At 56.3% G+C, this 273,686-nt stretch overlaps 9 protein-coding genes and 1 long non-coding RNA gene across 93 annotated transcripts in view; 8 read left to right on the forward strand and 2 right to left on the reverse strand.

Annotated features, from left to right (window-relative positions):
* Window positions 1-2,619: 2,619 nt before the first annotated feature.
* CDC42BPG (CDC42 binding protein kinase gamma) lies at window positions 2,620-29,308 on the forward strand. Of its 21 annotated transcripts, none has more exons than XR_014232002.1 (39): window positions 2,621-2,889; window positions 5,460-5,551; window positions 5,634-5,717; window positions 6,421-6,516; window positions 6,828-6,976; window positions 7,502-7,595; window positions 7,848-8,048; window positions 8,174-8,422; window positions 8,877-8,956; window positions 9,809-9,906; window positions 10,002-10,082; window positions 10,352-10,443; window positions 10,545-10,724; window positions 11,139-11,231; window positions 11,369-11,493; window positions 11,571-11,643; window positions 11,822-11,928; window positions 12,036-12,150; window positions 12,364-12,512; window positions 12,593-12,681; window positions 12,994-13,046; window positions 13,131-13,229; window positions 13,323-13,382; window positions 13,699-13,804; window positions 14,118-14,251; window positions 14,334-14,473; window positions 14,568-14,649; window positions 15,318-15,534; window positions 16,503-16,565; window positions 16,688-17,287; window positions 17,839-17,910; window positions 18,310-18,407; window positions 18,489-18,573; window positions 18,678-18,798; window positions 18,941-19,058; window positions 19,213-19,336; window positions 19,437-19,543; window positions 20,204-20,666; window positions 21,067-22,271. XR_014232002.1 is itself a non-coding variant. In XM_082344015.1 (38 exons), the coding sequence occupies exons 1-38, from the start codon at window positions 2,730-2,732 to the stop codon at window positions 24,692-24,694; spliced, it is 4,752 nt and encodes a 1,583-aa protein (XP_082200141.1). In that variant the 5' UTR covers window positions 2,622-2,729; the 3' UTR covers window positions 24,695-29,308. The 21 variants fall into 21 exon arrangements, 8 of the variants coding, with proteins under 8 accessions (XP_082200141.1, XP_082200135.1, XP_082200136.1 ...); XR_014232006.1 differs by having other exon boundaries at window positions 2,622-2,889; window positions 20,270-20,666; XR_014232007.1 differs by having other exon boundaries at window positions 2,622-2,889; window positions 19,455-19,543.
* A 2,247-nt stretch (window positions 29,309-31,555) lies between these two features.
* On the forward strand, window positions 31,556-37,701 carry MEN1 (menin 1). 3 transcript variants are annotated; one of them, XM_082344111.1, is made up of 10 exons: window positions 31,556-31,698; window positions 32,097-32,557; window positions 33,539-33,747; window positions 33,937-34,065; window positions 34,352-34,392; window positions 34,468-34,555; window positions 35,118-35,254; window positions 35,677-35,812; window positions 36,264-36,428; window positions 36,650-37,701. In XM_082344111.1, coding segments are annotated over exons 1-10 (1,851 nt in total). In that variant the 5' UTR covers window positions 31,556-31,696; the 3' UTR covers window positions 37,133-37,701. The 3 variants fall into 3 exon arrangements, with proteins under 3 accessions (XP_082200237.1, XP_082200238.1, XP_082200239.1); XM_082344112.1 differs by having other exon boundaries at window positions 31,601-31,710; XM_082344113.1 differs by lacking the exon at window positions 31,556-31,698 and adding an exon at window positions 31,782-31,801.
* A 552-nt stretch (window positions 37,702-38,253) lies between these two features.
* Window positions 38,254-50,536, forward strand: MAP4K2 (mitogen-activated protein kinase kinase kinase kinase 2). 8 transcript variants are annotated; one of them, XM_082344032.1, is made up of 32 exons: window positions 38,261-38,440; window positions 38,564-38,621; window positions 38,847-38,937; window positions 39,024-39,088; window positions 39,393-39,448; window positions 39,767-39,814; window positions 39,901-39,943; window positions 40,344-40,416; window positions 40,495-40,626; window positions 40,702-40,764; window positions 41,129-41,210; window positions 41,302-41,409; window positions 41,843-41,921; window positions 42,041-42,099; window positions 42,739-42,782; window positions 42,867-42,905; window positions 43,000-43,033; window positions 43,160-43,265; window positions 43,356-43,444; window positions 43,521-43,562; window positions 43,677-43,761; window positions 43,856-43,935; window positions 44,022-44,082; window positions 44,171-44,288; window positions 47,907-47,965; window positions 48,045-48,148; window positions 48,235-48,412; window positions 49,174-49,242; window positions 49,361-49,447; window positions 49,697-49,767; window positions 49,867-49,922; window positions 50,026-50,536. In XM_082344032.1, exons 1-32 carry the CDS (start codon window positions 38,345-38,347, stop codon window positions 50,111-50,113), a joined length of 2,463 nt encoding a protein of 820 aa, XP_082200158.1. In that variant the 5' UTR covers window positions 38,261-38,344; the 3' UTR covers window positions 50,114-50,536. The 8 variants fall into 8 exon arrangements, with proteins under 8 accessions (XP_082200163.1, XP_082200165.1, XP_082200159.1 ...); XM_082344033.1 differs by lacking the exon at window positions 39,393-39,448 and having other exon boundaries at window positions 38,260-38,440; window positions 39,901-39,969; XM_082344034.1 differs by lacking the exon at window positions 39,767-39,814 and having other exon boundaries at window positions 39,928-39,943.
* An 8,459-nt stretch (window positions 50,537-58,995) lies between these two features.
* Window positions 58,996-72,957, forward strand: SF1 (splicing factor 1). Of its 20 annotated transcripts, none has more exons than XM_082344071.1 (14): window positions 58,996-59,789; window positions 61,147-61,275; window positions 64,005-64,080; window positions 67,127-67,279; window positions 67,480-67,569; window positions 67,922-68,105; window positions 68,194-68,309; window positions 68,414-68,521; window positions 69,247-69,427; window positions 69,687-69,960; window positions 70,295-70,354; window positions 70,479-70,658; window positions 71,408-71,612; window positions 72,046-72,957. In XM_082344071.1, the coding sequence occupies exons 1-14, from the start codon at window positions 59,399-59,401 to the stop codon at window positions 72,173-72,175; spliced, it is 2,277 nt and encodes a 758-aa protein (XP_082200197.1). In that variant the 5' UTR covers window positions 58,996-59,398; the 3' UTR covers window positions 72,176-72,957. The 20 variants fall into 20 exon arrangements, with proteins under 20 accessions (XP_082200197.1, XP_082200187.1, XP_082200198.1 ...); XM_082344078.1 differs by adding an exon at window positions 60,944-60,991 and having other exon boundaries at window positions 58,999-59,429; window positions 69,687-69,964; window positions 71,408-72,957; XM_082344079.1 differs by adding an exon at window positions 60,944-60,991 and having other exon boundaries at window positions 58,999-59,429; window positions 70,300-70,354; window positions 71,408-72,957.
* A 4,844-nt stretch (window positions 72,958-77,801) lies between these two features.
* Window positions 77,802-89,078, forward strand: PYGM (glycogen phosphorylase, muscle associated). The gene is made up of 20 exons (XM_082344031.1): window positions 77,802-78,110; window positions 79,173-79,274; window positions 79,363-79,441; window positions 79,526-79,629; window positions 80,007-80,138; window positions 81,426-81,537; window positions 81,624-81,706; window positions 82,110-82,253; window positions 82,588-82,680; window positions 82,927-83,073; window positions 83,218-83,381; window positions 83,678-83,792; window positions 84,350-84,451; window positions 84,793-84,940; window positions 85,242-85,300; window positions 85,428-85,569; window positions 86,012-86,219; window positions 88,153-88,287; window positions 88,498-88,564; window positions 88,668-89,078. The coding sequence occupies exons 1-20, from the start codon at window positions 77,868-77,870 to the stop codon at window positions 88,815-88,817; spliced, it is 2,529 nt and encodes an 842-aa protein (XP_082200157.1). The 5' UTR covers window positions 77,802-77,867; the 3' UTR covers window positions 88,818-89,078.
* Window positions 89,079-89,502: 424 nt separating this feature from the next.
* On the forward strand, window positions 89,503-105,552 carry RASGRP2 (RAS guanyl releasing protein 2). 7 transcript variants are annotated; one of them, XM_082344083.1, is made up of 18 exons: window positions 89,503-89,521; window positions 92,619-92,759; window positions 93,406-93,508; window positions 94,055-94,117; window positions 94,444-94,575; window positions 95,343-95,493; window positions 95,692-95,865; window positions 96,025-96,141; window positions 97,867-98,148; window positions 99,092-99,169; window positions 99,376-99,498; window positions 99,831-99,946; window positions 103,028-103,169; window positions 103,440-103,476; window positions 104,057-104,233; window positions 104,507-104,538; window positions 105,112-105,176; window positions 105,340-105,552. In XM_082344083.1, the coding sequence occupies exons 2-18, from the start codon at window positions 92,687-92,689 to the stop codon at window positions 105,461-105,463; spliced, it is 1,989 nt and encodes a 662-aa protein (XP_082200209.1). In that variant the 5' UTR covers window positions 89,503-89,521; window positions 92,619-92,686; the 3' UTR covers window positions 105,464-105,552. The 7 variants fall into 7 exon arrangements, with proteins under 7 accessions (XP_082200209.1, XP_082200208.1, XP_082200210.1 ...); XM_082344082.1 differs by lacking the exon at window positions 89,503-89,521 and adding an exon at window positions 89,622-89,734; XM_082344081.1 differs by lacking the exon at window positions 89,503-89,521 and adding an exon at window positions 90,653-90,763.
* A 3,610-nt stretch (window positions 105,553-109,162) lies between these two features.
* NRXN2 (neurexin 2) lies at window positions 109,163-218,671 on the forward strand. 30 transcript variants are annotated; one of them, XM_082343971.1, is made up of 23 exons: window positions 109,163-109,372; window positions 118,711-119,696; window positions 130,675-130,692; window positions 135,558-135,587; window positions 137,754-137,825; window positions 142,596-142,897; window positions 150,939-150,983; window positions 158,497-158,658; window positions 159,345-159,783; window positions 163,233-163,619; window positions 163,782-163,985; window positions 170,054-170,080; window positions 171,569-171,697; window positions 172,035-172,416; window positions 173,044-173,234; window positions 174,903-175,076; window positions 175,456-175,575; window positions 188,705-188,886; window positions 193,513-193,684; window positions 197,914-198,003; window positions 201,498-201,823; window positions 204,350-204,428; window positions 216,738-218,671. In XM_082343971.1, exons 2-23 carry the CDS (start codon window positions 118,973-118,975, stop codon window positions 217,622-217,624), a joined length of 5,142 nt encoding a protein of 1,713 aa, XP_082200097.1. In that variant the 5' UTR covers window positions 109,163-109,372; window positions 118,711-118,972; the 3' UTR covers window positions 217,625-218,671. The 30 variants fall into 30 exon arrangements, with proteins under 30 accessions (XP_082200097.1, XP_082200104.1, XP_082200119.1 ...); XM_082343978.1 differs by having other exon boundaries at window positions 217,320-218,671; XM_082343993.1 differs by having other exon boundaries at window positions 171,578-171,697.
* Window positions 218,672-221,867: 3,196 nt separating this feature from the next.
* On the reverse strand, window positions 221,868-231,412 carry SLC22A12 (solute carrier family 22 member 12; the record flags this gene model as incomplete). Its single annotated transcript, XM_082344228.1, is given in 12 exon segments — window positions 221,868-224,082; window positions 224,326-224,434; window positions 224,933-224,960; window positions 224,964-225,147; window positions 225,930-226,045; window positions 226,209-226,234; window positions 226,237-226,331; window positions 229,326-229,724; window positions 230,221-230,324; window positions 231,022-231,133; window positions 231,135-231,385; window positions 231,389-231,412. Coding segments are annotated over 12 exon segments (1,656 nt in total). The 3' UTR covers window positions 221,868-223,874.
* Window positions 231,413-242,940: 11,528 nt separating this feature from the next.
* Window positions 242,941-273,686, forward strand: part of LOC309606746 — a 37,062-nt gene continuing 6,316 nt past the window's right edge. Inside the window, exon 1 of the long non-coding RNA XR_014232035.1 lies at window positions 242,941-243,306. This is a non-coding gene — a long non-coding RNA (uncharacterized lncRNA). The remainder of the gene's footprint in view (window positions 243,307-273,686) is intronic.
* Window positions 250,764-271,262, reverse strand: LOC309604983 (solute carrier family 22 member 11-like). The gene is made up of 11 exons (XM_082340071.1): window positions 265,492-271,262; window positions 263,289-263,483; window positions 262,554-262,690; window positions 261,047-261,150; window positions 260,544-260,944; window positions 259,570-259,591; window positions 259,155-259,459; window positions 257,213-257,454; window positions 254,645-255,168; window positions 253,157-253,245; window positions 250,764-252,455 (listed from the first exon to the last, which is right to left on the reverse strand). Exons 1-11 carry the CDS (start codon window positions 265,879-265,881, stop codon window positions 251,997-251,999), a joined length of 2,868 nt encoding a protein of 955 aa, XP_082196197.1. The 5' UTR covers window positions 265,882-271,262; the 3' UTR covers window positions 250,764-251,996.

Genomic DNA, 273,686 nt, shown 5'->3' on the forward strand with positions numbered 1-273,686 from the left:
AGTTCCCTTTTCTCACCATCTAAGACCCTCCTCAGAAGCCTACATACATCAAGTCCACCACAGTCTGTCATTCCCCTGTCCCCCGTCCCCAGAGTCCGGATGCCACACGCTGCCCTTCTGCTGCCAGGCACTGGCCTAGGCCTGGAACCTGGGTAAGGAGCTTGAGGCCGGCACTACCCACCACCCACCTCCCACCTCCCCATCCTCAAGGTGTTAATCTGTTAATAAGGGAGGGAAATAATAACTTCCTCCTTCTGGCAGGGCCCTTGTGAAGATAACAGATCTGCATTCACTTTGAAATGCTAAGAGGCACGTAGGAATGCAAGTCTGCTGCCCTCAGGGCTGGGTGAGAGCTAGTGCCAGCACCTCAATGCCAAAGGGGCTCAGAGGGGAGAGAGGTTATGGAGGAGGTGACCCTCCAGGAAGCAGTGACCAGTGACCAGAGGAGTGTGAATAAGGACGCGGTGGGAAGAAGGGGATGGTGGAGGTCTCCTGCTCAGACTCACTCATCCCTGGAGCACCCACCCGCTGGTCCAGGGCCCCACACACAGGATCAGAGAACAGATCTGCTCAGCAAAGCAGGCCCAAGTGCCGGAGCTGTTTCTGACAGCGGGGGAGGACTGGCTGCTTGTCGAGGCTGGAACAGAATGAGTCTTGAGGGGCATTCTGGCCTTACAACTGCAAAGCAATGGGTAGGGAGTCTGACCCGACCCCCTTTTATAGACAAGGAAACTGAGGCTTGGAACAAGGATGTGACAAAAAACGAATACAGGACCAAATAGAATCATGTACCAGATGGGCATGGAGTGCCGAGGGCCAGTCCCAGCTCCGCCCCATGAAGACCCCAGCAGGACACAGTTTTTGCTGTCTGGGGCTCCGTTTTCCCTCTGCTGTACTATGTGGGGACAGAGTCTGAAAGGCCAGGGGATGATGGACTTGTTTGAGAACTTGGCATTCAGAGAGGCTAAAGGTCACACAGGGAGTGAGCTGGGACCCAGAGGCCTCACCAGTTGGCCCTTGACTGCTGATCCTGGGGGACATGGTAGGGTGGAGGCGGGGGATCAGGGTGTCCAAGAGGGGCAGAGGAGGAATGGCCCATCTTCCACCCTGGACCCTCTCCCTACCTTTTGCTCCCCAGGAAATGGAACTTGGTCCTGTCCTGAGCACCTGGCCCGCCTCTGGTCTCTGGCGCCCTCCTGTGGCTGCGGAGGGTGGGAACCCTTCCTGTGGGCCCTTTCCCTGCCCCGCCCCCTTAAGGAGGGCCTAGAACGCTTCAGGTGAGAGCCGGGAGGGCTCAACACATCATCCCGACCCTTGTCCCTCACCCCCTGCCAGGAGACACAGAGGCAATGACAGCATCCTCAGATTTGGGTTTGAATCCTGGCTCCCCTCCCGCCACCTGACTGACTTGGGTGAGACAGCCCAGTGCACAGACCTTGGCTGCTGCCACAGCGCAGGTCTCTGAGGAGATCAAATGGGAGACCCTGGGGGAAGCCCCCAGTGTGCTGCTAGGGATGCTCAGTTCAGCTCCTCACAACTTCACAGAGCGCCTCCCCCCTCAACACGGGCAAATTAGCCCTGTACGGACTCAAGACGGTCCCCATCTGAGGCAGGAGGCAAATCTCCAAAGAGATTTTTTAATGGAAGAATTTGTTGTCTGAAGCCACTAAAATGCCCCACCCTTTGGTCCCTCCTCTTGGACAGCCCCACAGCCCCATGGCGTCTGGTCCAGCCCAGCTGAAGGCAGCTGGACAGAAGTCAGAAATATCACTGGACAGAGTCAGTCCCTCCCCTCTCCCACCTCCTCCAGCCCAGCCTCGACCTCTCCTTGGCCCTCACGTTCCAGGCGGGCCTCCCAGGCTTAAAAAGCCTGTGGTGACATTACCAGCCCCGCCCCACTCCAGGGTCTAGCTGCGAGGCTTCCTCACCCTCAGCCCCTCAATTCACCTTCGTCCTTCCCAAGCCTCAGTGTGTCCATCTGCCAAATGGGTGTAACCATCCCTGCCTCACCTACCGGTCTCCCAGGTCGGCTGTAACGATGCAAACAACATTAAATCAGAAACTAGCCAGTTTTTTGGAGGGGGTGCCGAGAGGCCGGCATCCCGGGGAGGGAGCGGACTACAACTCCCATCCGGCTCCGGGGCCGCGGGAGTCCCCAGCCCCTCTCCCCGCGTTGAGGGAGAGGCTGCCCCTGCTCCAGGGGGGCGAGGGAAGCTGCAGTGCCCTGCGCATCCCCCACCTAGGATAGGGGCAGGCGAGGGCCATGGTGGGCCTGGGCCTGGGGCCGCGAGAGGATAAGTGCGCCCGTCCGGGCCGCGATGGGACACCCCTCCCCCACCTCTCCTCCCCCTCCCCCACCCTACCCCCTCTCCCCCTCCCCACCCCACCCCGCCTTCCTTGCTCCGCCCCGCCCAGGAGTTACTCTTCGGGGCCCGCCCCCCCACTTCCTGGCCGGGAGTTGGGCCCGCCCCCGCGCGCCTCCGCCCTCCCACCTTCACCTCCAGTCGCGTCTCCCATTGGCCGGCGCACACCTGCCCGTCCGTCGGGGGGCGGGGCGGAGGGTGGGGCGCGGCGCCCAGGTGAGGGCGCGCAGGCGGCTCCGGAGGAAGGTGACAGCGGGGAGGGCGGGAGGGTGGGGGGAGGACGCGCGGACCGACAGACGGACGGACCGACGGGCGGGCATGCGGGCGACTCGACTCTAGCCCGGGCTCAGGGCTCCGGCCGCAGCCATGGAGCGGCGGTTGCGCGCGCTGGAGCGGCTGGCGCGGAGCGAGGCCGGCGGCGGCCCGGGGCTCGACGGCCTCTTGGATCTGCTGCTGGGGCTGCACCAAGAGCTCAGCAGCGCCCCCCTGCGGCGGGAGCGCAACGTGGCGCAGTTCCTGAACTGGGGTGAGTGGCCCGGGAGGGACCGTGGGGGGGTGGCCCGAGGGACACCGCGCCAGGAGCCTCTCCCTCCGTGCTCCACGCCCACAGACCCTCCCGCGGGGAGCCGCACTCCCACAGGTTCCCCCCGCTCCCAGACGACCCGCACTGGCCCTGATACGTGCCACCAGACTCCGGCCCTCTCAGTCACCTGCACACTTTACCCTCATTCAGATTCACACACACACTTGTTCCCACTCCCAGAACCTGGCACGTGTGCACCACACACATCTCAGACACACAGAAACTTGGCCCCAGGTGTAGACCCCAGACACATGTACACAGTACACGCTCCACACAGAGTCACCTCATGACCCGTGAGAACACAGCCTCTCACACGGGGACCCCTGTGCATGTGAGCCACTGACACACATGCTTTCTCTGGCTCCCACATTCCACAGACACACTGAGACACTCACGTGCAACTCCTGGAGAGACCCAGGGAACCCTGCCGACCCCCGCACCCATGCTGGATCTGATACACACTTGTCTGCTTCCACTCACAGATCCATAGGTAGTGCACACTTGCAGGCATCCGCCGCCCACCCCACCCCACACTTCCATTTCCCTGCACACCAGACCACCCAAGACTGGACACAGGAACCAACCTCAGACCCTTTGTGCGCAAGCGGCTGGCCAGGCCTCCTGAGGGCTGCTCCCCAGGGCTGGGGAAGGGGGCTGGATGGAGGTGGGTCTGCACCCCTTCCTGGCGTTGACTCATCTGAGTCACTGGGAGTGGCTGGCCCGGGATGACCCTGAATCCAGTGTGGGCACTGGTGCCACCCCCAGGGCTCCCTGGTCACGCCCGGCCAGGCCATGGGGGAAGGCCATGGGGGCCTGGCTTGGAGGGCGGGGTGAGGCGAGTGTTTGCCCAGTGGGCGACTAGCATTCCTGGCACTCCTGAGATCTGGGCAGGCACGAGGCCCAACCTGGCACGGTTAGGGGCCTGTGAGACATGCCAGTGAGTTGGGTCCAGTGCCAGCCCTTTCCTCTAGGGTGAGGGCAGTCGGAGGGCCCCTGCCTCTGCTGCCCAGCTGTCTCCCCGGCACTCCTGCACCTTATGTGTGTGTGTCTGACTATGTTGTCATCACCCCCTGTGATGCCCACACACACGTGTGCTCCTCCCTGCCTGCCTCTGGCACCTCTGCCCTGGACCCCAGCGTGGGGGCCTGTCTGTTGACATCTCCCCAGGTAACTCACAGAGCAGTGACTCACTCTGCTCCTGCCCCAACTTGTCCCTGCTCCTGCCCAGAGCCCCCATCCCTGCTCCTGCCCAGAGCCCCAATCCCTGCAGCAAGGCAAGGGGACTGGGCAGCCTGTCCTGGGGGCCTGGGTCCTCCCGGCTATGGGCCCCAGGCTTTGGCCCCTGTCTGGCTGATGGGTAGCCACCCTCACCTCAGGTTCCCCCTTGCAGACCTGCAGCTGCTCCTCCCCAGCTGCACACATGGACCCAGGAAAAAGACAATTAATTTCTGTAATGAGGTTTCCACACCACCCATGCTGGGGGGGTTCTGCCTGATAAACCTGTGGAGCAGCTCTCTGTCCCAACCACAGACCTGCCCAGCTGGCAGGGAGTTTACCTGCTGGCAGGGGGAAACTGAGGCAAGGAGCCAGACTGTAGCTGCCCCCAACCCCTGCTGCGCCCCCTCACCTCCCTAAGTTTCCAGGCCCCAATTCCCTCCCACAGGCCTGGGGCTCCTCCAGGCCTAGAAGGGCCGGGGAGTGGCTGGACATGTCCCTCCTGGGAGTGTCAGGGACTCTAAGGAGGAGGTTTGTGGCCAGATGCAGGTCCAGAGAGCGAGGCAGGGCTCAGAGTCATAGGGCTGGTCAGGCCTGGAGGAGATCCTGAGCGCTCACATCCTCAGGTGCCAGCGTCGGGCGCCAGGGAAAGGCGTTTTGGCCCTGTTTTTGAGTCTTGTGAGAACCTGGGCAGACCTCACTGTGCCTCCGGCCTGAGGAGGCCCCACACGGGGAGCACAGAGCCTGCCCGCCCAGAGCCCCGTAGAACCGTGCCCTACCTATCCTCCGGGGCCGCCCCAGGCCTCACTCCAGCCAGGTACCTCTGTGCCTACAGAGGGACCCACAGCTCCTCAGTGGCAGAGAAGCCTCTCTGGGGACAAGGAATGTTGCCGGTCCAGTTTCCCAAGACAGGCCCTGGCCTGGTCCTGCTAAAGGGCCAAGAACTGTGAGCTGGGGGTGGGAATGGTATCCCCATCATTCCAGGGTGACCTGGCCAGCCATGGTCAGCCCCCAGGCTGGGGAGAACTACAAATCCCATCAGCCCCTGAGATAGAGGCCACCTGGAATCTGGGGACAGGGGTCCAGGGAACCATGGATTCCGGAGGGCCAGGTAGTCAGCCAAGCCAGGACCCCACCTTCCATGCTTCCTGACCGTGGCTGAATGGGCTGCAGCGCCTGTCAACCCCTTGGCCAGAGACCATCCCTGCGAAGGTCATCCCTGCCCTGGCCTTGTGGGAGCTGCAGGTGAGAGAGAGCCTCCCTGCAGGCTCTCTGAGCCCCACTTTGTGTGCCCTCAGTCAGCCCCTTCATAGCAAAGGTGAAAGAGCTGCAGCTGCAGAGAGATGACTTTGAGATCTTGAAGGTGATCGGCCGAGGGGCCTTCGGGGAGGTGAGCAAAGGGCCTTGGGGTGGGGGGTAGGAGGGCGTTTGCACCCAGGCTGGACTGATCCCAGTGCTCTCTGTGGCCTCAGGTCGCTGTGGTGAGGCAGAGGGACAGTGGCCAGATTTTTGCCATGAAAATGTTGCACAAGTGGGAGATGCTGAAGAGGGCTGAGGTCAGTGTTGTGTCTGGGGGAACTCTGGGTGGCTACAGACCTCCGGGACCTGCAGGGGAAGCGGTCGGGCATGGCTGCGAACAGGAAGAGGATCCACCCCCGGCAGCGCGTATTCCTCCTATCCCTTCCACACAATAAGCCTTTCTTAGAACAAGCAGAGTTGTTCCCATTTTCTTCCTTTTTTTTTTTTTTTGGCTGCGTTGGGTCTTCGTTGCTGCGCGTAGGCTTTCTCTAGTTGCGGCGAACAGGGGCTACTCTTCGTTGTGGTGCGCGGGCTTCTCATTTTGGTGGCTTCTCTTGTTGTGGAGCACGGGCTCTAGGCGTGTGGGCTTCAGTAGTTGTGGCACGCGGGCTTCCGTAGTTGTGGCTCGCGGGCTCCGGAGCACAGGCTTAGTAGTTGTGACGCGTGGGCTTAGTTGCTCCACGGCATGTGGGATCTTCCCGGACCAGGGCTCGAACCCGTGTGCCCTGCATAGGCAGGTGGATTCTTAGCCACTGCACCACCAGGGAAGTCCCCCCATTTTCTTTATGATAACACTGAGGCCCAGAGCCATAAAGCACAGGCTCAGGCTCACACAGGTGACCTTGATCCACATTCCTAGACTTACTGAATCTTCCTCCATCCCCTGAGCTGGCAAGGTGGGGTTCCTGGGCTCCAATCCCACCCCCCTCCCTTACCCCCTGTGCCCCAAAACTGTTGCAGACGGCCTGTTTCCGGGAGGAGCGGGACGTTCTGGTGAAGGGGGACAGCCGCTGGGTGACCGCTCTGCATTACGCCTTCCAAGATGAGGAGTACCTGGTGAGGATGCTCAGCAAAGCTGGAGGGGGTTACCTGGGGACAAAGGAGAAGGCTTTTGGGGGCCAGAAGCACTGATCCAGGAAGAGAGAGACCCTCCTACTGGGACCGAAAGGCTTCCACTCCCCACCAGCTCAGGCCTAGGGCCTCCTGCCTGAGCTTTGGCTGGGAGCTGGCTGCCCCAGAGCTGCTGGGAGACACAGCCTTGCGTTCCCAGAGCCCTGTGGGACCCCTGTGAGGCGGGTGGGAGATGGGTCCCTGGGGCAGGTGCCCCCCCGCCATCTGATTCTTGCCTCCTGCCCACCACCTTCTAGTACCTGGTGATGGACTACTACGCTGGAGGGGACCTCCTCACTCTGCTGAGCCGCTTTGAGGACCGTCTCCCGCCCGAGATGGCCCAGTTCTACCTGGCCGAGATGGTGCTGGCCATCCACTCGCTGCATCAGCTGGGCTACGTCCACAGGTGGGGTCCCCAAAGCCCCTGCTGCACTTTCAGTCCCTGTTGACAGCTCTGGGGGCAGCTGACCACATAAGTGCCAAGCCCTGTGCTGGGTGCTTCGTATGCACAGAACCTTTGAATTCTCACACCCAAAACCTTGTGTGATGGGAGCTGCTATCATTCCATTTTCCAGATGAGGTAGTCAGGGCTTAGCACAGGTAAGCACCTGGCTCACGGTGACTCAGCCAGTGGGTCGCGGAGCCGTGGATTGCACTGGGGGAGTCTGACTCCTGTGTCCCCCACGGTACACTCAGCTGCCTCCAAGGGTCGTCCTTATGGGTCCCTCTCCCCAACTTAACCACCTTCCTTCTTTGGAGCCAGGAGGCCTGGCCATCATCCTTCCCCCCTCCCACACGTGGGCACACACACGGCTCACGTGTGGATGCAGGAACATGTGCGAGCATACACACACTCGCACACCCAGGCATGTGCCTAAATGCACATCTACATGCACAGATCAAGCCCCTCACTCTCCCTGTCCTCCCCCAGGGACGTCAAGCCGGACAATGTCCTGCTGGACATGAACGGGCACATCCGCTTGGCCGACTTTGGCTCCTGCCTACGGCTCAACAACAGTGGCATGGTAAGGGACCCCGCCCTAGATGGGGACAGAGGAGACCTGGCTGGGAGAACTCCTAGGGGAACGGGAGGCACCAGGCCTAGTGCAGGTGGCATCAGACTCCCAGGGGAAGGAGGGGCTAGGCCTGGGGCCCAGATGGGGGCACCGGGCCAGCCAAACCCTAGGGAGTTGGGGTGCTAGGCCCAGACCCGAGATCGTGGTGAGGGGCCGAGCCTGAGGCCATGGTCATGGCGTCATCAACACCACCACCCACAGGTGGATTCGTCGGTGGCAGTGGGGACGCCCGACTACATCTCCCCTGAGATCCTGCAGGCCATGGAGGAGGGCAGGGGCCACTACGGCCCACAGTGTGACTGGTGGTCCCTGGGGGTCTGTGCCTACGAGCTGCTCTTTGGGGAGACGCCCTTCTACGCTGAATCCCTGGTGGAAACCTACGGCAAGATCATGAACCACGAGGTCTGGCCACCAGGCCCTGGGGTTCTGGGAAGGCAGCGGGACTCCTGAGTCTGCGAGGTTGGAGATGCCTGGAGGCAAGGGTGGGATTCTGGACACTCACCTGCACCCCTCCCCCGGGCCTGCAGGACCACCTGCAGTTCCCCCCAGATGCGCCCGATGTGCCGGCCAGTGCCCAAGACCTGATCCGCCAGCTGCTGTGCCGCCAGGAGGAGCGTCTGGGCCACGGAGGGCTGGACGACTTCCGGAACCACCCCTTCTTCGAAGGTGTGGACTGGGAGCGGCTGGCGACGAGCACTGCCCCCTACATCCCCGAGGTTCGCGGGCCCATGGACACCTCCAACTTCGACGTGGATGACGACACCCTCAACCATCCAGTGAGTGGAGGGGCCCACAGCAGTGGGGAAACTGCCTTGAATCTCAGTGGCTGTGGGACCCTCCCCCGCACCGCGAAGTTTCCCAAAGCAGTTGCTGGGCTGGGGATGAGGCCTTCAGACCCCAGAGACTCATGGGAGTTATGGTTCACCTGGGCTGGTTCACCTGCACTGAGGTGGGTTGTGCCAAGTGAAGGTCCTTTGACCACAGGTGTCATCCTGTTAATTAGAAATCATATAAGAAAGAAAATTCCCAGCAGCACCTGGGAGGCCGGAACCTCAAAGACTTATGGGAGTTGTAGTCTTTTTTTGGGGGGGGGGCTGTGTTATCCCTCTAGGTTCCCACCTGAGCAGGAGGAGGTCGGCACTCAGTCCCAGGGGGTCTCCTGGGTCTCGAGCCTCCACCTGGAGCTGTACCTGTTACAGGTACAGAGCTGTACCTCTCCTTCTCCTGCAGGGGACCCTGCCGCCACCCTCCCACGGGACCTTCTTAGGCCACCACCTGCCATTCGTGGGTTTCACCTATACCTCAGGCAGGTGAGTCTAGTCCTCACGCACCTGGTGGGAAGCTGGGGTCTGCTGGCATGGAGAACACCAGGAGCGTAGCCCATCAGGACCCTGGGAAAGTAACTGAATGGCCCACCTGGTATCCGCATGAGACAGGTGCTCGGGAAGTGTGCTCTGAGCCCTCAGCCGGACAACCCCCACCATGCCCTCAAGGTCCTGGTGGGGCTATGCCTCCTATGGGTCCTGCCCCAGCATTTGGCCCTCACAGGACCCTCCACGGCTGGCTGGGCGAGTACTGGACTCAGAGCCAGAGGCCTAGTACTGCTCCCCGAGCCTCACTTTGTACCCCTATAAAATGGGCAGGATGCTCTCAGCCCAGTTCCATTTGTGGGGCTGGTCTGAGACTGCAGCGAGGTCCTGGGGGAGTGGGAGTTGCAAAGTGTAAGCAGATGCGGATGCGTCTGACCCTCACTCGTGGAGCGCTCACTATGTGCTGGGCGTGGGGTCCCCTGGGCCCTTATCACTGAGTCCTCTTGACGGCCCTTGGAAGAGCCCCTAGCATCACCTGCATTTTCCTGTGAGAAAACTGAGATTCTAATATGTTCAAGGTCACACAGCTTGTAAGGGCCAGGGCTGGGGCTTGAACCAGGGCCCGGGGACCCTGGAACCACTGCTCTGGGCTGCTGCCCACACTAACAGCCTGAGGCCTCCTAAGGGCAGGGTCTGGTCTTGATTGTTTTTCTTCCCCACACAGAGCCCAGACTTGGGTACAGAGCTGGTGCATAGTGGGTGTTTCTTAGGTGAATGCATGTTTGGATGCAGAAAAATGGAGGAGGCTGGAGGGTGGTTCTCTGCCAACTCTTGTTGCCCTGCTCTCCCCAGTCTGGGCCCTGAGAGCAGTTCTGAGCAGTTGGCTGCCCTGGAGCGGAAGCTCCGCAGTTTGGAGCAGGAGAAGGTGGAGCTGAGCCGGAAGCTCCAAGGTACGGGGGAGCCGGCTGGGCTGGGCAGGGTGGGTCTGCCCTGGGGGCTGCCGCTGCAGGACGAGCTCCTCACCTGTGGGTGCCCCCCACTGCAGAGGCTCTGCAGACCCCCTCAGACCATCGGGAGCTGGAGCAGCTACGGAAGGAAGTGCAGACTCTGCAGGACAGGATGTCAGGTACCCCCCAGCACCCCGTCTCTTTCCCCTCCACCCTCACCTTGGGGGCTGAGCTGTTTTCCCAACACGGCTGAGTCCAACCTGGGTTCCAGTCCTGCCCCTGTTCTGTACGTGCTGTGTGATCTTAGGGAAGTATCTTAAACTCTCTTGAGTCTGCATGTAGAAAATGGGCCAAGCTGGGGTGAGGGTTCCGTGAGATACTGCACATAGAGTTCCTGGCTGAGGCTGGGCTCTCAGTGTGTGCGGGTCTCAGTGACAATTCCTGGCAGAGACGCTGAGGGACAGCAAAGTGGACGGGCGCCCGGCTGGTAGCTCAGGCCAGGACAGTGACCTGCGGCAGGAGAGAGACCAGCTCCTCCAGGTAGGGCTTGGTGAGGTGGGTGAGTGGCCCAGAGTTCGATGCTAAGGGGGTCCGTGCCCTGACTCCAGGCCTTGCCCTCCCCACCCCCACCTGGACCGCAGGAGCTGGTCGAGGCTCGGGCAGGGCTGCGGGCGCAGGAGCAGGAGCTGTGCAGGGCCCAGGGGTGGCAGGAGGAGCTGCTCCAGAAGCTGCAGGAGGCCCAGGAGAGAGAGGTGGCCATGGCCAGTGAGACCCAGGCCCTGAACTCCCAGCTGGAGGAAGCCTGGGATGCCCAGAGGGAGGTGAGTGATGGGCGTGGGTGGGGACAGCAACAGGGCCCTGCCCCCAGGACCTCTGGTGTGGCTGGGGAGCTCGGTTCGGGGTGCCGGGAACACCAAGTGCCTTTGCACCCCCTCTGTGGCTGGCCAAGGCCTGAGCGAGGGAACAGGTAGGGTGGGCAAGGGTCCAATGCCTCCACTCCTGCTGCAGCCGGCAGAGCCCGAGAGTCTGGAGCAAGGCCAAGAGTTGGGGTGGACAGGGACGTCCCTGGCGGTCCAGTGGTTAAGACTCTGCGCTTCTACTGCAGGGGGCGCGGGTTTGATCCCTGGTCGGGGAACTAAGATCCCACATGCCGCGAGGAGCGGCCAAAAAAAAAAAAAAAAATAAGAGTTGGGGTGGACAAGGTCAGCACTGGCTGCCTCTGCACCCCATCCCAGCTGCAGGCCCAGGTGGCCACCCTGAGCCAGGAGGTGACGCAGCTCCAGAGACAGCAGGAACGAAGCCTGGAGAAGGAGCCTCCCCAGATCAAGGTGGTGGGGCCTTACCCCCTGCCAAGTGGCACTTCTCTTGGCCTGACCCCACTCAGGGTCCTCAGGGCCAGGCCCCAGGGGTAGGGTGGGCCATGGCTCCTTGGGCCCCTGCCCTGAGCCCTCTCCATGTCCTGCAGACCATCCACACCGCCTCTGAGACCAACGGCACAGGATCGCCTGAGGGCAGCAGGCCTCAGGAAGCACAGCTGAGACAGGAGGTAGCTGCCCTGCGTGTGCAGCTGGAGCAGGCCCGCGGCCACGGGTGAGCTGGGCAGCCGGGGCAGGGGACAGGGCGAGGGCCCGAGCTGGGCGTCACGGAGTCGTCCTCCTCCCCCACAGGCCGAGTGGGAAGGAGGCGGCTCTGCGGCGGCTGCAGGAGGAGAACCAGCAGCTGAGCCGCGAGCAGCAGCGGGTGAGCAGGGCGGGCAGAGGGCCGGAGAGACAGGCCGGTGGTGGGACAGAGGCGGTGGGCGGGCAGGGCTGCCAGGGCCACGGGCCGGCCATAGTGGGCGAGCGAGGGTGGACACGGGTGGGCCTCAGGGGTGCTGGGGCCCCTGGGGGCTGAGCCCTCCTTCCCACCTGACCCCCAGCTGGTGGAGGAGCTGGAGCGGGAGCAGCAGAGCAAGCAGAGACTGGAGGGCGAGCAGCGGGAGACAGAGAGCAACTGGGAGGCCCAGATCGCGGACATCCTCAGCTGGTGGGGGCCCCGGGGCTCGGGGTGGGGGCCCCGGGGCTCGGGGCGGGGGCGGGGCCCAGGCAGGGCTGAGGGCGCGGCCCCTGACCCTGAGCCCCCTTCCCAATCAGGGTGAATGACGAGAAGGTGTCAAGAGGCTACCTGCAGGCGCTGGCCACCAAGATGGCCGAGGAGCTGGAGTCCTTGCGGAACGTGGGCACCCAGACTCTCCCTGCCCGGCCGCTGGTGAGCCCCGGGGACACCCAGGGGGAGGGGTGCCAGGAGCCGCACTCCACAGGTAGGGACACTAGCTCACGGAAGATCAGGGACTTGCCTAAACTCACACCGGTTCAGGGGCAGAGCTGGGGCTTTGAGCCTGGCCAGGTGGTGCGGCGGGAGAGGGCCTCTGAGGTAATCAGGCCCTCGGGGCATCTTACGTTGATTGCCCCTGGCCACCAGGATCACCAGTGGAAGGCACGGCGGCTGCAGAAGATGGAGGCGTCGGCCAGGCTGGAGCTGCAGTCAGCACTTGAGGCCGAGATACGGGCCAAGCAGGGCCTGCAGGAGCGGCTGACGCAGGTGCAGGAGGCCCAGCTGCGGGCTGAGAGGTGAGACCACGGGCAGGCACTGCGAGGGGCCCAGGACCCATGCAGAGGCCTGTGGCGAGCTCTTGCCTGGTTCTCCCCAGCCGTCTGCAGGAGGTCGAGAGGCAGAACCAGGGCCTGCAGCAGGAGCTGGCTACCCTCCGGGAGGAGCTGCGGGCCCATGGGCCGGGGGGTGAGTGGCCGTCCGCGTGCCTTGTCCTAGAGCAAGTCCTCTGCTCCAGGTCACCAAGGGAGTCCCACGACAACCTGGCCGGGCTGTGGAGACAAGAGTTTGTTCCAGACTCTGCTGCCTAACCCACTATCTGTTAGCTAGCACTTACTGAGCACCTGCTGTATGCCAGCCCCCCAACCCTTCCCGGCCTGTGGTCATTTCCCCATTTTACTGAGGTGGAAACTGAGGTCCCCGCCCTGGCCCCTGGTTTCCTCAGTGACAAGTGTTAGGGTGGAGTCCCTGGTCCCAGTGACCTGTGCCCTCTGTTTGCAGACACCAAGCCCTCAAACTCCCTGATTCCCTTCCTGTCCTTCCGGAGCTCAGAGGTAAGAACGGGTGCGGGGCTGGCTGGGGCAGAGTCCCAGGGGAGGACACAGGGACCTTGACTCTGCCCCCATCCCATTCCCCAGAGGGATTCCACCAAGGACCCCGGCGTCTCAGGAGAGGCCCTGAAGCCTGGGCTGGAGCCCGAGCTGAGGCCAGAGGGCCGCCGCAGCCTGCGCCTGGGGGTGAGGACCGACAGGAGACCCGCAGTTCGGGGAGGCTGGGCCCCCACCCTCTGCCTGTGCACAGCTCACCTGTTTGCTCGCCCTCCCCTGCAGACTGTGTTCCCCAGAACGCCTGCTGCTACCACACCCCCTGCAGAAGGTCCTCCTGCAAAGGTCAGTGCCCGGCGGGGCGGAGCGGGGGCACCAAGCCATTCTGCCAGGTTTCCAAGGACCCGCTTGGGTTCCCCCCACGTGCGTCCTGGCTGGCAGACTGCAGTGGGGCTGGCGGTGGCGGCAATAAGTTTTGAGTACGACCACAGACTCGCTGGGGCTCAGAGTTCACACTGCCACCTGGCTCATTCCCTAGTCTTGCGCGAACCTCAGGGTGGCCGGGGTGGCGGGGTTGGGGGGGAGTGCGGCCGGGGCGGGGAGTGCGACGCCCTCGGAGGCCGCGATCAGGCATGGGTAATGGGCGTGTCCCCCTCCCCAGCCTGGCTCACACACGCTGCGCCCCCGGAGCTTCCCATCCCCCACCAAGTGTCTCCGCTGCACCTCGCTGATGCTGGGCCTGGGCCGTCAGGGCCTGGGCTGTGACGGTGAGACCCTCACCCACTCCACCCCCCTGCACACCAGCCTCCCACGCGCCAGCCACAGCCCCTAGGTGGGGGGAACGGAAGTGGCCCCGAGCCTGCCACACCCAGGCAGTTTCAGGCCAGGCCACTGGCGCCTCCCGGTCAGCATTTCCCACTGCTCCGTTTTCTTTTTCTTTTCTCACTTTATGGGGAATCGGTGCCAGCTCAGGGGTCACCATGGCCCGAGGGGAGCTGGGGCTAGGAGGGCCCAGGGTCCCGGGTCCAGGCTGCCCGCACCCCACCTCATACCACCCATCGGCTCCCGCTTTCCCCACAGCTTGCGGCTACTTCTGTCACTCGACTTGTGCCCCACAGGCCCCACCCTGCCCCGTGCCCCCTGACCTCCTCCACACGGCCCTGGGAGTGCACCCTGAAACGGGCACGGGCACCGCCTACGAGGGCTTCTTGTCGGTGAGCCAGCACTGGGGGAGGGGGAAGACGGGCGTGGGTGGCTGGGCCCTGGCAGGCCCTCCCACGCCTGCTTTCCCCCCAGGTGCCACGGCCCTCGGGTGTCCGGCGGGGCTGGCAGCGAGTGTTTGCTGCCCTCAGTGATTCGCGCCTGCTGCTCTTTGATGCCCCAGACCCGAGGCTCAGCCCAGCCAGCGGGGCCCTCCTGCAGGCACTGGATCTGAGGTGGGTGCCAGGCGGTAGTTTGGGGCAGGGGATGTGTGGGTCAAGGGGGCAGCCGGGGCCATGCGACCTCTGACCGGCTCCATGAACCTCCCAGGGACCTGCAGTTCTCAGCCACCCCTGTCCTGGCCTCGGATGTTATCCACGCCCAATCCAAGGACCTGCCCCGCATCTTTAGGGTGAGTTCGGGGTGGGGGGGTGGGGTGATGGACCAGACCTCTGTCTGCCTCTGTGTTGTCCCCACTCCAGCCACTTTTCTCCATCTCCATGGTTGCCCCCTTCCTCCCGCCCCCCTCGCCTCCACATGGACGGCTACAGTGGCTTCCGCTCTGGTCCGTGTAGCTACACTTCATCCTGCAGTGCAGTTTTCCATATATGAAGCTGGTTGTGTCCTGCCGCGTTTAGGACCCTTCTGCGGCTCCCCATCGCCCTCAGGATGCTCCTAACCGTAGCCTTGAGGCCCCACATCTCTGACCCTACCAGCTCCCTGCCCCTCCCCCACTCCAGCACTCCGGGTTACTCCACTCATCCCCCAGGCTCCGGCAGAAATGTCTCTTCCTCTGGGAAGTCGTCTTTCACTGCTTAGCCTGGGTGAGGGGGCCCCACCCTGTGGTCCCACAATGCCCCATCCTTCCCCTCCGATGGCACTGGTCCCCGGGCTCTGGAGTCATCCCCATGCTTGTCTGACCACCTCACCTGGCTTATCACCTGCTGCAAGACAGCACCTAGCAGTGCCCTGGGCAAGCCAATGCCCGTGCTAATAAGCATCAGCCGATGGAGAGAGGGACGGGAGGAAGGACGGCTGGCTCTTGGCCCTCTGCCCTCCAGCCTGAGTCCCCGCCCACAGGTGACGGCCTCCCAGCTGACGGTGCCGCCTGCCACGTGCACCGTGCTGCTGTTGGCGGAGAGCGAGGGCGAGCGGGAGCGCTGGCTGCAGGTGCTGGGCGAGCTGCAGCAGCTGCTGCTGGACGCACGGCCCAGGCCCCGGCCGGTGTACGCGCTCAAGGAGGCCTACGACAACGGGCTGCCGCTGCTGCCCCACGCGCTCTGCGCCGCCATCATCGGTGAGCCTCACACAGAGGGGGCGCCGCCCAGGCAGGCTCGGGGGAGGAGTCCCGGCCTGCCACGATCACTAGGGCCGCTGTCACTGCCCAGTCCCTGCAGCCCTGAGCTGTGGACCCTCCTGCACATGTGTCCTCCTCGCCACTCCTCTGGACACGGCTGTGTGTGTGGTGAGGGACCTGGGCTGAGGGTTGGGAGCCTGGCTTCTGCCGCTCCATTTCTCTGCGCCCTCCTTTCTGCTTTTTCTCAAAGAATCTCAAGTGAGCAAAAAGAGCAGAGGCTTTAGGAAGAGATAAAGGAGGGTTCCGCTCCTGACTCTTACCAGCAGCCAGGTGACCATGGGGGAGCCTCACACTGTCTCCTGCGGGGCTGCTGTGTTCAGCCAGGAGCCTGGTGCACAGCGGGGCCTCCGTGTCGGACAGCTGGGGAACAGGAGAGGAGGCTCCCTGGCCTCCCCCAGCAGCCAGGCCCTGAGCCGGCCCTGCCCCGGCGGGCTGGGACCTCTCCCTGCCATCCTTCAGGACGGGAGCTACAGGAGCCACTGCCCGCATCCTCCAGGTCCCCTGTGTCAGTCTGGAGCCGGGGGACAAGGGCATTTATCGAGCAGGGATTGCTGTGAGCTTAACACTCACCCTGCACTGCTTCATCTCTTCACAGCTTCACAGCAGCTGTGTGAGAAAGGTTGCCACTATTATCCCCGTTTTACATAAGGGGAAACCAAGGCTCCGAGAGGTGACGTGACTTACCCCAAATCCCACAGCTCGGGGTGGGGGGCCTCTCACCCTGACTCCTGTCCCCGTGGCCCTTCCCTGTTAGAGCCAGACCAGACTCTGGGACAGAAGAGTCCAGTGATGCAGGGGCAGTGTCCTCAGGAGAAACCGAAGCTTAGCAAGGGCAGGCAAACTGCCCAGTCTCCTGCCTCTGGATGGGCCTTTGGACCCCTGACCCTCTCCCTCCCTCCCTCCACCAGACCAGAAACGGCTTGCTCTGGGCACTGAGGAGGGGCTCTTTGTGATCCACCTGCACAGCAACGGTACCTACCAGGCTGGGCCAGGGCGGGCGGGGTGCGCGTCAGCCCCAGGGGACAGAGGAGGCCGGGCACCGGGCTGCTCCTCACCGACCTGCCGGTGACACTCTCCCTCGCCAACCCCACAGACATCTTCCAGGTGGGTGAGTGCCGGCGGGTGCAGCGGCTGGCTGTGAGCCCCACCGCGGGCCTTCTGGTCGTGTTGTGCGGCCGCGGCCCCAGCGTGCGCCTCTTTGCCCTGGCCGAGCTGGAGAATGTGGAGGCATCAGGTGCCAAGATCCCCGAGTCTCGAGGCTGCCAGGCCCTGGCAGCCGGGCGCATCCTGCAGGCCCGCACCCCCGTGCTCTGTGTCGCAGTCAAGCGCCAGGTGCTCTGCTACCAACTGGGTCCAGGCCCGGGGCCCTGGCAGCGCCGCATCCGCGAGCTGCAGGCACCAGCACCTGTGCAGAGCCTGGGGCTGCTGGGTGACCGGCTGTGCGTGGGCGCGGCTGGCGCCTTCACCCTCTACCCGCTGCTCAACGAGGCTGCGCCCTTAGCGCTGGGAGCCAGTCTGGTGCCTGAGGAGCTGCTCCCATCCCGCGGGGGCCTGGGTGAGGCCCTGGGCGCCGTGGAGCTCAGTCTCAGTGAGTTCCTGCTGCTCTTCACCACCGCCGGGGTCTATGTGGACAGCGCCGGCCGCAAGTCTCGCATCCAAGAGCTGCTGTGGCCAGCAGTGCCCACGGGTTGGGGTGAGGCCTTTGGAGGGCCAGGCTGGGTGGGGCCCGACACCTGCGGTGTAGCCCACACGTTGGAGGAAGACAGGGCCCTGCCCAAACTCCTGAGCTTGGATTTGGAGGCCAGCGTGTGTCCTCCTGCCCGACCACACCCTCGGTGGCTTGCACGGGATCTTCCTCCCATGCCTTCGCTCATGCTCTTCCCCTGCCTGAAGTACTCTCCTTTTCGTACCTGGCAAACTGTTAACCGAGTCCAGCCCCAGTGGCAGCTCAGGGCCTAGAGCTGGTAGGCCCTCCAGAAATGACCCCCATGATTGCTGTCATTATCGTTACAGCTTTCACGCTCCCTCCCTCCCCCCCCACAATCGGTCCTTTGCTCCTTTTTGCTGCCCCACCTCTGTTCAGACCTCTGCCCTGGCTCTCTGCACCTTTTGTGTGTGGGGGGCCTGCAATTCTTCATCACATCCAGCACCCAGCCCAGGCAAGCGCACCCCAGATGCTATGAATGTTTGGAGGAATGAATGAATGAATGGACAGGGCAGCAGGGGAGTCACAAATGTCCACAGGTAGCTCGTGTGATGGGCTACAGCCTGGAAGAGAGGGACAGCACTCCTTTCATGAACAATCGCCCGTCTCGGGTGAGGCCTGTGGGTTGGGTCCAGACTGCTGGGGGCCAATTCCCAGCTCTCACTCACCACGGAGTGAGACTTAGCTCTGGGGTTTCCATTCCCTCATCTGTAAGTTAGGGGCAATAATACTACCTGCCTGGAGTTGTTTGAGAATTAAAGGAGAAAAAATATGCAGCATGGTTAGAACTAGGCCTGACATGGCTTAGAGTGAGTGCTCCCTGATTGTTATCTCTGACTTGCTATGGAGGTTGGGTGGGGCAACTGGGAGAAGGAGGACCTTCGGTGGGGCGTGGAAGTTACGGTGCTGTGACAGTGCACAGGGTGTTCCCTGTGATAGGGAGGGGGAAACAAGCCCAGAGAGGTGCCTCACTTGCCTGGGGCTGCACAGCACAGCTTCCCACTCTACAGGTTACGCAGCCCCCTACCTGACAGTGTTTAGCGAGAATGCCATCGATGTGTTTGATGTGAGGAGAGCAGAATGGGTCCAGACGGTGCCACTCAAGAAGGTGAGGGCCTGCTCAGATCCCTGGGGCTGGACTGGGGTGCGGTCGGGTAGTATGGCGTGACCTCTGTGCCTGCTGCCTCAGGTGCGACCCCTGAACCCAGAGGGCTCCCTGTTCCTCTTTGGCACCGAGAAGGTCCGCCTGACCTACCTCAGGAACCCGCTGGCAGGTGAGGGAGAGTGGGGGTGGGAGGAAGGGGTGTGACCCTGAGCACCAGTTGACTGGCGCCGTGGGATCTTGTGAGCACCGCCCAGCTTTCTGCTTCTCCTGCAGATACGGACGAGTTCGACATCCCCAACCTCACCGACAACAGCCGGCGCCAGCTGTTCCGCACCAAGAGCAAGCGCCGCTTCTTCTTCCGCGTGTCGGAGGAGCAGCTGCAGCAGCAGCGCAGGTGCGCGTGCGTGGTGCGGTGGCTGGGCGGGACCTCCTACTCTTGGGGGCGGGGCGAAGCACGAGCCTCCCCGTCCCGTCCCGGAGAGGGCGGGGAGGTGTCACCTTAGCAGCCTTCCTCCCTTCACCCCTTCCCCCTGTAGGGAGATGCTGAAGGACCCTTTTGTGCGCTCCAAGCTCATCTCAACGCCCACCAACTTCAACCACCTGGTGCACGTGGGCCCTGCAGACGGAAGGCCCAGCGCCAGGGACCTGCCCCCGGTGAGTGTGAGTCCTCTGGAGCCAATCCCAAGCCTCCCTGGTGAGGCTGAGCCAATCACCGGCCTCTGCTTACCTGGGACCCGGGACCTCAGGGCGTCCAGGCCGTATGCAGTTCATTTGACCTGGTTCCAGCCTTCCACACTGTCCCCAACAGGCTCCGGAAGAGAAGGGCCGAGGTGCCCGCAGCTCTGCCCCGCAGCGGCCCCACAGCTTCTCCGAGGCCTCGCGGCGCCCAGCTTCCACGGGCAGTGACGGCCTCGCTGGAGACGCGGACCACAGTAAGGACAGCCTCACTGCCTCCACGACCTCTGCGTCCCTCCCCCATGTTTCCATCCCCTTTGGACCCTTCAGACCTGATCCTGGATTTTTGTCCCCTTGCTTATCCTGCTCCTGGAGCAGTGAAGAGGAAGCCTTGGACGTCTCTGTCCAGCGAGTCGGTGTCCTGCCCCCAGGGATCTCTGAGCCCCGTGGCCTCCCTGATACAGGTGAGCCAGTGGGGGCTTTCCCTTTCCCCATTCAAAGGCAGGCATTTCTGTTTCGTGCTGGGCCCTGCGCTGGGACCTGAGGCCAGAGAACAAGCTGAGCCCATCCCTGCCTTGGATGCTAAGAGATGCTGACTCTCCCCTGTCTCGCCCCTTAGTGGGTCCCAGCAGGGGCCTGGAGGCAGGTCAGCCGAGGTCTGACTGTCTTGGCTCTGACTGTCCCAGCAGTGTGGCCCCGGGCAAGGTGCCCAGCCTCCCTGAGCTTGTCTCGCCTGTAAAATGAGGTTATTGTCATGAGACCTGTAGGAGGTACCTGGCACAAGGGGAGAGCACCACAACAGGGGAGCTCTTGGATTTTTTTTTTTTGGCCACTCCACATGGCTTGCGGGATCTTAGTTCCCTGACTAGAGATTGAACCCAGGCCCTCAGCAGTGAGAGTGCAGAGTCCTAGCCACTGGACTGCCAGGGATTTCCCGCTCTAGGAGTTCCTGTGGGTGAGAGGTCAGAGGAGGGAGCAGTCCACTCTGGCTGGGGACCAGGAAGATCTAAGGATTTGGGAAGGCTCCCACTCCCCCTCCAGCCACATCTCCAACTGCCGCCCCCGCTGCAGCCACACCAAGCCACTCAGAGCCCTGGGACCACCATGTTCTTTCCCACCTCCAGGCCCTTACCCCTGCTGTCTCCCCTGCTTCTCTTGAAATGCCCTTTCCTGTCATCCACCTGATTAAGGCCCAGGCCATCTTCAAGGCTCTGCACCACTGTCACCTTCTCCAGAGACCACTTGGCTGCCTGGTCACGTGGTCACTGCCGCCCTGGGGCTGGCGCCACCTTTGGCGCCCTCCTCCCTCCACCTCCTAACTGTTGGTCCTGCTGTGCTGTGATTTTCGTCTGGGTTCCTTGATTGTGGGGGTCAAGTTTGTCTTCTGCCTGGAGTAAAGCCTATTTGTTGATTGAATGTAGAATGGAGTGAATGAACAAAGGGGCTTTGGTTTGGGCTCCAGAGTTCAGTAGGATTTCCTCAGGCTCTTCTCACGTACCCCTACCCCACCTCACATCTGACCTCCTCCGATGGCCCTGCCGCAGCAAGGGATGTGTCCTGGGGAAGCCTCTGGGAGGCACTGACGTGGTGAGGGAAGAGTCCTGCTTCCTCCTTCTTTCTTTTTTTTTTTTTTTTATAAATTTATTTATTTATTTTCGGCTGCATTGGGTGTTCGTTGCTGCGCACAGGCTTTCTCTAGTTGTGGCGAGCGGGGGCTACTCTTCGTTGTGGTGGGCGGGCTTCTCACTGCGGTGGCTTCTCTTGTTGCGGAGCACGGGCTCTAGGCGCGCGGGCTTCAGTAGTTGTGGCTTGCAGGCTCAGTAGTTGTGGTGCATGGGCTTAGTTGCTCCGCGGCATGTAGGATCTTCCCGGACCAGGGCTCGAACCCGTGTCCCCTGCATTGGCAGGCGGAGTCGTAACCACTGTGCACCAGGGAAGTCCCCTGCCTTCCTCTTTCTACCCTGACTTCTTTCTGTTTCCACTCCAGGTCTCAGAACGGCCCCGGAGCCTCCCCCCGGCCTCTGAATCTGAGAGCTCCCCTTGACACCCTCCGGCGGGGCCCAACCCCCAATCCCAGGACCGAGAGATGTGAGGGAGCAAAGAGCTTGAGGAACGCCATACTCCGGCTGGTCCGGGACGTGTGGAAATTTGGACTCAGGGAGGGCCTGGGCTGGGCAGCCATGGCCTGGGTTGCTAGGACAGCGCCGGGGTGGGGTGGGATCTGATTCCCAGCCCTCATCCCGCCCTTCGCTCTGCTCCCAGCCCCAGCCTGTGCTAGCCATGGGGAATAGGATGGCCCCCTTCTGCCCTGGGGGCCCCTCTGCGCCAGTGTCCAGGGGTGATTTTGCCAAAGTTCTCATTTCCAGGGCCAAGCCCCAGGAGTGCTGTGCGCAAGAGTCCAGAAGAGGGACAGAGAGGGGCCGGGTTCCTGGGAGCAGTCTGGGGTCTTGGCTGTGGACTGTCTAACCCTCAAGGAGGTTGAGTTGGGGCATATCCCAGTCTCTGCTCAGGGTCAGGGCAGGAAAGACAGGCTCTAATCCAGAGAAAGAGGTAGAGAAGGAGGGAGAGGATGTCGGTGAAGGAGGTGAGAGAGGCAAGGGGGAGGAAAGGAAGTGCAAGAGGAGGGGATAGTGATTGGAAAGAGGTGAAAGCCATCCAGAGGAGGAGAGAAGGGTAAAGGAGGAGCGATGGAGAAGAGAGAGGCCAGAGGAGAGGGGTGGAGGGAGAGGGAGCTGGGAGAGCACACGCGCAGGCGCCTTCTGTCTGGGGGGGAGTCAGTGGGGGTGGGAAGAGGGAGGGGCTCCGCGAGCCAACTGACATTGTCATCTAATCTGTCCAGGAGGAAGATAACTCCGAGCCAGGGATGGGATGGGGGGGTATTTATAAGGGCTACTTGGTGGGAGATGGGCACCCTACGGGTTTCCAGGCACACTCTGGCCCTTCGCAGAAAGGCGAGGGGTCCTTTTTCTCAAAGCTTCAACCACCTGTGTATTAGGGGATCATAGGGGCATTTTATTATTGATCACAGTCATTATTATTGTTATTATATTACTATTTTTATTAAACCTCCCCCTACTGATGAGTAGGGAGCAAAATAAGTATTTATCTCCTCAAATGCCATATTCCCGGGAGGGATAGACCCTGACACTCTGTGAGGCAGTAAGAAACCAATAAAGACAACTTTGTAAGCTGCTGGCCTCCCCGCCTGGATCTGTCTTCCTGGGGTTTAGAAAATGGAGGGAGGAGTGGGGGCATCAGAGACAGCTAAAGACCAGGTTGTCTTCCTGTATTTTCACAAATCAGATGATGTTCACATGGGGGTAAGTGAGGAGAGTTTACAAGCGAAGGGACGGGACTTCCCTGGTGGCACCGTGGTTAAGAATCCGCCTGCCAGGGCTTCCCTGGTGGTGCAGTGGTTGAGAATCTGCCTGCCAATGCAGGGGACACGGGTTCGAGCCCTGGTCTGGGAAGATCCCACATACCGCGGAGCAACTGGGCCCGTGAGCCACAACTACTGAGCCTGCGCATCTGGAGCCTGTGCTCTGCAACAAGAGAGGCCGCGATAGTGAGAGGCCCGCGCACCGCGATGAAGAGTGGCCCCCGCTTGCCGCAACTGGAGAAAACCCTCGCACAGAAACGAAGACCCAACACAGCCAAAAATAAATAAACAAACAAACAAATAAATAAATAAATAAATAAATGTATAAAGAAAAAAGAAAAGTCCTGGAAATCAGTAAACTAAAACTTTGTATAATTCCAAATTAGATGTAAGACTTGACAAAAAAAAAAAAAAAAAGAATCCGCCTGCCAATAAAGGGGACACAGGTTCGAGCCCTGGTCCAGGAAGATACCACATGCCGCGGAGCAACTAAGCTCCTGCGCCACAACTACTGAGCCTGCGCTCTAGAGCCCGCGAGCCACAACTACTGAAGCCCGCACACCTAGAGCCCATGCTCCACAACAAGAGAAGCCACCGCAATGAGAAGCCCACGCACCGCAACAAAGAGTAGCCCCCGCTCGCCACAACTAGAGAAAGCCTGTATGCAGCAACGAAGACCAAACTCAGCCAAAAAATTAATTAATTAATTAAAAAAAAAAAAAGCGAAGGGACAGTTTACAGAAGTGTGGGCAGCATCAGAGGAACCCACCAAGGAGTGGTGGCGCCCTGAGCCCCGACAGCAGTGAGGAGCTGGTATCACCCCCGGGTCAGCCGGGCAGGAGAAGGCAGGTGTTACTCTGCGGGAGCCAGGCAGGAAAAGGCAGGTGTTACCCTGCGGGAGCTATGGCTCTCAGTAGAAGCACTTGGCCATGGCCAAGCAGGAAGGCAGCCCAGGAAATTAATTCCTCCACCTCACTCTACTCCCTCCCTCCCTCCCATCTCCTGCTTCCTTTTGTCCAAACCCAAGCAGCAGCCAGAGGCCCCCTGGAGCTGAGTTTCTGCAGGTCTAGAGGGCAGCCTTTGGGGTCCAGAGCAGGGTGGAGACGGGAGGAAGTGGATTTGAAGAGCACATCCTGCTGCCCCACCCAGGTGAGACTGCTGAGAGGAGTAGGGGGAGGGGAGGTCTGGGAGGGGTCTCACTTGTTCTAATCTGGGGTGTCCATGACTGGGCAGGACCCAGGCGTTGAGGCTGGGCTGGGTGAGGCAGGAGGATAAGGGCTGCGTGCTGGGATCAGGGCAGGCTGTGCCCTAAGGCTCGTGGAGGGCCCTAAAGGTAGGGAAAGGGGCCTGGTTAGAGATGGGGATTGGAGGGTGCCCGTGAAATTCCAGGGCCTGGTTAGGAGTGCAGCCTTGATTCCAGTCTAGTTCTGCTGTCATGGGCAAGTTACCTGACCTCTCTAAGCCTCAGTTTCCCCATCTGTAAGTGGGGATCATAACATCCATCTCATGGGAGGTTCTGGTGAGACTTTGGCAAGACAATGAGTGTAAAATGCCTTCAGCTCACTCAGGAAATGTTTGCCTATGGAGATGCAGAAGCCCAAAGAGAGGGCCCAGGGCAGGGACACTGAGGCCTCTTACAAGCTAGGGCCTCCAGCCATCCTCACCAAATTGGAGAAATGGCTGTTTCCCTGGCACCCCTCAATAATTTAGCCAAAAGATTTTCACAGTTTTACCTTAAAAAAATTTTTTTTCTCCCGAAGTTTTATGTTGACAAATTTCAAACCTACAGAAAGATTGAAAGAATATGAACACCCTGGGACTTCCCTAGTGGTCCAGTGGTTAAGACTCTGCGCTCCCAATACAGGGGGCCCGGGTTCAATCCCTGGTCAGGGAACTAGATCCCACACGCCGCAACTAAGAGCCTGCATGCCGCAACTAAAAGACCCCGCGTGCCGCAACTAAGACCTGGTACAGCCGAATAAATAAATATTAAAAAAAAAAAAAAGAATATGAACTCCCTACACTCTTCACTTAGATTCACCATTGTTAACATTTTGCTGCTTTTGCTCTACTTCTTTACCCATATAAACGTGTATACATAGCATGTATTTTGCTAACATTTGAAAGTAAGTTGCAGACAACCTGAACTTTGCACCTAAATACTTTGCAGGCGTCTCTTAAGAATAAGGAACCATCATGCCGTGGAGCAACTAAGCCTGTGCACCGTAACTACTGAGCCTGCAGTCTAGAGCCCGTGAGCCGCAACTACTGAGCCCATGTGCTGCAACTACTGAAGCCCACATGCCTAGAGCCCATGATCCTCAACAAGAGAAGCCACCACAATGAAGAGTAGCCCCCGCTCACCACAACTAGAGAAAGCCCACGTGCAGCAACAAAGACCCAACACAGCCAAAAATAAGTAATAAATAAATTAAAACAAACAAACAAAAACTAACCACCCCATATTTCGGGGCCCTCTCACCTTCAAAAATAAATAAATAAATAAATTTATTAAAAAAAAAAAAAGTATAAGGAACCACCAAGAATTCCCTGGCAGTCCATGTCATTTTTTTTTTTTTTTTTTTTTTTTGACCTGGCAGGTCCAGTGGTTAGGACTCTGTGCTTTCACTGCCGAGGGCTCAGGTTCAATCCCTGGTCGGGGAACTAAGATCCTGCAAGCTGCGTGGCGCGGCCCCAAAAAAAAAAGAAAAGAAAAAAAAAAGAATAAGGAATCACCAGAAGTCACTATTATTATCTCAAGCAATTTAATATTTTTTTAAATTTGTTTATTTTATTTATTTATTTTTGGCTGCGTTGGGTCTTCGTTGCTGCGCTCGGGCTTTCTCTAGTTGAGGCGAGTGGGGGCTTCTCTTCATTGCGGTGCGCGGGCTTCTCACTGCGGTGGCTTCTCTTGTTGCGGAGCCAGGCTCTAGGCACACAGGCTTCAGCAGTTGCGGTGCACGGGCTCAGTAGTTGTGGCTCGCGGGCTCTAGAGCACCGGCTCAGTAGCTGTGGTGCACGGGTTTAGTTGCTCCACGGCACGTGGGATTTTCCCTGACCAGGGCTCGAACCCGTGTCCCCTGCATTGGCAGGCGGATTCTTAACCACTGCGCCACCAGGGAAGCCCTCAAGAGATTTAATATTGATACTCTGTATCAATCTGTTATGGGTTGAATTTTGACCCCTAAAAAATGAAGTCCTATTCCCAAATACCTCAATATGTGACCTTATTTGGAACTAGAGTCATTGCAGATGTAAGTAGTTAAGATGAGGTCATTAGGGTGGGCCCTAGTCCAATATGACTGGTGTCCTTTAAAAAAGGGGAAATTTGGGGCTTCCCTGGTGGCGCAGTGGTTAAGAATCCGCCTGCCAGTGCAGGGGACACGGGTTCGAGCCCTGGTCCAGGAAGATCCCACATGCCGCGGAGCAACTAAGCCCGTGCGCCGCAACCACTGAGCCTGTGCTCTAGAGCCCGTGAGCCACAACTACTGAGCCCACATGTTGCAACTACTGAAGCCTGTGTGCCTAGAGCCCGTGCTCTGCAACAAGAGGAGCCACTGCAATGAGAAGCCCGCGCACCGCAATGAAGAGCAGCCCCCGCTCGCCGCAACTAGAGCCTGCGTGCAGCAACGAAGACCCAACGCAGCCATAAATAAATAAATAATAAATAAATAAATTTATTTTAAAAAAAAGAGAAAAAAAAAAAAAAAGAAGGGGAAATTTGGACACAGACACACACACACACACACACACACACACACACACACACACACAGGGAGAACACCCTGTGATGATGAAGGCAGAGATCAGGGTGATGCTTCTACAAGCCAAGGAATGCCATAGATTTGCCAACAAACCGCTAGCAGCTAGGAGAGAAGCCTGGAATAGATTCTCTCACAGCTCTCAGGAGTAACAAATCCTGCTGACATTTTGATCTTGGACTTCCAGCCTCCAGAACTGTGAAATGATACATTTCTGTTTAAGCCACCCAGTTTCTGACATAATTGTGTCAAAAATGTTCTCTGTAGCATTAAAAAAAAAAAAAAAATTGAGCATCCAATTCTAGATCACATGTTGCATTTGGTTCTTGTGTCTCTTGAATCTCCTTTAATCTACAACAACTTTCTCCTCCCACCTTTTTGGGCCATCTTTCATGATATTAACTTTTTTTTTTTTTTTTCGTCCGTGCCACACAGCATATGGGATCCTACTGCCCTGACCAGCGATCGAACCCTCTTCTCCTGCAGTGGAAGCGCAGAGTGTAGAATAACCCGCAATTTGCATTTGTCCTGATTGTTTCCTCATTAAAGTCAGATTTAATATTTTTGTCAAGATATTACATAGCAGATGCTATTTTAAATTAATTTTAATTACAATAATACACTTTTTTTTTTGTGGTAAATTAGAGGCTGAATTCCCATTTTGAATCCCTGCCCTCCTCTCATAAAGTTATGTCAGTGTTCCATATATGCCCATACATGTTACTGGCAGGCATCAAGACGGACCACCCTCCTCCAGCCTCCTTGCCTCCATCAATGGGAATCAAGTTGGAGCCTCAGAACCCTTCCTACCCTTGGCAGGAAGCCCTGCTCTCCGTGCTCTCACACTCACAGCCGGCCCACCACCCTACCCCTGCCTCAAGACCATCAGAACCGGTCCTACTCTTTGTCCCTGTTGCTCAGTTTCACCGCAGGGACTGAAGCCTCTAGGTTCTCCATGGCTCTGGCCATCCCTTTAGCTGATCCCATGTCCACCTTCAGCTCCTGGTAGCTGTTCACCATGCGCTCTAGAGCTGATGGTCCATCTTCAGCAAAATCTCCCGTGTCCTTGCCCCCTTCTGCAAATGGTCCTTAACCCTCCTGCTCTGTCAGAAACTTTGCCCTCCCTGGGATCACTGTTGCTCGCTGCCCCATGTCCCACAGGCTTTCTACACCCCTCCCACCACTGGGCCTGGAGATGGGGTAGGGGTCCTCCCCCATGGCCACTGATAGACATCCTCCTCCCTCCTCCTTTCAAATACTTGGGTTTAAGCTCAAGTTATTAGCTTATACCACCCACTTTGCTTCAGATATCTCCTGACCCATGCATGGCTCATTTCTTGATAATTCTGGCTCCTGGCTTGCTGTCACTCTCTCCATCCTATTCCTATTTTAATTCTTAGAGACTTTGATATACATGTGGATGATCCAGCTGCCAGGCCTCTCAGTTCCTTGAACCCATCTTCTCCCATGATCTTGCCTTCCATCTCATCCCAGTCACTCACTCCCATAGCTATACTGGAGAGCCGCACTGTCCTATATGGGAGCCACTGGTCACATGTGGCCACTGAGCACTTGAAATGAGACTAGTCTGGGGACTTCCTTGGTGGTCCAGTGGTTAAGACTCTGCGCTTCCATTGCAGGGGGCACAGGTTCGATCACCGGTCAGGGAACTAAAAAAAAAAACAAGAAATGTGACTAGTCTGAATTGGCATGTGCTGTGAGTATAAAACACATACCAGGGACTTCCCTCGTGGCGCAGTGGTTAAGAATCTGCCTGCCAATGCAGGGGACACGGGTTCGATCCCTGGTCTGGGAAGATCCCACATGCCGAGGAGCAACTAAGCCCATGCGCCATAACTACTGAGCCTGCACTCTAGAGGCTGCAAGCCACAACTACTGAAGCCCACGCGCCTAGAGCCCGTGCTCCCCAACAAGAGAAGCCACCGCAGTAAGAAGCCTGTGCACCGCAATGAAGAGTAGCCCCTGCAACTAGAGAAAGCCCTGGGGCAGTAACGAAGACCCAACACAGCCAAAAAAAAAAAAAAAAATACATACCAGATTTCAAAGACTTAGTGTGGGAAAAAATGTTATCATTAATAATTTTTATATTGATTACAAGTTGAAATAACGTTTTGGATATATATTATTAAAATTAATCTCACTTGTATCTTTTACTTTTTTTAATGTAGCTACTAGAAATTTTAAAATTACATATGCAGCTCATGTTAGGTTTCTACCGGAAGCACTGATCTAAATCTTTATTTTTGGCCGAGCTGCCTGGCTTGTGGGATTTTAGTTCCCCAACCAGGGATTGAACCCTGGCCCTCGGTAGTGAAAGCGTGGAATCCTAACCACTGGACTGCCACAGAAGTCCCCTAAATCTTTTCGCTGCCAATAATGACAGCAACCGTCTCCCTATAATCTCAATCCCAAGCATCCTACTCTCTATTCAACACCCCTATCTTTCCAGCTCTCTTTAGCACCCCAACTCCAATAAACTTTTGACCCCATTGGAACCTACAATCCATTGATTTTGCCACGCTTTTGCAGCCCCTCATCCCTCTTATGTCCTTACGTTCCTCCCTCAAACAGCCTAAATTCCAGTCAATTGTTGTAATCACTCCTTTGTATGAATGCATTTGTTCATTTATTCAGCACATAATTGTTGAACATCAGTTATGTGCGGGACACTATTCTAGGCACATGGAACACGTCAGTGAACAAAACAGACACATTCCCTGTCCTCGTGGAGCTTATATTTTGATGGTAGGAGAGAAATAATAGACAAATAAGTAAATTATATTAGATGCTGGAATAGTGGTTCTCAACCGGGAGCAATTTTGCCCCCCAGGGACACTTGGCAATGTCCGGAGACATTTCTATTGTCACAACAGGGGGAGGGGCATCTAGAAGGGGTAGAAGCCAGGGTTGCTGCCAAGCATCCTACAGGGCACAAAACAGCCCCCAACTACAAAGAATTATCCAGCCCCAAATGTCAATAGTACCTAGGTTGAGAATCCCTGTTCTAGAAGGTGTTAATGCTTTAGAAAGAAAAAAAAAAAAAGTAGAGTGGGGTGGAGGGACTGAAAGAGGAATTTGGGTTGGAGAGTGTGATTTTAAGTAGGCTGGTCAGGTCTGGGTCAGCCTCATTGAGAAGGTGGCATTTGGGAAGGAGACCAACTGGGCTTCCTATTTCATTGAGAAAATGAAAGTACCCATGTATTCTGCCTTCTCTCCAGTTATTATTATTATTTTTAAACTTTATTTTTTTTGGCTGCGTTATGTCTTCGTTGCTGCGCGGGCTTTCTCTAGTTGTTGCGAGCGGAGGCTACTCTTCGTCGTGGGGCGTGGGCTCCTCATTGCGGTGGCTTCTCTTGTTGTGGAGAACAGGCTCTACGTGCGCGGGCTTCAGTAGTTGTGGCATGCGGGCTCAGCAGTTGTGGCTCGTGGACTCTAGAGCACAGGCTCAGTAGTTGTGGTGCACGGGCTTAGTTGCTCCGCGGCATGTGGGATCTTCCCGGACTAGGGATCGAACCTGTGTCCCCTGTATTGGCAGGCGGATTCTTAACCCCTGCACCACCAGGGAAGTCCCCTTCTCTCCAATTATTATGGCTAGACTGTGTTCACGCTCCTAGCAAAGTACAAGCCTGTCACTCAGGAACTCCCATCCTCTCTACTCGTTCAAGGTCATCAGTCCTGCATTCTCTCCTATTAAACAACAGCCACAACACCATGACTTCCTTTGACCCTCTTCCCCCTCCAGCTGCCATCTTGATTTTTTTCCTTCCCTTTGCTGCAAAGCTCACTGAAAGAGTTGTGTATTATCACTGTCTCCAATTTCTTTCCTCTCATTTTTCTTGAGCCCAAGAACTCTGGGCTTTTGGTCTCAAACTGCTCCTAAGGTGGTCACCAGGGGTTCTCACAGAGCTAAATGCAGTCAGTCCTTGGTGCTCAGCTTGCTGACCTGTGGGCAGCACCCGACACTGTTGATCACCCCTCTGCCTTGGTCTTCTGAACCAGATGCCCATCTGGTTTTCCTCCTATCTCTCTGGCTGATCCCTCTCAGAATCCTTTTCTGGTTCCTCCTGGTCTCCCAACCTCTACATGAAGGGGTATCCTAGAACTCAGTCCTTGGTGATCTCATTTCCATATACCCCTCACTCAATTTCCCCTAATGTTAACATCTTACACAACATGGTACATTTATTAAAACTTACTGATGAAAACTATAAACGAAGCTACAGGTTTTATTTGAATTTCATAAGTAGGGCTCACAGTTGCCCAAGACTTGACTGGTTTAGTTTTAAAACTGAAAGTCCCGTTCCCCTGAAGTCCCCTCAGACTTGGGCAAGCTGGGACAGTCAGCCACCCTATTCACCAGTTTTTCCACTAATGTCCTTTTTTTCTGGTCCAGGATTCAACCCAGAACACCACGTTGCATTTAGTGGTCCTGCCTCCTTAGTGTCTTCTAATCTGCAACAGTTTCTCAGTCTTTCCTTGTCTTTCATGACCTTGACACTTTTGAGGGGAACTGTCAGGTATGAGCAGTCTGAAAGTCCCTCAGTTTGGGTTTGCTGGATGTTTTCTCATGAATAGGCTAGACTTATGGGTTTTTCTGGAAAAAACCCACAGAGGTGAAGTAGGGCAGGAATTTTATCTCTTTTATTCACTGCTACATAGCCAGTGCCTGGGATTGAGTGCTTGGCCCATTATGGGCACCAAGAATCTGTTTGTTAAATGAATAAGTGAATGAATGATTCTGTAGAAATTTAGTATTGTTTTGAAGTTTTAAAATGATAATATAAATACTACCCTATCATACATATCGCTCTGTAGCTTTTTCCCCTCTACAATTTGCCCTGAAGATCCATTTTAGGATGCATAGAGCTACTTTACTCTTCTTGTATACAAATAACTACAATGGTTCTTTAGATGTTCCTCTTTGCACACGTGTTAGATTTTCTCATGGACAGAAAACTAGACATAGAGTAGGCACATTTACGTGTTAATGGATACCGATAAATATCCAACTACAATGGCTGAACACGTTTACAGTACTCCAGCAGTGTTTAAAAGTACCCGTTTTCATCACATCTTGCCGACACGTGATAACCTACAGAAGCTCAGCAAGTGCTGAGGATGCCTGCTCACTCTCCGGACTACAACTCCCAGAACGCACTGCGGTTCCCCTGCCTACCTGGGTCTGCGTGAAATGGAATGACCAATCCCTGAGGACCTCAGGAAGGTGGCGCTGCCTCCGCTCCTCATCTACCTCTGGGTTCTGCAGCGCCCAGAGCAGCGGGACTACCACTCCCATAAGCCACCGCGGACTGGCCGGCCCAGCCACCATTTCAAGACTTGGCAGGGACAGGGGCGGGCCCCGGACTCCACTTCCCGGCAGGCAGTGCGGTCCGAGGGGGCGGAACTCCATTTCCCAGCAGGCTCCAGGCGGCGGGCGCCGCTGTGCCTTGTGTGGGATGTAAGCGCGGAGGTGGGCGCGGGGGACCGAGGCCAGGACTCTCCTTGGGACTTGGGGGGCCTGGCCTAGGGGCGCCTTCCGGGCGGACTCTAGGGCCCTGGGGGTATGGGCGCAGAGAGGGGGCGGGGCGGCCATTGGGAGTCCTCAGTGGGGTCCTAGGGGCGCACCCCCATCGGGACCGGGGCTCCTGGGGTTGTGGGGGACAAGAAGGCCCCGCAGCCTCGGCTGAGGGGTCTCTTCGACGAAAGAGGGGGAGCAGATGAGCGGAGCGTGAAGGGGCGGGGAAACAAGGGATTGTGTCTGTGAGTGTGTAGGGGGGTGTGGAAAGCTAGTCGAGCCTGGGAAGGGGACTCCTGGGCCGTGCCCACCCGACCCTCCCTCCCCACGCTTGCCCGCAGGCCGAGGCCCGCCGCCATGGGGCTGAAGGCCGCCCAGAAGACGCTGTTCCCGCTGCGCTCCATCGACGACGTGGTGCGCCTGTTCGCTGCCGAGCTGGGCCGAGAGGAGCCGGACCTGGTGCTCCTATCCTTGGTACTGGGCTTCGTGGAGCACTTCCTAGCTGTCAACCGCGTCATCCCCACCAACGTGCCCGAGCTCACTTTTCAGCCCAGCCCTGCGCCCGACCCTCCTGGCGGCCTCACCTACTTCCCCGTGGCCGACCTGTCCATCATCGCCGCGCTCTATGCCCGCTTCACCGCCCAGATCCGCGGCGCCGTCGACCTGTCTCTCTACCCGCGAGAGGGGGGCGTCTCCAGCCGCGAGCTGGTAAAGAAGGTCTCCGATGTCATCTGGAACAGCCTCAGCCGCTCCTACTTCAAGGATCGGGCCCACATCCAGTCCCTCTTCAGCTTCATCACAGGTTGGAGCCCGACAGGTGGCAAGGGGCGAGAATCCTGTCTCACGTGTGAACCTTGGCCCACTTTTTCACAACACTGTGTGGTTTACAGAGCCCTTTTGAGACCTGTAAGCCTTGTGAGGTGGAGCAAGTGTTATGTCCCCCTTTGCAGCTAGGGAAACTGAAGCCCAGAGAGGGAAAGTGATCTTCTAAAGTCACACAGAATGGCAAGGCTGGGACTGGACCCCAGTCACTTGACTCCAAATCCATTAGCCCAGCCTCTGCCCCCTCAGCACCCCCCTCCCTGCCATTGAGCAGCTACAGGAGTCCTGCAGCCCAGCCTGAGGCACAGAGGGCAGCAGCAGATTTAGGGAGTGAGGAGCCAAAATCGGGCTACATTTGAGCCAATTCCATGAAATATCTATGAACATGTTTTGAAAGTGAACAGACCAGGGCTTCACCTCAAGAAACTGAAGGCTCAGGGCTTGCAAAGAGCTTTCCTCTTTGATCCAAGCCCAGTTGACTGGCAGTCAGGTCCTGGAGTGCCATATTGAGAAGGAATCTGAGGCTGCTTCTGAGCTTAGCAGGAAAAGAATACAGAGAGAAATTGGGAGTGTCTGCCAGTGGGTGTGTAAAAAGAGTGTTGGCTAGTGTCCTGTTTTTGCCGTCCCCGGTTATAACCTAATAGGTACAATAAAACGAGGAAATTCTTTAATTAGCAGAAATATATAATACAGTTGCAGAGAAAGAGAAGAGACAGGGTCAAAAGCTGGGTGGAACTACAAAAGATCCAAGGTCTCCTGTTGAGGATGGGGAACGTAAAGGGGGAGGGAGAGTCTCTGAACACGTAGGAGGAAAGGGATAGAGGGAAGACGGGCAGGAGTGCCTGAGGTTTGAGCACAGGCTTGGAGGTGAGTGTGGGAGGGTGCATGGCCCATCACTACCTGGTCCCTTCCCCCAGGCCAGAGCTCAGAGGACCCTCTTTCATTACTTTCCCTTCCACAGGCACCAAACTGGACAGCTCTGGTGTGGCCTTTGCCGTGGTGGGGGCCTGCCAGGCTCTGGGTCTCCGGGATGTCCACCTGGCCTTGTCTGAGGACCATGCCTGGGTAGTGTTTGGGCCCAATGGAGAACAAACAGCTGAGGTCACCTGGCATGGCAAGGGCAACGAGGACCGCAGAGGCCAGACAGTCAACGCGGGTGTGGCTGAGCGGGTACTGCACCCCTCCCCATACTCCCCTAGCCCAAGCCACCCAAGGAGCTCTGCTTTCTTGGGCCATGCTCCCCTCTTCCTATCACCACCTACATATGTCAGGAAGGGGAGGGTCCCCTTCCTGGCCGTCATTCCCTAGAGCAGGCACAGGTAGGCCATCGTGAGACATCTGGTCTTGTCCTCTCCCAAGAGCTGGCTGTACCTGAAAGGATCATACATGCGCTGTGACCGCAAGATGGAGGTGGCATTTATGGTGTGCGCCATCAACCCTTCCATTGACCTGCACACTGACTCCCTGGAGCTGCTGCAGCTGCAGCAGGTGAGGGGTGCCTGTGGGACCCTGGGCCCGGGCGCTTTCCCTTCCTGAGCTTCAGCTCCCCCTTCTGTAATGTGGGTGAATCATTCCTGGCCTGGACTTTCCTGGGGCTCTTGGGAGGGGAGAATTGAGACATGAAAGCGCTTTGACTTCAATAAGGGGCTAGTTCTGAATTCTGGCTTTTCCCACCTGGTGGGAGGTCCCTACTGGTGCTGGACCTCCGTCTGCCTGGTAGACTGAGGACCCCCCTCTCTCCCGCCAGCTCACACTTCTCTCCTTTGGCCCCTAGAAGCTGCTCTGGCTGCTCTATGACCTGGGACATCTGGAAAGGTCAGTAGAGGGAAGTGGCCAGGCTGGGCTTCGGGGTGGGCTGGGGGGCAGCTTGGACTCATGAGCCTTTCCCAGGTACCCTATGGCGCTGGGGAACCTGGCAGATCTGGAGGAGCTGGAGCCTACCCCTGGCCGGCCGGACCCACTCACCCTCTACCACAAGGTGGGGACATCTCAGGAGGGTACAGAAGGGAGGTGCAACGATGGCTGGGGTTCCCTTCTATCTGGGGACTGGGAGGGGGCAGGTGAGGCAAGAAGAACTTTGTGTGTATTGGGGGGTACCACCCATCCAGTCCCCATTTTGTATTTACCGTGTGAATATTCAGGGCAGTCAGGGCTGTCTGAGGAGTGTTTTGGGTTCCCTGCCTGGGAGTGGTAGGTCCCGGATTTGTCCCCTCGGCCCTACCTTTTCTACTGCCTATCATTGTCCTTCTTGGAGTATAATGGAGGTCAGACACTGTGAGAGCACTGAGGCGGGGGTGTTAACTTTGTGGGGCTGCGGGTAGGAGGGACATTGGGCTGGGCTTGGAAGGCCAGCCCAATGCAGACCTACAGACCCAGGGAGGAACACCTGGTAGAGAGGATGGCCCGGGGTGAGGTCACGTGGGAGATGAGACTCTCTGGGATCTTCCTATTGCTCCTCCTGGGTGTGATCCAATGGGACATTTGTGCCACCTGGGGCAGCTGGGAGCTGTCTCCCTGAGGCCCCTCTGCTCTATCCCCAGGGCATTGCCTCAGCCAAGACCTACTACCGGGATGAGCACATCTACCCCTACATGTACCTGGCTGGCTACCATTGTCGCAACCGCAATGTGCGTGAAGCCCTGCAGGCCTGGGCCGACACGGCTACTGTCATCCAGGAGTGAGGATCCCCCCCACGGGGCCCCAGCCTGGCCTTTCTTCCCCTTCCACCCAATTTCCAAACACCCTCGTCCAGGAGGGAGGCCTGGGTCCCAAGCCCTATCCCCTCTCCATCCAGTCAGCAGGCAGCCAAGGCCACCATCACCCAAGAGGTAGGGACCCCTGATGAGAGCTTCACGCCTTTCCTTCCCTCCCCTCCTCCTAATTTCTAACCACTGTCATCCAGCTGTGGAACCTGCATTCCCCACCCCCCTCCTCACTCTTGCTCTGGGCTGACAGACACCACCATTTTGGAGTGAGGACCCCAACCGTTCACTCAGTCCCTGGATGACCCCGGAAAAGAAACCGGGGCTCCATCCCCTGCCAGGTCCCTGGGGGTACCCACCATGTCTGAGACCCCACAGTGCCCTGCTGCTCTCACAGCTACAACTACTGCCGTGAAGATGAGGAGATCTACAAGGAGTTCTTTGAAGTAGCCAATGATGTCATCCCCAACCTGCTGAAGGAGGCTGCCAGCCTGTTGGAGGCCGGCGAGGAGCGGCCAGGGGAGCAGACCCAGGTGAAGGGCTGGACCACCAGCCTGTGTACACCTTCCCACCTGAGCAGGGCTCCCAGTCACAGGACGTGGGACTGCTGCATGGGACTGGGGATGGCACGGGACAGGTGGCCCAGCTCAGGCAGATAGCTGTGTTCTCTTATGCAGTAGCTGAGGGCCTGGGTTTGGGTTTGAGGAGTTGAGGTAAATGGGGTGGAAGCCCCTCTCTTTCTCTGTCAGGGTCACTCATTCAGCTGAGGGGGTGAGATGGAGGTAAGGGATGGTTCCTCCCTCCTCCCAAGTCCTGGCTAAGGACTGGTTTTATAAAAGGAAGGCGGTTCTAAGAATTCTCTCCATCTATGCTCACATCTGCCAGAGCCAGGGCTCTTTGTCCAGGCGAGAGGTCTGGCCTGTGCCCTCTGATGAGGGGTGAGTAATGGGGTCTGAACTGTGCCCTCCTTTCCCCCTTTCCCAGGGCACCCAGAGCCAGGGTTCTGCCCTCCAGGACCCAGAGTGCTTCGCCCATCTGCTGCGATTCTACGATGGCATCTGCAAATGGGAAGAGGGCAGTCCCACGCCCGTGCTGCACGTGGGCTGGGCCACCTTCCTTGTGCAGTCCCTAGGCCGTTTTGAGGGACAGGTGAGGGACAGCTGTGCAGGGTGGCTGGGGAGGACAGGTGGTGACAGCAGCTACAGCGGAGTCAGAACCTTTGTAGCCCTGAAGGGGATCTGCCCATCCCCTTTGGGTGCAAGTGAGACCGAGGCTCCACGACAGGATGGTCTTGGCCGGGTCTTGGGGTTCCACCCACTGGCCTGCAACCTCTTCCTCCGCTTGCCCCCCCCACCCCAAATCCGGCCCAGGTGCGGCAGAAGGTACGCATAGTGAGCCGAGAGGCAGAGGCGGCCGAGGCAGAAGAGCCGTGGGGCGAGGAAGCCCGAGAAGGCCGGCGGCGGGGCCCGCGGCGGGAATCCAAGCCTGAGGAGCCTCCGCCGCCTAAGAAGCCGGCGCTGGACAAGGGCCCAGGCGCGGGCCAGGGTGCGGTGCCAGGACCCCCCCGGAAGCCCCCAGGCACCGTCCCGAGCACTGCCCGCGGCCCTGAAGGCGGCAGCGCGGCTCCGGCGCTGGCGCCCGCCGCCTCGCCGCCACCGGAGGGTCCGGTGCTCACTTTTCAGAGCGAGAAGATGAAGGGCATGAAGGAGCTGCTTGTGGCCACCAAGATCAATTCGAGCGCCATCAAGCTGCAGCTCACGGCGCAGTCACAAGTGCAGATGAAGAAGCAGAAGGTGTCTACACCTAGTGACTACACTCTTTCATTCCTCAAGCGGCAGCGCAAGGGCCTCTGAAGTACCCGGGTCTCAGTATCGGCCCACTCGGAGCCCGCCCTCAATCAGGATGAGGCTCCACCCCAGCCCCCCTAGCGAGCCCAGGCTCCGCCCCTGGCCTAGGGGCCTAGGCCCCGCCTCCAGGCCCCACCCCTACCCGGAACTCAGGCTGCAGGTTCCCAGAGTAGACTACCCAGCGCCCGAATCGAGGGCTCTGCCCAGTCACTGGAATATAGAGCCCATCCCCCAGGATCCCAGCCGGCCAATTGAAACCTTACCCTGAGTCCTTCACCCATCTTTAAAGGTCCAACTCCGGGAAGCTCAGGCTCCATCTCAGAACCGAGGCTCCAACCTTCGGCCTAACCAGTGTTGGCTCAGGGTTGCTTCCAGCCCATAGGGCTGTTTCACCCTAAACTCTAGGAGCGCAGGTCCCACCCACAGCCCGGGAACCAAGGACCCCGCTCAGCCCCTAGGAGTACGTTTCCGCACTTCAATAATTCCATTCCTTGGGAATCCAAGCCCCCTACCGCAAAGAACCTAAGTAACGCTTCCAGAACTTGGAAATCCTAGCTTCCTCCCTTCCCTGTCGCGAGTCCGGGACACGAAACTCCGCTCCCGGCGTGTGCGAATCCTGAGCCCCACCCGCTTCCTGACCAAACTGGCCCCAGATCAGAGCAGACCTCTCTTCCGAACCTCTGGGAACCTCCCCGGGGTCCATCCCGTCTCGGGGGACTCTGGAGGAAATCTGCAGGGGTTTGCGAGTGGGTGAGGGGAGCCTGATCGCTTCCTGTTTTGTACATAGATTTATTTTTCAGTTCCAAGGAAGATGAATACATTTTGTAAAAAAAAAAAAAAAAAGTACTTGTCCGTGTTTCATCTGGGAATTTGGGAGTGGAGCTCCCCCTCTTTCCTCTGCCTTCCGGCCCTCCGGGCTTCGGGCTCCCCAACCTGTAGAGCGCGAGGAACCGGTGGCTGGCAGAAGAGCCTCGGCACCATCAGCTCGTCCCGGGCTCGGGACTTTCCCTAGCCGCCGAGGGCCGGTCCCGCGGGCGCCTCCTCCCGGCCGGGCGGCGGGGCATCCCCGGCCTGGCCCCGCCCCGGGCCCCGGCCCCGCCCCCGCGGCCTCGGAGCCACCGGCGCCCGCCTCGGCGGTCCCACCCCGCCCCGCCCCGCCCCGCGCCGCCCCGCGCCGGCTCCGCGGCTCCGCAGCTCGCGCCCGCCCGGCGCCGGGCCATGGCGCTGCTGCAGAATGTGTCGCTGCAGGATCCGCGGGACCGCTTCGAGCTGCTGCAGCGCGTGGGGGCCGGGACCTATGGCGACGTCTACAAGGTGCGCCGGGCGGCGGGACGGGCGAGAGAGAGGAGAGGAGGGTACGCGCTCCGCGCCCTGCTGCGGGATCCGGCCCCCAGCCCCGCCCCTCCTCATCTCGCTTCACCCCCTCCGCCCCTGCAGGCCCGCGACACGGTCACGTCCGAACTGGCCGCGGTCAAGATAGTCAAGCTAGACCCAGGTGAGGGCCCGGAGCCAGGGCCTCAGCGCTGGAGGGAGGGCAGAGGGCCGCAGAGCGGGCGCGGTGTGAGAGTTGACATTTCCGAGACCCCCTGAGAGGCAGGCCCCGGGAGGTACTGTCCGCTGGCACCTGTCTGCCCTGGAGAGGAGAGGCACTCTGTGCCCATTTTGCAGATGGGGGCATTGAGTTAAGGCGGCCCCCTTCATGATGCCCTGTGTTTCCCAGGGGACGACATCAGCTCCCTTCAGCAGGAAATCACCATCCTGCGTGAGTGCCGCCACCCCAATGTGGTGGCCTATATTGGCAGCTACCTCAGGTGAGGCTGCTTTATCCCCTTGCCTGCCCCCAGGCAGCCCCCATATGGCCCTGCCATGTGCCCACCCCAGCTCTGTGTCACCCCAGGAATGACCGCTTGTGGATCTGCATGGAGTTCTGCGGAGGGGGATCCCTGCAGGAGATTTACCACGGTGAGGGCCAGGACTCCAGGCCACAGAGGGTCACAGCCTTCTTCCCATCCCCACCGCAACACAGGGCAAGAGGGGAGAGCTGGGGCCCTGGATTTGGGCCCCTCTCCACTTCTCACTAGCTGTGTGACCTTGAGAGAAATGCTATCCTCTTCTGGGCTGTATATCCCAGCCTATGTCGGGAGGGGATGTGGCCAACTCCCCTTTCACCAGCAATGCCTGCTGCTTACCCCACACAGGGTGGAGCCTGGGAGGGTCAACATATCCCCCCAGACCCCCCTGCCAGCCCTTACCCCTCCCATTTCAGCCACCGGGCCCCTGGAGGAACGGCAGATTGCCTATGTCTGCCGAGAGGCACTGAAGGTAGCTGGGCCCATAGGGCTACTTACACCCCCAGTCCCCTGGAGCAGGGCAGGGAGCCCAGCTGGCCAGTGTGTGTGTTGGGGGGTGGGGTGGGTGGAGTGCTCAGGCAAAGGTGCCTGAGGGGCTGTGGGTCCTGGGGGGAAGGGGCCCCAGCCGTGTTGCCGGAAGCAGCCCATTTCCCTTTTGGCTCAGTCATTTCCTGTTTGGGGAGAGGGGAGGAGGAAGCAGCTTGGGTGGGGGGCCCCCGTCCTGAGAGGGGGTTCAGGAGAGGTGGGATATACTGGGTAGCTGCTCTCAGGGGGTCCTCTTCGTCCCCAGGGGCTGCACCACTTGCATTCTCAGGGGAAGATCCACAGAGACATCAAGGTAGGGGTCTGGCCAAGGGCATCGTGGGAGGGAGGAGGAGGCTCTCGGGGGCACCAGACGGGATTCTCTCTCCTCCATTCCCACAGGGAGCCAACCTTCTCCTCACCCTCCAGGGAGATGTCAAGCTGGGTCAGTACCCTGGGGACACAATCAGGGTGAGGGTTCTATGGGAGCTCCTGGAGTCTTAGAGCCTACTTTCAAGTGCAGCTTGTCCTTGAGCAAGTCATTTTACCACTTGAGCCTCAGTTTCCCCATTTAGAAAGTGAAACAGTTCTCCCTTCCTGTTAGAAGTTGGATGTGGTTGGGTCCGTAGGGAGTCTAACATGGGACCGGGCACGTGGTCATGGAGGGAAGGTGCTTGACCCCTCCCAGGAGGGGACCTGGCCTTGCCTTGTGCCTGTGGCAGTTGTGGCTGAACCTGGGCTGCCTATTTTCTGAGCCCTGCCAAGTGCACCCTGAGCCTGAGCCCTGGACGTGGGTGGGGAGTGGCAGCCAGAGGTCAGATGAGAGCAGCTCTTTCTCCCTGCAGCTGACTTTGGGGTGTCAGGCGAGCTGACGGCATCTGTGGCGAAGAGGAGGTCTTTCATTGGGACTCCATACTGGTGAGCCTGCACCTCTGGCTGAGGGGGTGGGGGCCACAGTGGGGCACTCGGCCATCTCATCTGTGACCCCGCCTCTAGGATGGCCCCGGAGGTGGCCGCCGTGGAGCGCAAAGGTGGCTACAATGAGCTGTGTGACATCTGGGCCCTGGGCATCACCGCCATCGAGCTGGGCGAGCTGCAGCCCCCTCTCTTCCACCTGCACCCCATGAGGTCAGCTGAATACTTGCCCCTTGCCTGACCCCAAGAGCCCTGTGACCCTCGACCCCTGACCTGTGGTCTCCATAGGGCCTTGATGCTGATGTCAAAGAGCAGCTTCCAGCCGCCGAAGCTGAGAGACAAGACTCGCTGGTGAGGGCCCACATCCCTTGCTGGGGCCCCCTTTTCAGCCCAGCCCCATGGGGGCGGAGGAGCCTTCTGCCACCCCCCGGGGTGCAGCCTCAAGGGCCCTGCCCTCTCTGGGCCTCCACAGACCATCCGCAGGAGGGGCCTGGGCCCTGCTTCTGGGCTGGGGACCAGCGTGGACAAAGAAGGGCAGATGGTTGATGACGGAGGCGCTGCCGGGTCGCAATAGCAGTGTTGCTCAGGCCAGCTGCCCTCGGCCTCAGGCTGGCTCCTTCCTGGGCAGGCCCAGCAGACTCCTCTGGAGCAGTGGCAGGATGGCCTGCCTGAGGGCTAACCTGGGCCTGCGGGTGGGGTCTCTTGTACCCACTAGGACCCAGTATTTCCATCACTTCCTCAAGCTTGCCTTGACCAAGAACCCCAAGAAGAGGCCAACAGCAGAGAAGCTCCTGCAGGTGGGAGGTAGAGGGGTGGGGCAGGGGGCTCGATGCTCAGAAACAGGGACCCGGAGGCCAGGGACCAACCTGCACCCCCTCCATCCTCCAGCACCCCTTCACGACCCAGCAGTTGCCTCGGGCTCTCCTCACACAGCTGTTGGACAAGGCCAATGACCCCCACCTGGGAACCCCCTCCCCAGAAGACTGTGACCTGGAGGTAAGTGAGAGCAGCTGGGGACTGGGTCTTGGCCTGGTCTGGTCATAAGGCATGCAGAGATGACAGAAGTCAAGGTCCCTTCAGCTTGTATGTTTCCAGCATATGGAGCTTCAATCTGGTCGAGCCCACCCGTTAGGAATCTTCCCTGAGCTGGTTTGCCTCCTTGTCGCCCCCCTGTGATAGGTTCTTGCCCTTGGCCCAGCATGACCGTGACCCTAGTTAAGCCATCTTCTGCTTTCTCTGTGATCTTTGGCGAGTTACTTGCCTCTCTGTGCTGGTTTTCTCATCTGTGAAACGAGGGTGCCATTTAATCTCGCAATAATCTCAGGGCGTTTTCGTGAAAACAAACACATCAGTGTGTGTAAAGCAGCTCAAGGAGTACCTGGTGTGAGGTGGGCGTGGACACGTCTCCATTGTCTGTGTTCTCTCGTAGGCTTACGACATGTTTCCCGACACCATTCACTCCCGGGGGCAGCATGGCCCAGCCGAGAGAACCCCCTCGGAGATCCAGTGTGAGTCTGCTTTGGCGGGGGGCTGTGTGGGTTGGGGGGCTGTGCGTGTGGATTTGGTGAGAGTTTCGGGGTCGGTCCTGAGGCTCTGGCGCCCTAACCCCTGGATCTGGGCCCTCCAGTTCACCAGGTGAAATTTGGCGCCCCACGAAGGAAGGAAACAGACCCACTGAACGAGCCGGTGAGGGGCTGGCGGTGTGGCAGGGTGGGGCGCAGGGCTGGGCTGGGGAGCTGTGCGGGTGACCGAGCACCGCAAACTCAGGAGCCTTGCAGCAGCAGCAGCCTGGCCCTCGGGCCCGGGAGAGCTGTCCAAGCAGGCCTGTCCGCCCAGGGACCCGGAAGCCTGGGGGCTCCTTCCTGGCGCAGGTTGTTTTGGACAGTCGGCTGGGGGTGGCAGGGTGACCACGCCTTTCTAAAACGTGGGCCTGTCACTTGTCTGAGGACGCCCCCGCCCCCTTCGGCACGTCCTTCTCTGCCTCGGTCGCTGTGACTGCTGGGCTGGCGGACTCACCATCTCTGCTCTCTCGCTGTCTCTCCTTATCGGCATCTCTCTTCACCCCCACCATCTCAGTCCCTCCCTGCCCTTCTCTCTCACTGTCTCTCTGTCTCCTTCTCTCTCGTTGTTTGTCTGTTTGGCCCTTTTTCACACTTTCTCGGCCTCTTGTTGTCTCTCTCACAGTCTTCTTGCTTGTTACCGATCTCACTTTCCATCTCTGTCTGTCTGCCATCTCTCTCTCCCACAATCTCTCCAGCACTCTCTCATGTTGCCTGTCTGTCTCTCTGCCTCCCTCCCGGTCTTTCTGACTCGGTTTCCCCACAGTGGGAAGAGGAGTGGACGCTGCTGGGAAAGGAGGAGCTGAGCGCGTGAGTGAGGGGGAGGGAAGCTGCCGGTGGGGGGGGGGCGGCAGGAGGAAAGGCTGACCTCTGATCCCTTCCCTTCCTACCCAGGAGCCTGCTGCAGTCAGTCCAGGAGGCCCTGGAGGAAAGGTGAGGGGCCAGGGCCCGGAGCAGGTGGGGGGCAGCTGGGCTCAGGACCCAGTCACATCTCACACCTCGTCTCCCTCTGATTTGTCCCCGACAGGAGCCTGACCATCCGGCCAGCCTTGGAACTCAAGGTACGGAGAGAAGGGGAGCGGGGGATGGGGATGGGGGGCAGTGCGATAGCGGGTGCAGTTGGAGTGGGGGTAAGTTACAGGGTCCCCTGCTAACAGCTGGGCTGGGTTCCCTGACCCTCCTGCCAGGAGCTGGACTCCCCAGATGACACCATAGGAACCATCAAGAGGGCCCCGTTCTTGGAGCCGTCCCCCACTGAGCCTCCAGCTGAGGACCTTCAATCCAGCCTCCCAGGTGAGCCCCAGGCTCGGGGGACCAGGAGGCGGGCCCTGGGAGGTAGGGGGTGGTCCAGGACCGGAATTCACGGCAGGTCTGTGCCTGCAGGAACCGCACCTCCACCTCTCCCAGGCCCTGACAGCCCCCCACTGCTCTCCACTGCCTGGGCCACCATGAAGCACCGGGAAGATCATGAGGTGAGGCGGTGCAGTAGCGGGGGTCGGGGAGATGGGAGGCTGGGGCTGTGGCCCTGACTCCTTTCTTCCTTCCCAGAGGTCATCCTGCCATGGGCTCCCCCCGACCCCCAAGGTGCACGTAAGTGTTTGCGCATGGCTCCACCTCTGCACCGCCTGCTGCCCCACCGCCTGCGGCTTCCCCCGCCCCGTCCCCCCCACCTAGTGCTTCATCAGCCTCTTGCCTCCTCTCCAGATGGGTGCCTGCTTCTCCAAGGTCTTCAATGGCTGCCCCCTGCGGATCCACGCTGCTGTCACCTGGGTTCACCCTGTCACCCGGGGTAGGCCGGGGGCAGGGAGGAAGCGGGAGCCTGGGAATCCCCCGCTTGGGCCAGGGGACATGGCTGACCTCTGACCCCATACCCAAACCTGCAGACCAGTTCCTGGTGGTGGGGGCCGAGGAAGGCATCTACACCCTCAACCTGCATGAACTGCATGAGGATACGCTGGAGAAGGTGAGGCCCGGCTGGCGGGGGAGGGCCGAGGGCCTTGGGCGTCTGGGGTGCTGACCCCTGTCCATCTATGGCTCTGTGGCCTCCAGCTGATTTCGCACCGCTGTGCCTGGCTCTACTGCGTGAACAACGTGCTGCTGTCACTCTCAGGTACAGTTGGGGCAGGCGGGGGCAGGGCCAGCGCCCCACCCACCAACACTCTCTGAGCCCCTCTCCCCTCCATCCCATCCCTCCGCAGGGAAATCCACGCACATCTGGGCCCACGACCTCCCAGGCTTGTTTGAGCAGCGGCGGCTACAGCAACAGGTCCCCCTCTCCATCCCCACCAATCGCCTCACTCAACGCATCATCCCCAGGTCAGGGACCCTGGGGAGCCTGGCCCTGCGGGGATGAGGGAGGAGGGAGAGGCAAAGGGACAGAGCCAGGGCTGGAATGCAGCCTTTCCCGGTACTGAGACTGTTGGGATCTGAGACACGTCACTTGGCCTCTCTGAGGCCCGGTTTCCTCATAGGTCAATACAGTTGGTAGCCTCCCCTCCCCCTGCACCCAGGCCTGTCGGGAGGGAAGGAGACAGGGCATGTGAACGTGCCTGGCAAGCTCTGGGAGCTGCGGTGGGTAGGCTGTGGGGCAAATGTTTCCTGAGAACCTACTATGCGCCGGGTCTTAGGCTGGGCTTAGGGATGACAAATCAAATGAGTTCTTGACAGTCAGCTCCTGGGACTGAGGTGCGCCAGAGGGAGAGCTGGAAGGGCTGGGGAGGCCTCAGAGAGGCCAGGCGAGCTCGTGGAGTTTGACAGAGCGTTGGGGGTCTTCCAGGCAGATGAGTTAGGGAACAGCCTTCTAGCAGTGGGAGGAACAAGTGTGAATTCTCGTAGGCGATCGGGGGAGTTAAAAGGTGTTTGGCCCGAGCTAGGAGGGGGGAGCAGCCCAAGAGGAAGCTGCACAGGTGGCAGAGCCCTGCCGTTGACGCCAGGCCCAGGATCTGGGCTTTGTCTGCCTGGCAGCGGACCTGGAGCATCTTAGAAGGGTCCCTCTGTACATCAATCAGGATTCTTCCTGTTGCAGGTGATTCAACTCGCTGGCTTAAGGACAAAAGGGAATTTAACGGCTAGTGTAGGAGTAGGGTCAGCTGCATGCCCAGCTGGATCCAGGCTTAAATGGCATCTTCAGGCATCTTCCTGCATCTCCTGGCTCTATTTTCCTCTTGTCACCTTCATTCTCACTCAGGCTTTCTTGTCCAGTGATGGCTGCCTGCAGGTCCAGGCCAGCGTTCCACTAGCTAACAACCCAGTGGAACTGGAACCTCTGTTTCCAAGTAATCCCCACAAAAGTCCAGGGCCAGTTCTCACTGGCCTAGCTTAGGTCCATGCCTACCCCCGGGGTAGTCACTGTGGAAGGGGATGAGGAGCCAGGGCCCAGGCCTGCGTCCCGTGCCCTCTCCTGGAGCTGGGGGAAGGAGAGGGGGGCTTGTCTGGGCAGATGGAACCAGGAGCGTCTGCTGGCCGCTCTGGTGACAGTGGGAAGGATGAATGGAGGGGGAGGCTGACGAGAGGGCCTGGAAAGGAGGCCGGTGTAGTGACCCCAGGCGGTGTGAGAACTAGATGGACTCCAGCAATATTTAGGAAGTGGGATTGACAGGATTTGGGGACTAATCAGAGTGAGCTGGAGGGAAAGGGAGGGACTGGGAGACCCCCAGAGAGCAGACTGTGTGGTGCGTTTATGGGGCAGTAGAGTCCCTCATTCAGCCATTCAGCACCTAGCATGCGCCAGGCAGTGTCCTGGGCGTGAGATACACCTGGGAACTGGAGACCCTCATATTCCCCAGACTCTCCTGTTGAGACAGATGACAGTGGACATGAGAAGGAGTCTATGCGGTGGTGACACAGAGGGGAAAGTGCCCCGTGGAGAAGAGCAGGGTGGTCAGGAAGGACCTCGCTGAGAAGGTGCTTTTTGAGCAAAGACTCGGAGGGGTTGATAGAGCAAGTCCTGAGGGTATCTGGGGGGCTGGAGCCGGCCTGCCTGTATGAGGAACAGCAAGGAGGCCAGTGAGTCTAGATGGATGGAGTGAGAGGGAGCTGGCCTCCGAGATCTCTGTAGCCACAGTGAGGGCTTTGCCCCTGACTCAGAGCAGCCTGAGGGCCACTGCAGAGGAGTGGCGTGACTGAGGTTTTCACGGGTCACTCTGGCTGCTGCGCTGGGAGGAGACTGGAGGGGACGCAGGCGGACGCGGAGACCCGTCAGGAGGCTGTGGCACCATCAGGTGGGACATGATGGCGGCTTGGGCCAGGGAGGCCGTGAAGGAGGAGAAAAGCGGTCAGAGTCCAGTTTTATTTTGAAAGCTGAACCAACAGGATTTCCGGACAGTTGGTGGATGGAAGAGAAAGAGGAGTCAAGAATGACTCCAAGGTTTTGGCCTAGACAATGGGAAGGATGGCGCTGTCATCAGCTGTGGGTGGAGCAGAATTCAGTGTTGTCACATGGAGTTTGAAATGTGCAAGTGGGACCTCAGCCCTTGGCGGGGGCTGGGGGGTGGGGGGTGGTGCTGAGTTCTGAGGGGGAAGGTGGGCTGTGGGCTTAGACATCGTCATGACAGGTGGGTGGTGGAAGCCGGTGGGGAGGGCGGGGGAGGCCGGGCCATGGGCAGATGAGGGGCCCAGGGCCATTATTCAGCGGGCTCGCTTGAGGACCACATCGGGAGCCCCGTGGCCTTGGGGCTTCCTGACCTCAGTCCCAAGCCAACCTCTGCTTTGGCCCAGGACCTGCAGGAAACAGGCCCATTACAGGCCCAAGTCACAGGCAGCTTTGGGCGTGTGTTTGGGAAATCACAGTATCACAGCAGAGATCTCGAATTGTTGGGAAAAAAAAACAAAAAATATCCGCCTCTGTCCCATCTGAAGGCCAGCTGGGAAAGAGAGTGGAAGGAATAAGGAGAGAGAGGAGAGTGAGGACAGAGGCGGAGAGAGAGGTGCTGGCTTCCTTGGCGGGGCCCACATCCCAGCAGAGGGTGCAGACAGGGCTGGGTCACTGGGAGGAGGTGGCAGGGCTGCTGACGTGTAGCCCTGTTCCCCAGAGGAAGAAACAGGTTCGGAAGGTCCCCTGAGGGTTTGGGGGACAGACAGTAACCAAATGAGGGACCCCACTTCTCCCTCGGCACCAAGGTGAGCCACCCACTGGCCACCCCATGGAATAGCCTGAGCTGAAGCAGGAGAGGGCAGGGCGTTTGCCGTTTTGTGAGTCTTCATCTCCTCCGCCCGGCTTGCTCATCTGTGACTTGCAGCGTGTCGGGTGGGGACTGGCCCTGAGTGCTCTGGCCGCCGGAGGAGCTGGAGGCTGCATTAGCTTGCCGCCCTCCCACACCCTCGTTTTCTCAGTTATTTCTTTACTTACACCCTGCCTTTGCCTAAAAAGTATTTTCGATGACTGAAAATAGGTGGAAAAGTAATAATAACGGGATGAGAAAAGTTAGCCTTTTGTGAGGGCACCTGATGTGCCAGGCTCTGCTGTAAGCTCCTCCCCTGAGTTAACTCATTTAGGCCTCACTGCGACCCTGCGAGGGGGGTACCACGGTTATCCCCAGGCTGCAGGTGAAGCAGCTGAGGCCCGGAGAGGTTAAGTCCCGAGGGTACTGCACGTGAAGCTGCAGGTGAAGCAGGTGAAGCAGTCGAGGCCCGGAGAGGTTCAGTGCCTTGCCCCAAGTCGCACGGTGAGAGGTATCTCTGTGATCCAAACCCCTGGACTGGATGTACACGCTCCAGGCTGTATAGGGGGTGCTGGAGCCACGAGCACTGCGTCACATCCTGCGCAATTCACAGCTTCATGGCTCCTCGGATACTCGGGCCAGGGGCTTGACCTCTCTGAGCCTCGGTCTGCCACCTGTGAGGCGGGGAAGGTGTTAGTACCCGCCCCTTAGGGCTCTGCAGGGGGCCTTGCCCAGGGTGGCACCCGTGACGCCTGCCCTGGTTGCCACCCCACAGGCGCTTTGCCCTGTCCACCAAGATTCCTGACACCAAAGGCTGCCTGCAGTGTCGCGTGGGTAAGAGCTGGGCGAGGTGGGCGGGGCCGGGTGGGCGCGGGTGGGCACAGCCCCAGGCCCACCAGCCCCTCTCTCGCAGTGCGGAATCCCCACACAGGCAGCACCTTCCTGCTGGCCGCGCTGCCCACCAGTCTGCTTCTGCTGCAGTGGTATGAGCCGCTGCAGAAGTTCCTGCTGCTGAAGGTGCGGGGCCGGTGGGGGGACCCCCGGGCGGGTGTCAGGGTTTCTGGGAGGAGAAATGGAGACCTGAGCGCCCCTGCTGCCCCCAGAACTTCTCCAGCCCCTTGCCCAGCCCAGCAAGGATGCTGGAGCCGCTGGTGCTGGATGGGAAGGAGCTACCGCAGGTGTGCGTGGGGGCCGAGGGCCCCGAGGGGCCCGGCTGCCGCGTCCTGTTCCATGTCCTGCCGCTGGAGGCTGGCCTGACGCCGGACGTCCTCCTCCCACCCGGTGAGCTGGAGGGCCAGGCTGCTGTATGTGTGTGTGTGTGTGAGTGTGTGCATGTGCATGTGATATATATAGAGGAACAGGGAGAGGAAGAGGGAGAGGGAGAAGTTCCTCACAGCTTACGGCGCCACGGAGACCTTGGGGACCCGAAGCTCCCAGCCTCTCTTCAGCTCAGCAGCTAAGAAAACCTGACCAACCCTGCAGGGGCTGGAGGGACAGAGCCAAGCTGGGGAAGGTGGGTGCCAGAGGCCTCCATTCTGAGCAAGGAAGCAGGACACTGGGTGTTGGGACAGCTCAGGGGAGCGGAGTGAGTGGCAGTGGGTAAAGAAAGGGGAAGGTGCCCTGGACCAAGTCCTTGCGGTGGCCCAGACCCCCAGCCAGGGGTCTCATGGGATTTTACTCTTGATCCTCACAATGGCCCTGCAAGGTAGGCATCGTCGTGCCTGGGTTACAGATGAAGAAACTGAGGCCCAGAGATTCGAGGTCACACAGTGACCGAGTCATGAAGCCTGGCTCTCCTGACTGCAGAGCCCCTGCCCTCCCAAGCCTCCCTGGGCCTCAGCCCTGCCCCTTGCGATGGGTCACTTTGCTGCCAAACATCAGTTCCCCTGCTGTGCAGTGAGACTGGCCATCGTGACCCCACCCGGCTGTTGTGCAATGCACTTGTGGTGAAAGCTGGCTGATGCACACCTCCAGCTTTTCCTCTTGGGGCCAGAGTGGGGCTGGTGGCTCAGCCAGGCCGTGTCTCCCTTCTCTGCCTGCAGAGGGGCTTCCGGGCTCAGCCCAGCAGGTGATCCAGGTGGACAGGGACACAGTCCTAGTCTGCTTTGACCGTGAGTGTGCCTGGTATCAGGGCTGGGGGCTGGAAGCGGGTGGTGAGGGAGGCCAGGTGGGTCTGTCTCCCCAGAAGGGAGCCACCCCGCCCCGCCCACCAGCCCGCCCCCTGTGCAGGCTGCGTGAGGATCGTCAACCTGCTGGGCGAGCCCACGGCGACGCTGGCGCCTGTGCTGACCTTTGACTTCCCCATTGAGACTGTGGGTGAGTGAGCAGACGGAGGAGGTGGGGGCGGGAGTATCCCTGGCCTGGGGCACGTGATGTGGCCCCGGGGCCCGGGGTTGGCAGCGGGACAAGGAGGCAGGTCCCCCAGCCCCTCTGGAGAGCCACCCTGCTCAGCTGCGGCCCAGTCTGTGAGGACCTCTGTGGCCCAGACCCGGGCCCAGGCCGTAGCTGGGGGAGCCAGTGTCCCCAGGGCAGGTGCAGGGCTGATGGCCGCCTGGCCCCTCCTAGTGTGTCTGCAGGACAGTGTGCTGGCCTTCTGGAGCCACGGGATGCAAGGCCGCAGCCTGGACACTAATGAGGTGAGTGAGACTCAGGAACCTGGTGGCTCCCCACCCAGTTGTCCCCACCTTTTAGGAGAGGACCCGCTGGGGTGGCCTCAGTGCCCCTTTTCTTCCCAGGTGACCCAGGAGATCACAGACGAGACAAGGATCTTCCGAGTGCTTGGGGCCCACAGGTAGGACACGGTGCCCCGGCCTCCCCTTCAGACGCTCTCCAGGCCAGGTGGAGCTGCCCAAGTGTCTTCCCACCTTGCTCACCTCCGGTTCTCTCCCCTCCAGAGACATCATCCTTGAAAGCATTCCCACTGGCAAGCCGGGGGCTCACAGCAACCTCTACATTCTCACGGGCCATCAGAACAGTTACTGAGCCAGCGGGCCGGCCTGGCCAGGGGCATCCCCCGCCCGCCCCAGGCCTTAGCGGCAGTTCTTTTAGGCAGAGGGGCCCCTCCCAGATCAGAGGAGCCCAGGCCCCGGCTCTGCTGGTCTGACGGGCAGAAATCCTGAGAAGAGTTTGGGGGCTGGGGAGGGTAGGGGTACCTACCCCACACCTCTGCAATAACTGGACCAGAGGAAGCTGCTGTCACCTCCCCCTCCCTGGCGGGCAGCCAGTCCCCAGTGCCCCCTGGCAGGGGCCCTGGGCTGGTTGGGGGCGGGCCCGGGGCTATCCATTCCATTTGGTTCCACATTTCCTTTCCACTCTTCCTGCCAAGAGCCTGCCCCTGTGCTCTGTCCTGGGGAACATGGTATTTAAAAGAGAGACTATATTGGTATTAAAGCCAGTTTGATTTTATTCCACTGGTTCCTCTGGTTTGGGGGGAGCTGAGCCCACCTGCCTCATCTCCCTCTACCTCTCCCTCCAGCACACCTTTCTTCCTGTAGCACCGGGTGCCGTGGATATAACATGGAAGGGAGGCCACCAGTGTTCTGGTGGCTCTCTCATGGGGAGCCAGGCAGAGGTGAGGGGGAGGCCATGGCCCCCCGTGGCATCTCAGGGTCGCTGTGTCTTCCTGGGCTCCCTTGCTCAGGATGAGCCCTCAGCCTTGCAGTGTGAGGTCTCTTTTGTGGCCAAGGAGTCATGCAGATGGGGCCGGGGGAGGCACTAAACGAGGGACTCATCCGAGCACCCCTGTCTCATACGAGATCTCACCAGGTAGCCTATGGAGAGGCCCGCCAAGGGCTGCTCCACCCAGCCCCGGAGAGGCTGCAGCCTTCGGAGACAGCCTGCCCTGACCTGTATCCCCCACCCAGGCCTGGGGCTGCCTCCCGGCCTCCCACCTGCTGCCTGGATATCAGTTGCTCTGTCAGGCCAGGATTCCTGAACATGGGTGTGCTCACCACGCTAGACTCTGGGAAGATTAGCCTGTGTCCATTTAACAAGAATTCCCAGAGGGTCTCTTCAGTGCCCATCCCTGGGCTCCCAGAGGGGTCCCTACTAAGATGTGGACCAGCCCCCAGTGAGGGGAGCTGTCCTTGCTGGAGCCTGCATCTCGAGGGCACATTCGTCCACCCGTTGGTCGCCTTGTGCTTTGCATCGTCATTCTCCCACATTTCCCTCTTAGCGGGCTCCACGCCCCCAGGCCAGGGAGCCCCCTGTGGCCCCAGGCACTGACCAGGCTGCTCTTGACCAGAGCCTTTGGGCAGGTGAGGCCAAGGAGGCAGGATGACAGCTGGCCTTAAAGGAGGGGTCAGTTGCACAGACAGGACCAGAGCTGCGGAGGGTGGGAAGGCCTGAGTCTGGGGGAGGAGCTTGAGCAAAGGTCCAGGGTCAGTTTGGCCCGATCATCTCCCTTCTGATGTTCAAGGCAAGTGTTTGAATAAGAACTCTACACCTGGTGGGCTGTTGGTAAATACTTGATAAATGAATGAAATGATAAGTGGGTGTGTGCTGGGTAGATGGCATGCCAGTCCCCAGTGCTCCTGGCAGGGGACCCCGGGCGATCTCATGGTTGTCATATTGTCCCCTTTTCCACCCTTCAGCAGAGCTCTGACTGCTCTCTTAGAGACAAGGGAGGGTTTTGAAATAGGGAGTCAGATCAGGGGCAGAGACACAGCTCCTGTGAACCAGGCATGCACGCCTGTGTTCTCCCTGAGACCCAAAGGAAGGAAAGAGGCACCTTCCAAGTTCTGAAGGTTTGTCTGCACCAGCCTGGGGAGGGGGGGCATTTGATGGGCCAGATGGAGGGGGTGACTGGGATATGATTCCTAACTTCGTTTTTCCAGATTTCTTAGCAGAGGTGCAGGATTAAGGAGTGCAGGGGGTGGGGAGGTGAGCTCCTGCTCCTTGGACGGAGACCCCTGACCCTTGACCCCAGGTACCGGGAGAGGACTTTCAGCCCATGGAGCAGCAGGCGGCAGACAGTGCCACCTTGTGGCAGGTTGCCCCAACACTCTAAAGGAGGGTTGGGGGGTGTCAGAATGTAATGTGCCAAAGCAGGGGTGCCTGGGAGAAGCAGGGGCCCCTGATAAAATATTTGCTGCCAGCAAAGTCTGGCCACCAGCCGAAGAAAGGCCAAGAAGCCAGGGAATATGCACTGAAAGACCAAAATTGTTATTTTATCTGTGTGTTTTTAAATAGGTAGCCCTTGGCCATAGGTACACAATTTTTTTAAAGATACAAAGTAAATACAATGAGAAGTCTCCTATTCAGGTCCCAGTTTCTTATAAACCTTCTGGAAGTACTTATGCATATTTAAGCAGCAATGGTATGCTTTAGTCTTCCCTGTTTCTTACATACACGGTAATATATTCCACACACTGTTCTAATCTTGCCCTTTAAAATCTGTCCTGGAGGGAATTCCCTGGCGGTCCAGTGGTTAGGACTCCACGCTTTCACTGCCCAGGGCCCGGGTTCGATCCCTACTTGGGATACTAAGATCCCGCAAGCTGAGTGAGTGGCCAAAAAAAAAAAAAAAAAAAAAAAATCTGTCCTTGAGAGCTTTCCATGATCAGTGCCTCCCACTTTGTTCTTTTATAGCTAGTGGTATTCCACTGTATGGGTTTCCCATAACTAATGTGAATTAACTGTAGTTAGATCCCTATTGATGGAAATTTCAGTTGTTTCTACTAGTTTGCTATTACAAATGATGCAGCAATAAATACTCTTATGCCAGTGCCACTGTGTACGTATTCAAGTGTCCCGTAGGATAAATTCCTGGAAATGGCCTTGCTGGGTCAGAGCTGGCTGTCTTTGTCCTTGTGACAGCTACTGTCACACTGCCGTCCCTGGGCAGAAGCCTCTGGGATGGGTCAGATCAGCCTCCGTTAGCCATTCCGTGGGTAAGAGGAAGAGGCTAGGGCACCCCAGGATGTTCGGGTAGCTGGCCCATAGCCGAGTCAAGTGAGGGTCAAGGTGAGAGGTGACAACCAGAATGTGTGCTTCAAGACAGCAGGGCATCAGCCGTGCTCCCGGCGGTATGTCCAGTGCCTGGTCACTGCCTGGTGCACGGAAGGCCCTCAATCATGCTTTCTGAGTGAAGGAATGAGCGCGATATTGTGAAGAGGAGGCCCTAGAGTTGGGCCCCTGGACTGGGTGAGCTTGCTAAGCTGTGTTTTCCCCAGGTAGACCATGTCCTGTCTAGCTGCAGGGTATAGGGAGGATTGGAAGTATTGTAGTACACATAATGCAATGACACAGATGAATCATAGAGATGTAATGCTGAGTGAAAACAGCAAATTGCATAAAATGACACACAGTGTGATAGCAAAAATAAGCAAAACTAAACCATCTATTGTTTGGTGATTTAAGCACATGTGATAAAACTCTTAGGAGATCAAGGGAAGAAAAAGCACAAAATTCACATGATGGCCCCTGTGAGGGGAGTGGGAATGGGGAAAGGAAGGATCCCAGGAATTTGCAAAGGTGTTGGTAATACCTTGGTTCTCAGGCTGGGTGGTGGGTTCATGAGCGTTCGATTTATAGCTCAGTTCCTAATGCACATAAGGTTCCACACAGCCTTTTGTATGTATCAAATACTATGTGAGGGAATTCCCTGGTGGTCCAGTGGTTAGGACTCCGTGCCTCCACTGCAGGGGGCACCGGTTCACTTCCTGATCTGGGAACTAAGATCCCCCATGCCACGCTGCACAGCCAAAAAAAAAAAGTAAGAAAACGTAAGTTTAGATATTTTAAAGTAAACACTTAAAAAAACTGTAATCGGGCTTCCCTGGTGGCACAGTGGTTGAGAATCTGCCTGCCAATGCAGGGGACACGGGTTCGAGCCCTGGTCTGGGAAGATCCCACATGCCGCGGAGCAGCTAGGCCCGTGAGCCACAACTACTGAGCCCGCGCGTCTGGAGCCTGTGCTCCGCAACAAGAGAGGCCGCGATAGTGAGAGGCCCGCGCACCGCGATGAAGAGTGGCCCCCACTTGCCGCAACTAGAGAAAGCCCTCGCACAGAAACGAAGACCCAACACAGCCATAAATAAATAAATCAATCAATAAAAATTAAAAAAACAAAACAAAAAACCTCTGTAATGGCTTAAAAAACAAAACCAAAAAGGCAACATAATCCTTTCCCAGATGATAAAATCAAGTGGAGATAATGAAATCAATGTTCCAGTGACAAACTATGGGCAGGTCCCTCTGTAGCTGCTTTCTTCTGTTGCTTCTTTTAAAACAGCTTTACTGAGGTATAATTGGCACACAATGAACTGCATATATTAAAAATGTACTATTTGATGACTTTCACACATATACACCAGTGAAACCATTATTGCAATCAAGATAAACATTTCCATCACCCCCAAAGCTTCTTCCTCTTTCTAATCAGGGCCTCCTGCTCCTCCTTGCCTCCCCATCCCGAAGTAACCACTGATCTGTTTTCTGTCACTATAGATGAATTTGCATTTTTCAGAATTTATATAAATAGAATCATATTGTATGTATTCCTTTTTTTATTTGGCTTCTTTCACTAAGCATCATTATTTTGAGGTTCATCCATGTTGTTGCATGTATTAATGGTCATTCCTTTTATTGCCAAGTAGTATTCCATCATATGGATATACCACCGTTTGTTTAGCTAGTTGCCTGTTGATACACATTTGGGCTGTTTCCAGTTTTGGACTATTTATTACAAATAAAGTTGCTATGAACATTCACGTACATGTCTTTGTGTGGATATATACTTTCATTTCTCTTGAGTAAATGCTTTCTAGTGGAAGGGCTGGGTCATATGGTAGGTGTTGTTTCATTTTTTTTTCTCTTTTTTTCTTTTTTGTTTAATTCTAATTAAAAAAAAACATTATTTTAAATCTTGTTTCACTTTTTAAGAAACTACCAAGCTGTGTTCCAAAGTGGTTGTACCAGTTTGCATTCCCACTGGCAGGGTAGTTGAGTTCCAGCTCCTCCAAGTCCTTGCGAACACTTGGTATTGTCAGTCTTGTTTAATTTTAGCCACTCAAACACATATGTAGTGGTATCTCATAGTGGTTTTAATTTGTATTTCCTTCATGACTAATGATGTGGAGCATCTTTTCCTGTGCTTATTTACCATCTACAGGTACACCTCAGAGGTACTGCGGGTTCTGTTCCAGGCCACCACAATAAAGGGAGTCCCGTGAATTTTTTGGTTTTCCAGTGCATGTGAAAGTTACGTTTACACTATACCATAGTCTATTAAGTGTGCAATAGCATTATGTCTTTAATAAATATACACACCTTAACTAAAAAATACTTTATTGTTAAAAAAATTGCTAACCATCATCTGATCCTTCAGCGAGTTGTATCTTTTTGCTGGTTGAGTGTTTGAAATATTGTGAGAACTACCGAAATATGACAGATAGACACAAAGGGAGCGAATGCTGTTGGAAAAATGGCACCAACAGACTGGCTTGACACTGTTGCCACAAACCTTCAATTTGTAAACACAATCTGCAAAGTGCAGTAAAGCAAAGCACAATAAAGTGAGTTCTTTGGTAAAGTGTCGATTCAAATTTTTTGCTTTTAAAAAATAGGGTTATTTTCCAGCTTTATTGAGATATAATTGACATACAACATGGAAGTTTAAGGTATACAGTGTGATGATTTGATACACATATATACTGTGAAATGATTACAACTAGTTGACACCTCCATCACCACACAAGTTGTTTCTTTTCTTTTTTAAAAAATTATTTTATTTATTTATTTTTGGCTGTGTTGGGTCTTCGTTGCTGTGCGCGGGCTTTCTCTAGTTGCAGCGTGCGGGGGCTACTCTTTGTTGTGGTGCGCGGGCTTCTGATTGCGGTGGCTTCTCTTGTTGCAGAGCACGGGCTCCAGGCGTGCGGGTTTCAGTAGTTATGGCACCCAGGCTCAGTAGTTGTGGCTCGGAGGCTCTAGCGCACAGGTTCAGTAGCTGTGGCGCACGGGCTTAGCTGCTCTGTGGCATGTGGGATCTTCCTAGACCAGGGCTCAAACCTGTGTCCCCTGCATTGGCAGGCGGATTCTTAACCACTGCGCCACCAGGGAAGCCCACGAATTGTTTCTTATTGTTGAGTTTTGGGACCCTGGATAAAAGTCCTTTACCAGATATGTGATTTGTACATATCTACTTTGCTATTATTTCTGATTTGTAGCTAACTCACAAATTCCAATACCCATCCCCCCCACCTTGTTCAAATTACCTTTAATTGGGAGTTGTAAATAAACATGGTTTTCCAGAGGAAAAAAGTTATTAAAAGTACTTGGTGCATCATGTGTGCTCACTCCATTGTAGATATTATTATTCCTAATTCAGGCAATGGAATCATGTACGGGGCTCTCCAAAGGCTGGACGCGGGGCAGAGGGGGCGGTTGGTTGTGGTGAACAGCGATGGATTTGCTCCCTCTAGGCTCAGCTAGCTGCATGATACTACCTCCCGATCTTGCCAGGGGCCTGGGGTTTCTGAACTATCAGATTAGAGTTAAAAGATAGAAAACGCCAGGGATTAGTACGTAGGGGTCAAAACCTTTTTTTTTTTTGGCTGCACTCCGCAGCATGCAGGATCTTACTTCCCCAACCAGGGATCAAACCAGTGTCCCCAGCGGTGGAAGGGCAGAGTCTTAACCACTGGACCACCAGGGAAATCCTGAAACTTCTTACTCTTTATGTTCTGACACCAATTCTCTGATACCAACTGGATGTCCTACAATTCAATTCTTTTTTTAAAAAAAATTAATTTATTTATTTTTGGCTGTGTCAGGTCTTAGTTGTGGCTGGGGGCTCAGTAGTTGTGGCGCGTGGGCTTAGTTGTCCTGCTGCATGTGGGATCTTAGTTCCCCGACCAGGGATCGAACCCATGTCCCCTGCAATGGAAGGCGGATTCTTAACCACTGGACCACCAGGGAAGTCCCCTGCAATTCACTTCTGACATGAATTACCTGAGTTGGGGAAGACCCCACAAGTTAAGGAGTTCAATCACAAGTCCCGGGTGACCAAGCTACCCACATCTCTGTCTAACTTGGCTACAAATTCAGGGGTTCCCACAGCCCCCCTTCAGGTTCAATGATTTGCTAGAATGACACACAGAACTCAGGAAAGTGCAATATTTATGATTACCAATTTATTTTAAAGGCTACTTTTAAATGCACAGCTAGATGAAGACATGCGTTGGGTGGCAAGGTCTGGAAGAGTCCTGAGCCCAGGAGCTTCACCCTGACCCGTGGAGTCAGGATGCATCACCCTCCTGTTACATTAATATGTTCACCAACCTGGTGGATTAACTGCTTTCCAAGGCTGCCTACTAATCCCAGTTATGGGTGATCTCGTTTATTCAGCCATTCACATATTGATGGTAATCTACTTCGTTTCCAGGTTCTTGCCATTACAAACAAGGCTGCAGTAAATGCAGTGGAAGACTTTGAACTCATTACATTATATAATCACATGCTTGCTTTGGGGCAGATTCCCAGGACTTGGACTGCTACATTGAAAGGTTTAATTTTTCCTGCAAGGGGTACAATTTTAACAGATAACAGAATGCTTTCCAAAAAAGAATTCATAGTAGGTGTTAGCACTTTTTCTATTTGATTGTTATTTAAAGATTTCTCATTATCACCTTAATTTGCATTCCCCTGCTTGGGCTGTTAGTACCTTTCACGTTTTTTTGGCTGTTCGGATTTGCTCTTCTGAGACTTGCCTATTCAGTGTTTGCTCATTTTCTATTGTTTTTGTCTTTTTTCTAATTAGTTTTCAAGACTTCTTTGCATATTATAGATATTAGCTCTGTATCATATGTATGGTAAGTATATTTTCCTAATGTATTATTGTCTGTTGACTTCTATCATAGGTTTACTTTCTTTGGTAATCAAGTATATTTTTTCTCTATATTTTGAGTTTCCTGTCTTCATAAAGTCTCTACCCCTAGATGACCCTGATAATCTCCTAAATTGTATCGTGTCTGTTTTATTGTTTAGATTTAGGACTCTATACCATTTACTAGCTAAATCTTTTCCTTACTGAATTGAAATACCACCTTTTTGGTAGGTATTGTAGGGAATCTATTTCCAGACTCTATTCTGTTGCACTAATCTGTTTTTCCTACAACAATAACACATTGTTTCATTATTGTCTTTTATACTGTGTATTATCTGGAAAGGCAAGCTCCGCCATAATCTCGTTTACAAGTTTCCCCACTATTTTCAGTTATTTTATATGACTTAAAGATGATTTAATCAACCCCAACCTCGTTGGGATTCTAATCAAAATTAACTAATTTTGGAATTGACAACTTCATATTGCTTTCCACGTAAGATATGTGTACCTCCATCGGCTCAGATATCGTTCTTAATCCGTCAACAAGACTATTTCATAGCTTTTGATTTTTCCACTTTTATTTTTTTCAAAAACAGTAACTCCCCTTTCACCTGAGTTGTCAACGGATCTGGTTTACCCAACCGCGCCAGCCCCTCCCCCGTCCCTCGGTTCTGGGTTACCAAGGGAATCGAGGATTGACGTCACCAAGGGCTTCCGCGTCGGACCCGAGGGTCGAAGGTGAAGCCAAGTGCTGAGAGGCGGTTTTGAGCCATCTACGCATGCGCGCTGCTGCTCCGTTCCCCGCGACCCTAAATCTCCTTCGGCCCGGGCTTTTGCGTCGCGACCTCTCGCTTAAACCCAGCGAAACTACTCCCCGGGGGAAGGGAGTAGAAAAAAGAATCGAACCAGCGACAGCCAATCCCATGACACTACGACGCAACCGAGTTTGACTCCATCAACTCCAGCCAATGGGAGAGCGCTTGGCCCCACACGTCACAGAGTTTGCCCCACCCTATCCCCGCCTTTCTGGACTCTGAGCTCAGTTCGCGCAGTAACAAATGAAGTGCGCGCTGCGACACCTCCCAGCTCTCCAGGCTCAGCCGCCATTTCCTCGCCTGGCCTAACGGTCCGGCCAATCCCAGCGCGCATCGAGAAGGGCTAAGGCTCCGCCAATCGGAGGCCGCCGATTTCGACCCCTTGTCTCGGCCCGGCCCAATCCAGGCTCCGGCCCCGTCGCCCCCGGCCCGCCCCCGCGGCGCCCTCTCTCCTCCCTCTTTGTGCGTCTCGCGCCGCCGCCGCCGCCGCCGCCCGCCGCGTGAGAGGACGGGCTCCCCGCGCTCCGCGGCAGCACAGTCAGGTCCCCTCCCCCCAGAAGATTCGCGAAGGAGAAACCGCCGCCGCCGCCGAAAAGGAGCCGCCGGTGCCGGTCCCTGGGGGGCGCCATGGCGACCGGAGCGAACGCCACGCCGCTGGGTAAGCTGGGCCTCCCTGGCCCCAAAGGGGGCTTCGAGCCGGTGCCACCGCCTGCTCCCGGGCCTGGGACGGGGCTGCTGGTGTCCGGGCCGCCGCCGCCCCCGCCCGTGGGCTCGGTGGGGGCCCTGACCGCGGCCTTCCCCTTCGCGGCGCTGCCGCCGCCGCCGCCGCCGCCACCGCCGCCGCCGCCCCCCCCACCTCCCCAGCAGCCGCCGCCGCCCTCCCCGGGCTCCTCGTACCCGCCGCCGCAGCCGCCCCCTCCGCCGCCGCTCTACCAGCGCGTGTCGCCACCGCAGCCGCCGCCGCCACCCCAGCCGCCGCGTCAGGACCAGCAGCCGGGCCCGGCCGGTGGCGGAGGAGGTGAGTCGGGCCGAGAGAGCGCGACAGGCGCTGCGCGGATGGGCCCGGCCGGCTGAGGGGCGCGCGGCGGCGGCGACGGCGGCTGTACGCGGCTGGGGCGCGCGCGCACGGGGAGACCCGGGCGGAGGCGCCACGGGGCGCGCGGCCGGGTTCTCGGGCCTCGAGTGCGCCCGCGCGTTAGGGGTGGGGGCCCGGCGGGAGGAAGTTTGCTGTGCGCAGGCGCAGTGTGGCGGCCGGACTTTGCGGCCAGCCTGAAAACCTAGGTGGGGGGGGGGGGACACCCCCTGTTGCTCTCCGCCCCTGGTGTAGGGGAGAGGCGTGGAGGGGGTCGAGTGAGTGGATGGGGTGTTGGGTGTGCAAGTCTGGAAGGTGTGAAAGGGTCAGTTGATGACGTGGAGCGTCCTTTTCCTGGTTGTAGAAGAGTTCTAAAGGGAGAAGAGTACCCAGAGTAGCTCCTCGACTGCTACAGTAAGGCAGGGTTTTCACTACAGAGAACCAAAGAGGTTGAAAGTCTTCAGAGGATGGTTGGGTCTGATTTTTTTGTGGCTCTTTTTGGGGGAGGAAATTCTGTTCGTTTCCTAATCTCCCTTTATCTACCTAAGAAATGTGACATGCCTTCCCCTCTTGAGGCTTTCCCCCTGGGTCTGGCCCCTGAGGAGAACACTTTTGTGTACCAAATGCTAGGGAGTTTCTGCCTGTGTACTGGAGAAGGAGGATTTGGCTTTTATATACCTTGCTCTTTGTTGAATTTTTGATACATCTTTTAGATACTAAGTGTCCAACTGGCCAGGAAAATTGAATGCTGATCTTGACTAAATTTCTGAGAAAAAAGTGATCTTGCTGAAGAATCCAGGTTTTTCACTTAGTAACTATAGGGTTAGTTGTGTTTTGGCCCCTTTAGACAGGTGACTGATGGGGAGGTGGGAGGAGCCAGCAGGTCCCAATATTGCTTTACAGGCTTGTCTGAATGTTTAGTCTACTCTTATCTCCCCTGGGGCTGTTAAGGTGTTTATGGACAACCACATAGTACATTATCTTCTCAGTATTTTATTTTACTACTTGAAACTTTATGCATTGAGATTTGTTACCTTGTTTACGTACTTCACAGAATTTCTGTGGACAAAAATTACAAATGTGAAATGTTAACTTTTCAGACCCAGGTCCAGGTCCCCTTCTAGTGGCCATGTCTCTTGACTCCTCAGGTTTGTGTTCCATTCTTTGCCATTTCCATTTTAGGTCAAGCTCTCAGTTTCACAGTCTGCTGAGGTTGTGTGTAATAATCATAAGTATCCTAAACTTCTTTTGGTAGTTACTCTGCTGGTTTATATTTGCATCTGATGAACTTTATTTCTTTTAGACTTTCCCAGTAAGAAGCGGAAGAGGAGCCGCTGGAACCAAGACACAATGGAACAGAAGACAGTGATTCCAGGAATGCCTACAGTTATCCCCCCTGGACTTACTCGGGAACAAGAAAGAGCTTATATAGGTAAATACACGTTCTGCACCCAAATGCATTTTCGGATTGTTACTATTCTGAGCAACATTTTATCTGTTGAAAGTTTGGGACTTTAAAGTTTTCTCTTTTTTGAGAGGAGGTATGGTCAGGTGTACTTGCGACTTTGGTATAATCTATCAGTTTTTGCTCTGTGAGTCCTGCATTTGTAGCTCCTTGTTTTGGTCTGTTGGTAACAGCAGTGTTCTCCATGAGTGCCAGCAGGGTAGAGGGGCCCACTTAGTGAGACTAGTCCCCAGTCCAGCACCCCACCCCACCCTTTTCAGCTGCTGTTCATTGCCAGTTGATGAGGTGAGTGTTTTATGCCTCTCTGGACACGGCCCCAGTGGAGAACACTGCAGGTATTGTAAACCGAGTACCTTTTTCACAGCATGGCCTTTCACCATAATTTCATATTTCTCCCTTCCCTAAAATGTGGTCTTTTATTTTTTATAGGTACTTTCTAAAAGGGAAAAAAAAGCTCAGTTTAATCAAAAAATGGTTCTGAAAGTGTGTTTACAGTGCACCCCTTTTTTACCATTTTGATGAATTTAACCTTTCCTTTAGCATCTTTTCTGGTTTGGTCTTTTGTGGAGAGCTGTCTTGAAATGAGGGCTCTTGTGTTTACTACTAAAGAACTCTGCAGGGAAAGGGATACTGCTTGGATATGGAATAATGAGGTGGTTAGGATAAAAGATCTTAACTGTTGAGAAATTTTGAGAAGTAAGAATGTCCACAGTAGAAATGAAATTAACCTCAAAATTACCTTTTTTTTAAATACTAGGTTATTAATGCAAGTTTTACCTTTATTTATGTAATTGTGCAGCTGTCTCAAAAAAGTTCACTTGATAAACATTTCCTACTAACCAAATAAACATCCCCTTTGGAGTAAATTAGGGCAGACGCCTCCTAGACCCGTAAGGTTGTGGCCTTCACGAATAAAAAAACTTAAAGGCCGTTGTTGTTCTTGAGGATCTTAATCTCTTGTGTTTCTAGATTGCTGAGAATTTTGAGGTGTTGGAATTGTCTATCTCTTTTTTTTACAATACTAATAATTCTTTCCCCACTGTTCAGTCTATTCCCACCCATCCCTTTATGTCTCATATTTGACTGATCTGGGTCTTGATAACCTTATGAAAATGTTCCTAGTGGAGTGATATCCCAAGGACACAAGCAGATGTAGAAAATGGGAAAAACAAACTCATTCTTTACATCTCCAGCTCTCTTCCCTTGGAGGGAGTTAATGCTCTGGGCCCTAAGGGCTATTTATAGCTATAATCAAAGTAGAGAGAATCAGAGCCTAGGCTACTGTAGGTCTCTGCTCCAAGGAAGATAGCAGCCTTTTGATTTAAGTGCCAGCAATTTTCCTTAGATCAGATCCCACACCCCTAACAGTCCAGTTAAGATGACTGCCTATCTCCATGAAGGTGACTTTCACCTTGAGCTGTTGAGCTAATACTTGACTGCCAAGTCAGAACTTTTCTGGCATAAAAGAGCTTAGGGGCCCATGTGTGTCTTACTGCATTTCTGTCTTTCATGGTACATACTGCCCTGTACAGAATGCCCCCAATATCTTCTCTTGATATTAATGTGGATTTTCATTTCTTCAGAGTTTGAGTGGCTGTGTGATATATCCCTGTGGGATGTATTTAAAATTAGAAGGGTGTCTGGGGTTAGACATGCATTAATTCTCGGAGCCAACTCAACTTTAACCCAACCCAGTAAAACTTGCCCTTATTTAGAAGTATCTGTTTAGAACACTCAGATACTACAAAGGTAAGAAACAGGTGGTCTTCAGCATGCCGAAGAAAGTGGTTTGGCTCTGCAGTGCCATTGTCTTGAGAAATCATCTGGGTAATATTCCCCTGGAATCACTGATCTTTTGTGAAACCCTCATCTCTCTTTTTCACATACAGCCTCATTTGTCAAAGGTCTGAGGGCCACACATACTGTCTTTGACCAATACTTTTCATCCTCTGCACCCCTACTTTTACTCCCCACATAAGGAACAAGTCTAAAAACAGACTTCTTGCATCTTAATGGTTACTGGTTTATTAAGGTATATGGATTGTCATAAAATTTGAATAAAAAACAACAGGTATTGGGAGATCCTTTGGATCTGGTTTTACACAAAGAGTATGTACAAACTTATATGAGATTGTTGAATTGGTTATTAAATGTCTTATTTAAGGAATTTTAAGTCTGGTATCAATGAAATTGATCTTTGCTTAACTGGTGTTTTTCCTTGTCCCATGTTAATTGAGTCTCATTTTGGGTTATGTTTAATATTTAATGAAGGAAAAATAAACTAAGAGTCTTGCACTCAAGAATGTAATTTGATGGGAACAGGATATTGGTGATAACGTGCTTTAGTTCTGGGTACCAATTGTATAGCAAGCCTTGGTGGGGAGGGAGAGGTGAAACACCTCCTGATAATTGCTTTGATGTTAGCCTTAGCGAACAGTCTATACTGCTAACCCCTCTTCCAACAAATTGTTTGCTTCCTTAAGTGATAACCATTTTGAAGTGAAAGATACTTATAGATGTAAATGGACTCCTGCCAATAGGTGGTTGGGGGTTTTTGCCTCAATGTGTTCACTGATCAGTCGTCCCTTTCAAAGTCTCCGAGTTCTTCATGCTTGTTGTTGAGATTTGAGATGTTTTTTGGTAACATTGTCTTTTTTCCATCCTTTTTTTTTCTTTCCTAACCTGGTTTCTTCCAGTGCAACTGCAGATAGAAGACCTGACTCGTAAACTGCGCACAGGAGACCTGGGCATCCCCCCTAACCCTGAGGACAGGTTGGGAAACAGTTTTAACCAGCTGACAGTAACGCTTTTACCTTTTTCTCAATACATTTTACTGGTGGCAACATGTTGTGTCAGTTCAATAAAATCCTAGTAAGAAGACTGGTACTGTGACCATTCTGGGAACTAGAGTGTAAATTAGCAGTATATATGGTCAGTCATCAGTTAGAAAATTGGAATGAAATTTAATTACTAGCAGAATCGAAAGTTAACAGGAAAACGGACAACCGGTTTTCATTTGGTAAGCATGTAGGTTTTTTAACCTGATTTACCCACCGGTAGGGACAGTGAGGTGGCCCGTTAACCAGCCATTTCAGTACCTGTTTTGGCTGAGAGCCCAGGTGTAAAGTTTTCCTCACAGATACTACACAATGTAGGGAATAAGAATATTTTTGAGCATCACTGAATCTGAGTAGGCCAGAAATTCATTCTGGTCAGCTCATTGCTGCAGTCTCCTGCTCATGGTTTTGACATGGTTTTAAAATAGACAAGATTCTAACCAACTTCCTTCACTGCCAGTTAATTTTCAGCCTTGGCCATTGCCTGGGGTGTTGGGAGGGGCCAGAATATTCTCACCTGTTTTGGGAAGGCAAGCAACCAACCCTAAATTACTTTTTTTTTTTTTTTAAAGGGAGTGTGGTCTTCAAACAGCTGTGGTCTTGTCATTTCAGTTTATAATTTCTCTCACCTCTGAAAAGTAAAAAGTCTAAAAAGTCTGAGGGAAATGAACTTTTTAAACAGGAATTTTATTCGCAGGCTGATATTTGAGCAGCTAAAATCTGGTCCATTTAATAGAAGGGCAGTACGCCTCCCTCTCAGTGAAATTTCTCTTAGTGCATGCAGCATAGTTCAAAACACTTTGCTTTTAAAAAGTAGTGTTTTTGGCTTTTGTTACCCATTTTAATAACTTGTTAAATCAGGAAGATGATGTAATGGTTTTAGAAGCCAGTCAATTAAGCATCTTTCTGCTGCCCTTTGTCAGGAAACAAATTAACTTATTTCTCCATATTGACGCTTTTAATTTTATTTAATTAAATTTATTATTTTTTCACCAGTAGATTTTGGTTGGAGGGTTGTATTATGTTTTATATTTTGACTTTTTTAAGATTTGAATTATAGGTTGTAGACCACAACTGTTAGTGCCTTTTTGGCCTTTTTCCCTTTAATGACATGTCTACAGGTTACCAGGCAATTCCTCAAAAAGTTGAATTTTTAACAAACCTTCTTTGCTTCCTGGAGAATTTGGATTAGAAACTAGATGATCTATAATAACAGTGCCTATTCAAAGCGAAGAAGTTGGGCCAATCTGACCTCTAGAATATTGGCTTTTGCCTTTCACTTCCACAATTTGGAAAGAGGTTCACTGTTGCAGGACCTTTAAATGACCAATTTGGTGCTGGTAAAACTGGTGATTAGCCAGAAATGCTTAATTCTAGACAGCTATGAATGAGGTGGGAATTAGAAACGTCAAGCATGTTAGAAATAAAAACAGAGCAGAGCTTTTTTTTCTCCCTTGTATTCAGTTTGAAAGAGGCCCTAATTAATGCCTGATGGTTTTGCTTTGAAAGAACCCAGGTTGGAGGGAAATGCTATGAGTTTCTTACTTAAGATTATTTCTTAAGAAGGTGTATTCTCAATATGAAGCCACTTTATGCCATTTTGATTTTGCTCAAGTTGCACAGTTAAAAATGTTTTAAAATCTCTTATAGACTTAAATGTATAAGATGATAGTCTAATAAGCTGGGGTATGTTTGTTTTTGTTCACTATTATTGGATTGTGCTAACAGTTTATACAAATGCTAGAAACGGAGGTGTCATTTAGCCGTCATTAGCCATGAACAAACCTGACCTTTTATTCCATCGTGTGTGTAACGTGGTATGACATGGTTCCCTTTAGGCTGAAGACAGTGGGAGCAGCCGAGTTCAGTCCTTGCTCTCCAACTAGGCAAGGTTCTCTCAACTAAACCAAGGGTATAGGAGTCTTGACTACTTTCAGGATGTTTTTAAAATAACCTGATCCACATGGTCTCTTCCCTTCTTGCAGCTGCTACTAAATTTTCATTCAGAATATCAAGCTATGGTCCTTTTTGTAATCTTAACTCAGAATTCTAGGAGTGTAACTTTTCTTTTTTTTTTTTTTTAATTACCGCAAAATCCAGCTGTGGTAAACTGACCATTTTATCGTTACTATTTTTTACTTGTAGCAACAGCATTTTACTCCTTAAAAAAAGAGAGAGAGAAAATCTGCTTTCTGGACTTGTAAACTCTGGTGGAGAATCATAGGATTTCCCCTTGCTGTTTGCAGGTTCAGACCCTAGACAAGTACTTGACCAAATCTGCATTTGCAGCCTCTCACAGAAGCTGCTTTAGCAATTTAACGGTTTTCTCTACCCAGACTCCCCAACCTCGAACAGCCAGAAAACAGGTTGACTCCTGGGCCTTGGACACAGCCAGCCAGGCCATTGAAGGAAAAGCAGAGACGAAGCCTTGAACCATCTCTCTCCATTGTGGGGGCCAAGTAGCTGCAGTAGCCTTGAGTCCCAGTTGCATTGGGTTAAAGAGCTCATACTTACTATGTGGTAGGGGTACAGACTCTCTTCCTGATAGGGCATGAGCTCTGCAAGAGTAAACGTTTTGCCTAAACTTCGGGTTTCCGTGGTTCATAAAGTTGTAATGTTAATTTTTTTTCAAATGAAAGCAAATTCATATTTGGCAAGAAGACTCCAGAGGATGATAACTGTCCTTGCCATTTACAATCTAGATATTTCCCCCCAGAAGGACAGACTTTTTTTCCTCTCTTCACTTTTAGAAGCAAAACTACTTTTTTCTTTCTCACACACACCCCAGTCCCCCTAATGCTAAGCCAGCTTCCACCTCCCCATTCCACACGATCGTGAATAGCACACGTTATGGTCGGTTCCTCCGAAGAGTGTTGAGTTAGGGTCTGAGAGGCAGAGGGGCTGGGGAAGACTTATTTTAGCCCATGTGGGAATGAGAGAAAAGTGAAGGCAGAACAGTGATGGTGGTCTGTTTCCCACAGGTCCCCTTCCCCTGAGCCCATCTACAATAGCGAGGGGAAGCGGCTTAACACTCGTGAGTTCCGCACCCGCAAAAAGCTTGAAGAGGAGCGGCATAACCTCATCACGGAAATGGTTGCCCTCAACCCTGATTTCAAGCCACCTGCAGATTACAAGTAAGCAGGGGCCAGGTGATCTGGGACAAGGACACCTGCGGATTAGGTGTGGTCTGGTAGAGCAATTTTGGTACTAACCTCTTACTCCTTACCCCCAGTCACCTGTAATTAACACGTGGTGTCAAGGTTTAGTTCTAGAAGAGCTCTCTATTTGTGTCATCTTGGAAGTGTGCAGAGTTTATGAGTCTTTTCTTTCTTAGACCTCCAGCAACACGTGTGAGCGATAAAGTAATGATTCCACAAGATGAGTATCCAGAAATCAACTTTGTGGGGCTGCTGATTGGGCCCAGGTGAGTAACTACTATCCTCTGGAATATAGAATTTCTAAGGACCTGGGAGATGTATCTGTCTTCTGCCTATTTGGGTGCCACTGGTGGCTTATTTTCCTGTTTTGGGTAGGATGTTCACTTTGGCTGAGTGCATGCCTTTGTGTGAGAAAATCTCTTTAACTTCCCGATTTCACCGCAGAGAAGTCACATCTTGAGGGTTGCTGTGTCTGTGACCTTAACTTAGAGATCATGGAGCTCTTGGTGGGAAAATCCCATTCTCTGCACTCACGGGTTCCTTCCAATGCCCAGCGAGCCACTCTGGCGTGTGAATTTGCGTGTCAGGTATGACAGCGGTCTTTTCTGCCTTTGACAGAGGGAACACCTTGAAGAACATAGAGAAGGAGTGTAATGCCAAGATCATGATCCGGGGGAAAGGCTCTGTGAAAGAAGGGAAAGTCGGGCGCAAAGATGGCCAGATGCTGCCAGGAGAAGATGAGCCGCTTCATGCCCTGGTTACTGCCAATACCATGGAGAATGTGAAGAAAGCAGTAGAACAGGTGAGGGAGCCAGAAAGGAAGTCTCTAGCCAGAATTCTAGGTGGTAGTCCCAGGACTTATATAACTGTGCCCGTTGCATCTCCACCAGATAAGAAACATCCTGAAGCAGGGTATCGAGACTCCTGAGGACCAGAACGATCTACGGAAGATGCAGCTTCGAGAGTTGGCTCGTTTGAATGGGACCCTTCGGGAAGACGATAACAGGTATGTATGTGATCAGTTTAGAGGGGAGTGCACAGAGACTTGAAGCACCTATGGAGGAAGGGTGATTGGCCATAGCCCTTCAGGTGACTTTTTTCTCTCAACAGGATCTTAAGACCCTGGCAGAGCTCGGAGACCCGCAGCATTACCAATACCACAGTGTGTACCAAGTGTGGAGGGGCTGGCCACATTGCTTCCGATTGCAAATTCCAAAGGTGAGGGTTTCCTGGTAGCCCGTGGAATACAGGACAGTTCCTGTTAACCTGCAGACCCAAGAGAAGCTCTCTTTCTGTGAATGTGGTCTGTAATGGTGTGATTTAAAGCCCAGGATGATTAGAAACAGCTGATGCAGAACATCCCTGTTTTATTGCTTATCTTGAGCCCAGGGAAACTGGAAAACTTCCCTTCTGGGTATAGGTGTTTTCACAGTGGCTTAATGTTAACTGCCATTTGCTGCTTAAGATTGGTACAAGAAGACAGCAATCCTGTGGAGTTTTGACCAGTTGCGAACCAGATTTGATAGCAGTGTTTTTCTACTTTGGGTGGCAAATATAAAAAGCTTTGTTAAGGAAGTTCTGGCAGTTGCTCCGGTCTTGCATAGATTTTCCTTCCCTCAAACCTGGAATGTAGAAATTGATGAAACTTGCTGTTTTGGAAAAACCTGCGCTTTCCTGGCTGGCGTGGTTGGCTCTGGTCTGGTGCTTCCTGTCTCCTCTGTTCTTGCCCTAAGGGTCTCTGCTGTGGCAGAGGTAGATATGGTAATCCCAGTTGCAGAGCTGGGCATGGAACTGAAGCGCTGATGAGACTCTTTTGAGGAAGGGGTCAGAAAGGGTGACTGAATTCCTCAGAACTTCCTCTGTGTAAATTTCTTACAGTAAAGGTTTCTATCTTAAGGAATTTTTTTCCTTTTCTCTCTTTGTGTCCCCCACCCCACCTTCAGGCCTGGTGACCCCCAGTCAGCTCAGGATAAAGCGCGGATGGATAAAGAATACTTGTCCCTCATGGCTGAACTGGGGGAGGCACCTGTGCCCGCATCTGTGGGCTCCACCTCTGGGCCCGCCACCACACCCCTGGCCAGTGCACCTCGGCCTGCTGCTCCCGCCAACAACCCACCTCCGCCGGTGAGCTTCAAGGGCTGGTTCTCGTAGCCTGGCCCCCCTTGTCTTTCGAAGAGACTGGGGGGACGTGGCCAGGTGCTTTGGGTAGAACAGGTGGACATGGGCGGCAACATTGTTCTTTCGGGACGTCAGGAATGTTTGGGGACCTCTCAGTTTGGGGAAGATCTTGTCCTTGTGTCCTGGTCCTGTGGCATAGCCGAAAGAACAGTGTTGCCACCAGGGGGAGCAGGCAGGGACGCTGGCGGGAAATGCTCTCACGTAGTCTCTCATGTCCACTACCCAGAGCCGCCCACCCTGGATGAATTCTGGCCCGTCAGAGAGTCGGCCCTACCATGGCATGCACGGAGGTGGCCCTGGTGGGCCCGGAGGTGGCCCGCACAGCTTCCCACACCCGTTACCCAGCCTGACGGGCGGGCACGGTGGACATCCCATGCAGCACAACCCGAATGGACCCCCTCCTCCTTGGATGCAGCCGCCGCCACCACCGATGAACCAGGGCCCCCACCCACCTGGGCACCATGGCCCTCCTCCAATGGGTAAGTAAGTGTCAGACCAGAAACCTTGGGGCTTTGGGATAAGCAAGGGTTTGTATCGTCACTGCACACTGGAAGCAGGTCTCGGAGCGGTCGGGTATTGGTACTGGGTCTCTTGCCGAGGCTTGGGCTCCAGGTTAGGAAGAAGGTTCCATCCTGGTTCAGGGAGGGACTTGTGTGTGGGGTAGGCACAAGCCTACTGCTTAGGGGCGGAGTCTCAGAACTGCCCTTGTGAGGGTAGTGATCGCAAGCTGTGCGGTTAAGCTCTTGGTGGGGCGGCGTCTTCCCTGACCAGTTCCAATGTCCTGCTAAGTTCCTGCTCTTTCCTTCCATCAAGATCAGTACCTGGGAAGTACGCCTGTGGGCTCTGGGGTCTATCGCCTGCATCAAGGAAAAGGTAATGGAGCCTGGCCATTTGCTCACTTTGGGGTGTCCCGTCCCAGGCCTGGGAGTGAGTGGGGGCTCTGTCGCAAATCCCTCTCCTGTCCTGAGGCCTCACCCTTGTGTCCACCTGCCTGCAGGTATGATGCCGCCGCCGCCTATGGGCATGATGCCGCCGCCGCCGCCGCCTCCCAGTGGGCAGCCTCCACCCCCTCCCTCTGGTCCTCTTCCCCCATGGCAGCAGCAGCAGCAGCAGCCTCCGCCACCCCCTCCGCCCAGCAGCAGTATGGCTTCCAGTACCCCTTTGCCATGGCAGCAAAGTGAGTGGAATATTTTGGGCTGGTGGGGGTGGGTGGGATTGCGGGGGAGGGGGATGAGAGGAGTGAGAGACCCTTGCAGACGGGCAGGCAGACACCTTGGGGTGAGACTCTGGTCTCTGCTGCAGGGTAAACAGAAGGGCCTTGTGGCCCCTGGGGGCCTCGGGGAGGAGAGCTGATGTTCGGTGTGGTTGTGTCTGGGGAGAGGTTTGTGGGGGCCTGGAGGGGAGCTGCCATCATAGGTAGGGTGCCAGAAGTCCGGGCTCTCTGCCGAGTGAGCTGCTGGCTGGCCCAAGCCTATGCGTTAGGCCCGGGTTGGGGGTGGTGCATGCCTGCTCTGGAGAGGGATGTGATTGGGGCCTGAGAGACTGCGGGGATGGGATCGGGATCGGGCAGCGGGGAGAGTAACCGTGGCCTTGAGGTTGAATGTGCCGTTCGGTGGTGGCGGCGGATGGGCGGAGGGATGTCAGAGCCGGTTCTTGTGTCTGGTACCTTCCCCTCAGCCCTTCCAGGGGCATTGGTGACAAAGGGCTTACTCTGTTAAGCCTAGAGACCTTGAGGCTGACCCCAGGGTAGTCCTGCCCACCCCTCCACTCCCATCGCCAGGACAGCCCCGCCCGCCCGCCCCCCACCACCGTACCGCATGCCAAGCAAGGAGCAGGCGTCCCTCGCCCCCCCATCCCAAGGCAGCAGCCGCAGAGAGCCGCGGTGTGCCCCCGCGCGTGTGACCTTGGGCTTCTTTACCACCCCAGATACGACGACTACCACCACGAGCGCTGGCACAGGGTCCATCCCGCCATGGCAACAGCAGCAGGCGGCTGCCGCAGCTTCTCCAGGAGCCCCTCAGATGCAAGGCAACCCCACTATGGTGCCCCTGCCCCCAGGGGTCCAGCCGCCTCTGCCGCCCGGGGCCCCTCCCCCTCCGCCGCCTCCGCCGCCTGGTTCCGCCGGCATGATGTATGCCCCGCCCCCTCCTCCTCCGCCTCCCATGGACCCTTCTAACTTTGTCACCATGATGGGCATGGGGGTGGCGGGCATGCCACCCTTCGGGATGCCTCCAGCTCCCCCACCGCCTCCACCACAGAACTAGACTCGGTTTTTTAAGAAAATATATATTATATAGAGAGAGAATTGGTCTCGTTTAAACACACGCCGAACCTCACCATATGGAGCCAGACATTGGGACGCACGCATGTGATTGTGTGCACGCATGTGTGTGTGTGCACGCACCGGGCTGGGCCAAGCGACTGAGGCCTCACTTAGGAACGGGCAGGTGGTAGTAGGGGCGCCAGCTTGGGCTCTCCTGGCGCCCCGTAGCATCGAGTGTCTTCTTTGTCTTCTTTCTCTCCTCACCCAAATCCCTTTGCCTCTCCCCAAACCGGGCCGCCAGGATCCCTCCCCGCGGCAGCGATGGCCCGAGCCATGAGAGTGAGGACTTTCCGCGCCCATTGGTGACCCTTCCAGGCAGACAGCCTCAGCAGCGCCCCTGGTGGACAGGATGGTTCGGCAAAGCAGCCTGAGTTATTTTTATGGACGGAATCGGAACACGCTGGCTCCATATTGTGAAATTTTTTATTAAATTTTTCTTTTTCCTTTGTTATTTCCTTATCTTTTCCTTTCTTCAGACTCCGTCCAAGGAGATGCTCTCCCCGGTCTTCTGCTGCAATTAGATTTCTTTCCCTTTTCTCATTCCTCGTTCTTCTCTTTCTAAGGAGAGAGGAACAAATGGTTTTTAGGCAAAGGCTTTTGGCCATCAATGTCAGGCTAGTGGGGGGTTCCTTTGGTTCTAAGATTTTCAAGGTGCCATAGTCGCCCTGAGATTTTTTTTTTCCTAATTTGAAGCGTGGGGTTTTGTCTGCCACCTTTGTAGACTAGCAGGTTGACCCCCATGTCCAGGGTCCATATCCGTCCTGGCATCCCTGCCAGTAGTTGGGGCCGCCTACGCCGCCGTGGGCTTGTCTGCCAGCCAGGAGCGCCCTTTCCACGCCCCTGAGCACCTGAGCTGCCTCAGATTTCATTTGTTCCTCTCTTTCCTGGAAGGCTTCCTTTTCAAATTTATTTTAGTCCCAAATGTCAGTGTTTTGCAGTGTCTAGGGGTTTGAGCCCCTTGTTTTCCGTTCTGCTTCCTTTTTTTTATCCTTCCTCTTCATGGAGTGATTATGTTGACAGTAATGTATAATGCGCGTTCTCTTCACTGGTTTATCTGCAGAAATTTCTCTGGGCTTTTTTTTTTTTTTTGGTGTATGATTCAACACTGCGTTAAAGGGGGATGTTCATTGAATAAAAGAGCAGTGTGGTTTTCTGGGTCTGTTTATTTCCTTTTCTTTTAAATCCCCTCTGCCACCATCAGCACCAGCACCAGTTACCTTACCTGCGTTCAGCTCCTGGCCGCACTTGTCGTTTTCTTCCTGGAGAGCCTCTGGGACCTTGCTGAAGGAAGCCCCCGTCTACCTCCCTGTGCAGTTTCGCTGGGGGAAGCTGGTGTGTGGGTGACCCCACCTCCTCCCTCTGCCTTCGTAGTTAATGGCTGAGAACCTGGTGACCCCCTCCCTGGTCTCTGTCCTTTCAAAGGCCTTTCCCTGGGGTTTGGACCTCCACATGCGATGAGCTCCAGTTGTGATTTGTGCCTGGAAGCTGCCACCTGACTGTGAGGTCTTGGGCCTAGGGAGGCATCGGCACTAAAGGTCAAGCCAACTAATCCTGCCTGTCAGGCTCAGAGCTGCTAAAATTAAAACCGCCAAGTGGCTTTTTCTGTCTCTGCTGGTGACTCGCCGCCTGCCAGCACTGCAGGCTTCGGGGAGAGGTGGGGCAGGAGAAGGGGCCCCACCTTGTGCTTTGTAAGCACTTCGCAGAGGGTCTCAGGCTGTTTTGGTCTTTCGTGTCTGGGGTAGTAGATAGGGCCCATGGTGGCACTAGAAAAAACCATCTCAGGACATAACATGGGGCAGTGAGGGTCTTGTTCAGCTGCTGCTGCTTTGCTACAGTTCCCCCGGGGAGAGTTGCGCTGGGGCCTGCCTTTTCCCACTAGCTTTCCTTCCTTCCGGGAGGCTGAGGGACAGCAAGCTCCTGTTGCCCACGGCTCCTGGCCAGTGGGGACAACACAGTGCTGGCCTGGGCTGCTTTCCAGCTTCAGGCTGGGGCTGGCCGCTGCTGTTTTATCTGGAGCAGAGCCTGGGTATCTGGGCCCCGTCCAGGGTGCCTGTGTTTGCGGTAGGCCCGCGGGGGTTAATGAAGCCTCAGAACCCAGACCTGTTCCCTGGGTCTCCCTAAGCAAGCCCTAAACTTCAGTTGTCTGAAAGGGAGCAGGGAGATCTTTTCTCTTTGTCCTTAGCTGACAGAATGGGGGCAGGGCCTGGGGCCTGGCAACCCTCTTTGACCTCGGCTTCATCTCATTGCTTCCCCCCCACAAGCTTGGTTTCCCTGGTGGGCTCATTGGGCAGTTAATTAGCTCTTTGAAGCTCTGGAAGAGGCAAAGTGGCGCTATGTGGGTTTTAGAAATAAAATCAATAAATGACTTAACCACAGCCCAGCTATCTCCGTTTCTCTCCCCTGGGGCCAGCTCCATTCCTGTGCTCACTCCCTTTCTGCTCCCTGCCATCAGCTTTTGTTAAGGTTTTGGAGGGTAACGAAGTGGCTGAAGGAGGCATCAGTGTCGGCCTTTCTCCAAGCAGCTCAAGGCCCTGAAATGGACGAGAGACAGCAGGAAGGCTTGGCCCTCGGAACCACAGCAAGCACCTGCCTTTGTGGTGGAACCGGAGGGAGAAGTGCTCTCCCACCCGCCTTGGACACCTAGAGTAGAGAAGAGCCCTCTACTTGACCCTGTTCCTGTTCTGCTGCAGCAGCAGTGTCTCCCCACCCCCTCAAAGCTAGGTTGGGGAAAGGAATGTCGGTTGGGAAAGGTCACTGTTAGGGCTCTGTTACTGAGACCCAGCCAAGGGCTCTGGAGAAACCCAAGATTGGTCCCAGGAAGGAGGCAGGATTTCTGATTGGAAACCTAGTCGGACATAAACAACCTTGAGTTAGTTCAGGTTGGGAAAGTGTGCTCTCGGGGTTCTTTAAAATCTATACATGCAACACCTAACGGGGGTGAAAGGGGAGAAGGACTTGGGGAAACAGGTAAGTTTCAGCCTTCAAGTTTCCATCATGCTGGGCTGGGGGATGCAAAATAAAAGGGGGGCTCCTGAGATGGCGTCACCTTTGGAAAAGACTGGAAAGTTTTGAGTGGGTGCCAATGACACAACAAAGACCAAAAGAACCCACAAGAAAGGTAGTTGGAGAAACCAGTTCAAAGTACATCTGTTTTCCAAGAGAAACAGGATGTGTCCCAGTTCAGCAAGTGCCTTGAGTGCAGGGGCAGGGTGAGCACTAAGATAGGGAGAGGGGCGTGGATTGAGTTGACTTGGGGAGCAGGATAAGAAGCTAGGAAAGCTCTGTTAGGAGCAGGTCCATAGTGGCAGGAGAATTAGGGGTCAGTGCAAAGGTTTGTGTGGCCAGAGCACGCGGCCACAGTTGGGGCATGAGGTGACAACATGGGTAACTGGCACTACCTTGTCGACAACTGTGCCAAGGAGCTTCTGAGCTCTCCGCGGCCCTCCACAAGGAACCACAGGCCAGGCAGCCCAAGATGCTGGCCAAGCCCAGAGACCAGGTGCTTGGTGGAGGGTGGGGTGAACCTCCCCAGAGGCACAGCCCAGGAGGAAAGGCTGAGGGTGGGAACTGTGAGACCTGAGGGCCACCAGGCATTCTTTTGAAATACAAGGTGTAAAAAACTTTTCAAATGCAAACAGGTTTTAAGAGGAAGTTTTCTACGTTCTCATGGCATCTGTGCAGATGTGTTCTGGTGTTCTCTTCGTGGTCTTTTTTCTCTGCTTTGAAGCACGCACTATGGAAGACCAGAACAGACGCTATTTGGGAGCAGGGGTAGAGCAGAGCTTGGCCTTTGGAAGACTTGGAGTTTGGCCCCCATACCAGGGTGGTACTTCCAGGGCTGGGTCTGCTGTGGCTCAGAGAGTCCTCAGAAACAGCTTGGCCTTCCTTGAACCAGACTCTAGCATCCTGCAGCTGTCCAGGTCTCTGACCTACTTCCTTGACCCTCAGACCAGAGCACCCAGTTCCCTTCCACCGGCCCACTGCCCTGCCCCGGGAAGCCCAGGCATCCTTTGAAATAGCACCAGGCCCTGGGCTCCTTTTGCTCAAAGAACAAAGCAGGATCTGAGGTCAGCCTCCACAAGAATAGGAGGCAGTGGCTGGAGGAAGCAGGGATTTATATTCTCACTTGAGCGTATACATTTCTTGAAGGAATTCAAGGCTCAGTAAAGTAAAGCAACCAGCCTAAGTTCCCACGGCAAATCAGTGCTGGGGCCAGGACACCAGCAGCGAATTGGGGGCAGCCAAAGCCGCAAAAGGAAAGATCTGTAGCTGCCAGGCCATGAGGAGGAATGGTGTAACATTCCCGGGGTGCAGGAGCTCCCATTTTATGGGTGAAGTCACATTTGTGAACCTGGCCCACTCTTTTTTTTTTTTTTTTTTTTTAAATGTTGAGTTTCTTTAGGAGTTTTTGTTTAAATTCCTCTACTTTTTTTTTTTTTAATTTATTTATTATTTATGGGTGTGTTGGGTCTTCTTTTCTGTGCGAGGGCTTTCTCTAGTTGCGGCAAGTGGGGGCCACTCTTCATCGCGGTGCGCGGGCCTCTCATTATCGCGGCCTCTCTTGTTGCGGAGCACAGGCTCCAGACGCGCAGGCTTAGTAATTGTGGCTCACGGGCCTAGTTGCTCCGCGGCATATGGGATCTTCCCAGACCGGGGCACGAACCCGTGTCCCCTGCATTGGCAGGCAGATTCTCAACCACTGCGCCACCAGGGAAGACCCCACTCTTTTTTTTTTTTTTTTTTTTTTTTTTTTATACAGCAGGTTCTTATTAGTCATCAACTTTATACACATCAGTGTATACATGTCAATCCCAATCGCCCAATTCAGCACACCACCATCCCCACCCCCCCGCAGTTTTCCCCCCTTGGTGTCCATACATTTCTGGCCCACTCTTTAGGCCTGTCCAGCGTGTGGCCCTGTCTAGTGCATGGTCCCAGGTGGGAGAAATGAATGGGAGAAGGCTTCACTCACTCACCTGGCAGCTGCGTCATGGGGAGACCTAATGCCATTGGCCAATGTTGTGTGTATGTATCTGTGTAGGGGGTGCTTCAGTTCTACCCCTGTGGGCCACAGGACTACAGTTCCCAGGGGCCCCTGCTCCAGGCTGGTGGCCTCTAGCCAAAGCTGGCCTGTAATCTGACCGTCCCTCTCAAAAGGTCACTTCAGAGGTCCTTGAGGGACAGCAACAGGGGGAGCTCAGAGTGACTTGACTTTGTGGGGGGTGGGGCGGGGAGGGGCCCTGCCTCAGGCGACCTCCCCATACCACCCCTGGAACCCGGGGTCCTGGTCCCCCTTCTCCCAGCCACCCAGTGTCCTCTGCTAGCTGCCCTTCTTCTGTTCGGGGTACCCTGATCCTCAGCGCCTGGGCCTTCAGCCTGTGGGGAGTCCTGGCCCCTCTTGCCACATGTGTCCTCCCCACCCGGGTGCAGGGCCACCGTGGAAGCTTGACCAGAGGGCATCCCGCCTGTGGTTTGCAGCCTCTTGCGTGAAGGTCTAGAACCGAAGTCAAGCTGCTCTGATGGAGGCTGGGCCTCCTGCCACCTGTCCGCCTTTGACAGCCCCCTCGGCCTCTCCAAGGAGCCCTGATTGAGGGCCCGCAATCAGGCTGCATCCTTCATCTATAACCCAGGAGAGGGGTCCAGATCAGGGTGACTGACCTCAACCAAAGTCACAGCCCAGAGGCTCCAGTCAAGCCTCAGGCCTCTCAAGCCAGCGCTCTGCCTGCTGCATCTTGTCTCTGACCCTGCAAAAGGCAGGGACGGGGAAAGAAGACAGCAGACCCCAGTGTGTGAGGCCTGGCAGAAGTGGGTCAGCGCAGGGCTGCGAATGAGCCAGGGTGGCCCTCCCTGTCCTGTGTGGAGCTCGGCCCTGCCCTCCCTGCCCCTCCTCTCCTCCCCTCACCCCAAAATAGCTCCCCGAGCGGTCAAGCCAAGACCCTCCCATCGAGGGAGGAGGCGGGGCACGTTGCCCAGAGCCAGGCTTTAAAGCACCAGCCGGCTGGGGATCTCCACTCAGGCCGCCCACCCGTCCACACAGTCAGTCCGGCCCGCCCTCCCGCAGCCATGTCCCGGCCCCTGACAGACCAGGAGAAGAGAAAGCAGATCAGCGTGCGTGGCCTGGCTGGCGTGGAGAATGTGACCGAGCTGAAGAAGAACTTCAACCGGCACCTACACTTCACCCTCGTGAAAGACCGCAATGTGGCCACCCCTCGAGACTACTACTTTGCGCTGGCCTACACCGTGCGTGACCACCTCGTGGGCCGCTGGATCCGCACGCAGCAGCACTACTACGAGAAGGACCCCAAGGTGCTGCTTGGGGCACCCCGGGAGGGGAATGGGCTGGGTCCCCCTGCCTGGGGGCTGGGAGATCTTGACCAAGTGGCAGCCCCTCCCTGGGGTCAGGGCTCTCTGCAGCAAAATAAAGGGTCACTCCAGGTTCCTGAGGTTGGAGGATCCAGGGGTGCCAGGTGCAATGGGTTGCTGGGGCAACCCAGGGGGAGAAATCTGGGACGGGGACAGGTCAGGGGGCTCGGGTCAGGTAGGCTGGTTGCAAAGGCCCAGGGCTCACTCAGAGAATGGAGGGGCTTCTGGGGGGCATGAAGACCCCTGTGGCCTGGGTTGGACCCTAAGTGGAAGGACATACTGAATGCGTGCGTGGTGTGTGTGCTGGTGCAGCGCATGGGGCGTAGCTGGGGCAGCTGGGGTGGTGAGATCAAATGTCTGTTGGGGTCACTGGTAAATGTCAGCAACCTGACACTTCTGGGCAGGAGTGGGGGAGGGCCAGGGAGGGGACCCAGGGAACCAGGACACCAGGCACCATCAGCATCCTGGATCCTGGCGGCTCTCCGTCCCCTTCTTGGGACTGAGGCTTGAGGGCCAAGGGGCCCTCTGCAAGGACGGGAGGTGGCCAACTCTAGCCCTGCGTCATGTGTGACCTTGAGCCAATGACTTCTTTCTCTGGGACTGGCTTTCCCCTCTGGGGAGCACTTGGAGGGGCTTCCCTATGTCCTGACTCCCTGATGGGCTGTTGGCAGGATTGCATGCGATGGAAGGAGTTCCTACCTCTCCTAGGCACCTCTCCTAGCCCCTGAGGTAGATATGGCCAGCCCCATTTTCCAGATGAGGAAACTGAGGCTCAGAGAAGAAAAGTGATTTGTCCAAAGTCAGAAGAAATGCTGGGACCAGAATCTTGCCTGTTGGGTCCCAAAGCCTGAGAAGGGGGGAGAAATGGAGGCAGGGCTGGAACATGCTGGGGCCTAGGAGTGGGGCAGGAAGTATGAGAGGTGCAGGCCCAGCTGGGCCTGGCTGAATGTCAGTGGGTGGCCTTGACGCCCTCCCCTCCACCTCCCCACCTGTCTCTCTGGGCAGAGGATCTACTACCTGTCTCTGGAATTCTACATGGGCCGGACGCTACAAAACACCATGGTGAACCTGGCCTTGGAGAATGCCTGTGATGAGGCCACCTACCAGGTGTGTAGGGGTGGGGCAAGCCTTGGGGCTTGGGAGATTGACCTGCTGGCCCTTGGCCCTGACGCCTGCCATACCCTCCCGCCTCTAGCTGGGCCTGGACATGGAGGAGCTGGAGGAAATCGAGGAGGACGCAGGGCTGGGCAACGGGGGCCTGGGCCGGCTGGCGGGTAAGTAAGCAGGGTGGCAGGGGATTGGACAGAAGGGTTCCTTTGTGCTGCGTCTCTGACACCCACCTCCATGCACACCCCTAGCCTGCTTTCTGGACTCCATGGCGACACTGGGCCTGGCTGCCTATGGCTATGGGATCCGCTATGAGTTTGGGATTTTTAACCAGAAGATCTCTGGGGGTTGGCAGGTGAGTGACCTTGGGCCCTGACCTTGTAGTTATGATGGAGAAGACCCCTATTTGTTCATTCATCTGCACATAGATCCAGAACCAGCCCCAGCCTTGGTGGAAAACATCCTTGCCCCTTCCCCCTGGCCCCGAGCCAGTTGTTAGCTCCTGGGATAGGAGGTCCACACCTGTGGAACGTCTCAGACTCTCATACACACACCGTGTCCCCTTGGATATTCCACCAGACCAGGGGCCCACCTATCCCAAAGTCCTTCATTTACACCCTCCCTGTATAGGGCACATTAAGGCCACTGCTCCTGCCCTACTCACCACCTGCTGTGGTGTGAGCCTGGCTCTGACACTGCCTTCCTTTCTCCCCTGACCTGCCTTGGGCTCAGATGGAGGAGGCTGATGACTGGCTTCGCTACGGCAACCCCTGGGAGAAGGCCCGACCCGAGTTCACACTGCCTGTGCACTTCTATGGCCGAGTGGAGCATACCGACCAGGGGGCCAAGTGGGTGGACACGCAGGTGAGAGGGAAGCCAGGGAGCGGGGGGTGGTGGCGGGAAATCTAGTGAGGAAGAGGGGAGGAGGTTCTAGAGGAAACAGGGAGAAATAAGGACAGAGCCTGGAGGCTACTGGACCTAGTGCTATTTTATAATGGATGCCACTGAGGCTCAGAGAGGTTAAGTGACTTATTCGAGGTCACACAGCTAGAACCAGGAGAGGCTGGAGACACGGTCACAGGGGAGCCAGACCAAGTGCAGAGCCTGGGAGGAGGAGAGAGGCCGCCCTACTCTACCAATGCTTCTCCCCTGACCTGGCTCCTTTCCATCACCCCACAAGACTCATCAAAGGATAATCACCGAGTCTTGGCCCCCCTGCACATCTGAACTGGGGGCTTGATGGGAAACAAAGCAACAGCCCAGAAAGGGGGACAGGGGAGAAACTTAAAGCCTGGAGAGGGCAATTGACTTGTTCAGGGTCACAGAGCAAGTTAGAGGCAACCTGAAGCTAAACGAGGTGTCCAAATCCCAGCTCAGCCAGTTCTCTTGCTGTGGCTGCAGGTCATCGGCCTCCAGATAGCTGCACAGCAACCTCTAGACTTTCAGAATCAGAGTTTGTTCTGCTGTCCTCCACGCTAAGGTCCAGCAGGGCTCTGGCTGCCCACCTAGCTCTATGCTCTTGGGCCAATCCCTTCCCTCTCTGAGCCGCAGCTTTCACTCTGCTCCAATCAGAGGCTACTTAACGTTGGGGAGGGAGGCGTGGGTGTGCCCCCGCCCCGTGGTAGCAGGCAGCTATCGGCAGCAATTATTGATGTTTGCTAATTGTGGGAGGTGGGGCCAGCATTAGTCACTGCTAATTAGCCCTGTGGTCAACCAGGCGTAAGCCCTTTGGATGGACTTGACCTCCGTGACCCCCTCAGCCAGGCCCCATGATTCCTCCCAGCCCTTCCATGAGTCCAGAGTGTCCTCTAGACTGTGCTCAGGCCGGCGGCCAGCTCATCCCCGTCATGGCAGAGTGGCCACCAACAGGGCCCCACCCTGGGCTCCGAGCTCCTCCCCGCCTCCTCCTGGAATCCTCACAGCAGCCCAGCAAGGAGGGGCATGGGGGTGTGGGGAGGCACTGGGAAGTCCTCTCTTTATGGACGAGGTCCAGAGAGGTTGGCGGGGTTGCTTGTGGTCACCCAGAGTTGGGACGAGAACCCGGTGTGGGGAGTTGGCGGAGTGCAGGGACAGAGGCCGGAGTTCCGGCTCTCAGGGCCTCTCGGGCACGGCAGATGCCCACCTCTTGACGCCACACCGGGTGCCCCGCAGGTGGTGTTGGCCATGCCTTACGACACACCCGTGCCCGGCTACCGCAACAACGTCGTCAATACCATGCGCCTGTGGTCTGCCAAGGCCCCCAATGACTTCAACCTCAAGGACTGTGAGTTCAGCCAAAGCCAGCAGCCCCTGCCCACCCCGGCCCACACTCGACCCAAGCCTGACCCTGTCCCCACGTTCGTTCCTCAGTCAACGTCGGTGGCTACATCCAGGCTGTGCTGGACCGCAACCTGGCTGAGAATATCTCCCGTGTCCTGTACCCCAACGACAATGTATGTTACCCCCTGGGCTGGGGACAGGAAGCCAGAGTGCATGGGAGAGGGCAGGAGAAGGGGAGTGACACTTGCCGGTGCCCTAGTCACACCCAGGGCATATTGCTGGCCCCTGTGTGTCCTGTTCTTCCCCCAAGTTCTTTAAGTGGGAGGATGCCTGAGTCCTGGGGGCAGCAGGTTAGGGTGGGGCACTTTGGATGAGCCGCTCCCTGGTAACAGCCACAATACTCCTGGTCCTTATCCCTCCCTCCTGCTACCACCCACACTGCTGCTTCTTGGTGGGAGGAAGACCCCTGGGTCCCTGAGGTGGGGCACCTTGGTGTGGGTGGGAGTCTCCCCTGGCCACACCCACAGCAGTGTTGGGCCACCACCTTGACTCCACCCTGCCTGGCACTGTCCCCAGTTCTTTGAGGGGAAAGAGCTGCGGCTGAAGCAGGAGTACTTCGTCGTGGCTGCCACGCTCCAGGACATCATCCGCCGCTTCAAATCCTCCAAGTTCGGCTGCCAAGACCCTGTGCGCACGAGCTTCGACGCCTTCCCGGATAAGGTACCAGGCCCCAGGGAAGGCCGGCCTCTACACCTCCTGTGATGGGTGCCATCCCTCCTCCCTCCAGTCTCAGCCTGAACTGTCCATTTTATAGATGAGGAAGTGGAGGCTGGGTGTTGGGAGTGGGTGTGGGGGGATCTGCTCTCGATCCTCAATATAACCTCGCTCCCCTCTTCCTCCTGCCCCATACCTGCCCCCATGAGGGCCTCCACCCCCAGCTCAACCCTAGAACCATGAGGGGCCCTGGGGGGGTGGTGCTCTGAAGGGGCAAAGGACAGCGATCATAGCCTTGGTTTGGAGCCCAGACTGACTCCAATGGCCGCCCCCCCACCAGGTGGCCATCCAGCTCAATGATACCCACCCCTCCTTGGCCATCCCCGAGCTGATGAGGATTCTGGTGGACCAGGAGCGGCTGGACTGGGACAAGGTGGGCTTCAGGGCCCCTCCTCCACCCCTGCCTCACCCGCTGCATCTCAGGGTTCCCCTCCCAGCCTGGGGAGTGGAAAGATGTGGGTGGAGCCCCCACTGCACAGACGGCAGTGTGAGGCCCAGAGGGCGGGTGTCCTAGAACCCGGCATGGCGGTGGCAGGGCCGGGGCTCTTGGCTGCACAGTGTGTGTGGAGAGTCATCCGGCTTCAGCCCGGGGGTCCTTCCTCCCCATCCCATCTGTCAGGCATGGGACGTGACTGTGAAGACCTGTGCCTATACCAACCACACGGTGCTGCCCGAGGCCCTGGAGCGCTGGCCCGTGCACCTCATAGAGACCCTGCTGCCCCGGCACCTCCAGATCATCTATGAGATCAACCAGCGCTTCCTTAACGTGAGTGGAGGAAGCGTGGGGTGGAGGGCATGGAAAGCATGGCTCCTGAGACTGGCAGGGAGGGCTGTGGGCAGAGACCTGGGGGTAGGCGCTGGGGACCTGGGTCCTGGGTCCCCGTCCTAGCTCTGGGCTCTCCTGGCACAGCGGGTGGCGGCTGCGTTCCCAGGGGATATAGACCGGCTGAGGCGCATGTCGCTGGTGGAGGAGGGCGCGGTGAAGCGCATCAACATGGCGCACCTGTGCATCGCCGGTTCACACGCTGTCAATGGCGTGGCTCGCATCCACTCCGAGATCCTCAAGAAGACCACGTAAGACCCGCTCCCCAGACCCCGCCCCTCCCGCTGGACCCCCGCTCACCCCCTCACTGCCCGGCACTGGCCATTCACAGTCGCCCTCAGCTGGCCCCTTCCACGGGTGGCGCCGCTCTTACAAGCATCGTAGCCTTGCCGTCCGGTCCAGTCCTGTCCCCAGATGACCCCTCTTACACACAGCACCCTCCCCCTCCCCTCCAGGCCCCTTTGATCAAGAAACCAGGGTAGGGGCCCCAGGGAGGAGGCCTTCATCCCACAGGGGTGATTGGTGATCCCCCGACCCCATCCTGTAGCTTCAAGGACTTCTATGAGCTAGAGCCTCATAAGTTCCAGAATAAGACCAACGGCATCACTCCTCGGCGCTGGCTGGTTATGTGTAACCCTGGGCTGGCAGAGGTCATTGCTGAGGTGAGCATTCACGTATGGCCAGTAGGAGTCAACGCGGTCACTGCAGGGAACATCTGGGTGTGGTTGTGTATGTGGTTCACTGTAGGGCACCCATCTGAGGGCTGAAATCCATCCTGCACTGTGTTCCCCAAGCCTTGCATCTATCTGGAGGAGGGGAACCATTTTCTTGCTTGCATGAGGGTACCTTTGGGCGAATGGAGGCCCTGGCTATGAAGGTCAACCTGGTGGAGTTCACAGTCTAATGGAGGGGTTATCAGCAGGTCATATCTGAAGTGAGACCAGAAATGGGCAGAGATTGGGAGCAGGGCCCTGAGGTCAATGCCTGTCAGAGGAAAAGGCCAGGGGGAAGGCCTGTGGGGTCAGATGGGGGTCAGCCATCAGAGCTCAAGGTCAGGAGGGGAGGAAAGATTCACATACATGTACCACCCCCCAGCTGGGAGGCTGCAGAGGAAGGAGCTGTCTGCAGTGGATGGGGCTTGGTTGACCTGGAAAGGGACCCCTCTGTGAGGGAGGACGGAGGAGGGACATGGGCCTAACTGAGAGCTATCTTCCCACAGCGCATCGGGGAGGACTACATCGCAGACCTGGACCAGCTGCGCAAAGTGCTCTCCTATGTGGACGATGAAGCCTTTATCCGGGATGTGGCCAAAGTGAAGCAGGTGAGGAGCGCTGCGACCTAGGACAGACCCCTATGCCAGGGCTTGAGTGGAGGGTGCTGGAGGGGCCGGATGTCTGAGTCAGGAATGGTCGATAGAGCTCATCTCTTCTGCAACCTCAGGCCATTGGTAGAAGTTGCCTGGAGTCAGTCCATGGTGGGAAGGCATCATCTGACCTCACTGGAAGAGTGCTGACATTGATTAGCAATGTCTGCCCTGATGCAGGAGTGGATGAAGGTGGCAAGGGAGACTTCTATCCTCACCTTCCTGGGAAAGAAATGAGACTGTAGGATTGCCTGAGGCTGAGGCCTATTGGTGAGCTCTCTCCACTCCCCTGCCTTCAGGAAAACAAGTTAAAGTTCTCTGCGTACCTAGAGAAGGAATACAAAGTCCACATCAACCCCAACTCGCTCTTTGACATCCAGGTGAAGCGGATTCACGAATATAAACGCCAGCTCCTCAACTGCCTCCATATCATCACAATGTACAACCGTGAGTGGCAGGGCTCCCTCTGGCTCCCGGTTCCCCCCTCTGTGTACCTCCCAGGATACTACATACTTCCTGATCAACATCTCCTTTGACCTCTTGGGACATGGAATTATCCCCATTTCACAAATGGGCAAACTGAGGCTCAGAGGGGGCGGAAGTGACAAATCTGAGGTCACAAAGCAAGTGATTGCCCAAGTCAGGGCTACTGTCTCCCAGCCCAGCCCTGGCTGGATGGGTGCTGTCAGGTGTTACTGCCCAGAGGGAAAGCCTGGCCCACTCACTGGATCCCTCCATTTCTCCACAGGCATCAAGAAGGATCCCAATAAGTTTTTTGTGCCTCGGACTGTGATAATTGGAGGGAAGGTGAGAAGCCGGGCTGCAGACCACGGCTGTGGTTCTTTGATATCCAGGTTGAGGTCAGCCTGGCTGGGTTGCAGGATGGGGGTAGGAGGTCAGGCTGTGGAGCTGACCCCAGACTGTGCTCCCACAGGCTGCACCCGGGTACCACATGGCCAAGATGATCATCAAACTCATTACAGCCATTGGGGATGTGGTCAACCACGACCCGGCGGTGGGAGACCGCCTCCGCGTGATCTTCCTGGAGAACTACCGAGTCTCACTGGCCGAGAAAGGTGGAATGCCGCCAGTGGGGACCCTAGGGAAGCTCTGATTAGTTCAGTCCCAGGAAGAGATATTAATCTCCTCTTGTTAGGGTGCTTGCACTTTGAGGAAGAATCTGGAGAGGACAATACTCAAATCATGCGGATGTCCCTTTAATGGTGGTATGGGGTGAAATTATAGGGGAGATGGGCCTCAGTGGTGCCCTTTAAATCACACAATGGAGCTGGGGGGTGGGGGGAGTCCAGGTTAGATCCCAGATGTTCAAGAATCAACAAGAGGTGGCGGGGCGGTGGGGGCAGTGAGAGGGAGACTTAGTTGGTTAAGACTGGAGGGTTGGGGTGGAGGGGACTCTGAATCTGGCTAGGCCTAGGGCCAGACTAACTCCAGAGTCTCTAGCTGGTCTGGGGCTCTTCCTGGAGCTGAGCTTGTCCCCTGCTGCCCCACCCCCCACAGTGATCCCGGCCGCTGACCTTTCTGAGCAGATCTCTACTGCGGGCACTGAGGCCTCAGGCACTGGCAACATGAAGTTCATGCTCAATGGGGCTCTGACCATTGGCACCATGGATGGGGCCAATGTGGAGATGGCAGAAGAGGCGGGAGAGGAGAACATCTTCATCTTCGGCATGAGGGTGGAGGACGTGGAAAGGCTTGACCAGAGAGGGTATGAGCTGCAATGTTCACAGTCTGTGGGCAGGAGGCACCAAGGTGCGACTGCTGGAGGGTAGAGCCGGGAGCAAGAGGCATGACTGGAAAGGCTGGTCCAGGCTGCACAAGGCCTTAGTTATGGCCATCACGAGTCTAGAAAACTTTTGGGGTAACTTATAACAAAAAAGGTTAATGAAATGGGAAAAGAAAGAAGTAACATAGAACTGAAGGAAAAGGAAGAGAAAATAATATCAACCCTAAGAGATAATATTATTTCTGGAATTGGAAGTAAAGTGAAATTCTTAGCTCCCTGGCAGCCATGGCAAAAAGGGAAATATGAGTACAGTAGTTATATCTGTGCTTGTGGTCAGAAACATAGATCTTCAGAGAAGACATTTTCCTGGCATTACATTTTTAACATTTTAAAATATGATTTTTTCTTATCATAAAAGCAGTACATGCTCACTGGTTAGAAAAATGCAAAGCCACAAAGAATAAAACAACCGTCATCCATAGTCTCATCACCCAGATTTAAAGCCACAGTTCTCTTTTTCTTCGTGTATTTATATGTGTGTGTATATAGTTTTCAAAAGTTGGGAATAATGTATGTACAATATTGAATCCTGTTATCTTAACATTGGTGAGGCATTTTCCATGTCATTAAATAGTCTTCAAGATATTTTAAATGTTTGTATAGCATTCTATCCTATGGACATGGCATAACTTATTTAACTAGTTCCATATGGTTGGACAGTAAGGTTGATTTCCCCTGTCTGTTAGGATAAACGTCCCTGGTGATGACTAACCTTTTACATTGATGTCCACATCTCTGATTATTTCCTTAAGATCATTATTAGAAGGGGATATTTCTGAGTAAAAAGTATGAGTTCTCAAGGCTCCTGATACACATTGTCAAATTGTTTTCCAGAAATTTGGTACCAGTTTACACTCCCACCAACAGCTTACAAGAGCTGGCACTGAATATTGATAGGAATTTCTCCTGTGGGGCTTGACTAGAAAGTTTAGACTTGGTCCTTTGTTGTTGTTGTTGTTGTTTTGGTTGCACCGTGTGACATGTGGGATCTTAGTTCCTTGACTAGAGATTGAACCCGCGTGCCCTGCATTGGAAGCGCGGCAGACTTGGTCCTTTCGACAGGAAGGAAATGTGAAATGTTTTGAGCAAAGTCCAACACGTTCAGAACTAGGCTCCAGATGGACACTTTTGGCTGCAGGAGGGCGGCTTGACTGGAGGGGACAATGTCTAGGTGGGGGACCAGTGTGGGGCTGACGCCAGACGGCACTGGGGGTCCCCTGCAGCAGACCGGTGCTGGGGATGGGGATTAGGGGCAGTGTTGAGGAGGCGGACTTGGTTTCTGGTTGGAAGAGAGAAAGGAAGGAAAGAGATGAGACTGGTCTTGAGAGATATGAACCCAGGTGGCTCAGGAATGGATTGTGCTGCCTTAGGAAGTGGGACGCTGGAGGAAAGTTGGTGCCAGGCACAGCGATGAGCTTGGCTGGACGGTTTGAGTTTAAGGGTGTTCCTCAGGATATACCTGTTCGCTCCTCCTGGGGCCTGAAGGCGGGGCCAGGGATGGGCTGTGGATGGTGATGCAGAAAAGCCATTCACGGAGGAAACAAACCTGTTGGGAGACAGTGGTGGTGTGTGGGAAGAAGAGCGCTTGGTTTGGGGCCTTTGGCTCTGACACTACCTTTCTGTCCTCTCTAGGCCTCAGTTTCCTCATCCACAAATTGGGGGATGAAAAGCTGAGCTGAGAAGGGAGGGGGCCTCTTGGAAAGACCTCCGGAGGGAGTGTGGCAGCTGCGGGGAGGGCAGTAGCAGGCTGGGCCTGGGTTTTGACCCTGGGGCTTGGAACTTCCTGGATTTTTGCTGGAGGAGGAGGAGCCAGGAACCCACTTCCAGGGCGCTGACTACGGCTCTTCCCCCGCAGGTACAATGCCCAGGAATATTATGACCGAATCCCAGAGCTTCGGCACATCATTGACCAGCTGGACAGTGGCTTCTTCTCCCCCAAACAGCCCGACCTGTTCAAGGCCATTGTCAACATGCTCATGCACCATGACCGGTGAGCTGGCCGGCCAGGAAACTGCACACGTGGGGCTGCTGGGCTCAGTAGGGCTCAGGTGCGGTGGGGAGGCTGGACAGGGCTTCTGGGCAGTTGGGACTAGATTCCTTTGGAAGCAGCATCACTGTTCAGGGCCTCAGAAATCCAATGGGACAGGATGGGCTTGGCCCTTGACCTCATGAAACTTCCTGCTTCTCCATTCCCCTCCAGGTTTAAAGTCTTTGCAGATTATGAAGACTACATTAAATGCCAGGAGAGAGTCAGTGCCCTGTACAAGGTGAGGGGTCCTGGGCCAGGGGTTGGCAGGGCTTTGGTGGCCCTGGTTGGGATGAGGTGGTAGGTGGGGCAGAGCAAACCCAGAGCTCCCTTTTGGCTTGTAGAACCCGAGAGAGTGGACGCGGATGGTGATCCGGAACATAGCCACCTCTGGCAAGTTCTCTAGCGACCGCACCATTGCCCAGTACGCCAGGGAGATCTGGGGCGTGGAGCCGAACCGCCAGCGCCTGCCAGCACCTGACGAGAAGATCTGAGCCTCTAGACCAGACCCAAACCTGCCCCTGAGTCTGTTGGCGATCCCTTGGGCCAGCTCCAGCTCCTCATCCAGAGGGTGGGGTACTGGAGTTAGATCTCTAAACCTCTTCCTGGAACCCCATTTCCCATCAGCCTCGAGATCCCAGTGTTCAGCGTGACTAAGGACACTGCTCCTGTCCCGTCCTCGGGCTCCCTGCCCGCTCCTATTTATGGGTCTGACCAACTTCACCCACTCCCCAATAAATTGGTTCTCCTTGGGAGCCTCCTTACTCCTCTCTCTGTTGGGAAATATTTTTAGCTCTGGGCGACATAGCAGCTGCGCAGTCACCGTGCCTTACCCCCACCCGTGTCAGGTGCGTTCTCTCAGAAGGTGGGGGTGGCCTGTGGGGGCGGGGTCCGGACTCTCCTGCCCCTTTCCAAGCGTCACCCTCCACGCCTCTCTTCCCAGTGCTGTGTCCATACTAGGTCAGCGGCCTGCTAGGCTTGCCGGGGGCGTGGCATCCGCCCGGGTGGGGCCCACCCGGGCCGGGAGCTGGGACTTAGGCAGAGGCCTCCAGGACTACTGAAGATCCACGCGGTCGGGGGGCGGGACTCAAAAGGGGGAGGGGCCTCTGGGTGGTTGGCGCCTTCTTGAGTCCGCCCTTAGCCCCGCCCCACTGCGGCGTTTAAGGGTCTCTCAGCAGGTGGCTGCGCTAGGTCCAAAGTAAGGAGAGTGTTAGGGCGGGGGACACGCACAGACCGTCTAGGCTAGGCCGGTGTTGCCCCTCCTCACTTGGGGAAACTTAAGGACCAGAAGGGGCCTGTTTGTAGGTCTCGTTTTACCGAGATTGAGGTGTGGGGGAGGTCCTGCCTCCGCAGCCGGGTAGCAGGGCGGGGCAAGCCTCAGAAGATTTGTTTGGGGCCCGATGGTTTCACAGTGAGTGTGTTTGAACCCGAACGGCCGGAAACGGTTACCGGCTCCCCTAGGCCCGGCTTGTGGGGACCCCAACCGCCTGCGGCTTCCCCTCCCAAGTTCCTCTCTGCCGGGGGCGGGGGGGGGGGCGCAGGCCCCCAGGCTCCAGTTTTCTAGCTGCGGAGAACCCACCCGTCGCTTGCAGCTGCCCCTTTTCATCTGGCCTCATGGGGAGCCAGGCTTCCGGGGCCCCAGTCCCTCCTGTGTGAACTGGAGCTCGCTCTATCCCCAGACCTCGAGGCCCCTTCTCCAGGTAGCCGCGTTTTCATTCCTCCCTCCCCACAAGCCGCTCTCCTCCAAGTGTTCCCACCTTGTCCTAGCCCCTCCCCCAGGCTATCACAAGGACCCGCCGCGCCCACGCCCCCGATCTCTACCCGACCTGTGCCCCCCGCTGCCCGCAGGAAGACGCCCGGCCCCAGGCCGGGTTAGCCCCGTGGGAACGGTTTGTCTCGAAAACAGGAACCCGGGCCGGGGGCTGGGCGGGGCGCCCCTTCCCCACCGCAGTCTGCTTCCTGCCCCTCCCGGCTTCCTCTGCCCCACACCAGGCAGGGCGGGGGGCAGGGGGGTGTCTGTGGTGGGGGGAGAGGACCGGTGGTTTAGTTTCCCCCCTCCATGTCCCGCGCGGCCTGACCTCCCCTCACCCACCCTCGGCGCGGCCCCTGGCGCAGCCCCCCCCGCCCGCGGCCCTGGTCTCCCGGTCGGCGCGGCAGGGCAGGGGTTAAGCTGCCGCAGGGACCGCCGTGTGCGGGGCGAGAGGGAGCCCCCGATGGGGGAGGCGCAGCCGCCGGTGCGGAGCCCGGCGCAGGGGCGGGAGGGGAGGCGAGGGGAGGGGAGAGGAGGGGGCGGCCGCGGAGCGGGGGCGGGGCGGCGGGGAGCGGGGCCGCGGCGCGGAGAGCGGGCGGGAGCCGCAGCCGCAGCGAGGTCGGCGGGCAGGAGAGCACGGAGGTGGCGCCAGCCGGGCCGGGTGCGGGCTTCTTGCCGCGGGTCCCAAGTGTGAGTGAGCGAGCGCGGGGGGGAGAGGGGGGCGCGCAGGGCAGAGGAGGCCCGGCCCCTAGGGGCCCTCGAGGGCGGCGCAGACGGGCTGGGGGCGGCGGGTGGGTTGGTGGGTGGGGAGGCTGCGGCCCGGGTCAGGGCTAGGAGGGACCTGCCGAGAGACCCGAAGCTCCCTGGACAAGCGCGGGAGGGGGCGGCATCCGGGGCGCACCCGGCCCCTCCTAGCCATGTCTCAGCGGGACCTTCCCCGGCGAATCCCCCATTTGACAGATGAGAAACTTGAGGCCCCGAGAGGCCAAGTGACTCTCAAGGTCACACAGCGAGGAAGCGGGAGAGCCGGGCGGCGATGACTCTGGGTGCCTCTTAGGAAAAGTCTACCAGAGAACTCCATAGAGGAGTCCCCCGCTCCCCGCCCGCAGCCCGGGGGAGTATGTGTAGGGGCGGGGTACCTTCTGTGGGGCAAGGCTTTGCCAGCGTCCATGGGTGCGGGATGTCAGGTCGCTGGGGCCGCAGGGCTGGCCCTGGATCGCAGATGAAGGGGGCGGGGGCGGAATGGGCGTGTGTGCGTACCCACCGGGTGTGTGCATGTGTGGGAGAGTGTACATGCGTGTAGGTGCACTGCCTTGCGTGTGTGCACACGTGTGCGGATGTCAGCGCTGCTGTGGCCGCGGAACTCCAGGCTGGCCTGGCTCTAGTGAGCAGCAGGGCCGGAAGCCGGCCCCTTCAACGGGTTTGCATTCTGGGGTAGAGAGCTGGGTATGTGTGTCCGAGGTTTCCTTCGTTCAGGTGTGCGAGGGGTGTGGGTGCCATTGTGTGTGTGAGAGAGAGTATGGGAGGTAATTGCCTGAGGCTCGGCTTTTTGGGAGCCTCAGGCATTCTTGCACCCCGATGTGGGTCCCTGGCCTCGGGCGTGGAATGAGTGTCTGTCTCTGCATGGGTGCGTATATTCCCGCCAGTGACTGGAGTTGCTGGTGGAGTCGTACAGGCACTCTCCACACCCCACGGTGCTAGCGCCCCCTCCTGGGCACCCTACTCTGTGCTCGAGTGTGGACGGCCTGTGTGTGCACTCAGTTCGACTGTGCAGTATGGGGACCTGCGTCAGGGTCTGGGGATGAAGATAGCCTGCGGAAGGGCTGAGCCGGGACCCTTGGGGCCTTCACGGAGGAGGTGGCTTGGGAACGCGCGGTTCCCAGGCTCAGGCTTCCCGCTGACGCCTCCGGGCCGCAGTGGGCTCCCCGCTCCGCCCTCTCCGCCCCCCCCCCCCAGGAATGTTCCTCTCCGCTCCAGCCCGCCTCCCCAAGGGCAGGCCCCTGGGGGCTGCCACAGCCCCGCCTCCCCTTCCGGGGAGCCCGGGAGGGGGCGACGCGGGCAGGACGCCTGGGTTCCTCCCCCCTCTCATCCCAGGGAGAAATTCCTCCGAGGTCCCCTCAGGCTCTGGGTTCCCAAAATAACCCTGCGGGGGAAGGGAGGCTGTGAAGGGAGGGAAGCGGGAGGGGCGCAGAACTGAGCTGCGGGGTGCTGCAGGTGCCTCTGGGGAGAGGACGTGAGGAGAAGAGGGCCTGCGGGGAGGGGGGCTGGGATACTAACCAGCCCCCGGAGTTCTGGCTCGTCCCCATCCCCGGGGAGTCCCTCAGCCCTCCCACGACTCCAAGGGTGGGCCGGAAGCTTCTTGGCCAGTTCGTTTCCCAACTGGTGGGTTGCAACATCCCGGGCCAGTTAACCCCAGGAGTGGCCGCGGCGGACGACTCCGCCCCTGCCCAGCAGGGGGCGTGCCTGCCCCGCCCCATTTCTGTCCGCGGGGCCGCTCCCCCGGCCCGCGCCTTCGCAGACTCCCGCTCTGCCTCTCCCGGGACAGGGGTCCGGTCCGAGCCCCGTGGAGGCTCTCGGAGCGCAGCTTGGCCCAGCCTACCCGCGCCGGAGGCCATGGCGGGCACCCTGGACCTGGACAAGGGCTGCACGGTGGAGGAGCTGCTCCGTGGTTGCATTGAAGCCTTCGGTGAGTGGCACGGGAGGACACGCCCAGCCTGAGCCCAGCCGGGAACCTGAACCCGGACCCCTGCCTCCCAGGGCAGACCTCTGCCCAACTCGCATCCTGCAGCCTCTTTGGCGAAAGTCTCCTCTGCATCCCGGGGTAGAGAGAGCCACACGCTGCAGAAAGAGAAAAGGTTTCCCTTCCCTAGTATACCAGCGTTGAAGGGAGGGACGGCGGTGTCCCCAGGCTCTGACCCATGAGGACCATTATCTGCCTCCCCGGGGGATCCGGAGGAACTCGCTATTGCGGCCTGGAAGCTGTTTCCGGCTGATGGGGGGTGGCTTATCTGGTGAAGGGGTGCCCCTTCCCCAGGCACTCAGGAAATGACCTCTGGATTCTTGACCCCGCGGAACCCGTCTCCTTCCGCCCCAGCTGGTTCCCCTCCAGACTACAGGCCCGACTCAGACGCTCCTCTCCTCTAGTTCCTCGGATCCTGCCTTATCCCTCTTCCACCCTACCTTTACTTTATAATCTGCCTCCTGGTTTCGGAGCCCTGGGAAAGCCGGAGGCGGCCGGGAGCCAGAAACCCGGCAGGCTGCGGGGTAGGGTTTAGGGACCGCGGCTGCGGGATGTAGGGTCAACCCGCTTCTCCTTGACCCCTCGGAGTTAGATGACTCCGGGAAGGTGCGGGACCCGCAGCTGGTGCGCATGTTCCTCATGATGCACCCCTGGTACATCCCTTCCTCTCAGCTGGCGGCAAAACTGCTGCACATATATCCTTCGCCAGCCTCGCCAAGGGCCCTGCGGTCCGGGTCCATAAGGGAGCCCCGCTGCCCAGCGGGGGCAGAGGATGGGCTTCGCTCCTAGAGCGTGGGCCGCTCCCACATCACAGAATTCAGGATTGGCCCAGGCTCCAGCTAGGGCCTAAGCTCCACCCCTTTCCTCCCCTCTGAACTAAGGCCCCGTCCCCGGGTCTCTCCCCAGCCTAGGCCTTGCTCTCTCCTCCCCACAGCCTAGGATCTGCTTCTACTCCCAGCGCAGGTCCTGCCTCTTGCTTCTCTCCCAGAACCCAGGTCCTGCTCTCAGCCTCTCCCAGAATCTGGCCCCCATGTCCACCCAGGCACCCTCCCAAAGCTCACACCTCACCTCTGCCTTCAGCCCCTTTCCAGAGCTTGGGCCCTGCCCACCCCAGACCCCACCCCTAGAACTTCTCCTAGAACCAGTCCCTGCCCTCAGCCTCCCCCAAGAACTCGGGTCCCATCCCCTGCCTCCTTTTCTAGAGTAAGTCTCCATCCTTGTTTTCCTTAACTCTGCTTCACCTACCAACAATCCCGGAAGGACAGCTCCAATTCGCTTCAGGTGAAAACATGCCATCTGGTCAGGTGAGTCTTCCTCTTGGGGCTCAGTCCCCTCCTCTGCTCCCTTATCTCAGGCTTCAGACTGGCCTGAAGGAGTGGAAATAGCTCGTTCTGGAAGCTGGTCATGTGGGTTTGAACCCGGCTCTGTCCATGGTGGTGGTGCTGCTGAAGGCTTGCCCCTTCCTGGTCCTGGACCGGTCCCTGTTTTCTGATCTGCCCAGTGCCGGTGGGGAAGGAAAGAGCTGGGCGAGGGGAACCACAGTTTGAGGCTCTTTCCCCGTCTCTGGGAAACTACGATCCTAGGGAATGTGGGGGAAGGGCTGCCTTGGGTGACTCTGAACCTCCACCAGGTACTGGATTTCAGCATTCCCAGCGGAGTTTGATTTGAATCCTGAGCTCGCTGAGCAGATCAAGGAGCTGAAGGCTCTGCTAGACCAAGAAGGGAACCGCCGGCACAGCAGCCTCATCGACATCGAGAGCGTGTGCGTGGGGGGAGCTCGGAGGGCTGGGAAGGGCACTCAGCATCCTACACCATCTGCACTTAATACATGTTTGTTGAATTGAATGGGTGAGGGTCATGTCACTCTTGCTTAAAAACCTTCTATGGCTCCCTATCGTCTTCACAATGCCTCGGCTGGGGATTAAGGCCTTTCATAGTCTCAGGCCAGCTTGGCATTCCTGCCTCATCTTCCACAGCCCACCGCCCTATACCAGGCACCTCATACCGCAGCTGCACGGGTCCACTCACCATTCTGCAGCCCCTGCATCCTTTCCCACCGTGGCTCTTTGCTCATGTCCCCTTGCCTCCTCCTCCGTGTTATCAAAGCTCAGCACAAGTGTGGAGTGTCTGTGGACTCTTTCGGGGCAGAATTTGTCGTTCCTGCCTCTGTTCCTCCATGACACTTTGTGCAGACCCCTGCCCAGAGACCTCTGCACTTGTGCCACGCTATTTCGTGATTGTTTGTTTCTGTGTCTGTCTCCCTCAGTAGACTGTGAGCTCCTCGGGGGCAGGAACCGTGTCTTGCTCATCTCTGTACCCCCAGCGCCTAGCACAGTGCCTGGCACAGAGTAGGTCTCCCATAAATCTGTGTTGAGTGCGTGACGAGGGGGAGATTGCAGGAGGTGCTGGGACTGGGGACATTCGTGCTCTGCACAGTGTCTCGCGGTCAGCGTGAGTGGCATGAGTGTGGGGCCATGAGGGGTGGGGCATCTCCAGCAAAGGACTCACTGCCCCGCCCTACTCCCCCAGCCCCACCTACAAGTGGAATCGGCAGGTGACCCAGAGGAACCCTGTGGAACAGAAAAAGCGCAAGATGTCCCTGTTGTTTGACCACCTGGACCCCATGGAGCTGGCAGCACATCTCACCTACTTGGAATATTGCTCCTTTTGCAAGATCCTGGTGCGGCCCAGTGGCCTTCGGTCAGGGAGCGGGTGTGGGCTGGAGAGGGGGTGCCAGGAGGGGCAGGGTCTCTGGGGTAGGTGGGGTCACAGGGTGGGTCTGGGGTTTCAGTGTAACCACCAAAGGGCCACTGGAAGGTGAGGAGCGGCTGTTGGTGAGGGGAGGGGCCACAGGGTGCTGAGGCCACCCTGCCTGCAGTTCCAGGACTATCACAGTTTCGTGACTCACGGCTGCACCGTGGACAACCCTGTCCTGGAGCGATTCATCTCCCTCTTCAACAGTGTCTCGCAGTGGGTGCAGCTCATGATTCTCAGCAAGCCCACAGCCCCGCAGCGGGCCCTGGTCATCACACACTTCGTCCACGTTGCAGAGGTGCCTGCCCCTCCCCTTCCCCCCAACCTCCCCAATTGCCAGTAGGGCTGAGTCCCTCCTTTCCCCTAACCCACTGCCAGGTCTTCTCCAGAAAAGCTGGGCCAAGTTCTGGGCCCACTCAGTGACTCACTGCCTCATCTCTCTCCATTTATTCCCCAGAAACTCCTGGAGCTGCAGAATTTCAACACGCTGATGGCAGTGGTCGGGGGCCTGAGCCACAGCTCCATCTCCCGCCTCAAGGAGACCCACAGCCACGTGAGCCCGGAGACCATCAAGGTGCTTGAGACTCGGGGGGTCAGGGGAACGGCCTGGTCAGCCTTCCCAGGGCTGGCCTCGCTGAGAACTCCCAGCAGCCCTGGGGGCTGGGCACTCCCTCTTCATTTGATAAATGAGGAAACTGAGTCTGGGGGTTAAATCCTTTCCCAGTTGCACAGTGAAAGCAGCAGAGTGGAGTCTCACAGGTCTGCCGAACTTCAAAGCTCGTGCTTTACTCTTCCCCTGCTTATTTTATTTTATTTTATTTTTTCGGCCGTGCCGCACACATGTGGGATCTTAGTTTCCTGACCAGGGATCAAAACCGTGCCCCCTGCAGTGGAAGCACCGAGTCTTAACCACGGGACCACCAGGGGAAGTCCCTATTTTATTTTAAAAAACATAACTGGTGACATACATATAGAAAAGTCTATAAAACATATGTACAGTTAAAAAAATTAGAAAACGCCTGTGTAACTACCACTCAGGTCAAGAAGTAGAACACTGCCAGCCCCCGAAGCTCCCAGCACCTTAGAGCATAACTCCCTCCTCATCAGAGGCAAACAATGTCGTGACATTCCTAAGGATGATGACCTTGCTTTTCTTTCTTTCTTTTTAAAAATTTTTATTTATTTATTCATTTATTTTGGCCGTACTGCATGGCATGTGGGATCTTAGTTCCCCAAACCTGTGCTCCCTGCAGTGGAAGCTCAGAATCCTAACCACTGGACCACCAGGGAATTCCTGACCTTGTTTTTCTGGATGGCTTTACCACCTATGTATGCATCCCAAAACCATGTGGGTTTCTTGTTGCCTGTTTTTGAACCTCCTATGAATGGAATTGTGTTGTATATGTGATTTTACTTCTTGCTTCTTTCATTCTTACATTCTGTTGTGTGGAGCAATTGTTCATTCACTTCCGTTGCCGTATAATATTTTAGTCCACCCCGATTTGTGTATCTCCTCTACTGTTGAACATTTGGGGTTTTTCCAGTTTGGGCTGTTACGAATGATACCACTAAGAATATTCTTCGAAATCGTCGTCCTGTGCTGCTCTGCCTCCCTGATCCTCAGTTTCCTCTCCTGTGAAATGGTTTTTTAAAAAATTATTTATTTATTTATTTTCTTTATTTTTTTGGCTGTGTCGGGTCTTAGCTGCGGCACGTGGGGTCTTCGTTGAAGCTTGCGGGATCTTTTGTTGTGGCGCGGGCTCTTCATTGCGGCGTGCGGGCTTCTCTCTAGTTGTGGCGCACAGGTTCCAGAGTGCTGGGCTCTGTAGTTTGCGGCACGCAGGCTCTCTTGTTGAGGCACGCGAGCTCAGTAGTTGTGGCATGGGGGCTTAGATGCCCCGCAGCGTGTGGGATCTTAGCTCCCTGACCAAGGATCCAACCCGTGTCCCCTCCGTTGGAAGGCGGATTCTTTACCACTGGACCACCAGGGAAGTCCCTTCTTCTGTTAAATGTTGATGATAATCTGTGCCTAGGCCTGGTGTAGAGGTGTGGTATTTGGTAGTGGGTGTCCCTTTGAACTCATGACCTATGAATTCTGATTCCCAGGGGCTAAGGGAGCCAGTGTTGGGGGATAGTGAGGGAGGCTTTTGACCTTTCACCCATCCCTGACCCTGACTCCACATCCTCTCCCACGTTTCCAGGGCTGGGCAGGGGAAGGAGAGTTGAGCCTGTGACATGTGATGTGTATGTGATGTGTGTGTGTGTGTGTGTGTGTGACCCTCTGCCCTTTGTCCCCCAGCTCTGGGAAGGTCTGACAGAACTAGTGACGGCCACTGGCAACTATGGCAACTACCGGCGCCGGCTGGCAGCCTGCGTGGGTTTCCGCTTCCCCATCTTGGGTGTGCACCTCAAGGACCTGGTGGCCCTGCAGCTGGCACTGCCTGACTGGCTGGACCCCACCCGGACCCGACTTAATGGGGCCAAGATGAAGCAGCTCTTCAGCATCCTGGAGGAGCTGGCCATGGTGACCAGCCTTCAGCCCCCAGTGCAAGCCAACCCCGACCTGCTGAGCCTGCTGACGGTGAGGGGCCAGCAGCGGGGTCGACAGCTGCACCTGGTCCTGCAGGCTTGGCCTTGGGTTCTCAGTTCTGATCGAAGAACTGAGACCCAGCCTGGGCCCCAAGGTTGGGGTGAACTTGGAGAAGGGTTCTAGGCTCCAGTTGGGGCTGTGGGCCCCTGAGGCTGGCATGTGGACTTGAGGCTGGGCCTGGGCCCTGAGTTGAGTTCCTAGCAGTGGGCTGTGTTCAAGGTTTGGGGTCAAACTCTGGATTCTGGGTATAGGGGTGGCTTTTATTTTATTTTTTTAATTTTAATTTTCATTTTTTGGCTGTGCTTCGTGGCTTGTGGGATCTTAGTTCCCTGACCAGGGATGGAACCCGCACCCTCGGCAGTGAAAGCGCGGAGTCCTAACCCCTGGACCGCCAGGGGATTCCCCAGGGGCAGCTTTTAAACATGGCCCTGAGCTCTGAGCTTCTGGGCTTGGTCTTGGACTTGGTTTTGAGCCCTAGCGTAGGAGTTGTGTTCTAGTCCAGATCTGGACTAGGTTCTAATTGTTGGGCTGGGGCTTAGGTTTTAAGGTTTGGTGTGAAGTCCTACCTGTTTCTAGGTTCTGGACTGAGATGGGGATTGAAATCTGAGCTGGAGTCTGGTTGCTGGATGGGGTTCTGTGTTGAGGGGGGAATTTCAGAGCTCTCAGCTGGGTTGTGACCTGGATTCTTGGCTGAGATCTTGGCAGTGCATTGTGTTCAAGGTTTGGGGCCAAGATACAGGTTCTGGTCTGTGTGCTAGGCTGGCGTGTGGTTGCTGGGATGTGTTCTAAGCTGGCCTTTGTCCTGAGTCTAGCTTCTGGGCCAGGCTCGGGGCTGGGCTGTGACCTCTAGGTGGACCTGTGGGTCTGAGTTCTGGGCAGTGGGCTCCTGAGAGCAGCGGAGGCCGGTGGGCGTGATCAGACCTGTGTGTCCCAGGTGTCTCTGGATCAGTATCAGACAGAGGATGAGCTCTACCAGCTGTCCCTGCAGCGGGAACCGCGCTCCAAGTCCTCGGTGAGGGGCGGACTCGCTGCTTACCCACTCGGCCCATCCTCTTCCTCCCCCACCTCTGCCCTCCTGGGAGTTCCAAGATTAGAGGCTACCTCACCCATCCTGCTGGTTGGGCAGGCTTCCTTGTCCCCAGGGCTTGCCCTCTCTCCTCCACTGGGCCCTGGGCTTCCTCACCTCTGGCCCTCTCTCAGCCTCGACCATTCCCACAGCCAACCAGCCCCACCAGCTGCACGCCGCCGCCCCGGCCCCCGGTGCTGGAGGAGTGGACCTCAGCGGCCAAACCCAAGCTGGATCAGGCACTCATGGTGGAGCACATTGAGAAGATGGTGGAGGTGAGACTCTGTGGCAGCTGGCTCCGGAGTCTGCGGGGGGCGGGGGGGACAGGCGTAGTGGTCAATCAAGGCTAGTTGTGCCAGGGCACTGCCCTGGGAGCCACCACCAGTGCCAGGTGCTAGGGCCAACACTCAGTCTCCAGAAGGCACGGGGCGCAGCTGATGGGTGGGGTTGGGATGGGGGTACGGAGAAGGGAGGTGGTGGGGGAGACAGACAGCTGCCCACGGCTGAGATGCCCCCCCCTTCATCACTTGGACTGGGAATGTGGGCACGGTGGGGCCGATGCTCCTTTTATCCTCCCCTCCCCCATGTGTCCCTCTATGTACCCCAGTCTGTGTTCCGGAATTTCGATGTCGATGGGGACGGCCACATCTCACAGGAGGAGTTCCAGATCATCCGTGGGAACTTTCCTTACCTCAGCGCCTTTGGAGACCTCGACCAGAACCAGTGAGGAGGCCTGGGGGCAGGGGGAGAGGGAAGGCAGGCTCACTTCCCCTTGGGTTTTAGTTTCCTCCCGTGCAAGATGAGGACATTGAACCAGATGATCTTGAGGGAGGAAGCCACCCATGTGGGGAGGGGCTCTTGTTTTCGGGGTGGCTGCCAGCTGCAGAGGCACAGGGTTACCTCACTTATTCAGACCGAAGAGGGGGTGGGGGGACTCCACCTGAATCTTGCAAAGACTGTGGCCTGGGGACTGTTGCTACGTAAATGCCATTTTATTTGTGGAGCTCACAGCTGGCAAAAAGTGTGGGCATGTTGAACTCCTCGGTAGCCTGTCTTAATGAATAGATAAGAAAAGCCTGCAATTAGCAGCACCCACTTGCTTATCAACATATCACAATTCACATGCTGACAATTTGGACAAACAGCTGGTTCTCTGGAGTAGGTTAAACATGCCCCCTGCAACCATGTTCGCACCCTGGTTTTGCTGAGCGGACAAAATTCCAATCAAAATTTATAGTCCATCCCAGGTCGATTTACTTTTTAATGTTACCCGTATTTCAAAAAGCTGGGTTTTTTTCCATATTATAAAAATCCATGGATAAAAAAAATCCAGGTAGTAAAATAGATTTATAGTGAGCAAAGTGTATAAGGTAAGAAGTGAAAATTCCCTCCCTCCTTTCCCACTCAGAGGTTGTCATTAGTAACTATGTTAGTAACATTACTGGCTGGCAATGCCTGTATCTTTCCAGTCTTTTTTTCATGCATGTTGCAAATTGTTAGAGAATTTGTCTGTGTCTGTTTCATAGACAACAGGATGATGGTATAAATCTAGTTCCGCCAGTGGCGTTCATTGTAGTTGCTTTGTTTCTCCTCCCACTGTTGGGAGCAAATAGTTGAAAACAGAGTTTTCTCTAAGTTGAAAACAGTTCCCCGTCACCTCCCTGGGTGGGGTGAATTTTTTCCAGGCCACACTTTTAGGGAGGGTGCAGCCCTTGGAGACCTTCAAGGCGTCAGCTTCATGCAGGCATCTCAGCCTTAACTCCCCACCTCCTGCAGGCCCCAGCCAGGTATCAAAATCCAGCACCTGGCTCCTGGGGCAGCCGCAGCTCACTGCCTCAATTTGAAGATCTCTCTTTGTTTCTGAAACTTGGGGGTTTCCATTTCTTACAAACTCACCTATGCATTTAAAGCAATTTTTGATATATTTTAACCAGCATCTGGGTATTTGTAGCAGTAGGGTTTTCAGGGTTTTTTTTGTTTTTGTTTTAAAATCACTGCCTTGACAGAACTGCATGCTTTGTGTTTTTTTACTTTTGTTTTCCACTTAAACCCTCATCATGGACATCTTTCCAGACCGATTCATGCAGAACTACCTCATTCTTTAGAACAGCTGCAGAGTATTACACTATGTGGCTGGGCCATCATTTGCCTCACCATTCTCCTGCTGATGGACATGTAGACTGTTCCCAGTTTTCCGCTATTAATATCCACCATGCTACTGTGAACATCTTTGTACCGATGCACTCAGGCCACTATTTTTGTAGGAGAAATTCCTAGAAGTGGGATAATTGGATCAAAAGATATGCACATTCTAAATTAGAAGAGAGACTGCCAAGGTGACCTCAGGCAAGGTTGTGCCAGCTTGCACTCCCATCAGCAGTGAACGAGTGCCCATTTCCCAACTTCCTTGCCAACAGTGGATGCTATAATAAGCTTTACAATTTTGCCAGTCTAATTGGCAAATGGTGTCTTGGTTAAATTTGCATTTCTTTAATACTAGTGGGGGTAGGATATCTTCATATGTTTATTGGCCGCTTCTATTTCTTCTGTAAATTGCCTGTTCGTGTTTTTTGTCCATTATTCCACTGGGTTTGTGAGTCTTTTTCTCATTGATTTCTAGAATCTCTGTTAATGGATATTAACCCTTGGTGTTGAATATGTTTGCAAATATTTTCTCCCAGTCTGTCATTTATGTTGTCCTTTTCCATATAAAATTTTTTAAAAATGTGTGCTCAATATGTCAGTCTTTTCCTTTATGGCTTCTCGGATTTGTGTTATGCGTAGAAAGGCCTTCATCCCCTCAAGATTACAAAATTCTTCCCTCATACCTTTTCAGATACTTTGAAAATTTTATTTTTTACATTAGTGTTCTGAATTTAGTGGGAAACAAGTTTTCATGAACAGTGTGAGATAGGAGCCTAGGTTTACATATTTTCATAAACCGTCAGTTGTCCCAATGTACCATTGATTTGAAGGACCACCTGGATCACCCAAATACAATGGGCAGGCGTTTCCGACAAGGGCCACCCCTGGTGGAAATAGCTCCCAGTGGCCCAGCACCTATTAACCATTACAGACACTGTTGTCAATGCTCCATGGGCACTATCTCATTTAATCCTTACCCAAAGGCCTCTGAGGTGTAGGAACTATCATCGTCCCCATTTATAGAAGAGGAAACCGAGGGATGGGGAGATTAACTAGCCTGAAGTCACACAGAGAAGAAGTAGAGCCCAAATTTGAACTGAGTTCTGTCCATCTCCAGAGCACGTGCTCACTCTTTCCCTAAAATATGTGAATGGGTGAAAAAAAAGGGCTCCGTGGGGAAGCCCCGGATTACCTTTCTGGCAGGATTGCGCAAGAGTGAGACAGGTGCAGCTTTTTCCAGTCTTACCTGGTCCCCAAACTTATCAGAGATCTCTTAATTCTCAGGGCTCTGGACTGGTGTTCCACAGAGCTCACTTTGGGAAACAGAAGCTGATAATCCCATGGGAAAGTGCAGAGCAATTTTAGTTTACACACCAACTCTGTGAAGTGAGCAGGGCAGGAATTATGATCCCCATTTTTCCAGGGAGGAAACCCAGGGCAGTGACTTGCCCAAGACCACACAACTAGTTAGTAGCAGCTACTACATCTGCCTGACTCCAAGTCTAGTGCTCTTTCTCTTTCCTGCACCAGGGGTCCAAAATCAGGAGTCGGTGAGGACCTTTAACTTGGTAGGGGTTTTTCCCAGTGGGATGGGTTAAGCTGGTGGTGGGTGGTCCCAGGGAGGCCCCCAGAGCTGAGGCCCTCCCCCTTCCCGGACAGGGATGGCTGCATCAGCAAGGAGGAGATGGTCTCCTACTTTCTGCGCTCCAGCTCTGTGCTGGGTGGCCGCATGGGCTTCGTACACAACTTCCACGAGAGCAACTCCTTGCGCCCGGTCGCCTGCCGCCATTGCAAGGCCCTGGTGAGCCCCCGCCCAAGCCACACCCCTCCAGCACCGGCCCCGCCCCATCCACGCCCCGCCCTTCCTTCTGGCCCCTCCCCTGCCGGAGCCTTCTCAGCCTAGGCAAAGCTTAATTCCACCTGCCTCTCCTCTTGCTGTTCTGAACAAAACCCTGAGGGGGCCCTAAGGCTCCAGAAAGGGTCAGTCCCACTCCCTGCCCATAGAAAGGAAGAAGTAGAGTCATCCCCTCTAAACCCCTCCCCCCTACTACGGCCCCCTCCTCTGTTTCAGATCCTGGGCATCTACAAGCAGGGCCTCAAATGCCGAGGTGAGATGGAATTGCAGGGCTGCTGGGCTGAGTTTTTTGGGAAGAGTTGCTATCTGGGTGAATATTCTTATTTTGGTGGGGTAATTGCCAAGGAGTGAAGTACCTTAGAGCCAAAGAGGCATGCTGATTGATGTGAAGCGGGTAGCCTTTAACAGGGCTTTTGTTGGGACTTCCCTGGCTATCCAGTGGTTAAGACTCTGTGCTTCCACTGCAGGGGGTGTGGGTTCGACCCCTGGTCTGGGAAGTAAGATCCCGCCTGCCTCGCAGTGCTGCCAAAAAACCCCCCCAGAAACCAAAAACCAAGACAAGCAAACAAAAAACCCAAAAAACAAACAACAACAAGCAAACAAACAAAAACCATGGCCTTTATTTTGGTGAGGCAGCTGTCCAGGAACAGGGAGCTTTGGAGAGGGCACAGACTGCCGAGTAGGATGAAGAGAGCGCTTGGAAAGGAGGCTCTTGTTTTGGTGGGGCAGCTGCTCAGGAGCAAAGGGACCTGGGGAGAGGTGCAGGCCTGCGGAATGGGGTGAAGGGTATTCTGATCAGTTGATCTGGCTGGGTTCCCCATCTGCCTCCCCAGCCTGTGGTGTTAACTGCCACAAGCAGTGCAAGGATCGCCTGTCAGTTGAGTGCCGGCGCCGGGCCCAGAGTGTGAGTCTGGAGGGGTCTGCACCCTCACCCTCACCCACACATACCCACCATCGCGCCTTCAGCTTCTCCCTGCCCCGCCCTGGCAGGCGAGGCTCCCGGCCTCCAGGTAAGAAGGGGTCTCTTTCTGTACTGGCCTGTGGAGGGAGAGAGGCAAGGCCATGGTGGCATAGTATTACCTTCTCCAGGATGGAAGCTATTGCAGAGTTTGTAATTGTCTTATTTTGGTAGGGTGATGGAGAAGGGCTGGACAGGTAAGGGTGTCAGAAGGTGACCAGGGAGCCCTCAACCCTCTGAGGCTGAGGAGGAGAGAGACTAATAAATAAAAAAGAGTAAAAGTGAAAGAGACTTCAAGATTCAATTTGCACTCTTATTTTGTTAGGGGGATTGACAATGGATTGGAGAGGGAGTTTGGTGAGCCATTTGCCTGTGTTTTCCTTTTTGGCTGCTTTGGAGGCTATTCTGAGAAAAGTCCCTTGTCCCCCATATCTCCCAGCAGCTCTCTTGGAGCCATTGGTGGTTCTAGGTCAGTCTTCTGAATGACAGTTCCTCAAATGATTATTTTGCTGAGAACACTCTGAACAACCATGTTAAACTGGGGTCTAAGGCAGTTGACCACAACTGTTCAGACTGGCATAAGTCCTCAAAAATAGAGGCAGGCACAGGGCATAAGGTCTCAAATACAGAAAAGATGAAACCGTTTGCATTGCGCCTTCCAGAAGTGCCGGGGTCTAAAATGTAAAACACACACAAAACTGACATTTAAGCAAACCGCACCGATACATCTGTGGCTGCAAAAAAGCTGTGGCAAAATGAAAACTTAGAAAAAGAGCCTCAAAAATTGGGCCTTTTGGTCATTCAGTGAATTGATTTTTGGTGGATGGTTCTGCTTCTGGGATGGGGCAGGGTGCCTCCGGGGATGGGGAGAAGGGCTGCTGAGGGCACAGGGACCCAGGAGTTGGTCCTGTGACACCCGCCTCCCTGCAGAGATCCGAGAGGAGGACGTTCAGATGGTGGAGGACGGCGTGTTTGACATCCACTTGTAATCGATGGTGAGCCCCCCTGCAGCCTGTGCAGAGCCTCCCCACCCAGGGCTGGGGCAGTGCGGGGATGAGTGGGACGGGTGCTCTGTCCAAATGGCCCAGGCCAGGTGGAATCCTGCTTTTTGGGGAGGGGGGAGGGTCTTCCTCACAACCTCTGTCTTTTTCTTCCCAGCTGTGACTGGATCAAGCACTCATGCCTGCTTTGGAGAAAAGACTTGGACCAGAGCAGGGAGCCCGGGGTGCTGCGGCAGCAGGCTGGGGCTGGGGGGCGGGGTGTGAGGGTGGCATGCGGCTGAGGGCAGGGCCAGGGCTGGTGTCCCTAAGGTTGTACAGATTCTTGTGAATATTTGTATTTTCCAGATGGAATAAAGGCCCAAGTAATTAACCTGGACTATCAACGCCTAGAATCCTTGCGGGGGGCAGAGGGCAGGGGTCCGTAATCACAGGGACTAGAATTGTGGAGCCTAAAACTTTGTAGTCAGAGAATCTTGGGAGAGCTGGAATCTCATGTGTCTGGAATCTTGGGGGGGAGTAGAATTGTAGGGGATAGAGCCTTAGAACCAGGAAACCGTGGAACAGAGAGTTTGGGGGGGAGGTCTAGAATCTCTAGGAGTCCAGAACCTTGGGGGCCTAAAACTTGAAAGTAGAATTGCAGAGCCTGGTGGTCATGTATAGCCATAGCCTTCAGCCCGCAGCTGAATTTCCCTTGCTTGACAGGTGGTCTTTCAGCCTCTGCTTGTATACTTCCAGCAACGGGGAGCTCACTACAGAGAATCATGGGAGGGAGGGGGCAGCCCAGAGTGCTGGATGTGGGGGAAGGAGCGAGGGGGGCCACACTCCTTGGGCCTGCAGTCTCCTGGCCTGGCGCTGCTGCCAGCCGGAAGGACAGGGACTTCCAGAGGAAATGCATATTGATCCTGCTGTCAGCCTCTGGCAGCCTCTCCCGACCCAGCTCTTCCCTCCCGAGTTTGCAGCATGGAGGTTTTGGGGGTCACCACTACCTGAGGAAGGCTAAGGCCACTTCAGAGGCTGGTCTTGGTGAGGAGGGTGGACTGGGGGTCTTCGAAAGGTTCTGAAGCTGAGCCAGGCTGCCCCTGGGGTCAGGAGGCTCTAGACAGCAGTCCGAGAATGGGAGCTACCTCCCCAGCCCCCCTGTCCCATGCTGAAGCATGTCCTACAGCAACTGCAGGTTGTTCTGGGAGTGGAGGCCTGAGCACCCCAACTCCTACCTGCAAAGCACAATATCTGAGGACTTGGCAATGGCCTTGGCCCCCTCCCTCAAAGTTCCTTGACCCCATGCCCATCTTTCCCTTTGAGACCCCACTCCCCCTGGCCTACTCCTCATCTGGGGTACCTCCTCCTCCCACCCTGTTACTTCTCAGCTGCAGCTCTGCCACCTGTTGGGCACCCCCAGCCCTGTCCCCCGTTGGGTCCCCCGCACTGCCCCTCCTTCCATCCTCAGCCCCCTCCCTCCCTTCCTCCTCTGGAGGCTGTAATATCCGTTTCACGATTTGGGGGCTGAGTTGCTATAACAACAGACGGCGATTGTGCTGTGAAGAGCAGCTCGCTCCCTGCGCTGCCTCCATCCCTGCAGCCTGGTCGGCTCCCCTCCCTGCCACCCCCCAGCCCCAGCCTGGCCTCTTCCCAGTGTGTGTGTTTGCAAATGTGTGCCCAGGTCTGCTCCCCCTGGGGATTGTGACGTGTGACTGCCTTTTCATGGTTGCCTGTGTGAATTTGGCAGATGAGCTTCACATTGTGTGCGTGTGTGCATGTGTGTGCACAGGCACGCATACTGTATTTGCTGCATTTCTCCTCCACCGTGTGTCCTCACTGGACCGCGCATGGGAGAAGGGCCACGTTGGGTGGGTGCCTGTTGGGGTGGTGTCTTGAAGTGGTGGGTCCCACCTACATCCGGTACTCCGAAGCCTGGACCTGGGTGGGGGGAGACATCACTGTAGCTGGGGGAGGGGCAGGGAGGTGCAGCAGCTGCCAGGTGACCTTTCCTGCCCTTGATGGGCAAAGGTGGCCCAGGGAGCTGGGGGTGGGGACCAGAGACAAGTGCTCACTCTTGAATCTCTCCCTGCCCCTGCCCTCCGCCCACCCCTTCCCACACCCATCTATAAGGGTCTGAGAGAAAGTCTCTGTGAGTCACTGTGCCTGTCTGTGTACCCATCTATGCCCTGTTGCCTGGCTGGACACGTCTCTGTGTGTGTGTGCGTGTGTGTGTGTGTGTGTTGTGTGTGTGTGTGTTGTGTGTGTGTGTGTGTGTGTGTAGCCTGCAGGGAGAGGAGCAGTGGGGGATGGGTAGGGCAGTGGGCTCTGGGGTCAGCGAGGCAATTTCACATTCACAGGCCCTGACTCAGCAGTTCCCATTCTCTGGCTCCTCTAGTGGCCTTGGTGGGGCCATCCTGAGGGTCTCTCCGTCAGAGTAGGCCCCCCAAGTCTAGAACCTGGCTCAGGGATCTCTCTTCCCAACCTCTAGGGTCCTACAGCCTGGGTCCCCCTCTCATCCCCTCACAGGCCGGGAGGGAGCTCTCTGGTGGGGGGGGTGTCCCCACCCATCTACTCAGTAATTGACCACTCTGTGCTAAGTGCCTCGGCGGGCAGGATGACCTCGTCCTCTGTGTACACCTGTTCCCCCTGAGGCATGCATCTGCCTCAGGCACCTGTGTGCACAAGTTTGTGTATGTTCTTGAGCAAGTATATGCTTCTTGTGGGTGTTGTACCATGGGGGGGGGCATTTCTGCAGGTGTCCCTGTGTATCCCCTTGGGAACGCCTGTGTGCACATGGCTGTGAGTACACCCACGAGTGCGCATGCATGCATTAGTGGTCGAATGCTAGTGTTCTTGCATGTTGCCTCTGGCTAAGGAAGCGCCAACTACCACTGGCTGTGCAGATCACGGACCCTGCAACAGAAATCAGGGTCCTGGAGTGAGCTGGCAGAATGGTCTTTCACACACACACACACACACACACACACACACTGCCTCCCTCATTCAGAAGCCCAGTGTCCAACTTTGTGATACACACGCTAGGTGCCAGGTCCACCTTGGGTTGGATGAGTGAGTGAAGGTGGTCCCTTTCTTTCCAAACTCATACCGACGCATAGTGATGCAGACGCCCTCACAGGGAAGACCTTCACCCCAGCACCACATTCACTCCGAAAATTCTGGTTGAAAGGAGCTGCTGCCAGCTTCCCTTCTGTGGTCCGGGCAGTGTACATCCACGCCCCTGCCCCTCAACCTACTCCTATCCCAGTCCAGAGTTCCAGGCAGGACTGGAAATCAGGCTTCAAACTCTGGGATTCCCATGAGGCAGGGCTGGGAAACCCCAAGCCCCTAGGTCTACCCCGCCCCCATCTCTGCCTTTCCCTCCCCCACCGCGCCTCTGTCCTTTTCCCAGGAAAGACCCCTCCTCAGTTCTAGGGGCAGCCAGGGGGCCCTTGGGCAGTGGGAGGCGGAAGCCAGGCAAGGGCTGGAAAGGGCCTCCAGCAGCCCACGTCCCTAGGCTCCGGGCAGCCCGGGCCCGCTCCAGGGCGTTGCCAGAAGAGGGCGCTGCGGCCCGGGCCCGGCACAGGTCCTGCTCCTTCGGGGCCCCAAGTCTGGGCCCACAGCCTCCCCTTCGGCTCGCCCCAGCCCTGGGCGCTGCCACCTGGGCCCGCGGGCCGGGGGATGCGGGATCCCAGGGCGAGAAGCTAGGGCGCCTGGGTTTCCGGAAAAGTCACCGGGGTTGGGTTGGGGGTCTGCCTGGTTGGGGGCCCAGGCGCCAGGGTTAAGGACCTCGAGAAGCGGGGAAGAACTCGGATGCCGGGAGGCTGGGACGCCGGGGTCCCTCGCGGGGGGTGGGCCTGTGGAGCAGCGGGACTGGCGGCTTCTGCGCCTTCGCATTGGCTGCGCAGCTCGTCCGTTAGCGCAGCGTGATCCAATGCTCGCGTCTGGGGGGCGGAAACTGGTGCTGATGCTGCCGTCAGTCGGTGTTGCAGGGATGCGGCGGCGGGAGCAGCCGCCCTGACTCGCGGAGCATCCTTCTCCGAGCGGCACCGCGGCGGGGCGGGCGGACCGGCAGGCGGGCGGGGACGCGGCGGGGAGCGAAGAGAGGCGCGAGGCGGCAGACACCACTGGCCCTGGTTCTGCCACCCGCCGGAGACGGGGCGGCCCTGGGGTTCTGACACCCACCCTCCTGCTCCTGGCGCCCCCAGAACCAGGTACGGGGGGGTTGCTGCGGCGGAGACGGACGGTGGGGGGGCGAGAGCCGATCGGGGGAGGGGAACGATTGGAGGGGCGGGGGAGGCAAGAAGGGCGGATTGGGGGGCGGGGGCGCTGCCGCGCTGAGAGGGCTGGCTGGGTGACAGCGAGGCGGCTAAACGGCTTGGGGGGTTGGGGGTCGGAGGCTCCCTGTGGAAGGGGCACTGGCCCTGAGCTGGGGTGAATGGAGGGGGGTGGGAGGGATGGTCGTTGAGGGGAAGGAATGGGGCGAGAAGGAGGGGCATCCGGAAGGCTTGTGAGGGAGGCTCTGAAGGGGGTCCCCAGCCTATGCTAGCCCCGAGGGCTGGAAGCAGTGCTCGTCCAGAGGGGATGAGGAGCTGATGTGCTCTGAAGGGTCTGCAGGGGAGAAACCAGCGAGGAACTGGCCTTCCTCGGAAAAGGAGAGGGGGCTGGAGAGGGGAAAGGAGAGAAGCGGAAAGGCAGGGAGCAGGGCCAGGCCAAGGGCTCCATACTGGGGGGCACCACGGAGGACCAGGCTTTACTGGGGGATGGGAGCCAAGGGGAGAGGAGGTTATTGGGAGGGAGCAGAGGGGAAGGAGCCAAGGTGCTAGAGGCAGAGATGGGCATGTGCTGGTGGAGAGCCGGGAAAGATGGGGGGCCCGAGGGAGAGGAGCAGAAGCTTGCGGGGGAAGGTTGGAGGTGATGAGAGAGGGAGACTGGGAAATCAGTAGGAGGGGGCTGTGCTGGGGTGGGAACGTGCTGGGGGCGGTGACAGGGTTATGGTCAGAGAGTGCTGCAGGGAGAGGAAGCTGCAGGGCCCTGGGCTCGCTCCCCTGCCCCCAAAGAGGAGGGGAGCATTCCTCATGTCCCAGCCTCCTCCCCAGCTGAAGGAGCCATCTGCCCTGGGTCCTCTGGGCTGGGGTATGAGCCCTTGAAGCCTTGATGGGTCCTTGGAGGAAAAAATTGGCTGTGGGCGGCTGTTGTCTTCTTTACTCTCAGCCCCCACCTGAGTCCTGGGTGAAGGCATTCGGTGCCTCATTGAGCCAGCAAGGGCTGGGAGGGGGCTCTTTCTTGGTGCCTGGAGGTGAAGGGGGAAGCTGTCCAGACCTGGAGTGATGAAATCAATCTTAGGGTGTGGGTCTTGGGTCTCCAGTCCTCTTGACTGCCTTGGGGCTTCCATACACTTCTGGTTTTTTATGTGTTGGGGGTGGGGTCAGGTGGGCGAGGACCTCCCGTTCATTCCTGCCCCTCCCTCTCGTCTACCTTCCCAGTGTCTGGGTATTCCTTTTGGGGCAGGGTAGACTTCAGGGCTTTGCATTCTCTATCTTTCGCCAGAGAAGTAGACAGAGAGAAGGAAGACAGAGGAAGAAAGAGAGGAGGGAGGTCGGCTGATCTGTTAACCGTAAAGCCTTCTGTTTTGTGGGTGCTTTGGCCACTCAGGTCCCTGACTCCTTCTGCCTCCAGGGATGCTGGCATCTGAGGCTCGGCTGGATCTTTCTAGGGGCAGGGGAGAAGGGTCAGGCTCGGGGCTTCCTTCATTCCTGCTACAGGAGGTGTTCTCAGATCCGTCCTGTCCTCATACCCACAGGGTGGGCGGGACTGACCGACAGGCAGAGGCCAGCCATCAGAGGATGGCTGGGCAGTTCTCTCCAGGAGCCGGGGCCTCTGCTGGCTTCTCAGCCTGGGCTGAATCCACACTATGGGTTCCTGAGAGGAGGGGGCTGGGTTCCAGAGGGACTGTTGGGGACCTCTTTCCCCTCCCAGGTCCTCAGTCTCTATCCAGGTCCAGCTGCTCCCTCCCGCCCGCCCTTGCCAGTGACACAGACAACCTGACACTGATACATATGCTCGGTGGCACCCACCCAGACACACACCTACACAGGCACACACACCTGCGTACACAATACACCTCCCGGCTGCACACCGCCTACACTCCCCGCCCAGAGAGACAGCCACCTTACTGCCTGCCTCAGAGACCTCCCCCAGGCGCCCTGCTCTCCTGTACGTGACACGCTCATGGCCCCTACCTGCCCCCAGAGCCCCAACACTGCACTGTCAGCCCTCACCCTCAGGTGCACACAGCCCCCCATGCAACCATTCACCTCCCCGGATTCACACAGACATCTCAGGCACATCTGTATTCTCGCAACATACCTTCACTCCCTGGGACACACCCTCTCCTCCTAGCCGCACCCCACCCCCATCATTAAGCACCACGTTCTCTTCCTGGTCCTAAGCTGTTTGCCCCAGGCTTGGGTGTGCACGACCACAGCCCCTCTGGGTCCGGCCCAGCACTCAGCCACACCTGCCATCCTCAGAACCTTCCCATTTCTAGGCGCTGCACCCCCCAGCACTAATCCTCACACTCACACCCTGCCTGGTGCCAGAGCCATGCTGTCCATTTATTCCCAGCCCTCATGGGGATACCCCGACCCACAGTGCGAGCCCACGCCACCCACCCTGCTCCTCCATCTGCTGGGGCGCTCCCGGCCTGGCCCCGTCCACACCGGCAGGGCTATGGCTCTCAGGGACTCATTCAACAAATAATCTGGCATCTGCATGACACCTTGCCGGTCCTTGATCCTTACAAAGCTGTCTCTGCTGCCGCCACGGTGGAGTGGGGTGAGAGTGAGGCCGCCTGGGCTCAGCTCTGCCCCTCTGTGAGCCTCAGTTTCCTCATCTGTAAAATGGGGGTTCCCATACCTACCTCATGGGGTTCTTCTGAGGAGTAGGCCAGATGATTATGCTGACAATAATAATAGTAACAACTGTATATACAGGCATACTTTGTTTTATTGTGCTTCACAGATATTGTGATTTTTTGCAAATTGAAGGTTTGTGGTAACACTGCGCTGTCAGATGATGGTTAGCGTAATTTAGCAATAAAGTAATTTAAAATTAAGGTATGTACATTGCTTTTTAGACACGATGCTATTGCACACATGACTACAGTATAATAGACCATGGTATAGTGTAACTGGGAAACAAAAAATTCGTGTGACTTCCTTTATTGCAATATTCGCATTATTGTGGTCGTCTGGAATTGAACCTGCGGTATCTCCAAGGTCTGCCTGTACTCTGTACCTACTGTGAGCCTGGCTCTGTGCTAAGCACTCTGTGAACTTTGTCATGTATTTGTCATGACCCCGGTAAATGGCAGCTATTTCCAGCATCATCACGACACGCGTGCACACACCTGTCAGGGGTACCTTTAGGAAAATTCCCAGGCACCTCCTGCTTACTCACAAGTCTACCCCTGGAAACCATCTATCCCCTCTGCATCGCTGGGGTGTACCCACCTGCGGCATCATCCCTCAGCTGTGCATAGCACAGGGTGGGCACAGGGGTGAGCTCACTCCTTTCACTGACTACCCCCAAGCTCCTAGGCACCTGTGCTCCGGCCCCCACTCTGCCGAGTCATTCATTTGCACCTCGGTCCCCAGCCCACCCGTCTCCTCAGCCCCCCACACCTGGCAACAGCCTTGTCATGCACATCTTGAGCTGCCGCTCTTGTGCTCAGCCCCCCTCACGAACACCTGCTCAGGGGGACCCTCGCACACACCTGCCCACTCCCAGCCGTGCTGCTGTGGGACCTCCACTAGTCTCCAGACCCATTCATCCCTTTCCCACCTTCCTAGGTAGGAGGAGGTGCTCAGCAGAGTGGAGGAAGGCTCAGCGGGCAAAATCTGAGTCCCAGCTCTGCCACTGACAAGCTGTGTGACCTTGGGGACTCTGCACCCAGTCAGCTCCCTAGCACCCCCTACCCACAGGTGAACTCTGCAGCCTTGAGCCAGCGGTGATGGGAGCTGGAGGGGGTCGGGGTGGGAGTGACTCAGCTGCTCTCAGGATCTCAACTCTTTCTTCCCCCACAGAATCCTGTCCCATAGAAATGGGCACTCAGAGGCCCCTTCTCTTCTGTGAGTGTCAGTTTCCCCATCTGCAAAAGGGGGCAGTTATAAGGCCTGCATTACTTCTCTCATCTGGCCTTGGTGAGAATCAAAGGAAACAAGAGACACACAGAGTTCTGCAAACTGTAAAATGATGAGATGAGGAGTTTTAAAAGTGATTATTAATACAATACATACTTTTCCACTTTAGTCTCTGCTAGGCACTGTTTCAAATGCTTTACATATATTAACTCTTAATTTTGACAGCACTACTAATATCTCTATTTTACACGTAAGGAAACTGAGGCCCAGAGAAGCCAAGCAACTTGTCTGAGGTCACACAGCTAGAAAGGGGTAGAGCTGGAATGAACCCAGGCCCCTGAGTCAGTGCCTCTAATCACTGCAGTATCTCACTTTTGCTTTTGCCCCCTGCCGAGATGTGGCTGGACTTGGACTTGCCCAAGGTCTTCCCTTGTCACTTCTAGGTCATCAGGGCTGGAAGGAGGGAGCAGGAAGAGGGGGTGGGACCTATTCGCAGCCCACCAATCCTGCCTGAGGTTTTAGGGAGGAAACAGGACCCTCCAAAAAACACCTTCTGCAACTGAAAGGGCCCTCAGAGCTCAAGCACTTCGATGCCCCCTCCCCTATGATTCAAGAGCCCCCCTCCTGAGCACCTCTGAGCAGTAGTCATCCTTTCTCAGCTCACACACCTCCACAGACGGGGAACTCACCCCCCCACCCCCCCCCACCCCCCCGGAGGCAGCCTACTCCACTGTTGGCTGTTTTGGATTGCCAGCAAGTTTCTCTTTAGCTCGAGCCAAAATCTCCCTCCCCATAACACGTACTCTCCCACCTGTCCACGGGCTGCCTTCTGGGGCCACCAGAATGTGTGTAAACCCAGCTCTTCCTCCCTGATGTCTGGGGGAGGCCCCTGCTGTCACACTCCCAGCTGGCGAGGGAGGGAGCTGGCGTGAGGAGAGCCAGAGGGAGGCTGGTGTTCCCATGGCTGGAAGTGTGTGTGTGTGTGTGTGTGTGTGTGTGTGTGGTGTAGATGTGGCCAGAGAAGGGGCTGAGTGGATGCTGGGAGAAGACCCCTGACCAGGGGTTCTGCTGGGATGGGTACAGATGATCTCACCCTGGAATTCACATCCATTCACTGAGTCTGTGCTGGTGATATGGGGGCTAGGCCTTTGGTCAGGCTAAAAGGCCCAGGAGTGGAACAGTGGGTACAGGGGAAGCATCTAGAATGGGAGGCCAGCGACCTTGATTTTAGTCTTGCTCTTCTCTGTGGCCCTGGGTCAGTCACTGCCCCTCTCTGGGACTCCGTTTCCCCCTCAGAGAAGACGAGAGGGGTAAACTCCATGAGCTCTGAGGTCTGTGTCTTTCAGCCCCCGGGGCGGACTCAGAGTCTGGATTGTCTGAAGAGGGCAGTGGCCCCCGTGAAGGTTGGGTCGGAGAAGGGTGGGCTCTGTGGCCCGTGCACAGTGCAGGGTAGAAGGAAGGCCATAGGTGCTGGAGCCAGCCGGCCCCTCACCTGCACTTGGGCAAATGAATCCATCATTTGAAGCTCAGAGTCCCTGTTTGTAAGCCCGGGGTGACAAAACTACCTCCTAGAACTGGAGGATATGTAAGACAGTGCATGTGGTGGTCCAGCCTGCCACCCGATGCACAGTGGGAAGCCCCAACGTTGCAGCCCGGATGCCACACTGGCACTGGCCTGGCCATGGGAAGATGGGAAGGAGGCTGTCAGCCTAGGAGGACCCAGAAAGAATCTGTGGGACAGGATTCTGTGGGGGAAGAGTGTGGGCTGAGGTCCTGAGCGCAGCTGAGTCACCCCACCCCCACCCTCTCTAACTCCCATCACCGCTGGCTCAAGGCTGCTGAGTCCACCTGTGGGTAGGGGGTGCTAGGGAGCTGACCGGGTGCAGAGTCCCCAGTTACAAGGAAGAGGTCTGTTCCCCAGCGGAGCAGTGGCCCTGGGCCAGCAGTGGCTGGCAGTGTGCGCTGCACGGACATCAGTCAGCAGGCAGGATATCCCGCGGCTGCTCTGGCAATGTCCCCGCACGGGCAGAAGGCACTGGAGAAGAATCAATCTTGGGGAGCAGCACCTGGACACTGTGGGTGCAGGGGGGCTCCCACTGTACTGCATGAGCCCCGGGGAGGAGCCATGTGCAACTCCAGGGACACTGTTTACTTGATGTAATTGTGCAAGGCCATGGCCCTGGCCCACGGGGAGGAGACCTGAGGCCAGAGAGCTGCGTACCAGGAGTTGAGGAAGGATGGAGCATCCTAGGTTAGCAGGAAGCCCCTGCGTCCTGGGAGGAAGGGTGGGTTGAAGGCTGGCTCAGCAGAAGCTTGGTCCTGGGGAGGCAGGGAGTCCGAAGGGAGGGGACAGGAATGGCGAAGAGCAGCAGGTTTCCTGGGAACTGTAGGGTGGCGTGGGGTGGAAAGGACCCAGGTGTCCGCTTAGCTCATGCCCCTCTTGGGGCTATCTCTGCCTCACAAGCCTGAAGCTGTCTCATTGCTCCCTGGGTCCCTGGAGAGAGGACGCAGGGAGGGCCGGGGCTACCTCCTGGCCAGCTCTGCAGCCCCTGTGCCCCTGGCGCTGAGCTAGGCAGGCCTGTGCTGCAGAGCTGCGGGCTGTGGGGAGAATGAGTAATGAGCTTTGAGGGGGGGCAGGCCCAGACCCTGCCCCGGCCCCTCCCGGAGGCACCGCAGAAGCCCAGCCTCTACCCCGGCAGGCGCTCGCAGGCACGTGCCTGCGCACAGCACCCCCTCCCTTGCCACACTCTTCCTCCACATCTGGGCACACAAAGACCGATAGAGTCATCCCCTCCTGGACTCTTACCCACTTTGCCACTGCCGCTCCCATCCCCCAGCCAGGTAACATTCCTTCCGGCTTTTAGGACCTAGGCATCTGCCTCCCAGCCTCTGGAGGCCGCCTCACCATCCTTCACTCTTTCTGTCCTCTGCCAACTTCCTGAATGAGGGAGACCCTGACCCCGGGCTTTGCCAGTAGGAACCCCTGTGCCACCCTCTAGAGGGTGGGGGCTGTGACTATGACAGACGGACTGGGATGGGGGTGGGGCCGGGGAACTAATCCCCTCCCTTTCCTGAGCTGAGGAGTGAGCGGACAGCAGCACGAAATCCTATTCCCTCTGCCAGCAGAAATCGATAGCTAATTAATTCCCTCCCCAAAATAGTGTCTGGAGGAGGGGGTGGGGGCCTTGCTCAGAGGCAAGGCCAGACTGAGACTGAGACCCTGGGTCGGGGAGGGAGGGAGGATGCAATTCTCCGGCCTCCGGAGCCGTGCCTCTGCTGGGGGTCTCTGGCTGCTCCTTCTGGGAAGAGGGGGAGTTTGGCCTTTCCCTCCCCCAAGCCTGAGGGACCCTCTCCCCTGCCCTGGGCTGGGGTGAGGGTGCATGCGTGTGGGGGTAAGGGCGTCAATCAGGCTGGGAGCAGGTGCTGCATTTAATTTGATTGGCTAATTAGCCCGCGCATGTTAATTATCTCTATTACCCAGTGAGGAGAGGCAGTGGCAAAGCTATATATAACTGCGATAGTGTTTGGAGAGAGAAGGGGCTGTTTGCCTGGAACACCTCCCTCCCTGGGGCAGCCCTTGGAGGGGCGCTGGGGCAGGACACTTGAGACCCTCTTGGAGCCTGTAGGACTGGGGGGGGCAGCAGTCAGAAGGAGCGAGATGGAAGGACCTGAGAGCTGGATTTGGAGGGTCTCTTGGAGATGGCTCCCCACACTCTCTCTGTTGCCAGCCTCCTGAGGCCTTCTCTGCCCCATCTTCTTTCTGCATACATATCACTCCAACCATCCTGCCCTCCCGTGACTCTCTGCTCACACCCCTCACTCTGGCCTTTTAGGGGGTCCCTGGGTTTCTCTCTCCCCCTTCATACCCCAGCTTCCTCCCATGTAGGGAGGAACCACACCCATCCAACCTTCTCTCTCTCCAAGTCACCCCTCTTCTCTTCTTTTGGTTCACACCTCTCTGAACCACAGCTGTGGCTGCCCTGCCCTTTGTTTCTTTCGTGGAGATGCTGGAGTCAGACCTACATGGATCTAAGTCCCAGTTCCCTGCTGACTGGCTGTGTGACCTTGGGCAAGTCCCTAGACTTCTCTATGTGGGCTTCCCCAGTGGTTAATGGGAATAATGGGACATCCCAGACTGATTAAGTAAAATGACATTTGTAAAAATGCTCAGCGTCCAGGGCCTTGACAAATGCTGTTGGAATTTGGAATTTAATTTTCTCTATCTTCTCATTCCTTTTCTCCCCATCAGGCCACCTTTCTCCTCCATTACTCTTCCTTTTCATGCGATTTCTCTTCTTCCTCTCCGCGCTCCCCTTCAATCTTTCCCTGTCTCTTCCTAAACTATGGTCCTTCTCTGCTTCTCTCTCAGGCTTCTCCCCACCTCTTTCCCTTCCTCCCTCCCCAAAATAAAATCAATGCAATATTCAGGAGGGTTGTTGGATATAAATAATTACGACTCAGAGTTTAACGAGATGCAAATTCCCCTCCCTGGCGTGGGGTATAAATTGCTCTCTGACAACCCGTTACAAGGGTAATCATTTCAGAAAGGCAATTTTATGCAAATGAGGCTGCCTGCCTCCTGGTGGCTCCCCCAGCCCTGTATGAGGAGGAGGGTGGAACTGAGGGGTGAAGAGAACCCAGGTATCGGCTCAGGTCTCAGGCTGAAGACTGGGAGCTGGAGGTTGAGGGTGACAGACATTTAGGTTCACAGGAAGGACCTGGGCTGGTGAACAGGGGGTTGGGGCCCAGGAAGGGGTGAGTGTGGTTTTGGGGGAAGTGGAGACACCGAATCAGATGCCTGTCTCTTTGCATGGATGGAGAGGGCTTGGGGTCTGGATGCCTGGGTCCTGGCTGGTTTCTCTCCCTTGCCCCCTTCCAGCCAGGTTACCCAGTGATACCATTGACAAATTGGCATTTAATTAATCCTAATGAATTATTTAGCGACTTCATTATCCAGCATCAGGAACTGATGAGAGAGAGCCGTGGCTGGTGGTGGGAGCCACGCACAGAGGTTGGGTGTCTCAAAGACGAAGGGGCTGTGGTCACCAGCTGAAGCGGAGTCTTTAGGCCTCACCCACAGGAGCTGGCCCTGGTCCTGATGGGAGGCGGGGGTGAGGGCATCTGGGTTGGGCTCCTACTGGACTCGAAGGTGTTACTTCCCTACCTGTCTACATCTTAAACCAATAATGCCCCTAGCGAGTGTCATCTCCCGCCCCCCCCAGGGTTGGGCCCCCAGTACTTCTGTCATGGTGGTGTCTCTTGTTTTGAGACCCTCTCCAGGTCAGGGCGGCTCCTCCAGTCCTAAAGGGAAACAGTTGAGCTCTTGCTGGTGTGAGGGGGGAGCCAGACACCGACACCTCCCCTCCTCCGAGCCCCTCATTAACCCTTTCCTTTCCGTTTCCCCGCAGGCATCCCTCTCCCATCTTCCGTCGGAGCCCGCAGCGGGGGAGGGGCGCCTTCGCCTCCGCCTCCGTCCGTGGAAGCCAGCACCTGGGCCTCTGCTTGCCTCGCCCTGCGGCCGGGCCCATGGCACTGTGAGCCGGCGAGGGAGCCCGGCGAGGGAGCCCCGCTCGGCGCGGGGGGCGCCCGGCCCCCTCCCCGCCCCATGCGCCGGCGACTCTGAAGCCTGAGCGGGGCCGGGGGCCGGGCGGGGCCGGGGCCGCCGGAGGCATGGCGCCCGGGAACCCGTGGCGGCCGCCGTCGCTGCCGCTGCTGCTGTTGCTGACGCTGGCGGCGGGTGCGGGCGGCCTGGAGTTCGGCGGCGGCCCCGGGCAGTGGGCGCGCTACGCGCGCTGGGCCGGAGCGGCGAGCAGCGGCGAGCTCAGCTTCAGCGTGCGCACCAACGCTACTCGCGCGCTGCTGCTCTACCTGGACGACGGCGGCGACTGCGACTTCCTGGAGCTGCTGCTGGTGGAAGGGCGCCTGCGGTTGCGCTTCACGCTCTCGTGCGCCGAGCCCGCCACGCTGCAGCTGGACACGCTGGTGGCCGACGACCGCTGGCACATGGTGCTGCTGACCCGCGACGCGCGCCGCACGGCCCTGTCGGTGGACGGCGAGGCCCGCGCCGCCGAGGTGCGCTCGAAGCGGCGCGAGATGCAGGTGGCCAGCGACCTGTTCGTGGGAGGCATCCCACCCGACGTGCGACTCTCGGCGCTCACGCTCAGCACCGTCAAGTACGAGCCGCCCTTCAGCGGCCTCCTGGCCAACCTGAAGCTGGGCGAGCGGCCCCCCGCGCTGCTGGGCAGCCAGGGCCTGCGCGGCGCCGCAGCCGACCCGCTGTGCGCGCCAGCGCGCAACCCCTGTGCCAACGGCGGCCTCTGCACCATGCTGGCTCCCGGCGAGGTGGGCTGCGACTGCAGCCACACGGGCTTCGGCGGCAAGTTCTGCAGCGAAGGTGAGCCTGGGGGGAGCCGCCGCTGGGCGCCTGGGCGCGGAGTGAGGGGCGGGAGAGTTGTCTGGGCCTGTAGGGGCGCCTGCGGGGCGAGTGAGAGTGTGTACCAGCACGCGAGTTGGGAGGGGCGTGTGAGGACGCCTGTCCCAAAGAGAGGGCGCGCACGGTCAGCCAGTGAACTGCAGGAGCAGCGGGGTGCTGAGGTTTGGCGTGGGCGTGGGCGGCCTGCGGGTCCCGTGTGGGCGTGGCCAGTGTGGGCGCGGCCTCGTGAGCCCATCCAGTGCCCCTCTCCCTGTCCTCTAGTGAAGGTCCTGTGGCGACCTGTGGGTAGGACTGTGTAGTCAGGTCCAACTAGCGAGAGGATGAGGGCCGGCCCTTGAGGGCGTCTGGAGCGGGTGGGTGACTGACTGTGAGGCGCCCGTGAGGGCTGGTGGATGTGATCTGTGTGGGCGGGGCCTATGTGATGCAGTGGGTGGGGCCTTGTGGGCGGGGACGGTGGGAGTCCTGTGAAGGAGTCCTGAAGACGGTGTGTGGGGCTTGTACCGCTGGGGGCTGTGTAGGGCTGTGAAGGAGAGGGTCAGCACGGGGGGGGGGGGGGGGGGGCGGGGCCTGCGAGGGCCGTGGGTGGGGTCGGTACGGGCGGGGCCCAGGAGGCGGGGGCGTGGTCGGCCCAGGGGGGCGGGGCCGCGGTCTGAGGGTCAGCGCGTGGGCGGGAAGTACTGTCTGAGAGGCCGGGATTGGACCAGAGGATGAGGGCCCCGGACGGAGGGCGGTGGGCGCGGCGAGAAGGGCAGGGCGGCGCGTGCGAGGGCAGATGAGGGCGAGTGGGGTTCGCCAGGGTGACTGCACGCGCCAGGAGGGCGGAAACCGAGTGTTTTGAGAGTGAAGGAAGCCCGAGGGACAGGGTGGCTGAGGCCTCTCAGGCTCGTGACTAGAGTTGCTGGTTTTGTTGACGGGCAAAAAAAATGGCTGGTCGTCTCTCCCGGGTGAGAAACTGGAAGTGGAGGCCTCTGTTTTAAACACTGGAGCCCTCGCGAGCGTGGGGTTTGGAAGGGTGGCTGGAGGGCTGGAGAGGGGTGGTGAGGACTCTGGAATATGGAATTGGATGTGGAATTGGGACTTGAAAAGGAGGTTAAGGGAGGGAGAGGTTCCGCAGGCTCCCGGGCTGCAAGAGGCTGCAGTGGGCGAAATGAGGGGACAAGGTCGAGGGTGGCGCCAGGCCTGGGGTGGGCTGTGGTTTTAGAGGGGGTGGGGGAAGGAGGGCTTTCGAGGCCCCTGGTTTACTTTGGTCTGGCTGGGGAGTCGGGGAGAGGTTCCCCATCAGTTTGGGGACGGGGCACGTGCATCTCCTGGTCTGTGGCCGCCGCTTTCTAGCAGATGTGTGCAGACAGATGAGCGTTCCTTTCCCCTAGCACCTCTAGAAGCTGGAGTACTTAGCAGTTGCGTGTGTGTCTGCCCTCAAGAGGTAGGGTCTTTGAGGAGTGTGTGTGCCACAGACCAGCACGGCCCTGGGACTGCTTTGGGGCTGGTGTCCTACTGGCTGGGACCTGCCTACAGCCATGGGAGGAGCCACATCTGCAGGTGTGGCTCTGGGCTTGGGACGTCTGTATTTTGATTATGTATCTGCAGTTGTGGTAGAGGAATATATAAGGAAGGTTTTGGATGGCTCTTGGGAGTTGTTTGTACAAGGTTGGGTGATGTATCTTCAGGAACTATGTGTATTAAGTTAATCTGACACCTTCTCACCTTTTCTCCAAGGAGTGCAGGTGCTCCCGAAACTGTGAAATTGTGTGTCTGTGCGTGTTTGCTTGCACACAGTGGTGCGTGAGTCTGGCAGCGTGTATGTTACGTGTGAACGGTCTGTTTGAAAAGTAGTGTTTGCAAATAGAAGTCCTGTGCCTAGTAGAGTGAGTAGTACACAAGTGTAAGGGTGCGGGTGCTCGTGTAGGTATCCACGTGCGTGCGTTTTCATGTGAGACCTCAGTAAGACACCTGGACTTCGTGAGGAATCTTTTATGACCTTTAACTTGATTCTCTGGTCCCTATGACTTCTCCCCTCCAAGCCTTCCTAAGAAAATAGGATGAACCACCCTTCTAAGTTGATGGAAGGTAAATGTGAGCTACAGAGAGGCTGCTGGTCCATGGTCTCACTGTGGCAGAATTGGCCTGGGTGTATGAAAAATGCAGCCAGAGGCCCCCTGGTCAACCAGAGCCTTTGTATTAATTCCCTGAAAGGATTAATCGGCCAGAGGCTCCCAGTAAGCCATACAAGATGTGCGCTTCTGAAGGCGCATCGTGTGGTTGTGTGTCTGAGATGTGTTTGGGTCCCTGTGTGTGACAGGGATGGTTGTATCATGTGTATATGTGCTGGATGTGTATCAGTTGAATGTTTGTGGCAGCTGTGTTGGAACTGTGAGAGGCAGTTGCGTATCTGACCCACTGTGTGTGTGTGTGTGTGTGTGTGTGTGTGACATCTGTGGAGGGAGTTGTGCTTTGTCTATGATAAAAAGGGAGGGATATTCACCTCTGAGTTCCCTGCACCTAATGTAGTACCTGGCACTTTGTGAGTGTTTGATAAAGATCTGTGGAATGACTGAAGAGATATTAACAAGTATCTGATAGAATAAAGGCTTGGGGTAAGGCTGTATGTGTATATGAAACGATGTATGTGTGTATTTTCAGATATATGTTGTAGGTGGCCATGGTGGTTATAAACACTGATAAACACTGATTACATCTGGCGATGACAGGCACAGTGACAACTCTACTGATTGTCCTCCCCACCCATGACCTCATTCCCTCCCCTTATATTTGTTCCTTATTTCCTGGGCAGCTTTTGTAAAATCCTGTGCTCATTACACTTCTTCTAGTACATTCCCATCCAGCCAGGGAGGACAGGAATGAGCTTCCACCCTTGGGTGTTGGGGTTAGGGATGGAAGATTTTTAAGGGGAACAGGTCTGGCTCCAGATGAGGGCCAGAGTCTTCAAGCTTCCCTGGAGGTTACATTTACTTCATTATTATCTGTTTTGAGTGGTTCGCAACTTTTTCTGAGATTGAGGACATTTTTGAAACTCAGTAATTCACAGTACCCCTTCCAAATAGTAGTTATTTTTATATCTGTTTATTGTGAAAACATATGACTCAAGGCTACTGTGCATTCAGGAAAGCTTTTAGATGGCTTTGATGTTATATTTGCCATTGTGGTTAATCAAATATACATTAGGAAAAATAGTTTTAGCTTTATATGTAAGACATGCCAATCTGCCTTCAGATATTTGGTGTGCATATGGATTTGTGGATCCTTTGGACCACGCCCCCCCACCCCACCCCCACCCCCGCCCCCTGCCCTGCCGATGCCTTCCTGGGTCTGGGCCTACCCGCTGACAGAGAACCTCCATGCTAGGAAATCTGTTTCTTTTCTCTGGGGCTCTGGCCACAGGTGATTGAAGACAGAGCTAAGCATGAGTCACTGAGTATGTGTACTGCTGCTGACTGTCTGCCAAAGTGGGGATCAAGTAGACTGGGATTTTGCATTGGTTTACATGTGAACTCCGCCTCGTGTCACTCATGTGTGGGGAGAAAGGGATGAAAAGTGATCAAGGAAGAAGAGTGTGCAGGTGTGTTTGGGATACCTCGAGTGGAGTGGGGATGTAGATGTATACGATGGAATGTCAGGTGCGTACCTTGCTTGGGGGAGAAATGAAACCAGTGGTAATGCCTGTGTTGGCAGGGAGATAGACGCATGGGTCTCGTATTTTGTAGGTGTGTTGGCAATTTAATTCAACAGATTGTTGTCAAGTCCTCCGTGGTGATAAGCCTTGTGTTGGGGGCTGAAGGTGAGTCAGACATGAAGAAGACACTGCTCAGGGAGTTGCCTGCTTAATTGGGGAAGCAGATAAAAAAGCAGTCCAGGGTGTGGTTAAGAGCACAGATGCTGTAGTCTGGCTGTCTGGGCAGTGACGTTGGACTTAAGCTCTCTCTGCCCTGGTTTCCTTATCTGTAAAATGAGGACAGTAATAGTACCTACGTTACAGAGTTGTTATGGAAATTAAATTGGCTAATTCATATAAAGTGCTTAGAATAGTGCCGGCACATAGAAAGTGCTCAATAAATAATAACAAAAGAACAGCATGGCGTATGCAGTAAGATGCAAAGAGATGCAGTGGGGCAGTGTAGCTTAGTGATTAAAGCATAGTCTTCTGAGGCTCAGATCTGGGTTTAAATCTGATTTCTCTACTCACTCGGCCTGTGAGTCAGATGAGTACTAACCTTCAGACTACTTTTTCCTGACCTGTAAAATGGGGATAAGCATGCTTATCTCACAGGTTTGTTTTGGGAATGAAATGAGTGTCTAGTACATAATTAGTGGTGTAAATGGTAGTTGTTATTATAAGCAGAGTGCTCTTGGGGTTTTGAAGAAGGGGTGAATTTACAAGTCGGGGGATTAATAATAAAAGGCATACTATTTAAGATTGGCCTTGAATGTTGATCAGTAAACCTGGTGTGGGGAGGTCACGCTAAGCAATGGAACTAGTGAGGACAAAGGTGTGGAAGAGGGAAATGTACATCATGTCCTTAGAGGGGCACCAAGGAGTACAGGGAAAACAGTGGAATCTATAGCAGGAGAAGCAGGATGAGGCCAGGTCTTGGAGTTTTTCTTTTTTGGGGGCGTGCCGTGAGGCTTGTGGGATCTTAGTTCCTCAACCAGGGATCGAACCTGGGCCCCTGGCAGTGAAAGCACTGAGTTATAACCAGTGGACCACCAGGGAATTCCCCAGGTCTTGGAATTTTGACTTAAATCATTCACCTAACATTTATTGGATGCTGTGTTATAGAGTATTGGTAAATGGAGCCACAAAAGAATTTTGAGCAGGCACGTGAATAAGAAGAACTGTGTTTTGGAAGCTGGGAGTGAAGGGTAGAATGGAATATGGAGGGCAGAGTCCTGCGGTGGAGGGGTCAGTGGGAGATGGTTCAGGAAAGGGACATTGGGGCCCTGACCCTCGGCTGTCTTGGGGACTGGCAAGGAAGGGTGGTGGCGGCAGTGGTGGCAGTAGCAGCAACAGTGGCTGAGAGCTGCTGCTGACACTGAAGCTGTAGGACTCTGCCTTTCCCACGTGGAGGGGCAGAGGTGATGAGGTTTCAGGTTTGCTTGCTCGGAAGGATGGCGGTGGGAGTTGAGGGGAGGGAGAAGTTGGGACAGGGAGCAGGTTTGAGCCACAGATCATGCACCTGTCTTGGTGTTCCCGGACAGAGGCGTCCAGACAGTTGGAAGTGTGAGACCAGAGCTTTGAGTTGAAGGTGGGGCTGCAGGTAGAGACCTGGGAGCCACGTGTGTGGAGAGAGAGTATTTGAAGCTTTGGGATCAGATGAAGTGGCCAAGGAGAAGGTGAAGAGACTTCAGGGGGGCTCATTTGGGAGGAGGAGGGAGAGGAGTGGCTACAGACTCAGGGAAGGAGCAGTTAGAACAAAAAGTAAATCGGATCACACAGTCAAGGGAGGAGAGAGCGGGGCCTCACAGTGAGTGGGCATTTGCTGGGTGCCTTGAAGGCATGACCACCCCGTGAGATGTAAGAGCTGGGATCTGAACCGAGCTGACTCCGGGGCCCCCCACCTTCTCCACACTGCCTCCGAAAAGGAGAGTCAATCAGTCAGCTGTGTCCGTGGATGACCTGCATTTGGCTTACTGGAGGTGCCTAGGGGCAGTGTTTCATTAGAAACCAGCAACCACCCCAGATTCCTTGGGCCACAGCTTCTCCTTTCAGCCACTATGTGTTGAGGGTGTTCCCGTATTTGTCGTCCCAGCAGTGAGAGAGGGCAGTGGAAATCGATCAGGAAACTCGCAGGCTTCCGGAGCCCGCGGGGAGGAACTCACCCTGGAAAGTGGGGCATTATCCCATTAAAATACACAGCTCACTAGCATTTAGAACATTTCAGATGGAAATCTTTTAAAAATATGTTGCACACCTCTCTGCCTCCCTAAGCATATTTGGAATGTGATTTAACCTTTTCCGGATGACTCACGATGTCGCTATTCCCCTCAGGTATTGCACCGGACTGTCACACAGTGGTTCCTTTGTTGAGGTTTGTCCCTGCCTGAAATGATGCCTGACTTTTGAGTTCTTATGTTAGCTTTTTCTAGTTTTTCCACCTCTGCCCTGAGGAGGAGTTGTCAGGTAACAATCCATATCCCTCTCTCTCTCTCTCTGTGAACTTGGACATCAGCATTCCCAGCATGTTAGAATTGTATGTCGCTAAGAGGGAGTGGATTCTGGGTTGGGTCTGAGAGGCTCTCCTATGAGAAAATAACAGTTTTTAATGCATAACTGTTACCATGTCGGTTTTGGCTGCTCAGAACTGTTTCTTTTCTTTGGTTCTGGTCTTCATCCCTGTCCTTGATGATGAATCTGCTGGGATCCCCAGTTCATGTTAGCCAAGACAATGCCATTTATGCCCTCTGGGGAGGCACTCAAGACCTGTGTGTATGAAAGTTGAGTAAATGAAGTCACCTATGTGGAATCACTCTGTCAGCTCTAACATCTAATACCTGTGGTCCTGACAGTTTCTGCTGTTGGAAACGGCTCTAGGCAGAATGGGATGGACAGCTCGAGAGAGAGCTGTGCAGAGAGCGACTGCTGTAAGATCCCAGAGATGAGACAGATGCTCCCGAGGAAAGCCTCCTGTGGCAGAATGGTTACGAGCACGGGCTGACGGGTTTAATCCCGGCTTTGCTACTTGCTAGCTCTGAGAACTTGGACAGTTTGCTGAATTGCATTGTTCTTCAATGTCCTACTCTGTAAAATGGGGGTCATGTGTTGTTGTAGGACTAAATGAGTTAATACATGGAAATCCTTTACGATGTGCCAGGCACTATTCTTAAGTGATCAATAAATGCTACTATGATTATTAACCCTTGTGGTCAGAGAAGGCTTCAAGGAGGAGGTGGGACTTGGCTAGATCTTGAAGGATGACTGAGTGAGATTTGTGGAGGTAAAAGAAAGACCAGGGTTTCCCCGCCAGGAAAATGGTCTAAATGAGGAGTCCAGAGGGTGTGAGTCGAGTGTATCAGACCAAGATGGTTGTGCTTTATGGGAAATAAAATCAGAACTGTAGATTAAAGCCAGCTTCTAGAAGTTCTGAACTTCAGGCCAAGAATGCAGCCCATCGAAACTTTTAAAGCCAGACAGATTTGGTTCAGATTTTGACTCTGTCTCTCACCACCAGTGTGACCTTGGGTAAGTTTCTTCCACTTTCTGAGCCTTGATTTCCCCATCTTTACAAGGGAGTAATAGTAGTATCTGTTGATGAGGTAGCAGGGAAACGAGGCATGGAAAGAGCCAGGCACATTTGAAGCGCTGGGTAAGTGAGAAGTGTTCACTTCTTATTTTTTATTCATTCAACAAACACAGGCCTGCCTTTTTCTGAGCCAGGAACTGTGTAAGCAGCTGGATATAGAGAGATGAATGAGACGTTGTCCTTCCTCTTGGAGCTCTCACAGTCCAGCCAGGAAGCAGACGTGGAAACACAATCGCAATAGAGATGCGATAAGTGAAATAACAACCCGAGCTACATATCGAGAACTGGCACAAAAGAAGGATGGCTAGGAGGTCAGTTCAGAACACAGACCGACGTATACTGACTTGGTCTGAAAGCAGGAGTCGACTTTCTCAGGCAGCTGAGGGTGAGAGGAATGAGCATGGGGAAGGGTGTTTCAAGCCGAGGGAATAGTATGTGCAGAGACGTGGCATAGTAGGGAAAGGGGGAGGAATTGGGTGTGGCTGAAGCCTGGACTGTCGCAGGAAAGGAGGTTGGAGGGAGGCATGGTCAAACCCAAATGGACTTTCCTGGGAAGATTGGACTTGATCCTGTGGGCCCTGGGAAGCCTTGAAGAGTTCTAAGCAGGGTCGTGACTCAGTTGGACCACTTTGGCGGTGCTTGGACTGTGACTTCCGGGATAAAAAGACTGGCTGGAGGGGGAGGTCCTTTAAGAGGCTTATCAGTGTTCTGAGGCGAGGATCTGATGAGGGTCTGGCCTTGGGGCTGTGCTGATGGTGAGGGAGGGATGAAAAGTGTTTCTAGGAGTCGAGTCGAGCTTTTAGAGTTTTACAGGTTGGAACTGATAGGACCTGGTGATTGGTGTGAAAAAGAAAAGAGCAAGGCTGATTTCTGGGTGTCTGACCTGATCCGGGAGTGCAGGCAGGAGGAACGGGCTTGCAGGGGTGAGGGTTTTGAGGTCCATCTTGGACGTGAGGATATTCAGCCCATGAGACACTCAGGTCAAGCTTCTCTGAAGGCAGATCGGGAGCACAGAAGAGAGGTTTGTACCCAAGCTACTGAAAAGTTCTGACCGTGTGTGTGTGCTTGTGCATGTGTGTTGATCATGGCTGTACTTAGTCAGGTGTATCTGGTACATGTGCCCAAGAGCGAGGCTGGGCATGGGCGGGGGGACCAAACAGCAGGAGGCTAATGAAGGAAACCGGGGGTCAGGGGTGAGCATGGGGGCTCTGATGACCTAGGAGCGCAGTGGACAAAGGCAGAGGTGATTGTGTGCTGCGGGGCAAGTGTCCTTTTCTTTGCAAAGGAGGTAGGTAACACACCCAGCTTGTGGGGGTTGCTGGGAAGCTGATGCGGATAACGCACATTGAGGGTCTGCATGGTGTCTGGCACGTGGCTAACTCTGGGCCTCCCTGGAGCCTGGCAGAGTGTGGGGCACATGCTGGGTGTTCAAGAAGCTCTGGTGGAAAGCGGTGCCTTTGCTGAAGGCAGGGAAACGGGAGCTTTGTTGCAGCGGGTGGAGATGTCAAACGCGGCTTTAGTGGTAGTCTGGGTGTCAGGAGCTGAGTGATCGCAGAGCGCATGGCTGGGGGTGCAGGACTGGCCCCCAGGGAAGAGGCCACGGATGAAGATACAGGTTTGGGGGTCCCTTAGCCACGAAAGTGCACTCTCATGGAGGAGGGCGGGAGAAGAGAGAGGAGCGTGGAGGGCCTGGGGCTGAGCCTGGAGGGGCCCGTGATGGCAGGTGAGGGGCACAGGTGAATCAGCAGAAAGCGAAGGGCAGCTGAGAAAGAGAGGCCAGTGAGTCCCCAGGGGCCCCTCTGCGAAACCAGGAGAGGGGAGACTCATGCAGGCAGCAGGCTGTACTTGGTCGTCTGACCTTCCTGAGCATAGCACGGCCCACATTTGTGGCAGGTGGGAATAGGGTTTGAAATCCCCGCCGTGTCGGGTGATGTGCCTCCTTGTTTGTGCAGGAGCTGGAGACATGCGTGTGCTGACCGACCAGGGCCCCAGCACACTGCGACAGAGATCCGGACACAGGGCTGCTCTCGAGAGTCCAAGGGTTTTCCCGAGGGTCCCTTCCTAGCCAGCTCCCCTCCCCACCATAAATGTCACGTGATTCAGTTTATTTAAGGGAATCAGTGTATACACGGCTTTTGGGGGATGCAGCTGTCAGGTAAAAGAAGCTCTGTGTTGTATAGAAGTGTGTTTGTAACACACGTGGATATGTAAAGGCTTGTGTGTGTAGGTTTAGAAAACAGGAGACTAATAGATCGATAGATAGCAAAAGGGGGCTGTGCTCCTCCTGGGGTGTGTGTCTCTAGCCACTGGAGGGCGTGTGGGGTGGCGTGGCGTGTGCATCTCATATGATGTATTAGGTCACAGCACGCGTATTGATTCTGCATTCAGCCTGTGTGTGTGTATTGTGGGCGTGCTATAAGGTGTGACAAATGACGGTGTGTGTTTCTGGAGTTTAGCTAACCCCCTAAGAGCGGATGAGAAGAGAACACAAAGTGAGGCTGGAGGTAGGAGATAGTGTGTGCACACGGGCGTGAGTGTGTCCTGAACAGCTGTTTGCGTGTACACATGTGTATCCTGGGTCCACATACGTGTGATTGCGTGTGTGTGTGTTTGCCCAATGGGTCTGTTTGTTTGTAGGTTGTGCTCTTCCTTTTCCCCCTGTTGCCTCCTCTAAAGGCTCCCCGTAAGCGGGCAGGTCAGAAATGTTTGCAGAGGGGGCTTCTTGGCCCTCTTATAGAGCAGGCCGGAGCCCAGCCTGCTTGAGCTTAGTTGAAGGAACTGCCTCTCTCCTCCCTCCCTTCCTTCTTTCTTGATCTCTTTGGTGAGCCCCAGGGACAGGCCCAGGCAGGCCCCTGAGAGGTGAGGGCTGACTGCCCAAAGGCTGTGGCACGACAGAGGGATGGGCCCGGTCTGGCCCCCTGAAGTGGCCCGTCCGGCCTGGGGGCCCTTTGCCACACCCAGCTGTTGAGAAGGCATTTACCCCAGAATCACAGAACCAGAGCCAGAAGGGCCCTCAGAGGAGCTCTAGCCCACCCGTCTCATTTTTGCAGAGGAGGTACTGGGGGCTCAGAGAGGCTGGGCGACTGGGGTGGGAGTCACACGGCACTTGCAGGCAGAAACTGTGTTTTCTGAGTACGCTGACTTTTCTCCCCCGACAGGGTGGCGGTGGGGAGTGCTTGGGCCTGAGTGTGCACAGGCTTCAGGTGTGAGTCGTGTGAGAGATTATGCATGTCTCTGCATCATCAAGTGCCTATGTGTGTCAGTGTGTCACTGAGGGTGAGCCCGGCGTGAGCGTGTCCCCATCTGTCTCTGAGACGCGATGGAGTGCGGGGGTGGGGGGAGCGCGCTGGGGGAGTCTGGACGCCTGACTGCTGTTCCTGGCTCTGCCTCTGATTTCCCATGTGACCTTGAGCGATTACCTCCCTGTCCTGGGCCTCAGTTTCCTGAAGTGTAACTCGAGGCTCATGTCCCCTTGGACTGTGTGACCCTGTGTGTGAGGCTCTGTCTCATCCCCGCAGGGCCTTCCTGGTTGGGTGACCTGTGTCCGGGCCTGGGCGGGCTAGGGGAACTTGGACCCACCTTCCATCACTCCCCTTGGAGCCCTGTCCTTGGTACCCTCGCTAACCGTCCTCCTTTTTTTCTCTCTTTCTGCATCCCCCTTCCTGAACCTCGCCGGCCTGCAGAGGAGCACCCCATGGAAGGTGAGTGATACCTCTCGGTCGCTAGGGTGGCAGATCAATCGCCGGGGGGCCTGGTGGTTCCCTCCCCTGCCCACGTGTGGCGTCCCCGGGGAAGGATGTCTCGGTGTCCTCTTGGCTGCCTCGGCCCGCCTCTCACCTGGTCCCTCTTTCTGGTTTGCTGGGGAGAACTGCCTGGTAGAGGCGGTCCCTCCATTGTCTGTCTTCAGCACGTCTGCCCACCGGCCTTTCTTCTTTCCTGGGAGGAGACCAGACTGGGGGTGGAGCTGGAGGGAGGGGGCTGGAGCATTCAGAAGTGTCCAGAAATGATTGAGGAGATGGGTTTTTGCCCAGCCCAGCTGAGGAAGCTTAGAAAGGCCACGCTGCCAGGGGTTGGGGTGTGGCTGGGGGTGGTGCTTGGGTAGAATCCGCTCCGGGGTCTGAAGAGCGCAGGCATGGGGAGGGGGTCGGGTCCCCGGGTCAGGGGATGTGGGCTGGGTAGCAGCTTCTCCTGTTTGACACAATTGTAGTCCCCTGTCCCCTGCCCCACGGGCTGGCCTCGGTAGGTAGGGATGGTCTGCTTCTTCCTTCAGCCCAGGCCCGGGGAAGGGTGGGGAACGTGCCTCGCTGCGCGGTCTCTGTCCATTCTTTCCCTGTCTTCTGCTTCGTTTGCCTTCTCTCTCTTTCTTGTTTTTGTCTTTGCCTCTCTTTTTCTCCAGGGTTCTGTCCCTGGACCTCTCTCTTTGTTTCTGTCCTTCCCCAGGCCCTCTCTGTGTTCCCGTCTGAACCTTCTCTCACCATGCTTTTCCCTGTTTCTTTTCCTTGTGCGAGGTGGACCACGTCAGGGAGGGAAGACTGGGTTGAACGGTCCAGGCTGGACAGCTGGGCTGCAGGGGAGCTCATGTGGCCCGCACAGGGAGGGCATGCAGCGGGCTGGGAGGGAGATAGGACCCCAGTCACCAAACCTGCCCCACACTTTCTTCTTGGAGTAGCGGGTGTGGGAAGCATGTGTGCAGCCCCAGGCTGGGAGCTCCCCGGGCCTGGCCCTGCCCTGGATGCAGGAGTCCGGGGAAGGAAAGAAGGGGCTGGAATCCACTTTCCCTGGTGGTGTCCATGGTTTGGCTTGTCTCTCTCTCTCATGTCCCTTCTCCTTGGGTGCCCTCAGGTCTCCCGATCCCTCTGGGCAGGCACCCGTGTGCGTGCGTGTGAATCTGTGTGCACACGTGTTCACGCAGCTCTGCTGCTCTGTTGTGTCTGGGTGTCTTTGTGCACGTCTGTACACGTATGCCTGTGTACATGTGTCTGAGTGTGTGTAGAGGTGTGTGCCCCTCCAGCGTCGTGTCTTCTGTGGCGTGGCCCACATCTCCGTGTGCCTCTGTAGGAGCGTCTGCATCTGTGTCTGCATCTGTCCTGTCCGTGTCTGCGTCTCCGTGTGTCAGTGTTTACCTCTGTGTGTGTGCGAGAGAGAGTCTGCGTGTCTGTGTGGACGCAGCCTTCTGAGGGCTGGAGATAAGATTTAGTGCTGATGTGACTTTTACTTGCTCTTGATGTCATGTCTCCTCCGGAACAAAGGGAGAGATGGAGGAGAAAGAGAGGGGAAAAGGGTGGAGGAAAGGGGCTCGGGGGGTAGGGAGCAGGGGGCAGACAGACAAGAGGAAGAAGAGGGGGTAAGTAGAGGCGGGAAGAGGAAGGACACAGTGGAGAGAGGGGCAGAAAGGGGAGAAATGGGGAGGGGGAAAAGGCCAGCCCAAGAGAAGAAACCGGAGGGCTGCTGTGGGGAGGAACAGTGGCCTGGAGCTGAAGGGGAGGAAAAAGGAAACAGTTCTTCTCCAAACAAGTAGAATAGTAGAATAGAGGGACAAGACGGGAAGCTGGGCTTTAGGGACAAGTGGGGAATGAGACCACTTAGCCATCTCTTGGGGGCGCCATGGTGGCCTGCTGGTCTGGATGTGGCCCTGCGTGTGCTTGCAGGTCAGTGGCTGTGCAGGGGTGTGTGTCTGAGGCTGTGTGTGTGTGTGTGTGTGTGTGTGTGTGTGTGTGTGTGTATACACCCAGGGATGTGATGCATCTGTGTGTCTTTGTGTCATGGCTGCTTGTGTGTCTCACAATCTTGTCCCCTATAACCCTCTTCCTTCTTTCGATGTTGGTCCTCCCTGGGGTTTTGTCAGGAGAGTAAGGGGGCGAGACTGAGAGTGGGGAGGTGGGTCTGGTAGGTGGTGGCTTCACGGGGGGTGGGCTGCGGGACTCCTTGGTGGCATTACGCTCTGGACTCTGCAGGTCCCTCTTCAGATCTCTGAGTCCTCCGTGCCTTCACCCTCTTGTCTGGTCCTTCGACACTGTGCCTCAGGCCTAGCTTTCTCCCAGGGACCCAGCCGTCCTGCTCCCCAGGCCCCTGCCGAGCATCTCCTTTTGGGGATCCTGGTAGCCCCACCCCTTTCCCCCTAGCCTTTTGTAGCAGGGAGAGAAGACCCAGAAGCAGCCAGATAAAGTGCCCTAGGAGAGGACCCTTGGTAATGCCATCCGTCACTACCAGCCTCTTCTCCAGTGGCTGGAGGAGGGACTGATGCCACAGGTAGAGGTGGGGAGGGTGTAAGGAGGGGGGCCGGGGCATGGGGAGAGCAGAGATTTCAGGCCAGGGGGTGAGGCAGGCTTTAGGGAGAGCACCCTCGGGCCAGGCTGGGCTGAGCCTCAGGTAGACAGGGCAGGGAACCGGCCTCGCCTTCCCCAGGATGGCTGGTGCTGTCACTCCTGAGGGAGCTGAGCAGCTGGTTGCCGTGGCGACAGAGGGAGAGTGCCGTATGCTAATGAGGCTGGCTGGGAGCTGGGCAGTGGAAGGGTCTTCGAGGCAGAGATGCCACTCCGCCACAGCAGTGGTACAGGCGGCAGGGGGGACAGGAGGCAGCTTCACAGGTCACTCGGCTCCTGGGCCTGGAAGAGATGGATGAGGGGTTAGGGCCCTGGGTCTGGGTCCTGGATTCACGGGGTTTGGAAGATGCTGGTAGTTTTGGGGGAAAGAGTTGGTGGGGGGCGTTCGGAGCAAGGAATAAGACTTGGTCCAAATGCTTGGGTCCCCTCCGGTTTTGTGGATAAAACCTGTGTCTTCCCAAGAGCTGTTTTGTCCTGAGGCAGCCCTTAGCAGCTGTGGTCCCCTCCCCCGACTGGCCTCAGACCCAGCACTGGGGAGAGACCAGTGCTGCCTGAGACAAGAAGGGGGCAACATGAACCATCTACCCAAATCTTCCACAGGATCCAGGCCCTTGGGCGCTGGCCATGCCCTTCTGGCCTTTTTGCTGCCTTTCTTTTTGGAACCCAGGCATCCTGGCCCTCAGCCTTGCCCCAGAGACACCTGGAGCGCTTTTCCCTATCTTCCATCCTGGTCCCGGCTTTCTCTCCCCAGGGCCCACATCTCACGGCCTCAGCAGCGGGGATGGTTTCCAAGGGCGAGGTGGTGCTGCAGGGCTGTTCCTTCCCCATCCTCTTGGCCAGACACCACGGGTGCAGGGATGGGGGAGGCGGGGGCTGAGGTCTGGTGGGGCTGGTCATCTCAGGGAGCCCTGGGGTCTCAGCTCCGCTGTGGGGCATGGTGCTGCCAGCCTCTCTGGGGGAGAGTTTTCCTTGGCTGATGCCTTCTGGGGACTAGGGTACTGGTCCAGTGGGCCAAAGTCTCTCCCCCTAAGGCTGAGGGGGTCCCCAAATCAGGGCTGACCAGGCTCTCTCAAGGGACCAAGGCACCCCCGAAAAAAAAATCCCACACAATCTTGCTCTCCATCTTGGCTGTCGGGCTTCTGTTTTCCCTTTTCACAATTCAGCTTTTGGGTCACCTCAGAGAGGGCCTGTCCAGAGAAAGGGGGTCCGTAGAATAGTTTCGAATGAGGTGTTTCGACCTCTCAGAGAGCTGGGGCTCCTGCCCATGGGTCTTGGCTGCCCTCTTTGGTCTTTGCTGTCCAAGAGTGCTGGCCTGGCCTCCCAGTCCTCCCTATGGAAGGATCCAGGCCCCCATCCTTGCTCCAGTGTTTCCCCAGATTCTGTTTCCTCCAACCTGCTGTCGCTCTAACTTTGTCCTCCTGAATCCCAGTTTCCTCGTAGAACCCGGGTGGGCAGGGTGCCTGTTACCCATTCGGAGGCTGTTGGGAGGGGTGGAGTTGGGAGGATTGGACCCGGACAGATGCCTTTCCACAGCCCCCTTTGGTGGGAGATTCCCTCTAGGCCCAGGCTCTTCATACCCCCGTCTTCCCGGTCTCTGCCAGGCTCGTGGGGTAACGGGATGGGGTGGGGGGGGTGTTGGATATCCCTCTTGTCTGCTCAATCCCGCGCTAACAGGACACTCTCTCTCTCTCCAGGTGGCTTTGATTTTTGTGTCGTGTTTTATTTTCTCCTCCATCCGAATCGTTTTTCTCGTTGACCGTTTTTTTTTCTCTCCGCCTCCCGGAAGAAAAAAAAAAGAAAAAAAGAAAAAGGAAAAAGCAGCCCTCCCAGACTCATGCTTCTCCTCCTTTTCCTTTTTTTTTTTCCGGCAAGAAGAAAAAAAAAGAAACCAAAATCTCCTCTCCCCCTGCAGTGACTCCTGCCCCAATCCTTCCTCTGGTTCTGCCTGTACCCCTCTCACCCTCTCTGGCGCCCCCCTTCTCTCTCTCTCTCTCCCCCCGCTTCTCGTGCCCTCCACCCTCTGTTTCGGCATCGGGCCCCTTTCCTCAGCTCTGGGCTGGGGGCTTTCCCCCGATGTCTGTCACAAGTTAAAAAGGGTTTTTAAATTGTGGCAGCAAAAGCTTTTTTCTCCCCTCTCTCTGGCTGATTTTGATGACTCGTGTTTTCTTTGTTTCTTTCCCCTTTTCTTTCTTTTTTCTTCTTTTATTGTCTCCTTTCTTTCTTTCTCTCCTTCCCTTTCCAAGGTCCGGCTCACCTGACGTTAAACAGCGAAGGTATGGTTTGAAGTTCTGGCTTGGTTTGGATTGGATTGGATGGCCCCCAACCTGCACCTGGATTTTCTGTCCACCCCCCCTTGCCCCCCTTCCCCCTCCTCCACTTGTCCCGCCTCCTTCCTGCCTTCCTACCCCCCTCCTCTGCCTTGTCTTTATTTTATTTGGGCGCTGGGGTGGGGGGGGGCTGGTCCCCGTGTATGCTCTCCCCTCTCCCACCTCCCCCGACACACTCCATCCGCCCTCATCCCACCTTGGTTTCTGACATCAAGAGATGTTTGAACTCCTGCCGTTGTCTCCAGTCACCTTTTTGCGTTTTCCTGATAGTGTATCTTGCTTTTTTTTTTTTTTTTTTCTTTCTCATGGTGGTGTTTTATTTCCTTCTACTCATTCTGATCATTCTTTCTTTTCTGTGAATCCAAATAGAAAGAGAAAAGCATGGGCTGGAGGAAGTGGATTTTAGGCAGCCTCATTCCCCTCACCCTGCTGCTGTGGGATGCCCCCTTTCCACAGCTGTTCCCCTCACCCCCGTACACCCTCACCCTTGTGTCTTTTGGATGTCTCCTGACCCTATTTGACAGATGAGGACATTTAGGCCCAGAGAGATGAAGTGACTTGCTAGTGATTACGCAGCGTTTAATTGGTGGTACCGTTGGGACCGCTCATCTATTTTTAGCCTCCCTTCGACCAAGTCCTTACTATCTTTAAAAGCCCTGGTGTTCGGCAAACCTGGAGACAGACCCCAGGAGTCCTGACCTTGATCCCCCAGCTCTGACCTCCCTGTTGCTGACTCCCTCCCAGATCCTCAGGCACTGCTTCCCTGCCCCGGTGGTCTTCTGTTGGGGCTCATCTTCCATAGGGACGGGGTGGTGTCCTTAGCCTGTAGGCAGCAGAAGCCTACAGGATGAAGGCTGGGCTGTGGGGAGAGACTCAGATCGGGAATTTGGGATGGATTTAGGTCTGGGGAGGTAGAGGCCTGGGATTCTTGCAGGGATGTGAAATTATGGTAAGAAATGTGGGGAAAGAGGAAGTCCCGAGTGGGGAGTCAGGGCCTGGTGGGTTTACTCACATCCTTCTTGCATCTCAGTGCCTGGTTCTGGGTTTGCTGGCTGTGGCTCACCTTTGTCCTAGATGAAGCCCTGAAGGATCCCTAAAGCCACCCCTCCACCTCCCGAAAGGCCACAGCCCAGCTGTTATTCTAGCTTTAGTTCTGGGGATTGGAGTTGGAATAGGACCCAGACAAGGACTTTTAAACTCCATTCTTGAGTTCCCCTTAAGAACCATCTCGTGGGGTCTGGCAGTAGGTGTGGTGCCTGGGAACCGCTGGTCAGGGCTGGGTGGAGAACTTAAGGCAGCCTGGAGCCCAGACATGGTGATACGTGCCTGCGGGACTCTGGAGGCCTGGGCTGGGGGCGCTGGGTGGTGGCGAGCGGGAAGTCCTCCCCGAGAAAGGCCTTCCCGCATCCACTGTGAGCTCAGCCAGGCAGGACCTCCTGGTGTGCGCAGCCCTGCTGAGGGCACGGTGGAGGGACAAGGAGCAAACAGAGCGCGCGGCCCTGCGCCTGGGAAGCCCCTCGGTCTAACTGGCCAAGAAGTGGATGAAGGCAACGTTGAGAGCACTCACTGTAGTAAAGGAACAGGTGTAGAGGGAGAACCAGCTTGCCTCGAGGATGGGCAAAGAGGAGAAGAGGGCTTTGGTGTGGGAACGGGGCGGTTTTGGAAGAGGGGTGCTCTGTCAGGCTGTTGGACTAGTCGAAGAAGAGGAACCTGGCCCAGCAGAGCGCGGCCAAGAGTGGGGGAGAATCTGGACGGGAGCTCAGGGTCTCCAGGGCCAGAGGTCTGGCCTGTTTCACGTTGTTGGGCAGAAGGGGCTCCTGAACCAGCAGCGAGGCCTCTGCCCCTCCACTTGCCCCCCCGCCCCTGGGCAAGGAGGGGGAGGTCAGTGGTCGTGAGTCTGACGGGGTTTGTGGGGCTGATGGTTCCCGGTTTGTCAACTGGCTCCTTCCCCAGAGGCCCTGAAGCGAGCGGGTCCCCAGAGCAGCACCCCACCCCGACCCTGTACCTCCAAGCCGGCCCTCTGCCCTGGACAGGGCCCTCCATCGCCTCAAGGCTGGGGTGGGACTGCCTGGGTAGCCCCCCGTGCCTGACTCCCCAATTCTGCTTCTCCAGTAGGGTCCTTACTGTTCTCCGAGGGGGGGGCCGGGAGAGGAGGAGCCAGCGATGTGCACCAGCCGACAAAAGGTCAGTGACCCCACGGTCCCCCGAGAGCCCAGCCCTCACCCTCTGTAGGCCAGCTTCACTTTCTGGAGGGCAGCTGAGTCAATAGAGGCATGTCCCCTTCAAGCCCCTCTGAGGTCCACCCGCAGTACCTGCCTCGGTGTAAAGGGCCACAAACCTCCATTTCTTTCCCAAAGCCCATTTGTCCTGATGACCTCTTTCTAGAACACGGATCTTTTTCTTGGCCGCGCTGATCTTAGTTCCCCGACCAGGGCTTGAACCCATGCTCCCTGTGGTGGAAGCGCTGAGTCTTAACCACTGGACCGCCAGGGAAGTCCCCACAGATGTCTTTTTGTGGCAGTTGTTCAGGCCAAAGAACAGGGATGACTAGAAAGTATCTGTTTCTCTGGGAGAGTGGCTAGGCAGCAGGGTCAGCCCCCCATTTAACCATCAAATTCTGCAAGCACGATAGGTGTCAGCCCAGGGGGATTCTGGATGGGAGATGTGGCATTTATGATAAGTTATGTGTCACATGCGTCACCTAAATGAGCCTTCACAACCCCCTGTGGAAGGGCTCATTGCCCTTGCTTTACAGATGAGGAAACTGACGCTTGCCAATGCCCCTGAGGCCAGCCCGGGCCCCTTTATCCTGTCTCAGGGCTGTAGGTTTCAAGCTCCTTTTTTTTTCTGCACTGAGGCTGCCTCTCTCTCTCTCTCTTTTTTTTTTTTTTTTTTTAAATAAATTCATTTATTTTATTTATTTATTTTTGGCTGCGTTGGGTCTTCGTTGCTGTGCGCGGGCTTTCTCTAGTTGCGGCGAGAGGGGGCTATTCTTCGTTGCGGTGCGCGGGCTTCTCACTGCGGTGGCTTCTCTTGTTGCAGAGCACGGGCTCTAGGCGCGTGGGCTTCAACAGTTGTGGCACGCGGGCTGAGTAGTTGTGACTCGTGGGCTTAGTTGCTCCACGGCATGTGGGATCTTCCCGGACCAGGGCTCGAACCTGTGTGAGGCTGCCTCTCTTAAGAGACTCTCTTCCCTAAGAAGTTTACAGGGCAGTGTAGCAACCCCTCAAGGAGCGCCAGCGGGTGCCAGGCCCTGGGGCTATCAAGTCCCATTCTTTAGTTCTCGCTGTTCTGTTGGCCTGGATTCCTGCCATCCCTGCCCTCTTCCCCAACCATTTGGTATCTCTTTCAGCTGACTCTCGAAAAAGCAGCCAGGCCACCACACTGGAAGTCTCCCCCAAACTCCCCAGGCAAACCCAGAAGCTGCTCGGCGTTCCCTTTGTCTACACATCCATTACGTCACTCGCCACACGGCGAGTAACTGTCACTTTACCTGTTTGCCTCCCCAACTTGACCGAGCTCCCTGAGGACAGTGGTTGGGTATTTTCGTTGGTATACCCCTGGTGCTTTCCACAGCTCCTGGCACAGATGTAGGTGTGTGCTCAGCAGATTTATTTTAAATGGGTGAATGGGCTCTGTTCTCAAGGGGCTCATTGATGTTCTAACAAAGAACTACAATAAAGTGTGGTACGTGCAAAGTATAGGGAAAGTGCAGACTTTGTGCAGAGGAGTTAATTTATTCATTGATCTAGAGAGAGAGGCAGCACATACACACAGAGGAAGTTACATCCCAGTGTAAGAGTCGTTTATTTGTGGAATGGTTTACAGTTTATGAAGCCTCACCTGGTCTGGTCTCTTTCTAGATGCCCACGGTGACCTGTGAGGTAGGCCGATGATGAGTTCCTTTGTCCTGAGGAGGAAGCTGGGGCTTAGAGATGTTGCCTCTCGGCCAAGGTCACAAAGCTGGTGCAAGAGCCAGCATTAGTGCCCAGGTCTTCTTTCTCACATCACACTTCCTCCCAAGGGAGCAGTACAAGATGTTACTAGGCAGTAAGTGCCAAATGAGCAGAACAGACAGCTGTAGTGCTTGAGCATAGGGAGGGGCTAAGGGGGCTGGAGACCTTCCCAGAGGAGGGCTTTGAGCTGGGCCTGGAAAGGAGGCAGCTGCTCTGCCCCGCCATGGCCATTAGAGATCCAGGACCACAACAACTGGTCTCTAGCCACATTCAGCTTGACTGCAGACACTTGTGGGGCTCCACATTCCCTGACCCTGGGAGATAAACAGGTATCAGCAATGACCCCCTTCCAGTGCCAGGGACTATTAGGAGTGGGTAACTGTTCAAGTGCTGCTGGGAGTTGTAGTTCCGGGGTCGTCCGCGCGGCGAGGTGTGGGAGAGCGCCCCCTGCTGTTTCAGGTCTCGCTCCTCTTAGATCTGGTTGGTGCTCTTCTGAGCATGGTTGGCAGGGCAGCCCCCACGTGCTTACCTGACACACTAATCCCTAGAGGTCCTACTGCCTCCTCCCCACTCAGGGGCTATCTCTGTCCTTCCCACCACCTTGGGTTTTCTTGTTCGCATTTGCTCATCTGTTTTCTGTCGCTCTCCCCCAATTCTTTCAGGTTCCCTCTGGCTGCTCCAAGCCTCTTTCCATCCCTGGGCCTACCTGGGTCTGTGGCGGTGACGGGCGTTGGAGAACATGTAGACTCTGGCTCCAGAGTGGCTGGCTCTGCCTCCTCTCCTAGGAGACCAGAGCCAGAGCCCAGAGGAGTCAAGGAATGGCCTCATTTCTCCACTTTGCCTTGGCAGCCGTGGTCCAGCCTTAGGCCCGCCTCTCTCCTTTTTACTGGCCTCTTTTGTTCTGTTCCAATCACTTTCTCACGTGGTTGCCTTATTCTTTCCTTTCCTTCTGTTTGACTCTCCCTTTAATATTTGCTTTGACTGTAGTGAAGGTGAGGGAGTGGGAGGGGAGGCCCGGCTTCTGGGAGGGAGTAGGATGCGGAGCAAACTCAAGGTCAAACACATTCCCTTTTCTGGTCCTTGAGCCCCCCCCCCCCCCCTCTGCCTGGGCAGCAGGCCTGGTTGCTATGGAAACAGGAAGGCCCCGAGAAACCCTTGGCTTCCTTTCCTGGGAGGTCTCTGTCCCCTTTTCCTTGAGGGCCCTCTTCCCATCACCCTTACCTGTCCCCTCCCAGCTTGCCTTCGTCTTTATCCAGATTGCTTCCCCCCATCACCTCTTGCTCCCTCACAGCTCTGCGCTGTCTCCATTTCCCTTCTGTCCCTCATGGTCCATCTTTCTCCTTCTCTACGTGGCCTCCCTCCACATCGCCAGTCTTTCCCTTCTTGTTTCTCCTTGACTCCTCCTCTTGGTTTTCTGGCCCTTCCCACTGGAGCCCCAAGGTAGGCAGAGTGGGGCTTGTGGCTGTCCCCGTGTGGCCGATGCCCCACCAGCCTCACTGCCCTGTGACCTCAGGAAACCGGGCCTGGCCAGCTGCAGTGAGTGCGGTGCCAGGCTCTGGGGCAGCAGCTGGTGCCTTGGCATCCGGAAGCAGTGAGGACTGAGTCTGTGGGCAGACTGCCCGGAGGGAGAGAGTGGGGCCGTTGTGCAGGGGAGAGGCATCTGCAGGAGAGGCACCCAGAGAGCCACGGCTTCCACACGGGGCGCCTGCTGCTGGGGCCCGGCCCACAGGGGAGCAGGGGCCTCTGAAGGCCACGTGTGCCCCCCGCACCGGCATCGTGCCCTGCTTCTTCCTGGGCCTGGGGACCTGTGCTGAGAATCTCTGCACTCCATGAAGGCCCTTGGCCAGCCGTCTTGTTCGCCCCCCATCCACCCTGCAAGGTGGGTGGGCCCAGCTGTTGTGCCACCGCCTGCTGGGAGGAGAAACTGTCAGAGTCCAGGTCCTCTGCGCTCCCTTGACTCCACGGCCTGTTTTCTTCCCTCTGTGTGGGCTCCGGCTTGTGAAGGTGTGGGGCTGGGACCCACCTTCCTTCCACGGAGCCATTGTCACCCACTTACAGAACGCTAAAAGTCCCTAAGGCCCTCCCAGTTGTTTTCACTCCTGTTTAAAGTGTGCCAGTGGAAGGAACCCCATGCAGGGCGCTTACCCGTGCACACACACTCACGCACACACACACGAGAGCCGGGCCTGCCCGTGCACTTTTGCCCCCAGCCATCTCCTGGCACACAGGGTCCCACACCTGCCCTCTGGGGACCCTTGGAGGCTCTCTGCCTAGGGCCTGTCTGTGCTGTCCTCTCAGGTTGAACTAGGAAGCTGGGGGGGCGGTGACAGCTGGCATGGTGGCCACCTGTGTCAGCCCCGCCCAGTGGCCCACTGCTCCCTGACGCACATCCTTGCCACCTGCATCGCCTCCCATGTGTCTTCCCCCTGCCTCCTCCACCCCATTCTCCTCATCTGCTCACTGCTACGAAGTAGGCCTACTAGTCCCACCCCATGTGGTGAGGCCTCAGACTGTCCCCAGGCACTGAGAATGGCAGAAGAGGCGGGAGGGGGAGGTGGGCTGCACTCAGGAGACCCTTGGTGCCCCCGCCATAGGGGGGCACTCCGGGAAGATGTCCGGTGCAGTTCCTTGTTGCTCTTCCACATCCTTTTGTTAAGGGGGGTGGCCGATGGAGGGCCAGTGTCGGGGGAGACAGTGAGAATGTCTGCTTCACTTGGCCCTGTGGCAGCTTAGTTGTCAGCTGGCAGTGTGAGAGCCACTTAGCAGCCTCGTGCTTTGGAGACAGACATGGGGGAAGCTGACTTCTGACAGCAAAGACGGCAGGGTCCAGAGAAGAGGGTGGACAGCACGGGGAGGGGAGAGAGCCTAAAGCTTGCAGTTGGGATCGAGGGGCTCCCGGTGCCCAGGACCTGCGCCTGGGTGGCTGGAGGGGAAGAGGGAGGGTCTGGAGTGCCCTGCCCCACTCAGCCCTCTCCCGTTTCCCCACCGCGGCATCCAGGCAAGGAGGAGTTTGTGGCGACCTTCAAAGGCAATGAGTTCTTCTGCTATGACCTGTCACACAACCCGATCCAGAGCAGCACGGACGAGATCACACTGGCCTTCCGCACGCTGCAGCGCAACGGGCTGATGCTGCACACGGGCAAGTCGGCCGACTATGTCAACCTGTCCCTCAAATCTGGGGCCGTCTGGCTCGTCATCAACCTGGGCTCGGGAGCCTTTGAGGCCCTTGTGGAACCCGTCAACGGCAAGTTCAACGACAACGCCTGGCACGACGTCCGGGTCACTCGAAACCTGCGCCAGGTAGGGGGAGCAAGAAGAAGGCCAGGGGCCAGCTGTATCTGGGACAGAACGGGAGTGGGGAGAGCGGGCTGTCTGGGGTGCGGGGGCGAGGCGTCAGGGCCAGCAGCAAGGCGTGGTTCTGAAGGAGGTTTAGGCCGCGGGTGGGCTGGGAGGGTCCAGGAGCGCAGCCGCAGGGGGCAGGCTTCAAGGACCAGGATACTGTGCTAGGGAGGAGGCTGCCCCGGGGCCGGAGCCCGAGGGAAGAGGAAGGGCCAGGCTCCGACTGGTGCCAGGGGCTGGGTTCAAGGGTTGGGGCTGAGGAATCTGGTAATCTGGCAGGAGGGCGATTCGGGGGCTGGGAGGAATGAGATAGAACCTGAACTTGCGGGGCCCTGGGGGGCTACGGGATGGGGAGACTCTGGCCAGACTCTGGTTGAGTCGGTGTCCCATTAGGGCAGGAAGCCTGGGCCATGTGGGGTGGGGTGCGGCCTGCCCTTAGGCGGGGCCTTTCTAGGGCAGAGGCAGGCCTGGGCTCAGAGCAAGGTCGGGGCAGCAGGCGTGAGAGGTGAACGGACTGGCGAGGTGCTGGGTCCTGCCTCTCGTCCGGGCAGTACCCTCTCTCCCCTGTCCCTTCCCGTCCCTCCGAAGGGACGCAGGCTCTCCCACCGGTCGGTGGCTGTCTTTCCGTGGCTTCCAGGCCAGCCCATGCGGGAGCTCGAGGAGACTCTTGGGGCAGCCCCTGCAGGCAGGACAGTGTCCTCAGCGTCCCCTCAGCTCCGTCTCGCAGACTCCCCCCACCCCGGGGGCTGATGCGTCTGGGCGTCGGCGCTGTCCTCTCAGTGGCCTCTTCGCCTCTCGCGAGGCGCAGGGTGGCTATGGCGGGCGAAGCGTTCCCTCTGGCCGGGCTTCTGCTTGACAGCAGGCTCCACAGCTTGTTTCCAGCCCCGAGAAGTTCCCGCCTCAAGCAGAGTCCGAGCCAGACCCTTCTTCCAAAGCAGGAGAAGCCGCTGTGCATCCTCAGCGGCTCCTGGATCCACCTTCTGACTCCGTGCCCTGATCGCTTGGCACCTGGGGCCCAGGTGCCCAGACTCTTGCTGGTCCTTCTCTCCGGGTCCACCAGTTTCTGTAGCAGGTGGCAGGGACACTTTTCCAGCTCCACCCCCAGCAAGCTCAGTGCAACCAGGAGCACGGAGCCTCTGTGCCCTGGGAGGTGCTGTCTTGGCTGGTTTGCAGCCCTTCTCTTACTAGGTATCTGCTCTGTATTTCCTGGTTCTAGCTGAGCTTCCTGGTGGCTGAACTTCCGATGACTCTGCTCTTCACCGTCACTGTCACCTGCCCTCTCCTCCTCCCCTTCTTCCCACTGAAAGGCTCGTGGGGGGCGGGATTCCGGCTGACCTCACACTGTTCTTACCTGCTCTTCTTCAGCCCACTGAGTGATGATCTAATGGGGAGTCCCCCTCCTCGGGTGCCTTCCCCTTGCTGCAGGGACACCGTGACGAACCCGCCTGCTCTCTCCGAGCCGCTGCTCCCTGCTGTACTCGGCTCCCACCCAGGCACCTGCTCTCAGTGCGCCCCGAGCTCTGAAGAGCGGCACTCCTCCTCAGGGTGGTGCCCCCTTCACCGTCGCATCATCCCCTGACCCTGCCGGAGGGCTGTCCTGTGTTGTCACCACCGTCTGAGCAAACCTGAGTGTGTGTGCTGTTTGTCATACTTTTAGGTGCCACCCACATTTACTGCAGGGCTGGGCGGAGTTGCCTTCTTGCTGACGTTCCCTCCCCAGGACCAGCGCTGTCACCTGGTACTGCCTTTGGCAACACGCTGCAAGCCCAGAGTCCCTATCCACGTGTCCTTTGGCCAATATATTGTCCATCTGTACTGGGTACCGAGGGAAAAAAGACATGGGCCCCGCCCTCCTGGCCCTTCGGCTCTTGAGGAGACAGGATGAGGCGGTTAAAAGTGGACAGAGCAAAGGCACACAAGGGCCGGCTGAGCGGCAGGGATCTTAAACGTTCTAGGAACTCGAGAGGCCTGGAGAGGAACGAGAGGTCTGTGACCAGGGAAGGCGGGGACGCCATACGGAGGGAGTGAGGCCTGGCCTCAGCAGTACTGAGTGTGGACAGGGACCCATTGTAGCCTCTTCCCGGGGCTCACAGAGTCCCGGGTCTGAGCTGGTAACTGGTGACCACATCCCCCTGGCCTGCTGTGCCGGATGGGTCAGAGCAGAGTCAGCATGCTGACCTGAACATAAGCCTTCGGGGCCAAAGAGGGTGTCTGCTTTAAGACTTTGATTGAGAGGTCTCCTTAGAAAGGGTTTCTGGAGAGATTTATTTGACTCCAGTCCACATCCGTAAATATGAGCTGCAGCCCTTTTTTGGTCATTGTGACCATCAGGGGGATGGAAGGGCAGCCCTAAGGCTCTGCTCTGGATTCATTGCCCTTGCTCAGGGCCTAGCCTGTGGCCAAGTCCATCCTCACCAGGCCTTTTGAGTGCCTGTCTTTCAGGGCTTCTAATAATTTATTGGGTCCTGTTGTCCCTAGAGCAGTGGTTCTCAACCGAGGGCGGAGTGCCCCCCAGGAGACACTTCGCAATGTCTGGAAGCATTTTGGGTGTCACAACTCAGGGAGGGTGCTACTGGCATGTAGTGGGTAGAGGCCAAGATGCTGCTAAACATCCCACAATGCACAGGGCAGCCCCACAGCAAAGAATTATCTGGCCCCAAATGTCAGTAGTGTGAAGAAGGGGAGAAACCCTGTGCAGACACATTTATACAGGGGCCACGTGGTGTCCTGGGATTGGAAAGATCCTTTTATGATCTTAGGAGTGACGTTGGGTTGGGAGTGGCCAGGAGCAAAGACGGGGATGGGGGGGTGAGGTAAGAAATGACATTTGCTTCTGCCTTTAGGGTAGATGGCTGGGATCTGAGGACACTGGGATCCACGCTGTTTTCCCCAAGTGATTAGAACAGCCGGGGAGGCTGCCTCCTGGGGAGAGCCTGCCCCAGGACAAGCACTGAGGGGTCTCCCTTCCTCTTGGTCCTGCAGCTTTGGGAAACTGGAAGGAGGCAGAATTTCACCCCCCTCCCCTGAACCAGATAGTGATCCCCGGAATCGTCCAGAGACTCCTAGAACATTGCAGTCAGCAGCGGAGGACACCTGACTGAGACCACACCCCGCTCTCGCCCTCCTCTCCCTCCGAGCCCAGCCTTGAGGACCCTGTGCCCGGTGGTGTCTCTTGGGGGATCTTTGCAGGAATAATTCCCTCTGAGGATTCCCTGAGGCCTATTTTTAATCCTGGGCCCACCCTCCTCCCACACGCAGTATGCCTCCCCCCACCACGTAAGCCGAGTGCCAACCCATTTCATCACTAGCCAGCACGAACTCTGGAAGACAAGCTGGCTCCCAAAATATCATGTGGAGCTTCCACCCGCCCAGCTCCCATGAGGCCGTTCCTCAGTGGGGAGATTTTCGGGAGCCCCTCTGGGCCCCAAGGAGAGACATCCCCCAAGGATGGGGCCTGGCAGGCACTTGGGACTCCCTCCCCCACCTTCTGGCCTGGGCTGCCCTGTCTCTCCGGCCTGTCACACGCCCCATCTTAGGGCCTAACTGTGCTGCTCTACACACCCTGTCTATACTGGCTTCCCGAGCTGCCCACCTCGTTCCCACAGAGCTCCCGCCAACACCACCGTTCACCCTCCCTTCTGCCGGGTGAAACCCTAGAGCTGGGGTTTGAGTCGGACAGACTGGGTTCAAATCCCAGCTCTGCCACTAGTTGGAGTGACTCGAGGCAAGTAATGTAACCTCTCTGTGCAAAGTGAGAGGGGCCTTTGAGGAGTAGCTGAGGTGACGGCCTGTGCCTGGCACCGCGTGAGCCGCGGAGGGCTTGCTGCCGTCATTATTGTTAGTTGTGGGGTTTTTTTTTTTTTCCAATCCTTCAGGCCCAGCTGAACCGCCACCTTTTTTGTAAGGCCTTCCTTGATCCTCCGGGCCCCCTGGCCAGTCTCCCTCTTTGCTGTGCTCTGGCCCTATCATCACACTCTGTCTGCATGGTCAATAATTTGTGTTCACCTCTTTTCTCTATTTCTACATGGTAAGCTCCTTGAGAGCTTAATACCAGCAACTACTGAGTGTTTTTATTTGTTTTTCTAGTGGTTTTGCTGGTTCCTTTGGGCTTTTTCTTGAAGCCAGTTGGTGAGGTTTTGGACATGAGGATCCAGCAGATCTATTTCATAGGTGCCCAGAAATATCTTTTGTCCTCTGGGAAAAACTCCACCTCACTTTACTCTCCCGCCCCCTCAGAGTCTCCTCAGGACCTGTCCCTTTCTTACAGCATTAATCAGATTGCACCCTCACATCTCTCCTCCTCCGGAACCCCCAAGTTTAAGGGTCTCTTTTCTCTTTTGTATCTCACCTAACTTTTCGAACAATCCTGTGAAGTGGGAGATACTCCTATTTCACCAGCGAGGTTGAAGAGCTGGCCCAAGGCTGTCCCGCAGGAAGTGGGAGGATGGGAGTCTGACTCCATCTTTCTGCCTCCCGGGAGGGCCTGGCTGCCGGCCTTGGTGCGCACTGCTAAGGTGCCTGTCGTTCGTCTTGTGGTACCGCCATTCTTGGGTGTTCCCAAATCTTGAACCATCTAAATGTTCTGCTTGTCTCTTGGAAAAATGGGCCCCTCTTTTTTTTTTTATTATTATTTATTTATTTATGGCTGTGTTGGGTCTTCGTTTCTGTGCGAGGGCTTTCTCTAGTTGCGGCAAGTGGGGGCCGCTCTTCATCGCGGTGCGCGGGCCTCTCACTATCGCGGCCTCTCGTTGCGGAGCACAGGCTCCAGACGCGCAGGCTCAGCAATTGTGGCTCATGGGCCTAGTTGCTTCCTGGCATGTGGGATCTTCCCAGACCAGGGCTCGAACCCGTGTCCCCTGCACTGGCAGGCAGATTCTCAACCACTGCGCCACCAGGGAAGCCCAATGGGCCCCTCTTATCTCTGAGTCCTCTTCTCTTTGTCCTGAGCGTCTCTTGCTCAAGCTCCACAGAGATTGCCTTCACTCAGACTTTTGTGATTTGTGCGTATAATCCCCTTCTTGGCTTTCTTGAAGGGCTGGAGCTATGCCGATAGATCAAGGTGAAGATGGGGTAAAGTTTTGTCAAAGGCCCTTGGCCATGGTAAGTTATACTTGCTACAATGACTGACTTCTTCCCTCTGTGACTTGATGCCCTCCTCCCTCATCATGCACCGTCATCCTTGTGCTCCTGGCCTCCAGGAGCCCTCTAGCTGTTTCTGTGGGTGGGGCAAAGCTTTCCTTGCTCATTTGTTAGTCTGAAGCCTCAGCCCTCCCGATCCCGGCATTCGGGAAGGCATGGGCTGCTGTGTTACAGGTGCCAGGATGGGTTCCAGTGGAGGCTCCACTGTAGTATTTGGCCACAATTGCCCCCTCGGGCATGATCACCATGGACTGGTTCTGGATCTGCAATACCTAGGTCTAGAGGGGCCCCGTCTCGCCCACCACAACCTCGCTATTTATCAGAGGAAGCCCGGATCTCTTGACACATCAGTGGAAGGCCCTCTCAATCTTGTTTCTTTCTTTCTTATTTTTTAATCTGGCTGTGCTGCACGGCTTGCAGGATCTTAGTTCCCTGACCAGGGATTGAACCCGTGCCTTTGGCAGTGAAAGCATGGAGTCCTAACCACTGGACCACCAGGGAATTCCCTCAATCTTGTTTCTTAATTCGCTCTTGTACTTGTTAAAAATTGAAGTTGTCCATGAAAGTCGAAAATTATTTTTTCCTTATTCTAGTCTCCACAACCAGTTCTAATTTAAAAAGAGTAGTAGCTGGACTTTTACCTCCAATGCCTTTTTCCCCCTATCTTGTTTGACTAGTGCAGTGATACCAGAGCACTTGTACCTTTTTTGGTGCCACGGGTTTAGCTGCCCTGAAGCTAATGGTTCCTTGTCCTGAGTAGTTGGCCTCTTCATTTCCCAGCGGTCCTACTGGCTGATAGGACCAGTCCTTGTACCACGTGTTATCCCCTGTTCCAGTCTCTGCACCTGCAGTTAGACGCTTGTCTTCCTGCTATGTAAACTGTTTCTGCATCACTAATAATTAATATTGGTTATTTAGCACTTCTTCTAGCTGCTTAGTATTGAATTCTGTTATTTTTAATGATACAAGGCCTTTATTAATTGTCTTACTGAATTAGTCCTGTGCCCACTGGTTATAATAACTCTCTAACTAATGGATCTGTCTCTAGAAGACCTCTCCTTCTCACAATCACACTCTCGGGCGCACAGTTTAGTATTTGATGGACATCAAGCAGTAGTGTCCCAACATCTCTGATACACTAAGTGAAGCTGCCTCAGCCCCTTCGCCATCTCCTCCTCCTCAAAGGGTAATTTTGAAGGTGGTTCTTTGACCATGAGGAGAGGAAATGAATATAAAGCCACATGGGGGCGGGGCCTCTAGAGGCTCGGGTAGAAGAAGCTGGCTTATAGTTTACAGAGGAGTAAGGGATTTTAGAGAGAGGTGGGCCTCTCTGTTCCTTTTTATGGTGTGGTCTGTGGGGGGAGTGAATTTTTGCTGCTGGCTGTGGGGAGCGGAGGCGCAGGGGTCTGGGGGTGTGTGTGGAAGGAGGCTGGGCTGCTGGGAAAGCCTGACCAATTCCAGGGACTTACAGGAGCGGTGGTGGTGAGGGGGTGCTTCATTCTGGGGGGAACAGCTGCCCAGAGGAGCATAAGAGAATAGGCGTGGGATGATTGAAGAACTGGGGGAAATCTGGGCTCTGAAAGGTCAGTTTACGAAGGAAGGAGGAGGCAGTTCTCAGTGGGAGCAGGGAGGGGAGGGAAGAGGTTTTGGGATGATTAGCTCTAATGTGAGCGTGAGCTTTCTGCCAGCCCATGGAGGGCAAGTGTCCTTTTCCCTGTTCTGGTGGTGACTTGCTCTCTCTTCCTTTCTCAAGGAACAGAAACGGGAAGAAAAAAACCCCAACCCTACCCCACCCCCCCCACCCCCACCAAAAACAGAGCTGCCCCTCCCCCCACCATGACTCCCTGGATCTATTTGCTATCCTCCATCCCCAGGAAAAGCAGACACCCATATCCCCTCCTATGCTCCCTGGGAACCCCTTCTCTTTGCCTCCAAATGAAATTGCCTCTCATTTGAGCCAGTCCTGGGATTCTCTGGGGGCCTTGGCCACTCTTCTCCCAGTCTGACAGCCAGCTGGCCCATCACCAACCAGTTAACCCATTAACTCGACATGGTCACTGGTCAGCCAGTTGGCCAGTACCAACTTGCTCTTTAGCCAGTTCTCTGGAAAGCCATCTGGTTGACCAGTTAGCCAACAAACCCATCCGTCCATTCCCTGAGTCAATAGCCCATCCCTTTCTCACACCCCTGTTCCCCTCCCTCCCTTCCCCTCAACTCCCTAACATTTCAGCCCATAGGACTTACTAATACTGCATAATTGGGTCTGCTTCTTAACCGCCTGCCTTCCCTCTCTCACCTTCTGTTGGAAAACCCCGTTGCCAACTCTGTGTGTGTGACTAACACGCTTATAACCTGGGGGACCAAGGGATGGGCAGGGACAGGTGGGGCAAGGTATGAGTGAAAAACCGAACTAACCTTTCTGTCTCATCTGCGGAATGTCGCCATCTTTAAGTCTTTGCTTTCCTGGTCCAGTTCTTTTGTTGTTTTCTTCTCTACTAACCAAGGTCTTTAACTGTTCCCCTTCTCTGCAGCCGGCCCTTCCCGGAGGGGATGGTGGAGGGGAGAGGAATCCAGAGGAGGGGTTGGGGGGGGATTGGGAGAAGGGATTTAATTTTTGTGTGTGTTTTATTTCTCCCTCCCATTATAATTTAATTTTCTTTAAACAAAATACTTCAGCTGAACTTAAGGTGGGAGGGTCTGAACAGACAACCAAACATATATGGATATATATTTTTCCTCCTTCCTTGAGTTTCACAGTTGGTCATTTTCTTTTTCTTTTCTTTTCGTTCTGTTCTTTCGTTGTTGTCTTTGTTGTTTTCTTTGACCCCACCCCCCACCCCCTTCCCCCATATCTCCGGTGAAGCACGCAGGCATTGGACACGCTATGGTAAACAAACTGCATTATCTGGTAGATATCACTCTAATTGTCTTACCGTTTGGTTTGCCGTGGGTTTTTTTAACTGTTCGATTCTCCCTCTTTCGTTTCCTTTCCCCGTTTGGTTTTGGTTGTTTTGCTCTTCCAGTTGTTTTCTGCGTCCTGGACAATCTTTAGATTTTGCTTCTCTCTTTTAGTTTTCCTCTTTCCCTTTTCTTTCTTTCCTTTTTTTTTTTTTTGGTTCAAACTCAAATCCAAAAGACAAACGGAAATTGAGGAATTTGGTCTGTCCCTGCCCTAACCCCCCACTTCTGAATTCAGATTCCTGGTCAGAGAGACCTGGGGCAGGCCCCATGTTCATCGGCTCTGGTTAGACCAGCCCCGATGCCAGGCTGCTTATTTTATTGCTTTATTTTGTTCCTTTTCTCCCCTGCCCTGCCCCTTGTTTCTTTTCTTTGATTTACTTTCTTTCTTGGTCTCCTGAAAATCCATGGAAAACACCATCCCATGACATGCTACGCTCTGCTCACTGTCAGCTCCCGGACAGGCCCCTTGAGTTGGGGGAGGGGGCTGGGGGTGAGGCCTCCAGTGGCAGCCAGCTCCGCAGGCTGCAGCGAGGGAGGTGGCCTTGGGGGATGCAGGGCCATCTGGGGCCGGTCCAGAGCTCCTTCAAATCACCATTCATACCAGTTTAGGAGCTGCCCCATGCTGGCTGCCAGGGAAGAAGCGGCATCCCCTCCCTCACTTCTCAGTCTTGAGGGGTCCTGGTTCCGTCTCCCCCGACACCCTGCATGGCATGAATGGTCTTTTCCCCCCTCCAGGGACAGTGTCCCATTCCCCCACCACTCTGCTGCTCTGACTAACACTGTGTCTCACACTGTCTTCCTTCCTTCCCTTCCATCTCCTGTCCCCTGTCTGCCCCCTGCCTGTCCCGCATGGCCTCTGACTGGGGTTGGTTCCCTTCCCTGTTGAGGGGGTGAGAGGAGGAGGCCCAGCTGGGGTGAAGTCGGGGTACTTGTCGCCAAGCTCCTCTGTTTGGGTTGGGCTCAGTCCCGGTGAGTGTTGGTGTGGGTGTCTGTGTAGACGCAGCTGGTGTGTGTTGGTGTGTGGGTGCGACTGTGTGTAAATGTTGGTGTGACATTTAGGGGGTGTTAGTGGGAGACTGTACTGTGTGTTTGTGATTCTCTGCTGGTGATTCTACAAGTGTAAACGCCGGTGTGAGCTGGGGGCTGCGTGACTGTGTGCTTCTGAGCTGCTGAGGGCTCTTAGGAGGTGGGCTGTGGAGACAGGGAGGGCAGGAACAGGGAAGAAGCTGAGGCTGGCCCTTTGCTCCTCGCCTCACCTTGGAGCGTATGCCTGCAGGCCCTGCTGTGCGCCATCCCCCGGGATTCCCTCCTGCCTGCCCTGTCCTGGCTCTGCGGCAGCAGGCGGTTAGTCATCGCCTATTAATAATGCAGAGTGACTGAACACCAGGCTGGGGACCCTGCAGATGGACGTGTCTGCTCCCACGGGGCCCACGCTGCTTGGGGCAGCTGCCTGGCCTTCCCAGCCTCCCAGGTGTGCGTAGCTGCCTGGCTGGAGAGGAGGGAAGCATGAGAGCCGAGGCTCCCTGTCTGAGTGGCTCCCCCACCTCCCCAGGAGGATGTACCTCTGAGGCCACATCTGGCCTGTCCTGATACTCTTGCAGGTCTGTGTTTCCCTGCACCCACAGACCTGTGGTGGTCCCATCCTTTGCCCTGTCCTGAGCTAGTGCCTGTGGCCACGGCCAGCCTAGCCCTCCCCGGTCCAAGACGTCATTTGGCCACTCTGTCGTCCCAGTGTTTAGGTGGAGCCATGTGGTGGTCCCAGCACGGCCCCTCCACAGGCCTTGTTCTCCAGCTGCTGCTGCTAGGAGTTCGGTGGTGCCACGCCTCAGGCCAGGCCACTGAGTACCTGTTAGGAGCTGGGCATTTGGAACTCTTTCTTTACAGAGCTTCACTAGACAGCCGAACTGTGACTTTGGGGACAGAAGGGAGGCAAGATAAAGCCAGCCCCTGGGGATACCATCTGAGAATCAGGGCCCTACAGACCTCCCCTTCCTTCTAGTCTCAATTCAGTTAAAAACTGTGTGAACTGGGACTAAAGCTGTTTCCTCAGCTACCAAACGAGCTGCTGATACACCTGCATTGCCTATGTCATGGGGTCAGTGTGAAGATCAAGAAGGGGAATGGAAGTGAAAGCGTCTGTACTCTGTAAAGGGAATTATAATTTTATTAAGCTTTATGAGATGTTAACTGATTATATCTCCGTGTTTCCAGGGCAGGGATGTTTTGTAAAGAAGCAATTCCCTTCTCATAGCAAACCCTGGAGAATACAGCATATCTGGCCCCATTGGAGATCCTATTACCGTCCTTTCTTGGGAATCAGTCCCAAAATAACTACATGAAACCCCAGAATGCCCCAGGAATCGGGCCTGGGGAGGATGGAATGACTTGGTTAAGTTGGTCAAGAAGCAAACAGCCCTGTCTGGTTTCAGCCCTTGCCAGGAAAGTCCCTGTGAATTTCTAAGTCTCCAAAGTCCACGCTTTCTAGCGTGAGCGTCACTGCTTGACGACCAGAGCTGGTGCCCGTGGGTGGCCTGAGTCGCCTCATAAAGCCTCAGATGCCTGTCCCAGGGATCAGCTCTTTCAGCCAAGAATGGAGTCAGACAACCGGGCACCCGAAGAGACAGGGTTCAGCCTGCTCTGATTCCCGGGCGTTCCTCAGCCGGGCTCTGGTTGGTTTTGTATTTATTTTTACTAACTTCTTTATATGGACTCTTTTTGTTATTTGAGTATTCCTTCTTGGGGGAGAGGGTGGATCCGGATCAAAAAGGCCAACCAGTGGAGAGGTTTGGGTCAGGTGTGGTCAGGCTGAAAGAAGTGTTCTCTGCTCGTGACACTGGAGGCTTTGCTTCTTCTAAATAGCTCTCACCTTGTGAATATCATTTAAACTCGACGAATGCCTAGATTGCAGGCAGCAGGCAGAGATTATTCCCAGTTAACAGATGGGGAAACTGAGGCCCAAGAAGGCCTGGGGTCACATAGCGAGTAGTGGAAGAGTTCAGTGCTTTCACTTTATTGATCTCATTTGATCCTCATAGTAAGCCTGGGAGAAGCAGGAGTGATGGAAGTTGTTAAACCCCTTTTACAGACGAGAGTCAGAGATGTAAAATGAGATTGTTCTGGAAGGTGGTAAAGGCCATAGGAGAACTCAGGATTTGTGACCTGAAGTTTCTGTTCCCAAACTTTATTAAATCCAGTCGTCAGGATTCACCGTGGGGCTATCACTGCTGGTTAGGTCATCTTCCTGGTGTGTCTTTCCAACCTGTTTCTCTCTCAGCTTCTCCCCACCCCAAGCAGATGGCTAAAGTCAAACATGGAACAGGGCTGCACACGCTCCCTCGGCCATCCTCCCGTCCTCATGCCCTACTCCCACGTCCGCAGTCCTAAGGGCAGGCCAGGACCTTCTTCCTAAACTAGTTGTCCTTACCCGTCTTTGGCTCAGGAGCTTTTTGAGAATTTGGTGGCAGCAGTGGACTCTCACAGGAAAAAGAAGCCCACTGAAGCAGTTTGCATACAATGCCAAGGGGTGTCATGACTCCCCAAAGCCCATCTAGCCTGCCTACAGGTTAACAACACCTGCCCTCAGTCTTATTCTCCCCCAAATAATCCCCCTCCCAGGAAGGTCAGCGACCCTGTGATCATAGCAGGGAGCTGGGAAAGGCTCTGGATGATGTCAGAGGGGTATTTTCCTCTTCCCCAGCCTCTCCTCCGGGGGTGCGGTGGGCATGGAATGCCCGAGTGGAGATATTTGTGGCCAAGACCTGGTTTCACATCCTAGCAGCCTGCCTAGGGGGGAGATGAGCAGAGCAGAGCAGAGCAGAAGAGAGGTGGGGCCAGTAGGGAGGGTTGAGAGCCCAGGTCATAGGCTGCCCCTTGCAGCCACCTCCAGCCACCCTCCCCGTCTCTGGGGAACAGCGGAGGTTGGGCGCTGGGCTCCTGAGTCTTCTGTGCTCCTTCCCCTCATCCCTGGCTGGGCGTGGCTCTTCCAGGGCAGAGCTGTGGCTCATTCCTCTTGTCCTACTCAGCCCCACTCAGGGCCCAGTCTGTCTGTGTTGCATGGATTGGTGTGGGTTGGGTGCAGAGTATCTGCTGTGTCTTGGGGTGCTAGCCGTGGTCCTGATGACAAAAAGGATTCTGCTTGGAAATGAGCCTGTCAGGACTCCCTCCCACTGCCTTCAGTAAGACGTGATGTGTGAGCAGGCGTGTCTGGGCTCAGTGATCCGTGATCAGTGGTGAATGGGTGGTGGGAATGAGTGTCTGGGTCACCATCTGGGGAAGGAGGTCTGAGTCTAATGTCCCATCCCTTTCTTTCACAACCTGTACATGTCTCTGTTCCAGTGGTGGCTCCTCTCCCTTCCTCCGTTGAAAGGAAGCTTCTCCTTCCTGCACCCCTACAGCTCTTTCGCCTCCATCTCGGTTCTTCCCAATGCCCCCCGGTCCCGCACGCCTTCCCACCTGTGGCTGCCTTTCTCTCGCCTGTCCTGCTGGGCCAGGCCCCCCACCCTGGCCCTCTAACCTGCACGCGTCCTAGCTGTGATGGCTGTTCTGTGTCGCATGCCCCCCCTCTGCCCTCTTCCCCTGCTGGCCCCACCCCTTCCAGAAGCTGCGCGGGGGGATTGGGGGGCAGGGGCATCATGAACCCCTGGGGTGGAGGGGGACCGGGGGAATTATTCCCCTGTTTCCTGCTTTTACTAACGAACCTGCCATTTTTGTGTCTGGACTTTGATTTGTCTGAGGGAACAGTCGGGTTTTACTAATCTCAGTCATCTCCCTCCTTGCCTTCCCCAGAGACCTTCCTCCATTCCCCCGACCCTTGGCTTCCTTTCTACCCGGTGCCCGTCTCCCCCTTTCTCTCTCTTCTTCCCTCACCCCCAGGCTGACCACCCCCCTTCCTCTGTGCACCTCGTGTTACCCTGCCTCCTGCTACCCTCTCCCCACCCCCTGGGCCAGGGTGGCTCTAAAATAGGGACAGATACAAAAGGGATTAAGGCAGCCCTTTCCCAATAGGGGGCACCACGTGGTGGTGATTTGCGTAAAGCCATGGCGGGCAAGGTCAGATTTGTGCCCAGTCTGGAGGGGAGTTGAGGAGGGCCCCCCCCCAAGTCAGGTCCTTTTAACTCTGAGGGCGAAGGCAGGTGAGCTGGCTGAATCGACTGGCGGAAGAGGGCCCATAGGGTGAGGAAGATGCCAGTAGCTGGCGCCCTGGCTTCTGGGGCTGGGGAAGGAAGACAGCTGACCGGCTCAGGCTGCTGGTAGGCTGACGTATATGTAGAGCAAGGAAGAGCCTCTTCCGGGGGAGCTTTGGGGCCGGGAGGGCCCTCCCCATGCACAGGAGCAGGGTCGTCCCATCAGAGCAGTCTCGGAGGACTGAGATTCTGTCCACCAAAGGCCCCCGAGGCGCCGGGTTCATAGATGGGACACAGGCAAGTGAGAGCCAAGTGTGGCCCTGGGTCACAAGGTGACTTGACATTCATTTTAATGACGGAGACGTGTCCCCTGGACTGTGGTGGGATTAGTAGGGTTACAGGCACACATCAGGCCAGGGGCCCGGCCTTCAGGAGCTGACTCTCTAGTTGGGGTGACCAGACACAGGCTCAGGAACTAATAGTGGCCCAATTCCTGGTCTCTCAGTGCAGCCCCGGGAGTGGAGGTGGAGGGCAGGATGGAGGCCCCTTCCCCCTGCCTCCCTGTCTTACCCCTATCTCTGTGTCCCAGCCCCCTTCTGCCCTTTCTCCAGCCCCCTTCTGCCTGTTCTAATCTTGTCTGCATGTTTTTGTGACTAATACTTTGACCCTTCCCTTTTCCACCCAGATCTCCACTTCCTAGCCTCGGGTGGGGTGGAGGGAAGAAGAAATAAACAATAATGACCAGCCCTCCCCTCGAAACAAGACCCAAAAGCTTCAAAGTGCCCGCTTCCACAAAGACACCCCCTTACCTCTGTCCTTGAACCTAGTCCCCCCAGCACAAGATTTGATGGTTCCCAGGAGGGGGCCCCTTCGGCCCCACCCCTCTCACTGTGAGGCTCCAGCCCAGCACGAGGGGGACTCGAGGGGCCTGTGAGGGACGTTCCCCTTGGCCCCGTTCTGCCCATGTCCCTTAGGTGTTCCTAACACGCACTCTGCGGCCCTGCAACAGTGGAACCCTGGCGACCAGTCACTGGAAGATGGCTGGTGGCACGTGGGTATGGACTGATGTGGGGAGGACATCACGGGCTGTGATTGGAAGGCCCCAATCTCCAGACTTCGCCCAAAAAGGGGGTGCTGAGGCATGTTTGGAGTGTGGGAGTGGGGTGAGCTGTGGCCTGCAGAAGCACAGTGTTCGGTTCACCGCGAGCCAGCTTCCTGATCACCCCTGCAGGAGCCTGACCGTCCTAATCCACAGCCTTCAGAGAGTGGGGGCTTATGGTCCCCCGGCCTCGGCTCTTCGCCACAACCTGGCTGGGTGTGGAATGCTCCTACGGCTAGGCTTTTCAGGGGTTCGGTGGACATTTGCCTGGGGAGCAGGGAATCATGGAGTTCGCTGTACTTGTCACTGCCCCCCAAGGTCACTTCAGCCTTCTCCAGGCCACTGCTGAGCCCCTTTCACCTCCTCAGAGCACCAGGTATGCCCCCATCCCTACCCATCTTGCTTTCTTACCTGACTTTTCAGCCCAGGGTCAAGGTGACATGAGGTTAGCCTGTCCCCCTCTGTTCCTTACCCTGGCCCCGTTGATGGTGGTGGTGAATGAATCAGGCCGACTGATGAATAGGCCAGTGGCTGCCCTCTCCTTGGGGGACAAGGGAGTGACTCAGAGAGTAAAGAGACAGACTCAGCAAGGGGGCTAGGACCAGTTAGGGGGGTGCTGGTGGGAATCAGCCCTCAAGGGCGCTATGTGTCCCCCAGGAAGTTCCAAGTCTCCCCAGGAATATCGGGGCTCCTGTTCCTCATGCCCTTGCGGTTGTCCACCTCCCTCCTGGCTAAGATTGAAAGGACTCCTGCACGCCCTGCAGGGAAAGCTGCAGGGCAGTCCAAGCCACCAGGACCCCAGGAGAACGGATGTTCTCTGCCTTGTTTATGAAAGATGCTCTGAGATCACATGGGGGTCCAGAGACCCCTTCAAGAGGAGAGAATCGGGGGTGCCGTTTGCATCCTGCCCTAATGGGGCCCTTCCTGAAGCTGCCGCTCCGTCCGGAGCCACTTCTTTGTGCTACTCACAGTGAGCACTTCGAGTGCCCTTCAGGCCTCTGCCTGCCGAGCTGGGCCTTAGCCCACCCTGAAACCATCAAATCTTGTGCTGCCTCCTTCCCCCACTTCCCTCCCCCCACCCCCACTGTTCCTCCTCCAAGACAAGCAGACATAAAAATGGGGGGGGTCCCCCTCCCCTGCTGCCCCCCGGCCCCTCCCTTGCCCAGCCCGAGGCTCTTCCCAGGGAGTTGATGCCAGTTGTCTCCTTGTCTCTCCCCCTCCCTCCCTGGGCTGGGCAGGTGACCATCTCAGTGGACGGGATCCTGACCACCACAGGCTACACGCAGGAGGATTACACCATGCTGGGCTCTGACGACTTCTTCTACATTGGGGGCAGCCCCAACACGGCGGACCTGCCGGGCTCGCCCGTCAGCAACAACTTCATGGGCTGCCTCAAGGATGTGAGTAGGGCCAGGAGGGGGCCGGGGGCAGCCCGGGAACCCTGTCTGCAGTGTGATTCGGTCTGACCGGCCAGCTGCCAGGGGCCTCTTCCTTCTGGTCAGTGGTGGGAGATCTCCTCTCTTCAAAACCTAAGGCCCATTGACTCCGGCTTCTCCTCTCTTGTTTCCTTGAGCCCCAAAGACCCCATCCTCTCAGAGGACCCTCGAGGCAGCTGTGTACAGAGGCGAGAGTGGTGGACGTGAACACTAAAGACCTGTGTTTAAGGCCCACTCACTAGCTCCATGACCTCGGCCGGGTCCCTTGACCTGTCTGACTCTTAGTTTCCTCGTCTGTAAAACGAGTGGTCAGTACCGACTTCTCAAGGCGGCTGTGAGGAGCAGATGAGAGCGTAAATGTCAACCAGACGTCAGTGGCGACTGTCTTGCAGTTATTATGAACTGCAATTCAGCAGCCCCGAGGGCCGCCGTGCTCGTGCTGGGCAGGGAGACAGGACAGAGAAATAAGTGGGGCAAGGGAGGTGCTGTTCACAGCCTCTGCTCGTGCAGTTCTAGAACAACGGTCTGGGGTGTGGAGTGGGGCCCTGGGGCTGGGTGGCAGGGGCCCGTGCCGCCAGGCAGGAGTGGCCAGGCCCTAAACTGCTTCCTCTTCTTCATCCTGGACCGCCCACCCCCGCCCCTCCCTGCAGGTGGTCTATAAGAATAATGACTTCAAGCTGGAGCTATCCCGCCTGGCAAAGGAAGGAGACCCCAAGATGAAGCTGCAGGGGGACCTGTCGTTCCGCTGTGAGGATGTGGCTGCCCTGGACCCTGTGACCTTCGAGAGCCCTGAGGCCTTTGTGGCGCTGCCCCGCTGGAGCGCCAAGCGCACCGGCTCGATCTCGCTAGACTTCCGCACCACCGAGCCCAACGGGCTGCTGCTCTTCAGCCAGGGCCGGCGGGCCGGGGCCGGGGCCGGCAGCCACAGCGCTGCCCAGCGGGCTGACTACTTTGCCATGGAGCTATTGGACGGCTACCTCTACCTTCTGCTGGACATGGGGTCTGGGGGCATCAAGCTGCGGGCGTCCAGCCGCAAGGTCAACGACGGCGAGTGGTGCCATGTGGACTTCCAGAGGGACGGGCGCAAAGGTCAGAGGCCTCTGGACCTTCCCCTTTCCCCTGACCGCCCCTCTCCACCCACCCGGGCTGTTCTCCTCCCACCCTCCCCTGGCCCTCCCGGCCCCTCTGTTGTCCCTGTTGCGTGGTGCCTTGGTGGAAAGAACGGAGTCAGTCGGACCCGGGCACACACCTCATGCTCCCACTTCCTGCATGTGTGACTCTAGGCCGTCACTCAACCCCCTGCAGCCTCAGTTTCCTTCTTTATAAAAGGATCGTTAAACTGGGTCCTCAGGAGGGAAAATCAAGAGAACACCTGGAAAAGCATTAGTGCAGTGCCGAACGCAGTGGTTATCCCGTTCTCTCTCTCTTTTTAAAACATTTATTTATTTATTTATTTATTTTTATTTATTTATTTTTGGCTGCGTCGGGTCTTAGTTGCTGTGTGCGTGCTTCTCTCTAGTTGTGGCGCGCAGGCTCCAAGGTGCATGGGCTCTGTAGTTGTGGTGCGTGGGCTTAGTTGCCCTGCGGCATGTGGGATCTTAGTTCCCTGAGCGGGGATCGAACTCGCGTCCCCTGCACTGGAAGGCAGATTCTTAACCACTGGACCACCAGGGAAGTCCCTATCTTGTTCTCTTAAAAAAACTTCCCAACCTTGCCTCCCTTCTATCTAGATTCATTCAACCTTCTTTATAAACTCACTCAAATATTCAGCGAGCATCTACTGTGCGCCAGGCGCTGTCCAGGGTGCTGGGATGGGGCAGTGGTGAGCTGGAGTCTTGGCTGTCCCGGAGCTCGTGCTCCAGTGGGGAGACACAGACAGTAAACACCACGCTCCGCCTGGTGAGGTTCTTACACAATAAAGTAGCGGGCGGAGGGCACTGGGGCCGGGCAGGTGCTGTTCTTGAATCTTCTGCTGCTTCTTGCCACCCCTCCTCCACTCTTCCTTTTCAGTCTTCCTTTCCCATCCTCTTCCTGTTTTCTGCCTAATTCTCTTCTTTACTCTTCTCCATCTTGTTGGACATAAGAGAAAGAATTGATATAAATGAGAACTGACACATTATCCAATTTAAGCTCTTATCAACGTCAACTAAATTTTCATGCTCCCCCAGCTGTCGCTGCACGGGGCCTTCATGTCTGGGTGGAGTGAGCGTCCCCGCGCACACAGGGAGGAAGGGGCTGCCGTGGCTCCTGGAGGTGTTGGCCTCTCATGGGCTTGCTTGTTTCTTCCTCTCCCTTCCTCAGGGAAATGTTGCCTTCCCCAGGCTTTGCGGTAAATGGCTTCGTCCCCTGGTTTTGTGTCATGATGGTACCCGGGAGTCTTCACAGAGCACTCGTTGCCTCCCAGGGTTTCTACACAGGGGATCTGTAACTCTCTAGGTTGGAAATCTGCTCAGGCCTTGCATAGAACCCCAGGGCCTTCCGCTCTTCTCTGTCTTCAGGAAGTGGTCTCCTTAGCCTCGCTCGATCTCCAGAGCCCACACACCAGGCCTGGCTAGTCCTTGGGTCACTTCGACCATTTCTAATGGCCCACATTTGTTCGTGTACACCAGCACAGACTTGGGACAGTCACTCCATCAAAGCTCTCTTTGACCTTCCCCATGTTTCTAAATTTTATTGTGGTAATTTATACATAACATAAAATTTACCATTTTAATCATGTTTAAGTGCACAGTTCAGTGGCATTAAGGGCGTTCACATTGTTGTGTAACTATCCTCACCCTCCATCTCCAGAATGTTTTCATCTTCCCAAACTGAAATTCTGTCCGCATAAACACTAACTCCCGTCCCCCAGCCCCTGTTTACCACCATCCCACTTTCTGTCTATGAATTGCCTACTCTAGGGACCTCCTATACGGGGAATCACACAATATTTGTCCTTTTGTGTGTGGCTTATGTCACTTAGCATAATGTCCCCAGGGTTCATCCACGTTGTAGCATGTGACAGCATTTCCTTCCTTTTTCACAGCTGAACAACGTTCCATTGTATGGATAGACCACCTTTTGTTTATCCACCCATCTGTCGTGGGACACTTGGTTTGTTCCCTTTCCATGTTTTAGAGTGACCTTGAAACAAGACCTGTATTCACTTTAATTTCCTTTTGCTGACTCTCCATTATACAACCTTTCCCCACCATAGCCTTCCTTCTTTCATGTTCTGTTCGTCTGTGGAGAGTCCAGTTGGGTGGTGTCCGTGTCCAGCAGGCCCCACAGGGGGTGGGTGGAAGCACCTGGGGAACCTGCTACAGATAGAAGTGTGGGTGATTGGGGGCCATGTTTGGGGGGCCGGGAGGGGGAGTGGGGATCTGAAACCTTGTCAGGGAGGACAAGCCAGGGACCATGGTGTTAAAATGGGGCACAGGGGAAGGGCCTCTCTGGTGCAGGGAAGGGTTTGCACAGAGGAGCATGTGCTCCAGATGAGGCACCAAGTGTGCAGAGGAGGCCCTGGTCCTGTTCCTGCAGCTCCACGCTTGGTGCCCACGCTCTGTCTCTTACCACTCCCCACCCCCGATCTCTGCCCGATCAGGCCTAGCGTGGATCAAACCATCCTTACCTCTCTTTATTAGCCCCTCTGAGACAGTCGGACTTTTTATTTTTATCTTTTAAAGAATTCTTCCAAACTTGAGAAAGGAGAGCGGAAGGAGAATGTATGGAATAAAAATTACAAACGGAATAAAGCTTCTAATGTATAGGTTTTGGTTTCTTGAGATCTCAGGAAAGGCTTTGAAGCTCGCACATGACCCCAAATCTTTTTTCTAAGATAACCAGCCTCTCCTTCCAAAGAACTCTTACAACTCAGAAGCTCCATGCTTGGTTTCCGTTTCCTGGCTGCCATCCTGTCTCACAGGCTCCAGGAGCTGATCGCCTGCCTACCTCTCCAGGTCCGGGGGTGGGAGATGCAGGTTCTGGGGTCCTGCCACCTGGGTGGTACTTTAGCTCTGGTCCTTACTCGCTGCGGCACTTTGGGCAGCTTCCCCAGTCTCTCTAAGCCGCATCTGCCATTTCAAAGTGGGATCGTAAAGAACCAGTTTCATAGGGTTACCGTGAGACTTAAGAGATACGATATACGTGAAGTGCTAAGTGCCTGGCATATAGTCATTAAAGCTCAATAAATGTTAGTGGGGGAAACCCTTTGGATTCAAGCCTTTCAGCTTCCTTGGGGGTCTCTGCCTCTGACTCCTGGTCTAAGGGGCTGGCTGGGGGAAGGACATGTGAAGGATCCAGCCCTTTGGGGGTGTGTCCACCTCCTGTACATCCTCTGAGGACTTGCTCAGGTGGGAAGGAGGAGTCCGGACAGAGGCCCACTGCACACTGCAGCTGGGCTGGGGCTGGCTCACACTGGTTCCTGAAATTGGCACCTTTGTCAAGCAGCGTCTGCAGCCTGGGGCTGCCTGGGGTGCGAGGGCAGGACATCCTTTCTGGCCTGTGGGGCCTCTCGGTCCTGCCTTCCCCACTGAAGCCCACTCTCTCTCCATCTGCAGGCTCCATCTCGGTGAACAGCCGCAGCACGCCATTCTTGGCCACCGGGGAGAGCGAGATTCTGGACCTGGAGAGCGAGCTGTACCTGGGCGGCCTACCTGAAGGCGGGCGGGTGGACCTGCCCCTGCCCCCGGAGGTGTGGACAGCGGCGCTCCGGGCTGGCTACGTGGGCTGCGTGCGGGACCTCTTCATAGACGGGCGTAGCCGAGACCTCCGGGGCCTGGCTGAGGCGCAGGGGGCTGTGGGCGTCGCCCCCTTCTGCTCCCGGGAGACGCTGAAGCAGTGTACCTCCGCTCCCTGCCGCAATGGCGGCGTCTGTCGAGAGGGCTGGAACCGCTTCGTCTGTGACTGCATCGGGACCGGCTTTCTGGGGCGGGTCTGTGAGAGAGGTGAGGCTGGTCGTCATCCCCGTGCCCCCTGCCCGTCCCTGTGCCCCTTGTAGACCAGCCCTGGGCCTGCCACCCCTGCAATGATTCTCTCGGTCTTCTCTCTCCCTCTACTGGCCTCTGCCTGTCCACCCCCCCTTCTCCCTCCCCCCACTCCTGGGGCAGAGGCCACGGTCCTGAGCTACGATGGCTCCATGTACATGAAGATCATGCTGCCCAACGCCATGCACACGGAGGCGGAGGACGTGTCTCTGCGCTTCATGTCCCAGCGGGCCTACGGGCTCATGATGGCCACCACCTCCAGGGAGTCAGCTGACACCCTGCGCCTGGAGCTGGACGGGGGCCAGATGAAGCTCACCGTCAACCTCGGTAACCGCCCCGCCCGTGCCCCTGGCCCCTTCCCCGACCCTGCCTCTCACCCACACCCCCTCTGTCTGGAGAAGCTGGTGGTGGTGCCAGTGAGAGATTGGCGGTGGGGAGGTGCCAGCCCTGGTCAGAGCCCCTGAGAACGTCGTCCCAGCGAGGACGCACAGTGTAGGGCGATGCCTCGCGCTCGGCAGCACTGGGGGAGGGGGACCCCGAATGTGTCTGGGGTGTGACAGCCACCCTCCCGGGGCGCTCCTGGGTCTCGGAGCCACGTGTCCCGCGCACGCACATGCAAGGACATAGCTCATTCCTGGCTGTCGGCTCATCCGCTCGCTCATATGTTGGTTCATTCATTCGTGAAGCGCTCGCAGACGCCTACTGGTGCTCAGCCCAAGCTCAGTGCAGTGGCAGATCCGGAGACAGGAGGACCCAGCCCTCACACAGCCGCCCTCGTCTGCTCTGCGTTTAGAGAGCCGTGTGTGTGTGTGTGTGTGTGTGTGTGTGTGTGTGTGTGTGGTGCACAAGGGGACATGCCATCTTCCCCTTGTCTGCTTTCATATGTGAGTCCCCATAGCTGCCCCTGTTTTATAGATTGTGAAATCCATCTACTGGCCTGTCCAATATCACAAAGCTATAGTGATGGTCGGGGAAGACCCTGGACTCAAACGCAGGTCATTTGCCCCGAGGTTTGAGGTTCGAGGTTCGGTGCTTTCCTCATTGCCTCTAACAGAGCTGGGGGGTGGAGGGGCATCAGGGGCCCTTGCCACCTGAAGGCTCGATGCCTCTGCCCCTGCCCAGAAGAGGCACGGCTCCGCTTCACCTGGCAGTCCCTGGGGCATCCATGTGGCGGGACCGTGAGACCTGTTGGACTCTCCGTGGGCTTCAGCTCTTGTGGGCAGGGTCAAAAGGAAAACAGCAGGGCGACTCATTCAGCTGATATTTATGGGACACCTTCTTAGTGCCAGTGTGTTCTGAACCTGGGGCTACAGTAGTGACTAAGGTGAGATCCCACCATCATGGAGCTTTCAGTCAGAGGAACCCTGGAAGCTAGAGGTCCTAAGCTGCCCAGGCTGGGGTCACATCTGTCCCTTTCAGGCTAGCCTTTGAGCGTATAGAGGTATAGCACCCAAGGACCTGTCATGTGGGAAGTTCAGGCCCCTGGGGTTGCTTGTTGTGTCCTGGGCCTGGAGGAGAATTTGGGCTCTTCTGAGCAGGTTAGAATGCTCAGCTGGAGAGAACACGGAGCTTTGAGCTTTAAATATTTATCTGGAGTCTATCCTAACATTGGTCTCCAGGGCATTTGGGGGACAGACTGTGGCCTTTTGGGGACCCATTACCTTGCTAATAAATTTATACTGTGTCCTTTCCCCTTTTGGCCACCTGGCCTTTGTACTCCTAGGACAAAAATTTGCTGAGTGAGGCGGGGGCTGGAGGTGGGGAGGTGTGCAGGCGGCCAGGGCGCCAGAGGTGGGGAACTTTAGGGTTCCCTGAAGCTCAGCTTCTAACCGCAATCACAGCCTACAGAGTGGGGGGGGGGTGGCAGTGGGAAGCGGGATGGGAGACACCCTTTGGCCAGTGCTCCACGGGTCTGTACAGCGGCCCCTGGCACCCCTGAAACGGTCACAGGAGGAAGGCGCCAGCCCAGGACCCCGTGCGTGGCCCTGCGGTTCTCAGACTGCCCAGGTTTGTGTACCCAGGGTGAGGTACCCCTTCACCCTGGCACGTGTGTGTTCTCGGTGTGGTAAGCACGTGGCTCTGTACTTGGTGGGGACACTGCAGGGGAAATCTGGGGCCTTCTATTTGCAGGGAAAGCAGATGCTTCTTCCTCATTTGGACTGTCTTAGTTTCCCTGTGAAGAAGCGTGGGTTCCTTCAGGTTCGACAGGAGGCAGCAGCCTTGGCCAGGACAGTGCCCTCTGGGGGGCCCTCGGGACCTTTCACCCTCAGGATCTACCCTCTCCTTCCCATGGATATGCTTTTCTGTCTGTGTCACATAAGTATTTAGAAGTTAAGGAACAAGGTGGCCAGCAGGACAGTCCTCCCACATCTCTCGCTGCCTGCTGTGCCCACCTCCATCCACAGAGATGCCATCTCTAACGGCTCATGACAAGCCGTGACCAAATGCTTGTTGCAGACACATCTGTCCACAGACACCAAGTGATGTGTGTGCAGGGAGGCATGTGACCTCTGTGTGAACCACACAAGCACACAGGTGGTCCACACCCAGCCACCAGCCTCAGGCTATGATGGGAAGAGCATTGGGCCTGGGGCCAGAAGATCTGGGTTCTAGCCCTGGTCTCCTAGACTGCTGGGTAAGTCATTTCCCCTCTCTGAGCCTCTGTTTTTTTGTCTATAAAGTGGGGATAAGGAGCCCCACTCTGCCTCCTTTCTGTGGTGGTTTTGAGGCTCAAATGGAATAGTGGGAGTGAAGACGTTATATAGATGCAAGACACACACATAAAGACTGACCCAGCTGACTGGAAGGGAAATCGTACTGGGACAGGGACCTAAGCTTAGAGCCAGGCCCGGGACTTGCTTCCACATTGCATGACCCAAGCTGGCCCCACCTCAGGAGCCCCATTCTATCCCCATCCTGCTTGCTACCCAGAGCCTGCTCCACCGAGGCCCCGGTCCTGGTCCAGACTTGCTGCTGGAGGATGGAGAGGAGCCCGGCGGGCTTGGTCTTTGGCCTCGTGGTCCTTTCTTGTAGTGAGGGAAGCCAGGCTCCCACAGGCAGCTGCACAGCATGTCAGGGGCTCACTGGAATGACGCAGACTTGGTCCTGAAGAGAGCGGAGCTGCCCCTGGCCATGTGGCGGGAGGAGGCGCTCAGTGCCAGCCTCAGGCGCCTGGGTGTTTGCTGGGCTGGAGAGGGCCGAGAAGGCCTGAGGCTGCTGCCTCCATCCAGGCAGAGATGCCAGAGAAGCCGATTGTGCCTCCTGCCCCGGCCCCGGCCTCCACCACGTCCGCCAACGCTGAGCCAGTTCCCGGAGCTCTGCTGTCTATGGGCCCTGAGCAGGGTGGTTGGTCTCTGTCCCTAGAGGACCGTAGAGTCCCTGGATTCTTCACCCTGTTCCTGGGTGACCTGGGTTCCTTCTACCTTGGGCCTGGCCTCTGGGGCCAGTGCCCAGCCTGGCCGGCCCCTCGTCACCCCCCTGGAGTTGCCTTTCTCCAGGTGTGCCCGTCGGCAATCCCAGTTCCTAGTGAGGATGACATGAACGGCGCATTGTATCTGAAGTATCTCCAAGCTGGAGGGGCCCTCAGAAGGCACCTCCTTCACCCCGCCCCGTGGGTGCATCCTCTGTGCCTTCCCCCACCAACGGGAGGCTCTCCACCTCTGTTCAGACGCCTTCCGTGTCAGGACCGCCCCACCTCTTGAGATGGCCACCTCAGTGATTCTAATCACTGGGTTGTTCTTCCCTGGTGGAAGCTTCCCTTTCTGAAATTCCTACTTGTGGACCTAGTTCTGCCCTCTCGAGCTGTACAGAGCAAGCCTGACTCTCATTTGTGTTGTAAGCCGGGCTAAATGCACATTACATTCCAAAGCCCTTTAATCTCTGGGACCATGGGACGGTGCCTTGTTCCCATGGGGGACTGTTCAGTAGGTCTTGAGCTCCTTCTGAGGCTGGGCTGCTGGGGAGATGGCTGTGAACGAGGGCTGCGCCGGAGTGCACGCTGCCACTCGGCGGTGTCACCTCCAAGACTCCAGCCAGCGGGCTCCTGAGGCTCCTTGCATTGGAGCCTTCGTTCTCTCTCCCCCACCTCCAGTCCTCGGGGCCTGGGTGGGGGGCAGGTGGGTTGCAGACAGAGAAGCCTGGCTTCTTTCCCTGAGATTCTTTCCATGCAGGTGACTTTTTCCCACCAGTCTTATCACACATTCATACCATCACCCCGGTCTCCATGTCCTGCCAGGACCTTGGTGGGTCTCTGCAGGCCAATTGCTTCTGTCCATTTGCTGAACTTGAGGCGTAGGTTTCTAGTCAACAGGTTAGCAGTTAAAGCTCCCTGAGCTGCACTCTGGGCGGGTGTGGGCACCAGAGGGCAGTTTCTCCCACTTACTCGCAGTTCCTGGCTTTCCCCTGGGATGGTGCTGGCTGCTTCCTGGGGGCCCATCTTCAAGGGGAGTTTGCTGCTCTCAAGCCCCACTGGAGTAGGGGCTCCTGCGGGTGGGGTCACTGCAAGGGGGTGGGCCTGGAGCCGACACCTCTTCTCTGGACAGATGGACCCCCCCCCCTTCCTGGTGCTCCCCTGCTGGGGAGGGGAAGAGCTGTGCTCCTCTCTAGGCCTCTTCTCCAACAGGGGATCGGCCTGCCTTTCCAGCCCCCTTTTTTCTTTTTTGGACCCTTCATTGGTGAAGACTCTGCTGGCCCTGAGAGAGCCCCCGTGACCTGACTCCAGGCCTGGCACCCCTGCCCTCACCTCGACATCCTCCCCTTCCCCCTCTGTCCAGCTCCTCCTTCCCTCTGCTCGCCCTTTCTTCCTCTTTTCTCTCTGCATCCTCTCCACTTCCTTCCTCTCCCTATGACTTCTGACTTGCCCCTGTATCTGCCCCTTGACCTCCCTCTGCCCCTCCCTTGGTGCCAGGCTGTGGCTCAAGGTCCCGGCTGCTCCCCCCACTCTTCTGCTGCGGTTGACAACGCGTGTGGGGCTCAGCTGTACTGCCCGAGGGGCCCATGCCCCCAGAGCCACAGGGGAATCTTTCACCTCCGCTGCAGGAACCTTCAGGGCCCAGGGGATGCCAGGTGCCCCCACCCCTCTTTGCCTCCTGGGCTTTGTGGACAGAGCCTGTTCCGGGAGGAGCCACAGGATGGCAGGATATTGCTGTTAACAGAGGCCTGGAACTTGCCCCTGTCTGAGAGGCAAGGGCCAGCCCAGTGGACACCTTTTCTTTCTCCCAGCTTAGGATCCTCTTGTTCAAGCCCCTCAGCTCACAGGGAGGGGAGCTGAGGCTCGGAGAGAAGAGATCTGCCCGAAGTCACATGATGAGATTAGGACCCAGCATTTCTGCCTCTTCCTGCAGGACTTTCTGCAGCCCCAAGCTGTCTGGGTCTGATGGAGCAGGACAGGCGTTCAAAGGGCCCTAAGCCCCAATTTCACAGGACTCTAGTGCTCTATATCCTCGGCAAGGCTGGCTGACTCACATGGGGTGGGTAATGTATCCCACCAGGGGTGTGGCCAGAGGCCCTGGGGCTCCGGGCTGCAGCTCTGTGTAGACAGTGTGCTTTCTGAGCACATGGGGCCCTCCGAGCCTGGAGTTGCAGGATAGCAATGCTGAGGCTGGGGAAGGGGCAGGAGACTTTGCTTATGGTAACTTCTTGTCCCTGAAGTCCTCAGGAGTCACACATTGGGGGCCTCGGTGTCTTCATCTGTGAGCCCCTGGCCCTTCCCTAGGAAAACGGATTAATACTAGTTCCTCTTCAGGGTGAAGGACCACCCTGGTCCCCAAGGACAGCCTGGCATCCTCCAGGTTAGGAAGGGTAGCAAGAAGGTTCCTGTAGGGTTGGTGCTAGCCCCCTGGGGCTTTGGGAGGTGTGTGGCCACGGGAAGGGGGCCCTGGGGCAGACTCCTCCATTTAGCTCAGAGCCCAGAGGGCACGGGGTGATGTGTCACAGCCTGGGCTCTGAGCACGGAGTTGTTCCAGAGCAGGGGGTGCAGGGGCTCTGGCCCTCCCCCCCCCCCGTCTCCCTCTCAGAGACGGGGAGATGTCGGGTTGGTCAAGCCCTCAGCCCCCCACTGATCCCCTGTACGACTGGGATTCCCAAGGTGCCCATCTCCCTCAGACATGAGAGGCCTGGGCCCCTCTAAGAAGGGAGATGTAAACCTTCTTCCCATCACCTGGCTGCCCCGCCTCCCAGCTCTGGGGAGGGTTGGAGCCCTCTTGGGGGAAGGAGGGAGAGGGGTCCAACTGAGGAAGGGGAGAAGGCACCTGAGCACGCGTGGTCCCCAGAAAGTGGCCCTGGGGGGAACCCCCGCCCGCAGACACCCCTCCCTGTGAAGGATGTAAAAAAAAAAAAAAACCTTGTTCTGCCTTTTTGTCTCCCCTCCCCCTCTGCCCGCCCCATGGCCCCCCCAGACTGCCTGCGCGTCGGCTGCGCACCCAGTAAGTGGCTTCCCTCTTCTTCTGCAGAGCCCCAAGGGGCCTGGGATTCTGGACTCTGGGATTTGGGGAGGGATGGTGGGGGAGGAGAAGGCTTCATGGCTAGCTTGTGTGGGGCTTGGGCAGTGGGTGTGGAGAGGGGAGCTGGAGTGGTGGGGGTGAGGGGGATACGGTCGTGGAGGGCAGAATGAGCCCAAGGAAGCTGACCCAGGGGCAGCGGGTGGAGGGTCCGGGTCAGCATGTTCACCGGGACTGGGAGAAGGAAGGCCCAGAAACTTGAAGTCATCTCAAATCCTCTGGAGGGTGGGGCAAAGGCTTGGTGGCACCTACAGCAGGATGGCCGGAAGGAGCCGGAGAGGGGCTGGGACATCCTGCTGCATCTCCAGAGGTGGCCACAAGGGGGAGGGCGGGGCACACAGGAAAGACGATGAGGGCGGGAGGTGAGCGGGAGGTGAGCTTGGCCAGGGCTTCAGAGCTCAGCCCTCCACAGCCCCTGTTTGGGGTGGGGGGCGAGATTCTGCCAAATGGGGGCTCTTTGAGAGGTGACAGTGAGGCTCGCAGCAGGGGTGAGATGGAGAGCGGGTGTGGACAGTTCTGAGCATCCCACTGTGCCTGGATTCAATGCTCTGTCTCTGAGAGTGTTTCTGCATGGTGTGCCCTGAGGTCACGTAAGAGAGCACAGGGACACGGCAGCCACAGGCAGAGAGGGTGTGTACGTACCGTGGCTCTGGTGTGTGTTTGGCACGTGTGTGCACGTGCGTGGTGAACCCTGTCCCTGCTGGCAATAGCACTGGGGGGCCCAGGTGTAACCTGGGGGTGCTGCAAATGGGCTGCAGCACCATTCTAAAGCTACATGTTTTTAGTTTTGGGAGTGGTTAATCCAGGTCCCGAGTAAATGGCCCTAATTCCTAAGACACATTCTGCTCTCTGGCCAGGCTGGATGTGCTGAGTATACGATTGCGTGTCTGGGTGTGTGGAATTAACCAGGCATGTGCAGAAAGGTCACGTTGGGTTCCTCTAGATGGGGGAGCTGTGAGTCTGTGTGTTTTCACTGCCAGCAGTGAGTCTGTGGGTGCACATTCACATTTGGGCGCGTGGTAAGGCTCAGTATTTTTGAAAGTTTTAGGCCTATGTATAGATGCTGGGACTTTAGCTGCTGGCTACACACACTGACGACTGAGGGTCCTTAAGAGATGTGGGGAGGAATATGTTGGTGCCGGTGTGAGTCTCTGGTGCAGAGTCTTAGGGTACAGCTCCAGAGGCACCACGCCATTCACACCGTATTCTTTTCGAACAGCACCCTTGGAAGTTGCGCGATGTGTGGCAATACTGAGCATCTCTGTGTTTATGACTGGGTGTGTAAAAGCTCTGTGTGTGTGGGTGTGTGTACCTGTGTGCATGGGTGTGTGCAGTGGTGAGGCTCTGTGTGCCCAGGGTGGTACATGAAGCCATATGCGAGCGGGTGGAGGTGCCGTGCTCACTCCCCCCTTGGTGCCGCAGGTAAAGGCCCCGAGACGCTCTTTGCGGGGCACAAGCTCAATGACAATGAGTGGCACACGGTGAGGGTGGTGCGGCGTGGCAAGAGCCTGCAGCTGTCAGTGGACAACGTGACCGTGGACGGTAGGTGGTCTGCGGCCCCATTCTTGGTGACCACTACCTGGGGCAGCATTCTGGCAAGCTGCCAGTGCCATTGGTATATCATGGGCTCCTGGACCCCAGGGACCATTTCAACTCCCCGCAGGCAGCTTTGCCCCGCAAGCCTGTCGGCCCTGGCCTAAAGAGTCCCGCAACTCCCCCAGACCCAGGAGCTGTGCTTGCTGCCAGCACCCTCCTGCGAGGGTTTGCCAGTGTCTCTCCCATGTGGCCCTTGAGTGGAGGGGAGGCTCCTGGGGACCCAGTGATCCGACGATCTGGGCTCCAAAGCCACGTCCCCATCTCTGTCTCCTGTCCCGAGCAGGACAGATGGCAGGAGCTCACACGCGGCTGGAGTTCCACAACATTGAGACAGGCATCATGACGGAGCGGCGTTTCATCTCTGTGGTGCCCTCCAACTTCATCGGGCACCTGAGCGGCCTGGTGTTCAATGGCCAGCCCTACATGGACCAGTGCAAGGACGGCGACATCACCTACTGCGAGCTCAACGCTCGCTTTGGCCTGCGTGCCATCGTGGCTGACCCCGTCACCTTCAAGAGTCGCAGCAGCTACCTGGCACTCGCCACGCTCCAAGCCTACGCCTCCATGCACCTCTTCTTCCAGTTCAAGACTACGGCCCCCGACGGGCTCCTCCTGTTCAACTCGGGCAACGGCAACGACTTCATTGTCATCGAGCTGGTCAAGGGGTGAGGTGCTGGGCACTACACCGCTGTCAAGGACGTGGTTCCCGCCCCCCCCCCCCGCCATGACCAAGATGCAGCTCCCCCAGCCACTGGCTGAGATGTCCAGTCCCCCCAGACCACAGGTCAAGGTTCAGGTCCGCCCCCCACCAGCCAAGATGGAGAAGCAGCACCCTGTCTTCCACCCTGGTGACCGCCCCCCCACCCCCGCCATTACTTCCTTGCCAGGGATTTCCCGGTCATATCTGTCCTCCATTCACTGTCCTGGCTCAGGCAGAAGACAGGGCTGTGTCCCTCTGGCCTCTCTTGCCTGAGAGGTCCCCGCCCTAGAGCAGCTCTGTCCCTGTCCCCAGAGGACCCTGCTGCCCTCACAAATCTCTCCCCCACCAACTTCTCTCCTGAGCCTGTCCCCGGAGCCAGGTCCTCTGTGGCCTTCCCTGCCCGCATCCGCCCATGACGGGACCTCACACCAGAGTCCTCGTGTCGTTGGCTCGGGTCCCTCCACTATGAGGTCTCCCTCTCCACCCCTTCCGCTTACAGCTCCCAGCCCCGCCGCAGCTATAGCTCCTCCTTTCCCCGCCTTCCCAGCATCGCCCCACCTTGACCCAGTGTCTCCTCCCTACTGTGGGGCAGGTACATCCACTACGTGTTTGACCTGGGGAATGGCCCGTCCTTGATGAAGGGGAACTCAGACAAACCAGTCAATGACAACCAGTGGCACAACGTGGTGGTGTCCAGGGACCCCGGCAACGTGCACACGCTCCAGATTGACTCCCGCACTGTCACTCAGCACTCCAATGGCGCCCGAAACCTCGATCTCAAAGGTGGGGCCTGGGGCCTCTGCAGAAGGCCTGGCCCTACCCCAGATGCCCCCTCGGCCCCAGCAAGATCACCCCTAACCTGGGATGCTCTTTCACACGCGTGATTCTCCCCCTACCCCCACCCATGGTTTCCCTCGCTCTTTCCTATTCTCCACTGTGTCCAGCCCGACATCTTCCCGTCAAAGTTCTGCTCAGCTCCCCTGCGAGGCTGCCCTCTCAACACTGAAAGCCTGGTTGCAAGTTGTGTCTGTCTCACGGGGAGCTTGGTGGCCTCACTCTAGAGCTAGGAGTAGGCAGCTGGGCCTTCTGAAGACCTCTTGGCCCTCCAGGGTTGAGAAGTCTGCCTTGGTTGGGGGCTGGAGAGAGAATAGTGTCCTGGCAGATGCCTCCCTGCTGGGGTAGGAGGGGGCAGTGATGTGGGGAGGAAGGAGGAGCAGTCACCGGGTCCCCACATGCTGCCCTGGTCATAGCCCTTGGGCATTGGCTGGACTAGGTCTGGGAACTTTTTTGGACTCAGGGCCTCCCTGGTGGGCTCAGCGTCATACCAGGGACCTACATTCCCCAGGGTCTCTTCAGTAGCTAATGAAACAGTCATTGCCTGCCCCCAGAATGGGTGGGTGAGAGAGGAGGGAAGAGGAGGATGAGCTTAGAGACTGGGGTTTTGGAACAAGAGTGAGGACAAGGCCTGCGGCTTCTCCAGAGCCCACTGGGGTAACGTGAGCGACCCTCACATGCCCAAAGCAGCCCTCAGTCCCTTAGGGACCCCTGGTGTCAGTGCGACTCGGACTGTCCAAGCTGGGGGAGGGCCCTTAGAGACTATTCATCCCCCTCTTGGAGAGACAGAAATGGAAGCTTCAAGAGGCTACATGGTTTGCCCAAGGTCACAAAGTGAGCAGGCCGCAGAGTTGGAACCAGAAGCTTGGTCAGATCCAGGGCCCGACGAATGGCACAGTGCTGTCAATTCTCCCTGATGCCAGAAGGGGGCGATGTGTCTTGGATAATCCTCAGTGGCAGCAAACCCGGGGTGGTCTGGGCTGGTCTTGCATTGCACTGAGTTCACGGCAAGGGCAGCAGGGTTGACCATGTCTTGTTGGAGCTCTGCTGTGGGCCAGCCATGATTTCCAGGGAGTTAGGGTCTATGTGGCCAGGCAGTGATGTGTCCCTGAGGAGAACTTCCTGGTGTCACCCAGAGTCCCCAGGCCAAGCCCTAGTTGTTGTTGGAAGGTGCTGGGCTTAGAACCCCCAGGAGACAACTCAGAGTCGGGAGAGGCTGGCAGAGGCCTGAAGGAGTTCTGGGGATGGGAGACTTCGGAAGGGAGGGAGCGGGGGTGGAGGGGATCGGGCTGCACATCTATGAAAGGCCCTGATTACAGGCCGGAACTGGAATCAGATGTGTGGGAGAGAGCACGGAGCAGGTTCCTCCAGCTGCTCTCCCCTTCCCGGGCATCTGGGCTTCTCTGGGAGGGGAGCAGACAGATGGCAAAGTGGAGAAGGAAGAAAGAAGAGTGGGGGGTGGGCATCTGCGGGCTGCTGCATCTCTGACAGGAAACTGGAGTCCAGGATGGGACACTGTGGGGCTGCAGGATCTGACAGCTGGATGCCGATGTCCTGGGAGGGCAATGGGGACCTGGGGAGTGGGATGCCGAGGTTCTGATCCCACTCCCTTTGCAGGGGAGTTGTACATTGGCGGTCTGAGCAAGAATATGTTCAACAACCTGCCCAAACTGGTGGCCTCCCGGGATGGCTTTCAGGGCTGCCTGGCCTCGGTGGACCTCAACGGGCGCCTCCCCGACCTCATCGCTGACGCCCTGCACCGCATCGGGCAGGTGGAGAGGGGCTGTGACGGTGAGTGTGGGGCACAGAAATCAGGTGTGACTCTGCACGCTGCAGGGGGGCCAGCGGTAGAGGCAGACCAGGGCCGCTGAGTGGCCTTCCTCTCAGGCCTCGCAGGAGCTGCCACTCTGGGCCAGGGTATGCGGGAGTCAGGCGGGTCACTTTCCCTCCCTGTTGCCTCCCACCCTGGCCACTTATCGCAGTTCCAGGCCAAGACTAGCAGTCCTTGAGCTCCCCTCCATCCCCCTCCCACCCCCATCAGTTCTTGGCCCTTTCTGCCCAGCACAACGGAGGGCAAGACCTCTTGGCCTGGCCCCGAAGCTTCCATACCTCCTGAGGCTGGAGGGGGCTTGGCTGAGCAGGGGGTGTTCCTTCCTCCTGCCTCTTCCAGGCCCCAGCACCACCTGCACCGAAGAGTCTTGTGCCAACCAGGGCGTCTGCCTACAGCAGTGGGATGGCTTCACCTGCGACTGCACCATGACCTCCTACGGAGGCCCCGTCTGCAACGACCGTGAGTGCAGGACCGGGAGAGTTCGGGGTGCTGGGGGGAGATCCTGGCCCGTTCCCGGCCCCAGGGATGCTCCGGAGGAGGGAGGTTCTCTGAGAGCCGTGCTGCTTGCTCCCTTCTCATCCCTTCTCATCACGAGAGACCGAGGGAGCTGCTGTCCCCTCCCGGAGTCCCCTCTCGGGCCTGTGCAGGAGTGCTGCTGCCTGCATGTCTGGGGCAGATCGTTGATAGACGGCCTCTCCTCTTCCTTCTGAGCTGGTGGGACACCGCTCCCTTCACCCCTCACCAAGGGCGTCAGCCTCTGTCGCTCTCCCCATGCGATCCTGGCGATGGTCTCACAAGTCGTAGCTCACACATACACACTGTTGCACAGGGTGGGGGGTGGGAACTGTCGCCCTGCACCCCCTTTCCTCTGGTGCCCTCAGAAACGTGCAGTGGAAGCCTGGGATTTCCTGCCCAGGGTAGGCCCACGCCCCAGAGGACGGGCTCAGGAGACTCTCAGGAGGGCAGCCCTCTGGAGCTGGCTTCCCTGGAAGCCGGCTGTGGTGCAGTTCCCTGGTTTTCCACCCAGCTGCAGGGTGTCCCTTGGAGCCACAAGAACACTCCCTAGTGTCCCCACCTGGTTCTTCTCCTCCCTGGCTGGGTGTCTGCTGCCAGCTCACATAGTGTTTGAGGCCCCTTCCCAGAGAGGGCAGCTTCAGCAGCAGTTTCCAGTCCCTACTGGTTGGTGACCAGCAGCTGGTTGAGCTTGGCAGACGGAGGGCAGTGGGGCAAGAGCGGGGGAGAGCCAACCTCCTGCTTGCGGGGGGCGGGCTGGGGAGCACGCAGCCTCTTCAGGTGTCATTTGAGTGGTCTTCCTTGGGGTAGCCCTGCTGAGACCAGGGACATGAAGAGTCAGCTGCCTGGGAAAAACACACAGACACACAGACACACAGACACAGACACAGACACACACACACAAAGGAGGATGGGGCTTCTCCATTTTACAAACATGGACACTGAGGCCTGGAGGGGTGGGTGGATTTCTGGAGGAGTGAACGGTAGATCTGGGCTGAGAACTGGGTTCAGGGCCTTTGCCTCTGTGCCACACTGCAGAGCCTTGGTCATCTGGGCAGAGTCCTGAGTTTCTTACGGGATAGATAACCTACTGGTTTCAGGGATTGGGCTCTTGCGTGGGTCGTGATTTTTTCTTCTACTTTGTAAGAATGCCCACCAATCTCCCTCAGCGCTTTCCTGGTGCTCTCAGGCAGGCCTGTCCTTCGGTACCTCCACATCCCGTCCTGTCCCCCAGGATTTTTCTTGTCCGACCTGCCACTCTGTGTACCTTCCAGCCCTCAGACAATGGCCAGCTCAGGGGCGCTTCAGCCCTGGCTGCCGGGGAACAAAGACGGGGCTGGGCCTCGTCCTCTCCAGCTCACTCAGCTTTGCACGGGCGATCTGGGGACGGTGGTAACTTTGCTGTTTAACAGTAACATTCCCCACTGATTGTTTCGTGTTTTGCAGCTTGCAAAGCCCTTTTAATTTGTCCTCAGAGAAGGCAGTAGGATGGAGACCAACCATCTGATTTAGCTGCTGAGGACACTGAGGCCTCAGTAAGAGGCAGTTCCCTGTCCTAAATCACAGGGTGCTAGAACCTAGGCGTTCCTAAAGTTTGCTGCCCCTGCTGCTCATTTAGTCCCGGGGTGGGGGGTGGTGGCGGAGGTGGAGACGGTGCCGATGGTGGGCATTGCTTGCCCGGGCTGCAGGGCATCAGGAGCGAGAAAAGCTGCTGCCCGTCATCACTATTACACTCCCACGCGATGGAGCTTTCTGGAAGGGAGCGTAGAGAGGGATGGTGGTTTAGCGAGTCAAGCCATCTCTCAGCAGGTGTGGGAAGGGAGCTTGGAGCAACTTCTCTGGGGGCAGGTGGGAGGCAGGGAGAGTTGGGGCTGGGCACGTCTTGGGAAGTGTCACTGTCCCCGAGCACTGGTCTGTGTGTCTGGTGGCAGAGCCTGAGCAAAGCCATGGAGGTAAGGACAAGGTGGGTGCAATCTGGGAGCCTCCAAACTGGCCCTGGGGTACCTCTGAGATCTCTGGCCCCAAAGGTCGAGGCAGGAATCTTGGGTCAAGCCACAACCCCCTTTTCTCTTGAAGCTGTGCCTCCTCCCGCTTCTCCAGGCTTGGCTGTTTCATGTTCGTGCTGTCTCTCTATGGCGGGTCTTCTTGAGGCTCCACTGATGCACAACTTCAAGCAGACACTTGGCCCAGAGGCCTGTTTGCTTCACCCCCAAGTGTGAAGGCCCTGGAGGCACCACTGGGCACCAAGGGCCCCTGTGCCTGAAGAGAGGGAGGCGGGTGGGAATGGCCCAGGTGTCCTTAGAGGGTTGGGCCTGGGGTGTGGAGCTGTCTGGTGGTGAAGAGACTGGCATGAGGAGGAGTCCGACCTTCAAGACAGCCTTTCCCCTTGTGTGGCCTCAGTTTCTCCATCTGGGATATGGGCATTACACCTGGGGCTGAAGGTACCTCTGTGAGGCTCAGGAGTCTGCCCTGGGAAGGCAGGAGAGAGATCAGAGGGAGAGAAGTCATCTCCAGGATGGGAGAGAGGAAAGCGGAGAGAGAATGAAAAAGAGAATATGAAATGAGAGGGGAAGGAAGCTGGAAGGAGGCATGCTTCCTGGCAGGGCCTGAAGTCCCAGGGCTGAGGTCAGGACAGCTCCCCTTGGCAGCTCAGTCTCCCAGAGCCTGTCCCTGGCTCGCCCAGGCAGTCGGTTCTTCCCCATCTCTGCCCCTCTGTGTGTTTCTCAGCTCTCCACTTGCTCCGCAGCCTCTATTGATCTCTTGCACACCTCTGTCTCTCCCTTCTTTTTTACCCTCTGTCTCTCCCTTCTTTTTTACCCTCTGTCTCTCCCCCTCGCTGCTCAGCGTCACCCTCTCCAGCTCTCCACTTCCCACTCACTGGTATTGATTGGCCTCTAGGCGGTTTCCCTTCCTCTCCTCTTGCCACCAGCTCCTCCCTCCCTCCCTCCCTCCGGGACCATACATTTCTGCCTGCTCAGAGCTATGTCAGTCTCTACCTCAGCGCCAGGGCCAAGAGCGTGCACGGGATGAGGGCAGGAGGACAAGGCTTTGGGGGCCCCAGCCCTGCTCCCCAGCCTGCAATCTCTCCTCCCTCATGGGGCCACGCACCACCTGGAAACTTCCTCCCGGGTGCCTCTGAGGACCCCTTTCTTCCCTTCTGAAGGGCTGGAGGCCAAATGGGGCCCTGGCATCTAGCAGGGCTGGGGAGGCGGCAGCTGCGGCAGAGGAGCTGTCCCGGGTTCTGACTGCACCCAGGAGCTGGGTGCAGAACTTGTGGGGCGCCTGGTGGCAGTTTTTGCTCCACAACGGAATTCAGAATCAATAAGCAGGAGCCAGCCCCTCCCTCCCCTTTCGCACCCCCTTCCTTTTGCCCTTTCTTCACCACCTCTCCTTCTCACTCTATGACACTCCTTCTTTGCCTCCTTCCAGGTCCCATCTCTACCTCCCTCCCTCTCTACCTTCAGCATCTCCCCCCCCCCCCATGCAGAGGAGGCATCCAGATGAAGGGAAGAAAGCCTCCCTGCACTTACCTCTTGGCCTGTGACACGTGTTTCCCAGAGGTGTCCCAAAGTCTGAGAGGGGGCTGATCTCAGTGGAGGGGCCCCTAGAAGGAGAAGTGACTTCCTCAGCTGGACATAAGTGGCCCAGGAAGGGTTTTGTCACAAGTGGGCCACTCAGTGGATAAGTATCCTGGAAACCCCCTCCCCAGAGGGAGAGGTTGAGGCAGCGGGAGGGGCAGGGGAAGTGGAGAGGAAGGATTGGAGGAGTCCAGGAGGGTGTGTGTGGGGGGGGGAGGGGAGCACCCTGTTGGAGAGGTGGCGAGGGACTGTGTGTGTGTGGCATGTCTTACTCTGGAGTACCTTTGAGCCTCTGGGTGCGTTGTCTGTAGGCGCATGGGTGACCCTGTTTTTGGACGGTGAGCTGGAGGGAGCTGTCCGTGTGTACGTTGGCTGTTCATTCATTACCTGTGACCAAACATGTATGTGTGTGTGCATGTATTGCCTCCGTGAGCATGTGTACACGCTCGGCTGAGTGTGAGTTCGTGTGCCAGTGTCTATGAGCACATGTATGCATGTATGTGTCTGAGCCTATGTGTGCGTGCGCGTACACGGATGCCTGTATGGGCACGTGGGTGTCTCCATACCCGAGCCCGTCCACATCCTAGCGTGCACGTGTGTTCCGAGGCGTGCGTGCAGAGGTGGCGGTGGCCACGTCTCTGCGCACTGGACCAGCGAGCACTCCTGGGGTTCGTCCAGGTGGGGGGGAGGGAGGAGGTGGAAGAGAGCGGCCTCTTCTGCTAGCCTCAGTCCTGTTCAATTATTCAGCAGGGCACCTTCTCCGGAGGGGGCGGGAGGGGAGCGCGCGCCCGGGCGCGGGGGAGGGGTGGGGCTCGCGCAGAGGAGAGGCGAGCCCCGAGCCGGCTAGCCGGGAGCCGCGCGGCGGAGCTGCCCAGCGCCGCCCGCAGATCGGGAGCCGCTCGGGTCCCTCCACCCTGCCCCCTCCTTCTCCCGCGCTCCCCCTCCCCTCGCCTCCCCTCTCCACTCCGCTCCTTTCCTCCCTCCTCTCTCCCTCCCTCTCCCTTCCAGCCCTCTCAGCCTCTGCAGCAACACTCCGCTGCCTCCATCTCTCCGCCGGAATCTAGCAGGCTCACGCCTTTCCTCTGCTCAGCCCCGCTCCCCTCCTCTCCTCTCCCCTCCTCTCCTCTCCCCTCCCCTCCTCTCCTCTCCTCTCCCCTCCCCTCCCCTCCTCTCCTCTCCCTTCATTCCCCCCTCACCCGGATTTGCTTCCCTTCCCTCTTCTCCCGCCCCCCCTCCCCCGGCCCCTCCCTCCTTTCCCCTGTCTCCGTCGGGCGGCAGCGGCAGCGGCAGCGGCCCTAGCCTCCGTCGGTCTCCCGCTTCTCTCCTCCAGTCCCCCTCCTCCCCGGCTCGGTTTTTCTGCAGGATTTCCCCCGCTCTCCCCTCCCTGCTTGGCCCCCGCGCCTCCCCTACCTCTCCACCCGGCACCATGCCCCCTCCCCCGGGCGCTCCCCCGGGTTTCTGACGGCCCTCTGCGCCGCTCCGACCCCGCCGGGATGCGGGGAGACCCTTAGCTCCTCGCGATGGACCCAGGCGTCCTGGACCTTGGCGTTGCCACTCCGCGGACCCCGGATTTCCCGGCGGGATCCAGTTGATTTCGTTGGCTCTGGACCGAGGCTTGGGCTCTGGTTTTCCTTCTCTTCACCCCTACCCCCCTCCCGGGGCTCGGAGCCGGAGGGGGGCTTCGCGGGGCTACGCAGCCCCGCATCCCTGCCCCCGGCCATGGGACTGTGAGGCGGCCGCCCCCGGGCCGAAATGCCCCCCGGGGGGAGCGGGCCGGGGGGGTGCCCTCGCCGCCCCCCCGCCCTGGCCGGGCCCCTGCCGCCGCCGCCGCCACCTCTGCTGCCGCTACTGCTGCTGCTGCTGCTGGGGGCGGCCGAGGGGGCCCGGGTCTCCTCCAGCCTCAGCACCACCCATCACGTCCACCACTTCCACAGCAAGCACGGCACCGTGCCCATCGCCATCAACCGCATGCCCTTCCTCACCCGCGGCGGGCACGGTAAGTGGCGCTGCCGATACCGGCCGGCCGGCTGGCCCCCGGGGCCTCCCGTGTGCGCGGCCCTGGCCCCCGCGGGCCGCACCCCAGCCCGTGAGCGCCGAGGCCCGGCCCCTCGGCTCTGCGGGCCCGTGCCCCCTCACCTACCATCTTCGGTTCCCAGCGTCTCAGCCCCACCCTCGCCTCTCCATCACAATCCCCCAACCCCGTCCCTTTATCACCCTCATCTCTGTCTTCATCACTTTCATTCCTCGCCTCACCTTTACCTACGAATCCCTATCTCTGGTTTGTTATCACCTTCCTGTTTAGGTCCCCTCACCACCTCCCCGTCTGTCCTTTCATCCTCTCTGCCCAGCTCTCCCTTCCGTTTCTCTTGCTCTTCACCTCCTCCATCCCTGCCCCTTATCATTTCTCCATCTGGCTTACCTCCACCTCTGCCTCACCATCGCCTTCCCACTGCTGGTCCAGCATCTCTGTACCCATTATTTTCTTATCTTTGTCCCCCACCAACCTCTCAACTCTGTCCCATCTATCATCTCTGGCTCAGACGTGTCCCATCTCTGCCTCTTCCACCTCTTCATATCTGTCTCTATTTTACTTCTGTTTCTCCAGCAACTGTCCCGTCTTTGTCCTGTCTTTCCCCCATTACTGTCCTTCCACCACCTCCCAAGCAATCAGCTCGCTCCACTGTCTCATTATTCTCCCAGCCTCGTTCCCTGAATCTCTGGTTTCTCCTCTCCACACCTCTTCATTTCTGCCCTACCTCCACCTCTGATCCTCAGTATCTCCCACCTCCCACTGTTTGAATTTCTGTTCCCCTGTCCCAGTCTCCCCATCACCTCCTGGAGTCAGTCCTCTATCACTTTACACTGACTATCACCTCTTATCTCAGCGCCCCCTCCCATAACCTTCCATCTCAAAACCTACTTCCTCTTCCCTCTCAGACTCCATCACCTTCCATTTCTGACCTCTATCACTTCTGGTTTCTCCCCTTGGTGGGTTTGCTGGCTCTCCCAGCCCAGTCCCTTCATCACCTCATACCTTAGACCTCTAAGATTCTCTGGATGCCATCTCTTCCCATCTCTGTACCTGCCACCTTCCATCTCTGTCTTCCGTATTATGTGTACCTCCATCACTTCCCATTATTGCATCCCCATAACTTCCAATCTCTGCCCTCCCCACTACCTCCCGTGTCTGTCCCTCTTCACATTTTATTCCGTGTCAGACTCCATCATTTCCCATCTCAGTCTCTCCTTCACATTTCATCTCAAAGCTCCTGTTACCTACCATCCCAGAGACCCCCATCACCTCCCATTTTAGTCCACTTCCCTTCTCTGTACTCCACATCACCTCCCATCTCTGTACCTTGCTATCACTTTCCGTAGGGTACCACCGTTTCTGTACCTCTCTCACCTCCCATATGGTGCAACTCATCACCTCCCATCTCTGTACCTCCATCACTTCCCATCCATATACTTCATCACCTTTCATCTTCGGTCCCCATCTCATCCCTCCAACACTCACCGTTTCTGTACCTCCATTACTTCCCATCCCTATATTCTCATCACCTCCTATACCTGTCCTCCCATCACTTCCCATCTCTGAACCCCTATCACCTCCCATCTTGGTACTCCGACATCTCCATGCTTCCATCACCTTTTATCTTGACTCCCATCACTGTGCCTTCACCAGTTCTCACTCTGTACCTTGTTGCCTCTAATTTCTGTATTCCCATCACTTCCATTTCTGTTCATCCATCCCCTCTCATTTTTTTTTTTACTCCATTTTTGTTCTGCCCTCATCTTTCATGCCTGTATCTTCACTTCGCATCTATGCCCTCATGGCTTCCTATTTCTGCAGTCATCTCTGCCTCCCCATCGTTGTTCTACGTCTGTCCATCCTTGCTTCCCAGTCTTTGTTCCCCCATATCACTTTAAGTTCTTCCACCCCTTTTCTACTCTCCTTCCCCCTTTTTTCCTAGTTCACCTTTATCTTCTTCATGTCTCTACTTTCTCTTCATCCAGTTCCCAGGAGCGGCCTCTTCCAACACTCTTCTTCATTCCTTTCTTCTCCCTTGCCCAGCAGAATGTCCCTGGCTAACCTCTGTCCCAGCTGGGGTCCTCTCTGTGCAATGCTCTCCAGGCTCTTTTCCTTGCTCCACTTCCCCCCCCCCCCACACCTTGCTCCTGATTTTAACTCCCCTTTTCTCCCCGCGAGCAATCTGGCCCTCTTTGCCTTTCACCATCCTCTTCATCGTCCCTTCTGACTCCCTTGAGGCTCAGTCCCCAGAGACACCCAGATAGGACATGGTCTTTCTGGGCAATGAGGAGAGGCATGAAGGGACAAGAGAAGAAAGGCTATCAGGGGAAATCATGGTGGGGGGAAGAGGAGAGGAGGTGAAAGGGGAAGGGAAAGGAGAGAGGGGCTGGCCCAGGGGAGCTGAGCAGATTGGAAGGAGGGGCCTGGGAGCCAAAGTGCCAGAAGAAGGCTCAGTGAAGGAGTTGGAGTCGAGATGCAAAGAGCTGGGGGAGAGGGAGGGAAAATGGAGGAAAGAGCTTGGGGGGGTGTTGGGGGATGGGAACCTATGGAATGTTGGTGTTGGGATGGCCTCAGAGACTCCCTTGCTGCGCAGAGAAAAAAAACAGCCCCAAGAGGGCCAATGGCTGCCGAGGACCACCTGGAAGCAGAGGAGGTGGAGGGCGCTGCTGGGCAGTGATGGAAGGTGGTGGGGAGACCGAGTGGAGGAGCCCAAGAAGGGTCAGGCAGTTAAGAGGAAGGAAGAGGGTCAAAGGGCAGATAGAAGAGGAGGGAGGAGGCCAGCTGTCATGGCTGAACCCCACCTGGGCGCACCTCAGATGTGGGGGGAGGCGACAGGATGGGCTTCTGCTGGGACCCCATGCTTGGCTAGAGGAAGAGGCCAGCTTGGGAGACCTTTGTAGGCCAGAGGAGACCCTTCCTTTCTGTGCCAACATCTCCCTGGCTTCCCCCAGTGTGAGAAGCCTCTCTTTCTTGCACCTGCGTCTCCACTTCCCTCCTCTTTGGGTTCTTCCTGCATTCCTCCTTGCCTTCCTTCCCTCCTTCTCTTCACTCTTTCCTCCCTTTCCCTTTCCACCCTCAACCCCACCTGTTACATAATATCCCTACTGACCTGCCAGACACTCATTGACACTCCTGCACCTGATGTCAGTCTGAGCTTGGGAGGGCCAGTACACCTGGGTCCTAAAAATGGCCTGAGGGGGTGACACTCTCCTGATCCTTGACCCTGATTCTAGTTTCAGAGCCCTTTACGAGCCTTGCAACCCCTGACCTTCATTTCTTGTACCCTCTGAGGCCAGGAATAGAGGGGTCAATCCCAGTTCGGTTCTGAGTCAGGAGCTTACAGGGGTTCTGGATTCATCACTCCAGCTTATAAAGGGGGCTGGCATTTAATTTGATTTTCTGGATATGGGTGTGTTCACTTGGATTTCTGACTGGATGTCTTATGGCCAAGAATAGGCTTAAGAATTGAGGGGATATTGTTCTGGGATCAAGAGAGACCTGAGCCCAGGGCTCTGGATCTGGAGAGATAACCCCTTGGATTGTGAGGGTCTGTATACAAAGAGCTGGTGTGGGCTGTGGGCACCCAGGACTGCACCTTTTCTGGATTGTGCAGGACGTTTTATCCTCTCATGATTCTAGATCTACCAGAAGGTTTTTGTCATGGCTTCTGATGCGGCAGGGACATGCAGGCAGAGGGTCTGCACATGTCGTTTTAACCACAGGGGCAGCACTGCATGCGTGGTTTTTCACATGGGATGATTATGTTGTTTGGGTCTGGGTAAGCTAACCATTATTAATGGTTGGTTGGGGTTTTTTTTTTTTTTTTCTAGAATGCAGGTGTGTGGGAATTGTACAGAAGATTCTTGATCATTTAGTGTTTTACTGGATCAGTGAATTTCTGGGTCCAGGAGGCATTGAGGGGACTATGTTGGGTGTGGGCAGAAGGTTCCAGGCCTGGGCCTTTGGGTGGTGGCCACTTGGGCCTGTGGCACTTTGTGTCTGGCCAGAGGCTGTCTTGCCTTGGGCTTCAGGGTTGCTCCCCACCCTTCCACCCTGCACTGTTGTGTACTATGTAGCTCACTAGCGTTTTCCTGGGGAGGTCAAAAACAATGGGTCTGGACCACCCTAGGGCAACATAATGGGCCTTGTCTTTGGCCCCTTTCTTCTCTGGAGCCCTGTCCGGAACCTTTCAGAGGTTCTAGCTGTGGTTCGGTGTCCTGGGCTCCACGTGCCTTCGCCCCCCGACCCAGGGCGTCCGGTGGCCAGGGCAGAGGACGGCTTGCGGAGTGAGAGGCGGGAGGCGCCTACGCAGCGCGGCGGGGAGGGACGGGGAGGGACCAGGCGGAGTCCCGCCCCTCCGCCCGCGTCCCCCCCCAGCCCGAGCCCTTTGCGCCCGAGGGCTGGAGCGCGGTGCCGGGGAGAGAAATGTCTCCCCAGGGTAATTACTGCCGCCCCAGTCCAATAAACCATTCATCCTTCACCTCTTCGGCCCAAGAAGTGTCTCTCCACCCGATCTCCCCACTGTGTAATGAACGCCCTTAAGCTTTAACAGGCCAGCCCCGCGTAAAAAACTGGCGGCAGTGGGAGAGCAGCTGTGTAATAAATCCCGGGGGAGGCCCGGCCGAGCAGGGCCCTGGCTGGGGACTGGGGGAGGCTGGGGCGGGGGTGTGCGGCCCATGCGCCATGGGCCTCGGGGGCGGGGACCCGTGCGCCTGTCCCGTCCTGCGCGGTGCCAGCCGCTGCCCTCGCCGCCTGCCAGGGCCCGTCTTTGTGCGCTTACCGCCATGTTTCCCGGCTGTCTCCTGTCTGGGGTCTGCCTCTCCACACTGGGTCTTTGTGCGCAGCTGGCTGCGTCGTGGCCTGTGTGTGGGTGTGGGGTCTGCGGGTGCGTCACTGGGGAAGTGTCTGCTGCGGAGCCCGGGGTTTGGAGCACCCGCCCCGCCTCTGATCCCTCCGGCCTCGCTGCCCTATGGGGCATTGGGCGTGCTCGCTCCTCACGCCCTCTCCGGGCTCAGCCAGATGTGCTGTCTGGGTTCCTGGGGTGGGAAAGTGAGGAGAAAGGGCCTCCTTTCTCCTAGACCTGGGAGATTTGGGAGGCTCCAGGTAGATGGAGTTTCCTTTGCTGGTCTGAGGGATCAAGAAACCTAGTAAGCCCCTCCTGCGTCTGACTGGGAGACCCTGGAGCCCGGGGGCTGAGAGGCAGCAGCCTCTGGTCTGGGAAGCAGGGAGGGGTGTATGTGGAGGAGGGTCAGCACCTTAGCTCCCCTGGCTCACCTCACCCCCCAAATTTTGTACATGCAGCTTGTGAGTGAGTGGAGGGGGAAGGGAGGACGCTGGCTATTACGGTTACCATGGAAACAGCCGATTTTCCAGAGTGCTGCAGTGTTGGGAGTGGAGAGACCGAGAACGTTGCTGACTGAGGCCTACCCTGCCCCTAGCCTTCGGGCCCTGCCCTGTCCAGGCAGTGACCTGCCGGAGGGCGGGTGTGTGGCTCACTGCCCCAATCCAGCTCTCCACCCTGATCCTGGGACCCCATCCTGAGAGTTCAGATCTCACCACTGAGCCTCCGGGGCCCTCAGGTAGGAAGCATACCTCAGTTTGGGGGGGCAGAGCCGAGCTCCCTCTATCTTCTGCGCGGGGGGCTTTCCCTGCAATGTGCTGTGGCAAGATGTCAGTTAATTGACATCAAGGTGGTTCTTTCCCACCTGCCTTGCCCCCCGGGAATCATCTCTCCCCTCTAGCCTTGCCTGGGGAGACGGAGGGCACTGATGACAAGTGCTCTGGGTGACAGCTGCTGCTCCCCCAACCCCAGCCCCCTGCTGGCCTCACTGCCTCTCTGGGACCCAGGCAACAGCCTTCGCTTCTCTCCTCAGCTCCTCCTGGGCCTGCAGATGGTGCCTCCCTCCAAGGCACTCAGGAGTCCCCACTCCTTTGGGGGCCTAGGAGCTTCCTGGGCTAGAGGCCCCTGATCCCCGATTGCCCAAACTACAGTGGGGTTCCCAGTCCATGAGGTGAGAGACCCCAAGGTTCTTGAGAGGCCTGGCCTTAGTGTTACCAGCTTGGCTGCCGTCTTGGCAGAGCAGTTTTGCTCCGGGGAAGTAACCCAGGCCTTCCCTGACCCGGACTTCCCATCCCACCCAGAGCTCTCCCACCCCCAAGGCCATGCTTTTCTCCCAGCCTACTCCAGGCTTTTGCCCTCAGGCCCCATCTGCCTCTCTCTTTCTCTCTGGATAAGTCCTCCCCTGAACCCCTCTCCCCGCAAGAAGTGCTTTGAGAGGAGTTGTTAGTGGCTAATTATTTAATTAAGCATTTTATGAATCTCATCTGCTCCATTTATGTTCTAAAGAATGCAAGATTGTTGTCTTCCCTTCTCTGAAGGCCCCAGAGTACTAGTCCTCTAGGCCTCCCAGACAAAGCTCCCTTTCCGGAAACTGGGTGACCGGCCCCAACTCCTGCCTCCACCCTGGCCATCAGTCTGCCCCCACCCCCAGGGAGCCCAGGCAGCCGCAGGAGGGAACAAGGCGACTAATAGGGTTTATTTTGGGGCTGAGATCGTTAGGGACCTCACACCCGCCCCGGCAGCAGCCGGATGGCAAAGAGGAGACAGAGGGGGAGAGAGGGTGGGGTGGGGGAGGGGAAGGAGAGGGATCCCTTCATCATCTCTGGCTCCCACTCTCCCGCTTTCTCTCACCTACACCCCTCTCTGTCCCTCTCTGTCCATCTGTCTCTCTGCCTCCTTCCTCCTCTGGCTGTCAATCTCTACCCCCCACCCCCTTGTCTGTCTCTTCTTTTCCGGGCAGGGCTCCAGGACCCCCCTCCCCCCCGCCCCGTTTTGGCACCCAGGCAGCCCCCTATTTGGGAGTAGAAGCAGGGAGTCGGGGCAAACTGGGGCCAGGATTTGCAGGGGCTTGGGAGGGGGTGGGGAGCAGGTGCTGGAGTGGGGCCAGCCTGCAGGCTGTGAGTCAGAGCAAACAGCCCCTGCTCGTCCTCCCGCCATCGCCTGGGGCTCCTTTTGCCTCGGTGCCTGCTCAGCTCAGGCCCCACAGAAGCACACACCTCGAACCTGTCACCTCTGCCAGCCCTGGGAGCACTCGAGTGGGTCAGGCCTAGGCCCCCTGGGTCCTGCCTGTCCCTGGCGATCTTCTCCGTCCCCTTGCAGCCAGCCTCTCTCCGGGCTCTCTCTCTCTGTGTCACTGTCTCTATTACCTCTCTGTTTTGCTGTAATTAAAGCTAGAATTCTTGATGAGGCAGCTACATCTGTCTGTGCGCTTGCACGGGCTCCCACCCAGGCACCCGCCTGTCAACTGTTTCCTAAGAGGGCAGGGCCTGGTGGCCGCTGTGGGTATCACAGTTGAAGCCCCGTACCCTAAAACTGGTGTCCCAGTGCTCTGGTCACAGCCCCAAGGACCCGCTAATCTCGCCCTCCTGACCTCTTATCTCCCTCTCCCTTTCCTTCTCTTTGCAGCCGGGACCACATACATCTTTGGGAAGGGGGGAGCGCTCATCACCTACACATGGCCCCCCAATGACCGGCCGAGCACGAGGATGGACCGCCTGGCCGTGGGCTTCAGCACGCACCAGCGGAGCGCTGTGCTGGTGCGAGTGGACAGTGCCTCCGGCCTCGGGGACTACCTGCAGCTGCACATCGTAAGGACGCGGGGCCGGCGCCCCCGACCCCCCAGCCTTCTACCCCAAATCCACTCAGTCCTCTCTTGCCGTGGGACCAGCACCTCACATCCTTCCCTCCCGTGGAGCCCTCAGAACCTCTGTTCCCTGAGTGCTGGGGTTTCCTCTCTGTGGTTCGGCTCCTAAGACCCATTCTCCTCCCGGTTGTTCACTGAGGCCCCCAGAGCCACCTCCGCTGACCTGAAGCTCCCCAGCTCCCCACCCTGAGACCGTCTGTGTCTCTGACCTTCCGGAATGTAGTCAGGGGCCTCCTTGAGCCTTCCCGGCCCTTCTCCTGCAGCCTGTGGGAACATCCCCACCTTGTGACTGCCCTGGGCTGCTGCCTGCTCACTCCTGCACCACCTATGCCTCCCACTGAGTCCTGTCCCCTCCTTCGGGCCTCCCTGCCCGTGATTACTGTTCCCATGACCTTTGCCCTCCCAGCCGCCCCCTTACCCGGCCTCCCTTACAGCCTTTCTGGCCATAGCCCTGCTCATTCCTCCCTGACCTCTTGGCCCTACCCCACATCTCTGCTCTGACCTCCGGTCCCGCTCAGCTCTGCTTTTCTCTGCCCAGCTCCCCTCCTCGCCCTCTGCTGCTTCCCACTGCCTCCCTCTAGGCCTCCCGCCATGCCTGTGGCTCCTCTTCTCACAGTTTCCATCCTAACTCTCGTCTTCGGGCGGCCCCCTTTCTTCCCCGTCTCTGATCCTGCCCCACACACTTCCCTGTGGCCTCAAGCTTGGCTCCATTTCATTTCTGCTCTTAGCCTCTCCCCTGCCCTCTGCCCACTGTCTTAACCCTTGGGCCTCTGACCTCAGTCTCCATTTGCCACCTATGCAGCCCCTTACGGCCCCCTCCCTTCCCTGCCCGCATCCCACATGGTGACCCTGGCCAGGACCCCCCGAGCTGGGGGGATCGAACAGGCTGGCCAGGCTCTGTGTGCTGGAAGGGTCTGAGTGGGGGGCCCTGAGCTTTCAGGGGAGCGAGGGAGCCAGGGGAGAAGGCTCGTTTGGGCTCTGGCCCCTCCTTACGACAGCTTTTCAGGGTCCCCAGCCTGCACACCCCTTCCCCGACACGAGGGAGGGACGGAAGGAGGTCTGAGGAGAGCTGGAGGAGCGGAGCTGGAGGAGAAGTGGCAGCTGATGGACACCGGGCCTGGGAGGTCGGGCAGGGAAACGAGGGGGAAAGGAAAGCAGAGTAGGAGTAGCCTGGGAAGAAGGCCTGGAAGTTCCGTGCGTGTGAGCGTCTCCACCTGCATGAGAGGCAGTGCGGACGGTGACTGTATGTGACAGTGTGGGCCCCGTGCAAGTTGATCGTGTCAGGAGTGCTGGGGGGGGGGGGCGCCGTGGGGGACAGTCTCGTGGCCTCTGATCAGGTGTGTCGCTCTATATTTGTATTTCTTGGCAGTGTGGTGTTTGCTGCTGTTTCAGTCTCCTGACTGCGTGGCAGGTGTGACTGTGTTTCCGGGTCCCTCTCTGTGAGTGAGGGCTGCTGCTCTCTCATCACATAGTCCTGAGAGGCAGTGTGTGGCTTTGGAGCAGATGCCCGGGTTTGAGTTCCAACTCTGCCACGTCCTTGCTCTGTTCTAGTGCAGTCACCTTGTCTCTCCGAGCCTGTGTCCTCATCTGTGTAATGGCATGATAAAAGGACAGAGATGCTCGCAGGTTTAAACGAGATCATGTATGTAAAGCACTGAGGACATTGCCCAGCCTGTAGGAACCACTGTGTTCACTAATATCCTGAGCATCTGTGAGCATACACCTGGGTGAGTCGATCTGTGGGTGTACTGTGTCTGCCTCATTGACAACTTCTGTTTCTGTGCCTGTAGGTTTAGGGGACAGGGTTCCCCCAGTGCTGAGGAGAAGGGGCAGGGGGATCAGGGTTCAGGGAGAAGGAGTCTCCTTTCCCCTCCCAGCAGTTGCCCACAGCCCTCGCCTCGTGCCGGGTTATGGAGGAGCAAGGGTGATGGAGGAACGAGGCCTGGTGCCTGGTGCTGTAGACTGCGGCGGCGGGGCGGGGCGGGGCGGGGCTGCCCCTGGGATGGGGAGCCTGGCGAGGGTCGGGGGCCCTGGAGGAAGCGTGGGAGCCATGAGAGAGATCAGCTCTGAGGGGAGAGCTGGGCACCCGACGGGCTGAAGCCCCCTGGGGCAGCCCCCAAGCCCCCTCCTCCCCTGGTGATATATCAGCTCCCACCACAGCGTCATTAGCAGCTCTCAGAGAGTGGGGAGGCGGCAGCAAAATAAGAGAAAAGCAATTTGACGTTTCTAATAAAGCGTCGCTCCACTTTGCCAAATTAATTTTGACTCCCATAATTATTTGCTGTAGGAGCGGCCTCGTTCTCCCACCGCCGCCTAATGAGGTAATTGGGGAATTAGGAATTAATGACTTTAACAGAAGTGACAACTGACTTCACGTGGGGAGCAGTTCTGGGAGCTGCCTCTCCCCCGGAGTGCACGGCTCTGGGCTCTGGGCTCGGCTGCCTCCTAGGAAACGCAGGTGCCCTGCCTTCCAGCCGCCCTGGACAGCCCTCTGCCATCCCGGCTCCCAGACCACTCCTGCTCCTTGACCTTTGTCACCACCCAGCTGAGCCTCATGGGGAGAAACCCTCAGAGGCACCCAAGGGGCTGATGCTATTCTATTACTAACAATAGTACTGAGGTCTGTTCCTCTCACGTGGGGAGCAGGGACCACCCCTTCTCCCTGGATGTCGTCAGTCTGTGGGTGGTGGATGAGTGCGGCTTGCTAGTACCCTTTGTTAGGCAAGCTCAGCCTCAGTTTCCCTGCTTTGCTGCATCTGAGGGACGCTGCATGTGTATGACTCTGTGTGTGTGTGTGAGTGTGTATGACTCTGTGTGTGTGTGTGCGTGTCTTTCCCAGGTTCTAGGAGGGGGAGAACTGGACCCACAGTGGGGAAGGGATAGGGCATGGATCTTCAAGTGGGCCACAGCTGCACGTCCTGCCCCCCAACTCTCTCTGCAAAACCCCAATCCCTGCCCCGTCTGTGAGTCACCCCATCCCCACTCCCAGTGCCGCCAAGCCTCTCGGCCCTGTTGGGCACTGGAGGTGGCAACTAAATGGTTCCTCATGCCCAGGCCAGACTACGACAGTCTTTCAGGAAGACTCCAGGAGTGTAGTGTCTTCCGTGATGATCTGGTCCCCGTGACTGTGTGAGCCTGTGCGAGTGTCTGTCCTGTGTGGAAGGAGGGGTGCAGGAACTCAGGAGGCCGAGTTCGGGGGTGCTGCTGGGTAGTACAGGGGAATGGAGTAGGGGCTCGGGTTTAGGGCCAAGTGGGCCTTCCACTGGCTTCTTTAGATGTCTTTGGTCTTGAAGGAAGGTTGGCCTCAGTAGCCTCTCAGATCACCCCCACCTCCAGCACTCTGAGTCAGTGTCTCCCGAGACTGGCGGGCAAAGCGGGAGCGAGCACTTGGCTTTGGAGTCAGGCCAACTGGGGTTCAAATCTGGGGTTCCTTTCTTATGAGTTGTGAGATTGGGGGAGGTTACTTAACCTCCCTGAGCCTCAGTTTCCCCCTCAGTAGACTGGGATGCTGTCTATTCCTCAGAGGGTTGCTGTGGGCATGAAGAGAGCATGTGTGTACAGTACCCACAGAGGACCTGGCACCATTTAGGGGTTCAGTGAGGCTCTCCCTCTCACTCTGGCACCATGGACAGAACTCTTCCTGGGCTGGATCCTGGGTGGCCTCTGCAGGGTTCCCCATGCAGGTCCTCTCTGGAGCCTGGGCCTGGGAGAGGTTGCTCAGACTGACCCTTTGCTCCCCTTCTCCAGGCCTCAGTCCCTGTCTTTCCTCTTCCTGCCCCTTCCCAGCTGCCGGCCCTATTCTCTACCATTACACCCCCAAGCTCACCTTCCCTTAATAAGCCCAACATGGTTTGTCTTCTTGATCTCTTTCTATACCTGACTCCCTCCAAAACACACAGTCCAGACCCCATACCTGTGCCCCCTTGACTGCAGAGGGGCTGCCCCCGCACTCAGGCTTGACCTCCATGGGCTGACACCTGCCAATGCCCTGGTGCCAGAGCCCCCAGGGACTTGCCCAGTGCTGAACATGCAGGGGAGGCGAGGCTTGAGCTTGGAGGTGTGAGGAGTGGGGAGGCCAGACCCTCCTCAGGCACAGGGCTGGCTTCTGTGGATTCCTCTGTTGGTTGTGCCTTGGTGAAGCCTCCACCTTCTGTGGTCCCACTGGTCCTGGGTTTCTCTTGGTCATCCCTGTCTGGGGCCTGGAGGCTCAGTGGCCCTTGCATGGAGGAGGTGCCCTGTGAACATTTGTGAACATTTTGATTGAACCAAAAAGCAACAGGCAGGTGTGGTCAGTGGAAGTGCTCCAGGTCCATGCTGTGCATCCCACGGTGGCTTCCCCAACCTCTCTGAACCTCAGTTACTCCCTTGCTTGCATATGAGGCGGGGAGGGGGCAAGCCTGCCCACCTTCTTGGGCAGGTGAAAAGGTCCAGTAAAGACGTGGCTGGGAGAGGTGTGTTGTAAAGCTGTTAAATGCTGCAGAGCTGGACCGGTGGTGTTCACAGGTGGAGTTCTAGAAGGAGTGAACGGTCTCTCCCTCCGGATCCCTGACCTCTACCTCCCTGTCCCCAGGACCAGGGCACCGTGGGGGTGATCTTTAACGTGGGCACGGACGACATTACCATCGACGAGCCCAACGCCATCGTGAGCGACGGCAAATACCACGTGGTGCGCTTCACTCGAAGCGGCGGCAATGCTACCTTGCAGGTGGACAGCTGGCCGGTCAATGAGCGGTACCCGGCAGGTAGGCGGCGCAGGGCGCAGAGGAGGTGCGGCGGGAGGGGCGGGGCAGGGCGGGCAGGGCGGCCTCTGATAGGAGAGCTGCCTGCACCGGGGGCGGGGTTAAGTGGCGAGGCTTTCGGCTGCGGGAAAGGCGTGGCTTGTAGGGGCGGGACGATGGCGGGGCGCGGCTAAAGGGAAAAGTTGGGATTTGTAGGGTGGGGGCGAGACTGTGGGAGTGGGTCAGCTAGGAGGGAGGCGGAACAGCTGAACAGGCAAGGATGCAAGGCCAGGGTCCAGTTTGTGGATGGGAGAGGAGAGGAGCGAAGGAAGGTAGAGGTAGGGTGTCTGTCGTAATTGAGGGAAGGATGAGTTGAGAAAAGAGGGACAGGTGGAAATGGGGAGGCAGATGCAGAAACCAAAGAGAGAAGATCCAGAAGTAACCCAAAACGGATCTTGGCAAGGAGGCAGGGCTGTTCCCAAGGATAGAACCAAGGCAAGAACCCAGGTCTTTACAAAGAGCAAGTCAAAGGTTCATATTAGGTGATCTCGATAAAGGAAGAGAAGTAACCATGGAGACCCAGAGAAAAGGAACCCCAGGGTCTCAAGAAGTAAGGGACATGGTGAAAAGGAGAGAGCGACAAGTGACAACAAGAGCGAAAAATAGGTCAAGTGCCTTCAACAAACCTTCACTGACAACCTACTAGTATCAGGTCCTGTGCTGGGCCCTGAGGACACAGCATACAGCCCCTGCTTGCAGGGAGCTCACAGTCTTGGGGATGGGGGAGCACGGAGATGCAAAGAGACCCAGTTCAACAGTGTGACAGCTGTGGTGGCCGAGGACACACCAAGGTCTGAGGAGCACAGGGGAGGGACAGAAATGAGGACCTGAAAGACATGAGGAGGCAGAGACTCTGCAAGAATCTGAGGGAGGCAGAAAAAGAGCCTCAGAGTGAGAGGAAACCAGAGGAGGAGCAAGGGAGAGATATGGAAATAGTCACCGAGACACAAGCCAAGACGGAGGCAGCTCCCAGAGGGATGCAGGGAGATATATGGAGCCGCTGTCGCGCAGACCCAGCCAGCGAGAGAGGAGGTGGCCAGAGTCTTGGGAGGGAGAGGAAGAGAGCCCCAGAGCGGGAGATGAAGAGGGAGGGGAAGTGGAGGTACTGCAGAAGAACCGCAGAAACACAGAGATGCGGAGATACAGGCTGAGCAACACTGCAGAGTCACACGCGCGGGGGCCGACTGAGAAGCAGCCCCTGAGAAGCAGAGAGAGCGTCTTCGGGCTCAGCCCCTCTCCTGGCAGAAGTGATGCCCAGAGAAGCTGCCCCATGCTGGCTGAGAAGGCCGTGGGCAGACGGACAGTGAGAGGTTCAAGTGTGCAAACCCTCATGGACCCAATTATGCTGGGATGAAAATGCCAGTGTGGGCTCACGACTCACAGTCATGCAGGCTTGTACCCAGACACTCTCAGGCAGCCCCTGGAAATAAAAGAGAACCACACGGCCCCCTAAGAAACTCAGAGGCTGACGAACACGCAGTCCAGCCCCAGACACACAGACAACTGCAAATATTCACATGGTCAGACAGACACAAGGAAAAAAAGCCCTACAGAGGGATGCCAGCTTACACCAGGGCCTGGGCATGTGTAGGGCAACTCAGGCACATAAACGCTCCCATGCTGAGCCCCACAGATGTGCAGACACTGACAGGCCAGGCTCTGTGGGCATCAGACTTCGCTCTGTCTTAGACACACACACCAGTGAAGACACCAGCCTACACTGGACAATGCTGGACTTGGGGAGCATGAAGGCTTTACCATGTCAAGCCAGAGCTCCTCCCCTTGGAGCCCAGTAGGCTGGATGTGAGGTTAGAGGAGTCACGCCTTCTCTCCTCTGCTCAGGGACCCCTGGCTGGGGTGCGGAAGGCCACTGGGTGCCCCCTTACCTGCCAAGCAGAGCAACCTGAGGGCCTGGTGGCTGCCTGTGTGCCCTGTGGCAGCAGATCCCTTACGAAAGCTGAGAGTCACCCTGAACAACGCCAGCAGGCCAGGTTAGCAGTGTGCGTGGCCCAGACTCTTAGGAGACACAGCCCAGGGACTCCGAGTCAGCAGGACCTGCCTTTAAATCCTGGATTTCCGACTGACAAGCTGTGTGACCTTGGACAAGTCATCTAGCTCCTCTGGATCTCAGTTTCTACCTCTGAAAGTTGGGGATAATATCTACCTCATAGCCGTACTGTGAGAGTTCCATGAGATAACCTAAGGAGAGTGCTAGAATGGCGTGGCGTAGCAGAGGTGCTCAGAGGTGCTGTGTAAACGGAGCTTTTGTTAGAATTGTTATGTGTGCCAGTGAGACACACATACATTCTTCCCTCCTTCTCAGGACCCGCACACAGACAAATACATGCCACACACAGACACACAGACGCACCCACAACTATCCCAGTGCAGGTAGGTGCCCGAATGCCTCCTGCCCTCCTGCTTCTCTGCCTCTGTCTGTGTGCGCCCTCTCCCTCCCCTTCCCCGTCTGACCCCCTTCTGGCTACTATACTTCTCCTCCAGTGTCTTCTAGGGCCCCTCCCAGCCCCGTCCCCAGGGCTGTGCTACCTCTAACAGAACACAGGACACTGCTGGTCACTTGCCAGTCTCTCCTGCTTGGCTGGGGCTCCCATGGTCAAGGACCGGACCTTCATCTTTGCATCTCCAGTACCCAGCACCAGGAACAGAACAGGCACTCAAGAAATGTTTGTTGAGTGACTAAACAAATGGATGATCCATTTTTGTCTGAAACACAAGTGACCTGAATCTGTGGATTCAGAACCTGTGGAATCTGTGGGGAGGCAGCGTCTCATTGCCTCGCAAGCACCTAGGGAGGCCCCATCCATGCTCGCGTGAACACACCATGGGCTCATTCACGGGATGTGTATGCAGGCAGGCCCAGGCCCAGGTCTCATTGGGCAGGTAGCGCAGCTGTGCAGTGGGAGATGAGAGGGAAAATGCCCTCGGCATGCATGTTACTGAAGATCGTGTAAGTGGTTTCAGTGGGTAGAGTGGCCAGATTCCCAAAGGAAATCATTTCCATTTCCACGGCTGCAGTTTGGGATCACCCACAGCCTTGGGGAAGAGCTCACAGGACACACAGACACACAGACACAGACAGACAGACAGACACACACGCACACACACACACACACACATCCTCCTTCCTCCCTGTGAGTGGAGAGAAGAACAGGTGTGTATCCAGATGGGCAGCCAGGATTGAGAGGAGGGGCGGAGGTTAGGAACTGTGGGGGGAGGAACCTGAAGGAGGAAGCCTCAAGTGGGAGCTGGGCTGGGTTCCCCAGGGCCGGAAGGAGAGGGCACCTGAGCAGAGAGGAGTCTGAGGGTCTTGGAATGAAGGTGAGAGAGAGGGGGAAGAGAGCAAGGTGCCGCCAGGCAGAGGAGGGCTGGGGTGCCTGTAGGGTGGACCAGGGGTGGAAGAGGAGGTGAGATGCAGCGGGTGGGCGAGGCAGCTGGGTGACATGCAGCTGCCACAAGCAGGCACCTGTGACCAGGGTGAGAAGGCCGGAAGTGCCTGCAGTGAGAGCAGCGGGGGGGCTTGGGGGGATTCAGATGGAAGCTGGTGGTGGGGTGGGGTGGTGTGGGAGGTGAGGGGAAGCTGGGGGTTGAGCACGGAAGGTAAAGGGAGCCGAGGGGGCTTCGAGAAGTGGTTTAAATCTCACTGTTAAATGCGTGTGCTGGGCCACCCCTTAAATGCTGCATAAACCCCCGCTTAACCCGTCCCTCCCACTTCTAAACAGCCCTCTAAACGCAGTAACCAGCCGGGCCACTGAGGCCTCCCACCCCCTAACTTAAACCCGCTAAATGCCCCTCCCCGCCCCTCTGCCCACCTCTGGGATGGGGAAGGAAGTGGGCAGACTGGGAGAGCACAGACAAACCTGTTTAACCTCTGACCTTTGACCTTCCAGCTGCCTTTTCTTCCATTCCCCTTTCCTTTTCTTCTTTGTCCCTCTCTCTTTCTTTGGGTCGCTCCCGCCCCCAGGGTGGGGCTGGCTCTGCACAGGAGCCTAGGGAGGGGGACCGGAGGGAGGACGAGGGACCCGCGTTTCTTCTCCCGCCTTGGGTGGACCTGGCCCCCTCTCCGTTGGATGTCGCTGCTTACTCTGAGTCTCCTGAGAAATGCATAATTACTTTTCTAATTCCTTTGGACTTCGCCGCCTGAGAAACCTACTGTCTTTCTAAACTTTTCCAAGGAAACTTTGATAACGAGCGCCTGGCGATTGCTAGACAGAGAATCCCCTACCGGCTTGGTCGAGTAGTAGATGAATGGCTGCTCGACAAAGGTAATTAACCAGAATTAATTAATTAATTAATTAATTAACTTTAAAAACACTATCTTAAAGGTGCAGAGCTCTCTCTTTCCCCATCCGTGCCTTCCCCGTCGCCCACCCCCTAGTGAAAGGACAATTGTCCGGCCAGGTTGTTCCCTTCCTCTCTGTTGTCAAGGGTCCCTGTCCTTTAGAGTGGTGGTTTGGACAGGGGCGGGGCTTTTCCTAGAAGAGGGAGAGTCCTTGGTCTCTTTCTAAACCTGGGAAGGAACTAGGATCATAGGGGAGATTCTGGAACCCCTCCAGGAAAGCAGGCTGGAGTGCAGGTTGGGAGGGAGCTGCCCTGTTGGCTCAGAGATTTTGTCAAGGGCCAGCTGAGGGCCACAGCACACTGAGAAGCAGGAAGGCTTTGGGAAGCAGCAAGTGCTGGTCCTAGGATCCAAAGGCGGGTAGGAAGGGTCCACCAGGGTCATCTGAGGAGCAAAGGGAAGAGTGGGGGGCTCAGTTCCTACTGGAAAGACTGCCACCCTGAGAGAGTGTCTGTGGGGCAGCTATCTCTGGAACGGGCCCACCTCGGTCCAGAAGGTCTCCTAGAAGCAGTGGAGGTTGCAGGGAGACTAGGAGATGGGGAAGAGGTGGCCGTCCCATGGGGATTCCTGTGCCTGCTGAGCTGATGAGGAAGACAGAACAGGCTGGCTAAGCGGCCGTACGTGTGAGGCGCTGCTGGGTGTGAGGGAGAAGGCCACTTGTCACCAAGGGAAGTTGGGGCCAAGGGCAAAGCCATCCCATTCCCTTTGGAGAGGGGGCGAGCTCTGTACCTCTAAGGCTAAACTCTAGGGGGGAAGTAGAACTGTTAATCCTCCACCTAACCAGCTGATAACTGAGCTTTTAAATGTCCACTGGGGCCTGCCCCAACTAAAACCCCCAATGTCACTCCCAGCCCCCCACACGGCCAGCGGGGACTAAACATGCTCATAACCAGATGTGATAAATCCATAACAGGACAAAAAGTTAAAGGGACGAACAGACATCGCTAAAACCTACAGTGCCCAGCCACACTGGGCCTGCTCTCTCCAGCGGGGTGAACTTTAACCCTTTGAGGAGTTCGTGGTGGGTGGGGCCCCAGGGGCCTAGTTGGCTCACCTATGTAGCTTCCTCTCCATTACCCACCTCCTTCTCCCGGAATCAGAGAGGCTAAGGGAGCAGCTTGGGCTGAGGCTGGGACAACTTGTGACCCCAAGGGTAGGGAGAGCTGGACAGGCCCGGGAGGGGGGTGGGGGGGCGGGACTTGTGGTCCAGATGAGGGAAGAGCTCCTGCCGGTGGTTTGGAACCCCAGGCATCCTTTACTAGCTGCAGGGTCACATCTTCTCTTTAGGCCTCTATTTCCTCTTCTAGAAAGTGAAGGGTTGGGCCACATACTCTAGTATTTCCCAGAGTGTGGCTGGAGGAGCTCACTTGTTGCATGGCCTTGCTCAAGGCTTCCCCTTCCCGAGCCTCAGTTCCCTCCTCGGGGAGACAGGGATGGTGAGCCTGGCTCAGCCTGCCTCACACGGGGTGCTGTGAGGATGAGATGAAATGAGGAGCAGGAAAGTATTTGAGAACAAAAGCTGGGCATTCTTGGGGGGATTACTTTACTGTCAGCACCTGGCGTGTGGTAGGTTCTCAATAAATATTTATTGAGTGAATCCATTTTCCAGTTCCAAAACATGTCCTGTGAAGCATAAGTCCCATGAGATGCTTCACAATAAAGAGATTTGTGGTTAAAAAAAAAAAAAGAGAGAGAGAGAGAGATTTGTGGTGAAATGAGCTTGAGAAATCTGAATCCTGTTTCTTCCTCTTGGAGATGCCTATGGACATGGATTTTAATAAAGGCTCTGAGAGGTCCTGTGAGAGAGAGACCTCTTGTGTAATTGTGAAATGTTTGTTTTCCAAACTCATTTGACCACTGTGAACCTTCTCCCCTTCGTTTTTCTCATAATTCTCATATGCGGGAATAAACTCTGGACGCGGTGTTCCTCAGGGGCCTCTCTGGGTCTGGTGTCCAGCCGCCACTCACTAGTTCTCAGCTTCTGTGGGCTCCGGCTCCCCCATCTGTAAGACGGTGACCCTGCTCCAGGCCTGAGGGAGGTGCTGGGCGGAGGGAGAGCTGGAGGAGGTGCAGAGGTTGAGCAGAGGGGCCGAGCAGACACACCCCTGGCTGATCATCGGCCAGAGGCCAGACAGATGGTTGGGTGCCCCAGAGGCCTGGGTGTCCCAGGGAACCCATGTTTCCAAGGAGGGTGTGGGTTTCACAAGTTGGACTGTCCTCAGCCCAGGTTTCGGGGGCAGGGCTTATAGGCACGTAACTCTAAACCAGATCTTTAACGAAGCACTAACCAGAGGCTAACAAGGGCTAAGCCAGATCTTAAACCCCCCCAGCACCAGCAGCTGAAGGTCCAGGGGAGCAGGGGACAACTTAGTAGTTCCTCTGACCCTCTCCCCCGCAAAATAAGCAACATCAAAACCAAAGTTAAATCTAAACTTAAACACAATAAATATCTTTTCTAAAAACCAAACCAAAGCAACAAACTCAGAGGGTTAAACTGACCCCCAGATCCATTAAAACCAAACAGAACAGCCAAACCCCACCCAGGTGGGAATTCTGAGGTGTAACTGCTAAGTAAAGAGCGAGGTTGGAGCTGGAGTGGGTTTTTCTTGGCTGTCAGCAAGCGAAGCAAGGTCCCTTTAACATTTTCCATCTCTGTGCTTGCACATCCTGGCGGGGAAGGAAGGTCTCTGCTCTCCAGGGCCTGATCCCCAGGCAGTGGCTGGGCCTTGGAGGGGAGGAGGAGAGAGGGGGGCCTGGCCAGAGGTCAGAGGGCCTGATGGTGGCTGGGAGGGTGGAGTGAGGTCCGCGCGGCTGCTCCCAGCCTCACTCACGCTGGCGCTCCTCCCGTGCACTCTCCACCCCTCGGTCTCATCTCCATCCCTGCCCTGACATGCACTGACCATGTGGCCTGGCAGTGGCTGCTCTGTCTCTGCCTTTTTGTCGCCTCTACCTGCTGCTTCCGAGGGTTCTGTGGCTTGGGGCTGGACACCGGGTGTGGGAAGCTTGGGGAAGCAGAGAGGGAAGGTGGGGGGTCAAACTGAGGGAAGGGAAAGAAGGGGGGTGATGCCCCTGGAGCAGGAGAGGAGGGGGGATGGGAAGGCAAGGCCAGAGGCATGAGCATGGTGGGGAGAGTGGGGAGCTGGGCCCCCTTTCCCAGCCCAAGTGTGCCCTGGGGACCCTTCCTGTCCAGGGTCCCGACCTGGCTCTGCTGGCCTAGTGGCTGACAAGGACTTTCCCTTTGGTGTCTGCCCCTTCCTCCTTTCTCCCTCCCCACCCCACCCCCACGTGCTGGTTTCCACCTCCACCCCTCCTTCCCTCCCTTGGATCTCCCTCCATTCTCCCTATCCCTTTCCGGTCTCCCCCCTCCCCACTGCCTGTCCCCCCTCTGTCTGTCTCTCCTGCCCCTTCCCCTCCCCCCAGGCCGCCAGCTGACCATCTTCAACAGCCAGGCTGCCATCAAGATTGGGGGCCAGGATCAGGGCCGCCCTTTCCAGGGCCAGGTGTCCGGCCTCTACTACAATGGGCTCAAGGTGCTGGCGCTGGCCGCCGAGAGCGACCCCAATGTGCGGACCGAGGGCCACCTGCGCCTGGTGGGGGAGGGGCCGTCCGTGCTGCTCAGCGCGGAGACCACGGCCACCACCCTGCTGGCCGACATGGCTACCACCATCATGGAGACCACCACCACCATGGCCACTACCACCACGCGCCGGGGCCGCTCCCCCACGCTGAGGGACAGCACCACCCAGGTGAGGGCCCCTCCGCCGGTGCACGAGGGACTGGGCTCCAGGTGGGGAATAGGGCTGATGTCTGCATAGCAACTGTGGCGCTCAGGAAGGGTCTGAGGGGACTATGGTTTAGGTGGGGCTGGCAAGGTCTCCTTTCTTTCTTTTTTTAGAAATATATTTACTTATTTATTTATTTATTTATTTATTTATTTATTTATTTATTTGGTTGGTTGTGCCGGGTCTTAGTTGTGGCAGGCGGGCTCCTTAGTTGTGGCTCGCCGGCTCCTTAGTTGTGGCATGCAAACTCTTAGTTGTGGCATGCATGTGGGATCTAGTTTCCTGACCGGGGATCGAACCCAGGCCCCCTGCATTGGGAGCACGGAGTCTTAACCACTGCACCACTAGGGAAGTCCCCAAGGTCTCCTTTCTCGAAGCGGTTGTCACCCTGATGACCAGGGATGTTGTAGATGTGGAGGTGACCACTATTTCTAGGGGGACCATTCCCAGAGTTGAGGGAAGACCACCCCACTTATGAGAGAGGAAGTCCGGGCTGGGGGTGAGGGGTGGAATGACCCCCTCTGCCTGCCCCATAATGAACGCCACACCCAGTGTTGTGTGGGCATCGAGGGGGAGACGGAGGGAGCCAGGATGGCATCGCTCTGCGCGGGGCACAGAGACGACAGCACCGGAGGAGCCGGTGGCTCACCCGATGGTGGCAGCCCCTCTCCGAGGCTGATGGAAGCAGGAGCAGCCTCTCCCCGATGGCTGGTGTCCTTCAGTGGGACTGCCAGCCCGCTGCCTTCACAAGTCCTCTCCGTGTGACCTTGAGTAGACGCCACCGTGTAGCAGGCCTCAGTGTCCTCCATGCCTGTGGCTCAGAGCCGGGGCCGGTACAGACAGTCCCCTGGTGCTTTACCCTCCCTCCCCACCGCCTGCCCCACCTGCTCAGGTGCTCTCCCTGGGTCAGGTTTGAATTTATCTTCTCTTGCACCCAGGGGAGCACCGGAGGGGGCTGTACCTGAGAATGAGGCTCCACTGGGGAAGGACAGGCCTGGCTTTTCTGGTGACCAAAGCCGACTGAGTATATGTGACTTACCAAGGCAGCCCTGGGGTGCAGCTGAGTTTTCTAGTTGTTGCTGCCGGTCATTGTTGCCCTGCCGGGGGAGGGCTCACACCTGGCACATTGGACCTTGCTTGGTCACCCTGCTCCCTCTGCCCAAGCTACTTCTGTCCCCCATCACACATGGCTGTGGGCCTCTGGGCCTGGAGGGACCTCTGTCCTCCCAGGGTGAGGGAGGGGCTGGGTCGGCCATGGGGACGTGTCCCACCTCCACCGCCAGCCTGCCTTCAGCCTCTGTAAATGAGGGCTGGGTTCTCTGAGCTCTGGTCAGTGCTGCAGGGGCCTGGGTCTGGCTGACAGACTTGTCCAGGCAAGGGAGTCAAGCCTGAACCCCCTTCTGTTCTGCCTTCAATGCCAAGAAAATCGAGGGGACCTGAATGCCAGGCCTTGCCCTAGGGAGCGGGGAGCCCTGGGAGAAAGGCCTGGCTCTAGCCGAGGTTGGGCACCAGCCATGCCCAGTGCCCAATGGCAAGAAGGGCCGTCCAGTCTCAGTGTGAGGTGATGGGCAGACCATCCAGGTAGAAGAGAAGGGTGGGGTTCTAGGGGTCATAGCTGTGCTGGTGGAGCCTGCACAGGGGAGAGGGGCGGAGATACAGAAGGAAAATTAGTCTTCCAGGTCCCACCTTGCCCTTGGGTGAGGGCTGCAGTGTCCGAAGCTCAGGGGGTGGGGAAGAAGCAAGATGTGACGTTTCACCCCCTACCCACCCCGGACTCCTCCCATCCTTGGCCTTCAGCCTGGCCCTCTCCCTGCACCCGAAGTCTCTCAGAGTCCCTTCCTGCTTGGATTCTGGGTTTCCCTCCTTGAGTTTCTTCCCTAGCACCCCCTGAGAATTCCCCCCACCCCTTAACACTCACTCATCTTGGGGATTCTCTTTCTTTGCAAGCAGGAGGAGAGAAAACGCTGACAGAGTCGACTCCTGTTGTCATGGCAACCATAGCCCTAATTATTGTATGCAGCCGGGTTTCCAGGCTCCAGGAAGGGGGTTGGGAGAGAGATGAAGGTGGTGGGGTGGTGAGGCTGGAGCCAAGAAACCCCCCAGGTCCTGCTCCGTGTCTGCCTGTGCTGGCCTCCAGAGGCCCCTGTGCCTCACCTCCCTGCTGCCCCAGGCCCCCTTGCTCTGGCCCTGCAGTCCCAGTTCCGGGGTCCAGTCTCCCAGGCTTCCCAGAAATAAAAGGCACAACGTGTGCTGTTTCATTGATCTCCAGGAGCGATGGAACCGCTGCAGGGCAGGCGCTGTTCAGTCTACCATTGCACAGGGGAGGTGGAGGCCCACGGTCACCCAGCAAGCGCTGAGAGAGCTGGGGTGTGGACCAGGGTGTGTGTCTCAGCCCAGGGCTCATCCCCTGTGCCTCAAGAGGTGGATGTGGGGCCTGCTGACCTACCCTGGAACCCTCTTCTTTCCCCCCACCCTCCTCTCGCCCCCAAGAACACAGATGACCTCCTGGTGGCCTCGGCCGAGTGTCCGAGCGATGACGAGGACCTGGAGGAGTGTGAGCCCAGTACTGGTGAGTGCCTTTCCCCCCTCCCCTGCCCCGGGCCCGCTGCAACACTGATGGGAGGGGGGCGACTGTCCCTGCCACCTGGCCCAAGCCCGAGGGGCCTGCTGCCAGGCCTTAGCTTTCCCTGATAGCTTCCTCTCCCCTCCTGCCATTGCCCCAGGTCCCGCAAATGCCCCCTGGCGAGGCAGTTTCTGGCCTTTTGGTGCCCCTCCGAGATAGTGAGGTCCTTAGCTTGGGGTCATGGGGTTGAGGGCCAAGGGATGCCAGGAGGGAAAGAGGGAGACTTTCCCCTAGAAAGACGAGTAACTGCAGCTCCCATGAGCCCTTATGGTGTGTGTGTTGGGGGCGGGGTGGGTGGGGGATGGGGATGGGGAACACAGGCCTAGGAACTACAATTTCCATCAACTCCTGGGTCCAGAACTGCAACTCCCATCAGTCCCCGAGGCCTGGTGTTCTTTTGGTCGCTAGAAGAGGAGGTCTCTGCTGGCTCCCGACCCTCCTCATTCCCAGAGGCAGGGAGGTGGCCAGACACTGCCGGGGCTGCCAGGCCAAGCTGGGGCAGTTACTACACAGTGTCGGGCAGCGTGCTGGGTAGGAGGTGCCCCAGCCAGACATGAGGTCCCCCGGGGAGATTGGGCCTGGGGTCTGGTCCAGATTTCTAGTTGGGGAGCTGCTATAAGAGGAGAGCAGAGCTGGGAGGGAAGGCTTACTGGGGGAGGCATTCCAGGGCCCTGCTTGATGCTTACAGCTGGAGAGAAGGGTGCAGCCGCAGAGAGAGAGAGACCAGATTGGCAAGGCAGGGGTGGGCCTTGGGTGCCGACTCAGAAGTGTGGGGTGTGGAGCGGCACAGGGGGTGCCTCTGCACAGGTGGGCGGTGGCTGGGAGGAGCTGAGGGGACGGAGGGCCCGAGGAGCTGAGGTCCTGGTGCTTGAGGCTGGCCATGGGAATGGAGGGAGACTGGATGTGGCCAGATTTCCCAGTGGGAGCGCGTGGGCTTGGTGGTGTCCTGGATGAGCCCCTGGGAGCCTCATCCCTTGCTTGGGTTTCCAGAGACTTCTCTCCGTTACTTTGCAGTGTGTGGCACCTGGGCTGTTGGTACTGGAAGGCTGGAGGTTGGGGCAGGTACCTACAGGGTTGGGGTGGGGGGTGATGGGGTCAGCTGAGGTGGGCAGTGTGACCTGGGCATATCCTGTGAATCTGGCCTGGGCATGAGCCTAGGGGGTCTGCCAGCCCCAGAAGAGACACTCTGGGGCTGAGGGTGAGGGTGGGCTGCAACCAAGGAAGGAGTGTGAGTAGAGCCAGGAGACCCTGCAGCCTTGGAGCAGAGGCTCCGGTTCCAGAGACCAAGGGCAGAGAGGTTTCTGGGGCGCCGGCCGCCAGGCCCAGAGGCTGAAGCCTGACTGCTCCGTGTCCCCCCAGTAGGCCAGGGCTGAGGGGGTTGTTCTGGCCGTCCTGGGCCCTGAGGTCCTTGGGGGAGCCTCCGGCTGCTGGGCTGGAAAGCCCTCCTCATCCACAGCCAAGGACCAGTGCTTTCTGGACAGACACCCTCCACTGCTGGGGGCTCTCCCCTCCGTCTCACTGGGTGATCTCGGCTCAGGGATGCACCCTCACACCCCACCGCTGCTTTGGGAGGCTCTGGGAATCTGGCAGCTTCGACACAGCACTCTCCTTGCACCCTGCTTTTCCCCCTACCTAGTCACTGGTGGGGCTTTCCTATAGGTGGACACAGTACCTCAAGCCCAGGCCTGCGGGGGGTGCCTGTGACAAATGGTCCCCTGAGAGCCCCGGGATGGGACTCTGGGGACAAAAGGCTGTGCGGTCACGAGAAAAAGGCCCGGCTTGGCCCCGCCGCACGTGTTTGCACACTCGGGGGTGGGAACTGCCGGGTGACAGGAGGAGCCTCTGCTCTCCCTGGACCCTGCAGATGGCCATGATGCAGGGCCGGGAAGCGCACACCGGGCTACCCCAAGGCCGCATCCTGTCCACCAAAATTCTGGCCTCCCAGCCCCAGCGCAGGGTCTTGTCCGGGGCCTGGGTGTGATGCTGAGCGCGTGCACAGGTGGGCCGAGCTCTTTTAGGCTGTGTTGGGACCACGGAGTGAGGAGGAGCTGAAGTGGGCGGGTCAGCTGCCCTCCCCGCATCAAAAGGCCAAGTATGTGAGGGGACAAGGAGGGTGGAGGAGGAATGGAAGCTGGGGGATGGGGAGAGGCTGGTGGGCCAGCCCAGCACCCAGCTTTAAAAATAAGAGGGAGGGAGGGCAGAGTGCATGCTTGAGCCCCCAGAGAAAACCGACCCAACCCACAGGCTCCCCTGCACATGTGCATCGCGTATGTTTGCACCTCCACGCTCATACTGCCCTGCAATGCTTAAATTGGATTTTTATCTTGATGGGAGGCCAGACAACGACCAAGATGACTCCAAGGGTCCCTCAGGCGGATTTAGACTGTGATACACGCCGCCTGGAGAGGGAGGGGACTCAGGCCAGAGCCCTCTTGTGCCCCCAGTGCAGGGAGGCTTTTTCTCTAGCAGACGACCAGGACTCCTTGGGCTCCAAGGTCAACGTCAGAGGTGGAGGCAGCCTGGCTGGAGACAGCAGCTACCCAGGGGCTGACCCCAGGCTCTTTGCACCCCTCTTCCTTCCTGGGTCCAGGTGTGAAGCCTCGGGTCATCCCTGAAATGTTTCACACCTTCCCTTGACTTGGACCCCTCCACAGACCCCCGGTCCCAGCCTCCCCAGCCTGGAGAGCCCATCATCTAGCAGTTATTTTACCTGAGGTTGGCAGCCCAGCCAAGAGTACTGTGTTGATGGACACGGTGTTTAACTTCTTTTGAACGGGAGTGCCTTTATGGGGACCTGCCCCGCCTCATAGGCAATGTGACCCAACGCCCCTCGCTGCCTTAGCCAGCCTGTCCCACACCTTGTGTTATGCGCCCCGGTAGGAATTGCCCCCCTCGAGACACATAGGAAGTGCACACACAGACTCAGACCCACAGAGGGACCCAGCTACATGCACACTCGTGTCTGACCAGAGGCACGCCCACATCCAGGCACAAACATTTATGGACCTACCAGCAAGCTCATGCACATCCACTTCCACAGGTACTCATGTGTTCAGACCTGAAGGGCACACACACCATTTGTGCCTAGAGCAAAAGAGGCACCAGGTGCTTAGATCTAGAGACACGCACGTATTCAGAGCCCCAGAAGTCCGATGAACACGGACAAACCCATACACATGTGCACATTTTCACAGAGGTACACACGTGTGCTCAGAGCTACAGTCCTGCATGTGTGGGCTTAGGGCTCCACGCCTAGATGTGGACTCACAGGTGTCTGCCTGTTCAGACACTTACACACGAGCTCAGCTGCACAAGGGTGCACACGCAGCATGTCTTCAACCCACCAAGGCAGTTGCATGTGCTCACAGCTGCACATCCATGCACACACAGACCCCTGAAGCGCACATGCGCACATCTATCGAGGAGTAGACCAGATGTTCAGAATCACATGCACGTGCTCAGAAGCACTTGCATATTTCACACACTCACGAGACACATACACCTATGTGCTCAGACCCTCGAGGCCCAGGCATACACGAATCCTCAGACTCTCAGAATTCCACATCCACACTCAGCTCACAGAGGCACACACACGTGTACAAATCCACTTGCATCACACACATGCTCACACATGTGCTCAGGCCACAGAATCCTCCACGTGAGCTCAGACTTACAGACGCTCACAGATGTTTCAGAATCACAGGTGCGTGTGTGCATGTTCAGAGCAGGCACGTATACAACACGCGCAGACCTTCTGAGATGTAGGCACACCCATGTGCACGTGGGCGTGTGAATTCAGGGCTGTACACGTCTGCGCCCAGGCTCACAGAGGTGCATGAGTGTCACACACATACATACACTCGGGCTCAGACCTACAGTCGCCTGCACTCTGTTCACGTACTCTAAGACACACACATCCTCAAAGGCATACCCTCGCGTACCGACGTGTGTGCTGAGGGCCATGAGGGCGCACGTGTGCGCGTCCTCAGGCAGGCTGTGTGTGCCCAGACCCAGGGGTCCACGCACACACACACATTTCTTCAGACTCACAGACCTGCGCCCCTGCCCCACCGCCCCAGGAAAGGAGACCCTCGGAGCCCCACCTCAGCTCAGACCTTCCGAGGCTCACTCTGATGTGCATGCCTTATGCTCAGACACACACACACGCACACACGTGCTCAGACCCCTCAAGGCATGCATACTCGTATTCAGTCCCACGGTGGTGTACACACACATGAACACACACAGTCAGGCCAACACTGACACGGGCGCTCACAGCTGCTGGTGTACTTACTCATATGCTTAGAGGTACACATGCAGCTCCACATAGAAGGACACTCACATATCCGTGGACCCTCAGGCCAATCACACCTGTTCAGACACAGTAAAATGCATGCTTCTGTGTTCACCAGGTGAGCACACAGACCCACAAGGACCCACACATACATGTGTACTCGGCTTCATATAAGTCCACGTGTGCTCAGACTCAGAGAAGCAGCCTCATGCACTCAGCCCACGTGTGCCCATCCCTACCGAGGCGTTGCCCCGTGCACACATACACAGGGCCCTCAGAGGCATACACATGCTTAATTCCACAGGCACAGACACATTTGCTCAGACCCACACATCTAGCTCAGAATCACAGAGGCACAAACATGTTCAGATCCCAACGTGTCTTAAGGTAACACTAGTTGTTGTAACAGAGAAACTCTCAACACCCGTGGTTAAACACACAGACATTGACTTTTCCTTCACCTAAAGTTATAAACACTGTTCCTGATGGGTGAGCAGCTCTTTTTTTTTTTTTTTAACATCTTTATTGGAGTATAATTGCTTTACAGTGGTGTGTTAGTTGCTGCTGTATAACAAAGTGAATCAGCTATATGTATACATATATCCCCATATCCCCTCCCTCTTGCGTCTCCCTCCCACGCTCCCTATCCCACCCCTCTAGGTGGTCACAAAGCACCAAGCTGATCTCCCCATGCGATACAGCTGCTTCCCACTAGCTATCTATTTTACATTTGGTAGTGTATATATGTCAATGCTACTCTCTTACTTCGTCCCAGCTTACCCTTTCCCCTCCCCGTGTCCTCAAGTCCATTCTCTACATCTGCGTCTTTATTCCTGTCCTGCTCCTACGTTCATCAGAACCATTTTTTTTTTTTTAGATTTCTATATATATGTGTTAGCACACGGTATTTGTTTTTCTCTTTCTGACTTACTTCACTCTGTATGACAGACTCTAAGTCCATCCACCTCACTACAAATAACTCAATTTCATTTCTTTTTATGGCTGAGTAATGTTCCATTGTATATATGTGCCACATCTTCTTCATCCATTCATCTGTCGATGGACACTTAGGTGAGCAGCTCTTTTCAGAGCGCCGATTCAGGGCTGGTCTGTCTCCACCTTGAAGCTGCACTATCTTCACCGTGACTTCCCGAGTTGTGGTGGAAGGGGATGAGCAGGGAGGGGCATGAAGGGGAGGGTTTGGGGGCCAGGCCTGGGAGGAAGAGGTGTGCATGGGCCCTGCTGATTCTGTTCTCCAGAGCTCGGTCATGTGGCACGACCTAGCTTCCAGGCAGTCCAGGAGGAAGCAAAAACAGATTTGGTGACCAGCTAGCCATTTATTTGTCACAGTCTGGGCTTTGGGTCACCAACGATCCAGTCCACTGTTCCCCCCACTGACAGAGCACACCCACTCCTCCCCAGGGGAGACACCCGAAGCCCTACCCGGTTAGAATAGTCATCTCAGAGGTGAGGATGTCTGAGAGATTGACCCACTCCATTGGGTCCAGACTTGGCTCCTGGGTACCCATATGTGGTCTGGATACCCATGAACTAAAAGGATAATTGATCTCACTGCCCATACGGCCCAACACACACCCAGAATACCATGATGGGCCAGAGAAAACCACCACCATAAAACCCTGCGTCCAAAGGGAAGGATGGAGGGTGCATGGCAGCTTGTAGTTCCTAGTGTTGGGAAGATCCAGCCAGCAGGCAGCTTGAGGCTCTGCCCTCAGCAGTGGGGAAGTTCCTCCCTGAAACCCCACCTCTGCTGTCTGGGAGAAACTCCCCTGTCCTTTGTCTGGGGCCCTGGTGCTGCCCTCTGGCAGATCCTTCCCAGTCCTTATCCTCCATGGCCATCTCTGGGTGGGTGTTGGGGAAATGACCTCCTAGGAGGTCCCACAGCCTTGACGGCCCTCTTCCTGCTCGTGCATATTTGGGGGCCCAAAGGTTGTTTTAAGGCTCAAACAGTCAACGGAACGACACTCAGAGTTCTCTCCTAGACAGAATTCTCAAGCCTGTTTATTTCCTTGTTTCTCTGCCCCATCTCTTAATTTAGTGGTGACTATCTTGAGGGCGTTTGAAACAATAGGTGGGGAGACACACCCTTAGTGTGATCCTTGAGGCAAGGCTGAGCCCCGTTTTTCAGGTGGAAGTGTCACTGGGCCACTATCCCTGAAAGCCGTTTCCAGTCTTCTCTCTTAAGATTTGGGGTTTGGGGGCAGTGGTTCTTCTGACACTTGCCGGCCCCGCATTTCTGGGCTCTCTCTGGTCCCTTCATCTCTGTTGCAAACGCACCAATTCTTGTCTAACGTTGTCTCTTTCTTGTAATACGTTACCAAACACAGAAAGTAAAAGCCGGCATTGTCGTCCCGACTTTCCTGGCACCTTCCCTTAGTGCCTCAGCCTCAGTAAGCACGTGGCCTGTCCCAAGCAACGGTTGGTGCCAGGTGTCCTGCCGCTGCATTATGTGGTTCTGCATCTTTCCAGCCTCCAAATCCATTTCCTTGAATTGTTACCTGAGGGCCACAGGTTTTTGTTAATGTGACATCCACTTCTGGCTGTGTCTGTATTAAGGTAACATGTGTTTCTGTAACAGATAACCGCCCCCCGAATCTCAGTGGGTCCTTCAGGGGAAGTTTCTGACTCAGGTGAAGCCCCACCTGCGTGCTCCTGACCAGCAGGTGGCTCTGCCCCAAGGAGTGCTTGGGGAATCCAGAGTCCTCCCATCTGTGGCTCCTCCATTTCAACACGTGGTTTGCAAGGTCACCGGAAGGAGGAGAAGGAGTGCGGAGGATCGGGCACTAGAGCTTTTATGGGCCGGTACTGGCACTGCCCACTGCTCACTCCTGTGGCCACACCTAATTGCAAGGGATGCTGAGAAATGTAGTCTCACTGCCCGAGGGAAGGAGGTGGTCACAGAGGCACAACCGCGTGTGTTCAGACCCATGGTGGCACGCTCACATGTTCTCAGTGACACATTCATGCATTCACATGCACACACAAGCTCAGACCCAGGCTTAGAGGCAGGCGGACCACACACAAACCACGTACAGAGCACAGGCTCACTCACATGCACGCACGTCTGCTAAGACTCGCTGACACGCATGCTCGTGTGCTCAGATACATTGAGGTTCGTGCGCGCGCAGACATGCACACACGCACACACATGCTTAGAGACACATGCCCAGGTGCGCAGAAACAGACCCTCAGAGGGGTGGGTGCACGTGCGTGCACACAGTAGGCGCTTCACCGTCTCTGACCTTGACTCCACCTTGGCGTTTGCCCTTGCTGTGTGTGGGTTTCCGGATGGGGCGGGGTGGTACCCTTCAGGCCACTGCACACAGTTGCACAGATTGTTCTCTGCTGGAACAGGTGAGTAAGGGCTGAAATCTAGCCAGTGCTCTGCTTGCCAAGCTGTGTGTCCTGCGCCCTGGAGCGGGGCTGTGTCCACCAGGAGAACAGAATGCCTTTTTCCAGTTTTGCACAGAGATACTGTTTGCCAAATCGTGCACCTGCAGGGCTGTGGCCACGCTGAGGGGCTGCCGTGTTTCTAATCCACACGAAATGCCCTGTGGACTAGAGGCCTTCTTGCCGTCACAGCCTGGGCAGGGCACCCAGCATTGGCGGATGAGGCCTCAGGCAGCTGATTGCTTAGTCTCTGACGCTCAGCCTCAGTTCTAGATGCTTCTTTGGGGGTGGGCACATCTTGCTTGGGTGGGAATGGGGTTCTTGGGTAGATTTTCCGTCAAGGGCCTTCTTTGCCCTAAAGGCAGAAAGGGCCCAGCTTGCTTGCCCAGCAGCCCCCAGAGGCAGGGGAGCTGGGGGAGGAGGGTGCTTGGGAATGGCTTGTGGTCTCCTTGGCCAGAATGGAATTCCTTTTAGTAAGCGGAACTGACATGCACTGAAATTCAATTTAGGAGCAGAGGGTGGGTGGCGTCTATGATAAGTGCTCCTGTGAATATTTCCCAAATGCTGCAGCTGCCTGAAGTGGGGGAGGGGAGGGAGGCTGCCCAGGGTCCTTATCAGACCCCAGGGGCACTCCATCCCAATGTGCACCCCTGGCATAGAGCTGGACCCAGGGTCCCAGGCACCATGAGTCTTCATGAGTCTGCACCCCCAAAAGCCCAGAGGGAGGGGCGGCCTGGGGAGCCCCCAGTTGGACTTCTGCAGTGAGAAGTCTCTGAGAGTTCCTCCCCTCCTCCAGGCCCCACTAACTCCTCACTGGGGCAAGCTTGCCTGACCCTTCCTGCATGACCCCAGGAAAATCTGGTACCCTACTTTGTGTGTGACTTCACTGCCACAGAGCCCAGGCCGACCTGAGTGAGAGCTGGCGAAGGAAGGCAGCGTGGGGTCTCAGTAGTGTGTCATCTTGTGGTGAAGGGTGTAGGGCCCAGGGAGGAAGTGGCGGGGGAGGTGCAGGTTGATGTTCAGGGCCAGGAGAAGGGGACACCAAGGGGCAGTTGTGGCAGCGTGGGGGATGTGAGTGAGGGCAGGACACCCTCAGGAGATGCTGTCAAAGCCTCGGGCCAGGGAAAGTCCCCAAAGGAGCTGGGGACGCAGGGCCAGGACCAAGACCCAGAGATGGAGGCCAGGAATTGGCTGGGGTTGAAGGGCAGGGCCAAGAAGTCAATATGACCAGGCCTGGGAGGGCTCTGGAAGCAGGGTTGGGGGAAGCAGGAGGCTGCACAGGGGGACCATGGGAGCCTGTGTGTCCCAAGGACCTAAGGAACCAGTGAGTTGGGGCAAATGGTTGTCGGTTGTGGCGGGGGGGGGGGGGCTCAGGCTGAGCAGGATTTGTCTGTGGTCCAAGGCCTGAAGCCCCCGTACACCCTCATTTACTGGGGAGGTGAGCAAAAGGATAGAAAGCCAAGGTCTGCACCCTGATTGGCCTGATCAGCCCCTCTGGGCCATGATGTGTCCCCAGCAAGGGCCTTCCCTGGCAGTGAGTCCAAACCTGTGCCTCTAGGACAGAATAGGGACAAGGTGTCAGAGGCACCCAAGGCAGGGAGGAGCCTCTGGAGGGCTGCCTGGAAGAGGAGGTATTTGGTTGGATTCAAAGGATGAATGAGATATCAGCAGGGGAAAGGTGTTCTGAACAGAAGGCAAAGGTCAGGAAGGGGGCAGGTGGTGTGGGCCAGCAGTGAGGACCCCAGATGTGTTCAGGGTCCACACAGGGAAGGGAACCTTGTCATGGTTGGGCCCAGATGCCACCACTCGAAGGGCTACCAGCCTCCTCCTGAGACCTAACAGCTGAGTTTGCCACTTACGCAGGGGCCAGGTTGATGGGCCATCCTTGGTGGGTCTAGGGCCCTGTGGGGATGGGAGGACAAGCTATGTTCATCCATAGGCTGGAATCCAGGCCTTGGCCTCACCCTGGGCCTGGAGCCCAATACCCTAATTTTATAGATGAGGCAATTGAGGCCCAGAAAATGAAAGAAACTTGCCCACAGTCACACAGGAATTAATGACAGAACAGGTCTTGGCCTCCCACATTAAAATCCAAGCCAAGAGTCAAGCAGCCTAGCAGATTCCTGCAGGCGTGGGGAGGATGAGTCAGGCCTTCCGGGGCTCCTTGTGAGACTTGGCCCTCGCCTGGCCTCTGAGAGCCACAGAAGGGACTGGATAGTCTATTCATTCATGTAGCCTGACAGTGACACCTGGAGGACCCTGGAAGTCCTGCCCGCCCCAGGCCTCAGCATCCTCCTCCATAAAAAGCTGGGGTTGCACAGTCCCAGCCCCACAAAACATGCTTCTCTGCTCTTGGCTCAGTTTTCCAGTGTGGCTGAGCCAGTGGAAGGCCAGGTGCCCCGAGGCTTCACAATCTGGGGTGCAGGTGAGCCCCTGTCCAGGGGGAGATTGGAGCCTGGTGGGGAGAGCAGCCTGAGGAGCTCAGCAAGGCTGTGAGTTCAATAGCAAGATCTTGGCTGAGCTGGCTAGTGTGGCCAAGGACAGCTCTGCCAGATTGCTGGAGCTCGTGATCTGAAGGATCAGCAGAGGTGTTTGAATAGCAGGGTGGAGACCAGAGCGCTTTGGGTGGGGGGAGGAGGAGAAGAGGTGCCAAGGTGTGGTGGTGGTGGCACATGGCTGGCCTGGATGCACTGGGGCAGAGGGGTCTGTCAGTGAAGCCCTGAGAAGCCGCCCATGGAGCGGGTGGGAGGCTTGTGGTGTGATCTCTGAAGATCAAACCCGGCAGAGAGACCAGGGAGCTGCACTCAGATGGGGGCGGGGCTTGAGCTCTGCTGGAGGGAGAGCTAGAGAGGAAACCTACAGCCCCTACCAGGCCCAGAGCTGCCCCTCCAAGAGGAGGGAGCCCTTCCACCAGCCACCTAGACCCAGGGCTGCAGCTCTCTTCTACCCCAGAGCAGTGGGTTGCAGTGCTTTTGTTTGAGAGGGGACCCAGGGGGCTGATGGGAGTTGTAGTTGTTGACCCAGGGGCTGATGAGAATTGTGGTCCACACCCCTGTAAGGACTAATGGGAGTTGTAATTCTCACTCTCTGGGGCTGATGGGAATTGCAGTTTTGGCCCAGGGGACCCCAGTTATCAGACCTAGGGAGTGAGGAGACCTACACCCCCACCCCAAAGGCCCTCCCCAGTAGTTCTCCTGGGCCCTATATTAGGAAGTGCATCCTTCCCAGATGGCTGTGTATGTATTTTCTTTTCTTTTTTTGCTTTCTTCTTCTTTCCGTTGTTTTATTATTGTTTTAACAATAATAAGAGGGCCAGAGGCCGTCAAGCCCTGGCCAGGTGCTGGCGGCCCATGGGGGTTCTGGGGAGGGGGAGGGGGGAAGTCAGTGGGGGTCAGAGGTGGAGGGTGAAGAAAGAGAAAGTTGGGGGTTTAGGATTAGCTCAAGAATCACGTGTCCCTGCCCAATTCCCTCACTCACTCCCTGTCCTTCCTCACCTCCTTACCTCGACATGGCTTCTCACCACCACTCCCAAAGTCCTATAGGACAGGACCCTCCTCCAGTGTGCCTGTGTCTCCCTGCCAGCTCTTCCTCATGGACCTCGTCACCTCCCACCTTCAGTTCTCCTCTCCCCATGACCAACCTGAAGTTAGCCTTCAAAGTCCCTTCCCATGATCATCCCCTCCCAAGTCCTCTCGCCCATGAGGCAATTCCTACACAGCTGCCTGTCACGTACCTCCTCCCCAAGCCTTCCTTCCCACTGCTCCCTCCGTCCCCCACACGCTGACACCAAGTGGTGGTAACAGTTCCTCAATGCCAGCCTTCACTGTGCAGATTTCAGCTTTGTGTTTAATGAGGGGGAGAGGGCACAAGTGAGGGAGGAGAGAGAGTATTCTGGAGGAAGCAAGTTGTTCAGGGAGAGAAGAGTGAGGGAGGGAGATACCAAACAGATAGACAGGAAACGTTGTACGGAAAAGTTGTTTTTTTCTTATTTTTTCCGGGAGAACCCGCTTACACAGCTCTGTTTGTAATTTTTTTCTTCATGCTAAAATCACACGGCCTATTTGTTGATGTAAGTTGCCTGAATTCCGTGGTATGCTATCTTCTTTTTTAAAAACAAAAGAAAAAAAAAAAAAAGCAAAAAAAGAGAAAAACCCAGAAAAAACCCTAAAAGATATTGTTGTTAGGTTTGTTTAAATGCTGCTCTTGTATCTGTTTCTAAAGCCTTAAACCAGTAGAGTTCTTTTTTTTTTTCCATTTCTTTTCTATTTCCTTTCCTTTCTTTTCCTTTTGGTTTCTTAAGACAAACAAAAGACCAAAACCCAGAGAGCCACAGAGCCCGTGCGTGGGGTGCCTAGGGCATCCGAGCCGCTGCCCGCTTAAAGCGCAGTGCTCCGGCCGGCTGGCGGGCGGGCCCAGCCCGCTCTAGTCTCCGCCAAAGCCAATTGGAACCGATTTGGGTGTGTGAGGCTGTTGTTTCTCTCTCTGTGCCGGCCGCCTGCACCCCGGCCCTCGCTGACGCCCTGTCTTTTCTCTTCTCTCTCTTGTTCTAGGAGGAGAGTTAATATTGCCCATTATCACGGAGGACTCCTTAGACCCCCCTCCCGTGGCCACCCGATCCCCCTTCGTGCCCCCACCCCCCACCTTCTACCCCTTCCTCACGGGCGTGGGTGCCACCCAAGACACCCTGCCCCCGCCCGCGGCCCGCCGCCCGCCCGCCGGGGGCCCATGCCAGGCCGAGCAGGACGACAGCGACTGCGAGGAGCCTATTGAGGCCTCGGGCTTTGCCTCCGGGGAGGTCTTTGACTCCAGCCTCCCCCCCACGGACGACGAGGACTTTTACACCACCTTTCCCCTGGTCACGGACCGCACCACCCTCCTCTCCCCCCGCAAACCCGCTCCCCGGCCCAACCTCAGGACAGATGGGGCCACGGGCGCCCCTGGGGTGCTGCTCGCCCCCTCCGCCCCGGCCCCCAACCTGCCAGCGGGCAAAATGAACCACCGAGACCCGCTGCAGCCCCTGCTGGAGAACCCACCCCTGGGGCCCGGGGTCCCCACGTCCTTCGAGCCGCGGAGGCCCCCTCCTCTGCGCCCCGGCGTGACCTCCGCCCCCGGCTTCCCCCATCTGCCCACAGCCAACCCCACGGGGCCTGGGGAGCGGGGCCCGCCGGGCGCAGTGGAGGTGATCCGGGAGTCCAGCAGCACCACGGGCATGGTGGTGGGCATCGTGGCGGCCGCGGCGCTCTGCATCCTCATCCTCCTCTACGCCATGTACAAGTACCGCAACCGCGACGAGGGCTCCTACCAGGTGGACCAGAGCCGGAACTACATCAGTAACTCGGCCCAGAGCAACGGGGCGGTGGTGAAAGAGAAGGCCCCGGCTGCCCCCAAGACGCCCAGCAAGGCCAAGAAGAACAAAGACAAGGAGTATTACGTCTGAGCCCCCCGGCACCGCGCCCCACTGCCAGCTGCCCCTCCCGGGAGGGCCCGAGAGGAGGGTGCGGCCCTCTCCCTGCCGGGGCCCTGGGGACCCACTCCCTGGCTGCCTCAGACTTCTCTCACGAAGAGGAAACGCAAAAAAATGAAAAAAAAAAAAAAAAAGGGAAACCCCGTGCTCGTCCCCTTCCTCCTGCCGTCCGTCCGGCGCGGAGTCATCGTGCGTCCTGGGGCTGTCTGTCCCTCTCAGCTCTGCGCCCATCGGGCAGGGCACGTGCTCACAGCCCTGGGTTGATTTATTTTTTTAAGGGGGGTAGTTTTATTTTGGTGGGGTTGGGAGGGAAGGAAGACTGGGGGTTTTGTACAGTGTCAACTACTCGTCCTGTTCATTTTCCTCCATTTTTCTTCCTCCTCCTTCTGTTCCCCCAGCCTTCCTTCTCTTCCCAAGCCCTCCAGTCCCCACCCCAGGCTTGCTGTGTCTCTCTGTCCCCACCCTCCTTCCCCACTTCTCCTTTTTGTGTGTGTCTGGTTTCCCCCTTCCTTTCCTCCCTTTGGGTTTCCAGAGTCGGTGGGAGAAGGGCGGGAGGGTGGGCGGAGCGTTCCAGCGGGGGGCGGGGCCGGGATGGCCCCGAGAGCCATGGCTCCGCCCACCAGGAGGAGGCGCCTGCCTGGTTCCGCCCAGGGAAGGGGCTCGGGCCTGGGAAGACCTGTTCTGTTGTGTGCCGCCGGGCGACGTGCATTGATGGGGAAGCTGCTGGAGGAGCAGGGTGGGGGGCGGGTGGGAGGGGAAAGGCAAATGCAGATATATATTGAAGACAATTAATCTAGATATCGCGAGCAGCAGCCTGTGGCACCCATTGGGCGCGGGCAGCAGGGAAGAGAGGGAGCCAGGCATTACCCGCGTACTGCTGGGGTCACTTCTCTGCCCACAGGCTCCCTGCTCCACCAGTTTTTTTTTTTTTTTTCTCTCTTTGTTAACAAATGTGTCTGAGTCTTGGAAAACACCCCAACCCCGGAAATGTGTGGGAAAAGAAAACAAAAACTTTCCAAATCCAACTGTCCTGTGCAGTTTGTTCGGGTTGGGTGCTGTTGGGACATTGGTCCGAGCTCTGGGCTGGGGTCTGGGTGCAATTGGAGCCCACGAGAGCTGGTAAGTAGCCCCCAAAGTTTTGGGCTGAGCATGACTTTGGGTACCTTGGGGCAGCTTGTCTTTGTCTCACCCCCATGTCCCAGCGGGCTGGGGAAGGAGACAGCAAACAGACCCCAGGCTTGTGAGCGATGACTGGTCTCTGGTCCCATTGGCCACGGACCTTAGCTTCTCTGGGGGCGGACAAATCCCGAGACGGGAGCAGCGTTTTGCCCCCTAGTGGCTAAAGAGGGCCTGCCCCTCTGGTGGCTGTGTGTGCAGGGCACTGGCCTTGACACAGCCCTTGGGGGAGGTGATGTTATTCCTGGGTGGGAAGAGCTTCAGTGGCTGGTCCAAGGTCTCAAGGTAACTCAGTGTCTGAGTCCAGATTGGCCCCCAGTTCCGCCTAACTCCGGTCTCTGCCCCTTCTGCATCTCTAGGGTTTGGGCCTTGCCCCCCACTGGCTGACCGTGGGCAGCCCCTGTGGCCGCAGGTGGAAGTAGAGCCAGCACACCTCAGACCAGGTGTTTGCTTCTTCATGGGCACACTAAACAGGCTCATGGTCCCAGACATGCTGAGATGGGTCTGGATTTGTTAAGCCTCTCCGTCGAAAGGAGCCAAGACTCTTGAGATGGGTGTTGTGTACGAGGAGCCGCGCACCTGGGCATCCTCGGGAGAGCAAGCAGAGCGTGCGTGGGTCTGCGTCTCCCGGGGCGCCACGGTGGACCGCCATGCCACTGGACACGGGACTCAGCCAGGCTCTGTCACTCAGGCCTCCTCTGCCTTCTGCTTGGTGGGTCTCGCCTCCCTCTCCTGGCTCTGCTTCCTCGTGCTCTTGGCTCACCGTCGCCCTTCACCGCCCTATTCTGCTTCCTGAGCTCCCACCTCGGGCGGCTCTGCTGCTGGCCAGCTCATTCTTGCAGCGTCTTCCGGTTCACAAGCCTGGTCTGTGTTTAGGCCTGGACCCCACCGAGGGCCCTTGGGCTCCACTGCCCACAGGAGCCCCACCCAGGGCCGACTCATCTCCCCCTCCTTCCCTCCATCCTGGGACGAAGCTTTTGTCGTGGGACCACCCTTCCCACCATGGGTTGTGCCCCAGTGGCCCTTGAGAGTCCTCCCCCCACCCCCAAGTCCTAGCATGGGTGGGAGAGCGAGTCTTCCCCCAGCGGCCCCTGAGGGTGGATTTCCATGGACTTGGCCTCTCCTTGCCCTCCTGAACCAGCCACGGGGAGGGAGGGTTGGGCCCCGCTTGCCTCCGACTGCTGCTCAGTCTTGGAGATCAGCATCACCGAGGCCGGCTCTAACCCTCTGTGGGAGCCCGAGCGGGGAGGCCTGACTTGAGGCAGGCTTGTCAAGACATCCTGTTCCTGTGCTGGTGGTGGCCTTGCCCCTGGCTCTTCTGCTGCTGCTCTCTCAGTCCAAGGAATGGAGACTTAGCTCAGGTTCTCCTGCCCCCATCACCACTGGCCAGAGAAAGCAAAGAGAGGCAGGCAGGATTTCCTTGGTATCAAGAAGGGAACATCCTTACTCCAGAAATTCTAGGGTGGCCTTGAATAGTCTAGCAGAGTAGGGGGCCAGAAAGAGGGAGCGTGCAGGAGCTGGAAGGATGGGCCCCAGTCCGGCTCACTGCCGTGTGGCTGTGGGACTGGCTGTTTTCCTCTCTGCGTAAGGAAGCTAAGAGCCCTGCCACCCAAGGACTTGGTAGTAAGAGGAAAGATTCCCGGACTCTGCCACTGACTCAGTGCACTTGTCTGTAAGAGATGGTCACCTTGCTCTTAGCTCCTTCATCCTGTGCATCTGATATTGAACTTAACACCTGGGCTGGACCTGGGCTCCTTGGTGTCTGGCTGGGCTGGCAGTGACCCCCAGGAGAGTCCAAACAGCATACGGGGGGTGGCCGAAATTCCAGGCACGCTGCTCCTTGACAGCTGGTACTGGCAGGGATGTGTCAGGAGATTCTACTGGGGGAGCGGGGAGGGAAAGGAAGGATGGAGTTTGGGGAAGAAGCTTGCAGTGAAGTCTGGCTGATGCCTTTGACCTTGAAGACCTGCACTGGCCATGAAAGCCCCTAGGGGAGGGAACACAAGCTCAGCCAGTGCTGGGGCTCTTCTGGGAGGATGTCCTCCTCCTGGGGGTGGACATGGAGCCTGTGTTGCTGACACTGTCCTCCCTCACACACCCTCCTGGGTGAGCTGCAGGCCTGGCTGGAGGCAGGAGAATGGCCAAAGTGGGTCCTGAGGCATTTTCCTGTGCCTGCTGCCTGAGGCCTCTCCTGCCATGGCGGAGCGGAGACTCTAGGGGTGGTGGTGGAATCTTCTTTCCCACACCCACTTCCCTTGGCTCTACCACTGCAGGGTGCCCAGCAGCTTCCGGGGCCAGGAGCAAACTGGGACGGGCATCAAAAGAGCGAGTGTGTCCCAAGTGAAGACCTGCCTTTCGGGTAGTAGCACCTAGCTGACTGCAGGCCTGTGGCTGCTGCCGAGGGAGGCCCCTTCTCCCTTGGTAGGGCGCCCACTCCGCCACAGTGATGACACTGACTCCCTAGCTGCCCCAGAGGGGCAGGGCCCTGGACCTCCCAGCTTCTAGGTCCTGTTGAGAAGTGAGGAGCGACATGTTGGAATTAGGTAGGCCCTGGGTCCTGGAACGCTGTGACCACCTGGAAGGAGCAGGAGCGAGGCCAGTCTGAATTTGGGCACAGGGACAGCTCTGACCACTTGGTGAGCTGGAGGACATCCCTGGGGAGAGGAGGGGCCATCTTCCACCAGCCCTGGGGTCTGCCTTCTGGAGGCTTCTGGATACCCTAAGGCCCCGAGAATGCTAAGCAACAGTAAGTAAGGCAGCTGGGGCTCAGCTGGGCGGCAGACAGACAAGACAGAAGGTCCACGGCAGGCTGGCAAAATCTCACCTTTGGGCATCTTTACAAACATGATCCCCACACCCAGCCCCTTTGTTCTGGGGGTCTTCACTGAGGGGTGGCCACAGGAAGACAGCTAAAGGACATGATCCCCCAGAGGCTCAGGCAGATATGACCAAGCCAGGGAGTGATCCCGTCTCCTGGGGCCAGGGAGCTTCTTCCTGATTTCCCGTTGACCCTCTTACGTGTGTGCCCACGTGTGTACACCTCACCGATGTGTGTGTGTATGTCGGTGTAGAGGCGTGCAGCCTCCTGCTGAGGTGCCTGGAAGCAGAGGCACAGGCACAGGTGGACCAGAGACCACCTGAGCACAGGTCTGGGGTGACTCAGTAGATGGGGCAGCTGGCGGGGACCCCGCTGAGCAGGAAAGGCTTCCTGCTGCACCCATGTGTGTGTTAGCTGGGGTAGGGGAGCTCGGGGGCCCATCCCTTTCCATCTGAGCCCTTGCACTGGGTTTCCCCATAAGTGGTGCCAGTGAGGGGGTTTTGGATGGTTTTCAGAGGGAGGCCCTGCCCTCGAGAAGCATCACTGGATGCCCAGACTGTGAGGCCTGAGGGCAGGCTGGGGATGTTGGGGCCAGAGCTGGCTCCGGAGGCCTTCGGACCTGGGCTTGACCCCTAATCTGCCCCTCCTAGCTGGGTGTCACAGGCACCCAGGCACAGTTTCTCTGAGCCTTAGATTTCCCATATGTAAAATGGGGCAACATCTACCTCAAAGGGTTCAGGAAAAGATGAAACGAGATGATGCCTTGAGGCGTCCAGCACGGTGCCTGGCCCATAGCAGAGGCTGGAAAAGGCAGCCACTCGGCTGGCACTCAGGACAGGAAAGTTGGCCTGGGAAAGGGCCGCCCCAGTGAGGAAGTCCCCAACCCCTGCGCCGGCAGACCCTGGGGGCTCATCACTGGAGTCGGCGAGGCACAGTCCTTTATTCACTCTCTCATCTCCCTCGCACCAATGGCCCTCTGCTCTGTGTGGGAGCTGGGGACACGGGGAGGCAGACCACCCCAACCCTCTGGGGACTCACAGGCCGGAGGGGTGGGGGACAGGCGTGTGGCCGCAGCCATGGTAAGAATTTCACCGGAGACTTGGGTTGGGCGCTGGGCCCCAGAACAAGGCCAATGCCCTGGGTCTGGGAGGCTGAGGCGGGGGATTTGTCAGGTAGGGAAGGTGGCAGAAGCGCTCCAGGCAGAAGACCTGGCCGCGTGGCTGGGATAGCGAGGGGGATGGGGAGGGGCTGTCTCTCTGGCGAAGCTGAGGTGCCTGTGCGAAGCCCTCAGGGTGGAGTGAGAAGCTGGGGAGGTTTAGGGCACGGCTGACGGTCAGCCTCCGAGCTCAGGGGCGTGAGCGGTGAGGAAGCACAGGGTCGGGCCCGGCCCCTGCTCCTTTCTCTCTCTCGGCAGCCTTGAGAGAGGGTCGGGTGATGGTGTACCGGGCAGCGTCCTGCCAATCACACCATCCTTTGCCCCTTCTGTGTTTAAGGCGGCTCTTCAGGTAGTGAGAGGCTTGGCTCGGCTGGAGGGGCAGCCCCCCGGCCCTCCGGAAATCGAGGCCTTTGCTCTCCTTCCGCAGAGAAGAGCCTCCCATCCCATCCCATGCCATCCTTCCCAGGAGGCCTAAAATCGTGTGGATTTCAGAACAGGATGCCCCTGGGTGCTGTGTGTTGCCTTCTTTACTGCCCTGTTCAGGAAAGGCACGGAGGGGTTATGTCTCGTGGGTGCAAGTCACGCCTGACCCCTGACATGTGTCCATCCTGAAGACTTAGGAGATACTGCTGCCCTGCTCTCAGGGGCCCAGGACTGAGCTCCCTGAGCACATCGTGGGGGATGGGTGCGCAGTGACAGCCTTGATAGACATCTAGGGGCTTTAGTAGTAGAGTCTGGGGCCTGTGAGGACCTCCAGCACAGCCGTCACACCCTCAGCTCTCCCCCTCACAAAGTCCTACACGCTCCCTTCCCCTTGATCTCTCTCGAGGTGGAGCTGGGGGTAGCTAGGGCATTTAGGTCCCAAATGGTGGAATGAAGGGTGGGGGACAAAGTCCATACTGTCAGCCGGGAGACCCAGCCCTTGGTCTCCACTCTCCCAAAGATGGGCTGTGTGACCCTGGGCCAATCCTTTCCCTCTCTGGGCCTCTGCTTCTCCCTCTGTCCAGCAGTAGGGGTGGGTGCCAGGCGTGCCCTCTTCTGGGCTTCTCCGGAGGGTGGAGGGGACGGTCCGCTCACTGGCTCCACACATGCTGGGTAGTGTCGCGCAGTGGCAGGCTCTGGGTCTCGGGCAGCAGCCGTGCGGCCAGGCCGCCCAGCACTGGCGCCGCCCCGTACAGCAGCAGGGGTAGGGAGGCACCGTGTACACCCCGCAGCCGGACCAGAGGCCCCAGGAAGGCTCCCCCTCGGGCTGCCATCTGGCCCAGGCCCACTGCGGTCATCCTGCCCGCACAGATGCACCTGTGAGGGGCCATACTGCCTGCCTGCCTGCCTATGGCTTTGGCCTCTCACTCTGGCCCGGCCCTACTCAGCCCAGAGAGGCGCAGTGGGTCAGGCTGGGTTGGGATGCACCTGGGCAGCCCTGAGACCACATGAAAGAGAGATTCAAGGCAGGAACATCCGGTCTGGGGGAGGCCACCCCCACGGCAACCTCCCATCCCAGATGTTCCCCTCCATGGGCCTCACCTGAGCACAGTGGGGAAGATCTCGCCAGTGTAGATGGTGATGCAGGTGAAGGCGCCTCCCCCCCCACCAAGCCCCAGTACGGCCAGGGCTGAACACAGGGCCCCCACCTCTGTGGATAGAGATGGGGTTAGCGGGGCTGCTGGAGAGGCCCCGGGGTCCCTCCATGACCTTCCAAGTGTCTGCTAGTCACCTCCACCTGGGTGTCCCCAAATTCCACACATGCACTGTGTCCTAAGTGATCTCATGGCCACATTCCCTGCCCCCCAACTCTGCTTCCCACCCAGACACCCAGAGCCAGACCCTGGGAGTCCTCCTCGACCCCCTCCATTTCTCTGCCTTCCCACATCCCTGCAATCTATCACTGAGTTCTTATTCTGTCTCCACAGTTTTTCATGATGCTGCCCCTTCCATCCAGTCCTACACCCGCTGCCCAGTGCGGGCCACCACCATCTCTCCCAGACGCCCCGGCAGCCTCCTTCCTAACTGGGCCCTGCTCTAGTCCAATGCCCACTTGAAGAGGGGGACGAGGGTTCTCTGTTTGTGGCTTAAGCCCTCCCCAGTAGGGAGCTTCTGGCCACAGCCATGTGCACCCAGCCTGCCAGCTCACCGTGGGGCACCAGCATGTCGGCCAGGATTCAGAACCCCACCAGCACCAGGGATGCCGCCTGTGTGGGCCGGTGGTCCAGGCGGCTCAGCAACAGCAGGGTGCCTGTCTTGGCTGGGATGTCAACATCCCCGATGAGGACGTGGAGCAGGAAGATGTTGCTGCCTAGGGCCTGCAGGTCCAGGGCTGGGTCGCAGAAGGTGAAACCAAAGGCGAACCTGGGGGGTGGGGCAGGCAGGTGAAGTCAGCCTGGGGATTGGGCTGCTGGTTTGTTCTCAGACCTGTTTCCACCCTCCTCCTGCTGGCTCTCTACGGTGGGTGGGGGGGGTGAGGTCTCTGTAGACTACATTTCCCAGGTTCCCTTGCCAATGCCACCTCCTCATGAGGTTTGGCCAATGGGAGGCACTGGTGAGAGGCTGGAGGCGGGACCAGGGGAGAAGCTGGTGTATTGCTCCCTCCCCAGCTCTGGGTGCTGCCAGGTCAGGCAGTGGCTGTGTCCCTTCCATGGCTCCAGCTTCCACTGAGCAGCCCCTTTCTCTGTGGCTTCAGTGGTGTCAGTCTTTGCCAGGTGACCCTGGCTCCTGGGCTCTGATTGTACCTCTCCCTCCTCTCTTGTCCTTCCAAACTAGGGTGGGTGTGCCTTTCTGCCATTGAATTCTTTGATTGCCTCCTCTGCCTAGGGGCTCTGCAGCTCTCCCAGCACCTTTGTTATGAATCTTCCTTATTAATCTCTTCTATTGACTCTCTCCCTGATCTGAGCCCACCTGAGCCGGGCTGTTTCTGTCGGGAGCCTGACTGATAGAAGGGGGTACCAGTGCTGCAGCCCTGGTCCTGGAGGCCTCTCAGGCCAGTGGGGCCAACAGAAGAGGCCGCAGAGGCTCCCTGGCTGGATGCCAGCCAGAGCCCTGATTCCAGGTTCCCTGGCTGCTGGCAGCCCGAGGGCTGGCCAGAGGCAGAGGCTGGGGCCCGGGTGGGGTGGGGGGGCCGAAGGGGCATCCACCAGCACAGGGTGGAGACACAGGTCCGGAGGCCCAGTCCAGGCGTGCGGAGCAGGGTGCCCAGGCTGGCAGGAGCCTGGCCCACACTCAGCTCCTCCTGCGTGGCTGAGAGCAAGACCTGGAGCTGGTGGGGGCGGGGCGCGGGCATCAGCCTGGCCCTCCTCCCTAAGACCCTCAGCCTGGGGGCCCAGGGCCCTCCTTCGGTCTCCCAGGGGCCCAGTGCAGGGACAGGGAGAGGGTCTGAGGGTCGAGTCCTGGGGGAAGGCCCAGCCCCGCCTCACCTCGATGGTCAGTGCGTCCCCCACTGCCCTCTCCTGTTGACGGCAGCCGCCCTCTGTCGCTCCCGCAGGCCCCTCTCCAGCCTGCCCGTAACGAGGAGCCATCGTGCTGACCCTGCCAGCCACCTGGGGTGGGGGAGAGGGAGGAAAGTGGGAGGCAGACCCTGCCTGTGGCCCCCAGGGCCTGGCCTGCGTGAGCCTCACTGCCCCTCTGTCCCCTTCTGCCCAAAGTGGTGGCCTCACTGCCCCTCTGTCCCCTTCTGCCCAAAGTGGTGGCCTCACTGCCCCTCTGTCCCCTTCTGCCCAAAGTGGTGGCCTCACTGCCCCTCTGTCCCCTTCTGCCCCAAGTGGTGGCCTCACTGGCAGCTGAGGCTCAGGGTGGCTGAGGTCGGGGGAAGGCAGCTCAGGGCTCCGGGGCTGTGGAAGCCGGGCCCTCTGACACCCTCCTTCCCCTGCAGGCCACCCTTTCTCCCTCCTCCCTCTCTTGGGCTGGGGTTGGGGTCCCCTGTTCTTCCTTCCTGCCTCCTTCCCAACCCCCTGGCCCTTCCCTGGCCTCACCAGGGCTGGTGGGCCTTGCAGTAAGGACGTCCCCGATGGCTCCAGGACCGCAGTCCTGCAAGCCCACCAGGGTCCCCCACTGTCCACCTCTCCCCGATGTCACACGGCCCTCCTGTTTATCCCCATGGCCACACCTTCCTGCCTGAGCTGGCCCCTCCCAGGTGCCCCTCCCTGCAAACAGGTCCACACCCGCCAGGGGAGGGGCTCAGGCCTGCAGCAGGGTCTTTGGTCCTGACATCACCAGCCCCGTCCACCTGCACCCATCAGTCACCAATGCCCCTCACCTCCAGCGCCCCTCGCAGGCGACCGGCCCACTGCCCTTGCCTCACTTTTGGCCCTTTCGCCCATGCCCGGGGACAGTCGCCGCCTCCTGAGTGCCAGTCAACCTCAGGCATCCCAGTGCCCCCCCCCTCCCCGTGGCAGGGCCCAGCCGCTAACACTAACCTGCCTGCCACCCCCTCAACATCAAGCCCAGATCCCCCGCACCATCCAGGCCTCGGAGCCCCCTCCGTGCCCACCTCCGCGCACAGGCTCCTGCCTCCAGACTCAGGTCCCCCGCCAGACACGCTTCCCCCGAACCCCCGAGCAGCAGCCAGGGCGGGGCCGCCTGCTCCACAGCCACCGGGGCCCTGAGGTCCTTGGGGGTTTGCAGAGCAGGGGAGAGAGGGGGACTCAAGCGCACATTAGAGGTAGAGTTGGCAAGACCCTGTGACCTGCTGGACTTGGGCTGCGGCAACCGTGAGGGAGAGGGAGGTGTCAGGGTGACTCTGACTCCAGTACCTGTGGGTGGGGACCTGCCATCAACGCTGGGGAGGCCCTGGGGAGGAGCAGGGGTAAGGAGATGCTACGTTTGTGATGCCGAGACACTGGTAATGGGGACGTCACGCAGGTGGCTGGAGGCCGCGGAGCGGCAGGACAGGGGAGGGGGTTGGGGGCCTGCCGTGACTGGAGGGAGAGCCGTGGGCACAGGTGAGGTCCCCGGAGAGAGGGCATCGGTGCCCTTTTGCGCAGGGGCCGAGGGAGGGGAGCAGAGCGAGGGCGGCAGGGTCATTGGAGTGGGTTTGTGTGTGCAGACGCTTCTCACGAAGAGAAATTGGGTTGGAAGAGAAGCAGAGGAGCTGGCGGGAGCTGAGGGGCCGGGGGGTCCCATCCTCAGATGGGTCCACATCCCCCACTGATGCGTCAGACCCTAAGCGTGGTTTGTGACGCTGGGATGTAGGGGATTTCCTGCGAGCGCCACGTGGGCAGTGACCCTGTCCGTCCTGCTCAGCGCTGTCGCCCCGGCGCCAGCCACTCCCCCACCCATGGGGGTGCTCGGTGGCAGTTTGCTGCAGTGATGAAGTAGTGGAGCAATGACTGCATGTGGGCACGTAGCACCTGTGTGGGCCTGTCTGCCAAGGAAAGTGGGGCTCAGCCCCGCGAGTCAGCATCAGAGAGCCAGGAGGGGTGCCCTGGAATCTGCATCACTGACATCTGCCCTTCACCCTCTTGCTATGGGGGTCAGTCTGCCATCCCAGAAGGCCACCTGTCAGGTACGAGTGCCCTCTCTCAGAGCCACTGCGTGAGATGCGATTGCCTCCTGCTCTGGAGAGTGACTGCAAATTAGTTGCTAAAGGCTCCATATTAAGAACTTTTCTGCTCCAAGCTGTTGGGCTGGGAGGGATTTGTGGAGCCAGCCTTCCTCGTAGTGCGGGTGCAGGTGCCCCGTCCTCCACTGGGCCTCTGCTGTGCTCCTTTCTGCGGTGGCTGCAATGGCCAAGCGACTACCAGCTGCTGGGCCTATATGTATGTGATGAGCGAGGCTCAGCCCTACCCTGAAGGGCCATCCATCCATCCATCCATCCACCCACCTATTCATCCATCCATCCATCCATCCACCCATCCATCCACCTATTCATCCATCCATCCATCCATCCATCCACCCATCCATTCACTCATCTATCTGTCTGCCTGTCTGTCTATCTATCTATATATCTATCTCTCCATCCATCCAACAAATATTGACTGTGCACCTACTATGTGCCAGGAGCTTGGTAAGGGCCATGTCTGATTTATCTCAGGGCAGTGCAGACATTTCCTAACCTCCCCTATGTGTCAGCCCTGTGTGGAGGAACCAGGGACCCCTCTGACAATTGGGTTGTGGTCCTTGTCCTCTAGCAATAATGTCAGTATGTAAGGCTGACTGCGGCTGTGTTTTGGGAGTGGTGTTTGTGTGTGTGTTGGATCTTTGCATCCCATCCCCCCATCTGGCCTAGTGCTGCCATGCCTGGCACGAAGGAGGGGCTCAGAAAACGTGCCTGGAGGCACACATGCCAAGGCAGGCAATGACAGGAGAGGGGAAAGGGCCAAGAGGTGATGGGAAGGAAGTGGGAGGGAGTGGGATGAGCAGGGGGAGGGCGACGCCCGGGAGGAGCAGGGGAAGAAGCCCCGGGTTGAGTGGGTAAAGCTGTGGCTGTGCCAGACCCCTGTGGCTCCCCTCCGGCCTCCGGCACCCCAGCCCTCTGCACCCCGGGTGGAGGGTGGGCAGTGTCTCCTCCGAGGAGGGGGAAGGGCCGCACCCGCCAGGAGTACATGAAGCAGAGGAAGAAGGAGGCAGAGACCGCCAGCTGCAGCAGCGCCCAGCCACACACACCGTGGGCCACTGCGGCCATCAGGACCTGGCCGAAGCTGAAGCCCAGGGCTTTCAAAGTCATTGCCAAGGCACGGGCTTGCGCCGATGTCCACTCCGTCACTGCAAGGAGACCAAGTGGGTCAGCCTGGGAGCCTGCACGAGCCTCCCCTGCACGGCCCGGGTCGGGGGGCCTATGGAGAGTGCCGGTGTTCATCATGACGCCCGCCACGGCGAAGGCCACCAGGAAGCGGAAGAGGCAGTACACGGGGAAGGTGGGGGGGAAGGCGGCTGCCGTGCCCCAGACGGCCATCGGAAAGTAGCTGCAGGTCAGCACCAGCCTGAGCGCACACCTGCGGCACACACACAGGGAGGGCGGCCGGGTCCGTGGTGTGCCCACCCTATGCTCGCCCGCTGAGCATAGCGGTGCTAAAGTGCCTCTCAGGGCCAGACCCGCATTCTGCGTCCGTGGAGGGAGGGCTCGTGGGCAGCGCCCCCGCGGCCCAGGCAGGAGTGAAGGCACTGGGCAGGGGGTGAGCTCCCTGTCAGCAGGGGCAGCCAAGCAGCAGCTGAAGGCAGGCACGTTGCTGAGCAGGTTTTAGCAGTGAAGGTTTGATGAGGGCAATGACCCTTCACAGCTGCAGAGGAGGGTCCGTGAAGCCGAGGCCTGGAGAGGGGCTGAGCCTTGCTCAGCGGCACAGCTGGAGTGTGTCAGAGCGAGACCCCGGAGCAGGTGTTCCCACTGCAAGCGGAGTTTTCTCCCCAGACCGGCTGCAAGAGGCCAGTTCAGGGCCAGTCAGGGCCGGGAGTCTGGGAGCACAGGGACAGTGAGGGGAAAGGGGGCTTCACCTGTCAGAGGCTTGGCGGCACGCAGCAGCTCCCACCAGGATCCCGGCCAGGTAGATGGACTGGGCCGTGGGCTTCCGGGCCTCGGAGTCGCACATCAGGTCCCCCTGGTGGGAGAGGAGGAGGATCTGAGCTCAGGAGGCTGGATAGCCCAGGTGGGAGGGGCAGGAGGGGGCAGAGGAGCCACATGGGAAGGCCCAGGGAACTGGGGCCGGGGGGCCGGCCTGGTGACCTCTGGAGTCGTCACCCCTTGCCTAAGCCCCTCCATGGCTCCCTACTGCCCACAGGCCCAGGGTCAAGCCCTCTCTGGCCTCATCTGCCTCCTTTGCTTTGGCCCCTCCGCAGCAGCCACCCCACGCTGGCACCTCCTCCCCGCTTTCCTGAGGCCACTTCCCTCCCGTTCCGTAGAGAGGCCCCTTCCCGCTTGCTGGCATGGGCCGCCTCTCCCGCTCTCCCACACTTGCTGGATGCTGCCTCTGGGAGCCCAGTGACTCTCCCCTGAGACTCCCGGGTGGAGAGAGCTGCCCGAGTTGCAGCCGCAGGAACGCCTGGGCATCAGACCTGCTCTAGTACCACCCGCTCTTCCACAGCCTGGGGACAGTGTCCGTCTGCAGGCTCATTCCTGCCACCAACCCCTGCAGGGCAATGTGGCCGAGGGGGAGCCAGAAGCCACCTGTGAGTGTGGAGGCCAGGGGTGGCGGGTCCCTCCGGGGCTGGGCCATTTTTGAGTCCAGCCAACTGTGATCTGTGACTTTGGCCTCTAAGGTGCTAGGACCTGGGGAGGGTCTTGGGGGAGGCCCTCACCTTGGCCACGATGGTGGAGGTGCTGCGGTCATAGACCCAGCCGTCCACGCGTGGCTCCGTGGCAGCCTCGCTCCAGTTGGTGGCCGTGGCTTTGGGGTCCAGGAGCTGCCACTGGTTGGCGGAAGCGGAGACACTGGTGGGGCTCCTGGTTGGGGCCCGGTAGGATGGAGACGGCCAGGAGGGCCTCAGGGTCCAGGGCCCCGGGGACACTGGCCTGGGCAGTGCTGTTGTCCAGTGTCCGTTGTCCACAGTGGCTGGGCATGGCGGCCGAGGAATTCTCCAGCATATTCTGAGTGGTGAGCCACATGATGGGGACCACCAGGACCACCATCTGGAGAACCTGGAACCTGCCCAGGCTGCCCACTCAGTCCGGGAGTTTGGAAAAGGCCATGGAGCCTGCCGAGGGGGCCAGTGGAGGTGCCCACTTCCCAGAGGCCGGCGCAGGGCAGAGGGGCTGATGTGAGGGGCCTGCCTCCCCCGTGGCATCTCCTGCTCTGCCAGCCAGGCCACCTGGGGCATGGCAGTGGCGCCCGCTTCGCAGACTTGCCCACGGGTATCCAAGCGCCTGCTCAGCCGCCGTCACCCAGGGTGGCTCTGACGGGGACCTGAGTCTGTGAGGTGTGACCCTGAAGCCACCGGCATCTCCCCAGAGACGCAGCTGCCCCTGGATCTCTGGGAGAAGCTGAATTTGGGAAGTGGGGAAAGAGGAGGCTGAAGTCACTCAGGCTGGAGTTACTGTGTCCAGGTGACACTATGGAATAAGGGTTACTAATCATTTCCTTGGTCAAAGTTTAACCCGGCTCTGAGGGAGGTGCAAATTCAAAGGCACGGCAGCTCCTGCCCCGTGTGGGCTGGGAGGCCTTGGCTCTGCCCTGGTTGCCGTGAGGCTGCCGCCGCCCCCAGCATCCCTGCTGCCCCTTGGCCTGGCTGTGCCGGTGCCGAGGGCTGACCCAGGAGAAGCACTGCCCGGGGTCCTCTTAATCTGGGGGCTGGTATGACATCGTGTGCCGTGAGGACTTCTGTGTGGGTGTAGGCTGAGTCACCTGCAGGCATCCAAACCTCACACATCCCAGCCAGTGTGGCCCAGCCCTCCACCCACGGCCCCTCACTTGTACGTGTCCACTGTCATTGATGCTGACCCCCTTTACGGTCACCCCCTCCTGAGCCCTTCATGGGGCTTTTAGTGTCACCAGACACCTCGTGGGTTCCTCAAGTTCAGTGTTTCCCCAAGGTCTCTGCCTCCTCCCCAAATCCACTCCCAAATTCTGTGTCTTGTTTCATGCTTCCTGTTACTCACTTCCCAACCCCTCCAGTGGCCAAACCCTACTAACTTCTCCTCCCCTACCTCTCTGTCTCCACAGCTGTCCCCTCCCTGGTCTCCCTGCCTCTGTTCCTGTCCCTGCAACCCATCTCCTACACTGCAAAACCCTCCTGTCAAATCCTGCTTAAAGGCCAGGGGCACCCCCTCAGCAGCAGCTAGCCAATGTGTCCCATGGCCAGGGCGGGGGTGGGGAAGCAATGCATGCTGTGGGGGGAGGTCAAGAAAGATTGGACCTGAGCCAAGAGGACCCCCCCCCCCCGTGGTTGCAATAGTTAATTCTCCAGGCTAAAGGGCCAGAGGCCACAAAAGGGCAAAAAATGTGTGTGCGTGTATACATGAATGCATGGATGTGTGTGCCCGTGTGTACATGAGTGCACAGATGTGTGTGCACAGGCATGTGCACGAGTGCATGGATGTGTGTACACACGTGGTGCATGAATGCGTGTGCATGTGTGTGTGCATGAGTGTATAGATGTATGTGCACATATATGTACATGAGTGTGTTCAAGTGTGTGTGTGACGTGTGGCAGGTAGAGAGTGGGCAGTGGAGCAGTGATGGTGACCCAGCCATTTGTTCTCATGTGCTTTGGAGCGTGAGACCCGCCTATTTGAGGAATATCTCCCCTCCCACTGCTTCCTTTTGTCTTGCCCACTCTTCCCTCGGCCCATTCATGTAGCTCACAGGTACAACCTCCTCGCCTCCCTGGCCTCTGTACCCCAGCTCACCCACTGCTTCCCACACGCACCCTGTGCTGGCTCAGTGGGCTCCTGCCCTTACTCAGACAGTGGCCCTAGCCTAGAATGCTATCTCCAGGCTCACCCTTGGGCCACATCCTGCATGTACTACAAGAGCCTCCTCCTCCAGGGAGCTCTCCTTGATTATTCCTGCCTCCCCGTGGAGCTCAGAGTGGGCAGTGGAGCCCCCCTCTTCACACTGTCCTGCACCCTTCTGTTATTGTCCAGCTGGCCTCAATTCCATCCAGTTCATTCTGGGCAGGGACCCTTCTTAAGAGCATCTTTGGAACCCAGGTTTGGACAGCAAACAAAGGTTCCATGAAGACGTGCTTCAGCTGTTTTTAAAAACAACTTCTTTTTTTCCCCTGATAATAAAATTAATGTATGCACCTTCCAAAAAATTCAAAAAATATTGAAAGGTAAAAAGAAAACAAAGATCTCTCCTAAACTCACCAACCAGTGATCACCACTGGTAACAATTTGGTGTGAATACTTCCAGACTCTATTTTAGTCATTGTATGTTCTGCTTCATAAGCCTGGAATGCAAACTAAGCTTAACATCTCCTTTTGTAAAGTCCAAATGAAAAGCCTCTGCCTTTTACCTAGTGATTCTAACCTATTCACATTTACTGTCGTTATGGTCATGTTTGGCCTTTTGATGCTTTTTCTTCTTTACCATATTTTCCCTTTAAATCTTTTCCTTGTTCCTATTTTCTGTGGAATCCATTGCCTTTTCTTGTTCTATTTTTCTTCTGTCGTGGTTTGGCAGTGACACATTTTATTTCTGTTAGCCTTATATTTGAACACACAAACTAGGAGCTCTTTTATACCATCTCCTCCCTTCAAACCTCCCACCTCCTCTTCTGTCCTCTTAATAAATGTCTTTTCTCCTTATTTCACTAAGAAAATAGAAGCCATCAGAAGCCAACAGTCTGAGTCTCTCACCGAAGCCAACAGGCCTCGGTGCCCCAACATTCTGCCTTCCATCCTGCCACCGTAAATGCCCTACACGTCCCCTCTCATCGTGGCCAGCTCCTCCCTGTGTGCCCTGCAGCCCACCTCTCCACCTTTTCAAGACTCCCCTTCCTCCTTGGCACCTGACTTTCCCTTCCTACTGGACAATTCCCATCAATGTACAAACATGCTGCTTTTTTCTCCAATCCTCAAAAAAGCTCCCCTCACTTTCAACCTTGCATCTCTCTTCAGCTGCCACCCTCTTTTTCTGCTTCTATTTACTGTACAGTTCCATAAAAGCCTTGTCGACACCCATCTCCAATTTCTCTCTTCCCATTCTTTTCTGGATTCATCTCCATCAAGTTTTTGCCCCGTCACCCCATGGTCACCAATGATGTCCCTGCAGTGAGTTCAGTGCCACTTTCCATTTTCATCTTACTTGAGCCATCACAGCCTCTGAAATTTCTCCTTTCATAAGACCCTTCTAACCTGGGCCCCAGGGCTCGCCCGGCTCTCCTCCCCCTCCCCCGCTTTTCAGTCTCTTTGACTGATTCCTCCTCTTCTCCCCACACTCTTACCCTTGGGGTCACAAGGCTCAGTCCTTGGTCCTCTTCTCAGTCTCTCTCCTCTATCTTTGGGACAATTCACCTCTTCAAGGACCTCTTCTTGGAATGCTAAACTTTAACCCAACCCCCTAAACGTAGGGGCCTGTTGAAACACACAAGGCCCCAGATGGAGCCACTCCTGCTGGGGGAGCCATGGCAACAAAGGAAAACTTTGATAACATTCATGTCCCTGTAAATGCTCCGCTTGACCAGAAATGCAGTGTATGCAGTCAGCCGGTCCCCAGATGACAAGCCAACCCTGGGCTTTATACGTATTGCCTTGTTGCTTCTCATTCCAAACAGGGTTCACTATGTGGCCCCAGCCAATCTGATATTTTCTACTTTTCTCATCCTATTCTTTATTCTTTATTTTATAAAGCTTCCTGCCTTCCCCCTCCCTCATTTTGCAGTTCTCTGAATGGAGATGGTCCACGTCATGAAGTGTTGTGGTTTTTTTTTTGAAATTTTTATCTAATTCACCGTTAAAAAAAATTTTATTGGCGTATAGTTGATTTATAGTTAATGTTATAGTTTATTGTTGTGTTAGTTTCAGGTGTACAGCATAGTGATTCAGTTATACAGATACATATACTCATTCTTTTTCAGATTCCTTTTCCCATATAGGTTATTACAGAATATAGAGTAGAGTTCCCTGTGCTATACAGTAGGCCCTTGCTGGTTATCTATTTTATATATAGTAGTGTGTGTATGTTAATCCCAAGCTCCTAATTTATCCCTACCCCCTCCCACCACGTTTCCCCTTTGGTCACCACAAGTTTGTTTTCGAAATCTGTGAGCCTTTTCTGTTTTGTAAATAAGTTCATTTGTATAATTTTAAAAAAATTAGATTCCACGTATGAGTGATATCATATATTTGTCTTTCTCTGTCTGACTTACTTCACTTAGTATGATAATCCCTAGGTCTATCCATGAAGTGTTAAATAAACTTTGTATCACCTCAGTTATCTTCTTTAATCATTTTCTAATAGGCCTAACAGACGTCGCACACTTACCGAGGCCAAAGCTGAGCTCCCTTTAAATGTGCTTCTCTGTGGCTTTCCTGTCTCAGCGGTCGGGGACTCCATCTTTCCAGCTGCTCAGGAAAAAACCCTGGAGCCATCCCTGTCATACTTCATATGCCACTTGCCAGGATGTCCTGTTGGCTTGACCTTCAAGCCATGCCTGGACCATGCCCACTTCTCCCCTCCCCATCTGCTACCCCCATGGTCCAAGCTGCTGCCGTGTTTCCCTGGATCATTGCAGGGGCCTCTTCACTGGCCTCCCTTCCTCCACCTTTGAGCCTCTGCCATCTATTCTCCCCATGCACACAGATAGAGGGATTCTGTTTTACTTTGTTAACAAAAAAAATTAATCAATAGTCAACCTAAGAAAGAAATGGAAATTTTTATTTGAGCCAAACTGAGGATTATAACCTGGGAGAGAGTCTCTCAGAGAGCTCGGAGGACTGTTCTGAAGAGGTTAAGGGGGAGGCCAGTATAGAGGTGATTTTGGCAAAGCTGGAACCTGCAATTGAGCACACATCTCAAGAGAATGTTGCCGCTAGTCACGAGGAACAGACATCTTAGTTAATGACCTTAGTGCTTTTCTAAATGTGAGAAGGTGAAAGAATCCGAGTTCATAAAAAATTTCTCCTGAAAATAGCTAATTATCCAAAAGCCCGTTCTGCAAGTTTTCCCAGAGCATAAAGTGCTTCATCTTGATCTTGATCTTTGCCCTGAATTTTTTTAGGGTTACTGTAGGTCAGAGACTGCAGTGGCAAATGACTTGATTCTTGTAGAACTGGATGGTGGGCAACATTCTTTATTTCACAATCCCTTCCCTTTTGGACTTTATTTCGACCAAGGCTTAGGAGGCATTTTGTGACCAATTTGTCCCACGGAACTAGGAATGCTTATTCCCAGGTCAGGCGAGGATTTCATTGATAGGCCACTCAATGTGCTATTCCTGGACTAGGCCCTGTTAACAGTAGCCAAAAGCCTCTGGGCTGCCTGTCTTATTAGTCTTTTATGGTCCAGGAAATTGTTCCCTCTTGTTGCTTCTTCCCATATCTAGAGTTACACTATTACAATCATTGATCTTACAGAACTGGATATTTGATCTATTGTTTCAAGTCACCTAATCATCACTAATTTTATCAGAGGCTCAGTCATACATTTGGTAATGCAAGAAACAGTAATTTTATAATATGACAGAATACAAGTAATATAGCTAGTAACCTTAATATGGTTGTAAGTATTTAAGCTAAGAACTTCTACTAGGTGTGGCCCAGTATCTCCCCAGGCCATCTGACCAGTCTGTTCTGGGCCATACAAGGTGAGTGGTGGGTCATCTTGACCCCTTACAGGATTGAGAAAGGAATGTTATCTTCTAAGGAGTTACATGGCTGGCGCCAGAAGGAGAAAAATGGATCTTTATGGTTGAGCAGGTATCTCTGCCATTGGGGAGGTCTGGTTAACACATAATGTGGATGCACTATGCACACCAGTGGGTAGGGAGGAGGCCAAAGGGCAGAGAAAAAGTTTTATGTTAAAATTGTTCTTGTCTTGCCTTAAGATGTGAATTTTTATTTCGTCAACTGCCATCAGACTGTGTCACTGCTATGCAGGAAACCCGGCAGTGCCTTCTCATCTCACACAGAGTGAAAGTCAAAGTCCCCTCACTTTCAGCCTCTGCTGTCTCTGTAGGCTCCTCTCCTGTCCTTCCTGCATCCACGCCAGCCCCACTGGCCTCCTCCTGTTGCTCCATGTCTCTGCCTCAGGGCCTTTGCACTTGTTGTTCCTTCTTCCAGGAACCCTTTTCTCCCAGAGAGCCACACAGCTCACCTCATCCAAGTCTTTGTGAAGAAGTCTCATTCTCAGCGAGGCCCTCCCTGGCCCCCCCTATTTACTTATTTAAAATATTTATTGGAGTATAGTTGATTTACAATGCTGTGTTAGTTTCTACTGTAGAGAAAAGTGAATCAGTTATACATATACATATATCCACTCTTTTTTAAATTTTTATTTATTTATTTATTTATGGCTGTGTTGGGTCTTCGTTTCTGTGCGAGGGCTTTCTCTAGTTGTGGCAAGCGGGGGCCACTCTTCATCGCGGTGCGCGGGCCTCTCACTATCGCGGCCTCTCCCGTTGCAGAGCACAGGCTCCAGACGCGCAGGCTCAGTAGTTGTGGCTCACGGGCCTAGCTGCTCCGCGGCATGTGGATCCTCCCAGACCAGGGCTCAAACCTGTGTCCCCTGCATTGGCAGGCAGATTTTCAACCACTGCACCACCAGGGAAGCCCTCCACTCTTTTTTAGATTCTTTTCCCATATAGGTCATTACAGAGTATTGAGTAGAATTCCCTGTGCTATACAGTAGGTCCTTATTAGTTATCTATTTTAGATATAGTAGTTTGTATATGTCACCCCCAATCTCCCACTTTATCCCTCACGCCCTTTCCCCCTCGTAACCATAGGTTTGTTTTCTACATCTGTGACTTGATTTCTGTTTTGTAAATAAGTTCATTGCTGACCCCCTATTTAAATGTTAACTGCCCTCAACCTCGCACTCCCCAGCCCCCTTTCCTGCTTCTCTTCTCCCCATTGCTCTCCCCCCCATCCAGCACATTTCATCTTTTACTCCTGGATTCCCTTGTTGTCTGGCTTCCCACTGCTAGAATGTAAGCTCCTTTGAAGTGGGGGCCTGGTCAGTTTTGCTCACTGCTGTATCCCCTTCACCCGGAGCAAAGCCTGGCACTTAGGAGGCACTCAGTAAGTGTGGACTGAATGAATGAGCAAATACTTAAAGTGCACACTACAAACACAAACACATTCCAGAATTCATCAGAATCAACCTCCTCCTGGTGGGAGGCATTCCACTCCAGCGTCCAGCTCACTGAGTTGCTCTTTACTTGAACTCATTCTGCTCTTCAGTCCTTCAGTTGAGACTCTGATTTTCAAACTGTGGGAATTTTAATTTCAGAATGTATACTTTTCACTTCAAAATTACTATTCGGTCCTTCCTACAACTGCCTGTTCTTGTTTCCTAACTTCCACTTCTTGTTTCATGGGTGGCATCATTTCCTTGATCTCTTAGAGGATATCAAGTGTGCTTTTCTCTTAGTGTTGTGGAGATTCATTCTTCACTGAGCAGATTTTACTGAGCATTGATTATGCACCAGCCACTGCTCTTGGCACTGGGGACGCAGCAGAGAACAAACAAGCTAAGTACCTGCCCCTGTGCTCCGTGGAGGCCATGCCGCTGGGGGAGGGGAAGCAAACCAAAAACTAGATGAATATAATCCAATGATGAGTAGTGATCATGCCATGGAGAGGAACAAGGTGGCATAAGGGGTAAGAGTGAGGGGGTTCCTTTAGACACGGCAGTCAGGGAAGAACTCTCTGTGGAGGTGACATTGGAAGAGACACAAATAGGTAAGGGGACAAGGCACACAAACGCCTGGGGATAGAACATTCCTGGCAGAGAGAAGAGCAAATACAAAGGCCCTGGGGTGGGTGTGTGCCTGGCATGCTCAAGGCTTGGTAAGGAGGCCGGGGAGGGAATGGAGTGAGTGAGAGAGAGTAGGATGATGTGAGCAGTTATGGGGCTAGAACATACAGATCCTTACAGGGTTTTGAGGAGGGGAGTGATGTGGTCTGACATGTTTTAAAAAGATCCCTCTGGCTGCCGTGTGGAGAATGCACTGAAAAAGGAGCAGGGTAGGAGGGTGTCCTCAGGGGTGGTGTCCCCGTGAGCAAAGACAAGGGTCAGCTCTAGGATGTTAGGGCAGGTGGGAGATATGCTTAGACTCGGGGTATATTGGTTTGTTTTGGGTTGGGTGTGGGTGCAGAGAGGGGAGGGAAGGTTGACCCTGTGGTCGGGCCAGTAAATGGGGGGCCATCTACTGAGATGGAGAACACTGGGGTGAAGCGAGTTTGAGGGGGCAGCAAATTGTCTGGCTTTGGATGTGATAAGACTGACCTGTCTAGGAATTGCCTGGTGGTCCAGTGGTTAGGACTTTGTGCTTCCACTGCAGGCGGCATGGGTTCGATCCCTAGTGGGGAAACTAAGATCCCGCAAGCCGCGTGGTGCAGCCAAAAAAACCCAAAAACCGAAAAGCAAAGTAAACAAAACCTGACCTGTCTATCGAAGGTCGCTATGGAGTGAGAGTTGGTATTTGGGGATAACTAGGGCTGAAAGGCATTTCAAGTCCAGGACTGGCTGAGCTCATCTAGGGAGTGACCTTTCACAGCAGGGAGATGAGGTCTGAGGCTGAGGCCTTGGTCTCCAGTGTTTAGAGGCCAGGAAGACAAGGCTCCAGTGAAAGAGAGTCTGGATCATGACCGTGGGGGTGAGCGGCGGGTGGAGAGAAGGTCAAGGAGCAGAGAGGTCAGGCAGTTGGGGCGAAGGGACCAGGGGAGGTGCTCTTGCAGGAAGGTGTGGCGTCCCCGCTCCGGAGCCAGCCCTGGTAAATACTGGGGGTTGTGACCAGTAAGATTGCGTACTTTCCGAAAATAGGCACAGGCAAGCTGTTCATCAACATGTTTTCTTTTGTCTTTTTTTGTGTGTTTTTTTGGACCTGGGGATGCGCCATGGACCTTTCTGGCCAGATGGCGCAGCAGGTTTTTTGTGATTCCTACCAGCCCCAATGTCCTGTGGTGACAGCAGCTGCCCTTGGTCCCAGGCCAGGCAGGAGAAAGGCCAGTAGGAGTGCTTACTGTCAGTGACTCAGCGAAGTCCCCGGTGGCCAGGAAGGCTGGCTGCATTCAGGCAGGCGGCTGGAGGAGGTGGCAGCCACAGCCAACTGAGTTTGCTTATGCCTCTGGGGTCCCCAGCACTTGGGACAGAGTGTAATGTAGCACCTGAGCTCCACTGTCCTCCCTTCCCTCAAGTGCTTTGAGACCAGATGGCAATTCTGAGAGGACAGTCTCAGTTGGTCCCTCTGAAGGTGTCTGCAGGCTCCGACTCGTCAAAGCTTCCGATGACTCCCGAGTGCTTCAGAGACAAGGCCAAGCCAGCCAGAGCCCCCCTCCCCAACCCATCTTCAGAGCCTTCACTTTGCCGCCTCCTTCACATGGCCTGAAATGCCCTGCACCCGTCTTCCCTTGTGTGCCATTTCTTCTATCTGTGGGCTGTTGCCACCATCCGTCCACGCTTCTCCCTCCCTGTCCCTGCCCATCTCCACCGCAGCCCCCTGCCCGCGGGAGGATCCTCCACCTCTTCCCTCTGTCGGGTAATGGGCTGCACGCTTCCCAAGGGCCCAGACTAAGTCATTGTGTCCCTCACGGTGCCCACAGCAGGACCCAGCACGCGGACCAGGGCCCAGGCAGGACGCAGGGAGACTGTGCGATCTTCATGGTCTCGGTTTGAATTTGGGCTCTCAGGGCCTTTTCTTTTCCTCATCTGTAAATAGGCATCATAACCCCCACTTCGCAAGGTTGTTTTCAGGAAAAGAAGTCATGGTTCTTTGAGGGTCCTCACCTTCTCCCGCTGCCAGAGTGTCCAAGTAATTAGAGCCCCCGACACATGTGATGCCTGGAATTCCAACTCCTTCTCCAGAACCTCTGAAGATCTGGTCTCCTGGGTGTTACTTTTTCCAAACTGCTCTTCCGGGAAGTTCTGAAAGTCTGGGCCACCACCTTCCTGGAAAAATGCACTGGGCCCGCTCCTCATTACTACCAAATGTGCCCCAAATGTGGCCACAGGCTCAACTCAGAATTCCCTGTAGAACAGCTGAGAGATACCTCAAGGCTTGATGATTATGCTGGTGGTGGTGTTGGTTGTGGTGAGGAAGATGACGATACCGAATGGTCTCATTAACGCTCCCCCCACCAAGCTTTATTGAAATGTAATTGACAAGTAACATTGTGTAAGTTTAAGGTGTACAATGCGTTGATTTGATACTTTTATAAATTGAAAAATGAGGACCACCATATATTAGCTGCCACCTCCATCCCGTCACTTAGTTACCATTCCTTTTTGTGGTGAGAACGTGTAAGATCTACTCTCTTAGTAACATTCAAGCATATGATACGGTATTATTAGCTATAATCACCATGCTGTATATTAGATCCCCAAACTTGTTAATCTTGTAACTGGAAGTTTGTACCCTTTAACCAACATCTTCCATTTCCCCTATGCCCCCAGCCCCTGGTAACCGCCATTCTACTCTGTTTCTCTTAAGTTTTCCTTTTTTAGATTCCACATATAAGTGATATTATTGGGTCTTTATATGTGTTGGGCACAATTCTAAGTCCTCTTCCTGTAATAACTCATTTAATCCTTCTGACAACCCTTTTAATTAGATATATGATTCTTATACCCATTTTTACAGATGTGAAAACTGAGGCTCGTAGAGCTGAGTCTGGGTCATACAGCTACTCTGTGGCAGAATCAGGACTCCAATCCAGGTCTGTCCAGCTCCAGTGTTTATGTTTTTAACTCCTGAGATTGGCTGAAGGCTTTCGGGCAGCAAAGGAGGACACCAGGTAGCATCCTTGCCTCAGCATCCTTGCCCCTCTCCCTGGGCTCCTGCTCCATCAGATCAGCAGCCCCTTCCCTCACATCCTCTCTTCCTTGAGCCCAAGGGCCCCCTTCTCCTAGCTCAGAACCTCCTTAGAGGGAGCCCCAAATCAATCCCTCTCATAGCCCTTCAGGGGCCAGGGAAGAGATCCATTTACTTCCTGATGCTGCCAACTTGACCTCCTCTCCTTCCGGACCAGACTCTAGCTTTCCCTTTCTGTAGCCAAAAGCCCCAATAAAAGGTTTTACCAGACAGAAAAGCAGCCTTCCCTCCAAGCTAACTTCCAGAGTCACCCGTTCCCACCTCTGGGGCACTGTGTGTGGCACCTGCCTGGTATCCAGTGGGCACTCATCAACAGAACCCCTGCTTCCTGCCCCAGGCATCTCTCCAGAGTAGTCACAGGCACTGGCTGCGTTGAAATGCATTTTCCTCTGGCGTCGAGGCTGCTGACCCCTGGGAGCAGGAGAGGCTGGGCCACCTGTGTGTACCCACCGCCCACGCGGAGGCTGCACAGTGGTGGAGAGGGTGGCCGCGGGCCGCTGGCTCAGCACCATCTCGGGCAGGTGGCCAAAGCTTGTGGGTGAGTATAGCATGGCTTTAATTGGCCCCCTCGTGCGGGCTGCCACAGCCCTGGTCACAGCCCCCGTTTGTTTCGGCCTCCCAGGAGCCACCGCCCTCTCCCCCCTCCCCCTACCCCCGGTTCCTCTGGCCCATGGAACAGATCAGCTCTAAGTAGGTCAAGGAGAGCTTTGGGCGGCCGTGGCTGCGGCTTCTTCCCTTTCATGGGCCTGGCGGCTCCTGCAAGCTTAGCCTGCCTTCACCAAAGGGGCTTCGCTCTCCTTGCTGCGTCAAAAAGATATTTCATGTTAAAATTCAACGGGGAGATGTTAACCAGCCAGTCGGAATGAGGCTCGTCAGAATTCGAGCCGCTCAAACAGGCTGAACTTTGCCCCGCTCTGCGCAGGGTCTTGACCACAGCTGGCAGCGACCAGCTGGCACATTTTAACAAGGCTGGATGCAAACGGCTGGCCCCCCAGCCCTTGCACGATTTCCCTGGAACCCGTACCACGGGGCCCCTGTTCCAGGGGTCCGGACCACCCCTGCTGGCCCCCCGGTTCTCGGCCTTTAGGATTTCAGCATCTTTACTGAGTAAGTCATATGCTGGTTTAGCTGCATTCTTAGGAACGCCTGGTCCTCTAGCAGAGCGCTGTCTCTTTGATTTTGTGAGTTACAGCCTTTTTTTTTTTTTTTTAAGGTTGGGGACCACTGTTTTATAAATTTATTTATTTTATTTCATTTATTTTTCTTGTGTTGGGTCTTCGTTGCTGCGCACGGGCTTTCTCTAGTTGCGGCAAGTGGGGGTTACTCTTCCTTGTGGTGCGCAGTCTTCTCATTGCGGTGGCTTCTCTTGTTGCAGAGCACAGGCTCTAGGTGCGTGGGCTTCAGTAGTTGTGGCGCACGGGCTTAGTTGCTCTGCGGCATGTGGGATCTTCCTGGATGAGGGCTCGAACCTGTGTCCCCTGAATTGGCAGGTGGATTCTTAACCACTGCGCCACCAGGGAAGCCCTGTAGCCTATTGCTAAGAAGATTAATTTTAGGTGGATGCAAGGAAAAGCTGCGGGGAGTGTAAGTGAAAGTGTGACATGGATTTTGGCAAAATCCCTCTCATTTCACTGTAAAACACAGTGGCAGGATTTGGCCGGCAATGTGCAAACACACCGTGCAATCAGAAGCTTTCTTTTCTGCTTCTGTGGATGAGACACGCACGGCCTGAGATCAGAGTAGCCAGTGCCGGCCATGGTTTTAACAAACCCCTGAATTCTCCTGAAACGAGAGGCAGTGTGGTTCAATGGTTACTCACACAGATTTGGGAGTAGGCTGTCTGGATTTGAACCCCTGCTGTGCCCAATCTGTGTGGCCTTAGAAAAGGCATTAAGCCTCAGTTTCCTCCTCTGTAAAATGGGGATGATAATAGTTCTGATCTCATAAAGCTCTGTGAGGACTAAATACGTTTATATAGATCACTTATAACAGGCCCTGACGAGCAGTGAATACCTGTTATTAATGTCATCATCTTCATCATCAACATCATCATCATCATTTTTTTTGACCATGAGGACTGTGGGAGACACATAGGGAACCCCAGAGACCAACTTGAGAAGGGCTCATAGGGAGTGGGGTTCGGTCCAGGGTCAGATCAGGCAGGGATAGATGTTGTTTGAAGGACAAGCACTAAACTGTACACACGGAGTGAGGCTGGTGTAAATCTAAGTCAAAATGTGATTCATCTTTTCACGTATAACTAATGTTGCTTGGCAGTTTTAACGAAGAACTCTTATTTTTCGAGGAAGAACATCTGTAATGCAGATGTCAGGGGGACTGGACCTTTGGGCTCTCTCCCCATCTGTGCTATTTGAACAAAATGAAGGAGGGTTTTGCGGGGAGGGTGAAGGTGGGGCTTCCAGGCTCCTGGTTACTTCCTGTCCTGCTGGAGTCGCTGTCTACCACGGACTTGTGATTTCCTACGGTTCTATCCTGGGTGGGTCTGTACCTTGGAAACTGAATGTCAGCCCCCAGCCTTTATTTACACAAACACACACACACGTGCCCACACACATATGCACCATTTGCCTAAATCCTAGAGGCTTAAGGAGACAGAGGGCATGTTTTCCTGCAGCCGTGAGAACATGCATTCCCCGGGTGGAACTGGACAGCCTTGCTTGCGGGATGCCCTTGCCTCTGGGTTCACTGGGCAGCCTCCGCCTTACCCTCTCTCAGCAGTTTTCTCCCGCCCCAGTTTGCAGTTTTCTCCTGCAAAAACTGGTGTCCTCAGGGTCTCACCTTGGCCCACGTGACCTAGCCAAGGGAGTTCCCTAAGCCAAGACAGCTGTACCCATGAGAAGTCAGTTCTCAGCTGTGAGGACTAAACATGCCACATGCAACTGGTGCTCCGTTAGCACCTCCTCAGGGACCCAGGTGGGCACACAGCCTCGGCAGACCCCCTGCCACCCACTGAGCCAGAAGGGACACGCATGGCTCCTGTGGGTGCCCTGCCCCCACCCTCTGTGCCAGGCCAAGGACCCTAGTGCAGCATTGCCAGGATTTGGGTTGGGACCAACACTGTCCCCAGCTCGCATGAGACCAGGAGGAGAGTTGCACTGGGGGCCTGGGGGCTGCGTCCCTCCTCTGTCCCTTGTCTCCACTTCTCTCTTGGCTTCTTTCTCGCTGCAGATCTGTTTCCTCCACACAGGGGACAGCGTGGCAACCATCACCCCAGAATGTCAATTCTTGCTGCTCCACCCCCAAAGAGGGCTGATCTTCTTTCTCCATTTTCCTTAGAAATGTCCCAGGAGAGGGCTTTGGTGGACCCAGCGAGGGCCCGGAGAACAAGATGATGCCATGGGGAGGGAGGGGCGTGGGCGGGTAGCGAGTTCTGATGTCTGTGCCAGGAGGAGGGGGTGGGAAAGGGGGTGTTTGTGGACGGGTCGTGGGCCCACACTCTAACTTGGGGGGTGCTCGGGGCTATCCCCATGGACCCCAGGAAGGGTCAAGCTTTCGGCAGGTGGAGGCAAACGGAATGGAAACCCCACTGAACAACGGGACGCTCTCTTCGGCCTCCTCACTCTCTTCTCTCCCATTCATTCATTCGTCATTCATTCACCCAACAAACAATTATTGGGTACCTTGAGTTGGGCCCTGGAGCAAAGCTCTGGGGATGTGGTGAGAACAAGACAGAAGCCTTCCAGCCAGCAAGGTGGAGGGAGGGGGCCACATCTCAACTGGCTCCCCAACCACTAATTTCGTGAAGACAGATTCTAAGGGTGATGAAGGAAACCAAGAGGGCGTGGAGGCAACAGGGAGGGGTGGGAGGGGCCCCCAGCTGACGTCAGGATGGCCTCACGAGGGAGGGAGGAGCCTCACGCCCGGTGGGGAAGGAGCTGGGCGTCCAGGCTGGTGAGGCTGGAAGAGGAGGGTGGCTTGGCTCCTCCAGACACCTTTGGCCCAAAGGCTGTGTTTTAAACAATCGAGCCAACGTTGAACATTTTGGAGATTTCACATAAAAATTGTGACCTCTGACTGATTGGCACCCCTGGGCTCACAAGCTCCAGGGCGACAGTGGTTGGGGCTGGGTGGTCACGGTCCCCACCCCCCTTGGGTTCTCCACCTGCCTGGTCTCCCCAGATGTGTGAGTTCACAACGCTCACTCTCCCCTTGGGGAAAAGACGTCACCCGTCTCGGTAAAACGCCACCAGGCGGTCATTCAGACACACCGCGCAAAGTCTCCTCGGCAATTCCTCTTTCAAATTCCACTCCTAACCTTTCAGCAAATCCAAAGGGCTCTTCCTGCAAATCACGCCCCCCCTTCCCTGACCACTCCTCCAGGGGGTGCTGCTGGCACCCCAGGCCAGCCAGTCACCTCCTGCTCGGATGTAGTAGCCCTGAATGGGTCTCCCTGCCCCAGTCCCCCGCCTGGTCACCCATTCCCTTCTCCCAGCCAGAGCATCTTCCAGAATCAGGTTAGATCCCATCAGCCCTCTACTCAAAGCCTTGCATGGCCCCTTCTCACCAAGAGTAGAGTCAACAGTCCTCCTCACAGACACTGGCCCCAGGGACCGAGCCCTGCCACCTGCGTGACCCCAGAGCCCACTCTGTCCCCCATACTCGTGCCCCTGGGCTACACTGGCCTCCTGCCAAGCACCTGTGGCCTCAGATGAGCTGGGAGCTGTCCCCCTGCAGATTTGCTGCTGCCTGAGGTTTGCTTTCAAGCTTAATAAATGAATAAAGGGGAGAAAAGGAGCAAACCACAGCCACGATCAATCATCGACGAGGTTGTATCTCAAACACATAACACTGTTGTTGAAAGAAGTGGTTGAAGACTACAGGATGCCATGCTGTTGTCACCAAACAGCATGCCGTTGAGGAATGTGTGAGTAGGTGACACATTTATGAGGAAAACACGAGAATGTAGGCTAGCAGTTACCTTGGGTCACAGGTCAGGGGGCCACCCAGGGGGCTGCTGAGTACTTCCAAGGCCAGATTTCTTAAATACATGAGTGTTTTGTTTGATTATAATTTTTAAGTTTAATTACAGTTTTCTTGAGGATAATTGACTGTACTTATTTAAGTTTACAAAAAATGTGTGCAATTTAATGCTTTTTGACATATCCACTCACCTGTGAAACCACCTCCATAATCAAGATAAGGAATGTATCCATCACCCCAAAGATTCCCTGTTGCACCTTGGAAATCCCTCCTTCCCTCCCCTCCCCCTGTGCTGGGCAACCTCTAATCTGCTTTCTGACCCTAAAGATTAGTTTGCGTTTTCTAACATGTTATAAAAGTACATGTTTTGTATAATTTGTATTTCATTGTCTAGATATACCAAAATCTGTTACCTGTTCATCTGTTGACTGACATTTGGGTTGTTTCCAGATTTTGGCAGTTGCAGATAACGCTGCTGTGAACGCTCAAGCGCATGTCTTCGAGTGGGCAAATTCTCCCATTGCTGTTGGTAAATAAAAACAGTGGAGTGGCTGGGTCATATGGCTGGCATAGGTGTAAGTTTTTAAGAAACTGCCACGCTGTTCTCCATTCTCACCAACACTTGGTCTTTTAAATTTTTGCCCTTCTTGGGTGTGTGGTGGTTTTAATTTGCATCTTCCTAATGGTGTAGAACATCTTTTCATATGCTTATTTGTCTTCCCTAGCTCCTCTTTTTTTTTTTAAATAAATTTATTTATTTATTTATTTATTTTGGGGTGTGTTGGGTCTTCATTTTTGTGCGAGGGCTTTCTCTAGTTGCGGCGAGCGGGGGCCATTCTTCATCACGGTGCGCGGGCCTCTTACTGTCGTGGCCGCCTCTCTTGTTGCAGAGCACAGGCTCCAGACGCGCAAGCTCAGTAGTTGTGGCTCACAGGCCCAGTTGCTCCGCGGCATATGGGATCTTCCCAGACCAGGGCTCGAACCCGTGTCCCCTGCATTGGCAGGCAGATTCTCAACCACTGCACCACCACGGAAGCCCCTTAGCTCCTCTTTGGTGAAGCATCTGTTCAAACCTTTTGCCCTGTTTTAAAATTGGATGATCTTTTTTTATTGTTCAGCTGTAAGTGTTCTCCGTCTTTTCTAGATAGAAGTCCTTTGTCAAATATCGATTTTTCAAATGTCTTCCCCAAAGTTTGTGGCTTGCCTTTTTATTTTTGTAACAGTCTCTTTACAGTCTCTTTGGAAAGCAGAAGTCTTGTTTTATGAAGTCCAATATATCATTTTTTTCCTCTATAGTTCATTTTTTGTGTTCTATTGAAGATATCTTTGCCAAGCCCAAGGTGGCTAAGATTTTCTCCTGTTTTCTAAACTTCTAAAAGTGTTATAATTTTAACTCTTATGTTTAGGTCTATGATACATTTAAAGTTAATTTTGGGGGACTTCCCTGGTGGCGCAGTGCTTAAGAATCCGCCTGCCAATGCAGGGAACATGGGTTCGAGCCCTGGTCCGGGAAGATCCCACATGCTGCGGAGCAGCTAAGCCCATGTGCCACAACTACTGAGCCTGCGCTCCAGAGCCCGTGCTCCACAACAAGAGAAGCCACCGCAATGAGAAGCCCATGCACCACAACGAAGACTAGCCCCCGCTCGCCACGACTAGAGAAAGCCTGCGCACAGCAACAAAGACCCAATGCAGCCAATAAATAAATAAATAAAAAGTTAAAGTTCATTTTTGCATACGGTGTGAAGTAGGGTTGAATTTCGTCTCCCCTCCTTTCTTTCTTCTTTTCCTTCCTTCCTTCCTTCTTCCCTCCTTCCCTTCCTCTCTCCCTTCTTTCCTTCTTTCCTTCCTTCCTTTCTTCTTTCCTCCCTTCCTCCCTCCTTCTTTCTTCCTTTCTCTTTCTCTCTCTCTTTCCTTCCTGCCACTCCTTCTTTCTCTCTCCTTTTCTTTTCTTTTCTCTTCTTTTCTATGGCTATCCAACTGTTCCAGCATCATTTGCCATAAAAGATTATCCTTTCCCAATTTAATTCATTTGGCACCTTGGCTGAGAATCAATTAATCGTTTATGCATGGCTCTATCTGAATTCTTGATTCTATTTTATCAAACGCAAGTTGTCCAGCTCTGTTCCTCTTTTCTTTTTTAATTAATTAATTAATTTTTAAATTTTATTTTATTTTTGGCTGCGTTGGGTCTTCGTTGTTGCATGCGGGCTTTCTCTAGTTGCGGTGAGCGGAGGCTACTCTTCGTTGCGGTGCACGGTCTTCTCATTGCGGTGGCTTCTCTTGTTGCGGAGCACGGGCTCTAGAGCGCAGGCTCAGTAGTTGTGGCACATGGGCTTAGTTGCTCCACGGCATGTGGGATCTTCTTGCACCAGGGCTCGAACCCATGTCCCCTGCATTGGCAGGCGGATTCTTAACCACTGCACCACCAGGAAAGTCCCGAGACTTTCTTGCTTTCTTTTTATTTTAAATCTTTTTTTTTTGAATTTTTGAGTTTTATTTTATTTTATTTTTATACAGCACGTTCTTATTAGTTATCTATTTTATACATATTAGTGTATATACGTCAATCCCAATCTCTCAGTTCATCCCACCCCACACGCCCCTCACCCTGCCACTTTCCCCCCTTGGTGTCCATACGTTTGTTCTCTACATCTGTCTCTATTTCTGCCTTGCAAACCGGTTCATCTGTATCACTTTTCTAGGTTCCACATATATGTGTTAATATACGATATTTGTTTTTCTCTTTCTGACTTACTTCACTCTGTATGACAGTCTCTAGATCCATCCACGTCTCTACAAATGACCCAACTTCGTTCCTTTTTATGGCTGAGTAATATTCCATTGTATATATGTACCACAACTTCTTTATCCATTCATCTGTCGATGGGCATTTAGGTTGCTTCCATGACCTGGCTATTGTAAATAGTGCTGCAATGAACATTGGGGTGCATGTGTCCTTTTGAATTATGGTTTTCTCTGGGTATATGCCCAGTAGTGGGATTGCTGGGTCATATGGCAATTCTATTTTTAGTTTTTTAAGGAACCTCCATACTGTTCTCCATAGTGGCTGTATCAGTTCACATTCCCATCAACAGTGCAAGAGGGTTCCCTTTTCTCCACACCCTCTTCAGCATTTGTTGTTTGTAGATTTTCTGATGATGCCCATTCTAACTGGTGTGAGGTGATACCTCACTGTAGTTTTGATTTGCATTTCTCTACTAATTAGTGATGTTGAGCAGCTTTTCATGTGCTTCTCGGCCATCTGTAAGTCCTCTTGGAGAAATGTCTATTTAGGTCTTCTGCCCATTTTGGGATTGGGTTGTTTTTTTTTTAATATTGAGCTGCATAAGCTGTTTATATATTTTGGAGATTAATCCTTTGTTGGTTGATTCATTTGCAAATATTTTCTCCCATTCTGAGGGTTGTCTTTTTGTCTTGTTTGTAGTTTCCTTTGTTTTCAAAAGCTTTTAAGTTTCATTAGGTCCCACTTGTTTATTTTTGTTTTTATTTCCATTACTCTAGGAGGTGGATCAAAAAAGATCTTGCTGTGATTTATGTCAAAGAGTGTTCTTCCTATGTTTTCCTCTAAGAATTTCATAGTGTCTGGTCTTACATTTAGGTCTCTAATCCATTTTTAGTATATTTTTGTGTATGGTGTTGGGGAGTGTTCTAATTTCATTCTTTTACATGTAGCTGTCCAGTTTTCCCAGCACCACTTACTGAATAGACTGTCTCTTCTCCATTGTATATCCTTGCCTCCTTTGTCATAGATTAGTTGACCATATGTGTGTGGGTTTATCTCTGGGCTTTCTCTCCTGTTCCATTGATCTATATTTCTGTTTTTGTGCCAGTACCATATTGTCTTGATTACTGTAGCTTTGCAGTATAGTTTGAAGTCAGGGAGTTTGATTCCTCCAGCTCCGTTTTTTTCCCTCAAGACTGCTTTGGCTATTTGGGGTCTTTTGTGTCTCCATACAAATTTTAAGATTTTTTTTGTTCTAGTTCTGTAAAAAATGCCACTGGTAATTTGATAGGGATTGCATTGAATCTGTAGATTGTTTTGGGTAGTATAGTCATTTTCACAATATTGATTCTTCCAATCCAAGAACATGGTATATCTCTCCATCTGTGTCATCTTTGATTTCTTTCATCAGTGTCTTATAGTTTTCTGAGTACAGGTCTTTTACCTCCTTAGGTAGGTTTATTCCTAGGTATTTTATTCTTTTTGTTGCAAAGGTGAGTGGGATTGTTTCCTTAATTTCTCTTTCTGATCTTTCGTTGTTAGTGTATAGGAATGCAAGAGATTTCTGTACATTAATTTTATATCCTGCAACTTTACCAAATTCATTGATTAGCTCTAGTAGCTTTCTGGTGGCATCTGTTGAGGATCTCTTTTTCTTCTTGTGTCAGTTTGATGAGAGAGGGAAGGCACTTGCCTGCGTAGGCAGGGATTCAATCTTGGGCAATCTGGCTGCAGAGCCGGGCTCTTGCCCAGTACATTTTCCTGTCTAAGGTACAATCGTCTTCTACCTGTGAGGCCTCAAATAAGTCACTTCATCTCTCTGAGCCTCTTGTAAACAGGGAGAGCAATAGTATCTTCCTAGCAGGGTTGTTGTAAAGATTAAATGGTTTCAGAAACATGCTGCCCTGAGCATGGTGTCGGGAATGCTCTGGGCACTAAACAAGCTCAAGCTGCGGGCATCATCAGGGTGACCAGCCCGGCCCTGTTCCTGACCTCTCTGCCCAGGACATCTCCTGACTCTTGGGCTCTCCTGTCCCCGGGCTGTGGTGGACCTGCCACCATATCTGCAGCCCCACGCAGCTGCATCACTCCCAGGGTGGCCATGGGTCACTCACTGTCTCTCCAGGTCCTGGACGGTGTCAGGGAGTGGAAGTCCCCAGGTCTCCAGGAGGAAGAGGACAATGAGGTTGGAAAAGATGGGGATGACACCGTAGGGGGGGGCCAGCAGGGGAAGGACCTCGCGGGTCATCCTGGTCAGGGGGCCCATCACAGACCCCCGCTGACCTGCTGAATGCAGGAAGCCTTCTGCTGTCATCCTGTGGGTAGAGAGGAGGGCCGGGACCCTTGTCACAACTGCCACTTCAGAGAGGCTACTTGGCTGGGCCAGGGGAGGGAAAGCTGGGCTGCTGGAGTCGCCCTCCTCAAGGGCTCTTCTAACCCCACCTCCTCCATTGAGCCCACCTAGATTTTTCCCATCCAAAGGGGCTTCTGCCTCCTGGGAACATCCAGAGTCCTTCACGGAACTCTCTAGGGCCCACCCTATTCTCCCTGGTCTCAGGTAATTTGGAGGCTTGTCTCAGGGCTCCTGCTAGGCCACAGAGCTCCCAGTTCAGACTTTCTATAAAGTATCAACAAAATCAATAAATGTGTGTCAAAAAAAAAAAAAAAGAAAGAGTGGACGAGTGAGTGAGTGAGTGAGCACCATGAGTGAGGCTGGGCCAGACCTCTGGGGGCCGGGGTCCAGCCCTGCTCTTCAGCTAAGTCCTTGGCCACCCTCAGCCTCAGTCTACCCAACTGCCCAATGCAGGAGTGCTCTAACTCTAGACCACTGGGTTCCGAGGTGACCTGGGGCTTCCTTGGGGCAGGGAGGGGACAGTGGGAAGCAAGCAGAGTTCCCACTACCCCGGGTAGCTCTTGGTCTCACCAGGGCTCTTATGAGATTTCACCTGAGCAGAGAGCTGTGTGGCTCGAAGAGGTTTCCAGCCCAGAGGCCTCCCGAGGGCTCTCCATGGGGGGGCTGCCTCCGAGCCTGGACTCTTGGGGAGGGGCTGTTTGCAGAGGCCCTGGCTGAGCAGGTGCCTTTGGGGGAAGGTCTCCAGGGCGTCTGCTCGGTTCCATGTCGGCGCGCTGGGTCCCCCCTCCCTCTGCTGTGTGTCCCTGGATGCCCAGCCCCTCTCTCTACCCCTGCCGCGGGCCCTCGCAGGGGTGTCCCTTTCTCGCCCACCCCAGGCCTGGCGGCCCCTCCTGGGCCCAGCCGGCAGCCCAGCCTACCGCAGCGAAGTTGGGAAGGGTTCCGACTTGTAGACCATGATGCAGGTTAAGCTGATGCACAGCCAAGACCACATGCAGAGTCTGCAGATCTAGGCAGAGGAAAGGGTGAGAGTGGGGTCCGCTTGGGAGGGTCCCCAGGAGCCTGGAGCAGAGTGACTGGGTTCTCCTACAAAGGCTGCTTTGAGCTGAAAGCCGGTCCCGGGCATTGTGACCCGGTGCCAGCCTGCCCCGGGCCAGGTGGTGACGCAGTGCAAGACGACATCCTGGTGGGTGGGCCGGGGGTGGGGTGCAGGGCAAGAACCCAGCCGGGTCTGGGGTGGGTGAGCCTGGGGGCAGCTGCGGGTGGCACTCGCGGGGTGACAGTGCCAGGGCTCCTTGGGCCCTGAGGGTGCTTCTTCCCTCGAAGGAGAGAGTCATGCCAGGCCCAGGCCCACAGCAGGGGCCCTGGGGTGCCCAGCTACCCAGAAGCCTTCCCACCACCCCTCAGCCTGCCTGTGGGGCCCCTGCTTCCACACGGAGCCTCAGCTGGGAAGCCAGGGTGCAGGTCACAAGCCAGCGGCGGGCCTGGGCCTCACCTCCCTTCCCGCACGTGGCTGGGAAGAGTCATAAACTCTCAAGTGCTCGTCTTTGGAGTTTTTCTCAGAGCGCTGCATCTCGCTCAGAGTTTGGGCTCCCGACTGCTCCTCCCTCCTCACCCGGCCCCTCCCAGCTGCTGGTCCTCCCTTGCCTCCCTCCTGGCTTTGCTGCCACCGTGGGACACCTGTCCCTGCCCCTCCCCCAGTCACCCACTTTGAGCAATAAAATGAGACACGGAGAGGGTTTCTGGGGCCTCACAGCCTCAGTCAGAAAGGAGAGTGAGACCAGGGCCCATCCCGGCTTCCCCAGTGCTCTGCCTCTTGCTTCTTTTTTTTTTTTTATACAGATTTTCTTTTTTTGTCATTAATGCACCCACATTTTATAGTATCTGCGGTATGAGGTTTTTAATTTTTTTTATATAAATTTATTTATTTATTTATTTATTGGCTGTGTTGGGTTTTCATTGCTGTGCGCGGGCTTTCTCTAGTTGTGGCGTGCAGGCTTCTTATTGCGGTGGCTTCTCTTGTTGTGGGGCACGGGCTCTAGGCGTGCGGGCTTCAGTAGTTGTGGTGTGCGGCTCAGTAGTTGTGACGCATGGCTTTGTTGCTCCGTGGCATGTGGGATCTTCCTGGATGAGGGCTCGAACCCGTGTCCCCTGCATTGGCAGGCGGATTCTTAACCACTGAGCCACCAGGGAAGCCCCCTTTTGCTTCTTTTTTTGTTGGCCATGTGGGAATCTTAGTTCCCCAACCAGGGATCATACCTGGGTCCCCTGCAGTGGAAGTGCAGAGTCCTAACCACTGGACCGCCAGGGAAGTCCCCCCTCTCGCTTAGTTAACAAGAGGAAACACCACACACACTTGGCCTGGTGCCTCTCCTGCCTCACTTGGAGCCCCCCTCAGCCTCCCGGACCCTTCTTCCCACTGCAGACTTGGCCTCTGGCTTGAAGTCTGGTCCAGGCCTGGCTCTGTCGCTTGCTGCTGAGGGACCTCGGGCACCTGGCTTCGTCTCTCTGAGCCTCAGTTTCCCCAGGAAAATGGGTGGAGGGCTGGTTGGGCTGTGGCAGTAATGGCCTTGGGCAGAGCCGGGGCACAGTGGCCCCTGCCCATCCTCGGGGCCGGGGGAGGGGAAGAGGCTGGAGGTGGTGCGGTGCAGTGGACAGGCCAGCAGGCGCCCGGGCCAGCAGCCCCTCAGCCTTCCCTCCCGCTGCCCTGGCTGCACCTTGTGGGACCAGCAAGTTGGCCAGGATGGCGAGGCCAGCCACAGCCAGGGAGCCGGCCAGGGTCGTGTGGCGGCCAAAGAACCTGAGCAGGAGCGTGGTGGTGACCCGGGCCCGGAAGCCCGCGGCTCCAAAGCGGGCCTGGAGAAGGAAGATGTTGCTCCCCAGGTTCTGCAGGCTGAGGACCAGCCCATCGTAGGAGAGGGTGAGGGGCAAGCTGTGGGGAGGATCCAGAAGCCAGGTCCCTGCCCCATGGAGGAGAGGGCACCCCTGCACCATCACCTACGCCGGGGCTGCACCAGGAGAGCACCACCAGCCCAGACCCCCGGGCAGCCTGGTGAATGCAGGATGCATCTCCCCTGGGTCAGGTTGTCCCAGGAAAGGGAGGGGAGGGCGATGGCCCCATCCATTCCACGTGTGGGCCTTGGGTGTTAGCCTCGGGTGTCGGCCATGGTGGGCTGGACGTTGCCTCTTAGGCTCCGTCTCCACCAACCAGCAGGAAAACACGATCCTCTCTGGGCAGATGGGGCAGTGGGTCAAGCTGACCTGCCCCTTCGCCAGGCTCTAGCACCCTCTGGCTTTGTTTCCTGTTCCCAGTCGTGGCCGGGAACCATGATCTGGGTCCCACTCTACTAGCCATGGACCTGGGCAAGTCTCTGCCTGGCTCTCTCTGGACGTGTTTCTTTGTCTTGAAACATGGGATTAATAATAGAATGGGGTCTCAGTGGAGGATGCTGGCCTGCCCCCTTCAGTGCCCTGGGGAGTTCTGTCCCCCAGCTGGGGAGAGCATCCCATGGCTGGTCTACACGGTCCAGAGAGACAACTCAGAAGGGCCACCCCAGCTCCCAGGTCCCCAGGCTGGGGCCTGGCTGTGACGGCATCACCACGACCTCTTCCCTGACCCTGCTGCTTCCTGCCCTCCCTGGCCCCCCTCTGCTTCCATGAGAGGTGATCCCTAGAGCCCCCTCTGTGAACTGCCTGCCCGTCGACCTCCATCTCAGAGCCTGCTTCCCAGGGGACCCCCCTGACACAGGCTCCTGAGTAGCTGAACTTACAGTAGCTGAATTTCTACACCTTGGAGATTGAATCTGGCTCCACAAGTGGCCATGGTGGGAAATTATTCTCCACCACTTTTCCAATCTGTCCCCATCCCTGCTTCACCTGGACGCTCCTCCCAGCCCTCTCCTTCAGCGGCACCTGACTGCCGTCCTCAGGAGACATCTGGCACCACCAGGCCAACAACTGTAGAGAAAAGTTGCGATTCCTGCAGGAACGCAGTGCTTCCTGAAGTTTGTGAAAGTGACTTGACAAGGGCCAGGCTGGAGCTGAAAGCGGTTGACCCGTAGGAATCTAGAGCCTTAGCCGGTAACAACTGGGTTAACAGAGACAAGAAAACCCACGAGGGTGGCCGCTTCACAGCCTGTGATTTGAATAACAAAGAGTGCAGAGTGGCCCCTGGGAGAATTGAGGAAGCCTTGATGGTTTTTGAAAGAATGACCCTGGACATTCAGTGGCCCTGGGCACTCCTAATTTATCAGGAAAAAAAAAAAACTTAAGCAAAAAAATAGAGAGAGAGAGAGAAGCATTTGATGCATTCTCTGTCTGAGATGTAGCATGTATTTGCCATTATAACCCATATGTGCTTAAATATAGCATAAAATAAATGTTTTCCTAATTTTGAGTTTTATTTCAAGATCAAGGCCCAATCAAACCTGAACCTCACTTTTCGATCCACTCTTCTGGAAGTCACTTAAACTGAATTTGTCTTAAGGAGCCTTTTCCTGGTCCCAGGTACCCCTGGGAGATGGGGCCTCCTCGGATGGGACGGGGAGTCCACGCTCAATGTGGGGCTGGAGGGTCAGAGAGCAGGACGAGGAGGTAGCTCAGCCTGGGTTCAAATGCCTGCTCTGTCATCTTGGGCAAGTTTCTTGCCTCTCCCAGCCCCTCTTTCCCCATCTGCAAAGTGGGGTATAAATGAACTTATCTCATGGGATGGCTCAGAGGGGGATGTGTGTGGCCAGCACGTGGTCCCTGCCACCCTCTAGGAGTCCAGCTGTCAGGGTGAGTCCAGTGCTGACCAGCAGTGACCCTTTCCAGCTATCGCTGGTCCCTTGGCTCTGAGCACCTGGCTCTGCCTCTGCCCTGGGCTTCAGCCTGACCCTGGCACCCTGCCCAGGACCACAGCCCAGCCCTGCCTTCTAGCTGACTTCCTGAGCAAGCTGGCCTCCCGATCACATCTGTAGGTACTCTGTCTCCCCCACCTGCTAGGCTCCTGCCTCCTGGGGGAGCTGCCTGTTCCAGTCAGAAATGTACCCCATGAGGCCTGCAGGGGCTGTTTTCCCACTGGACACCCCGCCCTCCTTAGCCCCGGGAGGGATATGGCATACCTCACTACCAACAGTCTGCAGCTTCTCCAGCGGAGCGCGCGCATACGGAACAGGCCTAGCCCTGACCGGCGGGACTTCGCAGAGGCTACGTCCTCCTCCATGCTGGACATCAGTACCTCCAGCGATGACGGGGGCAGTGAATGTTGGGGCCATGGCCCTGCCCCACCCCCGTGCCGGGAACGGTGTCCGGATGGGCAGAGTGATAGGGAGAGCCTGGCCTTGGCCTCTGGAGACTGGAGAGCCCTGGGGGTGCGGGTGGCCTGAGGGCAGAAAGGGTTCTCTCTGGCCCCTAGCTGAGCTATGTTCTGCAGACCCGGTCACCCTACTCAGAGCCAAGGAGCAGGTCTTGTTTCCCAGCTCTAGTCTCTGAGCTGCAGGCTGCAGGAAGCTTTTGGCAGTTACCCCGCAAAGCCCTACCATCCCTCTTCACTCCTCTTGGCTGGCATCAGCGCACGCCCCCTCCAGCCATTGGATCCTCCCAAGTACCCGTCCAGTCTCTGCCTGCACCGCGGACCCCGCCTGCCTTGTGGTCAGCTCAGCCTGGTCAGCTCTAGCTCACGTCCTCTTGGAAGCTTTCCCTGATCCTTCTGCCCCCAGGGAGCTCTGTGTCCTCTAGTCTCCGCCCGCACATCCTCCCACACCTACTTCCTTGAAATAGCTACCTTCAGATAAGCACATCCTGCTTCCCCAAATACGCTGAGAAGCCCCGTGAGGTAAATGAGCAGTATATGTGGATTAAGGTGATGAGTAATAGAGATGGTGATGTGGGTGTGCTGTTGTTGACAATGGTTGTATTGTTGTTACTGGTGGTGTTGATGGTGGCTGTGGTGGAGTTGGGGATGGTGGTGATGAGGATGGCAATGATGGTGGTGAAGGTGATGGTGATGGTAATAGTGGTGGTGTTGGCAATGCTTTGTAGAGATGTTGATGGTGATGTTAATGATGGTATTGGTAGTGCTGGTGATAATAAAGGTGAAGTCAATTGTGATGGTACTGCTGGTGGAGGTGATGATGGTGGTGGTGATAGTGGTAATAGTGATGGTGGGTCTATGGAGAGTTGTAATGCTGTTGATGATGGTGTTGATATTAGTGGTATTATTATTATTATTGGTGGTGGTAATGATGGTAGTGGTGTTTGTGTAGAAATGATGACAGTGGTGGTGATTGTGGGTGTAGTGGACATGGTAATGGTGGTGATAATGGTGATGGTGATGGTGATGGAGGTGATGATGGTGCTGATACTGGTGGTGATGATGATGGTGGTGATTATGGTGATGATGGTGGTGATGATGATTATGGTTGTGGTGATAATGGTGGTGATGATGGTGGTGATAATGGTGGTGATGATGGTGGTGATGATGATTATGGTGGTGGTGATGATGGTGGTGATGATGATGGTGGTGATGGTGTTGGTGGTGATGGAGGTGATAATAGTGGTGATGGTAGTGGCGGTGATGATGGTGTTGATTATGGTGATGATGATGGTGGTGATGATGATGGTGGTGGTGGTGGTGATGGTGGTGATAATGGTGGTGATGATGATGGTGGGGTTGATGGTGATGATGATGGTGGGGTTGATGGTGATGATTATGGTGATAATGGTGATGATGATTATGGTGATGGTGATGATAGAGATGGCAAAACTGACAACAGTGGTGGTGATGTCGATGGTGGTGTTTTGATGGTATGGGTGTGTTGATGGAGGTGGTGCTGGAGCAGATTGGGGTGATGCTGGTGATAATAATGATAAAACATCAGTGAATGTCCTTCCCTGGGTCATGTCCCACACTCTGTATCACAAATAGCAGCATATCACCTCTATAGTCAGTGTCTTTTTGGCTTCCTTGTGGCCATTTATCTTGGCCACCTTTTTGAGTTCCTGAAGCGCTCGATCTGTTTTGCCCATCATAATCAGCCATCGGGCGGATTCTGGCGGCCACCGGTTAAAGAAGCAGGTGCTTGGCTGGGTCTTTGTTTTCTTCGTGTAGATTGGGCACTCCCCCCAGGTCATGTGGGGAGGGGGTGGTGGGCAGCAGACCTGCCGGCTGCAGCAGGAGTGGGGAGAAGGCAGCCGTTTCTCCCTCTGCACCGCTAATGCCAGGCTGGGAAGTCCCTGATGGTCTCAGAATAAAGATGAGTCCCAACGCCTGGCCGCCCTCTTCACCAGCCCCCACTCCCTGGCACCCCATCTGGCTTCCCTGCTGCCAGGAGCCTGCCCGCCCAAGCCTCACATTCAGCCAGCGCACAGGCTGCCTGGACATGGGGTGATTCTGGGGTCATTTCTATGGCAGAAAGCTTGCATCATGCTGCATTTAAAAAAAACACACATTTAAAACATCCCCAACCGGAACCAAGTGGTTTTATGAAAGTAGTAGGCTTCTTCCCAGCCTCAGGGGCAGATGGGCAGGGGGAAGCATCTCCCTTTTGAAAGGGTCAGGGTTTTCCCAGCCCACAGGAGCTCAGCCCTGTTTTCAGGGAAGCTAAGAAAAACTTCTGGAGGCAGTTTGACGAGGTGGTTAGAAGAGTCAGCCTGCCTGGATTCAAATCTTGCCTCTGGCACGCAGTGACTGCGTGGCCTTGGGCAAATCACTGGCCCTCTCTGGGCCTCAGCCCCTCATCTGGAAGTGGCAGTAATAACATCATCTTGCTCATTAGAAGGAGTGTTGATATACATCTGGTGTTACCAACAGCACCTGGATGCACCCAATAAGTGTGACTAGGGCGGCTTAATCAGTGTAACTATGGGATGGTCTTCCTCCTTTCTTCCTGGTCCTGTTGACACAATAAACCTCCATGTAGTCGGTGACTTTTGATCTATTTTATTTGCCGATGGGTCCCCAGTGCCTAAAGCCAAGTCTGGCACAGAGCAGTAGTGCAATAAATATTTGAGAATGAATGAATGAGTCCTTAGACTTCTCTACACCCCACAGCAGACCTGCGCAACTCGGCCCACGGGCACAAGAGAACTTATGAGGACAGGAATTTGTGTTTATTTCCCTGTATCTCTTCTTCTAGTCTCCACCCAAGCAGGTATTTCCAGACCTTAGGGATTTTCGCAGCACCGAAAATAATAGTGATACTATCTTTCCATATCCAATGCCTGACTTGGAGATCTGCAGGCTGGGCAAGTGATGTGAGGGAGTGAAGCTGGTGGGTGGGGGGCTGGTGCCAATGTGAGGGAAGAACGGAGCCCTCAGCCTCAGGCCCAGAGGTCAGTGGGCTGGAGGGAACCACGGACCCCTGGCTGAAATGCCCACCCCGGAACTCTGAGCCCCCAAGTTGTCTCTCCCCAGTGGGGTCTGCTCACATCATTCTCTTCTATGGTCTTGGCACCTCGGGAGCCGTGTCCAGCCAGAGTGGTAGGGCCCCTCTCACCCCGGGTCCCCCTCCCGTTCAGTGATGTTCTCCCCAAGGGAAAAGGCCCCAACTGCACTGACCAGGATATCAGGAAGATGACCAAGAAGGGCACCAACAAGGCCAGCTGGAGGGCTCGCCGGTCCCACAGGGCAAAGGCCAGGCTGCCCATGGCCGTCTGGCCGATGCTGTAGGTGCATCTCAGTATCATCACGGTGACGGCCCTCGTGCGGGTCGTGGTCCACTCCACCACTGAAAGACGGGGCAGATGAGCAGGTGAGGGCCACATGCAGTGGCCTTGAGCCCCCTCCTCCCCAGCCCGACAGGGCTGGGGCAGGTGATCAAGGGACCCACTGAGCGTCGCCGAGGTCAGGATGATGCCAGACAATCCCAAAGCGCTCAGAAATCGTAGACAAGGAAATTGGGGGCAACGATGGGGCTGATGCTGGACACGCCACCTGCAGGCAGCGCCAGCTCAGAACTGGCTTCCGCCCAAACCTATTTCAGGAGACAAGCACAGTGGGGGCCTGGAGAGGGGCCCTGGGGACTTGGGCATAGAGGCAGGGACTTGCCACTGGAGGGCCGAAGGAGGCTGGGGCACCTGCTGGGGCACCGGCCAGTGCAGGCAGCACCTCCTTCTCGGATCTCCTAGGACCACGTACAGAGTGCATTTGTTATAAAAACGGCAGACGCCTTGCTCTCTGGGCCACAGTTTCTCCATCTGTAAAATGCAGGGATTCACGATGACACACTGAACAAGGGAGGAGCCTGGCAGGAGGCTGAGCGCACATGGCCTTGGGTGACCCAGGCAGCTCCTCCATACCTGTGACCGGAGGGCCCTCAGCCCCAGTGAGGTCAGCTTAGCCAGAGCCACCGCCTGCATTTAGCTGAAGTATGTGTCAGTCAGACTGGAGAGATGTGGGCGAACCTTGGCCTTGCCTGTCCCAGCAGCACCCAGAAGCAGGGACACACGCCCCAGATCCGGGGTGAGGTCTGGAGGCTGACACCTGGCGCTGACCCCAGGCTCGCCAGGCGACCCTCAGACTGATTGCGATTTGGCTCCCGGTGTGGGTGGCCCCTGGGGAAGGATAAGTGGCGGCACGGCGGCCAGTCCTCTGAAAGTGCAAACTGGACCACCTCCTGCCTTGCTGCTCAGGCTCTCCGCTACGCTCGGGATAACATGAGGCCCACGAAGAGCGACCACTGTGCTGGCCCGGCCCAAGCTCTGCATGTGATTAACTCAATCATCACAGCCCCATGGGTAGGTGGCAGGGTCCCCACTCACAGGAGGAAGCCTAGAGAAGCAACAAACCCGCCTTCTAAGAAGCTGGGACACATGAGGCCCCAGAGCCTGCACTGCCCAGAGTCCGGAAGCCATTCATGCATTCAGCGTATTATGATTGTGCGCTATATGCTGGGCACTGAGGATACGGCCCCAAGGCCCCTGCCTTCTTGGAGCTACGTACTCGTGGGGACACACACAGTAAATGAGCTAACGAAAGCTGGGCACCAGCAGAGAGAGCCAGGAGCTGTGATGGGGAGCGTGGGCAGGACCATGGGACCTTTGTGCCTGAAGCTGGAAAGGCCTCTCTGAGGAGTGGCCTGGAGCTGAGGCCTGCGTGCTGGGCACGAAGCAGCCGTGGGCAGAAACCTCTAGGCGAGGCTCGGCCACCGGCTTCAGTGTGTTCTGTGTGCTGGACGGGAGCAGCGGTGCCCCAGGAGGGGCCGGCGTGGCTCAGGGGGAGAAGCCAAGTGCTGAGCAGGGGTGGTGGGGTGGGTGGGGACTGTCCTTGGTGTGGGAGCCCAGAGGACCTCAGGCTGGGCAGCGACCAGATCCACATATAAGCCTTTGCAAAGTCACTCTGAGCTCTGCAGCAGAACGGAAGGCCCAGTAGAGGCAGGAGACCCCAGAGGAGGCCGTAGCAGGGCCAGAGAGGGCGGTGGCTTGGACGGGGGACAGCGGGCGTGGGGGAGAGGGCGCTGGGCTGGGGCTGTGCCCTGGAGGATGAGTGTGGGCGGTGAGGGAGGGAGCACAGGGCTGGCTGTTTTCCAGGGTGGAGTCTGGTGGGGAGGGGGCTGGGCTGCGGGTGGAGAGTCAGCGGCTCAGCATTGACCGTGGTAAGTGTGAGGTGCCTCCAAGTCTGCAGTTGGGTTTACAAGCTGAGGGGGTGCAACGTGGGCGTTTTCAGCACTGGCCAGCGGCGCCCCATGCAGGAGGGGACCGCAGAGGGAGAGAAGGTCCCGGACAGCGTTCTGGGTGCTCCACCTCAGGAGGGATGTGGTGGGGGACAGTGGAGGGGCAATGATGGGGGAGGAGGGAGAGGAGTATTTCTATTTCATTACATTTCATGTACTTGGAGTTAAAAGAAAGAGGGGTCTGTCTATGCCCAGAAGACCATCAGCTCGCTGAGGGCAGGGGCTGTGCAGTGCTTGGCACACAGTAGGTGCTCAATAAAGTTTGGTGCAATAGCTGAAGATGAGAGCCAGTGTTCAGGGCAATTTCTCAGCTCAACCTGGCATCGAGGTTCAGACATTGGGTTCTTGGCTCCCTGGGAACCTGGGACACAGACCCCAGACCAGGGGAGGCCCTCTCTTAGGAAACACGAACGCTCACTGGACATTTCCTTACCTCTGTCCCCACGGTACTCACTCTGTTTTGAAGGAGCTGGGAGGGGGAGAGATGATCACCGGTGGGAGAGGAGGCCCCAGGTGATCCACCCGCCATGGCCCCCACCAGGTAGATGCACTGCCCTAGGGGCTTCAGGCCCTGGTGGTCACACACCACGTCCCGCCGGAAGAGAAGGAGGGTGCATCAGCCTGGCTCAGGGGGTGTGGAATAGCAGGGCCAGGGTGGCAGAGGAAGGTCCAGGACCCCCAGAGGGGATCCGGCCAACCTGCATGGGGTCCCCAGATTCCTAAGGCCAGGTGACCCAGGTGGAAGGGGGGTGCGGGCAGCGGGCCTCAGCCCCCCACTGGCAGCCAACAGCGTGGCACATGTGACACGGCTGTGGGTCTGATGGCGTGACGGCCGCTCCGAGTGGACAGTGGTGGGTGGTGGTTAAACCACAGGCTCGAATTCTGAGTCAGCTGATGACCGACCGGCTGGTGCCCCTGGGGGCGTTCCTGCACCTGGCAGAGCCCGTCTCCTCCAGAAATGGGGCTGTACGGTTGCTTCTCTTACAGGGCATGAAGATGAGCACTGAGGGCTAAGCACGTGTCACCGTGGTTTTCCCTGCTGCCTGACGTGGACCAGACAGACATCACCTGAACATTGCCCCCATCACCTCTCCCCCCCAGGTCAGCCCTTCCCTTCACCGAGGCCTGGCCGCTCCGCCCACGCCTCCCTCTCCATCTCCGCCTCTCTTCCCTTCACCGAGGCCTGGACGCTCCGCCCACGGTTCCCTCTCCATCTCCGCCTCTCTTCCCTTCACCGAGGCCTGGCCGCTCCACCCACGCCTCCCTCTCCATCTCCGCCTCTCTTCCCTTCACTGAGGCCTGGACGCTCCGCCCACGCCTCCCTCTCCATCTCCGCCTCTCTTGCCTGAATCGCTGCAGGAGGAGCCCCCACCCCACAGGGCATTCTCCACCCTGCAAAGTCACCTCTTGAAAATGCAAATCAGATCACAGCATCTCCTAGTCGCAAAGCCTCCAATGACTTTCCTTTGCACTTAAACAAAATCCGGGCCCCTTCCCCACACTCCCCGGCCACTGCAGGACCCCTCACCCTCTGGGCCAGGTTCTGCTCTTTCAACACCCAGACAAGCTCCTACTTGGACCTCTGTCCCAACTGAGCTTTCTCCCGAACTTCACGTGACTGATTCCTTCTCTGTCTTTTAAAAAAATTATTTATTTATTTATTTATTTATTGGCTGTGTTGGGTCTTCGTTGCCGTGCACGGAATTTCTCTAGTTGCAGCGAGCGGGAGCTACTCTTCGTTGCGGTGCGTGGGCTTCTCATTGCGGTGGCTTCTCTTCTTGCAGAGCACCGGCTCTAGGCGCTCGGGCTTCAGTAGTTCTGGTGTGTGGGCTCAGTAGTTGTGGCTCTCAGGCTTACTTGCTCCGAGGCATGTGGGATCTTCCTGGACCAGGGCTCGAACCCGGGTCCCTTGCATTGGCAGGTGGATTCTTAACCCCTGTGCCACTAAGTAAGTCCCTGATTCCTTCTCTTATAATCCAAGTCTCATCTTAAATGTCACCTTTTCAGCGAGCCCTTCCCTGCCTGCCTCTCCCTTCCCTACTAGCAGGAGCTGCTTTCTCCTTTGTGCTCACTTATGACGCAGGGGCCTTGAGACTCAAGGCAGGACAGAAAGTGATGGAGAAGTTCTGGTGCCTGGCTGCCTGGGTTGAATCAGATTTGAGTGTGCTTTAGCTGTGTGTCCTGGGGCAAATTACTTAACCTCTCTGGGCTTCGGTTTTGTCACTTATTAAACGGGGTCAATAATAAAACCCACCTCAAGAGATTGTTGTGAAATTGTGATGACAGGGAAAGCATCAGAACAGTGGCTGCCACTTAAAGGGCACAAGGTATGGACTTGGTCTGCTGTTATTACTGGTTTAAATGTTGACTGATTCTGAATTCTCCAGCAGAATGTAAGCTCCTAGAAATCTCCCTGTCCATCCTGTAACCTTAGCCTTAGATCAGAATCCAGGCCATCCCAAGTGATCAGTAATTATGTGTTGAGGGAGTGGCATATCATTTAACAGCGGTGATGGAGTCTATCTCATCCTCCCCGTCATTGGGAGGCTGGGAAGGAAGTAAGTGGTGGGGTTGGTTGGGTCGGGTAGGGGGGAGGCCCTCACCTCGGTCACGATGGTGGAGGTAAACGTGCTGCGGTCGTAGACCCAGCCGTCCACGCACGGCTCCGTGGCAGCCTCGCTCCAGTTGGTGGCCGTGGCGTTGGGGTCCAGGAGCTGCCACTGTGGTTGGCGGAAGCGCAGACAATGGTGGGGCTCCTGGTTGGGGCTCAGTGGGATGGGGACGGCCAGGAGGGCCTCGGGGGTGAGGTTTGCGGGGGCCTCAGAGCCATTGTCCAGCATGTGGGCACAGCAGCGGTGGCCTGGGACAGCGGCTGAAAAGTTCACAACTAATTGGATGGGCGCCCAGACAGAGAGGAGGAAGAAGGTGAGGACCTGCAGGGCCTGGAAGAAGCCCACACCCTCAGCCTGCTCCAAGAGCTCAGTGAACACCATGGACAGAGATGCCGGCACCTAGAGCAGGTCTCCTGGGGGTCAGTGAGCTGGTGAGTATCCAGCCTGCTGCCCAGAGCCACTAGCAAGCACAGGCTCTCCAGACCTTCTGCTTCCGCTCGCCACTCGGCCCCGTGGGGGTGGGGCAGCTGTCCAGCAGCCAGTCAAGTGTGTCCCAAGATGCCCAAGATACTTTGAAGAAACCGCTCCTCACCCAGTTTCTAGGAATGACCGCTCAGATGCTCCACTGCTCTGGAGAGGAGATAACACTCACTGGGGCATCTGGGGCACCCTGTTCTCCAACACCAAGAGTAAAAGGTCAAGAAGCTTAAAAAAAAAAAAAAAAAGACTCGATGCCGTGATGTTACTGAATTACAGCTGTGGAAGAAACATCAACCGGGCCGTGGCCTCGTTGCCACGGTTAAAGTTAAATCCCAGCAAGGAATCCTGGGGGAGAAAGGCAGGCTCAGCTACTCAGAAAGGCCTCAGCAGCTCCCTGCGGGCCGCCTGATAGCATCCTTCAGTCTGAACTTTCAGAACCCTCTACATGCCCTCCTTCAACCAGGAAACTGTTGGCCGAACTTTCACGCATCCTGGACCATATCAGTTCATTTGGCTAAAGCACAGAAGTGAGGATCAGGCAGGGCCCTCCGGAGCGGGGCTCCACCACCCTGAGGCTGCAGGGAGGCTGGGGGAGGTGGGGGTGGGCGTGCGGAGCTGGCAGGAGGGCCCAGGCCTGGGCTCTGTCCCTCCTTACCATGTGCCTCCTACCAGGCAGCATGGGGACACCAGCTCACAGACGCACTATTTCAGGAAATTTCCATTTCAAGGTTCCAAGTTGCCTTTATTAGATTGTAAGCTCCCCCAGGTTGGAAACCAAGGCTACGATTTCCTGGCATCCCTTAGAAGGCCCTCGGGGGCCCTGGAGCTGAGCAGACTGGGGAAGTGAGTAAAGTCACACCTCCCTGACCCAGTATCTGATGCCAGTCCAATTTGGTGTGAGGAGGCGGGCAGCCCCTGCCCCAGCGCCCCACCCTGCGCTATGCCTCTTAGTAACAGCTGCTCCTGGCACCAAGGGCTTGCTGTGTGCTCAGCTCCATGCTGACCACGCTGCCTGCACTCTCTCATTCCCTCCTCATAGCAGCCCAGGAGAGAAGCAGTACTGATTCCCCCAGACAAGGAAACTGAGGCTCAGAGAGGGCAGGCAGGTTGCCCAAAGTCACACAGCATAATCAGGATTCGAACCAGACACCACAGCCTGTGCTCTCTTTGAGGCCCCTGGCTAGCTGCTGTTTGGTCTCTAGCTTGTCATGTACCAAATCCCAGCTAAAGGCTGGAATTCAGAATTTGGGTCAGAATTAGGGCCTCCCAGGTGCAAGAAGAATTGGCTGAGTCAGTTCCGGAGAGAAGTCTGAAGAGCGCTGGAAGTGTGGGTGAGGTGTGGGTGGATGTCTGGACCCTAAACTTCCCAGAAGCTCCCCAGAGCGCTTGGGGAACTCAGCCAAGATGGTGCCCAGCCAGGAAGCCGGGAGTCAGGGTTCTGGGCCTGGATTTCAAAGCCCGGGCCGCTGCCTCTCGGGCAGGAACTCGTTGTGAATTTTAAAATAGCAAATAGAGAGAGGTGGGGAGAGAACCAGCCCAAACTAAAGCCCAGGAGGCCAGGAGAGAGGGGCTGATTGGGAGCAGCCCCCTCCAAAACTATCCCAGGCCAAATTTTACATGGAAAGAATCGTGCTTCATGCCTAGGTTTGTGCAAACACCATCATCACAGGGGCAGGCCTGGACCCGGGGACCATAACCTTGAGCAGTGACCTCCGCTCTCTGGCCTCTGGTTTCTGACCTGGGAAAGGAACTGTTGCCATGTTGGTGTTTCAAACCTTAGCCAGGATCAGAAACCATAGGAGTGCTGGTGAAAATGCAGTTCCCCTGTGGGCCCAGGAATTTGCATTTAAAAATAAGCCCTGAGGTGATTCTGCTGCACTAGGACCCAGGCCTCCCTTGGATAGTGGCTGGGCTAGAGGTGACTACTGAAATCCCAGGGTCTTCGAGAGAATTCTTTTCTCCTTCTACCTCCTCCTTCCATATGCTTTAAAAAATGTTCTCTTCTTCCCTGCCATTTGCCTGTCATGGACGCCCCTAGGCTTTGCTTACAGGAGAAGGTCAAACCTCCTGGATTTGCCAGAAGGCTCCCGGAATCTCCAACTGACTTTCCGCTTCCAGACCAAGGAATTTTTAATTTGTATTTTCTCTTTTTCTGGGGCTGCAGGGGGCAGGGCTGGGTGCAGCTGCTCCGCCACCTGGTGGTCACACCCGGGACTGCAGCATTCCCAGCATCCCTCTCATCCTCACCCATGTGCCCATCCCCCAAGAATACCGAAGCAGAGGTGGGAAGAGGGGGCCTTGGGGTGGGATGCAGGCAGCCTCAGATTGTAGCCACCAAGCCCTCCAGACTGTCTCATTAAATTAATTCATGTAAAGTGAACCCCTGGTTCTCGTAGAACCAGAATTGCCCTTGGGGTTGACTTTTCTATCCAAGGGCTCTACCAATTAAAGCCAAGGCCAAGGGACTTCCCTGGTGGCACAGTGGTTGAGAATCCGCCTGCCAATGCAGGGGACACGGGTTCGAGCCCTGGTCCAGGAAGATCCCACATGCCGTGGAGCAACTAAGCCCGTGTGCCACAACTACTGAGCCTGTGCTCTAGAGCCTGCGAGCCACAACTACTGAAGCCCACACGCCTAGAGCCCGTGCTCCGCAACAAGAGAAGCCACCGCAACTAGAGAAAGCCCACACACAGCAACGAAGACTCAATGCAACATGCCCCCCCCCCAAAAAAAAAGCCAAGGCCAAACTTGGCTGCCAAATGACCTTAGGCAGTTCACTTCCCTTCTCTGATCTCCAGGGTCCCTTCTCTGAATCTCTAAGGTGGAGGCCTTCCGCTTACTTATAGTGAGATTAAATGAGATAATGAATGGCCTGACAGTGGGTATTAACCACCACCATCATCACCGGCATCGCACTTGACCCCTTATTCTTCCTTTTTTTCTTTTCCAGTTGAAGTCACAGCATTTCAGATCCAGCTGGGCTCACTGGATTTTGGCCCCTTCCTGCACTCCTAGAAGATCCTAGGGTCGGGAAAAGGTGAGGGTCTTTCCTGGGCTCACACAGCAGGGCAGGGGTGGAGACTTGTATAAGTCACAGACTCATGGGGGTAATGGAAGGAAAGCCCCTTCTCTGCTGTCTTAACTCCAGCACTTCCCCCCAAGAGGAATCCACTCAAATGCTTTTTTCTATGTATTCAGGAACACATCAACATTAATAATTAGCTGTCTTTGAGAAGTTGTATGTGTACACGGCAAACAACCCAATGTTCCAGCACTTTGTAAAATGACAAATAAAAGTCCTCTTCCCCCATCACCCTCACCTGCCCGGAGGCAGGTGCCACCAACCATGTTTATTCTTCTAGAAAAATCTTAGAGCATCTTCAAATATATGCATCAAGTTTTAAAAGCGTTGAATAGGTAGTCAGTTCGCAAGGTTCGGAACAGAAAATGTAGACAAGGTATACAATGAAGCGGCTCCCCCACTTGCCCCCTTCCACAGTCCCCACTTGCCACCTCCACCCTCAGGTAACCTTTTAAAATTTCTTGTGCATCCTTTCACATTTGCTTCCTAAAACATAAGCAAGGGCAAATGTGCATTCTTATTTTGCTCCCTTTTATGCAAAAGGTACCTTTGCACTTTGTGTTTATTTCCACACAATGGTATACCTTGTGCATCCGAGAACATCCTGATTCATTTTCATAGTTGCATAGTATTCCATTGTATGGATTTCCATAATTTACCTAACTGGTTTCCTGTCGATGGATAGTTGGATTGCAACTAATATTTTGATATTACAAAAAATGTTGAAATGAATAACTTTGCACATATACCCTTTTGAATGTGTGCTACTGTATCTGTAGAATAAAATTCCAGAAGTGGGATTATGGAGTTGAGGTGTCAGTGAGCTGGTGGCCTTGAGAGGCAGCCCCAGTGGCCTCCCCAGGGACACCCTCGTGTACACTGTCCCCAGCTTCCTAACACACTGCACTATGACCACACTTGTGGGGTTTTGCCAATATCATGGGTGACAAGTAGTATTTTAAGGCTGCTTTATTTCATCTTTCTTTTCTTATGAGTGAGGTTGAGCATCTTTTAACATATTTAAGACATATTTGCATTTCTTTTTGCATGAACTGTTTCTTCTTGTTCTTGGTCTATTTTTTGATTATGGTCTGTGGCTTCCTTAGCAATTTCTACAAGTCCCTTTTATGTTAGGGAGGTTGGTTCTTTGCCTGTGATAGAAATTGAGAATATTTTTAAATTTCTTTGGACTTTGTCACCATGCTATTGTTATTGATCTTTTTGCATGTAGAATTTTTTTTTTTTTTTTGGTCATCAAATTTTCAATCTTTTTTTTTTGACTTTGGGATTTTTGTGGCATAATCTGAGAGGTCTCCTCCACACTATGGTGATGAAGGAATTTTTTTTATGGTTTGCCTCTTTAAATCAAGAAGGATTGTTGGGTTTGTCACATGTCTTTTCAACACCTATGGGGTTGACAGGATGACTTTTCTTGTTAAATCAATGAATATGATGAATTATGTTAATAAATTTCCTGAATCATATGAATGAGTTTTCCAAAGAATGCTGAACCATCCTTTCATTCCAGCAGTGAACCTACTTAGACAAGGGCTATTATTCCTTCAATGTGCAGCTAGATTCTGCTCGTTAAGGTTTTATTTAGAGCTTTCCACGACTCTTCGCATGTGAGTTTGGGCTGTGGTTTCCTCCCTTCCTTCCTCCCTTCCCACAATCTTTGTAGGTTTCAGTATCAATGTGATACTTCATTAAAAATAATTTGGCTGCGTCTTCTCACGCCCTGCCTCAGTTTACATAATGGAGGGCTTTTCCTCCATCCTCAATATATAGGAAGGCTGAGAAACGGGAGCCTCTGGGACCGGGGTGGAGAGACGGTGGAAGAGGGTCTCAGCTGCACCTGCAGGCTCCAGGAGGTAGGATATGACCAGACAGTCTCATATCTGAGCTTTATTTCCTCAGACGGGTCCAGGCTGCCAGGTGCTCATGTTCAGAGGTTGTCTCCTCTCCAGTGGACCCTGGTCACCACAGCCCCCTCCCCGCCCCCCGTTTATGCTTTGACCAGATGCAAGAACCATGATGTCTGGAAACTGCTGGAATCATCCTGCAACCCACGGCCTTGTCCACTGGTCCTTCTCAAAGCAGGTGGCCTGAGACTGGACTTTCCCTCAGCCCCAGCTATGTGGACTCAGCCCTTGTTATTTGCCTTCTACTTACTTCCTTTGGTTCTGTGGGAAAGGGGGCAAAGGACTTCTTTTCTGTACCTTCTGATGGCACCTACTGCGGGTACCCGAGGGCTTTCTCTGGTTGCAGGAGCTCGAGGGGGCCACGTGGAGCAAGTCAGAAGTTTCAGAGACATAAGGTCCCCAGAGCAGCCTCCAGCCCGGAGCTGGTGGGTCCATCCCCAGCTTGTCTGGCCCCAGTGCCACGAAGGTAGCTGGCTTGATACCATCCCCTGTGGGCTTCCTTCTCTTCCCTGTCTCACTTCCCCTCCTGAGATCACCTCCAGATAAATGGTTTACACTCAGACCTTTGGAGGAACCCAGCCTAAGGCAGGGGTCCCAACCCTCTTTTGTGAGGCGTGACAGTTGGTCAACAGGGGTCCTGGGATTATGTGTGGGCACCAGGCTGATGCCTCGGTTATGCTCCGGACTACTGAGGAGGTGGGTGACTCATGAATAAAGGAGGCTCAGAGATGTCGGGTGATTCCCTCAAGCCTCACGGGGATGCCACAGGGGGGTGAGCCCCACTCCCAACCCCACCCCATACTCCTTCCGGGTGTCTACTGCTGGGGGTTCCCCTCTGTGCATTCGCCAATAGACTAAAGGGACAGAGACTTAGAGACAGAAGGATCCTGAGATGCGTCCTCACCCCTCACCTTGCCACAGAGAAGAGCCTCAGAGACATAAAGTGCTGGCCCCGGGGTGGCGGGGTGATGGGGCAGCAGCCAGGATCCAGGTGTCCCCGCTCGGTTCTCTCCACACTGCCTGCAGCCACCAGAGAATGACCATGAAGTCACCGGTCACCCATGCTCTTCCCGCCTGGACTGACCCACTCCCAGCTGTTATGAGACCCACTCTCGCATTTGTCTCAGAGGGCTTGGGATTCATCTCATTGCACATTGTAAGGGGCTGAATGGTGGCCCCCAAAGTGATGTGTCCACACCCTACTCTCCAGAACCTGGGGATGTGACCTTATTTGGCCAAAAGGTCTTTGCAGATGTGATGAAGGATCTAGAGATGAGAACATCCTGGATTACCTTAAATCCAATGACAAGTGACCTTATAACAGACACACAGAGGAGAGGCACAGGGAGAAAAGGAGGTCAGGTAAAAACAGAGGCAGAGATTGGAGTGATGTGGCCACAAGCCCAAGAGCACCTGGAGCCCCCAGAAACAGGAAGGCACACAGAGATATGGTCCCCCAGAGCCTGTGGAGGGGCACGGCTCTGCGGACACCTTGAATTTGGACTTCTGGCCTTCAGAACCATGAGAGAATAAATGTCTGCTGCTGTTAGCCACCTGGTTTGTGGTGCTTGGTTACTGCACCCTAGGAAACTCAGACACACATTTATTTATTCCACTTGGTTCTTAAATGTTTTTCCAGCAATTTCCCTCCACCTACCAAGACTCAGATCCCAAAGGCTGTGAAAGAATTCATCATTACTTCAGCTCCACAAATACATATTAAACACCTACCAGGTGTCAGGCCCCATGCTGGGCCCTGGGGACCCAGGTTGAGTCAGCAAGGAGGTATGTTCAGTGGAGAGACAGAGGTAAAAAGTCATCACGACATAGTCTGATCACACAATGTCAGCAGGACCTGACACACATCGGGACAAAGCAGAAGACATTAACTGCTGGGGAGGGGTCTCCGGAAGAACCGAGAGAGGGCACAGGTCTGAGGCAGGGAGAGGGAGGTGGGGTGGGTATTTGAGGAAGGAGAACAGCAGGTGCAAAGGTCCTGAGGCGGGGGGGCGGGGCGGGGGGAGGGGAGAGGTGGGAGGAGAGGGTCTGGGCCCCAGAAGAATGTGTAGGGATGGAGGACTACAGGACTAGAGTAGGTAGGGACCCTGAGCACAGAGCCCACCGGCTGGCTCTGCCCCCGAGGGTGATGAGCAGCTTCAAGAAAGAGAGCTCCACTTGTGTTCACAGTTTTGAGAGATCTTCTTGGCCAGTGTGGGGATGGGCTTGGACAAGACGGGGCTAAAAAGAGGAAAAGCAGCAAGAGGCTTTTGCCAGGCCCTGTACCACGCCTGGGCTGAGGATGGTGAGAGTGTAGTTTCAATAATTATTAAAGAGGTAACGATACGAACCACCCGCAGAATGACCTGCTGGATCCAGCAACATCCCTCCACACAAGTATCATCATGCACAATCCTTTTGAAGGTCTTTTTTTTTTAATTTTTTTTTTAAATTTTATTTATTTATTTATTTATGGCTGCGTTGGGTCTTCGTTTCTGTGCGAGGGCTTTCTCCAGTTGCGGAGAGCGGGGGCCACTCTTCATCGCGGTGCGCGGGCCTCTCACTGTCGCGGCCTCTCCCATTGTGTAGCACAGGCTCCAGACGCGCAGGCTCAGCAGTTGTGGCTCACGGGCCCAGTCGCTCCGTGGCATGTGGGATCTTCCCAGACCAGGGCTCGAACCCGTGTCCCCTGCATCGGCAGGCAG

The sequence above is a fragment of the Balaenoptera borealis genome (genome assembly GCF_965194805.1).
Source record: "Balaenoptera borealis genome assembly, chromosome: 11".
NCBI lineage: Eukaryota > Metazoa > Chordata > Mammalia > Artiodactyla > Balaenopteridae > Balaenoptera > Balaenoptera borealis.

What these genes read in the sequence shown, in the direction of transcription:
- CDC42BPG (XM_082344015.1), top strand. Translation starts at nt 2,730, where the DNA reads ATGGAGCGGCGGTTGCGCGCGCTGGAGCGGCTGGCGCGGAGCGAGGCC. An exon ending in TTCACCTATACCTCAGGCAG is followed by an intron (nt 8,957 to 9,808) that starts GTGAGTCTAGTC and finishes TGCTCTCCCCAG; the next exon opens with TCTGGGCCCTGAGAGCAGTT. An exon ending in GAGCAGGCCCGCGGCCACGG is followed by an intron (nt 11,494 to 11,570) that starts GTGAGCTGGGCA and finishes CCTCCCCCACAG; the next exon opens with GCCGAGTGGGAAGGAGGCGG.
- MEN1 (XM_082344111.1), top strand. An exon ending in ACGCGGGTGTGGCTGAGCGG is followed by an intron (nt 33,748 to 33,936) that starts GTACTGCACCCC and finishes TCCTCTCCCAAG; the next exon opens with AGCTGGCTGTACCTGAAAGG. An exon ending in GGCCAGGGGAGCAGACCCAG is followed by an intron (nt 35,813 to 36,263) that starts GTGAAGGGCTGG and finishes CCCCTTTCCCAG; the next exon opens with GGCACCCAGAGCCAGGGTTC.
- MAP4K2 (XM_082344032.1), top strand. Translation starts at nt 38,345, where the DNA reads ATGGCGCTGCTGCAGAATGTGTCGCTGCAGGATCCGCGGGACCGCTTC. An exon ending in GATAGTCAAGCTAGACCCAG is followed by an intron (nt 38,622 to 38,846) that starts GTGAGGGCCCGG and finishes TGTGTTTCCCAG; the next exon opens with GGGACGACATCAGCTCCCTT. An exon ending in CCCCGACCCCCAAGGTGCAC is followed by an intron (nt 43,563 to 43,676) that starts GTAAGTGTTTGC and finishes CCTCCTCTCCAG; the next exon opens with ATGGGTGCCTGCTTCTCCAA.
- SF1 (XM_082344061.1), top strand. Translation starts at nt 59,399, where the DNA reads ATGGCGACCGGAGCGAACGCCACGCCGCTGGGTAAGCTGGGCCTCCCT. An exon ending in CTTCGGGAAGACGATAACAG is followed by an intron (nt 68,310 to 68,413) that starts GTATGTATGTGA and finishes TTCTCTCAACAG; the next exon opens with GATCTTAAGACCCTGGCAGA. An exon ending in CCATGGCCCTCCTCCAATGG is followed by an intron (nt 69,961 to 70,294) that starts GTAAGTAAGTGT and finishes CCTTCCATCAAG; the next exon opens with ATCAGTACCTGGGAAGTACG.
- PYGM (XM_082344031.1), top strand. Translation starts at nt 77,868, where the DNA reads ATGTCCCGGCCCCTGACAGACCAGGAGAAGAGAAAGCAGATCAGCGTG. An exon ending in TCCTGTACCCCAACGACAAT is followed by an intron (nt 81,707 to 82,109) that starts GTATGTTACCCC and finishes CACTGTCCCCAG; the next exon opens with TTCTTTGAGGGGAAAGAGCT. An exon ending in ATGCTCATGCACCATGACCG is followed by an intron (nt 88,288 to 88,497) that starts GTGAGCTGGCCG and finishes ATTCCCCTCCAG; the next exon opens with GTTTAAAGTCTTTGCAGATT.
- RASGRP2 (XM_082344083.1), top strand. Translation starts at nt 92,687, where the DNA reads ATGGCGGGCACCCTGGACCTGGACAAGGGCTGCACGGTGGAGGAGCTG. An exon ending in GCTCCTTTTGCAAGATCCTG is followed by an intron (nt 95,494 to 95,691) that starts GTGCGGCCCAGT and finishes CCCTGCCTGCAG; the next exon opens with TTCCAGGACTATCACAGTTT. An exon ending in ACATTGAGAAGATGGTGGAG is followed by an intron (nt 99,499 to 99,830) that starts GTGAGACTCTGT and finishes TATGTACCCCAG; the next exon opens with TCTGTGTTCCGGAATTTCGA.
- NRXN2 (XM_082343971.1), top strand. Translation starts at nt 118,973, where the DNA reads ATGGCGCCCGGGAACCCGTGGCGGCCGCCGTCGCTGCCGCTGCTGCTG. An exon ending in CCTGACGTTAAACAGCGAAG is followed by an intron (nt 135,588 to 137,753) that starts GTATGGTTTGAA and finishes CTGCTTCTCCAG; the next exon opens with TAGGGTCCTTACTGTTCTCC. An exon ending in GGAGTGTGAGCCCAGTACTG is followed by an intron (nt 204,429 to 216,737) that starts GTGAGTGCCTTT and finishes CTCTTGTTCTAG; the next exon opens with GAGGAGAGTTAATATTGCCC.
- LOC309604983 (XM_082340071.1), bottom strand. Translation starts at nt 265,881, where the DNA reads ATGGTGTTCACTGAGCTCTTGGAGCAGGCTGAGGGTGTGGGCTTCTTC. An exon ending in CCTCCACCATCGTGACCGAG is followed by an intron (nt 263,484 to 265,491) that starts GTGAGGGCCTCC and finishes CTTCTCTTCCGG; the next exon opens with CGGGACGTGGTGTGTGACCA. An exon ending in AAAAGACACTGACTATAGAG is followed by an intron (nt 257,455 to 259,154) that starts GTGATATGCTGC and finishes TCATCGCTGGAG; the next exon opens with GTACTGATGTCCAGCATGGA.